Source organism: Saccopteryx leptura, chromosome 12 (genome assembly GCF_036850995.1).
Source record: "Saccopteryx leptura isolate mSacLep1 chromosome 12, mSacLep1_pri_phased_curated, whole genome shotgun sequence".
Taxonomy (NCBI): Eukaryota; Metazoa; Chordata; class Mammalia; order Chiroptera; family Emballonuridae; genus Saccopteryx; species Saccopteryx leptura.
Window position 1 is genome coordinate 384162 of NC_089514.1, and position 251477 is coordinate 635638.

At 54.4% G+C, this 251477-nt stretch overlaps 12 protein-coding genes, 2 long non-coding RNA genes and 4 other non-coding genes across 31 annotated transcripts; 6 read left to right on the plus strand and 12 right to left on the minus strand.

The window, feature by feature from the left end:
* Nucleotides 1-2851: 2851 nt before the first annotated feature.
* DDX56 (DEAD-box helicase 56) lies at nt 2852-11211 on the minus strand. Its single transcript, XM_066354125.1, has 14 exons — nt 11137-11211; nt 10872-11033; nt 10180-10340; nt 9865-10035; nt 9638-9728; nt 8830-9074; nt 8218-8337; nt 7582-7695; nt 7392-7486; nt 6266-6339; nt 6092-6181; nt 5536-5641; nt 4815-4885; nt 2852-3717 (listed from the first exon to the last, which is right to left on the minus strand). The coding sequence occupies exons 1-14, from the start codon at nt 11194-11196 to the stop codon at nt 3640-3642; spliced, it is 1638 nt and encodes a 545-aa protein (XP_066210222.1). The 5' UTR covers nt 11197-11211; the 3' UTR covers nt 2852-3639.
* A 2917-nt stretch (nt 11212-14128) lies between these two features.
* TMED4 (transmembrane p24 trafficking protein 4) lies at nt 14129-16885 on the minus strand. The gene is made up of 5 exons (XM_066354033.1): nt 16685-16885; nt 16467-16567; nt 16179-16304; nt 15775-15921; nt 14129-15146 (listed from the first exon to the last, which is right to left on the minus strand). Exons 1-5 carry the CDS (start codon nt 16842-16844, stop codon nt 14997-14999), a joined length of 684 nt encoding a protein of 227 aa, XP_066210130.1. The 5' UTR covers nt 16845-16885; the 3' UTR covers nt 14129-14996.
* A 6047-nt stretch (nt 16886-22932) lies between these two features.
* On the plus strand, nt 22933-67316 carry OGDH (oxoglutarate dehydrogenase). Of its 3 annotated transcripts, XM_066354030.1 has the most exons (24): nt 22933-23056; nt 34882-35130; nt 43745-43936; nt 45852-45942; nt 50700-50744; nt 55761-55876; nt 56288-56442; nt 56555-56701; nt 57024-57114; nt 57373-57552; nt 59174-59302; nt 59504-59683; nt 59982-60134; nt 60668-60770; nt 60871-60999; nt 61305-61455; nt 61671-61798; nt 61888-62066; nt 62171-62242; nt 62558-62686; nt 63053-63125; nt 65934-66097; nt 66179-66333; nt 66417-67316. In XM_066354030.1, the coding sequence occupies exons 2-24, from the start codon at nt 34909-34911 to the stop codon at nt 66535-66537; spliced, it is 3105 nt and encodes a 1034-aa protein (XP_066210127.1). In that variant the 5' UTR covers nt 22933-23056; nt 34882-34908; the 3' UTR covers nt 66538-67316. The 3 variants fall into 3 exon arrangements, with proteins under 3 accessions (XP_066210127.1, XP_066210129.1, XP_066210128.1); XM_066354032.1 differs by lacking the exon at nt 50700-50744; XM_066354031.1 differs by lacking the exons at nt 45852-45942; nt 50700-50744 and adding an exon at nt 46065-46167.
* Nucleotides 67317-72070: 4754 nt separating this feature from the next.
* ZMIZ2 (zinc finger MIZ-type containing 2) lies at nt 72071-90097 on the plus strand. Of its 3 annotated transcripts, none has more exons than XM_066353685.1 (18): nt 72071-72231; nt 78120-78303; nt 78460-78574; nt 82076-82278; nt 82504-82696; nt 82929-83177; nt 83313-83459; nt 84166-84334; nt 84800-84944; nt 85019-85229; nt 85926-86031; nt 86170-86327; nt 86898-86965; nt 87219-87287; nt 87533-87777; nt 88232-88401; nt 88486-88725; nt 89341-90097. In XM_066353685.1, exons 2-18 carry the CDS (start codon nt 78254-78256, stop codon nt 89446-89448), a joined length of 2646 nt encoding a protein of 881 aa, XP_066209782.1. In that variant the 5' UTR covers nt 72071-72231; nt 78120-78253; the 3' UTR covers nt 89449-90097. The 3 variants fall into 3 exon arrangements, with proteins under 3 accessions (XP_066209782.1, XP_066209783.1, XP_066209781.1); XM_066353686.1 differs by having other exon boundaries at nt 78166-78303; XM_066353684.1 differs by having other exon boundaries at nt 78169-78303.
* Nucleotides 90098-97006: 6909 nt separating this feature from the next.
* PPIA (peptidylprolyl isomerase A) lies at nt 97007-99813 on the plus strand. Of its 5 annotated transcripts, XM_066354043.1 has the most exons (6): nt 97033-97146; nt 98101-98168; nt 98580-98629; nt 98723-98811; nt 99031-99203; nt 99481-99813. In XM_066354043.1, exons 2-6 carry the CDS (start codon nt 98152-98154, stop codon nt 99611-99613), a joined length of 462 nt encoding a protein of 153 aa, XP_066210140.1. In that variant the 5' UTR covers nt 97033-97146; nt 98101-98151; the 3' UTR covers nt 99614-99813. The 5 variants fall into 5 exon arrangements, with proteins under 5 accessions (XP_066210139.1, XP_066210142.1, XP_066210140.1 ...); XM_066354042.1 differs by lacking the exon at nt 98101-98168 and having other exon boundaries at nt 97007-97146; nt 98599-98629; XM_066354041.1 differs by lacking the exons at nt 97033-97146; nt 98101-98168 and adding an exon at nt 97794-98100 and having other exon boundaries at nt 98599-98629.
* Nucleotides 99814-104765: 4952 nt separating this feature from the next.
* On the minus strand, nt 104766-218060 carry H2AZ2 (H2A.Z variant histone 2). 3 transcript variants are annotated; one of them, XM_066354432.1, is made up of 7 exons: nt 217942-218023; nt 216421-216476; nt 119015-119062; nt 112812-112889; nt 109438-109551; nt 106358-106487; nt 104766-105017 (listed from the first exon to the last, which is right to left on the minus strand). In XM_066354432.1, exons 1-7 carry the CDS (start codon nt 218006-218008, stop codon nt 104956-104958), a joined length of 555 nt encoding a protein of 184 aa, XP_066210529.1. In that variant the 5' UTR covers nt 218009-218023; the 3' UTR covers nt 104766-104955. The 3 variants fall into 3 exon arrangements, with proteins under 3 accessions (XP_066210529.1, XP_066210530.1, XP_066210531.1); XM_066354433.1 differs by lacking the exon at nt 109438-109551 and having other exon boundaries at nt 217942-218060; XM_066354434.1 differs by lacking the exons at nt 109438-109551; nt 216421-216476; nt 217942-218023 and having other exon boundaries at nt 119015-119133.
* Nucleotides 119331-121975, plus strand: LOC136383949 (uncharacterized). Its single transcript, XR_010747504.1, has 3 exons — nt 119331-119835; nt 120273-120405; nt 120521-121975. It is a non-coding gene; the product is annotated as an uncharacterized lncRNA (long non-coding RNA).
* Nucleotides 130256-139117, minus strand: PURB (purine rich element binding protein B). Its single transcript, XM_066354254.1, has one exon. The coding sequence runs from the start codon at nt 138976-138978 to the stop codon at nt 138055-138057; it is 924 nt and encodes a 307-aa protein (XP_066210351.1). The 5' UTR covers nt 138979-139117; the 3' UTR covers nt 130256-138054.
* MYO1G (myosin IG) lies at nt 154447-167801 on the minus strand. Its single transcript, XM_066354039.1, has 22 exons — nt 167607-167801; nt 166035-166243; nt 165838-165931; nt 165008-165173; nt 164776-164829; nt 164203-164298; nt 163913-164029; nt 163143-163352; nt 162901-163046; nt 162408-162522; nt 161590-161760; nt 161323-161393; nt 159413-159487; nt 159154-159286; nt 158692-158858; nt 158151-158358; nt 157467-157690; nt 156860-157004; nt 156125-156229; nt 155621-155734; nt 154874-155028; nt 154447-154753 (listed from the first exon to the last, which is right to left on the minus strand). Exons 1-22 carry the CDS (start codon nt 167699-167701, stop codon nt 154597-154599), a joined length of 3027 nt encoding a protein of 1008 aa, XP_066210136.1. The 5' UTR covers nt 167702-167801; the 3' UTR covers nt 154447-154596.
* LOC136384070 (uncharacterized) lies at nt 171030-177721 on the minus strand. Its single transcript, XR_010747519.1, has 4 exons — nt 177580-177721; nt 177172-177252; nt 173723-174102; nt 171030-171329 (listed from the first exon to the last, which is right to left on the minus strand). It is a non-coding gene; the product is annotated as an uncharacterized lncRNA (long non-coding RNA).
* On the plus strand, nt 174113-176152 carry LOC136384069 (testis-specific serine/threonine-protein kinase 1-like). The gene has a single exon (XM_066354122.1). The coding sequence runs from the start codon at nt 174839-174841 to the stop codon at nt 176006-176008; it is 1170 nt and encodes a 389-aa protein (XP_066210219.1). The 5' UTR covers nt 174113-174838; the 3' UTR covers nt 176009-176152.
* LOC136384279 (small nucleolar RNA SNORA9) lies at nt 176896-177027 on the minus strand. The gene has a single exon (XR_010747569.1). It is a non-coding gene; the product is annotated as a small nucleolar RNA SNORA9 (small nucleolar RNA).
* On the plus strand, nt 178955-210668 carry CCM2 (CCM2 scaffold protein). 2 transcript variants are annotated; one of them, XM_066354430.1, is made up of 10 exons: nt 178955-179130; nt 198657-198830; nt 203931-204014; nt 204488-204671; nt 206420-206556; nt 207224-207359; nt 209098-209155; nt 209441-209543; nt 209655-209793; nt 210151-210668. In XM_066354430.1, the coding sequence occupies exons 1-10, from the start codon at nt 179101-179103 to the stop codon at nt 210429-210431; spliced, it is 1326 nt and encodes a 441-aa protein (XP_066210527.1). In that variant the 5' UTR covers nt 178955-179100; the 3' UTR covers nt 210432-210668. The 2 variants fall into 2 exon arrangements, with proteins under 2 accessions (XP_066210527.1, XP_066210528.1); XM_066354431.1 differs by lacking the exon at nt 178955-179130 and adding an exon at nt 194799-195601.
* On the minus strand, nt 211869-216411 carry NACAD (NAC alpha domain containing). Its single transcript, XM_066354429.1, has 7 exons — nt 213192-216411; nt 212944-213056; nt 212788-212859; nt 212477-212623; nt 212263-212403; nt 212052-212174; nt 211869-211955 (listed from the first exon to the last, which is right to left on the minus strand). The coding sequence occupies exons 1-7, from the start codon at nt 216286-216288 to the stop codon at nt 211941-211943; spliced, it is 3708 nt and encodes a 1235-aa protein (XP_066210526.1). The 5' UTR covers nt 216289-216411; the 3' UTR covers nt 211869-211940.
* A 2421-nt stretch (nt 218061-220481) lies between the features above and the next one.
* On the minus strand, nt 220482-228519 carry TBRG4 (transforming growth factor beta regulator 4). Of its 3 annotated transcripts, XM_066353937.1 has the most exons (12): nt 228389-228467; nt 227842-227973; nt 226241-226703; nt 224550-224873; nt 223905-224076; nt 223491-223648; nt 222929-223039; nt 221921-222065; nt 221578-221823; nt 221317-221428; nt 221101-221215; nt 220482-220752 (listed from the first exon to the last, which is right to left on the minus strand). In XM_066353937.1, the coding sequence occupies exons 3-12, from the start codon at nt 226652-226654 to the stop codon at nt 220651-220653; spliced, it is 1899 nt and encodes a 632-aa protein (XP_066210034.1). In that variant the 5' UTR covers nt 226655-226703; nt 227842-227973; nt 228389-228467; the 3' UTR covers nt 220482-220650. The 3 variants fall into 3 exon arrangements, with proteins under 3 accessions (XP_066210034.1, XP_066210032.1, XP_066210033.1); XM_066353935.1 differs by lacking the exon at nt 227842-227973 and having other exon boundaries at nt 228389-228519; XM_066353936.1 differs by lacking the exon at nt 228389-228467 and having other exon boundaries at nt 227842-228373.
* On the minus strand, nt 223727-223860 carry LOC136384272 (small nucleolar RNA SNORA5). Its single transcript, XR_010747563.1, has one exon. It is a non-coding gene; the product is annotated as a small nucleolar RNA SNORA5 (small nucleolar RNA).
* Nucleotides 224210-224345, minus strand: LOC136384273 (small nucleolar RNA SNORA5). Its single transcript, XR_010747564.1, has one exon. It is a non-coding gene; the product is annotated as a small nucleolar RNA SNORA5 (small nucleolar RNA).
* An 11727-nt stretch (nt 228520-240246) lies between the features above and the next one.
* Nucleotides 240247-240322, minus strand: TRNAV-GAC (transfer RNA valine (anticodon GAC)). Its single transcript has one exon. It is a non-coding gene; the product is annotated as a tRNA-Val (tRNA).
* Between the last annotated feature and the right edge of the window lie 11155 nt (nt 240323-251477).

The following is a 251477-nucleotide window of genomic DNA, read 5'->3' on the forward strand; positions in this document are numbered from 1 at the left end:
TGGCCAGGTGCATGCGGGAGTCTGCCTGTCTGCCTTCTGAGCTGTTTGCCCTTTCCTCCTGGGAACAATCAATGCCCCTGGAGACCAAAGTCCGAAGACCAATCCCTAAAAGCTGAGTCACTGATCCACAGCAGATGGGGAATTAGCAAGAATAGGAAATGCACTTGAACCTGCTCCTGCTCTGGGTCCAGAGGTTTCTAAGGACACTCTATCCCACGTTATCACCACAGCTCTGAGGCCATCTGACCAGGACACTTCTCTGCTTAAAAACCACCTCAGCTATTTGTACTTTTGAATTTTTAACATGTCTTCTCAAAGGTAAATCAAGCCAGTTTTTCAGCCTTTGCCCATTTTTGTGAGCCTCTTTCATTTTTTTTCACCCTGTACTTGGCGCACCCTCCCACTCTAGGTATTTCCACATACTGTTCCTACCCACTCTCCAGGCCTGCTCGCTCAGGCAGCCAGCTCCCCTGACCCCCTCCAGCTGGGTGAGGCCCTGTGTAACCCTCTTTGCATTCTGGACATCCCAAAGTGTGGCTATCTAGCACTGCCCAAGCTCCCTCTGGCCCTCAGCCCAGTGCTTGCAACTGGCCAACCCTAACAGCTGGATGCTGGTCGTGGACTCTGGGAGGGGGGGTGGTGGTACATTAGAGGCCTGATTATTGCAAGGGCTGTGCCCACCCACCTTCCTTAGTCTCAGGTGTGTAGCACCTATTCAGGTGTGACTGTGCCAGCCAGGTGCAGAGAGATGCCCATGAACTCCCCTGACCTCCCGCCATCCATCCCGGTGTGTCCTGCAGAGCTAATCTGCTGCTCAGTCCAGTGACTTACAACAGGCTGGCCCTGCCTCTTGCCTTTCAGGCACAGGGACCCATTAAGGATGGGGGCTTCAGCATTAGATAGATGTGTCCAATCTCTAAAAGACCTGTTTCCCCACATGCAAGCAGGGCTGTGTGGGACTTGAATAAAATGCCTGGGTCCCTGGACACCTTCTCTCTATAAACTCAGGGTGCAGGGACACTCTCCACAGCCCTGGCCAATTCAGACCCCACCAAGTGCCAGGGCCCACTCCTAACTCAGAAAGGGTAACAAGGCACGGCCCAGCTCCCAAAGGCCTAAGGATGCCACCTGCCCATAGTGGGTGGACAGTGGGCCAGCCCTGGCACCAGAGCGAGCCTCTACTGATGTCCAGACCCTGCCCAGCCCTTCCCATGCTGTGACCTCAGGTGCCAGGGGTTCCTGAGCCTCAGCTCCACAGAAGGATGTGCACCCAAAGCTCAGCCCAGGTGTCGGCCCACAGTCCACGCAGCACATGGGCACCAGGCCTCCGCCCAGCCCCAGCTGCAATCCGTCAGGGAACCTAACTGCAGACACCCAGACTCCTGTGTGCACGCTGGCCCTGGGATGCAAGTTCACTGGCAAGGTCTGGTGGCGGCAGGGTCAGAGGAACAAGGAACAGTTGGGGTCCAGCTGGCACACCGTCTCACAGTAGACACCCCCCCAGGCCAGGCCTCAGCCCCTCCTCGCCTGCCTGCCAAGTAGAGGGGGAGGTCTAAGCCCACCTCCTCCCACACTGTGGGTGTCACCCTGAGACCTAGCAGATGCTGCAGAGCTGCTGTCCTTGTTCAGCTACATGAGCCATTCCTGAGCCACGGGGACACGGGAACTCTGGAGGCAGTGCATTGGCTACTGTCCCACAGGCAATGATGCCACCTGAGCAGACACCCCCGCACCTCACACACAGTCTAGAACTAGAAACCCTCCTACTTGAATAGGAGCAGGAAATGCTGAGGGAGTAAATGGGTCACCAGGCATCAATGCAAGAGCTGGTACTGAGGGGGCAGCTTTTCGCCAGATAGACCATCAGATACCTGGGGCACAGAGGCCCCAGGTTTGAAACCAAGGTCACCAGCTTCAGCATGGGCTCTTCTGGCTTGAGTGCAAGCTCATAAATATAATCCTATGGTCACTGGCTTGAACCCAAAGGTTGCTGGCTTGAGCCCCCGCCCCGCTGCCCATCACGGCACATATGAGAAGCAATCAATGAACAACTAAAGTGATATTAGTTCATGCTTCTCATCTCTCACCCCTTGCCCTCAAAAAGCTGGCAGAGCCCATTGGTCCTTTCCTGAGACCCTACCCCACCCCACAGAGCCAGCAGGTGTGCACCACAGCTGTTTCCATCGCCCTGGGGCCCCCCTGGGACCCAGCCTGACCCAACCTGAAGGTTCTCCCAAGCCACGGCTCTTCCACACTAACAGCCTCTCTCACGTCATGCTTGGGATTTTCCTAAAATCTCTCAAACAAGCAGCATCTGGCCTCTGCGTACCCGATACCTCTCACTCAGTGGTCCCAAGCCTGGCACCAGCAGCAGCTGGCCTCGGTTCACAGCTTGACCTCTCCTGGGCACCTCCAAGCCCAGCACAAGTAGCAGCAGTCTGCACACCACTCTGTAGCTCATGCTGGGTGGCCCCAGGCAGGGCACAATCAGTGACACAACCAAGATTACCCAGTAAAGCTGTCATTTAGAATCAAAGGACAGAGGGGAGCTTGCTACCACCAAACTAGTGTTACGTGAAATGTTAAAGGGTCTTTTTCTTTTTTCCTTTTTTTTATTTTTTTGAATTATTTTTATTTATTTATTCATTTTAGAGAAGAGAGACAGAGAGAGATAGACAGACACAGACAGACAGAGACAGAGAGAAAAGGGGGAAGAGCAGCAGGCATCAACTCCCATATGTGCCTTGACTGGGCAAGCCCAGGGTTTTGAACCAGTGACCTCAGTGTTCCAGGTCGACACTTTATCCACTGCGCCACCACAGGTCAGGCCTTTTTCTTTTTTTTTTTAAAAAAAGGATCTTCTTTAAGGAAAAAAAATGAGAAAAATATGAACAGTAAAACGGCAATAAATACGTATCTGCCAACAAATGAATCTAAGAAAAAATAAAGGAACAAGCAGAACAGAAACATACAGAGAACAGAGGGATGGCGCTGACGGCAGGGGTTTGGGGGGTGTGGAGTACAGCACAGGAACACAGCCAACAGAGCCAACAGTGCGTCTTCTAATTACTGCGTGTGGAGTCAGGTGGGCGCAAGACTTACCAGAACAATCACTTAGTAAGTTGTATAACGTCTAATCGCTGGGTTGTACACCGGAAACTAATACTGTATGTCAATTACGGTTGAGAAATAAATTATTTTTAAAATATTTTTTTTAAAAGAGAGAAAGGTCCATTTTCCCTGCAGGTGGAATGTCCCTTCCGAGCTTTAAGGAATGGGGGCTGGTCGGTGGGACCCCAAACAGGAAGGCCACAGGAGCAGGTGTCTCCCAGGGCCCCAGGCCGAAGTGCTACACGGCTGACCCCTGCTGGTCAAGGAGGCCCACAGGAAGAGAGCCAGGCCCTACCTTCGGGAGGCAGCTTCAGGGGCAGCCCTTCCCCCGCGGGCGGCCCCAACCAAGGCAGCCAGAATCTTTCTTCTGTCTTTAAGGCACAAAGCACCAGCCTGGCAGCACCCCAGATCTGGAGGCCAGTCTGCCTGCCCTGGAACCCAGTGCCTCTGTCCAGGATGGGAATCCAGTCTGTCCAGGGGGAGGCCTGCTTCTGCTGTGCTCAGCCCAGCACGCCGGGGAAGCCGGCCTCAGGATCGTGCCGACGTGGGTCTGCGCTTCTCTCCTCTGTGCTTGAAGGTGCGCAGTGGATTCTGGGCCTTCACCTTCTGTGGGGGCAAGATCTCAGGTCAGCTGGAGGAGCTGGATGTCTAATACCAACCGGAGACAGACTCTGAGAAGTGGGTGCCGCCACCACTGCAGAGCCCTGGACCCCAGGAGCCCAGGACAGGAGCTGCGGTGGTCACTGCGGACGGCACCCTCCCAGCCCTCCTTCCTCCTGCAGCCTGGAGCACAGCCTGCAGGACAGGAGCTGCGGTGGTCACTGCGGACGGCACCCTCCCAGCCCTCCTTCCTCCTGCAGCCTGGACCCCAGGAGCCCAGGACAGGAGCTGCGGTGGTCACTGCGGACGGCACCCTCCCAGCCCTCCTTCCTCCTGCAGCCTGGAGCACAGCCTGCAGGACAGGAGCTGCGGTGGTCACTGCGGACGGCACCTTCTCAGCCCTCCTTCCTCCTGCAGCCTGGACCCCAGGAGCCCAGGACAGGAGCTGCGGTGGTCACTGCGGACGGCACCTTCTCAGCCCTCCTTCCTCCTGCAGCCTGGAGCACAGCCTGCAGGACAGGAGCTGCGGTGGTCACTGCGGACGGCACCCTCCCAGCCCTCCTTCCTCCTGCAGCCTGGAGCAGAGCCCGCAGGACAGGAGCTGCGGTGGTCACTGCGGACGGCACCCTCCCAGCCCTCCTTCCTCCTGCAGCCTGGAGCACAGCCTGCAGGACAGGAGGGCGGTGGTCACTGCGGACGGCACCCTCCCAGCCCTCCTTCCTCCTGCAGCCTGGACCCCAGGAGCCCAGGACAGGAGCTGCGGTGGTCACTGCAGACGGCACCTTCTCAGCCCTCCTTCCTCCTGCAGCCTGGAGCACAGCCTGCAGGACAGGAGCTGCGGTGGTCACTGCGGACGGCACCCTCCCAGCCCTCCTTCCTCCTGCAGCCTGGAGCAGAGCCCGCAGGACAGGAGGGCGGTGGGGACAGAAAAGCTGGTCCTCCTTTGCTCTTGAAGGCACATATGGATGGCTGAGGGGGGCTCAGCCATTGACCTGGCAGCCAGGAGTTTGAGGCCACTCTCCTCCAAGGCATGTGCCAACCCTGGTGACAATGAATGAGGTGGGGGATGGGCCTGCAACTGTCCTCAAAGCTGAGGGACATACCTTGCCCTTCTTAGAGGAAAGCTTCTTCCGCTTCTTGTGAGGGCGAACCAGGCCACGAAGAGCTGGAGGAACTGCAGAGACACGAGGCCTCAGCAGCCCGGCCCCTGGCTGAGCCCCCATCACCCACACACCCCAGGCCCCCAGTGGGCTCTCCCGTTCTGACCCAGGACTGCACATCAGTCACACACACTCAAGTGCCCACAATCACACAGCTATTTATCAGCACAGTGTGTTGCAGTAACCGTGTAACAGAAAATATATTTTTTTTAAAAGAAAATGCTACTAAAATAGGAAAGAAAATCTACGTGTAGCCTCTCCCACGTGGCCCATCACTACAAAGTCGTTTCAAACTGGCAGCGTCTCTCCACACGGCCTTCCTTCTCCCATCAGACCCATCGCTTCCCTGGCCCGCTGCAGGGCGCTCGGCCTCCACCCTCCCCTTCATCTGCCCTTGGAGCAAGGCAGAGCCCCGTCCAGCCTGGCCACACGGTCCGAGGGCCTCTAAGCAGCACCCTGACACCCTAGCCAGTCGGCCCCATACTGTTGGCAATGACTGCTCCTACGGACAAAGATGGGGCTCCCTCCTTGCTCCTCTGAGCGCAACACGCACGGGGACTGTGCGGTGAGCACATTAGCTCGCGTCTGTGCACACGTTCCTGTCAGGCCAGCTGAGATGGACTGCGCCCCCCACACACTCGGGGTGCACCCAGGCCCGACTCACCCAGGTAGTCAGGGACGTGGCCCAGGTGAGGCTTCACCACCGCAGGGTGCAAGGGCAAGTCATGCCGCAGCAGCTGCAGGTCCCTGGGGTTGTCTTCAAAGTACGTCTGACAGGAGAAACAGAGCTGCAGAGCGTCTGTCCCGTGTGACTGCACAGGGCTCTGGGCAGGCAGCTGGTGTTTGCAACTGAAAAGGCCGAGGTTTCCCGCCCCCTCTCCTGGTCACAGTCCCCATCCCGGAGGCAGCAGGTGATGGAATCTCGCGTCTCCCGGGGCCCCTCGCTCCCTTTTCCGCGGAGCACTTAGCACACAGCAGTCACCCGGCGCCATCCTAGACTGCCCCGCACTGACACACAAACACACCTTGTCCCTCCGGCATTCCCGGCTCTGACCTGCGGCCCCTGCCAGGGGCACTCAGATGCTCCTACCTCTGGATTCACGTCTCTGACAAGCTTGGGCACAAGCATAACTGTGCAGTCACAGAAGTCACTGAGGCAGAACAGCTGGTTGCCCGTGTTGTCCCCACTGGCCAAGGCCTCCTGCCTGCCCCTCCCTCACCTTCAGCCTCTCCGAGTGCAGAAGCTCCTCTTTGATCTCCTTCAACCTCGCTTCTCGGATGGCTTGTTTAGTCACCGACCGCATGGCATCCTGGGCGGAAACTGAGGGTCAGGACACTGGGCTGCCAGGACAGCCTGTCCCACAGGAACCCCTGCTCCGCCCTGGCCGACTCACCCTGCAGCGGTAGCGGAAGCCCTCGATCTCCTCCATGTGGAACTGGTAGGGAAGCAGTACTGGGGTCCCGTTCTCTGTGGAGAAGCAGCAGTGAGCAGCCCCAGCTGCAGACCCAGGGCCTCCTGTACCCCCCGCCCAGGGTAAGGCGCCTGCCCGCCTATTCCCTGCAACACGATGTGCACACGCAGTAAGGAACCTGGGTGTCACCGACAGGCACAACACTTCTCCAGGATGCTCTGGCCGGGACAGCCCAACATCCCCATATCCTAGGTGCCTCTCACATCCATCATCCTCAGAACCTGCCCAGGTACCACTCTCCTTCCCCACGGCCACTCTAGACTCTGTGCCCTTAACGTCCTGGTGGTGGTGGGCCCACCAACCCACCCAGCCCTCCTCCACTGTCCTCTTCCCACAGCCCGAGACACGCCCAGCTGCCCCACAACAATGCCCTCACTAGGGCCGCCTCCTGAGACACCACCAGCCTCTTCTCATTCTTTTTTTTTGTGTGTGTTTTTCTGAAGTTGGAAACGGGGAGGCAGTCAGACAGACTCCCGCATGCGCCCGACCGGGATCCACCCGGCATGCCCACCAGGGGGCAATGCTTTGCCCATATGGGGCGTCGCTCTGTTACAACCAGAGCCATTCTAGCGCCTGAGGCAGAGGCCACAGAGCCATCCTCAGTGCCCGGGCCAACTTTGCTCCCATGGAGCCCTGACTGCAGGACAGGAAGAGAGAGACAGAGAGGAAGGAGAGGGGGAGGGGTGGAGAAGCAGATAGGCACTTCTCCTCTGTGCCCTGGCCGGAAATTGAACCCAGGACTTCCACACGCTGGGTCAACGCTCTACCACTGAGCCAACCGGCCAGGGCTCCTCTTCCCATTCTTAACCCCCCTTCCCCACCCTTGTCCCTTCTGCCCCTGGGGCAGAAAGTAAATGTGCTCTGGACCCGAGCCTGCTCATTCGTGAAGAGGGCAGTGCCTGATACCGAGGGCAGGATGAGGATGGAGCGAGGAATGTGGGACAAGAAGAGCCAAGCGATGGGCAGTGGCTGGTCACACTAGTGTGCCTGCTCCACCACCATCACTGGGTCCAAGGTGTCCTGGGCGAAACCTGGGCCTGGCTCTTACCTCCACCAAGAAGCTCCTCGATCTTGCCCAGGTGGGACTGCTCTGTGGGCAGCACGAAGGTCAAGACCACACCAGGGTTATTGGCACGTGCTGTCCTGCAAGGAGAGATGACATAGCGCAAGTCTCTCAGCCGAGTCTTGGGGGCTGCCCACAGTCCAGGTGCCGGGCCGACCACACCCAGCTCTCCTACCTGCCTGCTCGATGGATGTAGGCCTCAGGGTTGGGAGGGAGGTCAAAGTTGAGCACAGCACACACATGGTGGAAGTCAATGCCCCGGGCCACACCGGACTCTGGATCAGAGGCCCTGCAGGACACACACCACAGCAGACTCATCCCTGCTCTCCCAAGCTGGTGTTCTCAAGCTTATTGGAACAGCAGGGTCCCCAAGCAAAGCCTGTATGAAGGTCAAGGACCCTGAGAGAGTAAGAACCTTTAACTTCAGAACTGTTCCGGGGGTGGGGAGCAACTCTGCCCAACCTCAGCTCTGGAGCAACAGCAGAACTCACTGTCCCACAGAGTGATCTGAGAACCCCATGAGGCAGGCAGACGGTGGGCTCCCTTCCCCCCTCAGGCACATCCTCCCCACAAGTCACAGCTGTACCCAGTGCAAGCTGGGCCGTCTCCCCTGACCAGACAGTGCACCAACAACCCAGCCTGGCCTCTGTGATGCCAGGGACCATGGTGTGCCCTTCCCTGCCCTTCTCCAGGGCCAGCAGCTGAACACGGGCCCTGTGGGTGATGCCAGCAGCCAGGCCTGGCTCTCCACTCTGGCACTCTCAGATCAGCCTTCCAGGGGAGGGCTCGGAGGACAGACACGTGAACTCACCTGTCCCCCTTGGGTCCTTTGCCCCGACGCTTGCCTTTGACTGGGGCCCCGAGGACTTCGGAATCAGTTGCTATGACACAGTCGTAGAAGCCTTGGTTGAACTGTGAGATAATGTGGCACCTGTGGCCCAAGAGGGGAGAGTCAGCCCCAAAAGCTGGAGGCAGCTCACCATCCTAGCACTGCTCTGATCACCATCCTTTTGACTTTCCCTCTTCTTAAACTCTATCCCTACTGCATTTTTTTTTACTATTTGTATTTATTCATTTTAGAGGAGACAGAGAGAGAGAAAGAGAGAAAGAGAGAGAGAAGGGGGAGGAGCAGAAGGCATCAACTCCCATACGTGCCTTGACCAGTCAAGCCCAGGGTTTCAAACCGGCAACCTCAGCGTTCCAGGTTGACGCTTGATCCCCTGCACCACCACACATCAGGCTCCCTACTGTATCTTTGTGACTCAACCTCCTTGGTTGAAGATGTGAGTACCTCAGAATTGGTGACCATCACCAAATATCAAGTCAAGACCAGAACCTGGCCTCTAAACGCTTAAGGAACAAGAACATAAATTGCGTTTCCCCATCCTCAACTATTTCAGCCACAACATCAGCCGCAGCACACCTAGATCGCAGGGGGAGCTCCCCATTGAGCACGCAGGTAGGGATGCTGAATTGTTCCAGGAACAGGCGCAGCCGGTAGCTCCGCTCTAGAGTGTTGACGAAGAGCAGAGATTTCCCCCGAATCAACGACAGCTTGAGCAGGGCATACAGCAACAGGAACTTGTCTTCCTCAGTGTCACAGACCACCTGAAACTGCTGTAGCTGGTCTGGCCCTGGCAGTTGGGACTCTTGCAATTTGAGAGTAACCTGGGAAGGGGGCAGAGACAGGGGGGGAAAGACAGGTCTGTGGTCAGGAAAGAAGACAAGAACAGTACTGCAAGCCACAGTGCAAATGTGTTAGTACAGAGCACCACAGGTCCCCTCTGGCTGGTGTAAGTATTCAAAAGACCCTAGCTATTGTGGGGTACAAAGGCCATAAAACTACATGCAAAGTATTTGGGGAACAGAACAAACAGAAATGCAGGTAAATGACTGTAGTGAGGAGGAACACCCTACAGCAGCAACCTTTCTGAAGAGTAGCGGTCATTAAGTACAGCACTTTGGCCGTGCTGCTAAAGGCAAACTTTCTTCCACTGGGGCGGGGGGGTCCATACTCAGGCCTGTAGGTGACTTTAGGTTTAAACCCTTAGGGGACATCTGGAATTATACAGTGATTTCAGGCTTGGAAGAAGGAGTGTTGTTGATGACTACTGGCTTCTACTGCTTTAGAACCAAGAAGACTAAACCGGTAACAACTGTCCCCTCCAAAACATCAAAAGGCTCCTTAGAGTGTCACATGTCAACTGCCAATGCCTGTATGGGACACTTACCGGGTTATGCAATACCAGCTCCTTGAGTGTTTGTACATCCTCATTAAAAGTAGCTGACATCAGAAAAGCCTGATAAATCCGGGGCAAATGACTAAAACAAAACAAAGCCCCATCAGACTCCAGCTCCAGGGTCCTCTAATTGTGGCAGCTGGACTTCTGGCCACCTACCCCAGGCCCTGGTGTCAATTCACAGCTTCCCACCCCCCCCCCCCATGTCTCTCCCTTACCAGAGAAGACTCTTCAGCTCTTCCTCAAAGCCGAAAGAGAAGAGAAGATCGGCCTCATCCATCACCAGCAGTTCCATGGAGTCCCGCAGCTTCAAGCTGTCTTGCTGCAAGTGGTTTAATATGCGAGATGGGGTCCCTATGACGACGTCCGGTTTATCCATCAGTACAGCTCTGCAGGCAGGCAACACCTCAGTGTTGGGGAGAAGGTACAGCTGGGACCTCCCCCAGGACCAGCCTCCTCTCCTAGTGCACTCAAACCCAATCCCACATCTCCCTGCAGCTTTATTCCCCCACAGCCCTGGTGCCCTCACCCACCTCTGAGAGGCTGAGTCTTCAGCGGCTGAGACGTTGGCCACGCGGATGTCTCGGGCACAGTAGGCAGCGAGCTGCTGAATCATGGACTGGGCTTGCCGAGCCAGTTCCTTGGTGGGCACAAGAACAAGGCCACGCACAGCCTGCTCCACCGCAGGGCCGGTCTGCAAGAGCACGAATTAAGACTTCAGCCAGTTCATGCCGTTGTGGCTACCTGGTGCTTTCTCTAACTCTTCCAGGCAATGTGACCCAAGTGATGGGACTTCCGCGTAACTCAGTACTTACTTCTCCCCACCTCAGAATGTGGAACAGAAGGCTCTGTCCTAGGTGCTGGCCCTCACAAAGAGTAACTTACTTTATGGTTGTCAAATTACTTAAAATGGACTAATCAGGCAGCTGGAGTTTCACAATAAGGAAGAGAATGTGCCCAGTCTTTGTAGAAGAAAGGAAAACGATTTAATCAAGATTACAGAGTGACAGAGCAAGGCCTGGACCAGAACCCAGATAACCTGAATTCCAGGCCAGAACGTTTGCCACGACACCACTAGGCTTTCTAGGGCCTTCCTTCACAGGTGAGAGGCCAAAAGAGAGCCTGGTCCTTGGGAAAGACTGGTGACGACGACACGGCTTTCCAAGAAAGCACCAGGCGCACTCTTCATCTCCCTTCCCGCCTTAGAGCCCCTCCCGCGACCCACCGCCTTCCTGTGGAGCAGCAGCTGCAGCATCGGAATGGCATAGGCGGCTGTCTTCCCCGAGCCAGTGCGGGCCCGAGCCAGGAGGTCCTTCCCCTCCAGGGCCAGCGGAATGGCCTTTTCCTGGATCAGCGTGGGCCGCGACCAGCCCAGGTCGGTGACTGCCTAGGAAAAGATGAAGAACTGTGCTGCTGCTCCCGCCAGGCCGGCGCGTGCCCGCGCCCCTCCACTCCCGCCACACCTGCCCGGATCCTCAGCCCGCCGGTACCTGTAAGAGCCGAGAGTCAAGGCCCATGTGTTCGAATCCCAACACCTCGGCGTCCGCCATGTTGGAGCTCTGTAGTGACAACGCGCACGCGCGGCAGGAAAAGCGACGCGTGGGGTCAAGGCAACAACCAATCGACGTCAGAGACGCCATCACTCCCGGAAGTGTTGGAGCCTAGGCTTCCGGTGTTCCGGCGGATCTCTGCGGCTGCGGCAGCGCGCGGGGACCGGGGTTTCGGGCAGAGGTAGTGAGCGGTCGGGGGTCGCCTGGGAGCCCCACGGGTCTTCTCCGGCCCCCTGACGTTGTCTCCTAACGCTTGCTTGGGGTTACCTGCGGCGGAAGCGTGTGTGATCACTCCCGCTTCCGCCATCCCACCGGGGCTGACAGCTTCCAAGCACACAGTTGCTGGCTATGGCTTTACCTTCGTTAGAGCGTCTTGGACCGGCCTCGCCTTAGTCATTAGGCCCCACTGGCCGTGACTCCCGAAGAACAGGAGTGCCTTCCGTGGTAACTTGACGGGAGCGCCTTCGCCTGCCCTGCTGCCCCGGGGTTGCTGCCCGGGTCTGTGTAAACGTGGACGCTCCACCTGCTGCGCTCAGGAAGACTTTTGGGCAGAAGTGTTTCAGCGCCCGACTGCCCGTGGCCGTCTAGGAACATGAGCGGGGACGACACCTTTCTGAGGAGAACGCAAGCGACCGTGGGTGTAGTAGCATCAGGTGGTAGAGGCCACCGAAAGGGTGTCTGAAGTTCAGGGCCCCGAGCCGTCCGAGGCAGGTCGCAGGAATTGGACTGTGCCAGGACAAGGGTTGGAAGAATGAGACAAAGAAAAGTAGATCTGTCTGAGGTTCCCAAACCTGGCTGCACATCAGTTACCTGCAGAGCCTGGTCAAAAATAAGGCATCTTGGTTCTTGCCTGTATTAGTTTGGTATTGCTGTTGTAACAATTGCCATAAAGTTAGTGGCTAAAACAGCAGAAACTTATAGTGGTATAGGTGACAAGTATGACAAAGCCTCACATTAAGGAAATTAAGCTGTTGGCAGGGCTGCATTCCCTTCGAAGACTCTAGAGGGACAATTCCTGTCTTGCCTTTCCCAGCTTGGCTGGTGGTGCCCTTCATCCATCTTCAAAGCCAGCAGCAGTAGGAGTAGTCCTCATAAAGCATCACTATGACCTTCCTCTGCCTCCATCCTCTACTTTTAAGGAAACTTGTGATGTCGCTGGATACAGCCAGATACCAAGATAATCTCCATTTTAAAATCATCTGTTAGCACCCTTAATTCTCCTTTGCTATGTTAGGTGACATATTCACAGGTTCCAGGTGTTAAGACACGGACATCATTTGGAGGGCTATCATTCTGCCTACCACACAACCCAACACAAACTTGCTTAATCAGACTGTGCCGGGGTGTTGCTCAGGAATGTGATGAGTTTCCCAGATGGCCCCTTGCATCAGCTGACATAGGCCCAGCATGAGTGCCAGATGCGAGGGTGAGAACAGAGAGCAGTTCATGGACCACAGGTCAAATGAGGCTGGGACCAAAAGATGGACAGAGATGGGGCCTGCCAGTCCCAGTGAGAGCTAGGTCTAGGCCAGGATGATAGACTGGCATGAGTAGAATGGCTCCCCCAACCCTTTTATTTTTCCTTTGGTGGGGGAAGACAAGAGAAGAGTGATGAAAAGCATCAGCTCGTAATTGCTTCATGTTACTTGTTTATTCTCATATGTGCCTTGATCGGGGGTGGGGGGGGGCTCCAGCCAAGCCAGCAACTCTTTGGCTCAAGCTAGTGACCATGGAACCATGTCAATACCATGCTCAAGCTGGTGAGCCTGCACTCAAACCAGCGACCTAAGCATCCCAGGTCAACGCTATTGTCAGGCTTTTGTGTGTGTGGTAAGGAGGTAGCAGGCTGTTTGGTTAAGGTATTGTATGATCCAGGAAAGAATTTCAGAAAGGAAATCAGGGTAGTATGGAGTGGTGGGAGGATCACCACAATTTTGTGGACATAGCCCAACTGTTTAAAAAAAAAAAACATTTAGGTTGTAGTATATCTGTGAATACCACACAGAAGTTTGGAAACCTTCCACCGATCCCATCAGGGTACTGTAATGCACTCCCACACTTGTCCTCACTCCACTCCCCTTCCTACTAAAAACTGATAGGAGAAACCCAGGACACACTGACATAACATAATTAAGATAGTCTTGTCTACCACTGGCAGACTGTTGAAACCAGCCTCAGCTCTTAATTGTACTTTCCTGTCCTCCCACGGCTCAGACTCTAGTCTCTGCTTTACTGGATGGATTCCTAGTAACAGCCACAGAGCACACACAACATGTCTCATTCTCCTCCAAAGCCTCTGGCCACTGGCCCACACAACCAGCCAATTTTACTGTTTAATGTAACATGAAGAAAATGGAAAACTACTTTAAATATCCAAAGAATTCTGGATGTCAATTATGGCATTTCCCCTCACTCAGCTGTTAACACAGCCATTAAAAATTAGAAATATGAGCAATACATAGAATCTCAAAAATGTTACATAATACCTATAAAGGAAAACTACATATTTTCACAAGTTAAAATAGGTATATATATGGAGTAGTATTGTACATTTGAAGAAAAACATGAAAGGAAGAATTTAGTTTTATCAGATAAATAATCATGAAATAAAATGTCAAGAATGGGCAACAATGGCATTGTTTCCTAAAGCAGCCGGCATGAAGGAAGTATGGTGAGATCTGCTTAAACTTATGATCAGAGGACTTAACCCCCCTCACACCATCCCTTGCTGATGGGTCCACTTGGTTGAGCTCTGTGAATGGCTGAGCAACCCCTTGTCCACCCACATTGGAGACTGCAGTCAGACAAGCCTTAGCACCAGGACCCCACACGCTGCAGTACACTCCAGGTCAGCTGCAGAGTAGTCCAGGCCAGCAGCCTTGCTTCCATTCCCTGTGTGCCCCCCCTCCACCCAGAATTTCACTCAAACATAGCTAGTACAACACATTTTATTTCACTGGAAAAATCTGTATAAAGAACCAAACCTGGTTCCATGATAACATTTACCATTGTTTAAATAAAGGTCAAGAGAAGGAGGGTAAGAGTGCCCTGCCTTGTGTGAGCTGTCATGACCTCACTCTTACTGAGACCCTGTCTGATGGGACTCTCAGGAGTCCCAGAGGAGTCTCTGCTTGGCCCTCTGATAAGGCCTTGACAGCAGCTGGGGCATCTGCTTTCTGGCCCACAGGCAGCTGAAGTCAAAGAGTGTCATAGTAATTGTCAAAAATGCATGGATAAACAATGCAGACAGGGCTGCAATGGTATTTTCAGCATCACACACAGGCAGTAACATTTCAAGTAGGAAAGAAAATATATAATTTATCAAAAAATAGTTCTAATATATAGAAAAACATTTCAATCCTCTAGGGCCTCTGCCCCTTTACATTCACAAAGCCACTGAGTGAACCCAGGACTGATGGGAGCAGGGAGGTGGGGCCTCCAGGGTGGGGCATTTCCATTGCCTACTGCATGAGTGGATGAGGACGGGGCTACAGGAGAGACTTGTCATTTGCTCGTTTTGTGACAGGATGGAGGGGAATCACTGGAGGTGGAAGAAACAAGACTTAGTCCTGGGTAGTTCTGACTGTGCACAAACCCCAAGACACCTTTGAAAGCTTGGACCAGTGTCCTGTGTCCTTGAGAACCAGTGTTAACAAGTGGCTGATCGGGATGTTTTGTTGCCAGGGAACCAATGTGGTTTATATTCTTTTTCATTTTTTCCCCTCACAAGCCAGGTGGATAAGGTATGGGGAAAGTACCAAATAAGTGAGGTGAGAGGGAAGGGTCGTATGGCGAGGACACTACACCAGCTTCTTGGCCTCAAAGAAGCTCTTGAGGTGACGCATCTGCCAGATGCCAGTGAGGATAAGGATGACAGTCTGAGCGATGGACCACCACAGGACCCTCTGGTTGGTGCTCTCACTGGTCAGACGAAAGCGCTCTTCACGATACTATACAGGATAATAAACTCAAGGTTAAATGTGCAGGGAAAACCAGTCCTGGTTGCCGTGAGAGCCTCCCTCCCAGGGAACTTATCAACTGTGGGACCAAATGCCTACTCTACTTCCTGACTCCCACCAGCAGTGCCCGGGAAAATGGAAGTGTGGCCTCTCCACAAGCATCTCTGCTAGGACGGAAATCCCAAGGTGAACAGGCAATGCCTAGATTTTAAATTTAACGTAAGAGTTTTTTTAAAAGCGCACTAGAGTAGCGGTTTTCAACCAGTATACTACAAAAAAATTTTAAAACATGCAATCCCTATTTAGTGACACTGTCCTCATTTTCCTTAGATTGTCAAATAAAAAAAAAGACAATAGCCAATACAACAACAACCATCCAGTCTGAATGAATCCAAATTATACCTATTTTTTTTGTCAGATCAGCAAATAATATATTTTTGGCGTGCCACAGAACTTTAGTCATTAGTTTACAAGTGCCAAGAGATGAAAAAGGTCGTGAATCAGTGCTCTAGACTGATACCCTCCATCCTGCTCTCTAGAAAGCCCCAAGCAGGAACTCCAGGGGGTGTGGTGACACAAAGTTCAACGGCCAGGTCCCAGTACAGCAACCTGCCCTTACCCGCTGGTAGTCCTGCTCCTTCTGGATCTGCTCCACCTGATCGAGCAGCTGGCGGGCTCGCAGCTGCAGCTCTGTCAGCTTGTCCTTGGCCGCAATCTCAGGGTAGTTGTTGGCATGCTCCCCAACCTGGATGTCTAGGTGCACGCGCTACAAGGACACGAGGTGGGAGCCCCAAAGCCATAGGGTCAGAAACACTGAGGTTAACTGTCTGAGCGGGGGAGCCTCCGATGGCCTGTTCCAGACTACGGAACCCACTCTTGTCCCTGGCTGTGGGACAGAGGGACGACATGTGTTTCCCCAATTCTGACTATGCCAAGGAGTGTCACAAACGATGATGATGATAAATTGTAACTTTGGAACCAAGTGAGAGATTCCGAGCTGTAGCCAAAAGAACATTCTCTTACCAGTCTGCCACCGGCGAAGAGCACCATCTTGGTGGAGTTGGAGTGCAGGCAGATCTGATGGTCACCAGGGGTGTGGGAAGTGAAGGTGAAGCGTCCCTCCGAGCCGTACTGCCTGGACAGCACCACCTGCAACAGAGCAGTCGGTGAAAGCCCCACTGCACTGACCTCTCCAGGAGTAGTTGATGTTCTCCAAGCTCTATACAACCCAGAGTGCTCTGGAAAGGATGGCCTGACGCAGTCTGCAGGGACCCCGTGCCACAGCCTGCGGGCAGCCATCCATGGCCCTACCTTGCCTTCAGGGTCCTTCACCTCCACGTGCATGCCCAGGCCGGGGGTGGAGGGCAAGAAGACCTCCTTCTGCTTATCCCACATCTGGGTGCGGTAGTTCCCTGCGGAGAGACAGAGCCGTCAAAACGCGCCTCGTCCTCGGGGCTGCCACACTCCATGGGGCGTCGCAGCCACGTCTAGGGAATACAGGGGCCCTGTCCACCCCCACTCTGCCTGACCGATGACCATGGTCTCGTCGGGGATTTCCTCGATGAAGCAGCGTTTCTCAGTCTCGCCGATGTGGAAGTAGAGCCCTCGGACGCCCACCGCGCACAGCGCGAGCAACAGCAAAGTGGAGCACCCCATCCCGGGTCGCCGCGGGGACTCGCCACCTGCCATCGCGCACCCTCCGTCCAGCGCGCATGCGCATGTGCATGCCTGCGCCCCGCTCCCAGGCGACGCAGCTCAGCCAGGCAAGAGCGCGCGTGCGTGGAGACGCCCGCCCTGCGTCCGCCCCGCCCCGTTTCCCAGGTCCCGCAGCACGGGCAAATGGAGACTGCGCATGCTCTGGACACCCGTTGTTGGGGGAGCGACCTTACGGTAGCTTGGTGACGTCGCCTAGTACTGACACCTGCCGACGCGCGCCTGCTTCTGCTTCTCGGTAGACGCAACAGGACCGCGCGGGGAGTACGAAGGAGCTGAAACGCCTCTCTTCCACCCCACCCCGCCGCTTCGTCCGGTCTGCCCGCGCGGTGGGCGTGGGTCCGTTATCCCATGAGGGCTGGGATTGAACCTGGACAAGGGACTGGAAGCAGGAAATGCGGTCCTAGATGGGCGTGGGAGGGACAGGTAGGCCTTGTTAGACCTCTTTAAGGACTTTGGCAAATGACCGACCCCTTAAGGGATTTTAATTGAGGGATGACTTGCTCTGATTTCGAGTGTAAAATTAAAATCTTGCGTCGTTTTGGCAAAAGATGATCATTGTAAAACATTAAGGATCACCAATGTGTACAATATACGTTTGTAAGTAATGTTTACCCTGAATTAGGTCCTTTTGTCCTGCCTTGCAGTTTACAGAGAGTTAAGAAGTTAGAGGACATCATGAAAAAACAATAAGGCAAATCCAGAATATAGGACAACTGGGTTCAACCTTTCAAAAAGTAAAGTGAAGAAAAGCGGTGGGGGCGGGAGGAAATGTACTAATTTAAAGGAGACTGAAGATGCATAATCCCAGCCTGGCCTGTGGTTGGTGCAGTAGATAAAAGTGTCAGCCTGGAACACTGAGGTCACTGGTTCAAAACCCTAGGCTTCCCTGGTCAAGGCACAAATGGGAGTTGATGCTTTCTGCCCCTTCTCTCTTTCTCTCCTCTAAAATGAATAAATAAAAATTTTTAAATGCATAATCCCAAATAAGACGTGATCTTGACAGGACCTGTGGTAGGAAGTCTGCAGAGGCTGGTACCAACAATACCGCCTTCCCTGGATCCAAGTGATCTTCCCATTGAGGGGTGGAATCTTGTTTCCCTCCACCAGAATCTGGCCTGGCCCTGTATTGCTTAGGAGCCTGGGCCTTAAAACATTTCACTCTTGGAACCCAAGTGATTACCCACCCTAATAAGCTGCCAGTCATAGGACTGAAGCCCTTTGGGCCCTCCCATTAGAGAGCTGCCCCAGCCAATACCTGGCACAAGGACCCCCACCAGAACCATACTCTGCAACTATGCAAATGGAAAAAAATGATACTGCTAAGTGAAAAAAGCAAGAGCAGGGAGTACATGGAAAGGTATCTCTGGGCCCTGGGAGGTGGCTCAATGAGCATAATCCCAGCACACAGAGGTCACAGGTTCAGTCCCCAGTCAGGGCACACTACAAAAACTCAATGAGTACTTAACTAAATGGAACCAAGTGGAACGAGTCAATGCTTCTTTCTCTCCTTTCCCCTATTTCAAATCAATGGAACCCCCCCCCCCCCAAGCTATCTTTGGTGTTTTTATTTGATGGAAAACACTGGAAGACTAATACTATAAGAGGTTACTTACAGGTAACCTGAATATTCAATATATACCAGTATGATTGTACTCATTAAAATACATAGAAATGTATAGAAATACTTCTGTTTTATACTGCCCACAAAAATTAGGGGATAGTTCAAAATAAATATTAAGCTTTAAGAAAAAGAAGGAAGCATTTGATTTTTTTTTTTATTTAACAAGAACATTAGAAAAGCAAACAAGTCAAAGAAAGTTGTTCAATTAGGCAAATGAGATGCAAAACCAACTTTTATTTCATTGGTGAAAATGTACTATGCAAAAGGCTGAAAGTACTATCTGCACATTCCCTGATCTCCTATTTTTATGAGCAGTGTAGTTGGTAAATTGCCACTCTCCAAGTCCTGAATTCTCTTCACCTTTGCTCTCACTAATACCGGGTTGCTTCATGACCAACAAATAAACAGTTACTCCTGGCAGAAAAGGGGTCTGGCAGGCCAGCAGATAATAAGGTGAGAGGTAGCAGAAATACAAGGGAGACATTGCAAAACATAACCATGTGAATGTCACCTACTTAAAATAAAACAAAAATTAAAGCAGTGTTACTGCATTCTCTGTCACAGTACCGTTTTATGGATTTGAAACCGACTGCTGTCTTACTGGTTGACCCTAAATGCCTGCTCTATCACAACATAGATCCTGCCTGTCTATTGTATTCACCTCTGTATCCCCAGCATATAGAACCATGCTGCTTTAAACATTCGTTCAATGAACGAAGATTGTATACTTTGATGAAAAAGCATATACATCAGAACAAAAGCTATGAAATGCAGTGAAGGCAGTGCTCAGAGAATTTGTAGTCGTAAACGTCTACATTAAAAGATACGGGCCCTGGCCGGTTGGCTCAGCGGTAGAGCGTCGGCCTGGCATGCGGGGGACCCGGGTTCGATTCCCGGACAGGGCACATAGGAGAAGCGCCCATTTGCTTCTCCACCCCCACCCCCTCCTTCCTCTCTGTCTCTCTCTTCCCCTCCCGCAGCCGAGGCTCCACTGGAGCAAAGATGGCCCGGGCGCTGGGGATGGCTCCTTGGCCTCTGTCCTAGGCGCTAGAGTGGCTCTGGTCACGGCAGAGCGACACCCCGGAGGGGCAGAGCATCGCCCCCTGGTGGGCAGAGCGTCGCCCCTGGTGGGCGTGCCGGGTGGATCCCTGTCGGGCGCATGCGGGAGTCTGTCTGTCTCCCCGTTTCCAGCTTCAGGAAAAAAAAAAAAAAAAAAAGATACGGCGCAGTAGATAGAGCGTCGGACTGGGATGCAGAGGACTCAGGTTCAAGACCCCAAGGTTGCCAGCTTGAGTGTGGGCTCATCTGGCTTGAGAGAGGAAAAAAAAAAGCTCACCAGCTTGGACCCAAGGTCACTGGCTCGAGCAAGGGGTCACTCTGTCTGCTGAAGGCCCACGGTCAAGGCACATATGAGAAAGCAGTCAATGAACAACTAAGGTGGTGCAACAAAAAACTGATGATTGATGCTTCTCATCTCTCTTCGTTCCTGTCTGTCTGTCCCTATCTCTCTCTCTCTCTCTGACTCTCTCTGTGTCCCTGTTAAAAAAAAAAAAAGATATCAATCAGTACCTAATTTTACATTTTGAGGAACTAAAAAAATAAAGAATTTAAAAAGCAAACTAAACCCAAAACTAGAAAAAAACATGTAAAAATTAGTGATAAATAAAATTTTAAAAGCCAGTGAAAGTAAAAGTTGGCTCTCTGAAAAGATCAACAAAATCGACAAACCTTTAGCTAGACAAAGAAAAAAGGAAGAATTACTAAAATTAGAAATCAAAGTAGAGACATTACTAGTGATCTTACAAAAATAAAAGGATACTATGAACAACTGCATACCAACAAATAAGACAACTTAAATGAAAGGGACAAATTACTAGAAAAACATAAATTACCTAAACATAAGAACTAAAATTTGGTTCTGGCCTGTGGTGGCACAGTGATAGAGTGTCAACCTGGAATGCTGCGGTTCAAAACCCTGGGCTTGCTGGGTCAAGGCACATACAAGCATCGATGAACAACTAAAGTGAAGCAACCAAGAGATGATACTTCTTGTTCCCCCTCTATGTAAAATCAATAAAAATCTTTTTTAAAAATTAAAAAATTAAGACAAAACGGCAACAAAAAACAAAAGAACCAAAACCTGTATGGGACTGGATGGCTTCCCTGGTGAATCCTACCAAAGGAGATTTAACACCAATCCTACTTATACAGATGCAAAACTCAACAAACTACTAGTAAACCAAATCCAAAAGCATATTTAGACGTTCTGCATCATGACCAAGTGAGATTGTTTCTTTACAATTTTTATTGATTTTCGAAAAGAGAAAGAGAGACAGGTGGGGGTAAGGAGCAGGATGCATTAATTCATAGTAGTTGCTTCTGGTATGTGCCTTGAAGGGCAAGCCCAGGGCTTTGAACCAGCAGCCTCAGCATTCCTGGTCAACACTCTATCTACTGCGCCACTACAGGTCAGGCCGAAATGGGATCTGTCCCAGGAACGTAAGAATAGTTCAACATAAGAAAATCAGCCCTGGCCGAGTGGTTCAGTTAGATAGAGCATCATCCTGATACACCCAGGTTGTGGGTTCAATCCCTGGTCAGCGCACATACAAGAATTAACCAATGAATGCGTAAATAAATGGAACAACAAATCAATCCAACCGAGCTACTTGGTCGTGCATTGCTGGTGGAATGCAATATGGTGATTAGCACTTCCTCAAAAGGCTAGACATAGAATTACCACATGACCCACCAAGTATACTCAGGAATTACAAGTACTCAACAGATACTTGTAAGCCAATGGTCATTGTAGCATTATTTACAATAGCCAAAAGGTGGCAACAACCTAAATGTCCATCAACTGATGAATAGACAAGGTGCAGCATGTCCAAACAATGGAATGTATCCAGCCATTTCTGACACATTACAACATGGTTGGACATTAAACATGCAAGTAAAATAAGTGACATATAAAGGACAAATACTGTATTAATTCACTTATGTGAGGTGCCAGGAATTGTCCATTTATAGACAGAAAAAAGAGGGAGAAGGGAGAAAAGAGAGGAACAGGAAGTTATTGCTTAGTGGTTAGAGGTTCTATTTGGAGTTGTGAAAAACTTGGGAATAGTGGTAATGGTTGTACACTGTGGATGTCATTAATACTACTAAATTGTACACTTTTAATGACAAAAATTTTCATATATTTTACCACAAAAAAAGGAAGAAAAACAATATTCCTAAGTTGTTCCTTGGTTCCTTCACCTTCTCCCACACAGACATCAGCCCAACTTTGTTCTTACAAGCATTTATACAGTACTCCTCACTTAAAGAACAAAACAAAAACATCTCTAACTTTGCCTTTCCTTTTAGAAATTTAGAAACTGCGCTAAGTCTATGTCACAGCCACAAGTGGGTGGGTGACGTAGTCCCCAGGCTGAGTTCCCGCCCATATTGTTATTTGTGACCTCCATGCAACGAACACAGATTACTGCCCTTGTCACCCCAGTATCCTCTCTCTGCTAACCTACGGGGTACAATCCTTGTCTTGAAGTTATTGGGAAAATACACAGAACAGTTCAGGCCATTCTGGACTGGCGTTTCTCTAATGTCAGTCATTTGGATGCCACCTTCAGATACTAATTTCTAGTTAATATAATCTTCAAATGGAACAGTTTATTACAAAGAAAACAACCATTAGTGCAAAAAAGAAAAAGCAGTATCACCTGTCATAAATACCAAAAACTCACAAATGAGGAAGACAAAGTAGTGAAAGTTCTAGCTGCGTATTATGGCCACCGAAAGTCCCGAGCCTAAGGTCTGACGTCTCCTTGTCAAAAAGGGAAAGAACAAAAAGGGGGAGCTGCAAACACGTTAGCACGAAATGAGGCTTTCGCCTTCCTGCAAGGGACTAATCTCACCATGTGACTGACCACCTCCTCTGTATTTCAAAACTGATACAGTACTATTTCCCATTTCGAAACAGGGCTGCATTTTACAGTCAGAGAGTACAGTCTTAGTAACAGCGTTTTTTCTTTCTCAGCAGTAAGTAAAACGTCTTAAAGCCGATGCCCACTTGCATGGGGTGGGATGGCACGATGCACCGCCCGAAGGCCCCAGCGTCCCACAGCAACACGGATGTCCATTTCGGAAACCCTCGTGTCCACGACGGCTCCACGCACGCCGGGACGCGCCGGGGCCTGCTTCCCACTCCACCGCCGCTGACCAAGGTTCTTTCCCGTCCGATCTCCTCAGCTCTCACTCACAGGCCTCCGACCCCCAACTGCTGGTACCGCGCAGACACCTTTCCAGACCCAGCTCATAAGCCGGTGCCGCGAACCCAAGGTCACCCACCGCCGCAGACTCCTCACCGGCACGCTGCTCCAAGGACGTGCCGCGGACGACTGCGGCGCTGCTTTGTGACGTCATTGTCCCGCCCGCGGGCGGGGGGAACTTCTTCGGAGGGCGGGGCTACGTGCTGGCGTAACACGCCGGGGCGGGCCCCAGAGTTTGGTGCCCCGGAGTGGGGTGTCGGCGCCTCATTCGGGTGGAGCTGAGCTGGAGATAGGTAAGCGTACCCTGCCGCCTCATCTGACCCGATGTGGAGGCTCCATGCCCATCGGGCAGAGCACGGAAGTCGCGGTAGAGGGCGAGGCTGCCGCGCCCTTGTTGTCGCCGGCGCCGCGGTGACAGGGAGTGAAGCTGGACCAAGCGGGGCTGACGGGGGAGGGTGGGCGGGACGGGAGTCTGACGGACAGTTGTGGAAGCCAATGGCGCGGTGGGCGCCTCCTGGCGGGCGGAGATTGGCGGGTGCGGACGCGCGCAGAGGTCGCGCGGGGCGCGGAGCGGCATGCCATTGGCTGTGGCTGGCGCGGGGCGGGCCGAGCGGCGGATGTGAGGGTACGGGCACAGTATCCCGGGTGACCCCCAAGGTCGGGGAGGCGTCACGTGGGACCGCCCAGCCGCGTCCTCTGTGCGCCCGGAGGAACTGACGGACTGCGCGCCCTTGAAGCGGCTGTAGTCCGCTGGCTGCGGGTCCAGGGCTCCGCATCCCAGGGCACGGTTCGGGGGCGGCTCCTCTCCCGGTCGTCCCTGAGCTCCTGGGTGACGCCCTTGCGGAGCGGGTTATTTTGCAGCACCCCACTTGCTCGGTGCCCCGCCGCACTCAGTACTTACTGTAGTCAGTACCCCTCTGTGCCCGTCCTCCTTGGGTGACGCCCTCGGGGAGCAGATCCCATGCAGCAGCCCACGGTCTTAGCACTCCACGGTGTCCGTCCTTCTCCCCTCGAGCTGCTGGGGTGACGACCTTGAGCAGATCTGCCCCGCAGCGACCCCAGCCTTCTCCTTCAGGTTGGATAGCCCGTGCTGCGGAGAGAGAAAGACGCCACTCACGGACCGTTTTCCTTTCACAAGTCTACTTGACATAAGTGTCGGTTGTGTACCGACCCTTAGGACCTCCCGTCTGATCCTCGCCCAGAACTGGGCCGAGTTTGGTCCTGCACTCCAATGATGGGCGCTCATTCCAGGACACGGCTAGGCGCAGCTTTCGGATGAGTGCCCTGGGGTGAAGGAAGCGTTCACAGATTTTTGAGCAGACCTTCCCCAGGTGAAAATATGCAGTATTATTCTAGCTTTGCAGATTAGCCGAGTACTAACTTTTGGAAAGTTGGAGAAAGAGGAGAGTATCCTGATTAGCTTTTTGAAACCACTGTCCACATTTTACTTTTTTCCCCCTTAACAGCTTTGTTGAGATACAATTTACATAAGGTACAATTCACTTATTTAAAGTAAACAAATAGCCTGACCTGTGGTGGCGCAGTGGATAAAAGTGTCGACCTGGAAATGCTGAGGTCGCCGGTTCGGAACCCTGGGCTTGCCTGGTCAAGGCACATATGGGAGTTGATGCTTCCAGCTCCTCCCCCCTTCTCTCTCTCTGTCTCTCTCTCTCCCTCTCTAAAAATGAATAAATAAAATTTAAAAAAATAAAGTAAACAAATAGTTTGTAGTGTATTCACAGTTGCACAACTGTTACCACAATTCAGTTGTTTTCAAAGACTTGAATTTGAGGAGTATGAGTTTCCGTTGGTTTCATTGATATACAAATGCTCAGTTTATTATATGTATATATTACATATTATATGTATCACATATCAGAGTTGCTTTTAACCAGTTTCCTCACATATTCCATTTAAAAAAATACTTCATTATCTACCTTTTGAATTTTTAGATAGTTTTCTTAGGTAGTTTTTATTTTGGAGTAATTGTATAGTTATTGAGATATTTATTTTGGAAATTGCAGTTTTGAGAAATTGTGCATACAAATATATCATGCAGTTATAACTAATAGTACAGAAACGTCCCAGTATCCCTTTAGCCAAGTTTCCTCTAACAGTAACATTTTGCAAAAACTACAGTACAGTGTCACAACCAGATACTGACACTGATAACAAGATCAGGACAGGTCCATTCCCACAGGATCCCACCTGTTGCCTTTTTAATAGCCACCTCCTCTTATCTCCTGCCCCCAACTCCCCAGTTCCTGACAACCACTTAATCTGCCCTCTTGTTCTATAATTTTGGCATGTTAAGAATTGTGGCCCTGGCCAGATAGCTTGGTTGGTTAGCACATAGTCCTGCAGCACAGAGGTTGCTGGTTTGATGTTCTTCTCTCTCCTCCCCTTCTATCTCTCTTCTCTTCCTTTTTCTCGAAAATCAATTTTTAAAACGTATAAAGAGAATAATACAGTATGTAGCCTTTTTGGGATTGGCTTTTTCCGCGCAGTATAATACTCTTCAGGGTCATGTATCAGTGGTTTGTTCCTTTTGATACCCTGAGGCTATAAATATACTACAGTTGGTTTTACTGTTCACCCACCAAAAGACATCTGACATGTTTTCATTGTTTGGCTATTATGAGTAAGGCTGCTGCAAACATTCATCATACAGGTGTTTATGTGAACATCAGTTTTTATTCCCTAGGATAAATGTCCAGGAATGCAATTAATAGGTGGTATGGTAGTTGTATATTTATTTTTTAAAACAATAGCCAAAGTGTTTTCCAGAGTGGCTGTATCATTTTTACATTTCACTGACAGTATATTTGTGATCCAGTTTCTCTACGTCCTAGCCAGCATCTAGTAATGTTATTTTTTTATTTTAGCCATGCTTATAAATGTGTAGTGATGTCTCGTTCTGGTTTTAATTTTCATTTCCGTGATGGCTAGTGATGAGCATTTTTCATGCATTTATTTGCCATATATGTTCATATTTTTTGCCCGTTTTATAATTGAATTGTTTGCTTTTTATTTTTTTAATGTTGTGTTTTGAGAATTCTTTATACAGTCTTTTTTTTTTTAAACTGAAGCTTGAGTCTTTTTTTTTTTAATTTTTATTTATTTATTCATTTTAGAGGTGGGGAGAGAGAGAAAGAGAGAGAGAGAAGGGGGAGGAGCAGGAAGCATCAACTCCCATATGTGCCTTGACCAGGCAAGCCAGGGTTTTGAACCGGCAACCTCAGTGTTTCCCGGTTGACGCCTTATCCACTGCGCCACCACAGGTCTTTATACAGTCTTTAATGGTTTTCAACTGGTAGTCCACCAGAAATTTTGTGCCAGTCTGCAGAGTTAACCACCCTGATGCTGTGTGAAGATTATTTGCAGACCAATACTGGTCCACAGACCATCAGTTGAAAACCACTGATCTGGATACTAGCCCTTTCTTGGATATGTGATTTGCTGATATTTTCTCCTGGTCTGTAGCTAATCTCTTCATTTTCTTAATAAAATCTTTTGCAGAGCAAAAATTTTAATTTGCTGAAGTCAGTTTATCGATTTTGTCTACTGTGACTGTGCTTTTGATGTCAAATCTAAGAACTCTGCCTGACTCTAGTTACTGAAAATTTTCTTTTATACTTTTCTTTTTTTTTTTCTTTTATACTTTTCTAAGTTTCACAGCTTTTTATTTTTAACTTTCACAGCTCTGTGTTGTTCAGATTTATGATCCACTTTGAGTTAATTTCTGTGTAAGATGTAAAATCTAGATTGAGTGGTTTCTTTTATTTTCTTCTTGTGTGTGGATATCCAACCAACACCATTTATTAACAAGACTGTTCTTCCTCCATTGAATTGCTTTTGCACTTTTGTCAAAATTCAGTTGGTTGTGCTTGTGTGGGTCAGTTTTCTAGTTCTCTGTTCTGTACCATTGATCTTTTTGTCAATCTCATCAAGAGTACCACACTTGATTACTGCAGCTATATAATAAATCTCCAGATCAGGTATATTGATTTATCACACTTTATTCTTTTTTAAAATTATTTTAGCTAATCTCATTTCTTTGACTTCTCATATGAATTTTAGGGTAGTCTTACTTATGTGTACAAAGAACTCTTCCTGGGATTTTGATAGGAACTGTACTACGGTATACCTGTATGTCGGCTTGGAGATAATGGGCATCTCTCTTCAACCTTCCTCTCCATGAACACAGTGCGTCTCTCCATTTATTTAGGTTTTTTCTTTGATCAGTTTTTTGTAATTAGTGTACAAGTCTTGCACATGTTTTGTTAGACTTATACTAGGTATTTCCTTTTTTAAAATGTTGGATTTCATGTGTTCATTGATAGTATATGGAAAAACAATTGATTTCTGTGTGTTCATATTGTATCCTGTGATCTTGCTGAATTCACTTATTCTGTGAGTGTTTTTGTAGATTCTTTCTCTGTCGTTTAATTGGTATATTTAAATCATTTACATTTAATGTAGTTATTGATGTGTTAGGACTTGATGTATCTACCATTTTACTCTTTATTTTCTGTTTTGTTTTCTATTTCTCTGATTTCTTTTCCCTTGACTTCTTGTAGGTTACTTGAGTTTTGTTTTGAAATTCTATTATTGATACGTAGTGTTTTTGAATATATCTTTTTGTATAGCTCCTTAGTGGTTGTCTAGTCAGTGATTTTCAACCATTTTTGAGCCGCGGCACATTTTTTACATTTACAAAATCCTGGGGCACACCACCTACCAAAATGACACAAGATGACACTAACACAGTACATATTATACATATAGTTAATAATATAGTTTCTAAATGTATTTATACTCACACCTGACCATGTCTCACGGCACACTAGTGTGCCGCGGCACACTGGTTGAAAAACACTGGCTAGGTATTACATTACATATACAGAACTTATCATAGTCCACTGGAGTCATGATTTTATCAGTTTGGGTGAAATGTAGAAACTACTTCCTCCATTTACAGCCCTTTACCCTAGCCCTTTGAAAATTGTTTTAACTGTTTTTCTCTACATTTAAAACCATGTCAGACATATTGTAATTTTTGCTTCAACTATCACACATAATTTAAAAGACTCAAGAGGAGAAGGAAATTATATTTACTCAATATTTGTTCTTTCTTCCTTCATAGTATTGCAAAATTCCTTCTTTCATTTCCTTTCTGTTTAGAGAACTTTCTTTAGCCATTCATCAAAGCACTGCTAGCAACAGATCCTCTCAGTTTTCTTCACTTGAGAATGTTTTGTTTGATTCCTCCTTCATTTCTAAAGGATATTTGTGCTGGATGTAGGATTCTGGGTTGACAGTTACTGTCCTTAAGCACTGGAAGAATGTTGTGCCACTTTCTCTTGGCCTCCGTAGTTTCTGATAAATATGCTGTTCACGTTTGTCTGTAGTTTTTGTTTAGAAATTTTTTATTAATTTTAACTTATTGTGTTAACATGGATTCAAGTGTCCCACTCAATATAACTCCCTCACCCTCACCCCCTTTTTGTCTATAATTTTTAGGAGTTAGCTTATCTTGTGTCTTGGAGTGGATATCTTGGGGTTTATTCTGTTTGGGATTTACCTAGCTTCTTAGATCTGTAGTTTTATGCCTTTTGCCAAATTTAGAAAGTTTTCAGCCATTATTTCTTTAAATACTTCTACAGCACCTTCCTCTTCCTCTTCTCCTGGGATTCACGTCATCATTATGTATTTTGTTATAGTTCCACATGTCTTTGAGGCCCTGTTCATTTTTTTTTTCAGTCTATTTTTCTATTTTGTTCCTATTGGGTTATTTTATTCTAGCTCCATGATCACTGATTTTCTTCTGTCTCCATTCTGTAGTTTCACCTAACTGTCAAGTTTTTTATTTTGTTGTTTTTTAGTTCTGAAATTTCCGTGCAGTTCTTCTTTATATCTTCTATTTCTTTGCTGAGGCTTCTTATTTTTCATTTGTGTCAAGCTTGTTTATGATTGTTTATGAAAGCATTTTGATACTGACTCTTAACATCTGCCAGGTAATTCTGACATCTGTGTCATCTTGGTATTGGTGTCTATAGAGTCATCAGTGATAAAAGATGATCATCAAAGATGATCTCAGTTAAGAACATCTTTTTTTTTTGTATTTTTCTGAATTGGGGCGGGGGAGGCAGAAAGACAGACTCCCGCATTAGCCTGACCGGGATCCACCCGGCATGCCAACCAGGGGGCGATGCTCTGCCCATCTGGGGCGTCGCTCTGTTGCAACCTGAGCGATTCTAGCGCCTGAGGCGGAGGCCATGGAGCTGTCCTCAGCGCCTGGGCCAACTTTGCTCCAGTGGAGCCTCGGCTGCGGAAGGGGAAGAGAGAGACAGAGAGGAAAGAGAAGGGGAGGGGTGGAGAAGCAGATGGGCACTTCTCCTGTGTGCCCTGGCCGGGAATCGAACCTGGGCCTTCCACACACCAGGCCAATGCTCTACCACTGAGCCAACAGGCCAGGGCTTAAGAACATCTTTTTTAGTTTTTATTTTGATATGATGAGTGATCTTCACTTGCAGCCTGGATGTTTAGTGCTATGTTATAAGACTGGATCTTACCTAAATCTCTGAGTAGAGCAGCTTCCTCTGACACTGAGGGGGGGTAAGGGGTGCTACCTAGTTACTGCTGGGCAGAAATGCAATCCAGGCTCCCCACCCAGCCTCCTTAGAATCTTCCATGTGGGTGTAAGTTTCCTCTTAGGCCTTTGTGTTTTCGCCCTGCCTAGGAAGGGAGGGGTACTACCCAGTAGTGAGGGTAGAATCTAGGCTTCCCTCCTGGCCTTCACTGACATTTTTGAGGGGGCTCATTGTCACCTAACTGGGGTGGGGGGGAATGGAAGTCCCTGATCTCCTCTGACATTACCACATGGGCTAGGGTGGGATACAGTGTTTCCTGTGGGGTTGAGTTGAGTAGGGCAGTTATTGTCTAAAAATGTCCTGTTAGGCTGCCCCTTTTCTGGTCTTCTGGCCAGAGGAAGCTGGCTCTTATTGGGGGGGTGATCTACATTAGTTGGCATTTCTGGGTTGCCAGCTTCTCCAGCACCTAGTTTGGGATATCTGAAGCAAAAAAAAAAAGAAAGAAAGAAAGAAACACCAAGAGCTCAATGCTGTGTCTTTCTTTCGGCCTCAAAGTCTCTCTTCTCAGTCTGCCTCTTCTCCATCTTCCATTTTGGTTTTTTTGGTTTGGGTTGTTTTTTTTTTTTTTGTATTTTTCCGAAGCTGGAAACAGGGAGTCAGTGAGACTCTCACATGCGCCTGACCGGGATCCACCTGGCATGCCCACCAGGGGGCGATACTCTGTCCATCTTGGGGTATCGCTCTGCCGCAATCAGAGCCATTCTAGCACTTGAGGCAGAGGCCACAGAGCCATCCTCAGCACCCAGGCCAACTTTGTTCCAATGGAGCCTCGGCTGCGGGAAGGGAAGAGAGAGACAGAGAGGAAGGAGGGGGGAGGGGTGGAGAGCAGATGGGCGCTTCTCCTGTGTGCCCTGGCCGGGTATCGAACCCAGGACTCCTGCACGCCAGGCCGACACTCTACCACTGAGCCAACCGGCCAGGGCCCATTTTGTTTTGTTTTAAATGTAGCATTCCATATCTTTATCTGTATTAGTGGGGAACGGGGGTCCTATTTGTGCTTTTAAACATTTTAATAAATATTGACAAATGGCCTTGCTTTTCATAAAGATTTAATAATTTGTATTCTAATCAACACCTTTGAAAAGTGCCTGTGTACTGCACTCTGGAGCACTATGATCAGGACACCTCCCATGAAGGGTGCAGTCAGTGAGGGCAGATCAGCCTGCAGACCCTAAACCAGGGGTCCCCAAACTTTTTACACAGGGGACCAGTTCACTGTCCCTCAGACCATTGGAGGGCTCCTACATACAGTGCTCCTCTCACTGACCACCAGTGAGAGAGTTGCCCCTTCTGGAAGTGCGGCAGGAGCTGGATCTCAGATCTGGCCAGCTACCCATTCCAAATTAACTTGCATTTAGGGTTACCTTGGGAAATTCAACTTTTAAGAAATATCTTTGATTGGTCTTTTTGGTTTAATCACAGAAACACTTTCAGAGTGTGGAGAATGCTTGTATGTTTGCATCATAATTACAGAAAAACGTTGAGGTGGCGGGAATCTGAAGGAAACTGAACGCATATCAAGTGAGGCATTGTTTTAAGGTTCATACTTCAAGTTAGAATTACTCTGCCTATTTGCCCCCCCACCCCACCCCCAGTTGAATTGTCATTTCTCTCTAGTAATGGCAAAATGCCTCCATGTTTATTATTTATTTATCTCAGAGGCTGGTGAGAGCAGGAGAAAGGACGGGGTGAGCGGCAGGGAGAGCAGGAAACACCAACTCATAGTAGTTGCTTCTCTATGTACCGTGACTGGGCAAGCCCGAGGTTTTGAACGGGCAGCCTTGGCACTCCAGGTCGATGCTTTACCCTCTGTGCCACCACAGGTCAGGCCAGCCTCTGCAGCTCAAAAAAATGATCCTCAATACCTGTCTCTCATTTTCTGTTTGATGAAGCGTAGGAGGGAAAGGCATTGAATCCTTTGAGACTCTCAGTTCAGAAGGGAGAATTGATCCTGTGCTCTCTCTGGGCATGTGTTCTTTGTGTCCTTGCTAAAACTAAAACAGTTGCAGTTGATATGTAGCAAGCATTGTGTTCTCGATTGATCACAAGAACCCTAATGAGACTGAAACAAACAAACAAAACACAGAAAAGAAAGAAAGATTTTCAAGATGAGTTGTTCTTTCTAACATGGTTGTCAGGTAACACAGGGTAATGATGTGTGCTGTTTTCCCTCTAAGACTCATTTCCCGAGAGGCTGTGTACGGGCTGTTTTTGCTGACCTCGTCTCTTTAATTACCCCTCTGCCTAGCCAGCGTGATGCTGATAGGCATCAAGAGTCAATGTCCCCATTCTGTGTGTAGGGAGGTGACCTAGGGTGTGCCCTGCCTTATGGGAGAAGGTTCAGGCACAGATAAAGCTGTTTTATTTCAGCACGCAGTTTCCATAGGCAGGGCCCCCACCCCTTAAAAACAAGTTTTGCTTTGGCTTTCACTTTTTAAACCTTATTTTTGTCAAACATACAGGCTTATACTTGCATCTTGAAATTAATGGATTTTAAGTAGTGTCATTTTGTGTACTTTACTGGCATTGATAGCTTCACTTAACATTTTTTTCTGGACATACTAAAAAAACAACTTTATTGAGGCATAATTTACATGCCATACAATTCACCCATTTTCCAGTATATGAGAAGGTTGTGCAGCCATCACCATAATCTAGTTTTAGAGCGTTCTTGTGCCCCCTAAAGAAAAACCCATATCCGTTAGTAGTACATCTCATTCCTGCCCTCAGCCCCAGGCAGCCAACCACCAAGGGACTTTCTGAATAGATTTGCCTGTTCTGAACGTTTCATATAAGTAAAATCACACATGTTGTTTTTTGTGAATGACTTCTTTCACTTGGTGTTTTCAAGGTTCGATTGTGCATGTCTGCAACTGTTTCATTGTGTGGCTGGACCATATTCTATACACCCACTCATCAGTTGATGGACATTTGGGTTTTCCAGTTTTGGACTGGTATGAATCATGCTGCTGTGAAACTTCATATACAAGTTTTGTGGGGACATATATTTTTATTTCCCTTGGTCATCTCCCTAGTAGTGGAGTTGCCGAGTCCTATGGTAATTCTCTGTTCAGGGAAAACTACTGAAGTAACTCAAAACTTTTAAGGTGAAAAAACATAAGGGTTAAGATTGCCTTCTGGCTTGATCTGTGGTGGTGCAGTGGGTAAAGCGTCGACCTGGAACGCTGAGGTTGCCGGTTCAAAACCCTGGGCTTGCCTGGTCAGGGGGGATATAGAAACTGATGCTTCCTGCTCCTCCCCCCCTTTCTCTCTCTCTCCCCCCCCCCCCCTTCTAAGATGAATGAATAAAATCTTTTTAAAAATTACATTCTGGAGATATATTCAAAATACATTGTTTGCTCATCTTTAATTTTTAAGGACCAGATTTTTGTTGTTTGGTGTGTTTTTAGAGCCCCTACCCTGCTTTTCCCTCCTGCTGACTGTTCTGAGCAGCGGAGCACCTCGATGCTCTCTCCCTCCGTGTGCCTAAAGTGTGTTCTGGTCATGTTTGGGCTAAGGGGGAGGGTCCTTATAAATGATATAAAGAATAGTTCATGAACATTTGTTCCTGGGTAGTTCTCAGCATGTCTCAGAGCTTGGATTTCCTTCAGGTAGGTCTGAAGGTGGGATGTGATTCCAGCTTCACAGCCAGGTGCTTGCTTTGAGGCAAATACTGAGCACCTCACCCAAGCCATTTGCACCAGTTCACTCAGTCCCCAGAAAGAGGGCTGTGGTGAGCCCAGCTCCTGCCCCAGGTGGCCCTCCCCTCCCAAGACCAAGACCCCTTTTGCTGACCGGAAGTGGTCCAACAGGGTCCCCGCCTGGAGGCATGCTGAATTGTTGGAAGTGATTTGAAACCTGTGGGAACAGTCTAAACTCTCTCATGATCTGGTGGACAGTCAGCTTTTGTAAAGTGTTTTGATAGGGCTATACCACAGACTTAGTAGTATTATGACCATCAAGTCAAGGTCCTTTTGGATCAGAAGCTAATAAATTTATCCACCCCATCCCTTTCCCTCAAGTTCAGGTTTGTTTGTATGATCACTGAAGGGCTGGGCAGAACAGGAAGCCCACGCTTGGAGCCTGGTTCTGCTATTAATGGCCCTGTGACATCGGGGAAAACTTAAACTGAACCTCAGAGAGCTGGTCTGTAACATAGAAGGGAGGTTCATGAAGAGTCCTAACACATTAGGTTGCTGACCAGAGTTCACAGGTGGTGGACGTTTGTATAAAGTGCTTTTCTTCTGAATCCCTGCGACCCCCAGTTCCCCCACCAGAGGGTCCCGCTCATCCCTGTGTTCTTCAGGTTTTTCTCCTCTCTGCCTTCCCTCCTCCTGCCTCCTACACAGGGTGCCTGAAAACTGCAGCCTCCTGCTTGGGCAGAGTGAGTCTTCCATGGAGTTGGCGTTTTCTGTGCCTCTCCAGCACTCAGCGCTTTCTCTGTGATTTTTTTATTATTATTCATTTTTAGAGAGAGGGGAGAGAGAGAGAAGGGGGGAGGAGCAGGAAGCATCAACTCCCATATGTGCCTTGACTGGGCAAGCCCCCGGGTTCTGAACCTGCGACCTCAGCATTCCAGGTCGACACTTTATCCACTGCGCCACCACAGGTCAGGCTTTTATTTTTTAATTGAATTTATTGGAGTGACATTGGTTCACAAAATCTGTGATGTTTAGGGAATTTTCTTTTGCTCAAATATAAATTATTTGAGAAATGTTTTTCCCAGTTTCTCTATATTCTCCAGAATATCATGAGTCCAGCAGGTACTTTTTGGTTTCTGGGTAAAGGGGAAAATTTCTTTCTTGTTTGCAGTTAATCCAAATCCAACCCATGATCAACCAGTCCTTGTTGCTTTTTCTGGAATTGTCGTATACAATGTATACACTTAGGGATTTTGCATGTTTGCATTATGTAATAGTTTGTATCCCTAAAATTAGATTTAAACTTGTAAGTAAAGACCTGCCCCCCCTGACCAGGCGGTAGCGCAGTGGATAGAGCGTCAGACTGGGATGTGGAAGGACCCAGGTTCAAGACCCCAAGGTTGCCAGCTTGAGTGCGGGCTCATCTAGTTTGAGCAAAAAGCTCACCACCTTGGACCCAAGGTCACTGGCTCGAGCAAAGGGTTACTCAGTCTGCTGAACGCCCACCGTCAAGGCACATATGAGAGAGCAATCAATGAACAACTAAGATGTCGTAACGAAAAACTGATGATTGATGCTTCTCATCTCTCTTCGTTCTGTCTGTCTGTCCCTGTCTGTTCCTCTTTCTGACTCTCTCTCTGTCCCTGAAAAAAAAAAAAAAAAGACCTTCCCCCACAGCTGTGGAACTCAGGGCCCTGGGCATGAGGTTGGTGTGAGCTGTCACATCTGGACTCTTTCTCCTCCAGCCCGAGCCTGTGAGGTTTTCCTCCAGTAGCGTTATCTGCTGAAATGCTCTTTCTGACTTTTCTCTCCTTTTTTGTGCAGGCAGCTGTCAGAAACTGTGGGACAAGGATGTTTCATTTAAGGACTTGTGCTACTAAGTTGAGGCCGTTGACGGCCTCCCAGACTGTTAAGACATTTTCCCAAAACAGACCGGCAGCTGCTAGGACGTTTGGGCAGATCCGGAGCTACACTGCCCCTGTAGCTGCAGAGCCCTTCCTGAGTGGGACTAGTTCCAACTATGTGGAGGAGATGTACTATGCCTGGCTGGAGAACCCCAAGAGTGTTCACAAGGTAAGGCTCGCAGGAGCGGGTCCGTTGTGTTTGGAGTCATGGCTGATGTCGGCTGGCCATTCAGGTAAGTGTCCGAGGAGCCCTCAGGCAGGCAGGCCGGGGGCTGGGAGCCCCTGCGACCGAATCCTCTGCGGCCACCTGGGCCCAACAGGAACCACCTTCTCTGGAGGGGCACCCCACTTGCCCACTGTGCCTCGCTCTCTGGAACGGACAGCGGTCGACCCGTGAGGATCTGCAGACACACTTGCACCTCCCAGGATGTCAGCGAGGCTGCCCGCGGTGGAGACCCCGGCGAAGGGAAGTCGGCAGAAGGGCGGCCTGCAGGCACTCCTCGTCCCATGTCCTGAGAACACCTTGGAATCATCTCGTTTGTTTCTTTGTTTAATTGATTGATATTTAGAGAGAGAGGAAGAAAGAGAGAGAGAAACATCGATCTATTCCTGTATGTGCCCTGACCAGGATGGGACCCTCAAGCTCTGTGTCTCGGGACAGCACTCTCACCGCCTGAACCACCCCACCAGGGCTCGTCGTCTGATTTCTGTGCCGTCCACATGTTAGCTCGTGGTTTCCTCCTGCATCTGGAAGTGCATTCTGTGAAGGCTCCCCTCTGATTTCCCTGGGTTGCCCGTAAGGCTTGTCCCTCTGAGTGCCTCTCTCCTCACGGTTTGCTTGGTACAGGGAACAGCTAGTGGCAGGATTTCTTCACAGCAGTTGGCCAGTGGAAATATGTGGGTTTTAATGACCGGTTCTTGGTTTTCAGGTCAGGCAGTGGCCCAGCGCAGGAGCTGGAGGGTGGGGCCCGAGGGCCTGGTGGCAGGGATGCTGTGTGGAGGGCGCTCGGGGCTGCGGCCGTGTGTTCAGAGCAAGCTGATGTCATTCCTGGGGGTTTGGGCTTCTCCTTCCTTGTGAACGGGAGGGTCTCATCAAAAGGTAGCCTGCTTCGCTTGGGCCCCAAGAATAAACTCTACTAGTGACATTTAAGGTTGGCTACATTTGTGTGACTGCAGGAGCCACCAGCCCTGTCTCACCAGAAATGCCACCTCTATGTCTGAACCTCATGGCTCAGTGAAAGAGGGCATGTAGCTGGGTTTTTCCCATTTTCTTGGCCACCTGAGCCCACTGGGGCCTGGTTTCCCGTGCGGTAGTCTGGGGCCTTTCTCCGGGCTGTTGAGAGTGGGAGGAAGTGCTGTGAGGACAACCAGCCGGCGTGCTGTGTCTAGAGGTCCCTGAGGACAGTTGCTGCAAGCTTATCTCTGGAATAAACTTAGCCCAGAGGTTTCAGTACCGGACTCTTACCTCATGCTCAGGCCTGTCCCTTGCCTTCCCTTTCTCAAGTATGACCTCTTTGTGGAACCAACTAGGTCTTCTTAAATTATAGTTGGTTTTAGAGAGAGCAGCACCTGGGCGCACGTGAGGCTCACCTGTGACGCAGGGTTGTGGAGGGGCTTGGGGGTGTGTGGCCACTGGACAGCCCATCCTAGTCCTTTCTCTGATAGTCTGATGGGGCCACCACCTTTAGTCTTGGGCAGAGACCAGGGTGTGTCTTGCACTCTCAGCAGGTCCTATGGGACAGAGCTGAGGCAGCCTTTTTTTTTTTTTTTTTAATTGAGTTTAGCAAGAGAGGAAGAGAGAGAGACAGGAACATAGAGCTTACTAGGGATCAAACCAGCAACCTCTGCTCTTTGGGATGATACTCTAACCAACCGAGCTATCTGGCCAGGACTGAAGCAGCTTTTCTTTGCTGACCTTGAAGTTTGTAGACGTTTTGCTTGCACAGCAAGGAGTGAAGATAGTGAAGTTGTTTGGAGATGTTCTCTCCATGGGCTACTTGTGGTTTAGAAACAGCAGCATTGCTCTAATTGACCATAAACCCACTTGGTTTCCATAACTGAGAGGAATACCCAAGCATAACCCCTGAATTTAACTGCTTCCATGGAGACAGGTCAGGCATTTCCAGATCTCAGTGCCTCCTCGACGCAGAGGTGGGCAGAGCTCTGAGCTGGACCTGGGGGCTGCCTGTCCTCAGCACGTGGGGATGGTTTAAGCAAGGCCCTGTGTGGATAGGAGCTCTGGGGCTAGCTCTCTGCGTCTTGTGTGCTGTCCTTCAAGATGCTTAGCCCTAAAGCAGGAACCTTTTATTTTTATTTTTTGTATTTTTCTGAAGCTGGAAACGGGGAGGCAGACAGACTCCCGCATGCGCCTGATCGAGATCCACCTGGCATCCTCCAGGGGGCGATGCTCTGCCCATCTGGGCCATTGCTCTGTTGCAACCAGAGCCATTCTAGCACCTGAGGCAGAGGCCATAGAGCCATCCCCAGCGCCCAGGCCATCTTTGCTCCAATGGAGCCTCAGCTGCAGGAGGGGAAGAGAGAGACAGAGAGGAAGGAGAGGGGGAGGGGTGGAGAAGCAGATGGGCGCCTCTCCTGTGTGCCCTGGCCGGGAATCGAACCCGGGACTTCCGCACGCCAGGCCGACGCTCTACCACTGAGCCAACTGGCCAGGGCCAAGCAGGAACCTTTTATGCAGGTTCTGTGGGAGTGGGCAGTTGACCCTTGGCCTCCCACACCTGGTCGTCCTGTGTAGACATACAGGGCAATCACACCATGTTTCAGGAAGGGCGCAGGGCCCAGCAGTTGGCACAGAGAAGACATATCAGGAGGGTTTAGAAACCACTCTGTGCAGCCTTTTCCTGCACAGCAGTGATGTGAGCCAGGCCATGTGCACAGGAAGCTGGTGCTAGGACACCGTGCAGGATTTGCAACACTTCCTAACCCAGAAAAGTCCCTGTACAAGGTAGCTAGGAAAACACATCTGTTGGTTAACCGGTCACTGTGAATCCAGCTCATCAGGTGTTGAGTACCTGCTGTGCCCTGGAGGAATGGGGATGTTGGTAACTGCAGGGAGAGCCTGTGGTGGTCCTCTGTTTGACTGTTTTGGCTTGAGTCATTTGTTTACCTGAACTTGTTCCAAGATGGCCATACATCTGTCTTCCTTGGTGACTTGTTGCCCTGAATTTCATGTTTGTAGCAGTTGAAAAGCATTGTTAGTATCAGAACTTGAGATAGTTGTCTTTAATGGTGTTGGGGTTTGCAGTGGACTGGCAATCATTAGTTTATCAATGTGTGATGGCCTTTGAGCCTGGGGTTTGATCCCTTCCAGGGTGGCCATCAAGTTATCAAAGTGTTTGTGGGCAGATGGGGCGGGTACCTAGCCAAGGTGGAGACACTGAGGCAGCCGCAGAAGTGACATTGGACAAGAGAAAATGGCTTAGTCAGTTCAGAACCCAGAGTCCAAGAATTTGATAGCTGAAATAAGCATTACTAACCCAGGGTTAAGTTCTGGTCATCAACTTCATGTCCTTGCAGGTGCCTTTTTTTTTTGAGAAAGAGAGAGAGAGATGCCACCTTGTTCCACTTACCTGAGCATTCATTGATTGCTTCTCATAGGTGCTCTGACCGGGGACTGAACCTATGATCTTGACATACTGGTTCTGCTCTATCCTCTTAGCAACCCAGCCAGGCAGCTGCAGGTGCTTTTTAAAGTGTAAGGAGCTGTGCAATATGGGGTGTTCTTTCAAGTAGCTGTGCTCCTCCTTACCTGGCTTCACCCAGGCTGCAGGAAGAGAGCAGGGCCCCCAGACTCCAGAGCTGGTGCAGGGCGGCTCCCTGTGGTGGGCTCCATTGTGTGTGTGGCTGACATACTTAACACACAGTGGGGCCTTTGAGACAAGTGAGGGACACCAGGTGGAACATTTCTGTCCCTCCAAACCTGAAGCCTGGGGTGTGGACTCTGCTGTGAACTCTCAGCCGGGAACTTGGCACTGGGACGCCTGTGATCTGCTGACAGTCAACAGGCAAAGTCCATCCGCCTCGCTGCTTCGCTACAGCAGGCTCACAGCCACAACCCTGGGGAGCATCACCCACCTGTGAGGTCAGCACCTCTCTGCGGTGGGGTGGAGCCTCTGGACCCTGGACAGCCCCGCAACTAGCAGTGCACTCGTCACCGTGCGTGGCACCACCACACCTGACGCCACCTGTCAGTCTCGTTGCCTGTGAAGGAGTCTGAGCCTGTGAATCCAGCTCATCAGGTGTTGAGCACCTGCTGTGCCCTGGAGGAATGGGGATGTTGGTGACTGCAGGGAGAGCCTGTGGTGGTCCTCTGAGGTCTGGGGGTTTGTGAGGGAGCAAGGGGGAGAGCTTGCCTTTGAAAGCAGTTCACAAGCTGGCTACTTAAATGCTTTAGTTACATCGTTAAAGTAAGAATTCTGGTTTCATTTCAACCTTATTTGCACTTGAAATCTGTCATGTTTTGGTTTAAGGAATTTCGTCAACAGATTGATGGCCTTAAACCCACTCATGGGAGGTGGCTGCAGGCCATACCTCTGAGGACAGGCGGTCTCACTCCTGACCACGAGCCACCTCACCCTTCTCCCCCTCAGCCCCTAGCCATGCGCAAGTAAGGAGTACCGTGATATTTTTCACTGCCAGACTGCCCGAGACACGGTCCCAACCCACCTTCCCAGTCCTGTCTGCCAGCTCACCCGTGTTGTCATGTGACCATCTTTTCTCGGTCCCTTCACAGCCAGCTGTCTGTCTGAGCGCTGACCTCTGCCCTGGCACCTGCTCTGAAATAGCATTCTCTTATCTGTCCTCCTGCTCCCAAGAGGGAGAAGCTCATCATAGACCTTGTCTCCAAACCTCAGAGCATGCCACAGAGACCACCTGAGTGGCTGTTTGTGGAGTGGCACCTTTGAGTACCATGCTCACCTCTGCATGTGTCTGGGGAGATGGTCCTGTGCACTGAGACCACTGCAGGACCCTGTGGTCCTGCCTGGCGGAGGCGCTGGCCTTCAGGCAGGTGCCCTCTCTCACCTGGTGGGCAGAGGACTGAGTGTCTGCATCTGGCCATTGGTCTGTCCAAGGACAGTTTCCTTAGTTGTGGGCCAGGCAGATGCAGATGGCGGAGGCTCTGACCTTGATGACTGGATGTGCCTTGACTCTCAGTGTGGCAGATAAGCAGTTAAATCTGTCTGTGTCACAGCTGAAGATTAGCACCACCAGTCCAGCCCAGTGGGACACAGAAGCCCAGGTCTGGCCTTGATTTTACTTGTTTTATGTTGTAGTGCACAGGTTTTGCCAAGTGTATGCATCAAGAACTGTCCGTCACCCAGATGTAAAAATCTTTCAGGTAAAGGTGGGTGGAAGGTTCCTTTGTTGAGGTGGGTTCTTTGTCTGAGGGCCAGGTGGGCAGGGCACACCTGAGTGCAGGTGCCTGGGGCATGTGAGGGAGGGCCTGGTGCAGACAGGTGGTGTGTGAGCTACAGGAGAGGCGGGAGCACATTCCTGGTCTGCTCCCCTGTGGGCGGGTTCTCTGCAGGTCCCTCTGTGTCACTGTCCTCCGCCTGTTAGGAGGGCCAGAGGGGAGTCCTGACAATGGCAACTGCCCCTCCCAGGGCTAGGCTGGAGGGGCCCTGTGCTCTGGACACGTGCCCCTCCCAGGGCTAGGCTGGAGGGGCCCTGTGCTCTGGACACGTGCCCTAGGCTGGAGGGGCCCTGCGCTCTGGACACGTGCCCTTGAAATTCATTTCATGTCATCGTCAGAGGGCGAGGAACCCTGCCCGGGCCTCTCCAGGAGCAGGAGGTTGGCGCCCCACAGGCTCTGGGTGTCCCAGATAGCTGCTCCTGCCTCTGCTGCCGCCCCTGCTGTTCTGTACTCTACGCTGCTGTTTCTGAAGAGGGGACAGCTTGTGACTCCTGTGTTGCCTTTTGCCTCTGGATCCTTAAGCAGCTGGTGCCATCAGGATGACGGGCTGCTAGGCAGCTGGGCACCTTTGGTCCAAGGTCTTGCTGTTGGACGACGGCCACTGTGTCTCTGGACGCGTCTTCAGCATTCTGTGAGGCAGAAGACAAACTGTTCGCTATAAGGCTTGAAGAAAGTGTGGGTTGTGTGTGCTGCCTCCAGTGGCTATTTGGTTTTAGGGTCATGCCCAGCCCTCCAGCAGCTCCAGGGTATGTATCCAGAGAAGAAATGTTTGTGGACACAGGTGAGGATGGGGGTGCCATTGTGGGGTTAGGTTTGGGGTAAAAAAGAAAGTTGATTAGCTTTTCTGTGGCGGGAGCAGCTTGCTGTTTGTTCTTGCTGTGCAAGGCCATTAGCTGCCATGTCATAGGGGCTCCTTGCAGGCCAGACCCTCAGTTATCAGAGGCCTGGACAGAGACCAGGGAGAGCCCTGGGCCAGAGCTGCTCCCAGGATGCAGAGAGCTCACTTGGACCTGCTGTCAAAGCCCCAGGAAGTTGGAAATGTTTGGAGTGTCCAGTGTGTCAGCTTTGTATGTCCTTGTGATGAACCAGGTAGGGACCAAGCAGGGTCTGTACCTGGCTTGGGAAGTGGACACTGAGGCAGCCACTCCTTTCTCGTTCAGTAGAGCAGGTTCAGTGAGTGTGAGTGGGAACAGCTTGACAGGACAGTTGAGAGCGTGGTCTTGGGTTCTGCGTCGCACTGGGGGGCAGAGGACTCCCGATGTCAGGGTACCTGGGCAAGGTGCTGTGCGGTCCATGTGGCAGCCACTGTGGACAGCAGCCCCAGATCTCTTTACAGTCAGCTGGCACACTGACAAGCAGCCAGAATGATAAAAACAGGAGCGCCTTGAACAGTAAGGTTTGTTAAAACATTTTTAAATTACTATTAATATATAAATCAGTTTATTTTATTAAGAGATTCAGACAGACAGGATGGGAGAGATAAGAAGCATCAAATCTCTGTTGCTGCTCTTTAGTTGCTCATTGATTGCTTTCTCATATGTGCCTTGACTGGGGGGCTACAGCAGAGCGAGTGACCCTTGCTCAAGCCAGCGACCTTGGGCTCAAGCCAGCGACCTTTGGGCTCAAGCCAGCGACCTTGGGCTTAAGCTAGTGACCTTGAGCTTCAAGCCAGCGACCTTTGGGCTCAAGCCAGCGACCCCATGCTCAGTCAAGCTGGTGAGCCTGCACTCAAGCTGGCGATCTCAGGGTTTTGAACCTGGGTCCTCTGTCTCCCAGTCCAGTGCTCTACCCACTATGCCACCAGCTGGTCAGACTTGATTCAGTTTTTATTAAAATATAAACTCTGGCCCTGGCCAGCTGGCTCAGTGGTTGAGCATCGACCGGCATGTGGAAGTCCCAGGTTCCATTCCCGGCCATGGCACACAGGACAAGTGCCCATCTGCTTCTCCACCCCTCCCCCTCTCCTTCCTCTCTGTTTCTTCCCCTCCTGTAGCCAAGGCTCCATTGGAGCGAAGTTGGCCTGGGTGGGCAGAGCATCACTCCCCTGGTGCCGGGTGGATCCTGGTTAGGCGCATGCAGGAGTTTGTCTGCCTCCCCACTTCTCACTTCAAGAAAATAAAAAAATAAAATAAAATAAAAAAGGAAAAAAACCCAGCAAAACTCTGGTGTTTGATATATTCACTATGTTGTACAGTCATCACCTAGTAGTTTGATTTTTTTTAATTAAGTTTCTGAGTGCAAGAGGAATATGTTCTTACTGCAGAATGATTTGAACGTTCTCAAAGCTCCCCTGACACCACCTGTAGCAAGAGGCCAGAGTGCCCTGTGTGAGGCGGGCGACCTGGCCTCCACTCACCACAGCATCTTTCCTAGTTTGTGACTGGCGGCAGCAGGCAGTGGTCCCTTTGGGACTATGGAGCCAGGAGACCTATTCGACACCTGGACAGCTGTGGGTGGTGCTCACCAGGAAGGCAAATACAAATCTGGTGACGGTACTTCCCACGTTCTTCGAGCAGTCCGAACAGAGTTTACTGGCAGAGAACCATAGAAACTGGAAAATGCATGGTAGAAAAGAAAGCCAGTGTTTTCATTTTTCCAGCCTTTTTGGTTTTTAATAGTTTGGGCTTTTTAAATCTTAGTTTCTTTGACCTCTGAAACTTTTATTTTTTAACTCACATCTTTGAGATGAGCAAAATACCATAGTTCCCAGTATCTGTGCACATTATGAATTGAACCATTCAGACATGATGTAGCTGGCCTGCAGATTGTGTGCTGACTGCTGTCACCTACACGACTCAGTCTTGACAGAACTGAGCCCAGAGTGTTAGGTACCTCGCCGAGATCACAGGACTCAGAGAGATTGGAAGTCCTCCCTCTGACCGCACTCCCTGAGCCCTCCGCTCCTGAGTAGCCCTCCTGAAGTACGGACAGCATGGTTTCCCCAGGAGTTGGAGCCCTGGCTGCCTCTTACACAAGGGTCCGTTGTGTGTCAGAGGTGAGGGCACCAGCAAGGCCTGGGCCAAAGGAGCTGTGCCAAGGGACAGGAGGTCAGGACAGATAGGCAGGAAGGCCTCTGTCCTGCTCCTGGGCTGCCTCAGGCTTTGGGGTGATGACGGAAGGGCAGCCACAGGGCATCTGCATCCTTGGTGTGGGGCATCCTGAGTGGTGAGGGGGCAGGCCCAGCCTCCAAGAGACCTGTCCTTTGGAGATAGAAGCAGCTAACCAGACCACGAGGACGTTCCCCAACCAGGACGTGACCTGCCTGCAGAGAACAGTTCTTTTTTTTTGGCTGAAAATGAAGACAAGGCCCCAGTGAGCACTGGAGTGACACATGTGTTCCTTCTCTCTTCAGTCATGGGACATTTTTTTCCGAAACACCAATGCTGGGGCACCCCCAGGCACCGCCTACCAGAGTCCACTCCCCCTGAGCCCAGGAGCCCTGTCTGCCGTGGCCCGAGCGCAGCCCCTGGTAGCCGCCCAGCCCAACGTGGACAAGCTGGTGGAGGACCACCTGGCAGTGCAGTCTCTCATCAGGGCCTACCAGGTAAGGTGGCGCCGGTTGGCCTCCCGAGGATGGCGTTGCCCTCCAGGGCGCTGTCTCCCTGCCCTGGGATCTAGGGATGTAAAAATGAGAAAGACGAGAAAAGGAGCAGGACATTCTCAGCCTTTGTGCAAGTCCTCCGCCACCTTTAGCGCTTGCCCTGGAGGTCACTCCTGATCTGTCTCCATAGGTTGGCAGGAAAGATTTGTGAGCAGGGAGACAGTGCTAGCTGGCGGGAAGTGCCAGTGACCAGGAGGACTGTGCTGTCCCCGTGTCAGCTGCTCGTACCCAAATACAGTAGGAGGAGATGAACCTGTGAGAGTCTGGGGACAGACATGCCCTTGGAAGCAGGGAGAGGCAGGTGAGGTCATTGCAGTTCACAGTCCACCCCCTGGGGCAGAACTGGGCAGAGCCTTTCTCAGAGCCCAGCAGCCTGTCCCAGGTTAGCCACCTGGCATAGGGAAGAGTCCAAGTCCACGTGTGGGCACCTGGTCCCGGGGCAGCCCTGGGGAGCAAAATCTCAGGGGCCCCTGTGAGCCAGGCTCCCCTGCTGCCTCTCGCGTCCCACAGCGCAGCCCGTGGGTCGGGTGTTCTCTGCCCTCTGGACAGGTGCACAGGGGCGCAGCCAGCGGGTTCTCCCCAAGGAGCGAAGCTGTGCGGGGACCAGAGGGCAGCAGGCTGGGCCCACAGTGCCGCTCCCAGTGGGCGCTGCTGTGGACAGGTGCGTGCACTCAGCAGCTGCCGCCGTCGGGGTTGTCACTGCTCCTGTCAGTGCCACCAGAGCGCGTGGGTGACGTTCCCCGTGCTTCAGGAGGCAGACTTGGAGGGACTTTCTTTTTCCTCTTTCTAGGCAGTTCAGGTCAGATGTGGAAGTCCCTGACATAGCTGTCCTTTGTCTGACACTGCACCCTGACCCCCCAGCAGGGACGGACAGGACCCCACGGTCTACCTCAGACTGCCTCTGCCCAACAGTGGTGTCCCTTCCTCCTCAGGAACCTCTCCTGTTCTAAGCAGAGGTGGCATCACGCTGGGGTGACAGTCCCCAGCAGACCCGTTTCCATTTATCCAGTAGGTCCTTTTAGACTCCCAACTTTTTTTTTTTTTTGGTAATATTGAGAGGTTTTTTTGTTTTGTTTTTTGAGATTTTATTTATTGATTTTAGAATGGGAGGGCGGAGGAGCAGGAAGCATCAACCCATAATAGTTACTTCTCATACGTGCCTTGACCAGGCAAGCCCAGGGTTTCGAACCAGTGAGCTCAGCGTCCCAGGTTGATGCTCTGTCCAGTGTGCCACCGCAGGTCAGGCAGATTCCCAACTTTCTTGTAACCTGAGGCATTTTTCATAAAAGTGCCTTTGTGCACAATAGTGCCTAGAAAGTCAACTATTAGCCCTGGCCGGTTGGCTCAGTGGTAGAGCGTCGGCCTGGCGTGCAGAAGTCCCAGGTTCGATTCCCGGCCAGGGCACACAGGAGAGGCACCCATCTGCTTCTCCACCCCTCCCCCTCTCCTTCCTCTCTGTCTCTCTCTTCCCCTCCTGCAGCCAGCCGAGGCTCCATTGGAGCCTCCAAGGATGGCCCAGGCGCTGGGGATGGCTCCTTGGCCTCTGCCCCAGGCACTAGAGTGGCTCTGGTCGCAGCAGAGCGACCCCCTGGAGGGGCAGAGCATCGCCCCCTGGTGGGCGTGCCAGGTGGATCCCGGTCGGGCGCATGCGGGAGTCTGTCTGATTGTCTCTCCCCATTTCTAGCTTCAGAAAAATACAAAAAAAAAAAAAGAAAAGAAAAGAAAGTCAACTATTTTAAGGCTTTTAAAAGTTAATCTGTTACTTGGGTTCATTGCTCTCAAGGAAAGTTTGACCACATGTGACTTTTACCCCACAGCCCAGGACCTGCTTAACCACTGCTTGTGTTATTGCTTCTAGGTCAGGGGTCACCACATTGCAAAACTTGATCCTCTCGGAATTAGTTGTGTAAATTTTGATGATGCTCCAGTAACTGTTTCTTCAAACGTGGGTGAGGATTAATCTGTAAATGCTAATTTTAATGTACTTTTACTTTTTTTTACCCCTTCCCTCTTTTTTTTCTCCTGTCCTTTTGTGTGTGTCCCTCCCTCTCCATCGCTGGCCCTTCCGTAGATACGAGGGCACCATGTAGCTCAGCTGGACCCCCTGGGAATTTTGGATGCCGATCTGGACTCCTCCGTGCCCGCTGACATTATCTCATCCACAGACAAACTTGGTGAGGGCCTGAGAGCAGCCAGCGCTGCGCTGCTTAGCTCCCGTGTCCCAGCCGTGGCAGCCGGACGGGAGGGAAGGCTCTTAAGTTTCCTTTGTTCTGATCACTTGAAAGTTACCGGTCATGCGGCCGTAGTGTGTGGGGGCAAGTTATTTTTATTCCAGTTTTTCAGCCAGTTTGTGTGAGCTCAGTTGTCTGAGGCTCAAATTGGAAAGTAAAATTTGGGACAGAAAAGGTTTAGGACACAGGAAAAGGATGGCCCACCTGTGCAGTGGTCAGAAGATCATCGGAGACTCAGGCCTCCGGCTGCGGGCTCCAGACCTGGGTGCAGGGCCGCCTGCGCCAGGACCAGGCTGTGCTCAGCCCTGCGGTCACTGGCGGGACGAGCTCCAGAGAGGGTTGTGCAGCTGAGGTTGTGTGTCTCGATTCTTAACTGCCGGTGATCACACTGAGGAAACTTCGGGAGGCGCCCTGGTGCACAGAGAGGCGTGTGAGGCCTACAGGCCATCATCACACGCCCCTCGCTGCTGCCGCGCTGTGCAGGGCGTGGCTGGCTCACCCCACTCAGTCGCTTCCTCAAGTTAATCTGCTCTCAGTCACCGTCTTGCTAACTGTGCTAAAGAAATGATGATGTGACTAATTCTGAAGTGGGCGGGCTTCACAGAAACCGTGCATGCTAATGAGACTGACGATTACCCCCTGCCTAACACTGCTCTTGCCAGGGGACCTAACCCGCGGCCTCTGAGTGAGGCTGACCAGTGCTGACCAGTGCTGACCAGTGCTGACGTGGGAGGCGAGGCTAGCCTGCACTCAGCGTGGCTCTGGCATCGGTGTCAGTGGCTTGTCGCTGGTCTTTCTGCATTTCAGAAGCAGTCACAGGTGGCACAGGGTTTTCTCTGCGCTGGGCCTGCACTCGGGTGTGCGAGGGAGACCCTCCTGACTGTGACTGAGGAGGGCCAGTTCAGGTCATAGACAGTGTTGTGCTCCCAGAAGCGGGCTTTTCTGTGTGGTGTCCCCAGGACATGGAGCCTCTGTCCTCTTCCTCCTCCTCCCCATGGATCCTGCAGCACCCAGGCTGACACCCCCATCCTCACCTGTCCCGATGCCTCCTCAGCACGCGTGCCCTCCTGGGAGATGGCCCATGGGTCACATGGCAGACCCTCCAAACAGAACAGGAAGGGTGCGTGGGAGGTGAGGTCTCCTTTCCCACCCTCTCAGGGACGTGGGTGCCAGTTTCTTGGTATCAGAACAGACCTGTTCAGCTCTCATTAGAGCTGCTTAGGGAGTCTAGAGCTTTCCCGCCCCGCTTGGTCAGTTTGGTCAGAGCCACAGCCGACCCAGGTGATGAGTCTGGGAAGGGAGGGAAGTCAGCTGTGGACCCTGCCCAGCTCCACAGGTCACGGCTCACTGAGGGCACTGGCAGGGCCTCTGTTCGTTCTCGGCCACCGTGACCTTGCTGTACACCCCACTCTGGGGGGCGTCCCTGACAGCGCACCTCACAGTGGGGGTGGGTGTTACAGATCAGGGACACAAGCGGTGGCCCCACAGCACCCTGAGGTCGCTAGAGGAAGATGCTGCCTCCTCTGGCCAGGGGCCCGCAGAACCACTTGAGAAAGTCAGGGAGCCGCCACCCCCTTTGCAGAAGAAAAGTGTGTTTTCATCTTGAGAATTTGAAGTAATGTGACATAAAAGTCATGATAAGTCTTTAGCTACAAAAATGGGAAATAGTGTAAACCAGTATATGATTGCATCTGTAGGAAAATTAGTCTTAAGTTGTCTCACCCTTGATGTGCGTGGATCAAGAAAATAGTGGTCCAGCACAACCACTCCGTCCATGGGCCTTGGACCGCTTCTCGGGCGCTTTCGTGAGGTCACCTGAACCTTAGGCCTGGCTCTGCTGGGTCCCTGTTTCTTCTGTCAGATTGTTTCAGAATTAGCTAAGGTCCTCGGGACGGAGCTAGACCCTGAGGTCCACCCTGGGCCAGCGTGATCAGCACTGACTGGCCCCCTGGTGGAGCGCTGGAGCCCAGGTCACACAAGGCTGTGGGTGAGGCCCGGGCTCGCCTGAGTGATGGGGGCACGGTGCCACTGCGGGCGGGTTCGGGGTGAGCAAGGGTCCTGCTGTCCTCGGTTGCTGCCACGCCTCCTCGGGGCTTCTCATCTCTATAGGGAAACTGAGATTGGGGGACACATTGCAGAGCACGCTGCAGGCAGGGGCAGTGGGCAGTGGGAGCAGGACTGTTGTCCACTCGGAATCTCTTAATGTAGAGTGTGTGAATGCTTCCCACTGAGCTCTTGACCCTTATTGACCAGTTGTGAGAAGGCTGGGGAAGGCTGGCCTAGCACGTCTCCTGGCCCCTGAAGTAAGATGGAGAGATGGGGTGTTAACAGGCTGGGCGGCCATGGGGCTCCTGGGGGCTCCTGGGAGGGATGTCAGGACACTGCCCTTGCGGCATTACTGTGGAGGCAGCACAGTGTGGTGGAGATGGTGGGCTTGCTGGTACTTCTGATTGAAATTGAACTCGTGGTAGAACAGTTTTTTCATTAGGTGCGGGTAGTTGCTAGCAGCAGGTGCCTTTTCTCAAGGTGTGTTTGTTGGAGGCCAGTTCTAGGTGCCACACTGTCCCATCCACTCACCTCCCAGAGAAGGGCTGGGAACCCCACCCTGAGCCTGTCTATGTAGCCCCCAGTCTGGCCACACTGAACTGCCCTGGACTGGTCTGGGGACCTGAGAAAGTTCCCTTTAGCTGCCACCCACCTTCTCTTTCAAGTGCAACATTTGCATTAGATTGCAACTTCAGCCTGCCATCTTCAGCAGTTTCTGAGTAAACGCTACAGTCTACCTGCTCACAATCAGCTTCATAATTTTTGAGCAGTCCACCTAGCATTTCCTGGCTGCTGTGAGTGAGGAGCGGGGACCAGGCTCCCTAAGTCCTCACAAGCTGCTGGAGCTGGCAGACCAGTGGCGCCCAGGCCTGGCCTCAGCCCCTCCTGCCGTCCCTCAAGGTGCTCAGCTGGAAGCTTGGTGGCTCACCCTGAGCGCTCACCTCCAGCAGAGCCTCCTGTACTCAGCAGGCGATATTTTCTCCAGTGTGTTCAGGTGCTGGGGACCCTGTGTGCTCTTGTGAGTGACAAACAGACTTTCATCTCTTACTGTCCTTTGGTTCATGTCTTCTGTTTGCATTGTATTCTTAAGAGGCTAAAAAATACAGCAGTCCCCTCTTATCTGCGGGGAACATTCCAGAACCCCCAGTGGTAAACCCCTGTGTACTCTTCTCCTACGCACACACCTGTGACAAGTATAATTTATAAATAAGGCATAGTGAGAGAGTAACAACCAACCGTGAAGTAACTATAACAATACACTGAAGTAGAAGTTCCCTGAATGTGGTCTCTCTCTCAGAACTGAAATGACTAACGGGCATGAATTGGTGGACAGAGGGATGACTCACTTCCCAGGCAGGACGAGGTGGGCAGCTCCAGGCTCCATCATGCTGCTGAAAGCCGCGTGCAACTGGAGACTAACAAACTGCTTATTTCTGGAAGTTTCCATGTAATATTTTTGGAAACTTCACGATTGACTGGGGATAACTGAACCCACCAGTGAGGGGGTGCTGCTGTACAGGTGAAAGTAAAAGCACCCGCCCGCCCCATACCCAGAGTGAGCAAGTGTTGCCTCTAGCCTTTGTCACAGGTGGTGTGTTTGTAGGTTGCCCCTTGACATGGTCCTGTCTCTTGATTCTGAGGACTGAAGGAGAAAAACAGTCTTCGTTTCTCACTTAAGCAGAGCATCAGCCTTTGCAGAACCTGGTTGTTCAGGCTTAGAGCCGCTGGCTCCGAGGTCTTGATGGGAGCTGTTCCCACCTGAGTCCCTGCATCCTTTCTGAGTCAGAGTTCTTGCCGTCCACTTCGAAGGAAGTGTTGCTGGCCTTCCCGGGGCAGGAAGCAGCTGCAGGGACAGTGGCCATGCTCTGACCACTGAGCCCTCAGCCTTGTGAACCCTCTTACCAAGAGCCTCTCTGACCCATCCTGCTGGCCCTGGCCAGGAAGGCCACCAGTGCGGGAGACAGGCGCTCACTGGGCGTGCAGCTGACTTGTATTCTTGGGCTGACGTGGACCCGCCTCTCACTCTAGAATCTGCAAGAGTGAAAGAATCTGCACTCTAAAGTCTTGAGGGTTCAGATCTAGTCTGCTGAGGAATGAGAATCAATCTTTCATCTTTTCCCTTTTTTTCCCCCAACGTATCCAGATTTGACGGACTCCTTCCCAGGAGACATGTGTCAGCCACTTCTGTGGGAGGAGAAAGGGGGTCTCAGACACTGCCCCCAGTTGCCTTCCCCCCTCACCAGGCCAGCTGTTGACCATAGTAGCCCCACCTTGTCACCACCCTGTCCTCCTCCATTGTCTGTGACAGTGTCTGTCTGTGACAGTGTCTGTGCTTCCCTGACTGCTGTGGTGTGGGGGGGGTTGGGTCTCTGAACTAACTCTCACCTGTCTTTTTCCTCCTGCGCTTGCCCACGCTCCCCTGCTCTCAGACCTTGCCGTTTTCCAGGAACGACTTCGAGTGCTAACAGTGGGAGGTATGGAAACCGAGCCTTCTTCCTGGGAGCTGAGGACAGCCTTGGACAGAATGTGCAGCTTCTCCTAGCATGCCCTTGGGGGAAGTTGACACCTCTGTCAGGTGTTCTGAAGTTTGTTAATTGTTTGGAAATGTTTCCCCTTCACTCAGTTGTGACCTAGCAGGTAGAGCTGCTTCTCTGTCATTTCTGTCCTTCCATTCTGTGTCCTGGAGCACCTCCCCCTCACGTGTGCACCTCCCTTCGCTGCTCCCTCCTGTGCAGGCCTCAGGTGCCTCTGCTGTCACGTGCTGAGGCCACATTGCATTCTGCATGTGCACTCCCTCCTGCCCCTTGTGCTGGGCCCTCAGCTGGACTCTGCATTCTCTCAGATTCTGCCTCTTGGGCACTGGTGATAAGACTTCCCATTTGTCCCAGGTATTGATAAAAACTGCATGGAGTGAGGGCCCCTTAATGACCCTGGACTCTGGGCAGAGCACCTTCAGGGAATCCAGAATGGGGTGCTGGGGGTCCTTGCCTGTTGTTGCTCACCGTGGCCAGTCTCCCACACCCGGCCTCTCTCAATGTTCATTTTCCTCCATCTTGCTATTAATGGCTCTGAGGCTCTAGGTTTTCTTTTGTTTTTGAGAGGGAAGGAGGGAGAGGAAGACAGGGAGGGAGGAGAAAGGTGAGAGGCATCAATTTGTGGTTGCTTGTTCATTGATTACTTCTCACATGAGCCCTGAGGCGGGCAGGAGGGCTCCCACGGAGCCAGTGACCCCTTGCTCAAGCCAGTGACCTTGGGCTTCAAGCCAGCCACCTTGGGGTCATGTCGATGATCTCATGCTCAAGCCAGTGACCTTGGGGTTTCCAGCTGGGGACCTCAGTGTCTGGGGTTGATGCTCTATCCACTGCACCACCACGTCAGGTTGTGAGGCTCTAGTTTTGATTAAACTTATTATTTTGATGTAATTATAGATTCATAGTCAGTTGTTAGAAATAACAGAGCATGTGCCTCTCAGCCAGTTCCACAGTGGTCACACTTTGTCACCCAGCAGGGGCTTGCAGTGACATGTCTATCCCCACAGGGTCCATCCTGCTGTCCTCTGTAGACACCACTCCCCCTGCCCACCCCTGTGTGTGACCCCTGGCAGTCACTGTCCGTTTCTCTAACTGTCATTTCCAGAAGGTTATACTGATAAAATCACCCTATGTAATATTTGGAAATGGCACTTGCCAATCAGCCTGATTTTCTAGAGTTTCACTTGTGCTGTTTTCTAACGCTTTGTTCCTGACTCTGGCCACCGTGGTTTTAGCTGCTCAGTTGGTGAAGCTGACTAATGGGTGTTTTGCAGAGAAGTTAAGTTCTGATGAGTCCAGTTGGTCAGTTTTGTGGATCCTGCTTTTGGTGTCAAGTCTAAGCACGCTTTCCCTTGTGTTCGACCCGAAGATGTTCTGTGTATTTGTCTAAAGGTTTTCTAGCTTTGGATTTATATTTAGATCTATGATCCATTTTGAGTTAATTTCTAAAATGTGAAGGATTTTGTTTGGAGGGGCTACCTATGAATGTCTGATGGCTGTAGCACCGTAAACTGAAAACAGTCTTTCCTTCACTGACTTCTGGATTTCTGTGGAAAATCAGCTGGGCTCGTCTGGGGGGGGTCCCATCTGTGGGGGTCCCGTCTGCATGCATCTGTATCCCCACTGGCGCCACCTGGTGTTCACTGCTGTCACTGCTGTACTCTGTCTCAGATTTGCATTGCTTTCTCCGGCCTTTGTCTTCCCATATAAATTTCAGAACAAGTTTGTTTGTTTTCTTTAACTTTTTATTTATTGATTTGAGAGAGAAATAGAGCAACATGGATTTGTTGTTCCTCTTATTTATGCATTCATTGGTTGATTCCTGTGTGTGCCTGACCAGGAGTCAAACCGGAACTTGGGTGTATAGGACGCTCTGACCAGAGGAGCAACCGGCCAGGCAAGCTTGCTTCTGTTTACAGAAAGTCTTGCTGACGCTTCGGTAGAAATGTGTGGGGCTCTGGGGAGACGGTTCCTCTCTTTCAGCTCTGGAAAGTGGGCTGCCACTTCCTTCTGGCTTCGGGGCTGCCTTTTTTTTTTTTTTTTTTTTTTAAGATTTTATTTATTGATTTTACAGAGAGAAGGGAGAGGGGGACGAGAAGCATCAACTCATAGTCGTTTCACTTGAGCTGTTTGTTGATTGCTTGTCGTATGTGCTTTGACCAGACAAGTGCAGTTCTGAACTGGCGACCTCAGCATTCCAGGTCCCCACTCTACCCACTGCGCCCCCACAGGGTCCAGGGCTTCCGATTAGAAATCCTCCGTCACCTGAGCTGCTTTTCCCTCCAAGTGCCATTTTACTGTGTCTGCTTTCAAGACTTTTTATTTTATTTTCAGATGTTTAACTAGGGCGTTTTGGTGTGGGTTTATTTGAGTTTATCCCGTGAGTTCGCTCGGCTTCTTCAGACTCGTGGATTTAAGTCTTTCGCCACATTTGGGAAGTTTTATGCCATTTTTTCCCAAGCTGCCCTCTTTCTGTGCTCGCTCTTGTGAGGTCTGTGACAGTGTCACACATCTCCACAGCTTTCTTCCTTCTCTCCCCTCCGTGTGCTCTCTCCTTTCCAGATTGGTTCCTTTCTGTTGTTCATTTCTGAAACGAACCATCTCATTGGTTCATTTCTACCTTCGAGGTCACAACTGGTCCTCTGTTCCTGGTTCTGCCAGAGCCCACCCATTGAGTGGTGATCTGAGCCATGATATTTTGCAGTTTCTAAATTTCCCTTTAGGTTCTTCTTTGTGTCTTCAGTGTTTTGTTTTCTGCAGACTTTTTTTTTTTCCGAGTCTTATCTTTTTTCATTTGTCCCTGTCATGTTCCAGTTGCTGAAACTATGTGATACTAGCTCCTTAAGAATCTAATCAGATAATTCCGAGGTCTGTGTCCCTCTGGTGTCTGTTGATTATATTGTTCGATCTGAGATAGTCCTCATTCTTGTTTAAGTGATTGTTTTTGAAACCAGCACGCTTGGGGTTGGGAGACCTAGAATCTTATTGATGTCTGTTACAGCAGTCTTCTCTGAACACTGCTCTGGTGGGAGGCCCCTGAGTTCCTCCCAGGTGGGGATGAATATCCTGGATGGGGGAGTGGGCAGGCACATTACCTCCCAGAGCAGATGGAAATTTGGGCCTTTTATGAAACCTTGGAGGTCACAGGTCGGAGGACACTGCAGGATAGCCTGGGTGGGGGTGGGGCTGCAGTGTATGCTAGTGTTTAGTGGAACCAAACAGCTCTGTCTGTGCAGCCAGGCTGCCCTCTCCTGGTCCTTTAGCAAGAGCTGCTTTTGTTGGGGCTTGTCTGTATGCACCTGGAAGAGTTCCAGGATGCAGGGTCTTGGCTCCCAGTCGGGGATGTGGGAGCCCAGGAGTGAACCCAGTGCTGCCAGCTGGTCAGCTTCTTTTCACTTTCCAGAGTCGCCTGACTTGTGATGCTTGGGGTCTTAGTTGCACTTAGCGGGCAACAGGGAGGAGTCTTCTCCACCTTCCTGGAAGCTGACCCTGTAGATTGATTTCTCAAAGGACCCAAGAACTTGGGAATGGGACCAATAGTTACGAGGTTCAGAGACCGATCAGTTCAGGGGGTGGAAGTGAAGAGCCACCGACTCGAGGCCGCACGCTCCTCGTGCTGAAAGGTCGTGGCAGCCAGGTCCCCGCGGATCTCCCTGGTCAGCCCCACAATCCCGGGGTCCTCCCAGAGTGCACATAGGCACTCTGCTTCTCTGAGGCCCTGCGGGAGCGTTCTGTGAGAACACTCCGCTAGGAGAGATGCCCCCACATGATTGCGGTTTTACTCTGGAAACACCGTGAGCTGGGCTGATGGCCAGAGCCAGGCAGTTCACCAGACACATATGATGGGCAGCCCTCACTCTTGGTGGAGTGGCAGCTGGGAGCAGTGCGGAGCTTCACCAGCCCCTCCCACACCACTGCAGGGAAGCAGCCAGCAAAAGGGTTTGGGAAACGCAGGCTTTGCTCTGCAGCGCTAGACAAACAAGGCTGCAGTTCCTGAGCCAGCTGGAAGGGGAGCATCGGAGAGACCCCCAGCCACCGTGACCAGTGAGCTGGTTTTCAGGTTGGAGCCTGGAAATTGTACATTTTTACCAATCTCCTAGGGGTTCAGATACATGGTTTGTTTCCCAGGCGGGGAAACAGGCTTCTGTCCTTGTGGGTGGGAACCCGCCTGCCAGTATCCCTGGATAGTTCTCTGAGCCTGCCCTTGGAAGCCAGCACACTGTGCCCGAGAGAGCCTGTCCCTCACGTCCCATCAGCTTGAGGAGGTGCTGGTGCCCAGGAAGCAGCAGTGACCGGTCAGTTAGTGAGCACCTATCCTATCCAGCCAGTGGCTGTCAGCTAGTGAGCCATCAGTAGGCAGAGATGTCAGTATTGGACCAGGAGAGTGGGTCCCGAATGTGCAGACTGGGGACCCCCAGGAGAAGGGATGGCTGTGGGACCCTCGCTGTGCTACCCAGCTGCTTTCCCGCAGACCAATCGGCTTCTTGGTGACTGTCCCTCACTTCTCGGTCTCCTGGCTTCCTGTCAATCACCGCATACAGACGTTATCACCGTATAAGACACAGACCTGTTCTATACCAGTTCCTCATTTTCTACTTGAATTTCCTCTTTTACTATTTTTCACTTGATTTCTGATTGACTTACCCAGTGCCTTTAAAACCAAAATTGGTTGGTGTCTTTGGGACCTTGAAAAACGTTTTTCTCTAAATTATGAATAATTGGTGCACTGGACAAATATATGCTTATATCAATTTTACTCTCATTTACCTATGATACCCAGTAATATTCTCAGCTTCCATTTGTTGCTAAATCTGTGTTTCTAGCTGTAAAATGTTATTTTCATATATATCAGAGGTTTTTATGGTTTTCCTTTCTCTTTTCTCTCCCCTGGGGAGTCCCTTCCCCTCTCCGTAAACTGTGGTCCCCGTGTGCCTGTGCCCGTCTCTCCTCGCCCCGCAGGGTTCTATGGCCTGGATGAGTCTGACCTCGACAAGGTCTTCCACCTGCCGACCACCACCTTCATCGGGGGGCAGGAGTCAGCGCTTCCTCTGCGGGAGATCATCCGGCGGCTGGAGGTGAGCAATTGCATGCTCTCTGGAAAAGCCTGGGTTGGCCGGAGTCATCCCGGATAGGTAGAGTTTTTCTTATCCTATATATAGTTTAAATGTAAAGAAAAGGGAACTCTTCTATCTTACAGATAAAAATGTATGGTTTTCGTTTTTACAACCAACCACAGAAAGAAAACATTTCTGTGGGTTCTAATCCCAGCGGGTGTTCATTTCACATGTGAGAGGTCCCTGGTGCGTATGCATGAGCCCAGGGTGCCCGGCCATAACCAGCTTGCTCACCCTCCAGTGTCTGCCTTCCCTCTTCCTCTCGGGCCTTGGTGGGCACTGAGCACGGGGCTCCTGGTGCATCTGAAAGGGAAGCCTGGCCGTTCCTAGCCTGTACTGAGCGGGCGTTGATCTGTGCTGTGTGTGCAACAGATGGCCTACTGCCAGCACATCGGGGTGGAGTTCATGTTCATCAATGACCTGGAGCAGTGCCAGTGGATCCGGCAGAAGTTTGAGACACCCGGGGTCATGCAGTTCACCAGCGAGGAGAAGCGCACCCTCCTGGCCAGACTCGTGCGGTCCACCAGGTGGGGGCTGTGCTCAGGGTGTGTCCTTCACCCAGGGTGGGGCTCTGGCCCCTCGGGAGCGGGAGCGGGTCGGACCTGCGACTGCTCTTCAGGGCGGCTTGGTCCCCATCAGGTTTGAGGAGTTCCTGCAGCGGAAGTGGTCTTCCGAGAAGCGCTTTGGGCTGGAGGGCTGCGAGGTGCTGATCCCCGCCCTCAAGACCATCATCGATAAGTCGAGCGAGAACGGCGTGGACTACGTGATCATGGGGATGCCACACAGGTGCCTGCCCACCCCCCTGGTGCTCTCACCCCCTCAGCACCCCTGCCCAGGGTACCCGTCGTCCCAGCACCCCCTCGCCTTGCAGTCCCTGTCAGGCCAGGACCATGTGTGGTTCCACACGGACGTGGGGGCCTTGTGCCACACATCACTTAAGTGAAACCGAATGCCCCGTCAGGGTCACAGCAGAGGGAGACTGCGTGCCCCCCCAGCTGTGGTCTCAGCACCTCTCGGGCAGCAAACGAAGGTGCTGCCTGTCCCTCGGGGGGGGGGGGGTCGGGGCGCCTGGGGTGCTGCTCAGGCCCTGCTGACCCGTGTACTCCAGGGGGCGGCTGAACGTGCTGGCGAACGTCATCAGAAAGGAGCTGGAGCAGATCTTCTGCCAGTTCGACTCAAAGCTGGAGGCCGCCGATGAGGTGAGGCCCGGTGTCCTGTAGGAATGTCCAGTGCGGCTCAGCCCGCACGGCACCCTGGCTGTACCAGTTTCTCGGGGAAGACTTGCCAGGAGCTGGGACCTTCCACACCGTCCACAAAGCAGGCGGCCAAGGGCCAACCTCTGGGAGGATCAGAGGCCTGGCAGCCCCCACGTCTCCCCAACCCCTGGGTGGGAGCTTCCGGTGGGTTGTGGGAACGGAAGGGACGCGGCAGGGCTGTCACATGCTTCTTGTCCTCAGGGCTCTGGAGACGTGAAGTACCACCTGGGCATGTACCACCGGCGGATCAACCGTGTGACCGACAGGAACATCACCCTGTCGCTGGTGGCCAATCCTTCCCACCTGGAGGCTGCCGACCCTGTGGTGATGGGCAAGACCAAGGCTGAGCAGTTTTACTGCGGGGACACCGAGGGGAAGAAGGTACAGCACCAGGGCCGGGACGGAGCGTCGCCCTGGGCACGTTGAGGTCTGCCACAGGCCTGGGCAGGGCAGTGCTGGGACACCCACCCCGGGGCCACTCTCAGTGCCCCCGTGTCTGTGCCGTGCAGCTGTCGCGGTGGACAGAGCTGCTTTCACCGAGCGGGTGGGGAGAGTCTTTCCAGGCGAAGGGGGCACTGTGAATGGACAGGTGGGTGCCTGTGGAGCCACAGTTTCCAGGTGGGTGGTGTGACTACCCAGCGCCAGTGGTTGTATACAACCCCTCACGACTGACCACTGCCGTGTCTAACAGATCACGATCTCAAAGCCACACAGGCAGGAAAACCGTGTTTGCCAGCATGGGTGTGCGTTCTGGGGGTGCAAGGTTGGCAGCACGACCCTGCTTCTAGCTCCCACTCTCCCCAGAAAGGTCGTGCGGAAGCCAGGAACACGCAGTGGGGGGGCGAGCTGATACGGGGCTTCAGCAGGGGCCGTGGGGGAGCTGCGTGCAGCGTCCAGGGGAGTGAGAGGCAGTCACACCTCATCCACAGGGCAGGGAGTCGTGTCTGACTGGAGAACGCAGGAGCTGGGCAGGCAGGCAGGAAGTTCTCTGAGGTGCATAATGGGGTGAGGATCGAGGGTCAGACTAGGGGTGGAACCCAGGGTCAGCTGACAGGGCTGTAGCTGGAAACACCAGAGTCTGCTAGTCCTGTGCTCGGACCGTGACAAGAGGAGCTGGCGTCAGAGGTGATGGGCGCTGGGCTGTGCGGGCTTGAGCGCAGGCTGGGGTCTGTGCACTGATGGACACCCACCATAGAGCAGGTGTGGCCAGCAGGGAGGACGTCAGGCCTGGAGGCCTGGACGGTGTCACAGAAACTCAAATGGGCAGCTGACAAGGATGGCAGGGGCACTGGAGGTGTCGTGGGCAGGCCATCTGCACAGAGGTTGGAGATCCCGTGTGAACACGATCATAGACGTGTGTTTTCCAGCCTGCACTGTGGGGGCCTGGAGAGGCTCTCCAGGTGAGCAGGCAACACCCGGACTGGACTCAGGGTGCCGTCTGCAGGGACCAGGCTCCAGGACAGAGGTCCGATCGTGAGCTGGGGTCCTGGGGCAGGGTCTCACAGGACCCTGGAGACAATATGTATGGGGGGAAGGGGCACTGGGTTCCGCACATGGAGGTTCTCCAGGCACTGCCGCTGTCATCACCAAGGAGATAGGGTGAGTTTAAAGGGAGAGCAAAGCAGGCCTCCCTGGTGTGAGGCAGGCCACTGTTGAGTCTGGTCACGGGGGACCATCAGGACCCAAGACCCATCGGGGTGTGGAGCTGGGTGGGACTCAGCAGACGTGGGTGGTGCACGCACACCAGCACCCTCTGAGGTCTGGGCCTGCGTTGGCTTCCCGGGGGGGGGGGGGTCCTGTGTGTCATGTGCAGGGGTGGTGGCCATCAGCTGCTGGCTGGGAGGGGCTGGGGGTCTTTGTGCTCTTCTGCCACTTTCTTTCTAACTCTGAAATGATCTCAGAAAACGTTTTTGAAAAGTAAATTGTGACTTAATCTCCAGTGTGCCTATGGACATGGTGGTCAGGACCGTGCTGGATTTGCATCTTCCTTGCATATCTGCAGGTCATGTCCATCCTTCTGCACGGGGACGCTGCATTTGCCGGCCAGGGCATTGTGTACGAGACCTTCCACCTGAGTGACCTGCCGTCCTACACAACTCACGGCACTGTCCACGTGGTCGTCAACAACCAGGTAACCAAGTGGGGAAGGCCCCTGACCAGGCCATGGTGCTAGGTTTCTGATTCATTTAGCAATGCCCTTGCCCTTGGACCCACCCCCAGCCTGCCTGGCCATGCCTCTCATCTTCCCTGCCCCGCCCCCTGGACCCCTAGCTCCTGAGTCCCACGGAGTGGCTGGCCCTACCCACCCCTGGCCAGCCTGTGTCTCTTGCAGATCGGCTTCACCACAGACCCTCGCATGGCCCGCTCCTCACCCTACCCCACCGATGTGGCCCGCGTCGTGAACGCCCCCATTTTCCACGTGAACTCTGACGACCCAGAGGCTGTCATGTATGTGTGCAAGGTGGCTGCCGAGTGGAGGAGCACCTTCCACAAGGATGTGGTGGTGGACCTGGTGAGTGGCCGGGCCCTGAGCCCTGGTGTGTGGTCACATGCAGCCCCTCCTGAGGGCATCAAGAGTGTCGGGCCCGGATGAGTCAGCTGTGGAAGAGGGTAGTTGGGGTCCTGTCCCGGGACGTCCCCAGGTCCCTCTCGCTCTCTCTCACGTGACAGAGTAACTGTGGTGTGCAGGAGAGCGAGACGGGGCCTGATCCTGGAGGAGGTGGACCCAGGTGTCGCGTCGGGAGAGGCCGGTCTGCGCAGAACCCACGCCCTCCACGTGGTCCCTGACACTGGTGTCCCGCTGTCCTCAGGTGTGTTACCGGCGCAACGGCCACAACGAGATGGATGAGCCGATGTTCACGCAGCCACTCATGTACAAGCAGATCCGCAAGCAGAAGCCGGTGCTGCAGAAGTACGCAGAGCTGCTGGTGTCGCAGGGCGTGGTCAACCAGCCCGAGTACGAGGTGCGCAGCCCGGAAGCAGGCGCAGGGGCCAGCCGGGCAGAGCTCGCCGGCACAGTGGCTGGTCCACGTGAGGGCTCGCAAAAGACTTCCAGCTGCAGCGTTTCTCTGCAGAACATCTCGGGGTGGGGTGGGGTGGGGTGGGGTGGGGTGGGGTGCGGTGCGGCGTCTGAGGACCCACGGAGGAGCGGGGCCTGAGCACTGGGGCACAGGAGGGGGCTGCACATGCTGCTTTGCTGGTGGAGGCGAGTCCCGCGCAGGGGAGGGCCTGCGGGCCTGGTGGTTCTGCATGGCGCTGGTGGGAGGCCCGAGCAGGGGCTCAGAGGGAGAGCGAGGCAGCCGGCCCGGCAGCCTCCTCACAGGTGTGGGAAGGGCAGGTGCTGGCGAGGGCGCTGCTGGGCTCAGTTCTGCCACAGGACAGTGGGCGGGGCCGGGGCTCTCCTGAGCGGGGCAGGGAGTGTGGAGGGAAAGCCACAGGGCCACACTGCAGCCCGCGCCTGCTCGGAGCACCGCTGACACTGCACTGCGCCCTCCAGGAGGAGATCTCCAAGTACGACAAGATCTGTGAGGAGGCCTTTGCCCGGTCCAAGGACGAGAAGATCCTGCACATCAAGCACTGGCTGGACTCGCCCTGGCCTGGTGAGTGGGGGCACCGCCCACGGACCCTGCGGCCCAGGCCTCTCCACAGCCTCTCATGGGGCAGCTGTGGCCGGGCGTCAGTGTGTCCCTTCTGTCCTAGGCTTCTTCACCCTGGACGGGCAGCCCAGGAGCATGACCTGCCCCTCCACGGGCCTGGAAGAGGACATACTGACCCACATTGGGAACGTGGCCAGCTCCGTGCCCGTGGACAACTTCACCATTCACGGAGGTGAGGGCGCTGCACTGACCTTCAGAAGTGTTGGGCAGGTCCAGTGACGAGCGCTGACCAGCACGGGACCCAATCCCCATCCACCACGGTCCCTGCCTTGTCCAGGGCAGGAGCTGGTTGAATGCGGGAGCCCTCTCTCCCCCACCCCTGCCCAGCGTGTCCTTGCTGGCAGCGTGGAGGCAAGGATGGGCCGTCACAGCCTCTCCCTGACCCAGTGCCCACGCGTTCCCTTCCTCACACTCCTGGCGAGGCTGGCTGGTGACACGGGAGGCCAGGGCTGGCTGGTGAGCACCCCATGTCTGCAGGGCTGAGCCGGATCCTGAAAACCCGTGGTGAGATGGTGAAGAACCGGGTCGTGGACTGGGCCCTGGCGGAGTACATGGCCTTCGGCTCCCTGCTGAAGGAGGGCATCCACATCCGGCTGAGCGGCCAGGACGTGGAGCGGGGCACCTTCAGGTGAGGCTGCCGCCCTCGAGGTGGAAGAGGTGGGGGGGGAGTCAGGTGCTTCTCTTCCATAAGAACACTCCCCAGACACGGTCCTCAGGTCCACCTCGCAGGCCCAGAACACTCTCCTTGCTGGGATGTGGACACCCCTGTGAGGAACAGGGTGTGGGGTCTGCTTGCAGAGCAGAGGTATGGGGTCCTGCCTGCTCACCTGTCCTGTCCTGCAGCCACCGCCACCACGTGCTGCACGACCAGAACGTGGACAAGAAGACCTGCATCCCCATGAACCACTTGTGGCCCAACCAGGCCCCCTACACCGTGTGTAACAGCTCGTTGTCCGAATACGGGGTCCTGGGTGAGCGAGGCCCCCTCCCCACCCCCCCTCCTCTCCCCAGCCCATCCCACCCCCACCCCTTCCCTCCTGACACGCCTTTGGCCCCTCAGGCTTTGAGCTGGGCTTTGCCATGGCCAGCCCCAACGCTCTGGTGCTCTGGGAGGCTCAGTTTGGCGACTTCCACAACACGGCCCAGTGCATCATCGACCAGTTCATCTCCCCCGGGCAGGCCAAGTGGGTGCGGCAGAACGGCATCGTGCTGCTGCTGCCCCACGGCATGGAGGGCATGGTGAGCGGGCCGCCCCGCATGCATGGGGGGGGGGCACGTGCCAGCAGAGCAGCCACTCGGCGTCTTCAGACCACAGACGACAAGCCGTGACCCTTCGGTTGCAGGGCCCAGAGCACTCCTCGGCCAGGCCCGAGCGTTTCCTGCAGATGTGCAACGATGACCCGGATGTCCTGCCGGTGAGGGGGCACCTCCTAGGTGTCTGCTGTGTCCTGTGCAGTCTCTGGGGGGGGGGCACTGAGCTGGTGGCCCCAAGTGAGGCCTTCTGAAAGGCAGTGCGGCCGCCCTGACTGCCACCGCAGAAGCGTGTCTGGTGCAAACTCAGGCAATGGTAGTGACCCGAGTGACCAGGAGTCGGTCTGTCAGGACAGGGCTGGGCAGGGGTGGGACCTGCGTTAGCACAGGCCAGGCAGCTGTTGTCAGGAGGAGGACTGAGAACAGGAGGCAAGGCCGTAGTCCCCACGTGTCCCCTGAGCGTCCCTTCCTCACCGCAGAACCTCCAGGAGCCCAACTTCGACATCAGCCAGCTCTACGACTGCAACTGGGTGGTGGTCAACTGCTCCTCGCCCGGCAACTTCTTCCACGTGCTGCGCCGCCAGATCCTCCTGCCCTTCCGGAAGCCGGTCAGTGGGAGGGCGGACACGTGAGCGGGTGGCCGTAGGTGGCGTGCTGACCTTGGAAGACAGATGAAGCCAGCAGGGGCCCCTGAGGCAGGGTGTTGAATGATGACTGAGTGTGTGTGGGACACACCCCCCCTGCTGCTACGGGCTGAACAGGCTGAAGTACCAGGCCAGACTGGCTGCAGGCAGGAGCACCCTGGAAGGAAGGGGCTCTTTACTGGGCACAGGCAGGCTGGATGGGCTCTGGAGAAGTGGACACCAGCCAAGCAGGGCCCAGCCACTGAGGGCAGAGAGAGGTGGACGGGGAAGCTGCATCGTCCGTTTCCCTGAGGGCCTGCTCCATCATCAGCCTGTGGTTCTGTTTTTCAGTTAATCATCTTCACCCCCAAGTCCCTGCTGCGGCACCCTGAGGCCAGGACCAGCTTTGATGAGATGCTTCCAGGTGGGTGCGGGGATGGGCATTTCAGGGGTCTTGACTGCTGCTTTGTGGGGTTTTGGGGCTCATCCTGTGCCTCTCACTGTAGCCATTGCCACATTTCTGGTCATTGGGTGAACACCACCAAACACAGCACAGATGTCAGAGCTTGTGTGCAAGCTGGCCAAAAGGCGTGTCTCGCGTCTGCCCAGGTCTGAGGCCTTCGCCTGGAGCATCCCTAGGACCCCCTTAGAGGCAGTGAAATGAGTCTGAGCTTAGAGGTCACCCACCACCTGGGTTCTGCTTCTGGAGGCTGGCGCAGGTCACCTCCAGGGACAAAGAAAGGCACCAGGCGGGTAGGACATGCCAGCTAGTCCGCTCACTGGTACGAGGTGAGGCCCCTCACGTCCTCAGGCTCATGGGGCTAGGGGAGCCACCTCCTCCCAGCCATGGGGTCCCACTAACCATTGTTAAGTGGTGTTAGCACATTCACACTGTGCCGCCATCATCACCATCATCTCCAGAACTTCCGTCTTCCAAATTGAACCTCTGTCCCCTCCCCTCCCCCAGCCCCTGGTTATCACCATCCTCTCTGTCCCTGAATCTAAGCCCTCTAGGGACCTTCTATAAGAGGGATTGGGCAGTATTGGTCCTGTGTCTGGCTTATTTCATTAGCACGTGTCCTGAAGATTGAGCCACACTGGTGTCAGAATGTCTTTCCCTTTTCAGGCAGAAGGGTATTCCACTGTGTGTATCACGTTTGGTTTATACTTCATCTGTCAGTGAACACCTGGGTTGTTTTTACTTTTTTGGCTGTTGTGAATAATGCTATGAACATGGTGCATAAACATCTCCTTGAGTCCCTGCTTTTGATTTTTTTTGGATAAATACCCAAAGGTGGACTTGCTGGGTCATACAGAGTTTAATTTTAATTTTTCGAGGACTGCCTGCTGTTTTACGTAGTGGTTGCACCATTTTACATTCCTAACAGTGCACAAGGTGTCCACCTTTTCTGCATCCAGGCCCACACGTTCTTTTTGTTTGTTTGTTTCTTAAAATGGTCATCCTAATGGCCATAAATGGTATCTTTCTGGTTTTGATTTGCATTTCTTTCTTTTTTTTTTAATTTTTTATTTATTAATTTTAGAGAAGGGGGGGAGCAGGAAGCATCAACTCCCATATGTGCCTTGACTGGGCAGGCCCAGGGTTTCAAACTGGCAACCTCAGCATTCCAGGTAGACGCTTTATCCACTGCACCACCACAGGTCAGGCCTTGATTTGCATTTCCCTCGTGATTACTTATGTTGAGTATTTTTTCATCTGTTTGTTGGCTATTTGTATGTCTTTTTTGGAGAAATGTCTACTCAAGTCCTTTGTCCATATTTCAATCACTTTTTATTTTGTTGTTGAGTATGTTTGATATTAATACCTTGTTGGATATATGATGTGCAACTGTTTTCTCCTGTATTTGTCTTTGGATGCACAAGATGTTTAAATTTTCATGAAGTCAAGTGTGTCTATTTTTGTTGTTGTTACCTGTGCCTTTTATGTCATTTCTAAGAAATCATTGCCAAATCCACTGTTGTAAAGCTGTTGTCCTGTACTTTCTTCTAAGCATTATATGATTGTAGCTGTATTTTTAAGTCTTTGATCTGTTTTTGAGTTAATTTTGGCATATCTAGTAAGGGTCCAGCTCCGTTTGCACGTGTATATCAGTTTTCCCAGCACTATTGAAAAAACTGTCCTTTCCCCTTTGAATGGTCTTGATACTCTTGTCAAAAATCATTTGACCACAGTCTGGCCTGACATGTGGTGGCACAGTGGATAAAGCGCCGACCTGGGAACACTGAGGTCTCCAGTTCAAAACCCGGGGCTTACCTGGACAAGGCACATGTGGGAGTTGATGCTTCCTGCTCCTCCCCCCTTCTCTCTCTCTCTCTCTCTCTCTCTTATCTTTCTAAAAATGAATAAATTTTTTAAAAATCATTTGACCACAGTCTGGCCTGACTTGTGGTGGCGCAGTGGATAAAGCGTCGACCTGGAACACTGAGGTCACTGGTTGGAAACCCTGGGCTTGCCTGGTCAAGGCACATATGGGAGTTGATGCTTCCTGCTCCTCCCCTTTTTTCTCTCTTCTCTCTAAAATGAATAAATAAAAATCTAAAAAAAAATTTGACTACCTCTTTTCCCAGTTAGATGCCTTTTATTTCCTTTTTTGCCTGAGTGCTGGAGCTAGAACTCCCTCCCAGTGCTGTGCTGAGTGGAGGTGCTGGAGGGGCCCCAAGCTCTCAGTCTCTGTAACCACTGGCATCATGCTCGCTGTGGGTTTTCCCGTCTGGCCTTTACCATACAGAGGTCGTTTCCTTCTAATCCTAGCATGTTCCCTGTGTTTCACTAAGGGAGGCCTTCATTTTTGGATGTGGCTTCCCAAAGTCCACCTTTCCCCATGGTCACCATCCCATCCGTGAGCTTCTGACCATGTGCTGTGGTTGTGTAGGAAGTAGTATCAATGTCTGAGCTCCAGAGGGTGTGAGCAGAGTGGTCCTGGGATGTCTCCTAGCGCTGCTGCTGCCTGAAGTCTGAGAAGGGCTGTTCTGAAGGATGCGCTGGGCCACCTGCCTCCGAGGCTTGCCTCGCCCGCCAGCCGTTACCTCCCTGTGCTTCCCGAGTCTCTCGGTCTGGAGAACTCAAGGGCATCGGTGGGTGGCAGGAGGGGCCATCGCTGACTCTCAGAGCCACATGTTCTGGGTCAGCCCTGGCACCACCTGCTGTGTGGGCTCTCGCCATCCTGGGTGGGCCCAGCGTGCTCAGCCAAGTCTGGGGATTCTCTTGTAGGAACCCACTTCCAGCGGGTGATCCCAGAGGATGGCCCTGCAGGCCAGAACCCGGAAAACGTCAAGAGACTTCTGTTCTGTACTGGCAAGGTGTACTACGACCTCACCCGCGAGCGCAAAGCACGGAACATGGTGGACCAGGTGGCCATCACGAGGATCGAGCAGGTGCAGGCAGGCGGTGCCACAGCCGATGCATCCCTCCCCGGGTTTGGGCACCCTCACCTGACGGAGCCCCTCTCTCCCCAGCTGTCGCCGTTCCCCTTCGACCTGCTGCTGCAGGAGGTGCAGAAGTACCCCAACGCCGAGCTGGCCTGGTGCCAGGAGGAGCACAAGAACCAGGGCTACTACGACTACGTGAAGCCCCGGCTGCGGACCACGATCAGCCGTGCCAAGCCCGTGTGGTAGGCCGCAGCCCCCATGGGGACTGGAGGGGGGGAGGACACAGTCCCGGGGTGACCTTGCCATCGCCATCTGCCCCACCCAGGTATGCCGGCCGGGACCCAGCAGCCGCTCCTGCCACGGGGAACAAGAAGACCCACCTCACGGAGCTGCAGCGCCTGCTGGACACAGCCTTTGACCTGGACGCCTTCAAGAACTTCTCGTAGATGCTGCCTGGCCGCTGGTCTGCTGGCCTCCATGTCCACCACTGCCCTCGCTTCTCAAGAATACATAGTGCCTCAGTGCTGCCCACGCCTCTGCCCGTGCGCCACCTGCACACTCCCCGCGCTCAAGTAGGAACCAGGCCTCCGCCTCACAAGGCACCACTCCCCAGCTCCACGGCTTCCGTCCTCTGCGCAGCCTGTGCTGAGGCCATGGGTGGAGGGGAGAGAACCTGCAGGTGTCCTGGGAGGGGTGGCCAGCTCCATCCCCAGCTTCACCCTACCCAGCAAGGGGTCCTGCACCTGCAGGAGGTGGGGCCCCAGGCACCGTGCAGGAGCCATGGTCGTCAGAGCCCCTGCAGGGTGGGTGGGCGGCAGGGGGCGACCTAAGCCTGCCTGGCACAGAGAGGGCCGGTCTGCCCTCTGCAGCGTCCACTTCACCTCTCAGAGGGTCTAGGCCATGCGTGGGGCCCAAGGGTGGATGGTCAGGAGGTTCCACTTGGCCCCACAACCAGGGCACGGCTGCTGGTCTGAGTCCTCTCTGGTCACCCTCCACCTCGGTCCCCTGCACAGCCCAGACTTCTGTGTCCCTTTCATACAGTGGAGACCTGGAGCATTCTCTCTGCTGGCCAAAGCCGTTCAGGAGGGGAGGGGGCAGGAGGGGGCGGGGGCCTCCCAGCACCTGTCACAGGGACAGATCTGATTTATTTATTTTGGTTAAAAAAAAAAAAGCAAAACAACTTTGCTTTGCATTTGGCTTGACTCATAAACTAAGTTATCCATGGGCCTGTTTGCGAGTCATTCTTCACACCTGCCTTCTCCCCTGAAGCAGAGGCCTCTACCCTGCCTTCAGTGCATGCTGACCTCCTGTGCCGAGTGCCCACAGACCCGCCACCCTCTCCTTCCTGCCTCGTCTCCATGATCCACGCACGTCTTGCCAGGTGCCCTCCCACTCCATGTAAAAACGTGCTCTTGGGTCTGTACTTGACCAAGTGTGCCTCATGGGTCCCCCAGCACATCTGTTGTAGGTTAGCACCCCCGCCCAGAAGCCCAAGCAGCTCTGGAGGGGAGCTGGCCACACTAGCAGGGTCACCATCCTCCATGGGGTCCATTGTCTCTTCTTAAGAGTCCCAATCTGCCTGACCAGGAGGTGGTGCAGTGGATAGAGCATCGGTCTGGGATGCAGAAGACCCAGGTTCGAGACCCCAAGGTCACCAGCTTGAGCACAGGTTCATCTGGTTTGAGCAAAAGCTCACCAGCTTGGACCCAAGGTCGCTGGCTCGAGCAAGGGGTTACTCCGTCTGCTGAAGGCCTGTGGTCAAGGTACATATGAGAAAGCAATCAATGAACAACTAAGGCCTCACGATGAAAAACTGATGATTGATGCTTCTCATCTCTCTCTGTTCCTGTCTGTCCCTGTCTATCCCTCTCTCTGACTCTGTCTCTGTCCCTGTAAAAAAAAAAAAAAAGAGTCCCAATCTGCCTGACCAGGCAGTGGTGCAGTGGATAGTGTGTCAGACTGGGATGCGGAGGACCCAGGTTCAAGACCCAGAGGTCGCCAGCTTGAGTGCAGGCTCATCTGGTTTGAGCAAAGCTCACCAGCTTGTACCCAAGGTCACTGGCTTGAGCAAGGGGTTCTTCGGTCTGCTGAAGACCCACGGTCAAGACACATATGAGAAAGCAATCGATGAACAACTAAGGTGTCGCAACGAAAAACGGATGGTTGATGCTTCTCTCTCTGTTCCTGTCTGTCTGTCCCTGTCTATCCCTCTCTTTCTCTCTCTGTCTCTGTAAAAAAAAAAAAAAAAGTCCCAATCTTGGGCCTACAACAGGCCAGCTTAAAGCCTTGGGGGTGGGGGGCACAGGGAGCACGGAGGGAGTGCTCAGGGGAAATCCTGGGTATGGATGTGGGGCACCCTCCAGTATCACGGCCCCCTGGCAGTCATCCTGTCCTTTAGACCAGTGGTTTTCAACTGCCGATCCTCGAGAAATTTAGTGCCGGTCTGCAGATAAATTTTCTACATCTTTTGCAGACTGGCACTGGCCTACAGACTGGTTATTGGAAACAGCTGGCCTAGGCCACACCTGGGTCCCTTGTCCTTGAAGCCTCTTCAGAATCTTCAACTTGCCCAGTGTGCTCCCTGTGGCTTGCCCCTCAGACTTCCAGTCCTGGTGTGACGGGGGCCATGTGCAGGCAGGTCCTCCTGAGTGTGCCCAGGACCAGCACACTCCCTGAGTGTAACTGAGCAGCTGTCCGGGTCCTGCGCTCTGCCTGAGTTAGGGATAGGGGAAAGTACATTTAGCCTGACTGGTGGTGGCACAGTAGATAGGGCGTTGACTTGAGACACTGAGGACCCAGGTTCGGAACCCCAAGGTCACTGGCTTGAGTGTGGGCTCACCAGCTTGAGTGTGGGGTTGCCCACTTGAGTGGGATCATAGACATCACAGACGTGACCCCATGGTTGCTGGCTTGAGCTCAAAGGCCGCTGGCTTGAGCAAGGGGTCACTGGCTTGGCTGAAGACCCCCAGTCAAGGCACATATGAGAAGCAGTCAATGAACAACTGAAGTTCCACACCTATGAGTTGATGCTTCTCGTCTCTCTCCCTGTCTGGCTCTGGCTCTGTCTCTCTTGCTGGGGGGACAAAAAAGTTGCCTAGCGTGGTAACACTGGGTAGAGTGTCAACACCCTGGACTTGCCTGGTCAAGGCACAGACAACAAGCAATCAATCAATGAACAACTAAAGTGAAGCAACTAGGAGTTGATGCTTCTTGCTCCCCGTCCCTCTTGCTCCTTGGTAAAATCAATAAAAACTTTTTAAAAAGAAAAACAGTGAAAAGACAGCCTGCAGAAAATATTTACAAATCATATATCAGATCAGAAACCCGTATCTATAATATATAAAGAATTCCTACACCTTCATCATAAAAACACAACTCAGAAGTTACATATGGCTGAAGCCTATATCATTTTATTAGCTAATGTCACCACAATAAATTCAATTTTAAAAATATGTATGACTAACAAGCACATAAAAAGATGTTCAACATTATTATTAACATCAGGGAGGAAAATGCGAGTCGAAACCACCTCACATTCACTAACGACTAATAATGAAAAGGACACAGGATGCGGGGAAATCGGAACTCTTGGGCACTGTTGGTGGGGGTGTAAGATGGGGCAACTGCTGTGGAAATCAGGATCGAGGTTCCTCAATGGTTCAGCATAGAGTTAATGACCCAGCCATTCCACTTTTAGGTATTATACCCAGAGAAATGAAAATGTATGTTTGCACAGGAGTTTGTACATGAAGGTTCACAAAAGCATTCTTTTTTTTTTTTTTTTTAATTTTATTGAATTTAGAGAAAGAGGAGCGGAAGCATTAACTCATAGTTGTTGCTTCTCAGATGTACCTTGACTCAGCTTCGAACTGGCGACCTCAGCGTTCCAGGTCGACACTTGATTTTCTGTGCCACTGCAGGTCAGGCTCACAGAAACATTATTTGTAACAGCCAAAAAGTGGAAACAACCCCAATGTTCATCAAATGAATGGTTAAAAATATGTGTCCTGCCCATATAATGGAGTATTCTTCAGCCATAAAAAGAAATGTAGTATTTATTGATACATGCTACAACATGTTATATGATTTCATAGATATGAAATGTCCAAAATAGGCAAAATCATAGGGACAGAAAGTAGATTATTGGTTGCTAGGGACTGGGGGTGCAATTTCTCTTGGAAGTGATGAAATATTCTCAAATTTGACTGGTGGTAGTTACACGACTGCGTAAACGTTAACCCCATTGCATTGCACAGTGTATACAGGTGAATTGTGTGGAATGTGAGTTGTATCCCAATTAAGATTTATTAAGAGCAAACAGGAAGCGCAGCAGGGCCAAGTGTGAGAAGTTCGCAGGGGCTGCCGTTGCTGACGTTGATTGGTATTGGAAAGAGAAGTGGACCAGACACAGGAAGTGGGGCCCAGGCCTGGCAGCCTTAAAAATGAAGAAAGTGTGCCCTAGCCAGATAGCTCAGTTGGTTGGAATTATTCCAAAGTGCAGAGATTGTGGGTTCGATCCTCGATCAGGACCATTGCAGGAACAGAATGGTGTTCCTGTCTTTCTCTCTCCCCCATTCCTCTTTCTCTAAAATCAATAAAATAAGCCCTGGCTGGATAGCTTGGTTGGTTAGTACATTGTCAGGGCACATACAGGAACAGATCTACATTTCTCTCTCTTTCTCTCTCTCTCTCCCTCCCTCTCTTGCTAAAATCAATAAATAAAATTTTAAAAATATAAAATCAATAAACATTTTTTTAAAGGAAGGAAATCTAACACATGCTACAAGGATGAATTTTGAGGACATAAGCCAATCATAAAAGACAAATAAGGAATGGTTCTATTTAAATGAGGTTGTTGGGGTTGTCAGATTTCATAGAAAGTATCAATAGATGGTAGTGCCAGGGGCTGGGGTGGGAAGTGAGTGGGTGTGGGACAGAAGTTCAGTTTTGCAAGATGATGGGCTCTGAGGACGGATGTGATGATGGCTGCATGCGCTTAATGCCCCTAAACTGTGCACTTAATGAAGATGGTGAAGTTTATGTTATGTGTACTTTAAACACAATAAAGGAAGTTGTGGGTAATCACAACAATGTGGTCTTCCTAAATGAGAGTAGGAAAAGTGGATAATTTTTTTTCTTAGATTTTATTTATTCATTATTAGAATAGGGGAGGAGCAGGGAGCATCAACTCCCATATGTGCCTTGACCACACAGGTCCGGGGTTTCAACCCGGTGACCATAACGTTCCAGGTCGATGCTTTATCCACTGCGCCACCACAGGTAAGTGGACAAATTAAAGGGTGATAAAAGCATTTCAAAGGTGCAAACTGATCAAAAAGACTGCGCTATCGGTTAGAATTCAAAAATGTCCCAGCAGGGGCGGCTGTGGTTAGAGGAAACAGCCGCAAGCACAGAATCTTGTTTGGTAGCTTGGTTTTCCCTGCAAGACCCTCCCAAACCCAGTCGAGGCCTGCTGACCCGGTTGGTCTTCGCCAGCCCAGCCCACTGCCAGGGGCCCCGCCCCTCCCACGGCTCCCACCGCCTTAAGGGCCCGCCTCCTACACCTTGACCCCGTCCCCGCCCCTCCGTCGCGACTCAGCCTCGCCCCTCCCCTAACCCACCCCCTGACAGACTCCGCCGGCCCCGCCCCTCTTCTTGCCATCACCCCGACAGGCCCCGCCCCCTCCTGCTCCACCTCCGTCATGATCACGCCCCTCCTCTTGCCCCACCCCTGACAAGCCCCGCCTTCTCCGTCCCGGCCCCGCCCCGTCCGGCAGACAGCGAGCAGGAAGCGCGGTGGCTCCGCGGACGCTGCGTGTGGAAAGGTGAGGAGGGGGCGGGGTCGTAGGTCTCCCGCGGCCCACCCGCCTTCCCGACGCGGCCCGCCACCCTGACCCGCGGCCGCCCCGCCCGAGCGGCGGCTCGGGACTCCATTGCTCTGGCCTGGGGGCGGGGCTGCGAGACGTCATGCATATGCATGAGCGGCGCGGCGGCTCCATTGTGCCCTGGGAGCGGCGGCGGCGCGATGGCGCGGGCGGCGGCGGCTCCGGGGTGGCGGGCGGCGCGCAGAGCGGGTTGAGCGCATGGAGCGGCGCCAGCTGGGGCCGCGGCGGCAAGGGGCCGGGCCAGGCCGCGCGGAGGTGAGCGGTCAGCGGGCAGGTGCGGGTGGTGGGGCGGCAGGGGCGGCAGGTGCGGGGCGGCAGGTGCGGCGCCTCGGCGGAACCCCAGGGCCGGAGCCGGAGCCGGCCTGCCGCGCGTGCGTCGTGGTCCCGGGCGGCCGGCCGGTGCGCGCGGGCGACCTCACCTGAGCCTTTGTTGCGGCGGCCGGAAGCCGGTTCGGCGCCCGCGGGTGTGCGGGAGGCTGCCCGGGCTCCCTGACCTGGCCCCGCGGCCGCCGCTTCGCGCTGTGGCTGGCGGGTCCACCTCGGGCAGTGTTGACCTTTCAGCTCCAGCCGTGGATCGGTCCATCCCTTTCCAAACGGGACACCCGGAAGCTCAGGCGGGAGGGTGTCCTGCCCCGGGGGTGTCCTGTCCTAGGCCCCTGTGACCGGCCCCTCTCTGCCCTGCTTTCCCCACCCTGCTCCCCTTTCCACCCCGACCTCCTACCCCCTTCTGATCTGCATCCCCCCCCAGACCGGCTGCCCCCTACCTGCTCTTTTTCCATCCCTGACCTCCTCCCACCTGACCTGATTCCCTCTACCTGCTGCCCCATGCCTCATCCATGGTGATGTCTGTAAATCAATTGTTACCTCAGAAGATTTCACAGGGACACACACGTAACTGATACATAAGACAGGGTGGGTCAGAGAGGGTGACCCAAACTCAACACCAGATTCTGGTGTGCCAGAACCAGAGAGGGTCTTCCTGGAAGAAGCTTGAGAGAGGATCAGGGAGGAAATCTTAACCTCAGCCAGTGGGTCCTGGCCCTGGGGAATTGTCACACCCAGGGAAGGGTTACAGGCTGGAGTAGGAATTGAGGAAGATTCCTGGGGAGGAGGATCACAGAGCAGCCAGGTCTCACATGGAGTGACCACTAGCACCTGTGTCCAGGATGGAAGCCAGAGCTGATGACATCAAGGGGTTCAAGGGTCTATTCCCCTCCTCAGTTCTAGGTTGGCCACCACATACCCATTTTATATGTAAACTGAGGCTCAAGGTAGCAAAACCCTTCAGCCAGTCTGAAATGTCCCACACCCCTGTTCGTAAATCCTCGTTCCTGATGAACTCTAGTATATAGTTTTGTGGCCTGGCAGGTAGAGTGGGCAGGACTTCCAGGCACCTGAGCATGTGAACCCTTACCTTGGTATCCTTCTGCTCCCCGGGATCTCAGAACCTGTTTGACTTCAGTGTCCCTCTGGAGTAATCTGGAACCATAGCTCCCTGCCTGTGACTGAGGAAAGGGGCTGGCTTGCTGGGGCCAAGTCATTGCTGCTCCTGGGGGACCAGGCAGGGGAGATGGAGTAGGGAGGGTGATACAGGGCTGACCAACACGAACATTTGCCTTTGGTTGGCATACGGGACACTGGGGTGCAGCTGCTGTGAGGTTCCAGGGAAGAGGGGTCTGGGTAGTAAGTTGTCTGTAGCTTTTTTTCCAGAGGAAGATGTGATCTGATCCTCAGAAGGTCATGTGGCCTTGACTGACCTCATGCCAGGGCAATTCTGCCAAGGGGTCCTGGCTTCCAGCTGGAATTGGTATACAGACAGGCACAGGCCCTGCACACTCCCTGGCTCCTTCCCAGCTCTGCTACAGGCCAGGAGTGGGGAAGAGGGTCCGAGCTCACAATATGACTCTCCTTGTGAGGGCGAAGGGGCCAGAGTGCCTGCAGAGGCAACGGGAGCCTGGTCTTCTGGGGAGAACAGACTTGGTTCAGGAGCTGGCAGGCAGGAAGTCACCGCCCCCGCGAAGTAAGCTCTGGGGAACTGGAAATGTCTGTGGTCTGTCCACAGCAGAGAACCCTGGGGGGTGGAATTCCCCAGACCCACGTGGTGTGGGAGGCTGCCCTTGCACCTGCCTCATCCCCCTCCCCCAACCCTCCCAGTGACTCGGGCTTAGTTCTGAATGGAACACCTTGGACCATCCTGCCCTGGGACTCAGCCTCCTCCAGCCCTTCCCCACCTTTTGCTTCTGGGATATTAAAATATCCGACCTGGTTGGGCTGGGAAAGGCTTGCCGTGGGCCTGTCTAGAGAGAGATGGGCCTGTGTATCCTTTACCTGCTGCCGCCGTCCCCCCCCCCCCCCCCCAGCATCTTGCAAAACTATAGCACAACTTCACAGAATACTAGGATACTTTGTGGATACAGTCAAGATACAGATGTTTCCATCCATTACTTCCTGTGGCCCTCTTCCCCACGGTTAACCCCTGGCAACAAGCGTCTGTTCTCCATTTCTGTAATTTCATCATTTCAGGGAGGTTATATAAAAGAAATCGTTCAGTGTGTAACCTTTGGGGACTGGCTTTTTCCACGCAGCAGAATCTCCGAGATTTTGCCTCCAGCTGTGGATGTTTAGGCCTTGGTTAATCTTCCTTCACCCCTGGAGGACATCTGGGTTTCCATTCTGTAGTGATTAGGAGTAAAGCTGCTATAGACATTCATGTACAGTTTTTTTTGTTTGTTTTTTTAACTTACTCATTTTAGAGAGGCAGAGGACGGGAGAGAGAGTAAGAGAGAGAAAGAGAAGGGGGAGGAGCAGGAAGCATCAACTCCCATAGGTGCCTTGACCGGGCAAGCCCAGGGTTTCGAACCGGGGACCTCAGTTTTCCAGGCTGACGCTTTATTCACTGCACCACCAAAGGCAGGCTCATAATACAGTTTTTTATGTGGTCTTCTGTTTATGTTTCTCTGAGATAAACATTCAGGAGCGAGTTGCTGGGTCAGATGGTAGCTGCAGACTTAGTTTTATAAGAAACCGCCAGACTGTTTTCCAGAGGGGCTGTATGTCCCACACCCCCACCAGCAGCGTGGGAGAGACCGCGTGTCACTGTCTTTTACTCTGGTCATCTGGTAGGTATGCACCGACGTTGCGCCATGGTTTTAATTTGCATTTCCCAGTGGCCAGTGAAGCTGAGTGTCATCTCCTGTGCCATGTTTGCCATCTGCACGTCCTCTTTGGTGAAATGTCTCGTGTCTTTTGCCCTTTTTCTAACTGAACTTCCTTTTTTTAAAAAAAAAAAAAAATTATTTTTTTTATTTATTTATTTTTTTTTAGAGACAGAGAGTGAGTCAGAGAGAGAGATAGACAGGGACAGACAGACAGGAACGGAGAGAGATGAGAAGCATCAATCATTAGTTTTTCTTTTCTTTTCTTTTCTTTTTTTTAATCATTAGTTTTTCATTGATTGCTTTCTCATATATGCCTTGACTGTGGGCCTTCAGCAGACCGAGTAACCCCTTGCTGGAGCCAGTGACCTTGGGTTGAAGCTGGTGGGCTTTTGCTCAAACCAGATGAGCCTGTGCTCAAGCTGGCGACTTGAACCTGGGTCCTCTGCATCCCAGTCTGACGCTCTATCCACTGTGCCACCACCTGGTCTGCTGAACTTCCCTTTTAATGTATATTCCAGATACCAGTCTTGTTGGATATGTGGTTTGCAAATATGTCTCCCAGCCTGTTGCGTTTTCTTGCCCTCTAAGCAGCCTCTTGCACAGAGCAGAAGTTTTCAGTTTTTCCTTTTATGAATCATGCTGTTGGTGTCATAACTAAGAATACTTTCAGCCCTGGCTGGTTGGCTCAGTGGTAGAGCGTCGGCGTGGCGTGCAGGAGTCCCAGGTTCAATTCCCAGCCAGGGCACACAGGAGAAGCGCCCATCTGCTTCTCCACCCCTCCCCCTCTCCTTCCTCTCTGTCTCTCTCTTCCCCTCCCGCAGCCAAGGCTCCATTGGAGCAAAGTTGGCCCGGGTGCTGAGGATGGCTCCATGGCCTCTGCCTCAGGCACTGGAATGGCTCTGGTTACAACAGAGCGACGCCCCAGATGGGCAGAGCATCGCCCCCTGGTGGGCATGCCGGGTGGATCCCGGTCGGGCACAAGCAGGAGTCTGTCTGACTGCCTCCCCATTTCCAGCTTCAGAAAAAAGAAAAAGAAAAAAGAACACTTTCCTTAGCACTCAATCCCAAAGATTTTCTCCTGTTTACTTACGTAAAGGTTTTCTCATTTTTGTATTATGCACTTAAATCTATGACCTGTTTGAGTTGAGTTGTGTGAAGTTGGGGTTGAGGTCTTTTCCTTGCCTGTGGCTGGCTGGCCCTCTGGTCCCCCTTGTTGAAATGTCCTCCAAAGCAGTTTTCGCATTTTTGTCAGAAATCAGTTGGGCGCATTTGTGCGAGTCTGTTTCAAGTTCTCTGGTCTGTCCCATTGCCCTGGTGTCTGTCCTTCTGCCAACACCACAGTCTGAATTAGCTGCTGATATTTTAAGTCCTGGAAACCATGCATGTTGCTCCAGGCCCCACCCAGCAGGTCCGAGGAGAGTTTCTGGCTGTTGGCAGCGCCCCCCTCCCCACCCCAATGTCATCATCCAGAGTCAGGCAGTGGGGACTGAGTAATTAGATGCCAGTCTACTTCCTATCTGGCTGGGCGGCCCTGGCTTTCGGTCCTGCCTCTACCCAGAGTCCAGGTGCCCTGAGCTCTGTGGAGCCCTGTCCCTGTTCTTCTGACCTCTGCTTCCCAAGTGGACCCGGACTTGGGGAGGAAGGGGAGGAGCCTGGGGCTGCCTCCTGAGAGGGGGCAGGGCCGGTGTGACCACCTCCTTTCCCTCTTGCCTTGGCTCTGCTGTGACTCTGGGACCCGCATACCTGAGTGCTCTGTGGTGGGAGGGCCCGTGAAGGCCACTTGCTCCTCCAACGCAGAGCCACCCCACTCTGGCCCTGACCCGCTCTGGTGGCCCTCCTCAGGGACTCACCCCTGTGCACCTCCAGAGGTCTGTGTGCGGACAACGTGGTGGTAACCCTACCTCCTTCAGGCAGCCTGTGGGTCAGCACTCAGGAATGGGAGCCTTTGGGTTGGGTGGGTGCTGGGGCCACCCTCTTGCTGCTGGGCAAGAGAAAGGCATCCCGAGTGCTGGGGTGCGTCCCAGGTGGTTTGCCTGTGTATGGGGCCTGGCAGCCTCCAGAACACAGTGGGGCTCCCTGTCGGACCCATGACCCCAAGAGGGTGCCTCCCAGAAGACCCTCTGAGAACCACAGCCCCTATGCATCTGTGGTTAGGCCAGGCAGAGATAGGGTGGAAGGTGGCCCTGGGGAGCCAGCAGGGGCCCTAGGCCTGTCAGTGAAGGGCTGGCTTGTGGGGTGTCAGGGGATGCTGGCAGCCTGGGGTACCAGCCAGTTCTGAGGTACTGAATGGGAGAGAGTGAGCCCGTGCTGCAGGCGGGATCTCTGCGTTGGCCCATAGGACCCACCAGCATCTGCTGCCATGTCCGTGGTGGTCCCTTGCCATGTCTGTGAGCACCTGCCCACCTTCCACCCATAGTGCTATAAGTGTCCCTGTCCTGTTGGGAACTCTGGGGTTGGTTGTGCTTGCCTGGCCCTTGTACCCAAGTCAGTCCCAGGAAGCCCCCTTAGCCTCAGAGTACGGGAATGAGTTGCCTCCTGCTTCCCTGAGGAGAGGCCCTCTGGGGGGCTGCCAGCCCAGACAGGTAGATGGCTTAATACTGTGCTGGCCCCTGGCCTCTACCCCAGCCTTCTGGGGGGCTCTGGATATTCCCTGGAGTTTATGATTATCCAGGCCTTCCTGTGGGAAGGGGAGTGTGGGAAGTATTTGGGGTCAGAAAGTGTGCTTTCAGAGGTTTCTAGGGGTTCTGAATGGTAGGGCCTGGCCAGAAAGGGTTATGATGTCTCTAGGCTAGGTTTAGGGGGTTGGTAAAGTGGAGTGGGGCTGATGCCAGGCCCCTTTGACACCCCGGAGTGGCCCTGATATCCCAGTCTCACCTGCCCTGCCCTCCATCAGTGGGAGCAGAGGAGGGTGGGGCCAAGTGCTGGGGGAGCTGCCTATACGTTGAACTCTGACCCTTCCACCCTGACCCTGCTCCCTATTCCCAGGGTCTCCCAGTGGCATCTCCACTGTTGTCCTTTCCTCATGTCCCAGCAGCCAGAGCAGCTGAGTCTCACGTCAGCACCAGTGAGGGCTGCTTCCTGCCACCCACAGACCTGGCCTTTAGGCTGCTCCCAAGCCAATGAACCCCATGAACCCCATGAAACCTGCCCTGCCCGCGGCGCCACACGGGTGAGTGGGGCTCCTGCCGTCCTCCCCTCTCGGGCACCAGGGATGTGGGTGGGGGGCAAACTGACCCTCTGCTCCCAGCCTTCAGCTCTTCCCAGGTGGCATCGTGGCCCCTGTGGCCTCCAGACACAGGCCTCCCAGCCACCCCTGTCCTTGCAGTGATGGTCCCTTCGCTTATGAGGCGGTGCCTTGGCAGCAGAGTGCCACTCAGCCTGCAGGATCGCTGTCCGTGGTCACAACCGTGTGGGGAGTTGGCAACGCGGCACAGAGCCAGGTGAGCCCGCCCCAGACCTCAGACAGAGTGCAGCCAGGTGAGCCCCCTCAGACAGAGTGTAGCCAGGTGAGCCCCCTCAGACCTCAGACAGAGTGCAGCCAGGTGAGCCCCCTCAGACAGAGTGCAGCCAGGTGAGCCCCCTCAGACCTCAGACAGAGTGCAGCCAGGTGAGCCCCCTCAGACCTCAGACAGAGTGCAGCCAGGTGAGCCCCCTCAGACCATCAGACAGAGTGCAGCCAGGTTGAGCCCCTCAGACAAGACACAGTGCAGCCAGGTGAGCCCATCTCAGACCTCAGACACAGTGCAGCCAGGTGAGCCCGCCCCAGACCTCAGACACAGTGCAGCCAGGTGAGCCCATCTCAGACAGAGTGCAGCCAGGTGAGGTGAGCCCATCTCAGACCTCAGACACAGTGCAGCCAGGTGAGCCCGCCCCAGACCTCAGACAGAGTGCAGCCAGGTGAGCCCCCTCAGACCTCAGACAGAGTGCAGCCAGGTGAGCCCCCTCAGACCTCAGACAGAGTGCAGCCAGGTGAGCCCCCTCAGACCTCAGACAGAGTGCAGCCAGGTGAGCCCCCTCAGACCTCAGACAGAGTGCAGCCAGGTGAGCCCCCTCAGACCTCAGACAGAGTGCAGCCAGGTGAGCCCATCTCAGACAGAGTGCAGCCAGGTGAGCCCCCTCAGACCTCAGACAGTGCAGCCAGGTGAGCCCATCTCAGACCTCAGACAGAGTGCAGCCAGGTGAGCCCCCTCAGACCTCAGACAGAGTGCAGCCAGGTGAGCCCCCTCAGACCTCAGACACAGTGCAGCCAGGTGAGCCCATCTCAGACCTCAGACACAGTGCAGCCAGGTGAGCCCCCTCAGACCTCAGACAGTGCAGCCAGGTGAGCCCCCTCAGACCTCAGACAGTGTGCAGCCAGGTGAGCCCGCCCCAGACCTCAGACAGTGCAGCCAGGTGAGCCCCCTCAGACCTCAGACAGAGTGCAGCCAGGTGAGCCCCCTCAGACCTCAGACACAGTGCAGCCAGGTGAGCCCGCCCCAGACCTCAGACACAGTGCAGCCAGGTGAGCCCCCTCAGACCTCAGACACAGTGCAGCCAGGTGAGCCCGCCCCAGACCTCAGACACAGTGCAGCCAGGTGAGCCCCCTCAGACCTCAGACAGAGTGCAGCCAGGTGAGCCCCCTCAGACCTCAGACAGAGTGCAGCCAGGTGAGCCCGCCCCAGACCTCAGACACAGTGCAGCCAGGTGAGCCCGCCCCAGACCTCAGACAGAGTGCAGCCAGGTGAGCCCACAGACCTCAGACACAGTGCAGCCAGGTGAGCCCCCTCAGACCTCAGACAGAGTGCAGCCAGGTGAGCCCGCCAGACCTCAGACAGAGTGCAGCCAGGTGAGCCCCGCTCAGACCTCAGACAGAGTGCAGCCAGGTGAGCCCCCTCAGACCTCAGACAGAGTGCAGCCAGGTGAGCCCCCCCAGACCAGACAGAGTGCAGCCAGGTGAGCCCCCTCAGACCTCAGACAGAGTGCAGCCAGGTGAGCCCCCTCAGACCTCAGACAGTGCAGCCAGGTGAGCCCCCTCAGACCTCAGACACAGTGCAGCCAGGTGAGCCCCCTCAGACCTCAGACACAGTGCAGCCAGGTGAGCCCCCTCAGACCTCAGACACAGTGCAGCCAGGTGAGCCCGCCCCAGACCTCAGACAGAGTGCAGCCAGGTGAGCCCATCTCAGACAGAGTGCAGCCAGGTGAGCCCATCTCAGACCTCAGACACAGTGCAGCCAGGTGAGCCCCCTCAGACCTCAGACAGTGCAGCCAGGTGAGCCCCCTCAGACCTCAGACACAGTGCAGCCAGGTGAGCCCATCTCAGACCTCAGACACAGTGCAGCCAGGTGAGCCCGCCCCAGACCTCAGACAGAGTGCAGCCAGGTGAGCCCGCCCCAGACCTCAGACACAGTGCAGCCAGGTGAGCCCGCCCCAGACCTCAGACACAGTGCAGCCAGGTGAGCCCGCCCCAGACCTCAGACAGAGTGCAGCCAGGTGAGCCCGCCCCAGACCTCAGACAGAGTGCAGCCAGGTGAGCCCCCTCAGACCTCAGACAGAGTGCAGCCAGGTGAGCCCATCTCAGACAGAGTGCAGCCAGGTGAGCCCATCTCAGACCTCAGACAGAGTGCAGCCAGGTGAGCCCCCTCAGACCTCAGACAGAGTGCAGCCAGGTGAGCCCCCTCAGACAGAGTGCAGCCAGGTGAGCCCCCTCAGACCTCAGACAGAGTGCAGCCAGGTGAGCCCCCTCAGACCTCAGACAGAGTGCAGCCAGGTGAGCCCCCTCAGACCTCAGACAGAGTGCAGCCAGGTGAGCCCCCTCAGACAGAGTGTAGCCAGGTGAGCCCCCTCAGACCTCAGACAGAGTGCAGCCAGGTGAGCCCCCTCAGACCTCAGACAGAGTGCAGCCAGGTGAGCCCCCTCAGACAGAGTGCAGCCAGGTGAGCCCCCTCAGACCTCAGACACAGTGTAGCCAGGTGAGCCCCCTCAGACCTCAGACAGAGTGCAGCCAGGTGAGCCCCCTCAGACAGAGTGCAGCCAGGTGAGCCCCCTCAGACCTCAGACACAGTGTAGCCAGGTGAGCCCCCTCAGACCTCAGACAGAGTGCAGCCAGGTGAGCCCCCTCAGACCTCAGACACAGTGCAGCCAGGTGAGCCCCCTCAGACAGAGTGCAGCCAGGTGAGCCCCCTCAGACAGAGTGCAGCCAGGTGAGCCCCCTCAGACCTCAGACACAGTGCAGCCAGGTGAGCCCCCTCAGACAGAGTGCAGCCAGGTGAGCCCCCTCAGACCTCAGACAGAGTGCAGCCAGGTGAGCCCATCTCAGACCTCAGACAGAGTGCAGCCAGGTGAGCCCCCTCAGACACAGTGCAGCCAGGTGAGCCCCCTCAGACCTCAGACAGAGTGCAGCCAGGTGAGCCCCCTCAGACCTCAGACAGAGTGCAGCCAGGTGAGCCCATCTCAGACAGAGTGCAGCCAGGTGAGCCCATCTCAGACCTCAGACAGAGTGCAGCCAGGTGAGCCCCCTCAGACCTCAGACACAGTGCAGCCAGGTGAGCCCATCTCAGACCTCAGACAGAGTGCAGCCAGGTGAGCCCCCTCAGACCTCAGACAGAGTGCAGCCAGGTGAGCCCATCTCAGACAGAGTGCAGCCAGGTGAGCCCACCTCAGACCTCAGACACAGTGCAGCCAGGTGAGCCCCCTCAGACCTCAGACAGAGTGCAGCCAGGTGAGCCCCCTCAGACCTCAGACAGAGTGCAGCCAGGTCCTGGGGGACGAGTTTGTTCTCCCTGTCCTCACCTGGCCTCCACAGACCCAACTGTGAACTGCCCCTTCCTCCCCTCCCCTGCCACACCCTCCCCTCCCTCTTCTTCCCCTGCCCACGTGCCAGCCTCTTCTTTCCGCATTTTCCATCCACTGTGTGAAACAAGTGGTTTGGATGCTTCCCTCTGGTGACCCTGGCTTCCTTGCAGGTGTTGGGGAGCCCCATGGGCCCTGCAGGGAGCCCCCCAGGCAGCTCCATGATGCCTGGCATGGCAGGAGGCAGCTCAGCCCTGAGCTCCCCACAGTGCCTGGGACAGCAGGCGTTTGGTGAGGGCAGCGCCAGCAAGGGCTACTTGCAGCAGGGAATGTATGGCCGCGGGGGCTACCCTGGAGGACCCAGCTTCTCCACCGGGTAAGCGGGATCCTTCCCCTGGCAGGTGTGCTAGGAGCCCCATGGGGGTGGGCACCTAGGAAATGTGACAGTGATTTGGTGGATGTGGTATCTCTGCTTCTCCCACTGGCTCCCACAGCTTCTGAGGGAACATCTGGGGAAGAGCAGGCGTGGGAGCTGTGTGCACCCCTCCCCCTGAGCCACAGGTGGGGAGTGCTTCTGAGCTGAGCCCTCTGTCTCTTGCAGGTATGCAGGGGGCCCTGGGGGACCTGGGGGCCTGGGCCTCCCCTCCCATGCCTCACGACCCTCCACGGACTTCACTCAAGCGGCGGCGGCTGCTGCCGTGGCAGCTGCTGCCGCCACTGCCACCGCCACGGCCACGGCCACTGTGGCCGCCCTGCAGGAGAAGCAGAGCCAGGAGCTGAGCCAGTATGGAGCGGTGAGGCTGCAGCCCCTCCCTGGTGGGCCCGTGGCCGCTCTGGACGTCAGGGACAATAGGCAGCCAGGCTTGGGCTCTGGGGCTGCGGGGTGTGCTCGTCCACGCAGTGTGGGGGGCTGGTGAGGACGAGGCCCTGGGAGGGACGTGGCAGGTCGGAGCATGGTGTTGAGGGGAGAAGACTGGGGTGCCCGCAGTGGTGGCTGGGCCTGGACGGCTTCTCTTCTCTTCCCAGATGGGGGCTGGACAGTCTTTTAACAGCCAGTTCCTGCAGCACGGAGGTCCCCGGGGGCCCAGCGTCCCCAGCAGCATGAACCCTGCTGGCATGGGCGGGCTGATGGGCCCCTCTGGCATGAGCCCCACTCGGGCAGTTGGCATGGCACCCTTGTATGCAGGGCAGCGCCTGCCCCAGCATGGATACCCGGGGCCTGCCCAGGCCCAGCCACTGCCCCGACAGGGAGTCAAGAGAGCCTACTCCAGTGAGGTGAGTGCATCCAGAGGCATGGTGAGGTCAGATGTGTCTGTGAGAGAACTGGCCGTGGGCACAGCTTCCCTCCCTGGGAACTGGCCTCCCTGACACCTACCACTGGCCTGGGCATTTGCCTCTTTCCTCTTTCAGGTGTATCCAGGGCAGCAGTACCTGCTGGGAAGCCAGTATTCACCCAGCACCACCCAGTATGCACCCGGGCAGCCCCCTGCTCCCTCTTCTTACCCTGGTCACAGGCTGCCTCTGTCCACTTCCGGCCCCCCAGGCTTGCACTACAAGGTAGGGCCAGCTCTGCCTGGGCCTGTGGCAGCCCTAGCCCAGCTCTGTGGAATACCGATGGGTCTTGAGCAGTCTGGGCTGGCAGGGGAGGGGCCCGTGGGCACTCGGTGGCCGAGTAGCCAGGAGTTTTGCAAGGGTCCTGGGCAGTGCAGTGCAACTCTGAGAGGGGTCCTGCTCTGAAAGGACCCATGAGAGTGCAGCCTCTGTGACGTCCACATCAACCCCTCTGAGGTGGGGTCCTCTGTTTCTGTAGTGGCAGTTTTTAAAAGTATAAAATCAGTACATGCTCCCTGTAGATTATTTGGAGAAAATAAGAGCATGTGGAGAAGAAAATAAAGGCGGAAGCCCCACATACAAGGCCCTGGCCCAGACCGCTCCTGGGTCAAGTGTGGGGTCGGCTAAGGGCCAGCCAGAGCCCTGGGCGCACATGGTCTTCTCTCCTCAGCCCACGGAGTAGTTCAATGGACAGGGCACCGGCTTCAGCGGGGGGAGCATCAGCTACAGCCAGCCTGGGCTGAGTGGGGTACAGGAGGTCGGCAGACGTGCGGGAGGCTCCCAGGGGTGGGCGTGTGGAGAGAGGACGCCCAGGCGCGGGGAAGTGTGGGCTCCCAGCCAGGGACCTCTGGGCTGCCCGACCGTTCCCAGTGGGTGCAGAGAAACACTGCAGTCCCACCATACTGCCTTGACTGTCTGCTCAACCCCACAGCCCGCCCGTTCCGTCCCTGGCTACCCTAGCTCCCCACTGCCAGGGAGCCCCACACCACCCATGACTCCTGGCAGCAGCATCCCCTACATGTCCACCAGCCAGGACGTCAAGTCGCCCTTCCTGCCCGACCTCAAGCCCAGCATGAGCTCCTTGCACCCGTCACCCCCTGGTGAGTGCTGCTCGGTCCCGGGACGGATGGGTGGGTCTGTGGGGCCCAGGACTCGGTCCTGCAGGGAGCGTGGGGCAGGGGACGCTGCACATCTGTCGTGGGTGTGGGTCTTCTGTATAAAAGGGCCTGAGGCCCATTTCTCGTTCGGAACCCCTGTAACCGGCGTCCTGTACCCTAGTTGGAGCACTAGGGGGTCGCTGGCCGGGGGCCCATAGACACCTTCTCAGCCACCACCCTGCTGAAAGCGCCAGGAGCACCTTCCTTCTGGCTGGCACGTGGGCAGGTCATAATTTAGGAGATGCCGGCTAGGGTGACTGAGGTGATGGTGGAGCCCAGGGGTCCAGGAGAGATGCCACCCAGACCCCGGCCCCGTGGAAGGGGAGGAGGGCCGCAGTCCCCTCGCCACCATGCCTGCGGAGGGGTGGGATGGCTGCCGGCCTGCTGACACCAAGGTCCCGCTCCCAGGCAGCGGCCCCTGTGACGAGCTGCGGCTGACCTTCCCCGTGCGGGACGGGGTGGTCCTGGAGCCCTTCCGCCTGCAGCACAACCTGGCTGTGAGCAACCATGCGTTCCAGCTCCGCGACTCTGTCTACAAGACGCTCATGCTGAGGTGAGCGGTGCCCAGCCCCCCACACACCCTCTCCCATGCCCGCCTGGCTCTCAGCGTCCGTCCTCCCCCCACAGGCCTGACCTGGAACTGCAGTTCAAGTGCTACCACCACGAGGACCGGCAGATGAACACCAACTGGCCCGCCTCTGTGCAGGTCAGCGTCAACGCCACCCCGCTCAGCATCGAGCGCGGGGACAACAAGACCTCCCACAAGCCCCTGCACCTGAAGCAGGTGTGCCAGCCGGGCCGCAACACCATCCAGATCACCGTCACGGCCTGCTGCTGCGTGAGTGCCTGGGCCGGGGCTGACCCTGAGGACGGCCATTGTCCTGGTCCTGGCAGTGTCTTCCAGCTCCCCTCCGGCCCTTTTTATTTATTTTTATTTTTTTAAATTTATTTATTCATTTTTGAGAGGAGAGGGAGAGACAGAGAGAGAGAAGGTGGGGAGGAGCTGGAAGCATCAACTCCCATATGTGCCTTGACCAGGCAAGCCCAGGGTTTTGAACCGGCGACCTTAGCATCTCTAGGTCAATGCTTTATCCACTGCGCCACCACAGGTCAGGCTCCTCCGGCCCTTTAAGAAGAGGATCCAGTTAAACCCGCCCTCGTGGCTTCCAGTTAGGTCTCATCATGAGAAGGACACTCACATCACCATGTAGGAGAAACCAAGCTGAGCCTGTGTCTCTGGGAGGAGGCTCGCAGGACCAGGTCCTCATTAGGAGTCACTCAGTCCCAGCTGCACCAGGACCCAGGCCGGGCAGTCAGATGGGCAGCCTGAAGCAGGCTCCCAGGGCCCCTGAGTGATCGTGCTGGGGCCCCCGGGGCGGGGAAGGTGGAGTGTGGAGATGGGGCCTGGGTGGCCAGGGTGAGCCCGTATCCCCTGGGCACCAGGAGAGGCAGCGCAGACCTGTGCACCTCGCCGGGAGCACATGGGGCTCCGCCTGCCTGGCCTGCGCCCCTAACCCTAACCCCGGCCTTGCAGTCCCACCTGTTCGTGCTGCAGCTGGTGCACCGTCCGTCCGTCCGCTCGGTGCTGCAGGGCCTCCTCAAGAAGCGACTGCTGCCTGCTGAGCACTGCATCACCAAGAGTGAGTGCCCGCCAGCCTGCCCCGTGCCCCACCCTTTCCCATGAGGCTGTCTCCCTGGCAGGGGCGGCAGTCAGCTCCAAGGGGAGCTGTCATGTTCTGGTCGTGGCCCCTGTCTCAGTCCTTTCCCTGTTGCCACAGTAAAGCGGAACTTCAGCAGTGGCACCATCCCTGGCACCCCAGGACCCAACGGAGAGGATGGGGTGGAGCAGACGGCCATCAAAGTGTCCCTGAAGTGCCCCATCACCTTCCGCAGGATCCAGCTCCCTGCCCGCGGCCACGACTGCCGCCACATACAGGTGTGTGGTCACTGCAAGGTTTTCTGGCACATCTGCTGTCGTAACTCTCTTCAGCAGATGAGAGCACCTGGGCCGTAGGAGACAGGACTGGCCGGCGTGGGCAGGTGGCCTGACTCTCTCTGTCCCTTTCAGGGTGGGGTTCTGTATCCTTTAAGCATCATAACCTTACTGCATTCAGCAGTTCTTGTGCTGACAGTGTCGAAGATGTAGGATGCAGTCCCCTCCTGTGACCCCATGAGTGCCACGAAGGATCTGTGCCAGAACCCTGCAGACAAGTGCGCCCCCCGGAGGTCTTTGTGGCCACATCAGTGCACGCACAGCCCTGTGCCCTGTCTTGTCTGTAGCTACCACATCTGGAGCACATCTGGCCGACTCTGGCTTTGGCCCCGTGGCATTCTAGTCCCAGTGAGGGCCACGTGACTGTCCCCAGTCTTGATCCATTAGAACAGTGACGTCGCGAAACCTGGTGAATGTGGCCGCTCAGACACGCTAGGAAATAATAAGCCCTGCCTCCCTGGAAGTACATGGTGGGCACTGACCCCGGGTGAGATATGGTCTGCCTCTCCGTAGTGCTTCGATCTGGAGTCCTACTTGCAGCTCAACTGTGAGCGGGGGACCTGGAGGTGCCCCGTGTGCAAGTAAGTGTCCCAGAGGCAATCTTCACGCGGGTGCTTGGGGGCGGGGGCATGTTTTCAGAGTCTGTTAGGAAATACCCAGCCCGGGCGTGGGAGTTACAGCACAGACCTGCCAGCACAGCTCAGGGCTGAGACTTCACGCAGAGTCACCGCACACTGGGCGGCCCGGAGCAGAGGAGGGAACTGAGAATGACAGGCCTGTGCACGAGGAGAGGTTGGGCCAGCCCTCTGAGCTGCGTCCCCTTTGTTTCTACAGCAAGACGGCCCTGCTGGAGGGTCTGGAGGTGGACCAGTACATGCTGGGCATCCTCATCTACATTCAGAAGTGAGTCTTCCCTGCCAGCCTTCCGTGGTCAGCAGAGGGCAGCCCCAGAATGGGAGGGTGGTGCCCTTGTGGATCCACCACAGGACGCACTCAGTTCCAGCCACACAGAATCTGCCTCCACCCTGGCCGGCATCCCACAGGGCACATGGAATGTGCATTTGAGTGGAAGGTCTCCCTAGGAACCGCTCCAGGGCCAGGAGAGGCAGCAGGACAGGTGGTGACTAGCTCCTGTGTCCCCCACCCAGCTCTGACTACGAGGAGATCACCATTGACCCCACATGCAGCTGGAAACCGGTGCCTGTCAAGCCCGACATGCACATCAAAGAGGAGCCAGATGGGCCGGCGCCCAAGCGCTGCCGTACCGTGAGCCCTGCCCACGCGCTCCTGCCCAGCGTGATGGAGATGATCGCCGCCCTGGGCCCGGGAGCCACCCCCTTCACCCCCCTGCAGCCCCCCTCAGCCCCGGCCACTGCCGACTACCCCAGCCAGGGTGAGTACAGCACCCAGCCTGCAAACAGGCAGCCCTGGACAGATGACCGTCCACTCCAAACCAGCCAGCTACCTGGGGGTCTGTTGCCTCGTGGGCCAAGCCTCGGGGTGCTGGTTGCGGACCTGGCAGTGTAGATGTGGCCTCCGCTGAGCCAACAAGGATGGGCAGCAGGGCCTCCAGCTGAAGCTGCTCCCCAGCCCCCCAGCAGTTTCAAACAAGGGCTGTCTGCCGGCACATCCGTGCACTGGCCCTGTCCGACCCTGTGTGTTGTGGCTGGTCCCACTCCTGACGACTCCTGGCCTGTGAGCACTGTCATAAGGCCAGTTCCCCTGGCAGTGATGAGAAAGGCCTTTTCTAAGGAGCAACTTCTGTAAAGTCCGATATTACCTGTGAGTGAGCGTTGCAGGCCCCACCCTCCTGGGGCCGCACCCAGAACTTGGCTCTCCTTTCTCAGGTTCCAGCTTCCTGGGTCCCGGGACCTTCCCTGACTCCTTCCCGCCCACCACACCCAGCACCCCGACCCTTCCTGAATTTACCCGGGGCCTACCCCCCATCTCCTACCAGTCTGACATTCCCAGCAGCCTCCTGGTGCCAGAGAAGTCTGCACCCAGCCTTCCGGGCCAGGTCAGTGCCAGGCTGAGGGGCTGAGGGGCTCTCTCCTCTAGGGAGCTCTGGGCCGTCTGACCAGGTCCTTCTCTCCTTCCTCAGATGGCAGCCGCAGGTCACCTGGACCTGGGCCACAACCCTGGGCCACCGGGACTGCACACCCCCAGCCTAGGAGGCCCCCCAGCACCCCAGCTACACCACCCTAACCCTCCCCCAGCGCCCCGGCAGCCCCTGGGCCCAGTGAGTTCGGGCCCTGTCAGTGAGCTGGCCTTCCATGGTGCCACAGGCATGATGGGGCCTCCCATGTCTGGGGCAGGGGAGGCCCCAGAGCCGGCTCTAGACGTAAGTACCATGCCCGTTGCTGAAGAGCATGTGGGAGCCTGGCTGGGAGCTGGGTTCCTGTTCTTGGGTCCACACACTCACACCTCAGTGATTTCCAACCAAAGGCAGAACTCTGGGGACCTGGGCATCATGGTGGCATGTTCAGAATTTCCCAGAAGCCTGGACTCATAACTGATGACACCAGCCTTAGGATCTAATCTGAGCCGTCTAACTCACAGGTGTCGTGTGAGCCAGTGTGTAAGACTGTCCCTCAACTGTAATGAACTCATTCAAGTTCAACATGAAAACACTAAAGTCCAGGGGACTGAGGTCCCACTTCCTGCATTGCCCTGTTCACATTATGTCCCCTCCCAGTCCTGTGTGCTCCCCATGTGCCGGGAGCAGCTCAACCATCTGAGGTGGGCGCTGTGTGGTCACTGTTGGTCTTGGTCAACATGTCATAGTGGTTCCCTGGTCACAGAGCTGTCTTCTGCAGGGCCAGCTCCATACGGACAGGCTGGGGAGACTGTTGGGGAGTGGGCACTCCCATCTCTGCCCACCCAGACCTGGCTGGTGTGTGGGATAGGGCGGCCATGCAGGAGTGAAGGATCTGAGGCCAGTTTGCTTTGTCCTCAGCTGCTCCCAGAACTGACCAACCCCGATGAGCTGCTGTCCTACCTGGGACCTCCCGACCTCCCAGCGAACAGCAACGATGACCTGCTCTCTCTCTTCGAGAACAACTGAGCCTGTGGGCCCCGCCCACAGGCAGAGACTTGCCACAGATGTAACAGCACCCTCCGTCCAGCCCAGCCCCCCGACACCAGCCCTCCCTTTCTCCCCTCCTCAAGGCACACCTGGAGCCTCTTGCCCCCGAAGCTGTAAGCAGTCCTGCCCTTGCCCCTCTGGCTGCTGCTGGAGGTTTCAGCGGGCCGGCCCCACCCACCTGCCCGAGCCCCGCCCCGCCCCGCCCCCACCGAGGAAGGGGGCCATCTCCTTGCTCCGCCCTCCTGCCACTGCACACTTAGCACTGGCTCTGCCCACGGAGCTGACCCCTCGGCCTAGTCCCAGGGCCTGCAGGTATCCAGCTGTGACCGGAGCTCCTGTGGTTCCACAGGTTCCACAGCCCCGACCCCCAGCCCCCTCCCCCCAACTGCCCCTGCGGGGCCTGAAGCGAGTGGAGAGGTGCCTTGGGCCGTGGTCCCAGGACCCCCTTCCGGCCTGAGCGCAAGTGGGTGGGGCCGCGTGCACCTCCAGTGGGCGTCCTTGTCCTCACCGCCCCCCCTACAGTCAACATGTAGCCCCACCGCATTTTTAAAGCCACCTCCCATGTGCCCCAACCGACAGGTAGGGATGGCCCGCCTGCCCGTCTGTCTCCATTAAATGATTCCTATGATGGCCGCGTGCTCCTTGCCTGCTACCCCAGCCACCGGAGCCCCACCCGCCCCCCACGCGGTATATTTCCTACTCCCTGGAATTTTCCAACTTGGCTGTGGCCTGAGAGCTGTTCTCCTGCTTTGTGAAATGTCACTGGGCCAGGAGACACCTCTGCCACCTTGCCCCCCCTCACGTGGGCGTGCTGGGCTGGGAGCCCGGTTCTGGGGTGGGGCCCTCCGCCCGCGTGGTCCACCCAGTGCACTCCCCTCCCCCACAGCCCCAGACCTTCCTGTCCAGCAGGGGGCCAGCCTCACACGCTGGCAGGGGACAGTTGCCTATCCTTGCCTGTTGACGATTTAGGGCCCCACACGTGAACCAGCTTGTCCCATTGCAGCCTGTGTTTCCAGCTTGTCTGGTCGCGGGGGTGAGCACGCACCCCAGCGCCATAGGGAACACCTGAGGTCCAGGCCCGGGAACAGAAGCCCGGCCCAGGGACGAGCAAGGCGGTCAGGACCAGCACAAGGCTTTCTCATCAGCCGCCTCCGCCACCCCCACCCCCACGCCCCGCCCACACACACACACACACACACGCGCGCGCGCACGCGAAATAGGGCCCAGGTGTGTGTGTGTGTGTGTGTGAGAGAGAGAGACAGAGAGAGGGGCAGACAGGAAGGGAGAGAGATGAGAGGCATCAATTCTTCGTTACAGCACCTTAGTTTTTCATTGATTGTTTTCTCACATGTGCCTTGGGGGGGGGCTATAGCAGACTGAGTGACCCCTTGCTTGAGCCAGCGACAGCGACCTTGGGCTCAAGCTGGTGAGCCTTGCTCAAACCAGATGAGCCCGCGCTCAAGCTGGCGACCTTGGAGTCTCGAACCCTGGTCCTCCACGTCCCAGCCTGATGCGCCAGCCACTGTTCCACTGCCTGGTCAGGCACCTGGGCCCTTTTGAGTGGATTTAGTGGACAGAACAGATGACCTTTCATACATGATCCCCCAGTATCAGTGCATCCCCAGCCTACTGCATTGTGGGTGCTTCTTGAAGGGTAGGGAGAGATCAGGACATGAACACAAGGCTGCAAGCTGCTCAGTCCTCAGGACACAAAGGACTGGACAGTGACTGCCATGGCATCGGACAGGGGAACAGTGACCAAAGCCCTGACATCACCTGGACTCCTCAATGCAGGACAGAAGGGCAGGGTGTAGGGTTTTGCACTAGATGCCATCTCAAAGCATAACACCAGCTGGGCATTTTATGGGGTTCCTACATCTGCTTTCCCTGGGGAGGGGTGTCTGGGAAAGCAAAGGCGGTAGCGAGTCTGGTCCCTAGCAGAGCAATGGCTTCATGAGTTTTCACCTTAGTGTGCACTCGTGTCATAGAAGGGAAGAGAGAGAAACTGATTTGTTGTTCCACTTACTTACGTATTCATTGGTTGATTCTTGTATGTGCCCTGACTGAGGATCAAACCCACAACCTTGGTGTTTGGGGCTGACACTAACCAATGAGCTACCCGGTCAGAACTATGTCATATATTTTATGCTTGTACCAAATATGCAATTAAAAAACAAAAATCGCCTGACCTGTGGTGGCGCAATGGATAAAGCGTCGACCTGGAAATGCTGAGGTCGCCGGTTCGAAACCCTGGGCTTGCCTGGTCAAGGCACATATGGGAGTTGATGCTTCCAGCTCCTCCCCCCTTTCTCTCTCTCTGTCTCTCCCTCTCCTCTCTAAAATGAATAAAATAAAAAAAAGCCTGACCTGTGGTGGCGCAGTGGATAGGGTGTCAACCTGGATATGCAGAGGTCGCCGGTTCGAAACCCTGGGCTTGCCTGGTCAAGGCACATATGGGAGTTGATGCTTCCAGCTCCTCCCCCCCTTCTTTCTCTCTGTTTCTCCTTTGTCTCTCCCTCTCCTCTCTAAAATGAATAAATAAATAATTTTTAAAAAATTAAAAATCAGCTAAACTTAGAACACCTAGCAGCAGACAAGTCCCAATAAATTAGAAAGATTGATCCTACAAACTACTTTCTCTAACAAAAGTGGGATGAAGCTCAATATCAATGATGGAAGAGAAAGGTTCAGAAATATGTGGAAATGAACAGCCAAAAGGTCAAAGAAGTAATTACAGTGACAAGATACTTTGAAATGAGTGAGAACAGAACCCAACATATAAAACGTATGAGATGTGTAAGAGCAGTGCTAGAGGAAAATCCGTAGTTGTAGATGTCTACATTAAAAAGGTTTCAGTAATCTACTGAAAGAGCTAGAGGAAGAACACACTGTGCAGAGCTAGCAGGGGCCATAACTAGGATGTAGAGATGAACTAGAGACCCAAGAAGCAATAGTCAACATGAGCACAAGTGTTTCTCTGAGAAGCAACAGAATGAGCAAACCTTGAGTTAGAATGAGAAATCACAAATAATAAAAATCAGAAATGAAAGCGGGGGCGGGTATTAGTGCCGGCCTTACAGAAGTAAGGATGATGAAAACGTGAGGAATGATTGTGTGCCAATAAATCAGGTAACCTAGCTGAACAAATTCCTAAAAACACAAAATACCCAACTGACCCAAAAAGATAGCAACTGAACACTCCAGTGAGTGAGGAGATTGAGTCAGTGACCAACTTGCCCCCCCCCCCAAAAAAAAAAGACATACAGAAAAGCCCAGGACCAGACAGCTCAGGTGAATTCTACCAAACATTTTTTAAAAATGACAACTGCTTCTAGCAGTTCCAAACATGGGGATGGGTGCAGATAACATGTCCCGACTCTCAGGTCAGGCAGCCCCTGGTCCCACTCCAGGCCTCTGAGGAGGAGCTCCCATTCCCTTGGCTCTGCTCACTGCAGCCCTCTTGGGTGGACTTTGAAACAGTCCATCTTGCCTATCCTGGGGATGGATCAGGATGGGCCTGTGACCTAGGTGGGTTTATCTAGAGAAGTCTGACAAGACTATAAATCACAGGTCCCTGGGGGGGGGGGGGCTTTTGTGAGGGCAGAAGTCTGCACATGTGAAGGAGGGAATGAGCAGTGTAGACTGTTCTAAAAAGTGAGTCAAGAGTGGCATTGGGGCATGCTTCAGGGGCTGGGAATAGGGAGGATCTACAGGAAGGAGAGGCTGAGATGAGGGGAGGAAGAATAAAACTGGGGCCTGCCACCACCACCTGGGAGAGACTTGGTGAGATGGGGACAGGAGAGGATGATGAATCAGGGAAGGGAGCCAGCAAGTGGGCAGGTGTTAGTGGGTGCAGATGGTGGGGGAGGGAGCACTGGAAGAAAGCTGCTTCATCCCCTGGACATTCTTCTGGGCTGGCTGGCAGTCAAGAGGATGGGTGACGGCTGAGCTGGCCAGTCACAGGGTCGGGGCCATGTAAGAATGACAACAACCCTGGGGGACTGGCTCGCTCATCACCCAGTTAACAACTTGTGGGGTTGTTAACCACATTGGTGCATCCATTACTGAGTTTGGATGTTGCAGATGTTGTGAATCCGAAAGAGGTTAAGGCAACTTTCCATCCAGACAACAGAGGTGAGCTTTGCTGGTGGAAAAGTGTGTGTTTAGGGGTGTCCCTGCACAGGCATAGGGTGAGTCTGGGAAGCACAGGGTGGGGTGAGTGAGAGACTCAATGTGGCAGAAGAATTTTCCACCCAGAGACTAGAAAGCCAGCCAGTTGGGGTCAGACTGTGAAGGGGATGTGTATGTGCTATACTATGGGCCTACCCCCAGGAGGCTGTGGAGAGGGCTGTATAGCATGGGAGTTACGTAATCAGGTGGTTTTGAGAACGACCACTCAGGAAATGCCTGGAAAAACCAGGGGCCCCGGTAACCAGGTAGGAGACTGCTCCCTGTGAAAGCCCAAACATGGGCTGTAGCAGTAGGGACAGAGAGGAGGTGGGGGGGGGAAGGAGTCTGGGGAGGGAGGTTGGTTTAGAAGTCACCTGGGAATCTGAGCCATGGGAATGAATGAGGTTTACCATGGCAGGTGTGTAGGAAACAAAACAAGATCACTCTGACACAAGAGAAATCTGTGAGACAGTTCACGGGAAAAGGTCAGAGTTGGAGAAAGGGGAGAGAAAAGTCAAGGCCATCGAGGAAGCAGTGGAAGGAGGAGGTGGTGCACATGCCTGATGGAGGGAAAGACATGGCCTGCAAAAAACAGTGCACCTGTGGACTGTGATGTCACTGGTTGTCCCCCCAGGGGCAGCTTCACCCAGATGCGAGCAGAAGCGAGATGGCAGAGGTGCCACGTTAGGCCCTAATGACACAAGTTGCCCTCTCCCAAGGGGGTGTTTTTGTAGTTTTGAATAACCTATTTTCCTGTTACATCTTCTCTTGCTCAGAGATGTTTCTGAGATGAGCATTTGTGTATAATATGCCGCATGAACAGAGTTACGGAGCTCTGCCTGCTGGGGGTAGCACACCTCCTGTTAGCCAGGTCAGGGCACTATTGAATTCATTTGAGTTTGCTTTTGGTCTGAATCGTCCAAACAGCCCCACATTCTGGAGGTTCTGTTCCTGCTAATGTCTTACTCAGGAAGTCCAGATCAACAGATAATGCCAATAAAAGATCTGCCTATGTTTGCTCCCCCTTAACAAGGCACATGCATGTTTACTTTGAGTGTACATACTGTGTGCCTGTGTGAAGTGAGCAGCCCTAAGCCTGGCTGCAAGTGTTGGTGGTGAAGAAAAGGCAGGCCTTTCAATCTGTTCCTGTGTGTGCCCTGACCAGGGATCAAATTGGCAACCTTGGTGCTTCAGGACCAATGCTCCAATGCTCTAACCAACTGAGCTATCTGGCCGGTGCAATTTCAACATTAAAAAAAAAAGCCTGACCGAGCGGTGGCGCAGTGGATAGAGCATCGGACTGGGATGTGGAAGACCCAGGTTTGAGACCCCAAGGTCGCCAGCTTGAGCAAGGGCTCATCTGGTTTGAGCAAAAAGCTCACCAGCTTGGACCCAAGGTCACTGGCTGGAGCAAGGGGTTACTCGGTCTGCTGAAGGCCTGTGGTCAAGGCACATATGAGAAAGCAATCAATGAACAATTAAGGTGTTGCAATGCGCAAGGAAAACTAATGATTGATGCTTCTCATCTCCCAGTTCCTGTTTGTCTGTCCCTATCTATCTCTCTGTCTCTGTAAAAACTGTAACAACAACAACAAAAAGATTTGATAAAGAAAAAAAATTGCTGATGTGAAGAGAGAAGGGGAGAGGAAGAGTAAGTGGGAAGCATCAACTCGTAGTAGTTGCTTCTTGTATGTGCCTTTACGGGGCAATCCCGGGGTTTCAAACTGGCGACCTCAGCATTCCAGGTAAACGTTCTATCCACTGCGCCACCACAGGTCAGGCAACCAATAAATATATGTTTAAATTCTCTATTAGAATTAAAAGGATTAAAAGGCTACCCCGGCCTGGCCAGGTCCAGGGACATCTGAGAAGCAACTACTACAAGTTGATGCTTCTGCTCCCTCCCCTTTCTCTCTCTCTCTCTTCTCTAAAACCAGTCAATAAAGCCGTGAAAAATAAAGAATTTAGGGGGAAAAAAATACAATTACTGATTGAATTTTAGAGAGAGAATATTGATTTGTTGTTTCGACCCATTCCTGCCGTCCTGGGTGGATTCCTGTCTGTGCCCCGAGGGCGATCCGACCCGGCAGCCTCCGCAGGTCCAGGCGGAGCTCTCACTACCTCAGCTGCCCCGCCAGGGCCAAGGGTTTTTAAAATTGAATTGATTGGGGCCCTGGCAGGTTGGCTCAGCGGTGGAGTGTTGGCCTAGCGTGTGGGGACCTGGGTTCGATTCCCGGCCAGGGCACATAGGAGAAGCGCCCATCTGCTTCTCCACCACCCCACCCTCCTTCCTCTCTGTCTCTCTCTTCCTCTCCCGCAGCCAAGGCTCCATTGGAGCAAAGATGGCCCGGGCGCTGGGGATGGCTCCTTGGCCTCTGCCCCAGGCGCTAGAGTGGCTCTGGTCGCGGCAGAGCATCGCCCCCTGGTGGGCGTGTCGGGTGGATCCCGGTCGGGCGCATGCAGGAGTCTGTCTGACTGTCTCTCCCCGTTTCCAGCTTCAGAAAAATACAAAAAAAAAAAAAAAAAAATTGAATTGATTGGGGTGACCTAGTTAACAGAAGCGCGCAGGTTTCAAGGCGCACACAGTTCTACGACCCATCTTCTGTACCCCACATGGTGTTCACCTGCCCCCCAAGTCCAGTCTCTGGCCGTCACCCTTTTCTCCTCTTCCCCCCGGAATTCACTTGAAACTGTGGCTCTTTCCCCTGAGACCAGAGCACAGGTCTGCTGGGTTGGGGAGTGCGCAGAGAAATAACGGGGCGCAGAAGGTGCCATGTCTGCACAGGTCGGGCCGCCAAACGCCCCCGAAGCGTCCTCCTCCTGCAGGAGGCTCAGGCAGAACGCGCAAGATTATTTTCGGAAAGTAGGGCATTTTGGAAGCATGTCGTAACCGCTCAGTCGAGGGGCGGCTGCACCGCAGCAGCAGCAACTCGAGAGGACGGCGGGGCCCGAGGCCACCGGGGCCCCGCGCGACCTTGGCGCGCGACGCGACCTTGAGGCCTGCGTCCGCCTCAGTTGCCCCCTCTGAGCAGTGGGAAGACGTCCGGGCGGGGGGACGCCTCTCGTCACTCACGACCCCCAGCACGCTCCCGCCGGCCACACTAGCCGTCCCCGACCCTCACCCACAACTCTATCGCGAGGTCGCGCCCCGAGCCCCACATCCGACCCCACACCGCAGTGCCGCGACGGAGCCGGCGGGCGGGAACCGGCCGGAGGACGCCAGTACGCACGCGCGCCTGCCGTCCCGCGCCCCACTAGCGTCGCCTCTGCCCATAGGCCAGCCCCGCCGTCACTCTGAGCGGCGCGCGGTCTCGATTGGCTAGAGCGGCGGCGCGCGACCCGCTGTGGGTGGGGCCCGGTCCGACTATAAGAGGAGCGGGCGGCGCGGCTCGTGCCGCCTTGCAGACGCTACCGCCCCGGAGTTGCGCGCAATCAGCCATGGTGAACCCCACGGTGTTCTTCGACATCGCCGTCGACGGCGAGCCCTTGGGGCGCGTCTCGTTCGAGGTCAGGCGGGCGGCGGCGGCGTGCCGGGTGGGCCCGGGCGGAGGGTCGGGGGCAGCGGCCCAGGGGCCCGGGAGGGCGCCCGCCCGAGGAGCGCGGCGGCGCGGCGCCATTTCCTGACGAGGGGCCATTTTGGGAGGACGGGGGCGGCGGGCAGACAAAGGCGACGGGGGAGGGGCGGCCGCGCCCTTCCGGCCGCGCACGTGCTCGGACCGCGAGCCGTTGGCCGCGGTGGGGAGCGTGGGCCCTGCGGGTTGGCAGCGCCCCAAATGGACGGCGGGTGCCGCCCTGAGTGTCGGACGCATTGCCGGGCCGCCCCCGAGGGCGCCCTTTCCCGCGCCGGTCCGCGGGGCGAGCGCAGCTTCCCGGGTCCGGGCCGTGCGGTGCAGCCGACGCCCCGGGGAGGACCAGGCCGCGTCCCCGTCACCCGGCGCGGCCCGACTTCCGCCGCTTTTCTGAAGCCACGGACGCCCGGGGTACAGGCCTCGTGCCGGTCGAGGGCGGAGGCCTCTGGGCGCGTCCAGCCAGCGTGCCCGTCATTCCCGGAGCCGCCTGGTGACTGTCACAGGCCACGTGGAGACCTGGGCCGGGGCCTGGTGCTGCGTGACGCGTGAGGGTCGGGTTAGCGCGGCCCTAGGGGAAACGATCGCGCCTCCCGCGTGTCCCCGGGGCGAGGACGGCGGCGGAGCTCGGGGTACAGCCCGGGTCGCAGAGACCGTGTAGGGTGGGGACGAGTTCTCGGGAGCTGAGTGACAGCGTCTCCCTAAGGGCAAGGACCGGGACCGGCCGAGAGGACGGGCCGCAGGTCTCCGGGCAGTTAGTGAGATCCCTGTGAAAGGGCTTGTGAGTGTCTCCTCCGGGGCGTACACGTCTCCAGCCGAAATGTTTGATACGTGCAGGGAAGGTTCCGGCAGATTCGTCAGAAACCAATCTCTATATTTTTTACCCCACTACCAGGTAAGGGACCCGGAAACCAAGGAGTGACTGCTCATCTAATCCGTTAAAGCTATGTTAACAGATTGGAGGTAGTAGCATTTTCATTACCAGTGACTAAAACTAGAGCAATGTGCCCCGGATTGTGCAGCAGCAATAGTTAACAATTCCTGAAAAGCTTGTCCTTCGGTTCCGGCTGAGGTTGGGGGAGGTGATGGACATTCGAGAAGCGTGTATCGGTTTAGAAGTAGGTGTCATAGCACTTAAAATTCTAAGTCACTTTTTAGAAGCTTCACACTATTTAAGCCATTAAGGGTTTTGGATTTTTGGCATGTCTTTGGGTCTCATGTTGCCTAACTCCACCCCCACAGGACATTAAGGCTGTCTGGAGCACTTATTTGGGATTCAGAGTGATTACTGAAGCGTTCTTTTCTAGTGAGAAAATGAATTTGATTCAGAAGCCCCTAAAAACATGGTTGGTTAGCAATAAAATATGTAAGCAGGTGTTATTTTTCTTCACAGCTGTTTGCAGACAAAGTTCCAAAGACGGCAGGTTAGTTCCTTTTAAGTTTAATAAAGGCAGTCTGATTTTATTGTGTGTATTGTGTATATATGTATATTCTTTGTTTTGTTTTGTTTTAAATAGAAAATTTTCGTGTTCTGAGTACTGGGGAGAAAGGATTTGGTTATAAAGGTTCCTGCTTTCACAGAATTATTCCAGGATTTATGTGCCAGGTATGCAATTACTGGTTTTGATTTGGGTTGTTACCTTAATTTGAGATTGAGCCAGCACCATTCAGGATGTGTACACATGAGCTGTGACTCTGCCATTTTAGTTTCACTTAAACCTTCTGGTCAGTTTAAACTTGTTTCAAAGTTATAACCTTGCAGATTTGGCAAGTTTCCCAATTGTGTTGTAAAAATGACAGGTGATTTCTCTGTTAATGTTCATAGGGTGGTGACTTTACACGCCATAATGGCACAGGCGGCAAATCCATTTATGGGGAGAAATTTGATGATGAGAATTTCATCCTGAAGCACACGGGACCTGGCATCTTGTCCATGGCGAATGCTGGACCCAACACAAACGGTTCCCAGTTTTTCATCTGCACTGCCAAGACTGAGTGGTAAGGTGGCACCCAGCAGCGGCAGTCAGGGAACACCGCTTGTTCGCTTCAGCCTCTCCCCGCTGTTTTCCTTCTCTGGGGTAGTAGGACATGGGTGTGTACAACTTGAGGCAGTTTGTTATAGAAAGAAAAACCCTGTTGTAGAAGCTGGAGAGTTGGCTTAAAAATGTCTAGTACTTGGATCTCATTGGCATGTGAGTTAGGGACCCATCCTAATGCACATGGCAGGCTGCTTGTTACCTCTGGTCACTGATGGTAGTGATTGTTCCGGTTCCAGGTTGGATGGCAAGCATGTGGTCTTCGGCCAGGTGAAAGATGGCATGGATATTGTGACGGCCATGGAGCGCTTTGGGTCCAGGAATGGCAAGACCAGCAAGAAGATCACCATTGCCGACTGTGGACAACTCTAATAAATTCTCGTTTTATTTTAATCACCAGACCATTCCTTCTGTAGCTCAGGAGAACACCCCTTCACCCCCATCTGCTTGGAATGTTCTCTAATCTTCGTGCTATCACCACAGTCCATTGGGGTCCCTCCTTCCTTACCCCTTCAAGTCTAGCTGGAGTGCAGAGTTAAGTTTATGATAATGAAATAAAAACTAAACAACAATTGTCTGTCCTTGTTTGTGTTAGGGTTTCATTTTAAGCAGGGTTGATTCAACACCCTCCCTCCCCCAATTTGAGAGAAGCAGCCACTCATTTAGTGTACTTCTCATTTTTGCCCTGACCTGGTAGCATTGAACCAACAACCTTGGCATATCAGCATGTTGCTATAACTGAGCTGCCGGTCAGGCTAACAGGTTATCTCTTAAGTCAATCTTGCTGTTTGCTTAATTCCACAGAATACCTTTTTTGCTTCTCTAACCTATGGAATAAATGTTATTTGCTTACACCCCAGGTAAGCTGGGAGTGGAATTCTGGAGGTATCAGGAGGGGCAGGAAAAGACAAGTGGGAAGAGTTCCTTTTAAGAAAGTTCCCACTGCCTGACTTGTTGTGGCGCAGTGGATAAAGCATAGACCTGGAAAGCTGAGGTTGCCAGTTCAAAACCCTGGGCTTGCCTGGTCAAGGCACATATGGGAGTTGATGCTTCCTGCTCCTCCCCCCCCCTAAAAACGAATAAATAAAATTAAAAAGAACCCAACTGTTTAAAAAGAAAGTTCCCACTTGGCCTGACCAGCGGTTTTGTAGTGGATAGAGCACTGGACTGGGATGCAGAGGGCCCAGGTTCGAGACCCTGAGGTCATCAGTTTGGACCCAAGGTTGCTATCAAGCTGTGGGTCACTGCTGAAGGCCCACAATCAAAGCACATGAGAGCAATCAATGAACAACTAAGGTCACAACAAAAAACTGATGATTGATGCTTCCCATCTCTTCATTCCTGTTCCTGTCTATACCTCTCTCTGACTCAAAAGTTCCCACTTGGCACACGAACACATTGAAAGGGATGGCTTGTATTAAACATGGGCACCTTGCAGGAAATCTATTGGGCTTTACAGGCCCAAGGGAAAGGTCTTCTGGCTATGTTCATGGAAGGATTGGAACTGTGCTTTTGACAAAATTGTGAAAGATCAGATAGCTGGAGCTATGTAGTGCACAGAGGATGTTTCTGCTTCACTTTAAAATTTTAATGGGGTGACTGATGAATCAGGGTACATATATTCATAATAAACATCTCTAGGTTATTTTGACATTTGATTATGTCTGCCTCACTCTTGAAACCCCAAACCAACTGTAGTGCTGTAATGGGTTACTATCAGGACTTACCATGGTGGTTTTTCTTGTCGATAACAAAGCTAGCCAGCCTGAGCTGTAAGGTCTAGTTGCCTTCATGAACTTGGTTTCCTTTAAAATCAAGTAAAGAGTCAAGAATTGTCTGGGTAGGCAGAAGGAACAATCCAGTGGAAATCTAAGCCCAATCACTGCAGCACCCTTACCTGCCCAGCTGACTTCAGTTTGGGGGCTTGGTTGTCCCAACAATCATTTGTGTCCCAGTGGTGTGAGATGATGTACTTGACCTGTTGATGTGAACTGCTTGGCCGGTACCTTCCGCACTAAATGGAGTTGCCTCCCCTGTGTAGGCTTTTGTTCTCTACATTTTCTCATGTTCTCTGGGTGACTGCCAGGACTAAAAATGGTGGATGACAATGTGGCGTGGATGTACTTGAATCAGCTCAGTGTATGCCTGCTCCCCCCTTCTCTTTTCTCACTAAAAATACCAACTCGGTGCTCCTCTACTGGGCTAGTAGGTGTGACCATGCACACTAACAACTCAGATTGCTTTTATTTAGCTAACAAATGTCTCAGACTTGAATGCCAGTGTACATTGCTGGTATTGGAAACACTGCAAAGAAGGGAAGTCCTGCCTTACAGAACTTAAGGAGGTGGAAAGCAGACCAGATTCCTACAATTGGTAACTTTGATTTGGTGTCAATGTGCAGTATGATGACCCAGTCAGAAAGGTTCTAAATGGCTTAACTGAAGAGTTAACTAGGTGAAGAAAAGGTTCAAACAAGATTTGTGTGTATGAAGGCCTTATTTCCAGTTTCCTGTTCACCCTCCAATTCTGCTGGTTTGAGGCTGTCACTAGGCCCTCATGGATAATTCCCAAACTGAGTGGTTTGCCTATCCTGTTCTTGAGAGCTGAGTTTGTATTCTATACAATCACACAGGACACTGCTTCATGGGGTTGTGAGGATTATCACTCTCTTGTGAGTGCTTAGCACATAGGTGTATTGCCAGTGTTTCGAGTGTGCCTGGCCCAGAGGACGCTCACAAATACTGGAGTAAACTGAAACTTGAACATGGACCGTTTATTATTTTCTGGAATTAGGAACTTAATATTTTGTGAATCATGCATACAGAAGCAGATTGTATGGGTATCTACTGTTGTGTTTCAGATTATCCCAAAGATGACTAAGGAACTTTCAGTTTTTGTGGGTCAGGAATTTGAATATGGCTTGACTAGGTTCTCTGCAGTCAAGGAGTTGGCCAGGGCCAGTTCCCTTGGCTCCATAGGGAAGGATCTGCATTGTAGCAAACTCACGTGGGTGTTATGCAGCAGGATTGCTTCTTGCCACAAGGTCTTAACCTGGTAGCTTGCTTCATGAAAGTATACAATTCTCAAGGTAGTAGGTCCAGCAAGGTGATAGGTTTTAGGTCCAGTCAGTCCTAAAACCTGTCACAGAAATGATATCCCACCACTTTTGCTGTGTTGTGTTAGAAGCACGTACTAGGTTCAGCTCACACTCAAGGGCATGTACACCAGGAGGTAAGGATCATCAAGGGCCATCCTTAAAAACTGCCGACTACAAGTATGTAAGACAGTGTAAAAGAGCAGACCACCACCAGCATAGCTAATGTGTCCCGTCACCCAGAGGTCCCTGTGGGAGTCCTCCCACCCTTGTATGCTCTTCCCTCACCAGAGGCAAGCAAACATGATTCTAGTTTTTGTGTTCTTCAATCTCAAGCACTTGTGGGTCCCTGAAAATACTGTTTAGTTTTGAAAAAAATGAGGCAAACTCAAACCTAAACTGCAAAGAAAGGGTCAACTGTTACAACATGAAGGTCCCAGGAGAAGGCAAGACGAGCAGCACCTGGAGGACAGTGTTGCCTCAGACCCAGGAAGACAAGAGCCACCGCCAGGGAGGCTGGCTGGACTTCCTAGAAGGTTGAAGTCACCAGGTGCTTTTATCAAGCTTTAGGAAAGAAGCAAAATCCATAAAATTTAAAGAGTGGTCCATATTCAGAGTTCTCTTAGTGGTCCTATGTGTTTTTATTTTATACAATTTTCTTTAAATTGTGTTTTTGCGTGTTTGTGTATTTTTATGAAGTGAGAAGCAGGGAGGCAAAGAGACAGACTCCCGCATGCGCCCGACCGGGATCCACCCTGTATGCCCACCAGGGGCTGATGCTCTGCCCATCTGGGGCGTTGCTCCGTTGTAGCTGGAGCCATTCTAGCACCTGAGGCAGAGGCCATAGAGCCATCCTCAGCGCCCGGGCCAACTTTGCTCCAATGGAGCCTCAGCTGCAAGAGGGAAGAGAGAGACAGGGGAAGGAGAGGGGGAGGGGTGGAGAAGCAGATGGGCGCTCCTCCTGTGTGCCCTGGCCGGGAATCGAACCCAGGACTTCCACACACCAGGCCGATGCTCTACCACTGAGCCAACTGGCCAGGGCCTAACTTTTTTTTGAGAGAGAAGCATTCAGTTGTTCCACTTAGCTGTGCATTCATTGATCACTTCCCATATGTGCCCTGACTGGGGATCAAGCCCACATCTTGGTACTGGTGTTTTGGGGAGATTTTCTAACCAACTGAACTAACTGGCCAGGGTCCTAGGTATTTGTAAAATCAGCTTTATTAAGATATAATTTATATGCAATTAGGTCCTTTCTAACCCAGTCTACACACCCCCAGGATCCAACCTGGTTCACACATTGTTGTGTCCTTGGTCTCTCTTAACCTGGAACAGCCCTTGTACTTTGTTTTTATATACTATAGATTCTATGTATTAAAAACATGGGTAGCTCAGTTGGTTAGAGTGTGTCCCCCTACATCAAGGTTGCAGGTTTACCTGCGGAGGCGCAGTGGATAAAACACTGTCCCAGCACACTGAGGTTGTACATTTAACCCCAGTCAGGGCACATGTGAGAAACAATGAGTGCACAGCCAGAAATGGAACAACCAAGTGGAATAATGAGTTGATGCAGCTCTCCCCTCCCTCAAAAAAAGGAGACACAAATAAATGCTTTCCTCTCCGGCCTGACCTATGGTGGCGCAGTGGGATAAAGCGTCGACCTGGAACGCTGAGGTTGCCAGTTAGAAACCCTGGGCTTGCCCGGTCAAGGCACATATGGGAGTTGATGCTTCCTGCTCCTCCCCCCCTAAAAAAAAACCAATAAATGAAAAATTAAAAAAAAAAAAAGAAAAATACCCCCCCCCCAAAATAAATGCTTCCCTCTCCATCTCTACCTCCCTCTCTAAAATCAATCAATGAAAAAGAAGTACCAAGTATGTAATCCTCTCAAGATGTCATTCATGCTGTGCCCTACACTAAACTTTTCCAAATATACCTGACTCTTCCAGGCCTCCTTATTTCTTTAAGAATCTTCTCTGAGGTGGTCTCGATTACTTTAAAACAATTTTACATGTTAAAGTTGTTAGAGTAGGCCTTTGTAATATAGCAAGCCTTTATATATCTATATCTATATATCTATATATAAAGCCAATTTAAAATTTTAAAAGATTCAGCCTGACCTGTGGTGGCACAGTGGATAAAGCGTCGACCTGGAAATACTGAGGTCGCCGGTTTGAACCCCTGGGCTTGCCTGGTCAAGGCACATGTGGGAGTTGATGCTTCCAGCTCCTCCCCCCCTTCTCTCTCTCTGTCTCTCCTCTCTAAAATGAATAAATAAAATAGAATTAAAAAAAAAATTTTTAAAGGTTCAAATATTTCCAATATATCACAAACAGAACAGTTTTGAGCCAATATTTTTGTAAAAAATGGTTTATCAATGCCATTTTTGTATAAAACACATGGGAGAAATCCAGCCAATCAACACATAACTGTTGCCACGTGAAAAGGTAGTTTTATCAAACTTCGAGTCTAAGAACATACAAATGTTTCTTTTACCATGTCTACAGTAATTATGCTTTTCCATTTAACTGTTTTTAAAATTCCACATATCCCCATTATTTCTTCTGTCCTAGTTACAGTACAATGACGGGGAGGAAGAGGATTGGTTTAAAACAACTCTCTAAGCAGTTTTCTGCTGTCCCTTCTTTCCAATCAGAGACTTGTGGATGTGAGGGATCACACCTAGAATGAAATGAAAAGAAATGCATTATTAAAAAGAATGTTAATCTGGCCTGACCAGGCGGTGGCGCAGTGAATTAGAGCATCGGACTGGGATGTGGAAGACCCAGGTTCGAGACCCCGAGGTCGCCAGCTTGAGCGAGGGCTCATCTGGTTTGAGCAAAAGCTCACCAGCTTGAGCCCAAGGTCACTGGCTTGAGAAAGGGGTTACTCGGTCTGCTGAAGGCCCACGGTCAAGGCACATATGAGAAAGCAGCCAATGAACAATTAAGGTGTTGCAACGCACAACGAAAAAACTAATGATTGATGCTTCTCATCTCTCCATTCCTGTCTGTCTGTCCCTATCTATCCCCTCTCTGTCTCTGTAAAAAAAAAAAAAAAGAAAAGAATGTCAATCTGGCTACCTGACCACTTCAGTGCCTCAAGCCAAAAAGAACAATTATACAAAGAATAAATTTTTTTTTTTTTTACAGAGGCAGAGATAGACAGGGACAGACAGACAGGAACGGAGAGAGATGAGAAGCATCAATCATCAGTTTCTCGTTGCAACTTCTTAGTTGTTCATTGATTGCTTTCTCACATGTGCCTTGACCGTGGGCCTTCAGCAGACCGAGTAACCCCCTGCTGGAGCCAGCGACCTTGGGTCCAAGCTGGTGAGCTCTTTGCTCAAGCCAGATGAGCCCGCGCTCAAGCTGGTGAGCTTGGGGTCTCGAACCTGGGTCCTTCCGCATCCCAGTCCGACGCTCTATCCACTGCGCCACCACCTGGTCAGGCAAGAATGAAATTTACTTACGTGTCCTCTCATATCTGATCCTGTTTACACCAAGGCAAGCCCCACTTTAGGATCTGGGAACCCCTCTAAAACTGTATGTAAAATGATGTGATTTTATGTGCTTTTTGGGAGAAAAGCAACCACAGCTTTCAAGAGGTTCTTCTCCAAAGGTGACCCAAAAATGATTAAGCGACACCAATGTACATCTCACCTTCCCGGATCCCCATGCATCCAATATCTCAGCCCTGATTTTCAAGAGCATCACATTAAGCAACTTCTCAAAATCATTTTTCAAATATAATTTAACAAGCATGGGAAATATTTTAAACACCAGGTTTTAAATATCATATATGAAATTTAGATAAAGGACTTGCTCAAGTAAAAGTAGCCTTGTAGATGGGAAAGTATTCAGATATAATGAGAAGAAGCCTAAAATCTTAATAACTTAAATTACAGAATTTAAGTTTTAAGTTTTCTCATTGGCTGATGAAATGCACTGGATTGATGACCTGAATTATCTATTAGTTAGAAAGGCCAATAACAATCTAGCTGAAGAAGTCATAATACATACCACCCCCAGCTATGGTAGCCTTGATAAGAGAATCCAACTCTTCATCCCCACGGATCGCAAGCTGCAAGTGACGGGGAGTGATGCGCTTGACTTTGAGATCTTTGGAAGCATTACCTGCCAGCTCCAGCACCTACGAGGCACAGAGACAGCAAATCAAACGGGGGGGGGGGGGGGGGTGTTTAAGGAGTCAGTGTATAATTGCAGCCAATGCATCGGTACATAAAACACAAAAATACATAGAAACCAACAGTACATTTCTTTTTCATATTTCAATGAATTCTGAGATATTAACACTCCTCCAAAAATGGTCATGGCATTGAACAGGAATATAAATATATAAACAAGTTCCATCCAATATATTACAAAACAAACAGATTCCCGAGAACAGTTTCTTTTTAAGTACCCTTGCCATTCATGGAGAAGTCATAAGAATGTCCATAAATTCCAAAATTCATTCTTTCACTCCTATTTTTATAATGCTTTTATAAAGCTCTCATTACTTCATTTGGCCTTTTAATATTTTATGTGCTAGAAACTTGAGCAAAAGTTATTTCTATAGAAAGGCCAAGAGACAATTTAATTCCTTAACCAAGATTCTAAATGTGAACATCTAGAAAAAAAAATATTATATTTTAATTTTTTTGGTGAGAAGGAGGGAAAATAGGCAGAATCCCACATGTGCCCTGATAAGGATCCACCCGGCAACCCCCGTCTGGGGCAGATGATGTAGTACTGAGCCATCCTCAGCACCTGGGTCCATGCTCAAACCAATCGAGCTACTGGCAGTGGAAGGGGTAGGGGAAGAGGAAGAGGCGGGGAGAAGCAGATGGGCACTTCTGTGTGCCCTGACCAGGAATCAAACCTGGGACGTCCATATGCCAGACTGACACTCTATACCAGCCAAGGCCAAAAAAACCTTTTTAAAATTATTTTTATTCATTTTAGAGAAGAGAGACAGAGAGATAGATGGGGGGGGGGGGGGAGCAGGAAGCATCAACTCCCATATGTGCCTTGACTGGGCAAGCCCAAGATTTTGAACCAGCAACCTCAGCATTCCAGGTCGATGCTTGATCCACTGCACCACCACAGGTCAGGCCAAAAAAAATTTTTAATATATCCACGTACTCTATTTTTGTATAGCCCTTAATGGCTGGGATTTCTTAGCACTTGTAGGAAAGATAAAATATAAATATAATTTTTTTTTGATAAAATATAATTTAAAAATTTCTTGCCCTGGCCAGATAGTTAGAGCACTACCCTGATAGGTTGCTAGTCTGATCCCTGGTCAGGGCACATACAGGAACAGGTCTATGTTTCTGCCTCTCTGCCTTCCTATCTCACTAAAACCAATAAATAAGAATTAAAATAAAATTTCTTTTTTGGCCCTGGCCGGTTGGCTCAGTGGTAGAGCGTTGGCCTGGCGTGCAGAAGTCCCGGGTTCGATTCCCGGCCAGGGCACACAGGAGAAGCACCCATCTGCTTCTCCATCCCTCCCCCTCTCCTTCCTCTCTGTCTCTCTCTTCCCCTCCCGCAGGGGGGGGCTCCATTGGAGCAAAGATGGCCCCGGCGCTGGGGATGGCTCCTTGGCCTCTGCCCCAGGCGCTAGAGTGGCTCTGGTCGCAGCAGAGCGACGCCCGGGGGGGGGGGGGCATCTCCCCCTGGTGGGCAGAGCATTGCCCCCTGGTGGGCGTGCCGGGTGGATCCCGGTCGGGCGCATGCGGGAGTCTGTCTGTCTCTCCCCGTTTTCAGCTTCAGAAAAATACAAAAAAAAAAAAAAATCTTTTTTGGAGTTAACATCACTGGGTCCTATAATCTGTATGCAATAAACTAGAAGCCCTTTATTCTATAATGGAAATTTTCAACTAGAGGAATTTCAAAGTCCTAGCTGACCTTAAAAATGCTTAAAAAAACCCCACAAAACTATTTATTGATCTTACGTGCATGGGGGGGGGGGGGTTCAGTGAGAAGTCTCAGCTCATAGTTGCTTCACTTTAGTTTTTTAATTAAAAAAAAAATTTTATTTATTGATTTTAGCCAGAAAGAGGGGGGAGGGGGACATCTATCTTGTATGTGCCCTGACTGGGGATAAAACCAGCAACCTCTGTGCTTTGGGCCAATACTCCAAGCAATGGAGCCACCCAGCCAGGGCTACTTCCTAAAGCGGATAAAAGCAGCTGGTGAGCTCGACCTTCTAGGAAGTCCCACCAACTTCCCTGGAGGGAAAAAGAGGTTCTCAACTAGTACCAACCACACTGCCAATGAAACACCTAGTGCAGGACACAGCAAAGCTGAAACCACTGGTAATTCAACTTCAAATCTTCAGCGAGACACAATGACCTGTTCAGGTTAGTGAAATGACAGCAAAGATCATTTTAAGTAGGTGGAACCTAAATCCGTCTCAAGTAAAGACCTTCCTTCTGTTTGTACTAGGTGGGCTACCTGTACACGTGACTTGCTTGAAATACAACTCTCCGAGTTTCATGGCTACCCATGTTTCCCTTAGGAGGGGCCAGGATGGAGGAAGTGGTGGTCCAGTAATTAAGGACTCCCACCCAAGTAACCATTCAATTAGTAAAATCTTAAAAATAACCTGACCAGGCGGTGGCGCAGTGGATAGAGCGTCAGACTGGGATGTGGAGGACCCAGGTTCGAGACCCCGAGGTCACCAGCTTGAGCCCAAGGTCGCTGGCTCGAGCAGGGGATCACTCGGTCTGCTGTAGCCCCCTGGTCAAGGCACATATAAGAAACCAATCAATAACCAATAAACAACTAAGGAACCGCCATGAAGAATTGATGTTTCTCATCTCTCCATCTCTCTCCCTTCCTGTCTGTCTGTCCCTATCTGACACTCTCTCTCTGTAAAAAAAAAAAAAAGGGGGCCTGTCTGTCCCTATCTATCCCTCTCTCTGACTCTCTGTCTCTGTTAAAAACAATAAAAAAAATAAAAATAAAAAGACATCTAAAATTGCTATTAAAGAGACCAATGAGCAGACATATCTTATGTTTCAAACCCTTATTCCATAGTTCCAGCTGTTTCTAGTTTGGGACTTTTGGACTTCCATGTCTAACACACCACACACCTCAGCAGTGAGGTACTCCAGGATTGCAGCACTGTACACGGCTGCGGTGGCCCCGACCCTTCCGTGGCTGGTGGTGCGAGTCTTCAAATGTCTGTGGATGCGGCCCACGGGAAACTGAAAGAGACACCATCTGAATGGGAGGCACTGAAGAGTCTTAACATCGCACCACTGAGCGTCATCAAAGGCAAATAATGAGTAAAGCAAAGTTAAAAAATTTGGTCACCTATATCAGAAGCCAAACCTATTGGGCAATTAGCAGCTCCTAAGGCCTGTGTGTTGTGTCCTAGTAATCAGCCCCAAATCTCTCTGCCCGCTTTTACCCTTCTGAGGAGGGAATAAAAGTTTAAAGAACATGAACCAACACAGGTTTTTACAATTAGTTTCTGCATAATATGGAGTGTCCTCATGAAACGAAGAGAAACTCGGCTGTGCAGTCATCAAGTGCACATTCCATGTGGCCTCTGACTGTATACGTTATCTGGTGAAGTCCTTCATATAATAGCCTCGTGTGACTCTGAAACGCCATCACTTGCCTTCAGCCCCAATTCCATTTTCTCTTTCCTCAGTCAAAAGCTGCCTGAGAAAAAAACCCAACGCATTCTCTCATTGTGACTCTACTTTCTGAGAATGGGTCCTTTCTCATTTCCAAAATACCCTAATCCCTCTGATCTGTGCTATCCCCTACCGACTTCTTATGGACCCTCCTCACCCTGTTTCTGGCCCCACCACTCCAACAGCTCCAATTTCTTCCTCTCCACAGGGTCCTTTCCTTCCACACACTTCCTTCTCCATGTGTCTCTGGTGACTGTGTCCAGTTACGGCCGAGACCTCCTTTCCAAAGCAAAACGTAAAAGCAAATCCTGAAATCCTGCCCTTCTAGTCACCCATTTTCTCCCAAACGTGGCTTCTGGTTAGTGCTGCTCTTAAAGACCAGAAGTGACATTTTTTAAAGTTTTCTTTTAAATGTTTATTTTACTGATTTTAGGGAGGTGAAGGGAGAGAGTGGGAGAGTCCTGTATGTGCCCAGACAGGGGATCAAACTGGCAACCTCTGTGCTGTAGGACGATGCTCTAACCAACCAAGCTATCCAGCCAGGGCCAGAGGTGACAGTTTAATGACCAAATGTATTAGCAACCTCTAGATGGCATCCTTAAAGAGAAAAGGCATAATTTTGGGGGTGGGGAGTAGAGTAGGGAGGGGAGGGTTTACATTCCTTCCCTAAGTAATTCTGAGCTTGCTAAGAGCAGGATATATTTCTTACTCCCCAAAACACATAGTAGGACCTAAAAATCCATTTCTTCAGTTGCAGATTACAGAGAGTTCTAATATTTCCTCTGAACTATGACTACTCACTCCTCAGTTTTTTCTGTGTGTTTCTCGGGGGTCCACCAGTGTCCTTGTGTTCCTTTCTCATGTTCTATTTGGAAACTCATTCATAGCATGAACTATCAATTTTACAGAAATGATTATTTATTTATTATATTTTTCTAAAGTGAGAAGCGGGTGGGGGGGTGGGGGGAGGCAGTCAGATAGATTCCCGCATGCGCCCCACCGAGATCCACCCAGCATGCCCACCATGGAGCGATGCTCTGCCCCTCTGGGGCGTTGCTCTGTTGCAACCAGAGCCATTCTAGCGCCTGAGGCAGAGGCCACAGAGCCATCTTCAGCGCCCGGGCCAACTTTGCTCCAATGGAGCCTTGGCTGCGGGAGGGGAAGAGAGAGACAGAGAGGAAGGAGAGGGGGAGGGGTGGAGAAGCAGATGGGTGCTTCTCCTGTATGCCCTGGCTGGGAATCAAACCCAGGACTCCGGCCTGACCTGTGGTGGCGCAGTGGGATAAACTGTCGACCTGGAACACTGAGGTTGCCGGTTCGAAACCTTGGGCTTGCCTGGTCAAGGCACATATGGGAGTTGATGCTTCCTGCTCCTCCCCCTTCTCTCTCTCTCTTTCCCCTCTCTCTAAAAATCAATAAATAAAATAAATAAAAAAACATTTAAAAACAAACAAACAGCCTGACCTGTGGTGGCGCAGTGGATAAAATGTTGACCTGAAACTCTGAGGTTGCCGGTTCGAAGCCCTGCACTTGTGTGGTCAAGGCACATACTGGAGTTGATGCTTCCTGCTCCTCCCCCTTTCTCTCTCTCTCTCTCTCACACACACACTCTCCTCTCCTCTCTTAAATGAATAAATTTTAAAAAAAAATTTAAAAAACAAACAAACAAACAAACAAACCCGGAACTCCTGCACGCCAGGCCAACACTCTACCGCTGAGCCAACCAGCCAGGGCCAGAAATTTTAAATTGTAACACTTCTGATCACCTTTCTTGGAAAGCTGGACTCAAATCTACAACTCATGGACATTTTCACATGGTTGTTTTGATGGAACTTCAAAATGACTCCACTTAAATTCTTAAATCTCATAACCTGCTCCTACCACAAACTCCTGTGTCCCTTAGTTCTCAGACTTACGGAAACCTGTGACTTTCCTCTCACACTGTACCTGTCCTCTTACTTCCTGGGAGCACAGACACGACTCCTGCTACTATCTGTCCCCCTTGAATTCAAATATGTATTACCTTCCTCTTACAACTATTGCAATAGCCTCCATCTGTCTCCCATCTCCCACTTCAAATAAATTCTAAAAATACAGAATGTACCCATCAAGTGTAAGTTTCTGTCCCCCTTCCTTCAGGACCACTTAGCTCACGACAGCCTCTTGCTCAAAAACTGTCAGTGGCTCACCACTGCCAAGAGGATAAAATCCAAACCTTCGAGTCTGGCCTTCAAACTTTCCTGTTTATAAATGTCTCTTATATAGAAAGGACAATTCTTACTCATTCAGAAATATTTTAGTTTGTGGATTAAAGGTACAATTATTCAATCAGATGAAGTTTGAAAATATATAGTTTCAAGTGTATCAGTCTAAAACTAAGCTATTGGGGAAATAATCAGAGAACTAATGGATAATTAGTTATTCTACCAAAAATTCTGTCTCATCCTGAAAGTTAGTGCACCACTACAAATACCTTCCTCAGAAGAAAACCACAGCAGGCTCCTTTCCGTGATACAATTTATAAAAGAATCAAGAACATAATTATAATCTAGAAATAATAGATTTTAAGAGAACAAAATGACCCAATTCATTTAAAACTTTTTCATAACTTGTTCTCATTTGAAAGAAGACAATACAAATTAAAAGATAATTGCTTTATATATAAAAAAAAGATAATTGTTTTAGTATTTAAATTTTGACCAGTTAATCTCATTATTAAAGGTCAGTAGTACATTTTTGTAACTAATGAAACATCTATGGGTCATGAAATTACAACAGTGAAGGAAATAATTTAATAATGAACTACATCATGGATACATTACCTGTAGCCCAGCTCTCTGTGAGCGAGACACTGCTTTAGCCTTGGCCTTCCCACTGTCTTTGCCAGCTTTGCCTCCAGCCTACATGAAAAAGGCTTCAGATAAAGATGCTATTTGAAAAATATTCAGAAAATTTTTTTTTTCTAGTTTTACTTTAGTTAAAAAATCTAAAAAAAGAAAAAATCTAGGTGATTGACTCCCTCAATTTTATATAAATAATGTGAATATACACACAACATACATGTGTTATATTACCATTTATTAATTTATATAAAAAATGAAATCAAACCTTACTTATTTAAAATTAAATTGCTAAAAATTTGAACACAGTTTTCAAGTTTCAGGCTGAAGAATCTTCATGAAGTCAATGTAACTTTTTATTTTTTTTTAAGTTTTTTTTTTTTTTAACAGAGACAGAGTCAGAGAGAGGGACAGATAGGGACAGACAGACAGGAAGGGAGAGAGATGAGAAGAATCAATTCTCCACTGCAGGCCTGGCCAGGCGGTGGTGCAGTGGATAGAGTGTTGGACTGGGATGTGGAGGACCCAGGTTTGAGACCCCAAGGTTGCCAGCTTGAGCGTGGGCTCATCTGGTTTGAGCATAGCTCACCAGCTTGGACTCAAGGTCGCTGGCTCGAGCAAGGGGTTACTCAGTCTGCTGAAGCCTCACGGTCAAGGCACATATGAGAAAGCAATCAATGAACAACTTAGGTGTCGCAAAGAAAACTGATGATTGATGACTCTGTCTCCATAAAAAATAAATAAAATTCTTCGTTGCAGCACCTTAGTCGTTCATTGATTGCTTTCTCATGTGTGCCTTGACTGGGTGAGGGGGGGCTATCAAGCCAGAAACCTTGAGGTTTCCTACGTGGGTCCTCCGTGTACCAGTCCGATGCTCTATACACAGTGAACCTCCTGGTTGCATTTTATTTATTTATTTATTTATTTTTTTCCATTTTTCTGAAGCTGGAAACAGGGAGAGACAGTCAGACAGACTCCCGCATGCGCCCGACCAGGATCCACCCAGCACGCCCACCAGGGGCAACGCTCTGCCCACCAGGGGGCGATGCTCTGCCCATCCTGGGCGTCGCCATGTTGCGACCAGAGCCACTCTAGCGCCTGAGGCAGAGGCCACAGAGCCATCCCCAGCGCCCAGGCCATCTTTGCTCCAATGGAGCCTTGGCTGCGGGAGGGGAAGAGAGAGACAGAGAGGAAGGCGCGGCGGGGGGTGGAGAAGCAAATGGGCGCTTCTCCTGTGTGCCCTGGCCGGGAATCGAACCCGGGTCCTCCGCACGCTAGGCCCTCCTGGTTGCATTTTAAAAAATATTTTATTTATTGATTTTAAAGAAAGGAAAAAGAGCGAGAGAAAGGAGAGAAAGGAGAGAGAGAGAGAGAGAGAGAGAGAGAGAGAGAGAGAGATGGGGGCTGGGGTGGGAAGTATCAACTCAATAGCAGTTGCTTCTTGCACATGCTTTGACCCAGAAAGCCCAGAGTTTCTAAGTGCTCCACCATAGGTCAGGCAAATCCATGTAACTTTTATGCTAGAAATGTTGGAAATAATTTTTTTTAAATGTCAATATATAATTTACACAGAAATATTCAGAACTTAACTCTTCTACAAAGAAAAGAAGCATGTAAAAAAAAACTTAAAAAAATTAAACACAGAATTACCATATTATCTAGAAAATGCACTTCTCGGTATATATACCAAAAGAATTGAAGCAGGGACTGGAACCGGTATCAGTACAGCCCTGTTCATAGCAGCATTATTCTCAATAGCCAAAAGATGAAAACAGCTCAAGGTTCACCGATAGATAAATTAAAAAATAGTATTCAGCTGTAAAAAGGAAGGAAATTCTCACCTAGGCTACAATAGAAATGAACCTGAAAGACATTATGCTGAATGAAACAAGCCAGTCACAGGACAAATGTTGTATACTTCCACTTATATGAGGTCCCTAGTCAAAATCACAGGGACAGAAAGCAGATGGTGGTGGCAGAGACTTGGAGAGGGGCAGATGGAGAGACCCAGTTTGAGAAGATGAAAATGTTTTGGAGATGACTGGCAGTGATGGATGTACAAGGTTAATGTACTTAGTGCCACTACACTGAATACTTACAAATGTAAGTTTTATGTCATGTATATTTTACAATTAAAAAAAAAAAAAGACTTGCAGCTGTGGCCAGGTAGCTCAGTTGGTTAGAACATCATACCAACACTCCAAGATCTTTTTTTTTTTTTACAGGGACAGAGAGAGGGATAGACAGGGACAGACAGACAGGAACAGAGAGAGAGATGAGAAGCATCAATCATCATCTTTTTGCTGCGACACCTTAGTTGTTCATTGATTGCTTTCTCATATGTGCCTTGACCACAGGCCTTCAGCAGACCGAGGACCCCTCACTCGAGCCAGTAACCTTGGGTCCAAGCTGGTGAGCTATGCTCAAACCAGATGAGCCTGAGCTCAAGCTGGCGACCTCGGGGTCTCGAACCTGGGTCCTCTGCATCCCAGTCCGATGCTCGATCCACTGCGCCACCGCCTGGTCAGGGCCAACAATCCAAGATTTGGTCCTGGTCAAGGCACGTAAAAGAATCAACCAATAGCCTGACCTGGGGAGGTGCAGTGGATAAAGCATCTACCTGGAATGCTGAGGTCGCTGATTCTAAACCCTGGGCTTGCTGGCTCAAGGCGCATATATGTACAAGCAGCAACTACTATGAGTTGATACTTCTCTCCACCTCTCTCTCTAAAGTTAATAAATAAAATCTTTTTTAAAAAAAGAAAAAAACAAACAAAAAAAAGGATCAACCAATAGCCCTGGGTGGATAGCTTGGTTGGTTAGAGCATCATCTCAAAGCACAAAGGTTGCTGGTCCTATCCCGGTCAAGGCACATGCAGGAAATCAATTAAAAAGTGGAACACTAAATCGATGTTTCTTTTCTCTCTCTAAAATCAATGACTTAAAAACTTTCAAACATAAACAAATACTATTTTCCACTGATAGAAAAGAAATATTTCTGCAATACCTTAATGTTTATTATTAGGACATGGTACATAAACTCAATAAAACACTGCAAGTCTTTGAATACGCCTTTTTGTTCAACAGTTTTGTTTTGTTTTGTTTTTTTAATTTAGTGAGAGGAGGGGAGGCAGAGGTAGACTCCCACATGTGCTCCAACCCACCGAAATCCATCCGGCAAGCCCACTAGCGGGAATGCTCTGCACATCTAGGTCCTTGCTCCGTTGCAACTGGAGCCATTCTTTTAGCGCCTGAGGCAGAGGCCATGGAGCCATCCTCAGTGACCGGACCAACCTGGCTACAGGAGGGGAGGAGGGGAGAGAGAGGAAGGGAGGGAGGGAGGGAGGGGGAGAGAGAGAGAGAGAGAGAGAGAGAGAAGCAAAAGGGGGAGGGGTGGAGAAGCAGATGGGCGCTTCTCCTGTGTGCCCTAAGAATTGAACCTGGGACATCCACACGTCAGTCAGACACTTTACCACTGAGCCACCCAGCCAAGGCCTCAACATTTAACATCAGATAACTTTATAAAGTCGCAGAACCTACCCACAACCGTTGAGTGAGCACTTACTATATTACTCAGCCATTTCAACAAATGAGGTATAGATGTGTGCTGATAAAGAACAACCCACAAAAAAAAAACAGGAAAAAAAAAAAAAAACGACCCACAAAACATATTTCTTCATGGAAAAGACAAGAGATATACAAGTACAGGGAGCTAGCTCCTTTATGTAGAAATGGGGGATTACAGTGTGTGTGTACACTTACATTCTAGGTCACACAGTAAGTTAGAAAGTTACTGCCTCTGGAGAGGAAATACAGTATTAGGGGTCTGACTAGAGGGGAAACCAATGTTCTCTTTTGGACTGCCTGATTTTACCATTTAAATTTATTATTTCTTCACAGTAGAAAAAACTAGTTAAAAGAAGAAATGAGTTTACAAGATTGGCTAGCTGTTTAAGGGTCTCTATTTTGTGTGTATGTGTGTGCGTGTGTGTGTGTGTGTGTGTGTGTGACAAAGAGAGGGACAGACAGGAAACGAGAGGGATGAGAAGCATCAATTCTTCGTTGAGGCATCATAGTTGTTCATTGATTGCATTCTCATATATGCCTGGGGGGGGGGGACTACAGCAGACCCAGTGACCCCTTGCTCGAGCCAGGGACCTTGGGCTTAAGCTGATGAGCCCATGCTCAAGCCAGTGACCTCGGGGGTCTCGAACCTGGTTCCTCTGTGACCCAGTCTGATGCTCTCTATTTCTGAAGTAGGGGGTAAGCTCTGAATGGCATTTCCCCTCTTTAATGCTTTCCTTAAAATTTTTTTAAGTTAGAAATCAAACGAGTATATGTAAGGCCAGTATCCATGGCCAGGGCCACCATCAAAGCAGCCCGGCCCATGCAGGTTCGCATTGGATTCGGACAGTCGGTAAAGAAACAACGGAGCCACAAACTGGTGGGCCAGTCTTTAATTCTAGCTTGCACCCAGCGGGCAAGTAAAAATACACACTGGGCTCCAAAACCCACTCACATTCAGTGCTCACAAAGCCACTGACTTATCCGAGTTTCCTAGAATCAAAGGTTTCTAGCTCACCAGCCTTATTCTCCTCAGTTCCCCATCTCCTTCCTTATCCCAGATACAAACTCTACACAAACGGGCATCTCACTCAGCACTCCGGCTTCCTGGCTGCTTCTCCTGGCCACATGGCCTCTTTCTGCTCTCTGCTCTGCTCCCTCTGCTCTCTCATGCTAATCATCCCAGGAACCAAGAAGGCAAACTCTCGTTCTGCCCCCATTTTATATTGTAGCTTCACAATCTCTAATCCAATATACAAAATAGGGAAGTCTCTAATACAAAGTCACTTCTCTGAGGCATGATTGGATTGTACCACCCCACATCAAAAAGGGTGGGAAAGGCTTAATCCCAAAACCAAGCCCCAGGCTACAAGGATTCTCAACACACATTAATATCACCTGGGCAACGGCCTCACGTGGGCAGTACCATCTTTAACAAAGTGAGCATAATACATTTTATCTGCCAAACAGTATACCTGCTAAGTGCAGGTGTCAGTTAATTTACCTCTAAAAATTATACATTCAGAAAAAAGGCTACGGCAGGTACTAGAAGCAGAAGTCTAAGAACTAATTCATATAACAATCTACCCGTGGACTAGTCTAACAGTGAGAACAGAGGCTCTCTAGACTTCTTCCCTTCTTCCAGGATGCCTCATATAGTCGCATAATTTCTGGCCATAGCACATAGTATTTTGATCTCTGAGGTCAGGTCAAGGAACAACAACAAATCCTCACTCATTCCTTACAGGATTCTTTCAGCTGCCTGCCCTGGTTTAGAACATTCAACCACCTCTCAACTGGTGCCTGGTCTAAAAACTCGAATCAGTGTCTCTCTACAGCTGCATTATCAACTGAGAACTATTATCAATGACAAGCCACCCACTGCAAATCGCCGCAGGCGTCCCAGTCCACTCCTCTTAAGCCGTTTCGTCCATCATACATATTTGTTTTATCTACTCGCTTTGCCTTTTTAAGGAAGCAAGACACAAACTCAGCCTTTAGAATCCTGGGCTGCAGGGTCCGAATGCACTGCTGACACCGACACGATCCGGCTTCGGCGGCGCCACAAACTTCTGGGACTATGCACCTTGCACCGCAAAGGCCCCCTTTCCGCAGCCCCCCGGACTCGGCGTGTGCATTCGCTCGAATACACGTGTCACTCCCGGAACCGAGTCCGGACCGCCCCGGGCTCGGCGCTCGGTGGGCAGCATCCCCGTGCAGAGCCGGATTGCACTCCACTCGGGACCCTCGCACGTTCCGGTAGCGGACGAGGCTCAGTTCCGCTCGGGTTTAAGAATCGAAGGGATTGGATGGCAACTCAGCGGCTCCAGTATTTTTAGCTGCCGGGAAAGGGACACCGGGGGACAGCGCATCGCCAGGACGCGCGTGACCACGGACAGCACCCGCGGGGCCGGCCGGGCGGACCTGAGTCTCGCGCGCCCGCCGGAGGGCTGGGGCACCGGCGCTGCGCGGCCCCAGGACGCCTTCGGGACCCGCGCGTCCCCGCCGCACACGACTCGGCGCTCCAACTCGCTCGCCGGCGGCGGAGGTGCTGCCGCCCGCTCAGGCCCCCCAGCCTCGGCCCGCCAGCCGCCTCCTGCCCGCCCCGCTGCCGCCCTCACCATGGTCTCGGCCGCTCCGCTCTCACTCCTGCCGAGCCGCCGCCGCCGCCGCTGCTCCCGCAGCACCGACCGCCGCCGCCACTGCCGCAGACGCCGCCGAAGACCGGACAATAACCGGGGCCCGCCTCGCGTCACCTTGGCCAATGGCCGCTCGTCTTGCTAGTTTGAACCTAGGCGGCTGCCCAATCGCGCGTCTCCTTCTAGCTAGACCCCGCCCCCCGGCACCTCCTCCCTAACGGCTGTTTGTTTTTGCACACGGCACGTGGGGGCGGGGCCTCGAGCCTCAATTCGGATGCGCCTGTGTGCGAGCGGGGACCCGGCCAGGCGCAGCTCTTCACCTGTGTCCGCGGCCGAGCCTGACGAACGGAGGGACGGACCAATGATGGCGAAGAGCTGGCGGAAGCCAGCCAATAAGAACATCGCCCGCCAGCAGTGGGGGCGGGTCGTCTGGAACGACAGCGGGATTAGCGAATGGGAGGCGAGTGAAGGCGTTGAAGGTTTTTCCCGCGCGTTCGCGGCGTCGTCTCTCTCGCTTTTAAGAAGTGTCTGGAAGGAAGCGGTTGTGGGCATCGCTTCTCCCCGCCGGCTTTGGAACTGCCGGGGCTTGTCGGTGTTCGCGGGACTCGCGTCGTGGTGGGAGGGGACCCAGGGCCGGCGGCCTTTCTCCTGAGCACCTTCGGCCGCTGCGACGCCGAGGGACGAGCAGGCAGACCCGGCAGCCCTGCTTCTCGGGCCGTGTTTCACCCGCCGCAGCCTGGGACTGGCCCGTATATCCACGGTGCCTCTCGGTGGCCGCGCTGGCATTTCAGAAATGGCAGCAGGTGGGCGCTGCGGGGACAACCACGCACGGGCCCCGAGGGGAGAAGGACCTGACACCGCCACGGCCCGGGCCAGGCGGGGTGGCCGCTGTCGTTGGACCGGGCCCTCCCTCCGGCCACGTGCCCTGGCCCCCAGCTCCGCGCTCGGCCGGCCTTTGCCCTTTCCCTCCGGGATCAACAGCCCCTAAGCCAACGCCCTCCCCCCTTCCTCCTCCGCGCCCCCCACTCTTCTGAATACAAATCCACTACGTTTATTTCCCTTCGTCCCATCGACTTTGGGCAAAGCCCAAGGCCTCGCATCGTGTGTGTGTGTGTGTGTGTGTGTGTGTGTGTGTGTGTGTGTGTTGCTCTTGCTTTTGCCTGTGCTGGAAACAGCCCCCATCCCAGCTGCTTGTTGGCTAACTTTATTTTTTTAATTTCTTTTTATTCATTTTAGAGAGGAGAGAGAGAGAGAAAGGGGGGAGGAGCAGGAAGCATCAACTCCCATATGTGCCTTGACCAGGCAAGCCCAGGGTTTCGAACCGGCGACCTCAGCATTTCCAGGTCTACGCTTTCTCCCCTGCGCCACCACAGGTCAGGCTATTTTAAAAATTTTTTACTTATTTTAAAAGGACAGAAAAGAGAGGGCGGGGATGGTTGGTGGGGGAAGAGAAACGACTTGTTCCAGCTATTCGTGCACTCACGGTAGGTTCTTGTGTGCACCCTGACCCGGGATCGAACCCGCAAGCTTGGCGTGTGGGAGGACACTTCAAACAGCTGAGCTGCCCCGTCAGGGCTCGCTGGCTGGCTTTTCATCGTCCGTCAGGTGTCAGCAAAGACTTGGCCCTCTCCAGATGGTCTTCCGCTGACGTCCCACGCGTGGATGGCAGCCCCATGGCCCCAGTGCGCCCCGCGGCCGTGGGCCCTGACTGCGCTGAGTTACATCACTTCCTGAAGGCACCGACGGCTTTGCTTGGCGCAGCATCAAGTACCCCGAAAACGCCACACTTGTCTTTTTTTTAAGCCACTCGGTTGGTCTCCGGAAAGGCTGGACTTTGTATCCAGACTCCTTCACTTACTATGTAGTTGTTTGACCCGGGCGAGGTGCTTCCTATCGTGGAGCCTGTGTTGTCATCTGTAAAACTGAAGATAACGACCCCTATTGTACAGGTGCCAGTGAGCCGAATTCAGTAATGTATGAGGAAGTACTTAGCTCTGTACCAAGCACGTCCTAAACATCCCATAAGTGTCAGATTCTTTGCAGGACATTCATCTTGTCTTCACGGTCTGCCCCTCAGCTGTCCTGTCACTGATTGACATTTTGATGAAAATGGAGTTAGGATGAAATAAACTGGCTCTCATCATAGAACAGTCCCTTTAATGATTTGTTTATCCCGTTTAGAGATGGGAGAATTATTGAGGCTTACAGACTGAAGAAAAAGGGATGGAATTTTCCTGTCCTCTGTAAACAAACTGCCTGTTAACAAAGTGTGTTAGTAAGGAAAGTCTAGTTTGCAGTGAACTAGGCTTTCAAAGAAGGTAGTATGAGTTCATAAGGAGCACCCATTTAACTAGAGAATTTTAGGCTTTTAGCATTTATGATGATAAACTACCAAACATTAACAAATTATTCAACTTTGCTAACTTAACCCAGTAAGATATAATCTAATGGTTTTCAGTGTGTAATCCCTAGACCAGCACCATCAGTATCACTTAGAACTTGCTAGAAATGCAGATTCTGACTCCAGACCCACACCTACTGAATCAGAAACGAGGTGGGACCCTTGAGTAGATTTTGGTGTACACTAAAATCTGAGAACTGGTGTCGTGTAAGCCACGGTATACAGCTCCAGAGACCCAGGCATGTTCATTCCTCAGCTCCTGAGTTTTGACTGACCTCTGATCAGTAGTCTCTTCCCACAAATTATATTTGGCCGAAAGGAGCTGCATTGCCCACAGTTACACCCCTTCTCAGGGGACAGTGTACCTCCAATGACTGGTGGATCTTTTGCCTTAATTTGGGACAACTCTGAAGGGCCATTTCAGCTCTGCATTTCCCTGTGTGATTAATACTGCATCACAGTTCAACTTCCTCCACCTAGTCCTGCTTCCTTTATTTTCTGTGATGTTGCCAAGAGCACACCACAATAAACTTGAAGGCAAATTTCCATGTTCAAGTCTGTTTCCTGGGAAACCTGACCTATGACAATGGCTTTTCACTGCAATTAGTCAACTTTCGAGTGAGCAGTATATTCACATGTACGAAAATGTAAAAGTATAAAGCACTTCCAATTAAAGTAGCATCTGAAAGAATAAAATACTTGGGGATGAATTTCACAAAAGGTGCACAAGACTTACACTTTTAAAACTACCAAACGTTGAAAAAACTTAAGATCTAAGAGAATCCCAGCTTTCTTCTTTGTAGAAATGGATAATACTATCCTAAAATTCATACAGAAATGTTAGAGAACCAGAATAGCCAAAATTATCTTGAAAAATAATGAAGTTGGAGGATGCACACTTCTTGATTTCAAAACTAACTACAAAGTCGCAGTAATCAAGATGGTGTACTGGCAATAGTATAGCCGTAGAGTAGACCAATGGAATAAATATAGAGTCCTATGGTCATTTGGTATTTAACAAAGATGCCAAGAAAATTCAATGGAGGAAAGCACAGTCTTTTAGACAGATGGTGCTGGAATTTCTCTTTAAAGAGAATTTGCTTTCTTTTATTCATTTACATAGAAAATGGCTTGGCAGGAAATGAATCAACATGCTCAAGTGCTTCCTCAGAAGCCTTCAAAGACTAAGTGATAGTTACAGTGTAGAAACATTGCAACAAAAACTCCAAGAATCTCCTGCATACTTTCTGTCCTAAGTCAAAAGAGAAACCTTGAGCTGACAACGTTCTGGGAGAGTTCAGCAGTTGTTTCCAAAAGAGAGCTCAGTCCCCACCAGAAAAGGGGTGGGTCAGAGGTCCTCCTGGCCAGATGACTCACTTGCCTGAGTGATGTCGCCAGCTGGGCTTTCCCTGCTGGAAAATTGGCAGCTGCTAAGATGAGAACATTCCATGTTGCTGACACCAGCCCTCCTTCCCTCAGAAGACTGTTTTCAGCCATTCTTCCTGAGACCCTAGCATGCTTTTTCTTTTTGTTATTTATACTAAAAGTGGGTACCCTGCCTTTATGTCCTGAACTATGCATTACAGGGGGCACTATATATTCAGAAAGACTCTTTCTGAATTCTAAGCTAAAGCTCCAGGGACAGTAGCCAGATGAAGGTAGGGTCAGGGATTTTTTTTTTAAGACTTTATTCAATTTTCAGAGAGGAGAGAGAGGGAGAGAGAGAGAGAGAAAGAGGGAGGAGCAGCAAGCATCAACTCCCATATGTGCCTTGACCGGGCAAGCCCAGGGTTTTGAACCCGCAACCTCATCATTCCAGGTTGATGCTTTATCCCACTGCACCACCACAGGTCAAGCGGATTTTTTTTTTTTTTTCATTTTTCCAAAGCTGGAAATGGGGAGGCAGTCAGACAGACTCCCGCATGCGCCTGACCGGGATCCACCCGGCATGCCCACTAGGGGGCGATGTTCTGCCCCTCTGAGGCGTCGCTCTGTTGCATCTAGAGCCATTCTAGCACCTGAGGCAGAGGCCACAGAGCCATCCCCAGCGCCCGGGCCATCTTTGCTCCAATGGAGCCTTGGCTGCAAGAGGGGAAGAGAGAGAGAGGAAGGAGAGGGGGAAGGGTGGAGAAGCAGATGGGTGCTTCTCCTGTGTGCCCTCACCAGGAATCGAACCCGGGACTCCTGCACGCCAGGCCGATGCTCTACTGCTGAGCCAACCGGCCAGGGCCAGGATTTTTTTTTTTTAATACAAAGAGAACTCATTGTAGATCATATAGTGTATCACAAAAACCACTTCTTTTATTTTTAAACTGAACAATAGTTTCATAACACAAAAGTGAAGGGCACCTGGATCTCTGTACCTAGTTGAATGAATTCTAAGCAGAGAATTATTTCATTTAGTGACATTAATTTTAAATGCAAGTTGTTTACCTGAAAGGGAAATACAGACTAAAACAGATCTGTGGCCTGACCAGGTGGTGGCGCAGTGGATAGAGCATTGGACTGGGATGCGGAAGGACCCAGGTTCGAGACCCCGAGGTCGCCAGCTTGAGCGCGGGCTCATCTGGCTTGAGCAAAGAGCTCACCAGCTTGGACCCAAGGTCGATGGCTCCAGCAGGGGGTTACTTGGTCTGCTGAAAGCCCACGGTCAAGGCACGTGTGGGAAAGCCATCAATGAACAACTAAGAAGTCGCAACACGCAACGATTGTTGCTTCTCATCTCTCTCTGTTCCTGTCTGTCTGTCCCTATCTATCTCTGCCTCTGTAAAAAAAAAAAAAAAAGTCTGAAGGCCTTTCTGCAGAAACCATCAGAGTTCTGAAGAGTTCTGTGGATCCGTCATGTGTCATAATCAGGTTCTTAGCATGAGAGTGTTGTCTTTTCTGTGGTGGCATAATGTAGCAGATCAGGGAACTGGTTCAGATGTGTGTTTATGTTTGCCACTATTTTTGAGTCCTGAATTGGGCTCACTTAAAGGTCCACATAAAGCACCACAGAAGGAGAGAAGTTACGTCTTGCATGGGGGTGTAACTTTTACACTCTCAGTGGTGCTGTCTTGTAAGGAGTAAGATCTGGGTTAGGAATGAGGCTGCAAATAAGTTCTCTGTTGTGCCCTGGCCAGTTGGCTCAGTGGTAGAGCGTCGGCCTGGCGTGCAGAAGTCCCGGGTTTGATTCCCGGCCAGGGCACACAGAAGCACACAAGGGTGCTTCTCCACCCTTGCCCCTCTCCTTCCTCTCTGTCTCTCTCTTCCCCTCCCACAGCCAAGGCTCCAGTGGAGCAAAGTTGGCCCGGGCGCTGAGGATGGCTCCATGGCCTCTGCCTCAGGCGCTAGAATGGCTCTGGATGCAACAGAGCAACTCCCCAGATGGGCAGAGCATCGCCCCCTGGTGGGCATGCTGGGTGGATCCTGGTCGGGCTCATGAGGGAGTCTGTCTGACTGCCTCCCCGTTTCCAACTTCAGAAAAATACAAAAAAAAAAAAAGTTCTCTGTTGCTCGGACTGAGGTCTGTTTATTAACTTTGGAGACTAGTTTACTCAGGTTCCATTAAAAATCTGTTTGTCACCTCTTGAGGGAGACTTGGGCAAGGAGAAGGAACACCCACCAGACCTGGTCAGAGTCCAGCACTAGGGCTCACTAGCTGTGAGAGCCTGGGGCACACACCCAGCAATGGGGCCGCACCCCTCCCAGATCCTAACTGGAAAGTGAGTGATGCCAGAGGAAAAATGGAAAGAACAGAAACCAGGGCTCAGTGAATCCTCCTCCTTCCTCTGCCCACCTACGCTGGTTCACTTGCACCCTGGGGCTGAGGAAGTAGTTTCTTAGGGTTTGAGATTTATAGGTGTTTTACTGAAAAGGAAGATCTTTAGTAAATTTGAGCTGCACCCATTGTAGCCTCCTGGAGACTGAGGTCACATAAACCAGAACATGTGAACCGTAAGTGTACTTCAGTCTAATGTACCTTAGTTCCTCCTAGTCCTGAAAAACTCTACTATTTTCTCTCTCAACCCACTAACCGTCGGTTCCATTTGGACCGTATCTTCCCTACCTAGTACATACCTGGCACACAGCTACCCAATAAACGGAATGAATGAATTTCCAAATGATCTGACCTCACAAGGGTTGTTAAAGATTTCAGCCTGGTCTGTAGTGGCACAGTGGATACAGTGTTGACCAGAGACACTGAGGTCACCGGTTTGAAACTCTGGGCTTATCTGGTCTAGGCACATACTACAAGTTAGCAATGAATAACTAAAGTGAAGCAACTATGAGTCGATACTTCTCTCTCCCCCTACTCCTCTCTGTAAAATCAATAAAATCTTTAGGAAAAATAAATAAATAAATAAATAATTCCATCCTGGCCACCAGGTGGCTCTCGTCTCCCTAAATCCTAATGTCTTCTCCCGGAAACGAGACATGGTAGTAGGCTTAACGATTTTTGTGTGTTCGGGGTACTTGCTTGCCTGGAGTCACACTGTTAGTTTATGGCAGAGTCAGGGACAACCTAACACAAAATGCCAAAATTCTGAAGCTATACCCCTATTCTTTGAGGCCCTGGCTTTAGAAGAGCTCGTTAGGCTGCAGAGGGAACTGCAGTGACAGCTTCACGTCGAACTGAAACACTCAGCAGGACATGGCAGAACCAGGGCACGCCCCTTGAAGGGGCGCATGCTTCCTGAAGCTGGTCAGTTGGTGACCACTGAACTCATTTCCCCAGAACTTTTGTGATTTCTGCAGTTAGGGACCAAGTGGGGTTCTTGGGTCAGCAGCATCAGCACCACCTGGGAACTTGCTGGAAATGCAACTTCCCCAGTGTTCCGTGCAGCCACCCACGCTCCCCTTGCAGATCGCTGCAGATTTCACCCCACAGGTGCACAAAATCACCATGCTGTACACCGTACACCTGTACAGTGTAACACATCAATGCAGTATAAAAATATTTATTTTTAAAGATTTTACTTACTGATTTTCGAGAGGACAGAGAGAGAGAAGGGGAGCTGAAGGAGCAGGAAGCAACAACTCATAGTAGTTGCTTCTCGTATGTGCCATGACCGGGCAAGCCCGGGATTTCAAACTGTCAACCTCAGCATTCCAGGGTGACACTTTATGCACTGCATGGCACCACAGGTCAGGCCAGTACAAAAATATTTTAAAAATAAATTTGTATTATGAAATTTCAATCAATTTCAGTAGAATTTTCTCTGTTAAAGAGAGGTATATTTAAAACGTTCTGAACTATTTAAATAAAGGATATTTTAGGCCTGACCTGTGGTGGTGCAGTGGCTAACGTGTCGACCTGGAACGCTCAAGTCACTGGTTCGAAACCCTGGGCTTGCCTGGTCAAGGCACATATGGGAGTTGATGCTTCCTGCTTCTCTATTTCTCCTCTAAAACATGAATAAATAGAATCTTTAAAAAAAAAGGATATTTTAAAGTTAAAAAAAAGAAGAAATGCAGCTTCTCAGGCTCCACCCAGACCAGCTGAACCAGAAACTCAGGAACTGGTGTGTAAGAAGCCTTCCAAGTGACTGATGCACGCTGAACGGTTGGTTCTGTGTGTGAGTAAAGCCCCGGTTCCCCCAGTGAGGGCACTGCTGACCCAACACTTGATTCCATTTGCTAGCTTTTCTCATAATGAGTTACTTTGGGGTTTAAGTGATGGTGTAATCTCGGCATAGCAAGCGCAAGGTGAAGGTTGTGTGTTCGAGTCCTCTGTGACCCTGCATTTTTCTCCTGTAGCAGATTCCCAGCCCTTTTCTCTTCCTATAAGATCCCACAGACGCCTGACCTGTGGTGGCGCAGTGGATAAAACATTGACCTGGAAATGCTGAGGTCGCCGGTTTGAAACCCTGGGCTTGCCTGGTCAAGGCACATATGGGAGTTGATGCTTCCAGCTCCTCCCCCCTTCTCTCTCTCTGTCTCTCTCTATCCCTCTCTCTCTCCTTAAAAAAAAATAAATAAAATTAAAAAAAAAAAGATCCCACAGACTCTCTTCCTGACTCACACGGCAAAAGCAAAATACTCTGTGTCCCAAAGATGCAAGTCCAGTTGGTCAGAGTGGTGCCTGGGTGTCAGCATCCGAGGCTCCCCCGGTGTGTCTGCAGCCAGCACTGAGAAACACTACTAGATTGTAGGGGTGTGTGTGTGTGTGGGGGGGGTATACTGGAATTGTTTTATAATAAGACCCTCTAATAGCCTGACCAGGCAGTGGTGCAGTGGATGGAGTATCGGACTGGGATGTAGAGGACCCAGGTTTGAAACCCTGAGGTTGCCGGCTTGAGCGCAGGCTCACCAGCTTTGAGTGTGGGGTTGCTGGCTTGAGCCCAAGGTTGCTGGCTTGAGCAAGGGGTCACTCAGTCTGCTGTAGCCCCCTCCGTCAAGGCACACATGAGAAAGCAATCACTGAACAACTCAAGAGCTGCAACAAAGAATTGATGCTTCTCATCTCTCTCCCTTCCTGTTTGTCCCTGTCTCTCTGACTCTGACACACACACACACACACCCTCTAATATAAAGAAAACATGGGAAGGCCTTGGCCTGGTAGCTGTTGGTCAGAGCATTGTCCTGGTACGCCAAGGCTGCAGCTTTGATCCATGATCAGGGCACAGTGAAGAATCAACCAAGGCCTAACCAGGCAGTGGCGCAGTGGTAGACCATCAGATTGGGATGTGGAGGACCCAGGTTTGAGACCCCGAGGTCCCCAGCTTGAGCGCGGGCTCATCTGGTTTGAGCAAAGCTCACCAGCTTGAACCCAAGGTTGCTGGCTTGAGCAAGGGGTCACTTGGTCTGCTGAAGGCCCGTGGTCAAGGCACATATGAGAAAGCAGTCAATGAACAACTAAGGTGTTGCAACGAAAAACTGATGACTGATGTTTCTCATTTCTCTCTGTTCCTGTCTGTCCCTATCTATCCCTCTCTCTGTGAAAAAAAAAAAAAAATCAAGGAATGCATAAATAAGTAGAACAACAAATCGATGTTTCCTCCCTCCATCCTTCCGTCCCTTTTTTTTCTTTCTTCCCTTCCTCTCTAAAATCAATTTAAAAAAAACATGGAACTAAAAGATTAATAAGCTGTCTTCTCCAGTTCCATCCCTGATCTTCAGAAAGGCATGCTTCTTTTAAATTTATTTTTTTCTGTATTTTTCTGAAGCTGGAAACGGGGAGGCAGTCAGACAGACTCCTGCTGCATGCGCCCCACCGGGATCCACCCGGAATGTCCACCAGGGGGCGATGCTCTGCCCATCTGGGGTGTTGCTCTGTTGCAACCAGAGACATTCTAGTGCCTGAGGTGGAGGCCATGGAGCCATCCTCAGTGCCCAGGCCAACTTTGCTCCACTGGAGCCTTGACTGCGGGAGGGGAAGAGAGAGACAGAGAGGAAGGAGAGGGGGAGGAGTGGAGAAGGCGCTTCTCCTGTGTGCCCTGGCCGGGAATCGAACGCGGGACTCCTGCATGCCAGGCCGACGCACTACCACTGAGCCAACTGGCCAGGGCCAGAAAGGCATGCTTTTACATCCTAGTCTAGTTCAGTGGTTCTCGGAGGTGATCCAGAATACCCAAGGTCCCCAAGGCTCTCGGTGAGAAGTCAAAACTATTTTCCTAACATTGTTACTGGCCTTGCTCATTTTCATTCTCTTGCAAATTTAGTGTTGTCCAGAGGTTAAATTATGTGATATTGCTAATAGCAAATGGAACATATACTTATTTTTGTCTTAAAAATGGTCCAATTTCTGGCCCTACTTCTATGGCACACTGGGTCAAGGGTCGACCTGGAATGCTGAGGTCACTGGTTCAAAACGCCAGGCTTGTTCCATCAAGGCACATATGAGAAGCAACAGTTGATGCTTCCCACTCCTCCCCCGCTGCCTTTCTTTCTCTCTGTAAAATCAGTTAAAATCTTTAAAAAATTCTTAGGCCTTGGCCAGTTGGCTCAGTGGTAGAGCATTGGCCTAGCATGTGGATGTCTCAGGTTTGATTCCTGGTCAGGGCACACAGGAGATGCTAGCTCAGTTGCTGAGCAACAGCCTCAGATAGAGCATCCCTGGTAGAGCTTGCTAGGTGGATCCTGGTCAGGGCGCATGTGAGAATCTGTCTCCCTTCCCCTTACTTTAAAAAAAGTTTCAATTTCTAATATGATAGCTATCAATTATAGCTGTGAAAGATAAAAAGCCCCTTTAGAAAATTTTGAGTGTAAAGGGGCTTCTGAGATGAAAAACATTGGGAACCATGGCTGGGATCTATGGACATACAATTTTTATTTTTCCTTTAATATTGGCATGACACTGGCCTAATCTACTCCATAAGAAGTAGATGATACACAATGAGAGCAGAGTTTCTTTATATCCACTGGAAATGACAGGGCCCAAAGAGCCAGCAGAAATAGAAAAACATTACAGGAAGGGACAAGTAGCCTGCCTGGGAAAAGCAACAAAGTATGAAACTTGCAACTTAGACCTCAGAGATCTTACTATGAAGGGCTATGGCAGGAGTCCCCAAACTTTTTACACAGGGGGCCAGTTCACTGTCCCTCAGACCGTTGGAGGGCCGCCACATACAGTGCTCCTCACTGACCGCCAATGAAAGAGGTGCCCCTTCCAGAAGTGCGGCTGGCCGGATAAATGGCCTCAGGGGGCCGCATGCAGCCCGTGGGCTGTAGTTTGCAGACTCCTGGTGGGAACCCAGAGGCAGATGGAATGTGCAATGTCTTGTCTTTTCACTGGGAACTCACCCAATTCCATACCCATTTACGAGCCCCAGCAGATGGTGTGTGGCATAGCCCTCCCAGTCACCAGGTAATTCCTTAGAGACACCAGCACAAGACTGTCATTCACTTTTCCGCATACTTTATTTGTTACAAACATACAATTTTTTAAATATAGACTGTAAAACTCCATTTGCAAAACTCTGCTATTGTAAGGAGTACACACCAGCAGTAAGAATTCTTAAAACTTTTTTCCCTATGAGTTTTTCTGTCAGTTTTGCTAGTTAGTGGTAATTACGGAACCCACCATTTTAGAGACCTGTCTGAAGCTTCTGGCTGTATTCACATCACTTGTTTGAAGCAGCCCTGCTCATCTCGAAATTGACCACAATCTGAGCTTCAACCTCCAGGCAGTGAGATCAACAGCCCATCTAGATTCTGCTTTTGAACGGTTTCCAAGAAGTATGGTTTCTGAATGGGTACTGCACTTCACAGATTTGTTTGAATTGCCCATGCAGCTGTTTGTTAAAGTGCATTCTTCTTTTAAAAATAAGAGTAATAATCTTTATTCTTTAACCAAGGTACTTAAAAAAAATGAACTTTTTGGTCTCTCAGCAGATATTCCCAAATTGATCCTACCACTACAAATTTTAGTGTTCTATTTACAAATATTTATAGGATTACAGGTGTAGGGGACTTTATAAAATTAAAGGTGCGGCTTCTCTTGAAGCAGAAGTCAATCCTACAAAATCACACATAAGAACACACACTTGGTTTACAATGCACAGAATGTGGGTATTTACACAGACTGAAGATAACACCCCAAACCCCTTTTAAAGTAACTTCCAATCTAAACTCTAGTTGTACATCTATTTAGATCAGGAAGCTCTGTCTCCTGCTGTCAAGATTTGGTTTTATTTCATTAAATTGACGCCTGCAGATTCTATACCAAGAGGACATCAGCCTCACTTGGGAATGAAGAACCTACTTTAAGGAAGCCCTGGTAGATACAATTGGAAACATCTCAGAATGGACTTTTTAAAATAATCATGGAAAAATACCAGCATGAAGGTGCGAAAGGTAACATAAATCCCTAATTTCCCTAAAACTTTAGAAAAAGTCAAAATACAATGACAATCTTATTCAAATGATAATCATTGAAAAAACTCAAATATATTTGCCTACTATCATAACACGCAAAACTGCCTCCTCTTTATAAGTATGCCCTGCTCTGACTGAAAATGTTCCTGCACTTGCCCAATCTATTACCTCCTAGGGATCCAGAGAGCTTTTGTGCAGAGGGGACATACAGGCTGAGGGAAAAGGGTCCAAGTCTCATCTGAGATTGAAAACAAGACTCCCAAGTCCCTACACATGTGCTTAGTGATATAATCCTGTTTTTAAATTTTCTTAGGACTCTCCCTGCAGTTTATATGTCCCTGAATAAAGCAATTTTAAAAGGGGGAAAATAAAATAAAAAAATTAAAAAATTTAAAAAAAGGGGGGGAAAATATTACTTGCCCTGTTACTCCTAAATATAAAGATTTTTTAGAATCAGCCTGATCTTGTGACACAGGGTAAGGCTGAGGATGAACTTTTGCCTTTAAGGAATGAGGGGTGATCTAAATCAAGTTTCTTGAAAGGTTTCATTAAAATTATTGAAGGCAGGATAAAAAAAAACAACTGTCTTTTGCAATATGCTAGTGGACAGTGACCTTGGACAAGCCTATCACCGTTTCACCAATACTCTGAGCCCATGTCTCATCATACTAAAGATATAACCAGCTCTCTCTTATCTGCGTCAGTGGAATACTTACATATAAGATAGGATAAATGAAATTTGCTCCTAGACTCAAAATCTTACATTAATTACAAGTACAGTAAAAATCTCTTTTATTAAACCATTTGATAGAATCACATATGGGAAAAATGGTAACACTTGAGCTTCAAATAAAGCTGTGTCCTCCCTTTATTAGAAGTCCTATTGAACAGTGAAACTACCCAGATGGCATTTGCTGCTCCTCTAACATGGTTTTGCCTGTCCCAGCTGGAATGTCTAATTCAAGAGGCATGAGTTAGATTTTCAAATGAAAAGATTATGAAAAAGGTAATTACATTGATGACATATTCCCTATTTTATTAGGAAATATAAAATACATTCATAAAGGTTTTACTTGGATCAGAGGTACAGATGCCAATCAAAAATTACTAGAATGATAGGCTTTCACGATGCAATTTTATTATTTTTTTCACTTTCCAAATTTAACTTTTGTTACTGACAACCAGACCACATTTGTTCAAATAGGAATCTTATAAATTCATCAGTAATAAAACTGAGTTTTAGGACCGAGGACTAAGAACAGTGACTTTAACCAAATAGCAAAGTCAGCTGAAGCAAGAGAACTCACCATTCAAGAGCCTCTCTGGCTTGTTTGGTGTCTGTGAAGCTGGGAAGGGGGTCCCAACCAAGTTGAGGACCTGGGATCTCCTTGTCCTCCCAGCCCTTTGATCCTCCCCAAAGCCCCTCAATAAAATGGTTTCAACACCCCCTGCCCCGGCCCACCAAAAAAGTGTCTATCTGGGGTCTAACATTTGAAAAGTGATGACTGCTTTTCTAGATTAAAAATGGGAAACAAGCCCTGGCCAAGTAGCTCAGCTGGTTAAAACATCGTCTCCACAGGCCAAGTTCACAGGTTTGAGGTTCCATCCCTGGTCAGGGCACATACAAGAAATCAACCAATGAATACAGAAGTAAGTGGAACAACGAATCAATGTTTCTCTCTCTCCCTTTCTTCCCCTCTCTCTCAAATCAATAAAAAATTTTAAAAAAAAGGGAAACAAAGTTATAATTTGCCATATCTACCTTATATTTGGAATTTCAAACAGGGCATCAACACGTACTTTTTTCTTTTTTGTCTATACATTTCTTAAGGTAAATGTGGCTCTTTTTTTCCTTTTTTCTTTTCTACAAACTATCTCCCCCCTCCCCCAGCCCCACCCACAGTTCAGTTTATTCAATGGGAATAATAACTGTTTAGGAAGACATCTAATTGGTTTACAGTACTCTAAAACTAACCCTGAAAACTGAATCTCATTCATTTACTTCATTCAGTGCTGTTGTTGACAAAAAAAGTTACCTTAAGGCGCAAGGGAAAGTAACTTATAAACGGTGAATGCAGCATTGTTCACTGTCCCATCCATTGGAAGCTAGCAAAATTCTGGATCAATACAAACTTTCTAACATTAGCAAAGATTTCTAATCTTCATACACAGAGTTAGAGTAATATTCATGAGCAGATGATCTAGGGAGCCTGAGAAACCATGACCCACATCACAAAGACTCCATAATCAAAAAGTGCTTTATCTTAAGAAATATGTCAAGGTTAAAATGGCAACATACATTGTAAAAATCACTCCACTCTTTCTCAAGTGCAAAACGGAAAAGGACCAAAATGATGGGAGGCTCTGCTCTCTGAACAGGCCTTACACAGGTGACTTTTGGGTGTACTACATTGAAACTGTTTAAGAGTTAACTGGGATTTCACACCTGTTCGTGTATTCTAAAACCTGAGATTGGACATCAAAGCAGTCAACTTTGTACTTATCAGAGCAATTCTTATACTTCCTAAAAATAGAAGACAACTTAATAACTCCAGGGTCAAAACCATTAAATTTCCCCAATCAAAAAGGAGACTAATCACAAACACATTAGATACTAAGAGTGCTGCAGAATGACTCTAGACAAACGAGTCATTTTTACATAAGCAAAAAGTCACTTCTCTCCTTCCCCTTCTCACCGATCAAGGCCACACTATTTTCAAATGAATATCTACTGAGAGATCAGTTGTGCATTGGACAAAGTACCATAATTGAGTTAAAAATGAAAACAAAATTTACAGTGAAGAATACTTATGTGCATAGCATACACACTCAAGCTTCTCCTTAATTTCATCCACCTCAAGGTAAGGTAGATGCAAATGAATTGTCACCTTTTAATACCTTGTGTAGATCAATCTACCCCCCTGTAAAGCCAGTCAAGGTCACATTTAACAAAGCATCCTCAGCAACTACAGTGCCTGAAGTGTGCAGCCATTTACAGACCACTCAATATGAGGGCATTATTATAACCAGCCTCTTCTGCTCACAACCCTGCATTTTCAGGTAAGACAGGATAATTGTTTTGTTTTGAGAAAATGAAACTTGAATCTCGTAAAAGACCTGCAATTTATTGCAAAGTAATAGAGAGGTCACTAAGGAAGCAGGTTAACGGCTGCCTGCACCAAAGGCTTCTCAATCATTTTGCAGTAAATATTATGGAAAGTGACTTGACAAATAGCTGTGTCTGTATCACAGCTACAGTCATTTGTACCACCTACATGCCTCCCATAGTAACATAGGGTGTCTGGGTTTTGGTTTGGTTTTCGCTTTGATTTTTGGTGCCATCCAGATTTGCACTTTGTTCTGTGCAGCATATGCACTGACAACTTCCTCTGCTGACTAGAACTACGGTTCTACGTGAATGACAGGTAGGGACAATAGAAACCAGAAGGGAACTGTGAGAGCTTATTGCTCTTTCAATTCTGTTCCTAAAATTGTGTAATTCTCACTTTTGTAACTGCAATAGTTTGAGAAACAAATTTTCTACCAATTAACAGTAAAGAAATTTTACTTCCCTACTTCTCAGGAATATGATGGTTTTGAACATGTCATTAGCGGGGATGTTTGCCAAAGTCAAAAACAAGCCCTAAATCACTGTTCACTGCTGTGGTTGAAAACAAAACATTTTCTGCCTGGATTTAACAAAGATTATTTCCTTTAATAAGCACTATCTATGACTGAGTTCTAAAGGATAGCCCATTAGTAAACCACACATCAAAAGTATAGTCTCCGGGCTTTGCAGATTTCTATTGTCCCTAGTGACTGGAATGAGGATCAGTGAAATGCTACAATCAATCCACATCCTACAGTGGGAAGAGAGGCCAACAACCACCCCTGCAGGAGAAACAAACCTTTGAGATTGGTTAAGACTTAAAACCCACCACTATGACATTTACCACTTAATCTTACATAGGCAGGTCAAAATTTTAATATAAATTACTTTTCCAACACATAGCTTATGCATTCTTTACTCCTTTTTTTGGAGGATTCTCAAATTGATATCTAAAGATTTACATATGATATATTACTGTTATATGGTCTAATGACTAAGAAAATTTCTCTGGTAACCAAAGCTGATTCCATATATGGTAGTGTTCTTGGCATATACTCTATATGCCTCAGACCACTTCCACATTCTTTCTATTCAGCTAATTATAGCTTAGTAGCCACTGGTGAGGACTGTGAAGACCCTGTCATTTCTACAGAATAGAAAGGCAAGGCTAGGTACTGCAATTCAGCCAAATAAAAAGAACAGAAAAGAATAAACCAACCCCTTAAAAAGGAGAGGTACCGCACCTTTGCAAAACTGAACTGGCTCACTGCAGCTGAGCAACAGAACCACCACTGAAGCAAAAAACAAAACAAAAAAACAACAACAAAAAAACTTGGTCTATACAGGAATTGTACATTTAAAAATGAAAAAGTTACAGCAATCAACTAATAGCTGCAACCTTAATTTTCATTGCTGCCTCAGAGTTTGAAACTTAAACAGTTTCTACAAACCTAAAGCTAGTTTCTCAGCTCCTTTACTAAAACTATTTAGGGATTTGTTCTCCGCAGCAAAGAAATAAAACACTCAAAACACATAAGTAAATACAGCAGGACATCATTGAAAACAGCTGCCTTGTAGTACAAAATACAGTACAAGTATACAGATGTCATTAAAACATCGAAAATACTATTGCTCCCATACAATTTAGGAAACATTCTTTGCAACGGAGAAAAATTTTTAAAAAAGAAAAGCTTTAAAAAAAATCTGTTTAAAAAGTCTACTGTGGATGATGAGAGTAGAGAAATTGTCTGAAAAGGGCACCAATGTTTGTGGCTCTTCCACTTTTTTTTAAAATCTAAGATTAATATTATGAATCACAGTCTAATTTTTAAAAAAAGCCTAATTTTATATACATGATTATTTCCCTCCCTCTCAGCCACAATGCATGAAAATGACCTTTTTGTATATTACTTACTTCCCAATAAATACAAAAAGACTGTATATACTGAATACCAAAATAAGATAATAAAAAGGGTATGCAATAAATTAAAAGGCAGCTCAAATAAAGGGCAGTCATGCAGTTAAAAAAAACACTAAGATTGTGGAGGTGGGGTTACTCGCCTCCTGGTTAAGGTGTCGCACAGCATACCTGAAAAACTTTGGAAAGAACACAGCTCCCATTCAATCCTAGGTCTATGACATTTCTAGAAATACCTTTTGATGGGGTGAGATTAACTTGATTAGTAAAAACCATTTCTACTGAAAATCCATTTAAAATATATTAGAGGCGATCCTTGAAAACCCCAACTTTTATTCTTGAAAGACAGCTGGATAAACTGGCAAAAGCCAGTTTTGTTGAAATTTCAAGATGGTATAAAAATGCTTCCATGATATAGTGAGCATATTCACGTTCACTTCGGCTCCTTTCAGATGGATGTTTCCAAAGGGCACTCTGCTTGCTTGATTCGCACATCCATCATTTGCCAACTTTGATTGTGAGGTACTGATACAATGGATCAAGTTTTAAACATTTTTTAAAAAAAGAATAAATGATGCTGGAATTCTGGACCTGAGGATCTTTAGTATTTGAACAAATCCACAGATTAAACTGAAGGTAGAGGAAGACTTACTTCAGTTTTGGTTATTTCCAACTTTTCCGTGAGACATACATTCCATTAAAGCTCAGGCTTGTAGCCACACTGTTCCTTTTTCAAGTTTTATGGTTTAAAATCCAGCCAACCAGTGGCGGAAACAGCCGAATTAGCCATAATTCACTAGCTCACATGGTGGAGCCACAGGGATCTGGCTCTCGTTCATACCTAAGCCATTTCTTGGTAATGACCTCCAGGTTTAAGAGATCAGGGGAAGAACTTTAGAGAGCAGCAACCAATCCACTCAAAAGTTTTTTCCTTGTGCTTTATGCCAGATTTTTTCTTGTGCCTATCTCAGCAACCCCCAAGGTAAAACTGCTCTTTCATCCTCAAAAAAATTTGCCAACTTGTGTAATATTTTAGTAACCAATTCCAGTTCAAGGATTAACATCTGATCCATTTGCATCCCCCAAAACGATTCTACAAAGAAAAGACACAGGCCTTGGTCCAGCTGTCGTGCAAAACCATTTTCAACAAAATGGATCCAATTTGTTTCCATATTCCCCAGTGACTTCTTGAATTCCTATTTTTCCCTGTCCATGGGTATTTAACGTTGCATTCCTTTTCATGAAACCTGTACCCACAGAACTGGGTAACTGCAAAGGCCTCTCTCTCTTCTGAAGAATTCCACGAAGACCTAGATTCAAAATACTGATTTCAACGGAGGTGAAGAGATAGACACTGCAACAGTGAGGTCTGGAGATCTCTGGACCAGGTTCCCAAGTACAACACAAATTCAGCGGTTATCAAGGGGTCTGCTAACTCGGAAGTGTCCCTTGGTTGCAAGGACCTATTCCCACCAGGGCTGTCCTGATGGGCTTAGGAACCTCAGCTGGGAAACCACAGGCACTGGGATTCTTGCTCAGGTGAAGAGACGCTGTTGTCCTCTTTGCAGGTTGCTGTCAGCTCCTTGGAACTTGACTGCTTTTTTCTGATCGCCCGTCACTGTTCTCTTATGGTTATTTCTTGTCATTAACTACATTATTTTGAATTTTGTTTTCTCCCGTGGGTCTCCCTTGCTCCCCCCTCCACTAGCTCACTGAGGATGAGCAGGAAAGAGGGGGCTCTTGAGCCAAGGGGACGGAGGTGGGGTGGGAGGCCCGTCCGGGGGAAGCTGCGTGTTTCAATCCTCATCCACTTCCTCGCCCTCAGACTCGTCCCCGCCGCCGCGTCGCTCGTAAAGCTTATCCCTCTGCCGCTCCTGGATCTCCTTCATCTCATCCGCATACCGGCAAAAGGCGCCCCCGAACTTGCCCCAGGCCTTGAAGGGGACGGTGATGGCGTTGCGGTAGGACGGCTTCACTTCGCTCACGCGCAGGAACACCCCGTACTTGTTGCAGCCCACGTCGAAGAAGAAGCGCTTCGAGTCCACCGTGATGGAGGTGCCCTCCGGCAGCTCCCCGTACAGGCCGCCCCCGGGCCCCCCCGCGCCGCCGCCGCCCGGGCCGCCCGCCAACAGCTCGTCGTCGTCGCCGCCGTAGTCGTCGATGAGCTTGGCCAGCGCGTCGCGGAACTCGATGAGGCCCTGCGCGGGCAGCGCGATGGTCTGGCCGCTCTGCAGGCCGCCGGGCGCGGGGCCGCCGCCGCCGCGCGTGACCGTCTGGCGGATGCGCAGGAAGCGGCCGCGCTGGTTCTCCTTGAGGTCCAGGTAGTACTTGCGGTTCTCGCGCACCAGGAACTCGCTCTTGAGCGCGCGCCGCGGCCCGCCGCCCTCCTCGGCCGCCGCCGCCGCCGCCACCTGCTCGGGGCTGCTGGGGCCCAGCTGCGCGTAGTGCTCGATGAAGTCGCCCAGGTAGTCGCGGAACTCGGCCGCCACCGCCATGGACAGCGTCAGGCGGCTCTTGGAGCCGCCCGCGCCCACCTCGGCGATCTTCAGGAAGCGGCCCTTGGCGTTCTGCTTCACGTCCAGGTAGAAGCGCTTGTTCTGGATGTCCAGCCGCTTCGAGGCCAGCTCCTGCGTCTCCTGCTCGCCGCCGCCGCGGGACGCAGCCTGGAAGCCGCCGGGCCCGCCGCCGCCGCGCTCGCTGCCGCTGTCGCCGTCCGCCATCTTCTCGGCCGCCGCGCCCTGGCCGCTGCTGCCGCCGCGCCCTGGCCGCCGCCCGCCGCCTGCCGCGCTCGCGCCCCTGTCCTCCGCCCTGCGGCTCGCTCTCCGGGGCCCCCCAGCCTCGCCGCCGTCCCGCTCACTCACTCCGGCCGCTCATCGCCGGCCGCCGCCCCCCATCGCCCCCGCGCCCCGCCCCGCCACTTCCGTCCGGGGCGCACCTGCTTCCGGCGCGCGCCCGCGTGACAGCACCCACCACGCCCACCATGTCCTCGCGGCCTGCAGCGCCGCGCGCGGCGGCGGAGGGCGCAGAGAAGTGACGTCACGGAAAAGGGCCCCAGGTTGGGCTAGGAAGCTCTGCAGGGCGCAGCAGCACCGTCGGGGTGCAGAGGATGTTACGTCTTCGTAGATGTGCCAGAACTCATTGAAGCGTACGCTTTAAGTAAGTGCACTTATTGCACACAAGTTGTACCTGCACACCGTTGTTAATACTGGTACTTTTAAAGAGGCGTTCAAGGACGGACATGAGAATCATCTGCACGCAAACCAAAACAAAGCCGCCTTGATGGGACTGTCGGGTAATAATCTTTGGGAAATGGTTAGCATGGTCCCTAAGGTATGGTGAGTGCACAATAAAGGTGGATTCGGCTTTGGTTCGCAGGGAGACTTCGCGTAATGTGGAAACGTCATTGCCCTCGTCTTTATTACAACGCAGGGAAAGGGTGATGAAGGCCTGAACTAGGACGTTACGGGGACGCAGCGCGTAGGGAAGGGCTTCGCTTTCATCGACACTCAATGCACAGGCCCTGACAACCACTTTCCCTGTTAATTCAGAAGAATCCATGTTTCGTGTGACGTGCAGAAACAGGAATGGATTAAAAAGTAAAAAGCATGGCTTTCGCCTGACCAGGCGGTTGCGCAGTGGATAGAGCATGGGACTGGGATGCGGAAGACCCAGGTTCGAGACCCCAAGATTGCCAGCTTGAGCGCGGGCTCATCTGGTTTGAGCAAAACTCACCAGCTTGGACCCAAGGTCGCTGGCTCAAGCAAGGGGTTACTTGGTCTGCTGTAGCCCCACGGTCAAGGCACATATGAGAAGCAATCAATGAACAACTAAGGTGTTGCCACGAAAAACTGATGATTGATGCTTCTCATCTCTCTCCGTACCTGTCTGTCTGTCCCTATCTATCCCTCTCTCTGACTCTCTCTCTGTCTCTGTTAAAAAAAAAAAAAAAAAAAAAAAAGCAAGGCTTTCTATGGGATAACAGTCACATAACCTGGGTCTGAGTCCCGTACTAGTTCTGTGATCTCAGCCAGTTAAGTAAGTCTGTTTCAAAAGTACTTATCTCCCAGGCTTGTGGTAAGATTTCAATGTGATACAATTTATGGCAAAGACATTAACATACATGAATCAGAAAGGCCTTGGGAGGAGCTATCATGACCTAGTTATCCTTGGGCTTCAAGCCAGTGACCTTTGGGGTCAAGCCAGCGACCATGGGGTCATGTCTATGAATCCACGCTCAAGCCAGTGACCCCACATTCAAGCTGGTGAGCCCATGCTCAAGCCTGCGACCTTGGGGTTTTGAACCTGGGTCCTCTGCGTCCCACTCTGACACTCTATCCACTGAACCATCCCCTGGTCAGGAGGCCCTTTTCTTTTTAAAATACTCTATTTATTGATTTTACCTGGGGAGAAGGGTCACGAAAAATACCAGCTCATAGTTGCTTCACTTTAGTTGTTCATTGCTTGCTTGTCATATGTGCCTTGACCCGGCAAACCCAGAGTTTTGAACCAGTGACAGCGTTCCAGACACTCAGACTGGACTTTTTAGTCTTGATTTTTAAAATATATGTGATTATATCATTTATATTTTATATTTAACTCTAGTCTTTCTGGAAAATATTATGGTGTATGGTATGAAGTGGAGAATCCAAAATATTTCCTTCAAATGACCAATTGTCTCAGTACTATTTATTGAATAACCCTTCAAGGACACATTTCAACAGGTGGAGATGGATGTAGGTTATTTTGGGCAGAAGGAACATTTGTTCCCAGATGGCTAGTTTAGTTGGGCTGGAAACCAGGATCTCTGAGGGGGTGATGAACAACAGAGTGGAAGGCAGTTAGACTCATGGGGTAGGCCTTGACTTACAGGGAGGAGTTTGCACTTGAGTCAAGAGGGAATCTCTAGAGCTGTGAAAATAGGAGTGCGATGCCTCTACTCTGCTTTGGGGACACCTGGTACATGGGTGTAACCCACGGCTGAGTACAGGGTGTGTGGGCTTGGCTAGGAGGCAATGATGTGTTGCAGACCAAAGCCAGCAGGACTGGACATGGCTGGTGGAGAGAGAGGGAGAATGTGAGGATTTGGGGCAGGAAAAGGGTCAAGATTTAAAAACCCAATGTGGAGCCCTGGCCGGATAGCTTGGTGGGTGAGAGCATCGTCCTGCAGCACAGAGGTTGCCATTTGCATCCCTGGTCAGAGCACATACAGGAACAGATAAATGTTCCTGCCTGCCTGTCTGTCTGTCTGTCTCTCTCTCCATTTCTCTGTCTCTAAAATAAATAAAATAAACATTTGCCTGGCCTGACCTGTGGTGGCGCAGTGGGATAAAGCGTCGACCTAGAACACTGAGGTCGCCGGTTCGAAACCCTGCACTTGCCTGGTCAAGGCACATATGGGAGTTGATGCTTCCTGCTCCTCCCCCTTCTCTCTCTCTCTCTCTCTCTCTCTCTCTAAAAATCAATAAATAAAATATTTAAAAAAATAAATAAAAAAAATAAACATTTGCCTGACCAGGCAGTGGCGCAGTGGATAGAGCATTAGACTGGGATGCAGAGGACCCAAGTTCGAGGCCCCGAGGTCACCAGCTTGAGCACGGGCTCATCTGGTTTGAGCAAGAAGCCCACTAACTTGAGCCCAAGGTCGCTGGCTCCAGCAAGGGGTTACTCGGTCTGCTGAAGGCCCGCGGTCAAGGCACATATGAGGAAGCAATCAATGAACAACTAAGGTGTTGCAATGCACAATGAAAAACTAATGATTGATGCTTCTCATCTCTCTCCATTCCTGTCTGTCTGTCCCTGTCTATCCCTCTCTCTCTCTGAAAAAAAAAAATATATAAAATAAAATAAAATAAACATTTAAAAAACCCGATGTGGGGATGTGAGAGAAGACAAAAGGATTATTTTAGAGAGGATACTCTGAGTGACTCATTCTCAAGGCTGTTCAGGAGGGATGAGGGTTTTTGGGGGTGAAGAGAGAATGATGAATTTCTGTTGGAGATTATAGGGAACAGTGTTTTTCAACTGCTGTCCCCGGATGGGTGCTGGTCTGCCAGAAATTTTATGCCGGTCCATGAAAGAGTTAACTACCCTGATGTTTGGTGGTTAATTCTCCCTGACCAGCATGAAATTTCTGGCCTAATGGCAGTTGAAAAACACTGGTAGGGAGCACCAAATTGAGACCTCAGAGGGCCCAATGCTGCAAATATGAGGTGCTCCACCCCTTACGATTCACAATAAACTCTACACTACAGGATGAGCTGCTCTGATGCATTTTTGGAATATTAAAATTTTTCCCTGGAAGTTTATTATTTCTTGGTGGCTTTAAGCACCTGTTGTGACTGCCTTTTGGCAAACGCAGCATGAATGAGGGACTCTTAAGGGTTGGTATGTTAAATTTGAGGAGCTCTGGCTGGATGCCCAAGGGGAGATGTCCAAGCGGCTGTGGAACCCAGACAAGCGAAGTCAGAAACGAGCTGCAATGGCGTGCAGTTTGGGGAGCTGCTAGCAGGCAGTGTGGATTTCATGTCAGCTCCCAGGAGGCTGCACAGAGAACTCGGGGACAGGCAAACAAAGTGGGGAGAAAGACGGGTTCGATTCCCGGCCAGGGCACACAGGAGAAGCGCCCATCTGCCTCTCCACCCCTCCCCCTCTCCTTCCTCTCTGTCTCTCTTCCCCTCCCGCAGCCAGGGCTCCATTGGAGCAAAGATGGCCCGGGCGCTGGGGATGGCTCCTTGGCCTCTGCCCCAGGCGCTGGAGTGGCTCTGGTCGCAACAGAGCGACACCCCGGAGGGGCAGAGCATCGCCCCCTGATGGGCAGAGCGTCGCCCCCTGGTGGGCGTGCCGGGTGGATCCCGGTCGGGCGCATGCGGGAGTCTGTCTGACTGTCTATCCCCGTTTCCAGCTTCAGAAAAAAAAAAAAAAAAAAGTGGGGAGAAAGAAAGGTAGAGGGGTCATATGTTACAGTTCATGCCAAGCCAGCACGGACACTTCCCACACGTTCTGGAAATGTGCTGAGAATCCCCCAGGTCTTAAGGTGTGGAGTAGAAACTGCAACCCGTGTCTCCCATTCTAACTCCTGGCTTTGACACTGCGACCTCAGGCGGAGCAGGAAAGCCAGCTGTCACAGTGCGAAAGAGGGAATCCGTGGGCAGGACTGTGGGTCGGGGGCTGCCTGGTGACAGAGGTGGCGGAGGGGGAAGCAAGGCTGTTCGGAGAGCCCTGAGCCAGCTGAGGGGGTGGTGCTGGGGAAAATGATGGTTAAGTAGAGCCTGGAGTTGGTGCATAGGAAAGGGGCCGGATCCTGGGAAGCAAGAAAGTGTCCTTCTTCTTCTAGACTAGGGAGAGAGGAGAGACACAGGAGCCTCTGGTGAGGGGAGAGAAGCTGGGGCTGATTCTGCCTTGGCTGGTCTGTTCCAGGGCCCACGCGGGAGGTGTGTGCTGAGGATGGGCCCTGGAGACTGGGAGGCTCGGGCGGGCGAAGAGCCCCTGAGCTGCTGGTCTGGCCAAGGCTGGGGCAGGCAGAGCAGATGGGAGCGGCCTTGCCAGGCGGGGGGACATGCTGAGGGCGCGGGGGACTGAGGACAGTGTCCTCAGATGGCCAGCCCCTTTGCCTGGTTCTGGGCCAGGAGAAAGAGGACCGTTCAGACATTGCAGGGCCGGCTTTTTTTTTTTTCCTCTTACAGCTTAAAATTGACACACAACAGTTCAAGAATATTACCCTTTTTCCAGACCTGCAACTGTTACTATTTGCCCACCTTATAGCTTCCTTCTCTCTCTCTCATTTTACCATCCTCCTAAAAACAAGGTGCAGACAGGATGCCCCCTCAGTATCATTTTCCAGAAACAAGGGCACTCTTGCCAACCCAGAGCAGTGATTAAAATCAGGAAACCAGCAAGATCTGGTACTGTTATCTGATCAGTGAACTTGATTCATATTTTTCTAAGTGTCCCAGTGAAGTCCTTGGGAGCAAACGGTCCTTTTGTGTTTGGAGAGGCCTGCGTCCTTTCTATCTTGTGCTCTGGGATAGATCCTCAGTCTGTCTGTGTCTTTCCCTGTGCCGACAAACCTGAGGGAAAAAGGCTGGTTACTGCCCTGGCTGGATGGCTCAGTTGGTTAGAGCATCATCCTGATATGCAAAGGTTGCTGGTTTGATCCCTGGTCAGGGCACATACAGAAACAGATTAATGTTTCTGTCTCTCTCTCTCTCTCTCTCTCTCTCTCTCTCTCAAATTAATAAATAATTAAAATTAAAAAGGCCGGTTACTATGTGAACTGTTCCTCACTTTGGGCCTGGGGGGATGTTCCAGTACGTTTGGGACCAAATCAGTGGACACTGCTGAGAACTCCTTGTGCTGTGCAGAAGCTGCCTGACGTCGTGGCTGATCTGCCCCTTTCTACCCAGGAGGAAAGAGGACTGACAGGCATCAGGCCGATGGGGACCTTGGAGAAACTGGAGCTGAGGGTGCCCTCTCCATGGGCCAGACCCAGGGCCCAGCTGGTATGCGCTGAAGCCTCCAGTGACATTCTCTTGGATTTGTGTGGCTGGAAGCAAGTGTGTTCTTGCACAGTCTAAAGAGGTCCCCTCATCCAAGCTGCAGAGAAGCCTGCACCTGCTGTATATTCTGGACCTTTTGTCTCCTCGGGGGTAGAAAATTGTGTTGGTGTTGGGTTCCAAGGGCACAGTGTCCCAACCTCGGGGTTACCAGTCAGCTCAGTAGCCCTCCACAACTTGTTGCTGCTCTTGGCCTTAAAAATAATACTCTGGGGCCTTCCCAGCCCCTAGGAAGCTCTAACCTGCAGAACCAGCGCTCCCACATGGTCCCCAGAACCCCCAAAGTGTCTGTGTCCTCGGACCATCTAGGCATCGCTGCACCCTCTTCCTGGGTGTGACAGGCGCTGCCCTGGCATCATGGAGGTAGTTGTGCCCATCTCAGGGGTGTAGCCTTGCCCTGGATGGTGTTACTTGCTGGTCGCCCGTGCCTTCCACATCCCAGGGCTGAGTGATGACCAGGCACATAAACCCGGGGGGGGTGTTTGTCTTTCTTTGGAGGGGGGTGTTTGTTGGACATAAGAGTTGAAATCCCAGCCCAACAATATGAAAAGGAATAGGACCCCTAGAAATAGAACCGTTGGGAAGCAGATCAGCTGTGTGATAAAGAGGTCTGAGGAGGCCGTAGTTTGGCCACAGTGGGTGTGAAGGCCTCTTCCAGTTGCCCTCAGCTCGGCAGGGCCAGCTCTGCTCATAGACAGCAGGGGGGGTGGCCTGTCCTCAGCCACAGTGGGCGTGAGGGCCTCCCCCAGTTGCCCTCAGCTTGGCAGGGCCAGCTGTGCTCACAAGGCCTCCGATCAGGGCTCTCCTCCCAGCTGCTGTGGGGAACAGGTGTGCTCTTTCAAGCGCCCCTTAGGTCACTTGTGGTCTCTCCATGGAGCCGGACAATGGCCATCTGTTCTGGCTTCTTATTTCATCCAGAAAATCCCCGAGTTTCATCTTCCCCCACCCCCAGCACTTCCTGGGGACTCTGCGTCTGTGTCCCCCACACCTTCCCGAAGGCTGCGGGCTCAGAGCCAGCCCCCACCTGGTCACCGTGTCTGCCCTTCGTCCAGTGGGATGAGGTGCTCCTGCACCTGGAGATGCCCAAGTCCACCAAGCACATAGCAAGGCTGATTGAGTGAGGGTTGGGTTTCCAACCTGCAGTAAAGATGATGCAGGCTTTTTTTTTTTAATTGATTTTAGAGAGAGAGAGAGGAAGGAGGGGGAGAGAGAGAGAGAGAAACATTATCTGTTGTTCCACTTAGTTGTGCATTCGTTGGTTGCTTCCCATATGTGCTCTGACCGGGGATCAAACCCACAACCTTGGTGTTTTGGGACGCTGTTCTAACCGGCTGAGCTCCCAGCCAGCTCCTACAGCCATAGTCACAGCCAAGAAACCTTTATCTGAAGGAAGTTACGAACCCCAGCTGTTTCCTGAGCGGCCAGGCAGGTGAACGTCCAGGTTCCGTCCCCGTGGCTGTGTTTGAAACCTCGGGTCCCCAGCCTCGCCAGCCCTGCCTTGTCAGAGCCTTGGTCCTTCTGCCACAGGAGGCTGGGACACAGTTTTCTCTACCCGTGGTTTACGGTTCCCTGGTTGCCGAGGAGGTGAGCCTTCTCTGCCTGATGGTTAGTGCAGCTGTTTCTTTGTTGATGAAATGCCTATCCATGGCTTTTGTCCATGTTTTTGTTGGACAAGGAATTCTTTATTTATTTTTTAAGTTTTCCATTGATTTGAGAGAGAGAGAGAGAGAAGCATTAACTCGTTCCATTTAGTTGTTCCGTTTAGTTGTGCATTCACTGATTGCTTCTCGTGCATGCCTTGACCGGATATCAAACCCACAACCTTGATGTGCCAGGGAGACACTCGATCCACTGAGCAACCCAGTCAGGGCCAAATGAGAAATTCTTAATATAATCATTTGCTTGTCCTCCTGCGTCAGTCACTTCCCACTGCCACTCCTTGAGGTCCTGCCCCTCATGTCTTGCCCGTGAGCATTGATGGATCTCTGAGCTGTAACCACTTTGCAGTGGGCTGACACCTTACCACCACCCTGGTCTTCTGTCGCTCTATGGCCAAGTGGCTCTAGCTGGCCGTCCTGCCTCCATCTCAGACTCTGTGTGGTGAGACCAGCCCTGGCTCCCCTTAGTCCTGGACCAGCTGTCCTCACCGTGGGAGGCTCAGCCATGCCATCTGCGCCCAAGCCCACCAGCCATGCATAAATTTACCCACAAATGGAGCCTAACGCTGAGGATTGGCACCATGGACCAGAGCCTCAAGCATGCCTGCATGTCCAAGGCCTGGCTGCTCTCTGGGTTCAGCGCACAAACAGGACATGTGCTCCAGGTCCAGGGCGGGGTCACGCTCTCTCTCCCCCGTCGGTTCGTGTTGTCCAGTCTGGTCAGAGAAGCTGCCCGATGTCACCCTCTTCCTCCTCCTTCGGTTGAGTTGCTTCTTTGTTCAACATAAGCTTTAGTTCAGGAGATAGACATGTTTTTAAAGTATCGTCTGTCAAAACTTGGCTATGCTATGTGGGAATTGAAAATGAAAAAGATTCACATATAACGCTATGGCCTCCTTTTGTTTCTCTGGTTCCTATCAACAGACAACGGGGAGACCAATATGGAAACACTGGTGCCCCGTGCCTGTCTGTAAGCTGTGCTGACAGTGGGTTACACGCGTGCACGAGCATGTGGCCACCCCTTTATGTCATCTTAGTGATCACCAACTTGTTTATTTTTTTAAAAGTTTTAAACTGAGTTTAGAGAGAGTGGGAGGACAGAGAGAGAGAGAAACATCAATGTGTCGTTCCACTCAGGCGTGCATTCATTGGTTGTTGATTGCTGTCTGTGCCCTGACCGGGGGCAGACCCGCAGACGTGGCGCATGGGGGTGGTGCTCCGACTGAGCTCCCTGGCTGAAACGAGCTGATTTCATCTAGTCGAGTGTTCTGCGGTCGGAGAGCTGGCTTGTTTCCAGTTCTGTTTGTTACGAGCGATGCCCCCGTGAAGGTTGTTTTTACCCATCATCTGCAGGGCTGCTCGCAGGGTTGACAGCGGCACGGGGCACCAGTGTTTCCATATCGGTCTCCCCGTCGTCTGAGGTGGGTGACTCCGCCTCTCTGTGCGTGACTTGAGTGTTATCATATCTCTAAGTACAAATTTTCAGAGACCAGAAACTTAACTTTATCCAGGGGCATGTGATAAGGAGACTGAAACGCATGTGGGAGAGAGTGTGTGGCATGGCTAATCTCATGGGTGCCCCGTGTCCTACACGCTTGGTGTCACCAAGGACACCCTTCCCTCCCTGCCCCCACCTGCTCCTCTTATGCTCCCAGGCGGAGCTCAGAGCACATCCTTTCTCGTCTCAAGGGTCCACGTGCTGGGCTGGGTTTCCCATGTGTCATCGGTGGTTTAGGAGTGGCCAAGGCTCCCAGGAACACCTGGGGAAGTGCCAAGTGGCTCCGGGACATGGGGACAGTGGCTGGGGTGGGACAGGGTCAGAAGGAAGGAGCTGCCTCCAGTAGGGTGTCGGGCAGTTTGGATGGAAGGTGGGGGGTGCTGAAAGTGTGTCTGCAGAACCCTGACCCTGGTCCAGCTGGGCTGGGAAGAGGCAAAGAAAGAGCCTGTCCACCCTGGTCGGGTAGCTTGGTGGGTTAGAGTGTCATTCCAATAAGCCGAACTTGTGGGTTTGATGCTTGGTCAGGGCACATACAAGAATCAACCAGTGAATGCGTAAACAAGTGGAACAAATCCATGTTTCTCTTTCTCTCCCTCTCCCTTCCTCTCTGAAATCAATTAAAAAACAGTTTGTTCACAGGTGCATCCTGGGGAGGGGAGGCCGGGCACCCGTCAGCTCAGCTGTGACAACCCCACAGATGGCGGCTTAAGCTGCAGACTTTCATTCTCTCCCATTCCTGGAGGCTGGACGTCCCAGATCAGATGTCAGAGGGCCAGCTCTTCTGAGGCCCCTCTTCTGGGCGTGTAGACAGCTGTCTGCTCCATGTCCTCACCTGGTCGTCCCTCTGTGTCTGTCTGTGTCCTCGTCTCTTCTCATAAGGACACCAGTCAGGTTGGATCAGGGCCTCACCCCAGTGACCTCATTACACTTCCACCATCACCTCTTCTAATGCTCTGTCTCCAAATAGCATCACCTTCTTTCTGTTTACTTATTTACAGAGACAGAGAGAGAGTCAGAGAGAGGGACAGATAGGGACAGACAGGAACGGAGAGAGATGAGAAGCATCAATCATCAGTTTTTCGTTGCAACACCTTAGTTGTTCATTGATTGCTTTCTCATACGTGCCTTGACCGTGGGGTTGCAGCAGACCGAGTGACCTCTTGCTGAAGCCAGGGACCTTGGGTCCCAGCTGGTGAGCTTTTGCTCAAACCAGATGAGCCTGCGCTCAAGCTGGTGACCTCAGGGTCTCGAACCTGGGTCCTCCGCATCCCAGTCCGATGCTCTATCCACTGCACCACCGCCTGGTAAGGCCAAATAGCATCACCTTCTGAAGTCCTGGAGGTTAGAGCTTCAACATGTGAACTTGGGGGGCACAGTTCAGCCTATAACCGGCTCTAACTCGGGGTGCTTGGGCAGTCCTGAGCCTCCACCCCCTGGGGCAGGGCCTCCACCACCCGCAGGACCCACCCTGGTGCTTCTGCTGCTGGTTTTCACGGGTCGTGTTGGACAGTAGGGGACTCTCCTGCCTGTATCCCTTCCAACTCACCTCTGCTTCCGCCAAGCAGCTCCCCCTAAACTCCCAAGCCAGGTCACTCCCCTTCCCACACCTGAGAAGGCGCCTCACGGGTGAGACCCTCCCATGGGGCCACCTGCAGGCGGAGGACACGACCTTCACTGAAGAGACTTTCAACCAGATTCCTGTGAAAAGCCCGGGCTGCACCCCAGCATCCTGGAGCATGACTATGGTGGGACCTCCAGGACCCTTGGTGGAGGAGGGGTTGGCCTCCCCTCTGCACCCCCCTCTACCCCTGCACCGACTGGGGCCTTGGCCGGAGGGGGAGGGGTCATCCTGGACCAGAGATGCCCCAAGGAGAGCCCACCAGGACAGCCTCCACCGCTCCCACTCATGGGAGGCCCTTCCCTGTCTGGGCCCCACTCTGTCTCGGAGCCGCTGGAATTGGGTCGACACCCCACGCTGATGTCCTGCCGAGGGGTCTGCTGACGTTCCTGCCGCAAAGCCCGGTGTTGAGCGCAGCGCAGGCTCTCGCTAGGGGTTTGCTGAAGGAATGACACAGGGGAGTAACAGCCAGGAAGCTGTCAGGGTGCACAGCCACTCACAGAGCAGAGGGCTGCTGAGGGACAGAAGGACAGGTGGCCAGGGCCATCTCTTCGTGGTGGGGAGGCGACAGTCACTGGCCCAGAGCCTGTCTGAGCTGCGGGTGGCCGGCCTGTGCCGACCAGCCCCTGGCACCCTCCCCACCTGCTTACCCCACTCAGCTTCTCCAGCCAAGACGTGACTGAAACACTGTTACAAAGTGTGCAGGTGAGCTAAGACCAGTGGGGACAGCTGGTCAGAGAGGACATGACACGGAGATTTGAGAAGACCTCTGTGTGTGTGTCTGAGAGGAGAGCCCTCCCCGGCTCAGCTGCGCCCGCACCACGCTCGTCAGACTTTATCCCCCAGCACTGACAGGCTGCGGAGGCAGCTCAGAAAATGAACAACGGCACTTCACTCAATTCAGGCGTGATAGACTTGTGGGTGATTTTCCCTCTGATTTAAAATGTCCATAAATGTTTCTCAAGTAATGTACTCTGCAAATACCAATAATAAACCCTTTACGGAGGACAAGGCCACAGGCGGGGCTGCAGGTTGCCACACTTCTGCGCCAGCCCAGCCAGGCGCCAACCCCAGTCACCTCATGAGCATACGCACAAGGTGTGGTCGGAAGGGGTCTCCCTGAATAACTACAGACGCCCCCATCACTCAGGCCGTTCCGAGGGTTTTAGGAGCACCCTGCTTGCTGTACTGGGTGGTCTCAGGGGGCACTCGAGGGGCACTCGTCTCCCTCCCAGTCTCCCCACAGCGTCTCAGGGCAGAAAGAGCCCCAGCGTAGGTGCCCGAGCCCTGTTCCTTTCAGTTGAGACATGAGTGTAAACCTCAAGGGTGAGCTGTGAAGGTCAACAGTGGTGCGTGCGTGTCAAAGGGCTTCGAAGATGTTTGAAATCATGTCTAAGTCCCCTGTGGGACAAGTTCCACACTGAGGGTCAAAAGCTCACAGTGGGCCCCTGACCTGATCAGCTCAGTCGACGGGAGTGTCGTCCAAACATGCCAAGGTTGCGGGTTTGATCTGCAGTCAGGGCGCACACAAGGACAGCCGGTGGAAGAGCAAGGTGTTTCTCTCTCTCCCTCCTCTCTGTCTCTCTAAAACCAATGTTTAAAAATAAACCTGAACTTGCTGTGGTGGCACAGGAGATAAAGCATTGACCTAGAACGCTGAGGTTGCCGGGTCAAAACCCTGGGCTTGCCCGGTCAAGGCACAGACGAGAAGCAACTACTAGGAGTTGATGCTTCCGCTCCCCTCCCCTCCTTTCTCTACCTGCTTCCTCTAAAACAGCGGTTCTCAACCTGTGGGTTGCGACCCCCGCTGGGATCGCGACCCACAGGTTGAGAACCGCTGCCTAAAACCAATAAATAAAATCCTTAAACTTAAAAAACCTCAGCCTGGGCCCGGGGGGCAGGTGTAGGAGAAAGGGCAGCCACTCAAGTGACCCATCAGTCCCTTGGTTGGGAGCCATTCACCCTCTTCCAATGCCTTTGCTGTGGCCTTCTGGTAGGTTATGAATATTTACCAGGTATAGTGTCTGGAAAGGTCCATGACCTTCACTGGGGGAGTCAGCGGGGGCAGACCACCTCCAGCTGCCTGGGTTTTATCCGGGTGGAGATGCCACTGGAGGTGTTTGCGTTAAGACCACCCACCCTGGCGAGGGGGTCCAGCAGCTAGCGTTTGCAGGTTCAGGTTGAGAAACCAGAAACCCGGGGCTGTCAGCAGCGTCCTGCCTGCCCCCTGGTGGCCAGTCCCTACACCTCGCCTCATGTGGCACAGGAAACTCTGGGCCAGGCCAAAGTGATGTCAGGTGGGAAAAGATCAGATGAGTGGGTGCTGGGGGTGGGTGGCCGGTAGATACCCCAGATCAATGGTGGCACTCGGTACCTTCATGGGATCAGGAACATTTGTCAGGAGCCCCTGATGGTGCATTTAGGTTTTTCAAGATGTTACTGAATGTAAATTTCATGCCAAAATGGAAGTCTGCAAACAGGCAGCAAGCCTAGCTTATCATGTGAAGTGAAGGTTTCTGGGGGGTATTTGATAACAAAAGGGCTCTGGATGAAGAGAGCAATGGATACATAGTGTTGGTGGTGGGCTCTGGGCGGGAGGTTTAAGGGCATTCACTGTGAGATTCTGTCAGCTTTGCTGCTGGTTTGAACATTTTCCTGATAAAATGATGGGGAAAGTCTTCTTGGTGGTGATGCCCTCTGAGTTGGGCTTCCCTGGGGGTGCCTGCAAGGGAGGGTGACACATCTTTCCCTAGGATCAGGGAGAGAATTGCACCGAGAGGGCAGACCCCTGCATCTCTTATGGGCACAGAAGTGCCCTTTGCCTACGGCAGTGGAACTTGGATGTAGCAGACACAAGCTACACAGTGGCCTCAGCTTGGGGTTTTTTTTGTTTGTTTGTTTTGTTTTTGTATTTTTCTGAAGCTGGAAACGGGGAGAGACAGTCAGACAGACTCCCGCATGCGCCCGACCGGATCCACCCGGCACGCCCATCAGGGGGCGATGCTCTGCCCACCAGGGGGCGATGCTCTGCTCCTCTGGGGCGTCGATCTGTCGAGACCAGAGCCACTTAGTGCCTGGGGCAGAGGCCAAGGAGCCATTCCCAGCGCCCGGGCCATCTTTGCTCCAATGGAGCCTTGGCTGCGGGAGGGGAAGAGAGAGACAGAGAGGAAGGAGGGGGGGGGGTGGAGAAGCAGATGGGTGCTTCTCCTGTGTGCCCTGGCTGGGAATCGAACCTGGGACTTCTGCACGCCAGGTCGATGCTCTACCACTGAGCCAACCAGCCAGGGCCTCAGCTTGGGTTTTGTGATGACTTCGTAGATACAACACCAACATCAGGCCCTGTCTGTGAGTGCTCCTAGCTGGCTGACTGGTTTGACATAGGTGTGACACAGGACACCTGTGCCTGGATCTGCCCCACTCAGCACCCTGGGGGCTCTAGGCAAGTCACTGAACCTCCCATTTTCCCACCTGCCACAGCAGGAGGATAAAGGTAACACCAGCCTTGTGGGTATGGGGTGAGGTGGTATTTGCAAAGCACCTAGAACAGTGGCTCGTAGTCATAGATGACAAATATAAGGGTTTGTGACATATTCACATAACATATGGGAATTGCCTGGTACGAGGTTGGAGTCCAGTAATGGGATTCTGTCACTTTCTTCTCCCTAGCTTGTCACCCACCCCGGGGGCTGGATCTCATGACCCCCAAACCCCAGGAACCACCACCTGGATGCTGCAACCTTTCTCCTGGAGGCTGAACACACTGCACGTGGCTCTGGCCCTGGGCATGCGGCAGCCCTGGCCCACATGTGGCCAGGTGATGTGTGCAGTACCCCCTCCAGGTTCCGTGAAGTTCTTACTCTGTCACAAAGCCCTGTCTCCGCCAGGCAGCGGCTGGGCCTCCTAAAGAAGCAGGTGATGCTGATGGCTCTCTGACAAGCCCTGCTCACAGCAACCTGTGGGACCCACAAAAGGCCAGGACCACCTGTGTCTAGGGCATCTCAGGTCCACATTGGATTGCCCTGCGGGAGAGACAGAGAGAGAAGCTGCAGCCTCCCTGTCGGGACCTCCAGGCTGGCTCGGGGACAAGTAGCTCTCCCATGGCAGGAGTGGCTAGACATGGACCTGGGGCAGGAGACCAGCCTCATGCCCCTGGACAGTGATGAGGAAAAGCCTCCGTGAGGTCTGAGCCCTTCAGTGACACCACAAGGCCACAGAAGGGGAGGCAGATCTCTCCCACACCAACAGGGCATACCCCAGCAAGGATGCCTCTGAATTTAGGACACCCCAGCTGTGAGAGCAGAGGGGGCTGCCTGTGTGTGAAGGAGAGGATCAGGGGCCAGGAGGGGCTGTGGGCTGGGAAGGGGCTCTGCTGGCCAAGGGTGGTGCCTGTGTCCACTCTGGCCTGCCTTTGTTGGCTTCCCGAGAAGCCCCAGACATAGGCATGGCTCCCAGACTCAGGGAGGCCCTGGATGCTAAGCTACCCCCAGAAGTGGGGCTTGCAGGGCCTGGGACAGCATGCACTCCAGAAGGCTGGCGAGGATGGCGCTATGTCCCCAGTGTGTGCTGGGTGGGCCAGCTTCCCCAGGGCCCCCTAGGAACAAGACTAAGAGTCCTACAGGGGAGGGAGGGAAAGTATCCATGTGGTGGGAACAGTGTGAAGCCCATGGTGGGGGGCAGGTTGGGGAGGAAAGGACAAGGTTTCCCTGCAGACCACGGGCTCCACATCCAGCAGGTTCCCAGGCTGAGGCCAGCCCGATCGGGTCCCTAGGCGTCCTCCTCCATTTCAGATGACCTCGCAGGAGTCAGCAGAAGATGCTGGGGTGACATTTGCCAAGCAGGCCCAATCAAAACAGACACGCAGCCACAGACACGAACCGAGCCCACCCAGCAGGCACAGCGCCCTTTATTGCCCCGCTGGGGGTCATTCTCCGGGGGTGGGCGAGGGCGGAGGAGCCCTGCCTGTTGGTGAGGCCAGAGGTCCTGCTGCACCTGGACAGGCAGGACAGGTGGGCTCAGCTGCTCGGCCACAGGAGGGTGAAGGTGCCGCGGCTGCAGCGGAAGTCAGGCTCGGGCTGCTCCGGCCTGGGCTCCACGGACACGAGGCGCCGGGTACCGCGCTGGCTCAGGGGGATGCGGTCAGACACATGGACCTCCAGGGGGCAGCCTTCCCTAAAGCAGAGGAGAGAAGGGTCAGGTGCAGACAGGCAGGTGGGGAGAAAGGCAGGCAAACAGGTGGGCAGGGAGGCACAGGGGCGGGCCCCGTGGACCCCAGCTGCCCGCTGGGCTCACCCCTGGCAGTGCGCAGTCAGCACGCCCACGAGCTCTCCCACGCGGTTGTCCAGCGGTGGCCGCGACCGGTGCAGACACACCACCAGGTCATCCTGGCCCCGCATGTGCAGCACCACCAGCTGGTCCCGTCCGCTGGTCACGCTCAGCCCGGTCACCTGCGTGGGATCAGGGTCAGGGGGCAGCAGGCCCTCCTCCCAACCCTGCCCACCCCCAGAACCCAGCTTCTGGAGCCCCAACTCGCTGCTCCGCCGTCGGTCCCCCCCAGGTCCCCTTCCTCCCATGTGGCTCCAAGCACCAGGCAGTGCTGCTGGGACTGAGGAGCTGACCTGTCAGCTTTCTGACCTTTCCATTCCTTCTAAGTAGCCACGCTGGTCAGGGCTCCGGACCAGATGCCGCCCCCACCCCGGCCTCAGACAGTCATAGGCACCCTGGCCTGGACCGGCCTGGGGCCAGTCCTTGTGCTGTGGGAGCAGGAGCTGGGGGTCCAAGAGCCGCAGAACTGGGCGGCAAGCAGGGTCCACGAGGTTCTGGTGGGGGACCCCTTCAGCTGGGCACAAGTGTGGGGAAAAGGCCCATCTAGGGGGTGGGGAGCAGGGAGCAGGAGAGGGGCTGTCCATAGGAAGCCAGGCAGGCTGTTGGGCGGGGTGCAGCCAGCCTGAGCTGAGACTGTTCTAGGAAGTCCAGCCCTCCGGGACAGATGGGCGGGGAGGGGCCCAGAGACGCTGCTTCCCGTCTCCACAGGTTTACCGCGTCCAGGGGCACAGCCCGCATCACCCGGTACTGCCGGCCAGGATCCAGCTTGTACAGGTGCCGGTCAGTGAGCAGGAGCGCACGGTCCCGGCTCTTGTTGAAGCGGTTCACCTGTGGGACAGGCACTTCGGGTCCCTCGCCACCCGGGCGCCCCCCACCCAGTGTTCTCCTTGTCTGGGTTGGGCTGAGCATTTCCCAGGTGTCAGGAGCAGTTGCGAGACCTCTGGGGCGGGTCTGGGCCGGGCCCCACTTCACTCTTAGGGCCCCGCCCACACTGGGCCCCGCCCCACTCTCAGGGCCCCGCCCACACCGGGCTCCGCTTCACAGGGCCCCGCCCACACTGGGCCCCGCCCCTCTCATGGCCCCGCCCATACCGGGCCCCGCTTCACTCTCAGGGCCCCGCCCCTCTCAGGGCCCCGCCCACACCGGGCCCCGCTTCACTCTCAGGGCCCCGCCCCACTCTCAGGGCCCCGCCCACACCAGGGCCCGGTCCACACACACCTTCCGGACGTGGCTGGAGAAGAGCACCGCCCCAAAGGCGTCCTTGTCCCGGAGCGCCTTCAGGCGCTGATTAAACATGCTGGAGGCGGTGGGGTTGTCAGCGGCCTGCGCACAGAAGGGAGGCTGCTTGACATGGGGTCTTGGGACCATGCTCGACTGACTGAAACTCTGGGTGCATGGCACACCTACCCTACACCCTGGGAAACCGAGTCAGGCCGTGCATGCACCGCCTCCGCTGGGCCCACCCGCCACACTGGGTCCTGAGCGCCTAGCACAGACCCTACCGCCTGAGGTTCCGGGCATCGCCTCTCTGCCCTCGGCCCTGCCCCTTAGGCCAGGCCTGGACAATGCTGAGAAGGCAGCAGCTACTGAGCCTTCACCTCCCGTGGACCGGGCCAGGGGCATGCTGACAGCACCCGCCCACGTGAGGGCCCAGGGGAGCCATGGCTGGGGTGCCCACCACGGGTGGGAGGGGGCTGTGACTGAGAACATGTGGGCTTAGCTTGTGCTTGAGAATAGGGGGGGGGGCTGGCCTTGGACTGCGGTGGGGGCCGGAGGGGAGCAGGGTGGAGGAGGAGGTGCTCAGTAAAGCCCAGACCAGCTGGTTCTGGGTGAAAACCCTTCAACTTCAGAGGCAAGGGGCAGGGGCAGAGAACAGATGGACAGCCAGACCAGCAAGGACACGACAGGGTCTCAGCCTGGAGCCCTTCCTGGGTACACCGCCCAAACACTCACGGAGGACAAGTAGTCTCTCAGCCAGGCCCGCTGGCAGCCCCAGTCCTTCCGGAGCTCCCGCAGGGCCCCCATGGCGGCCACCTTGGCCTTGATCTGGCCCATGTCCGAAGGGGGGATGTTCTTCACCAGCTGCCGGGCCCGCCACCTGCAGAGGGGCAGGTGCTCAGATGGGCCCCTGTGCAGCCCTCCCCATCTCTGGTCCTGCCTCTCACACTCCTTCCTCCACAGGAGAAAACCCAGCCCCTCAGCGTGGTGCTGGCCACCCTGCGTGTCCCAGCTGCCCCTCCTGCTCTGAGTATGCTGGTCACTCTGTGGCCTGCTGCTGGAGAACTCTTACTCAGTCTTCAAAGCCCCATTCAAATAGTTTCCCCTCCATTCTGGCCTGGGTCCTCCACCCTCCCCTGCAGGCCTCTAGTGAGGAGCCTGAGGCCTGTGTCCCCTCCAAATGCCCAGCATGGTGTGGGATGGCTCTGCTACCAACTGCAGGATGGGGGCAGCCGGTCTTTCCCTGTCTCCGGCCAGCAGCGCAGGGTTCAGACGACCGAGTCCAGGTGTTCAGAGGGCAGAAGCTGCGCTGGAAAGAGTAAGGGGAAGCCGAGGGCGGTACCTGCAGAAGAGCGCATGGCAGCTGTCCTGGAACGGCTGCAGGACGGCAGGCGGCGGCGGCCAGACGATGTCGCGGCCATAGAGCGGTGGCTGCCGCGCAGCCTGGAACCGCCGATGCAGTTCTGCCAGGTGAGCGCGCACCTTGTGTCTCCGGAACCAGCGCATGATAGTGTAGATGGCTCTCAGCTTCCGGCAGTGCCACCGCGCCAATGTGCCCCGCCAGGCCTTGGGCGGGTCAGGGTGGACTGGGGTCAGGCCCAGCCAGACCCCCATCGTGCTCACCGCAACCCCCCCACCACCATGCAAGCTGCCTGCGCTCAGGTCTCTGGGAAAATACTTTGCTTGTCTCAGGCAAGTTCCTGGGCGCCACCGGCTGCCTGTGGGTGCCCAGCAGGCGTACCTGCCCCTCGCTTCCCAGAGCCACCTCCACCTGGCCCTGCCCCAGCGTCTGCCAGCTCTTGGGAAAGAGCTGCTCACCTGATCCAGGCCTTTTAAGCTGAGACCCAGGACAGCAGGGCACTCCCAGCTGCCCCCAGGGAGAAAGCAGACGCAGCCCATTCTCCACCTGTGCGGTGCCACTGCCAGCTGTCCTGCCACACTCGGAAGTGTGCCCGCCCCCCCACCCCCGCGCATGGCCGCGCCCCCCCACCCCCGCGCATGGCCGCGCCCCCCCCCCCCCCCACACCTTCTGCAGCAGCAGCACGATGATGGGGATTAGGCGCGCGCGGCTCTGCTCCAGCGTGACCAGAGTCTGGGGCGAGCGGATGAAGAGTTTGCTGTGGCCGAAGGCCACATCCCCCTGCAGTCCATGCTGCTCCAGGAGGGCGCTCACGGCCGCCTGGTCCGAGCCCAGCAGGTGGTTCGGCCACGTGTACTCACAGGTCATCTTGTACCTGTCACAGCCGGACAGGGCAGCGGGCACTAGTCTCTGCGGGGGGGCAGGGTGGTGGAGCGGGTCCCCAGCGCCCCTCTGCCACACACCCCTCCGCCACACGCTACTCACACCTATCCCCGCCCACAACCCCGGCCCACCTCCCCTCCAGCCAACGAATCACACCCTGGCCCTGGCCTGCCCCTTGTGACACCGGGGGGTCCTCGTGGACTTTCTCCCGAGGTCACAGCAAGTCAGCTCCCGCATGCGTCTGGTCTGAGAAGCCGCTTTTGGGATCCCCTGCCTGCCCCTCGCCCCTCGGACTCCATGGGAATGGGGCCGGGGTGGGCTGTACCTGAGCAGGAATCGAGAGTAGGGCTGGCGCGAGGCGAAGCCGGCCCTGCGGACCCTCACGTTCTCCAGCAGCCCCAGGTACGCGACCTGGTGGCGGCAGTGGCCCTCGTCCATCCTCGCAGCCACCTTGTCCTCGTTGGGCTTGATGCAGCGCACGTAGAAGGGCTCCTGGGGGGCAGAGGATGCTGGGGAGGCCCGGCGGGGGGGGGGCGGCTTTACCTGGAGTCCTGGTGGCCCCGCCTTCCCCTCCCCCCTCTCCCCGGCCGGGGGGGGGGGCGGCTTTACCTGGAGTCCTGGGGGACCCCCCTTCCCCTCCCCCCCTCCCCGGCGGGAGGGAGGCTCGCAGGAGACAGGGAGAAAACCGCCCTCCCACCATGCGCAGAGGCAGTTAGGGCCCCACTTGACCGCTAGGCACAGACACAGGCTCTGGAAGCATCTCGGGCGGGCAAGGCCTGGCAGGTACCTTCGAGGCCAGGTTTTCCACCAGGGCCACCATGGAGTTCTTGAAGAGTGTGCCTGCCGTCAGGGGGCGCTTGGTCACTTCCATGATGTCCTGCTGCCCGTCCGGCCACATGGCCCGCAGGGTGGGGTCTGAGCTGTGGACACAGACCGCATGCTCAGCCGCCCTCCGGCAGGCAGCCCCACCCAGCCCCGCCGGTTGTAAGCTTCCGCAGTCAGCTTTGTGTCTGGACGCCCTCCCGCCGGAGCCCAGGGCTGCTCACCTGTTGTACAGCAGCCGCTTGAAGTCCTGGAAGAGGGCGTCTCTGTTCTTGTCGATGAAGCCCTGCACCGAGTAGCTGTGGGCGGGCGGGGGTGAGGGGTGAGTGTGCCCTTGCCCGGTACCCCTGCCTCTGTCCTTACAGGCCAGCCGCTTTCCCTCCCCCCCCCCCCGAGGTTTCTCTCCTCAAGATGGGGCCGGCCCTGGCCAGAATGCTGCGTTTGTTAGAGTGTCATCCCAAAGCACAGAAGATCCTGGTTTGATCCCCTATCGGAACAGATCAATGTTTCTGTCTTTCTCTCCCTTGCTCTTCATCTAAAATCAATAAATAAATGTAGTGGGGGAGGTTGTGAGGGTGGTTCCAGTGGTTGTCCCAAATGTCACATCTCTGAATCTTGCTCTAGCGCAGGGGTCCCCAAACTTTTTTTTTTTTTTTTTTTTGCATTTTTCTGAAGCTGGAAACAGGGAGAGACAGTCAGACAGACTCCCACATGCGCCCGACCGGGATCCACCCGGCACGCCCACCAGGGGGCAACGCTCTGCCCATCCTGGGTGTCGCCATGTTGCAAACAGAGCCACTCTAGCGCCTGAGGCAGAGGCCACAGAGCCATCCCCAGCGCCCGGGGCCATCTTTGCTCCAATGGAGCCCTGGCTGCGGGAGGGGAAGAGAGAGACAGAGAGGAAGGCGCGGCGGAGGGGTGGAGAAGCAAATGGGCGCTTCTCCTGTGTGCCCTGGCCGGGAATCGAACCCGGGTCCTCCGCACGCTAGGCCGACACTCTACCGCTGAGCCATCCGGCCAGGGCGGGGTCCCCAAACTTTTTACAAGGGGGGCCAGTTCACTGTCCCTCAGACCATTGGAGGGTCGGACTGTAAAAATACTATGAACAAATCCCTATGCACACTGCACATATCTTATTTTAAAGTAAAAAAACAAAACGGGAACAAATACAATATTTAGAATAAAGAACAAGTAAATTTAAATCAACAAACTGACCAGTATTTCAATGGGAACTATGCTCCTCTCATTGACCACCAATGAAAGAGGTGCCCCTTCCGGAAGTGCGGCAGGGGCAGGATAAATGCCCTCAGGGGGCCACATGCAGCCCACGGGCCGTAGTTTGGGGACCCCTGCTCTAGTGCATATATGCTGTGTGACCTGGGCTGAGGTGAGCACAGGTTAATAATGATAATAAATATGGTGAATTCTGGAGGACACCCTGGGCCTTTGGTGCTCAGTGTGCTGTCTGAGGACCAGGTGCTTGTTAGAAATGCAGACTCCGGCCCCTCTGCCCCAGGCGCTGACCTGCACCTTGCTCAGTGTGTGACAGCAGTAACCCTGGGCTCTGAGCAAATGCCCCGCCTGGCTGCTCTGGGCTGGGGCTCAGACGTGGGCATTTCTGGAAGCTCTGAGAAGATTCTATGACGTAGCCAGGGCTGAGAATCACTATCTTAAAAGCCCCATGGTGAAAGGTACGTTTTCAGTGTCTTAAAAAGGGGCCTGACCAGGTGATGGCGCAGTGGATAGTGCGTCAGACTGGGATGCAGAGGACCCAGGTTCGAGACCCCGAAGTCGCCAGCTTGAGCGCGGGCTCATCTGGTTAGAGCAAAAAGCTCAGCAGCTTGGACCCAAGGTCGCTGGCTCCAGCAAGGGGTTACTTGGTCTGCTGAAGGCCCACGGTCAAGGCACATATGAGAAAGTAATCAATGAACAACTAAGGTGTCGCAATGTGCAACAAAAAACTAATGATTGATGCTTCTCATCTCTCTCCATTCCTGTCTGTCTGTCCCTGTCTGTCCCTCTCTCTGACTCACTCTCTGTCTCTGTAAAAAAAAATAAACAAATAAAAAAAATTAAAAAAAAAGAAAGGGAAGGGAAAGAAGGGAGGACAAAGGTGTGTGTGGGAGGGCCTTACGTGACATCCCCCGCATAGTGCTTGATCCGGAAGTCTCGGCCAAACTCCATGGTCTTGTCTGTGGGGCAGAGCTGGTGGAAGGGTGGAAGGGTGGAAGGGTGAGGGGGGACAGCCAGGGTCAAGGCACAGAAGGCGGTTCTGCAAAGGAGGCTGGGCCACCCCTGTGGCCCGCAGAGACAGGCAGTGTGGTGCCTGAGGGGTATATGCCAGCACTGGGACAAGTGGGGGTAGGAAGAAGGGGTGACCACAAGGGGCGGCGGGGGGCACCTGGCGGCTGGTGTAGTGTGGGTGGTGGCGGTGATGCGTGTCCAGGGTCTGCAGGAAGATCCGGTCTGTGATGGTGCCCGCAGTGCTACAGGCCTCGTCCAGCACGGCCAGGATGCCCCGGTGGGGCCGCTCCACCAGCTCCACGATGGTGGCGTTGTTGAAATACTCCACCTGCGGCAGAGCACACAGGGTAGCTCCCGAGCCCCGCCCGGCACCGCTCCACGCAGGGTAGCTCCCGAGCCCCGCCCGGCCTGCTCCACGCAGGGTAGCTCCCCAGCCCCGCCCGGCACCGCTCCACGCAGGGTAGCTCCCCAGCCCCGCCCGGCACCGCTCCACGCAGGGTAGCTCCCCAGCCCCGCCCGGCACCGCTCCACGCAGGGTAGCTCCCGAGCCCCGCCCGGCACCGCTCCACGCAGGGTAGCTCCCGAGCCCCGCCCGCACCGCTCCACGCAGGGTAGCTCCCGAGCCCCGCCCGGCACCGCTCCAGGCAGGGTAGCTCCCCAGCCCCGCCCGGCCTGCTCCACGCAGGGTAGCTCCCCAGCCCCGCCCGGCACCGCTCCACGCAGGGTAGCTCCCCAGCCCCGCCCGGCCTGCTCCACGCAGGGTAGCTCCCCAGCCCCGCCCGGCCTGCTCCACGCAGGGTAGCTCCCCAGCCCCGCCCGGCACTGCTCCACGCAGGGTAGCTCCCCAGCTCCACGCAGGGTAGCTCCCCAGCCCCGCCCGGCACCGCTCCACGCAGGGTAGCTCCCGAGCCCCGCCCGGCCCCGCCCCCTGCCGCCAGGGCCCGTGGGGCGCCGGGAGGGAGGCCGGGCACTCACGCTCTGCCAGGCGACGCCCTCCCGCTGGTACTCCTCCTGCTCCTGCTTCAGGATGAGCTGGGTGAACAGCTGCTGCAGCTTCTCGTTGCAGTAGTTGATGCAGAACTGCTCGAAGCTGGGCGAGGGCCCGCCAGCATCACGCCACTGCCCACGTGGGCTTTCGCTCCACACGGTGGCCTGGCCAGCAGCTCCCCTGAAGCTAGCCTGCGGGGTCTGGCTCCAGGCTCCACTGTGGGGTGCCCCCCTCCGAGCTGGGGCTCCCCTTTACCCCCAGCCCCCACCTCTGACACATGCGCTCACAGCAACGGGAAATGAGCTCAGAATTTTGTTTCCTTGGGCACCACTGGACAGGTGGCAGCACCGAGGAGTCAGGGACATGACCCTGGAGTGAGGGACCGGCCAGGACAGACACCAGACATCCTGCTCCCCAGCCAGCCGAGGTTCCCGGGACTGAGGGGCCCTAGAGGTTGGGGGTCAGAGCTGGGCGGCCCACCTGTTGACAGGAAACACTTCGAAGCCGTAGATGTCCAGCACACCGATGACCGTATCCTTGCCATCCCGCCGGGGGTCCCGGCCCCGGGCTTCCATGACACTGTTGATCCGGTTCACCACCCACTCAAACAGCCGCTGGTACACTGCCTGGGGAGAACCTGAGCTGCTTCTGGCTGCCTCTCGCCTTGCCTCCTCCAGAAAGGCCTCCTGGGTTCCTCCCCATACTGCCTGTCCCCAGAGTACCTTGGCACAGGCGTCCCGGGCATAGCTGGCCTCAGCTGTGGTGTGGCCCTTCTCAATGACTTCCCTGCCCCCCGAGGCCACAGTGCGGGCCAGCAGGCAGCGCAGCACCAGCTCCCGGGGCGTGGCCGTCAGCTCAGCCATGTGGTCCACCAGCACCTCTTCGGCCACAGCCAGCTGTCCCTCCTCCGTCTCCACAAACTCGATGTTTCCCTGGTGATGGGGGAGCCGGGAAGATTCAGGCTGCATGTCCCAGAAGAGCCTGCACACCTTGACCCTGGGAAGGATGACTGGATGGCAGGGACACAGCTAGCGATGCAGGAGGGACCCCCAGCAGCCAGAGGCTTCTAGCCAACCAAGCATGTTAGCTATACGCCACCTTACCCCCCCCCCCCCCCGCTACATCTCTATCTCAGAGAAAACGGGGACTCAGAGGCACAGAGCAACCTGACCAAAGCCACACAGCTCTTAAGTGACACAAGCAAGACGCAGGTCTGCACGATGCTCAGCTTACTGGCCAGCACTGCCCTTTCCTGCTAAGTGTGGGCTCACTGACCAGACATGTACCAGGCAGCGCGCAGGCCTGACTGGGGCAGTGAAGCCCATGACTCGGGGCCGGGTTTTGAGGGAGCCCACAGCCGAGGCAGATGGGCTCCAGCACGGGGAGGAGGGGGCAGCTACAGGGCTGGGTGGTCAGCGGCGAGCCCCCTCCCCCAGGGGCAGCCCGAGGTCAGTACGAGGGAGGGGGCCCCCGGCCCTGCAGCCAGGCTCACCAGGTGCAGTATGGCGGCCAGGATCCGGTGCACGGAGCCCACCTCCTGAGCACTGAAGCCAATCACCCGCATGGCCTCCATCACCGCCTGGTAGCTCCTCTCGTCGCTGTCCGAGACCTGGGGAGAAGGGCCTCAGCACCCCAGCCCACGCTCACACCCTGCCCCCTGCCCCCACGCTGAATGTCTGACGAGTCAGGGCCCCAGTAGTCCCCCCACCCAGGCCCTGCTGATGCCACTGATCGCCACCCCCAGGGTGCTGGGCTCCCCAGAGCATACGGGCCCCCACTCACACTGAGCCCTGCGCCCTGGCGAGTGAAGTTGTACAGGGCGGGGTTTCTCTGCAGGTGCAGTCCTCGCAGCTCCGCCTCCTCACAGCCCCGCAGCACCTGCAGGACAGGCGGTTGGTCAGGCCCCGGGCGCACGCAGGACGTCACAGACACGCCCTCCGGCCTGCATCGACCCAGCCAACCGTGGGAGCTCAGTGATGGTGCGGGCACTGCTCCAGGGCCGGGAGAACCCACTTCAGGGTCAGACATGCTTGTACACCTCATGTGCTCTGGAGGAAGCCACTTTGGTGGGTCAGAATGCTGTAGATACCACCCGTATCCAGAGTGAACTCATCTCAATAACATGGTGGACATACGCCTGTGTCTGGGGAGATCCCCACTTCAGTGGGTCTCACCCTGTGTAGACACCATCAGTGTGCAGGTAGAACTCACTTCCGGGTCAGACAGCGTGCAGCCAGGGCTGTGGCAAGGGAAAACCCACGCCAGTGAGGGCAGAGCAGGGGGGGGGGGCGGGAATGGACTGTGGGCGGGGTGTCGTGAGGACTGCCGTCTGCACCACCTGCCTGGTTGGCTTACCTGATAGAAGGCGTGGAAGTTCCTTTCACCCACATGCTGCTTGAGGACCCGAGACTGAGGAGAGAGGGGCAGCTGAACCCACACCTGGGTGGAGGAGGGCCCCCCAGGTGACAGGCCCCAGAGCCCCAGGGCAGTGCAGATAGTGGGTGGCTGGCCTGGCCACAGAGGGAGCCCCACCCTGGGAACCTGGGGCATCAGGAAAGGCCTGGGGGGGGAGGCCTGTGCGGCCCACCTTCTCCAGCAGGTAGCTGTGGATGTGCCCCCCCACGGGGTCTCCTTTGAAGTCGAAGTTGATGTCCATGTACTTGCCAAAGCGGCTGGAGTTGTGGTTGCGGTTGGTGCGGGCATTCCCAAAGGCCTCCAGCACGCAGGTGGACTTGAGCAACACGTCTTTGACCCTGCGTGGGGCACAGGGCGGGGCTGGAATGCAGAGACCTCGAGCAAGGCCTGCACCCCGCCCAGCATCCCCCGCCTGAGCCAGGCTCCGTGCTGACCACTGTGGGCTGTGGAATGGCCCTTTGTCCTGAGACAGGAGAGACTCCGCCAGGCCCCTGTGCCAGGTGAGGTCCCCTCCCGCCTTCCCCCACCAGCTGCGGCCTACAGTGAGGACGTGGGTCTGGACACTCCACCGCTGACCTCCAGCTGCAGGAGGAGCAGCTTCTGGCCATGTGTGCTCAGCAACGTCTGTCCCCACAGCCCCATGTCACCCCATGCCCACAGGAAGAGCAGGGTCCTCCACAGGAAGCCGCTTCCGCAAGGCCCCCCTGTGAGCAGCTGGTGAGCAGCCAGCCGGCCCTGATTTCCGCTTCCTGGCTCAAACCCCAACACCTGCCTGGCATCCTGGGGTTTCCCAACCGGCAGGCCGGAGGGCCAACCTCACTTCAGTCTGGCGCCCTGAGAGGGGCCCGGTGCTGTCTGTGCCCTCAGCTCCGCGCCTCCTCCCCTCCTGTGGCAGGGCGCCCCTGCCCTGGGCCTCCCCTCCCCTCGGTTCAGAGGACCCTGGAGCCTTCCTGACCCACAGCCCCCTGGGCTCGGTCCCCGCCCTGCCCGGCCTGCCTTCACCTCTCCACCTCGGCCCTCTGGCTGGGGTTGGTGACGGCTGCGATGTACTGCATGATGTGCTTGCTGGCCTCCGTCTTCCCTGCCCCGCTCTCGCCTGCCAGACAGACGGACAGCCGGACAGCCGAGTGAGCGGCTCCCCCCGGGTGCCCCGTTCACCTCCCGCCCCTCACAAGTGACAGCCCCGCACAGGCAGATACCTGAGATAACGATGCAGGTGTCCCTGGCCCTGCGTTTCATTGCTCTGTAGGCGGCATTGGCTACGGCGTACAGGTGGGGCGGCCGCTCGTACAGCTCCCGGCCCTGGTACCTGGCGATGGCCTCAGGCCCGTAGAGGGGCAGGTCCTGGTAGGGGTTCACGGACACCAGCACCTCGCCGATGTAGGTGTAGATACGCCCCCTCTCGAACCTGGGGCGAGCAGAGCCACGCTGAGCACTCGGGCCCGCGGGGACTCACACACAGGTCCTGGGTGGTGGGCCCATGCGGGGAGCCTGGGCTGTTGCCCACACTGGGGTGGGGGGAGCTGAGCTCAGAGAAGGGAGGGAGGGTGGCCCCGAGTGTTCCTGGAGCGCCCCCCCATTGCAATGTGGTGTTGGGTTCCACACTGCTTTCCACGGGGGTCCTGACAGCACAGGAATTGTGACCACCCATGTGTGAAGGGACTGACTTGCCCAAAGTCACACCGGGCAGAGCAGAACCAGCAGGTAGGGGGACCAGGTCTCAGCCAGGACGAGGACGGGGCTGGGAGGCAGAGGGAGGGGCTGCCACTGTTTCCGGCCTCAAGGCCTGGGCGGGGACCCAGTGGCAGAAGCCACCCTCCCAGCCCCACCCAGAGAGCAGGGCCTGGGAGGGGCGCAAAAAGGCAGCAAGGGGCCGCAGCGGCCACCCCCCTCCCTCAGCACATCCTGACTTCTCGACCCTTCCCTTCAGGGGCCCGGGCACCCTCGGTGGTGTCTGGTCGTGGGGCGCACGGCCGGCCCCCTCCGGGGTGTCTGGGACCTGCCCTTCCCCTGGTGCCCTTCGGGGTTCCTCTTCCTCAGTTACATCTGACGCGGGAGTCCCCTGGTTACACCCTCTCAACCGCCACCGGGGACCCACTGGGGAGCGCTTTCTCCTGTGCCAGTTGTGTGGCCCAGGGCCCAGTGTCCCGTGTCAGAGTGGAGGCCCTTGCCCCAGTGTCCCCTGTCAGAGTGGAGGCGCTTGGCACCGTCTCCACTTATGAATGGGGTGCAGCCACACTCAGCTCAGTGCCCCATACAACACAGCTCATTCTGTCCTCCGACTGTCTGTGCTCCGTGCTGCCGTCTTCTGCGACCGCGGGCTGCCCAGGGGTGAGACCAGCTCCTGGCAGCCATCCGTGTCACCACCTGACCCCCAGCTCCTCCCTGCCCTCTGCCCTCCTTCTTAAGAAATCGGGTCCCATGTCACATACCAGCTCTGCCCTGTGGCACTCCACGTGTCCCCCTGAGACTCAGCTTGCCCACTTCCCTTGAAACCCCCAGGGCTCAGCCAGGCCCCACGAGGGTGATGAGGCATCTACCCAGTGTGGGTGCTGGTCGGGGTGGCAGGCAGGAGTGGGCAGAAGGCACCAGTGTGTGAGAGCCAGGGTCTGGGGAGTCCTGTCTAGCACTGGCCGCCACCCTGGCCCTGAGGGGCTAGTGCTGCCCGCTGGCCACGTACCTCTGTGGTGACCCAGACAGTGGTCTGGGTGACTGTGTAGGCAGCTCCCCCTCCCCCACTGGGGACCAGGGAGAAGGGAGCCAGGGCCCACCTGAGCTTCAGATTCTCCATGAAGTCCTCCATGGTCACTTGGTCCAAAAGCACAAAGTCCGCTTTGCCACACTCGGAGCCCTCCTCGTCCTCCATCCTGACGGCGGGGAGCACCCAGGCCAGGTTGCCTGACCAACCTTCCTGTGCAGAGAGGGCGGAGGGAGGGGGCAGGCCGGGCCCTCAGCCCGCAGCCCTCCCTGCCGCCTCCCCAGAGTGGTGAAGTAGGAAGTGGGTTCTCGCCCCGGGGGCGGGGCTGCCCTCCCCACTTGCCCTCCTTCCCATGGGGCTCTGACCCCTGCTTCCTGGGCAGGCTGCTTAACCGGTGCTCTGGAGGGTTCCCTGGGGCCCCGCCTAGGAAGCTGGGCCCTCTGTTCTTAGTCCATCCCTCGCCCCCAGCAGCAGAGACAGTCTTGTGGTCATGCCACACGCGGTCAGCTGCTCCACCAGACGTGTCCGTCCACTCTCAGAACTCAGCACTGGAGGATCTTAGGCTGGGGACACCGCACATTGATGAAAGTGAGAACACACAGATGCCTTGACCACTGGGGAGGGGGACTAGGCAGTAACAGTCCTTAAAGCATGGCGACCCCGCCAGGATGTGAAGGACAAAACCAGCTTCACGGGGGACTCCCCACAGGCTGTCAGGGGCCCAGATTCATCAGCCTTTGGATGTTTGCCAGAGGTTCCTTCCTGTGCCCGGGGCCCACCTGCCGGTCCCAACAGCAGTGAGGACCAGGGACAGCACTGGGGCCCCTCCTGTCCCGCACTCTGTACACCGGGTAGCAGTTACAAGTGGCTGTTTTGTTCCCCAAACAGCACCCCTTAAACACAGGCGCCCCCCCAGCAGGGTAGTTCTCACCCATCCCTTCCCTCATGGGGCGGATGGAGTATTTCCGAATCACCTCTGTGACACCTTTGGGATTCTGCACTCTAAAAGCTAGTTTAACTATTGTTTCTTTTCCTTCTTCCCTCCCTCCCTTCTTCCCTCCCTTCTTCCCTCCCCTTCCTCCCTCCTTCCCTCCCTCCCTCCCTCCCTCCCTCCCTTCCTTCCTTCCTTCCTTCCTTTCATTCTTTCTTTTTTCTTTTTGAGAGAGGGAGAGAAAGATAGAAGGGGAGAGAGTGAGAAGCATCAACTTGTGCATTGATCGCTTTAGTTGTGCATTGATCACTTCTTCTAAGTTAGGCCTTGACCATGGATAGGACCTCAGGCTCAAGCCAAGCCAGTGACCCCTTGCTCAAGCCAGTGACCCTGTGCTCAAGTCAGCAACCTCTGGGTTTTGAACCGGTGACCTCAGCATTCCAGGTCAACACTTTATCCACTACGCCACCACCAGTAATGCTTAACCACTTTCAATCAACTCACTTTTTAAGTTCTGAAATCATCGTTTTATATGCAAGTTTCCTCCTCCTTACAAATGTTAAAACGAATACATATTTAATAAAATTGAAAAGTGCTTCCTCAAGTGCAGGATAAAACCAGGCCGTTCCCCTTGTGCGTGCGCCCTGAAAACCTCCCATAAGAACAAGGCTTTGGCTCCACCCTGGTGGGGGGGTCCTCTTGAGCAAACTGGGATCAAGTTTCACTCTCCCAGGCTCTGGACCTCTCTGCCCAGCTCTTGGGCTGTTTTCTTTTCTTTTTTCTTTTTTTAAGATTTAATTTATTGATTTTATAGGGGTGAGAGAAAGAGGGCAGAGAGGCGGGAAGCATCAACTCATAGTAGTTGCCTGGGCAAGCCCAGGGGCGGGTTTCAAACTGGGGACTTCAGTGTTCCAGGTTGGTGCTTTACCCACTGCACCACCACAGGTCAGGCCTGGCTGGTGTTTTTGAAGGGCTTTCCAAACCAAAGGTTGGGAGAATCTGGGGAGTTCTGTGCAAGCTGGTAGCAGGGTTTCACTTCCCAAAACTTCTGGGGTCAACATCTTGGTTTGCATTTTTTTTTTCATTAAGTGAGAGGCGGGGAGGCAGAGACAGACTCCCACACATGCTCTGACTGGGATCCACCCAGCAAGCCCTTACCAGAGGATGCTTTGCCTCACTGGGCTGCTGCTCGGTTGCTCGGCAACAAAGCTATTTTAGTGCCTGAGGCCAAGATCATGGAGCCATCCTCAGCACTCGGGCCAACTGGTCGAACCATTCTAGCCATGGCTGCAGGAGGGGGAGAGAGAGAGAGATAGGGGAGGGGTGAAGCAGATAGCCGCTTCTCCTGTGTGTCCTGACCAGGAATCAAACCCGGGGCTTCCACATGCCAGGCCGATGTTCTACTGCTGAGCCAACTGGCCAGGGCCTGTATTAGGTTTGTATTAACACTAAAAGGGACACAGCCATTCCAGTGAAACTTCAGGGACACTGCAACCCTGAGCTTGGCAAAATTTTCACGTGTCATAAAATAGTTTTCTTTGGGTTTTTCCACGTAGAAATGTCAAGACTTTTCTGAGGTCAGGGACTCAGCTCTCGGGTCCTGGGTCCTGGCTTTAGAGGCTGCTGCTGTGACCTTGAGCCTAACCACATTCTCCATCCTGACAGCTTGAGGACAGTCACCGCCCACCACTTACATTCTCTCCTGAGGCCACTGTGACATCATACCAAATGTCCTTTCCCTTCCTGGGCCTGGCTGGATGTGTGTGCAGGCCGGTCAGCTTCTGTCTTGTCCCAGGCAGGACAAGTAGTGCCCTGACCCGCAGCTTCCCCAGGGCACACACCTTGTAGGATCTGACAGCAGGGGCCGGTGTCGGTGGCTGTGGAACCGGAGTGCAAGGCAGCAGTGCCCCCCTCATCGTGCCTGGACCAGCGTCTAGACGCCGCCCCGTGCCAGCCCCTCGCCCCCTGGGCAGCACACCCCTGGCCCGTTGCCCTGGACACCTGCCCCCTGGGCAGCACACCCCTGGTCCGTTGCCCTGGACACCTGCACTCGCTCAGGCTGACGCCACCACCTGCTCTCAGTGTGCACACAGCAGGCCTGGCTCCAGCCTGTCCCGTGAAGGTGCAGTGTGGCCACTCTAAGAGTGCCACCCATGCTCCAGGTCTGCGTGGAGCAGTCAGCAGGGTCCCGGGGGAGGCTTTCTGCCTGGGCCTCAGGGTGTGGCCGCCGTGACTCACAGCCGAGTGCAGGTTCCTCCTGGTGGTTCACTCATCACTAAAACCGAATGTGAAAGGCGCTGTCAGCCAGGCCTGGCCTGTCACTCCCTGCACGTGGGGCGCAGGGGTAACCTGTGTGCACAAGTCAGCTGCACCCCTCTGCACAGGGCGTCAGTTCACACTTGGGTCCGGCACAGGTGCAGCGCCCACCCCAGGATCTCAGGGGAAACTCCCCGAGGGAGTGGAAGGAACTCATGCCTCCCTGAAACTTGGCTCCAGCACCTCCCACCAGGACAGGGCCTTTCTCTGTACTGAGCGGACTATGGAAAGGAGAGAAACAAGCTGGACTGAGTCACACGTTTAAAATCTGTTTATTAAGTGTCTCTTTCTTTCCATTCAGAAAATGTCAGAGGGGCCGGGTCCTTGTTCTGGAAGCAGACGCAGACACAGCGTCACACCCGGGGGTGAGAGGTCAGCCAGAATCAGTCAGGTCCTGAGCCAGTACCTCAGCCAAGCCCCAGGCACCCCGAGCAAGTGAGGACCGGAACCTGCTCCGAGAAGGAAGGAGCAAGGCCTGGGCTCTGTTTCTGTCGCCCTCTCCCTGGCGTGTTGGCATGGGTGGGCCTCCACCTCTCGCATCCACCTCACCTGTGGAAACAAGGAAACAGGGAAACCTTGAAGCTTGCGGTGAGAACTCAGCGATGTGAGCACATGGCCAGAGGCTGGTATCAATGCCAGCTGCTGGGGGGGCAGCAACAAACTGCACCTGGGTCCCCCCTCCTGCCGCCACTGGGAGGGCTTCGTGGCAGCACGCCCGCCGGACCCACACACCACTGACCTAGGGGATTCCCGGGGGAGAGGAAGTACCTCCAATCCAAAACCACAAAGGCCATCGACTGCCTGACAAGACTCAGCCCCGTGAGCCCTGACACTCCTGCGCCCAGTCAACTAGCCTTTCTGGAACTCAAATCCCTGACTTGCAACACGGAGTGTTCAGAACAAGTGGATGGTTTTGAACTTCTCGGCCAGGGACTCCTGGACTGCCTGCAGAGCCCTGGGCCAGCCCGACGAGCACTGAGTGGACACCTCTCAGGACTGAAACACTGGGGAGGATGGCAAGTGTCATGTGCTGGGGCAGGCGCCCCTCAGACACTGCCCCCGAGCCTACATTGGACAATGCAGCCCCACCAGGTTCGGACACCGAGGCCGCTCAGGAGCCCTCGATGACAGACAGAGGGCTCTTCACGTCAGCAGCAGTCAGAGCACCAGCCCAGCTCCTGCAGGGCCACACCGGGCGACCCAGATGGCACCCTGTGTGCAGGAAAGCCAGATTGTTTATGGCAGACAGGGGCACATCAGCTCTCTGCTCTGGAGGAAGGGGCTACCTTGTCCACCCAGACTGTCCTGAACAACCCTGAGAAGACAGTCTGGAGCAGCGGATAAGAGTGTCGGACTGGGATGCGGAGGACTCAGGTTCAAGACCCTGAGGTCGCCAGCTTGAGCACGTGTTCATCTGTCTTGAGAAAGAAAATAAAAAAGAAAAAAAGAAGCTCACCAGCTTGGACCCAAGGTCGCTGGCTCGAGCAAGGGGTCACTCTGTCTGCTGAAGGCCCACGGTCAAGGCACATATGAGAAAGTAATCAATGAACAACTAAGGTCTCCCAATGAAAAACTGATGATTGATGCTTCTGCATCTCTCTCCGTTCCTGTCTGTCTGTCCTTGTCTATCGATCTGTCCCTATAAAAAAGATAGTCTGGAGCGAAGGGCAGACAGGGCGTGGCTCTCAGAACTGCAGAAGCCAGAGACTCAGGGACAGATCAGTGTCTCCTGAGGGCCACTCTGCGGAGGCTGTGTGAGCACCAGCACTCGGACAGGAGAGAGATCGGAACCCACTGGAAGCCTCACTTCAAGGGAGGTGTGCTGTCTATACTTCCCATCCTGTCCCACTGACTGCACCGAGGCGAGGACACAGGGTGTCCCCTCTGGCTTCTGGAACCCTCTCCCAACCTGCCCATTTCCAGCTGGGTGCGCCTGTCACCTGTACTGAACTGACGACCACCCTATGGTGGTTCTGTTTCAAACTGGGTGAAGGGGCCGAGCCCTCCGCGCCATCAGGCTCGGTACAGGTGAGGACGAGCAGACAGGCGCTGCTGTCCTGGGCCGCAGCCTCGGTTCAGTCCACGGTTCAGTCCACGCAGTGCTCAAAAGGGGTGGGCCCAATGAGGGCGGGACTTAAGGAGTGAAGGGCAGAGATCAAGATGACAGACACTGAAAGGGGCGGAGCTTGGAAAAGGGGCCGAAGGGTTCCGAACTTAACCTTTATGCACACCTGCAGGTGGAGGTCCTGCCCATGGCCCAAGAGTGCGCCCTAAAGCGGTCTTCTGAAGGCTGAACTGCCGCAAAGGAAGGATGAGGAAAACTGGAACGGCCTGAACTCTGTGAGGAGGCTTCACTGGCCGCACAACTGACAATGTTCCAGAGACGGAAACAGCCAAGGAGCGCTCTCCAGGGAGAGCGGACAGGGAAGCCCAGCTCTGGAGAGAGCACACAAGCTGGCCTCCGCAGGAAGGACCCTGCCTGCACACCGGGGGAGGAGGGGAAGAACCCGGACACCGCTGCTGCCGGATCAGGCCACCGCAGCACAGAGAAAAGCCACTGGGGACAACCCCCAAAGCACTGACTTCGCCCCTGTTATCGGGAACAAGGTAAGCACGGGAAGGGACACACCGGACTGGGTGTTCTCAGCAGGAGGGAGGAGCAAGCTGCCCAAAGGAAGGACCACCAGCCATGCATACAAGGCCTTGCACAGCCGGGGCTGGAAAGGAGGGCGGAGAGGGGCTAGGGCTGGTGAGGACCCATCCCCACCCGGACCACCTCCGGCCTCACTGGCGCACTGCCCAGGAGCAGTTCTTCCAAACCCCTTCAAGTCGTGGTCCTACTGAGTGTCAGGTATGAGAGGGGACCCACTCCCTCTGGGTGGATACGGCCACAAGGCAAAGGTGCCACCGCTGGCAGAAACTGGTCCCTGTTCAATACTGACCTCCACTTGCACCATCCTCAGAGCATTCCAGGAGCAGCTGCTGGCTCAAAGCGGCATCCAGGCTCAGCTTCTGCCCCCCAGCTCCGGTCAAGGCTACAGCCCGGACAGGCCCCCGGAAGGGAGCACACAGGAGCAGAAATCCCTGCCAGCCACCTGCCACACAGCCAGTCAGAGCAGCAGGCCGGCAGAGGTCTGCATGATGGAGAGCAGTACAGGCAGTGAGGGTCCAGCCAGACCACAGGGAGAGGGCAGAGACGGCTTCACCATGCAGAGAACCTTCGGCCTGGAGTCTTTGCTCCTCCGGATCTACCTCCACCCTCTTCTGCCCTGCTGCATGGCCTGCAGGCCACCCGTGTGGACGCAGGCAAGGGCTTCCAGGACTAAAGGAAAGGAAAAGAAGAGGTCAGGGACATCTGTCCCCAGCTCCTTGACTGGGGAAGGGGGTGGGTCACTGTGGCCTCCTCCTGGGGTCACTGCCTCTCTCTAGGTCACCCTAGCTACACTACCTTTCTTCGTTCCAGTGACCATCCCTCCCTTCTTCCAAGAGTGTGTGGCTACCCGTGTGGTTTTCTATAGAGGTCTGCTCCTACCTCTGTAAATTGTGCCCTTATTAAAAACCCTCCGACTGCCCCAGCTGGACTCTGTCTTGTATCCTGCTGGGACTCAGACTAATACAACCTCCTGCCTGGCTTTTCAAGTAGCAGTGACCAGTGCCACCGCCCAACAAGCTGTCCTGGCCCGGGGTCTGGAGGCATGGGCAGCCCAAGGAGCCCCCACAGCCTCCTCCTACCTCAGATCCCAGCTACATGCAAGGCCACTCTCTGCAGGCCTTCAGTCTGCTCCAGCCCACTGACTAGCCTTCCGGGGTTCCGAGTCCAAGGGCTCAGGCCAGAGCCTCATTCCCTGGGGCACTCCTCCTCTGTGACTTCACCCACTGAGGTCACCTGGGAGACAATGCTGAACGTTCCACTCAAGCCTGGGCTTCTAGGAGGCAGGGTCAGCAGGCCCGGCCAGCCCAGAGGGCTCTCTGTCCATAGTGTAAATGAGGACACTGCTGGCCCATGTCTTCCAGAGATGTAGAAGGCGGCCTCTGAGGCACTGGGTGCTCCTGGCACCATGGATGATGCTGCCATCCTCAAGCGACGAGGCTACATCATAGGGATAAATCTGGGAGAGGGCTCATATGCTAAAGTCAAATCTGCTTACTCTGAACGCCTGAAGTTCAATGTGGCAGTCAAGATCATTGACCGCAAGAAAGCCCCCAAAGACTTCTTGGAGAAATTCCTTCCCCGGGAAATTGAGATTCTGATCATGCTAAACCACCGCTCCATCATCAAGACCTACGAGATCTTCGAGACATCGGAGGGCAAGGTCTATATAGTCATGGAGCTCGGAGTCCAGGGTGACCTCCTGGAGTTCATCAAAACCCGGGGGGCCCTGCATGAAGAGGACGCTCGCAAGAAGTTCCACCAGCTCTCCTCGGCCATCAAGTACTGTCACGACCTGGACATTGTCCACCGAGACCTCAAGTGTGAGAACCTTCTCCTCGACAAGGACTTCAACATCAAGCTGTCTGACTTCGGCTTCTCCAAGCACTGCTTGCGGGACGACGGCGGCCGACTGATCCTGAGCAAGACCTTCTGTGGGTCGGCAGCCTACGCGGCCCCCGAGGTCCTGCAGGGCATCCCCTACCAGCCCAAGGTCTACGACATCTGGAGCCTGGGCGTGATCCTCTACATCATGGTCTGCGGCTCCATGCCCTACGACGACTCCAACATCAAGAAGATGCTGCGTACCCAGAAGGAGCACCGCATCAGCTTCCCCCGCTCCAGGCACCTCACCGACGAGTGCAAGGACCTCATCTGCCGCATGCTGCAGCCGGACATCAACCGGCGGCTGCGCATCGATGAGATCCTCAGCCACTGCTGGGTGCAGCCCAAGGCTCCGACCCCGTCCTCTGCAGCCGCCAGCAAGGAGGAGGGGAGCTCGGGAACCCCTGAGCCCGGCTCTGACAAGAAATCTGCCACCAAGCTGGAGCCCCAGCCTGAGGTGAGGCCAGAGGAGACGTCGCAAGTGCAGTTACCAGCGCAGCTGGAGACCAGGAGCTCCACCCTCACAGGCGAGCAGCTGAACAGGGAGACAGTGGAAGGCCCTCCAATACACACACCTAGCGAGCCTCCTGCCCCGGCCAGGGGCTGGCAGGGAATGGGGCAGAGCTCACAGCTTCCAGCCCAAACTCCAAGAAAGCCGAGGGAGGAGCCAGTAGAGGAAGACAGTCCCGGCTGAGCCACTATTTTCATGTTTCCTTCCCCTCTCTTTGTACATGGCAAAAGAAGCAATAAATGACTATATCAGTACATAAACTGGGTGAGGAATTATTAAGTTTTGCACCAGAGTTCAGCTAACATCAGCGCCCCCTTCACCCACAGGCTCTGCATTTATATCTACACACACACACACACACACACACACACACACACACACACGAAGCTCACCTGCCATTTGCTCCGCGGCAGAATTCAGCCTGTGGTTCGGTTCTCCACGGCTTGTCTCCTGGACCCTCAGTCCCTTAGGGCCTGTCCGTCTTACTGCTCTCTACTCTTGATTCCCGTATAACTGACCAGCCTTGACCCCTCCCACTCCCCCTGAGCTTAATTTTCTTTCTTTCTTTTTTTTTAAATTTTAGAGAGGAGAGAGACAGAGAGGGAGAAAGAGAGGAGAGACAGAGAGAGAAGGTGGGGAGGAGCTGGAAGCATCAACTCCCATATGTGCCTTGACCAGGCAAGCCCAGGGTTTCGAACCGGCGACCTCAGCATTTCCAGGTTGACGCTTTATCCACTGCGCCACCACAGGTCAGGCTGAGCTTAATTTTCAAACTTTTGTAAGGCTGTTTTCAGGATATGATAAAATGAAACTTGCAACAAACCTGGAGCACAGCCAACAAACACCCAAAACAACTTCTGCAAAAACGTGACTGTTCTGTGATCTGGATCTGCATTCCACTCCAGTAGCCACTTGCCCCATGTCGCAATTAAGCACCTGAAATGTGGGTACTGTGAATAGAAAATCGAATTTAACAAATTTAAACTTTTAACCTCTACGGGGCAAGTGATTACTGCGGGACAGTGCAGATCCACACAATGCCTAACAGAGCGGATCCGAAGGCAGCAAGCGACTGTTTGAAATTTCTATAACCTTGTTCTGGATGCAGCAGGACAAGGCCTCAAACCGTTTCAAAATGCTCTTGCAAGCGCTGTAGGAATGCATAGGGTCACCCCAGACCCAAGCACGCTGGAGGCTTGCAGCCCACAGCCTCAGCCCCGCCTGGAGTTGAGTTAGCCCACGTGGGTTCCTCCCAGGAGCCTGGGGACTCACAGTCTCATCAAACACACATCACTCCCGGGGACCCTGCCATTCATTCCAGCAGAGCAGAGACTTCCTAAACTTACCAGACCCCTGAGTTATCCGTCTCATCACGTCATTGCACAAGGCAGCCTTTTCCTTCACATTCCTCTATAGGTCAGCACACACTGTGGGGCAGGACACAGAAATAGGTTCAGCGACGACTGTCCCGTGAATTGGCGGGCACTGCGGGCCCAGTGCCGGGAAGCGGCACTCACAGCGCACGTGGTCGCAGGACGGCCGCGGACGGGGCGCGCGCTCAGCGGCCGGCCCGCCTCGCAAGAGCCTGGTTCTCGGCCCTGGGGAAGCCGCTCTCGCGACCCCGTCCCCAGCGCGTCCTCCACCCTCCCAGGATGCACGTGTCTTCCGAACCGGATCCTCAGAGCCCGGCTGGAGGCCCCTCCCAGAGGCCAGCACCACTGCCGCGCGCCGCCGCACGGGCCCACGACCCTTACCCGGCTTCGGCAGACGGCGGGTCCCACCTGGGACGCTCGATGGCCTCAGATTAAGATGACACCCGGCAACATCCCGCTGACACACTGCCATACCACCACTGTCAGCCACGGCTGCCGCCAAGCACGCTGCGTGTTTGCGTCATCACGCAGCCCGCTCGAAGCCGCACGCAGCGTCCTGGGCGCACCGGGCGTGCCTTGCTCATTCCGTCGGGGACGGAACCCCAATCCAGTACTTGTGGACGGGCGCGTTGTGAGCTTGCCAACCTCGGCGGGGGCGGAGCCCCGGGACGGCAAGGAAACGGGCCTTGTAGGAACGGAGCCGGAAGCGGCCCGGCAAAGGAAAGGGGATGCTGGTCCGCTCTGTTCCATGTAGGACGGGGACTCCTTTGCTTTCGGAATTCAAGTTGCTGCCCTTTTCAAGTGAACGGAAGTCCCTCATGGCTAAATAAGCCCGCGGGGCCCGTCTCTCACCCCGGGAAGATTTCCCAAGGATCCGGGCGTCCTCACTCACTGTCTCCCGGAGTCCTGGGAAGGCAGGGGCTCCACTTGTCACCAGACTGCAAGTCGCAGGGCCTCCTAGCACCTTGTACAGGCAGAGCAGTGGTCAGGAGCTCAGCTCCACCCCACAGAGCGGGAGACGAGAGAGAATGCGGAGCTGACAGTACACTGGCACCTGGCATAGGATCCCTTAGGGAGGAAAGGAACAGTCGAGACAACATTGGTTTGTTAGGTCTCAGTTTACCTGTGCTGTAAGGTTCTTGCTGGTAACTTGGTTTAGTGGCAAGAGAGTGGGCCTGCTGCTGCTGCTGCTGCTGCTGCGGACTCCAATGGGCAGTGTGCTTTCGGGCAAATTCTAGCTGCCGGTTAAGCGTCTACGTTTTATTGTGATAGGGTCTGGGCGTGCGAGTTTGCAGCCTCGGGAGCTTTCTGGTTGTAACTTGAAACTAGCTTTCTACGGGGAAGAGGCAGACCACTCCGAGTTGGAAGGTGGCAGGTTTAACAAACAAGGGAACTAATAAAACAAGACTCTCACCTCCCTGTTAGCCCCGGCCCGGGCCGGCCCCGCCCATCGCCCTCTGGCCCCGCCCCATCCCACCCAGCAAGCCCCTCCCACGTACCAGCCCCTCCCGCGGCCCCGCTTTCCGTCTCCAATCGCCCGGAGCTCGGCCTCCCGGAATGCGAAGCGGGCGGAGAAGTGGGCGGCTGTCAAGATGGCGGCGGAATGGAAAAGCGGGATCCGCTCCCGCGGTCCCGGGGGTCCAAGGAGGGCTGGGGGCGGGTAGGGGCGTGGCGGGGCCGGGGGCGGGCTCTCGGGGTGCGGGGCCGGGCCTCGGCCCGGAAGTGCGGGGTGCGGGGTGCGGACGGCCCCTGGCGGCCGCGGGCGGAGACGGCGGCAGGGCGGCGGGCGGGCGGCGCAGGAACGCGGCTGCGGCGGCCGCGGGGCCGGGGCGAGCATGTAGCGGTCGCGGGGGGCGCGGGGCTCCCGGGGCGGGCCGGGCCGCGGGGACCGCTCGCGGCGACATGGAGGAGGAGGGCAAGAAGGGCAAGAAGGTGCGTTCTCCCGCGGTCCGGACGGGGGGCGGAGGGGCCGGGGATCGGGGGCGCAGGGAGGCTCCCGGCGCGGGCAGGCCCGGGGAAGGGAGGTCCGGGCCGGGAAGTCCGGCGTGGGGAGGTCCGGGAGCTCGCGCTGGGAGTGAGCGCGGCGGGCGGGCGGGCGGGCGCGCAGGCCGGGCAGGGCGGGCGGCCGAGCGGGTCCCCGCGGACGGCAGTAGGCGCGCCCCGGGACAATGCTGTTAGGGGGTCCTCTGCCGGCCGGCGCGGCCGGGGAGGAAGGAGCCACGCCTTTCCGCCCCTTCCGGCCAGTGACTCCCCCAAACCCCGGCTCTCCATCCACATGGCCTGTCCCAGCCAGTGACCGGGGCTGCAGAGGAGCTGGCCGCGCTTAGAGGCAGAAAAGTCTTCTAGGGTCGGAGTCTTAGAGACAGTGAGGGTGAGACTCAAGGGCGAACCTTTGCTGCTTAATGTCTTCAAGTTTTTGGTAGGGACTAAACCAGAAGCTGCGCCCCACGGTATACAGCTCGAGCACAGGCTTAGTTTTCTCTACCTAACACCATCCGAGGGATCACAGTTGGATTTCGGATATAGTTCAAGAGGCAACTTAGTGGATGTCGTTTTTAAGATGTGGCTCTATGGGGATAGAGAAGTTGATAAAAAGAAGCTCAACGGTTTTTGTTTTTTTGTTTTTTTTTGGTTTTTTACAGAGACAGAGTCAGAGACAGGAATAGACGGGGACAGACAGACAGGAACGGAGAGATGAGAAGCATCAATCATTAGTTTTTCGTTGCGCATTGCGACACCTTAGTTGTTCATTGATTGCTTTCTCATATGTGCCTTGACCACGGGCCTTCAGCAGACCGAGTAACCCCTTGCTGGAGCCAGCGACCTTGGGTCCATGCTGGTGAGCTTTTGCTCAAACCAGATGAGCCGCACTCAAGCTGGCGACCTCGGGGTCTTGAACCTGGATCCTCGGTATCCCAGTTCAATGCTCTATCCACTGCGCCACCGCCTGGTCAGGCAAAAAAAAGCTCAACATTTTAAGGAGACTGAAATAACCACGTGGGGATAAGTAAGCTACCATTAAAATGGAAAGGGGGTTTCAATGAAATGGATCTTTTTCAAATACAGGCTTTATAACCTGCTTTAGTGTCTTACCCGTCATTTTTGGTTTAGTAAGTTTGTGCGTGTGTGCACTTTCATGTGTAAGTTTAAAACAGACCTTGATTAGTCCTATGATCTTCTATCAGAGCCAGCTGTGTCCTTCAGTCGAGTTACTCATCACCTGTCTCACAAGGTGCCCCACTTCTAAGAGGTGCATTTGAAGTGGAGTATAGGCAGGTGGTATTCAGAGGCTTACGTGGTGCTGCCTCTGTCACCTTGTTTGCTTGTTTTATGTCATGAGCACACATCCAACTTCAAGTGCAGTAGCAGTTACCTACAAAGATGTGTAAATTTGGAAAGGGGCCCAAGAAAGTGATTCAGCCTGAAGCCTCCGTCTGCAGAGGAATGTGGCCCGCCACATAGAAGGGGAGAGCTGGGTGTAAGCTTTGTACTGAAGCTGGTGGGAGGCCCGAGGAGAAACTGAGTCAGTTACCTCCTTCCCTGTTGCAGAGAGCCAGGTGCACCAGAGCCTGCACAGGAGATAGCCTGTCCCCAGCGCTTCTGGCTGTCACCTCAGTCCCAGTAGAGCACCAGTCCTAGCTAGCCACAGTCTTCCACAATCAGGCCAAACTCTCTTCCTACCTGTAAAGGAGAGTCACTGAGTTAGCACCCTCCCAGGGAGGATGGGATTGACTTAAATTTCTTCTAGAACTTTCGACCAATTTTGACATAAACATGACATCGTTAGCAATATTGAGAGAGAGAAGCAGCCAGACATTCCTGAGCTTTTGGAATAGAAATGAAAAGCCAGCAAAACTCAAGGATTTCAGAGTCGAGGGCAGTGGAAAGATTTAGGCATAGAGAAGGTTACTGATGAATTTAATTGTCTTATCAGCAGAGATTCATTGTCTCTTTTAGAGGACACATAGTTACCTTAGCCTGGAGTGTGTGTTTTCTGTGTTCTGCTCCTGCCCCAGCTCCTTTTCCCACAGGCGGCCACCCAGGGCTCTGGGGCGGGGATTCCTATCCAGGCCACTACTTAGCACAGTTTGCCTATTGCTCTGTGCCCGTCACAAGCTGGCAGAACCTTCCTCCTCTGCCCCCCCCCCCACCACTCAGTGTGAGGTCACCTCCAACTCCTAAGTGTTGGTGTTGTCATTTTCATTGTGGTAAACTAATCAGAGACACTTATCCTAAAATGTACAGACAATTTCAAGCTGAAATAGCAGAAGTAATGACTTACTAGTCGGACATTTAAATTCTCTTCCCAACATAACTCCCTCAAAAAATGCAGATTTAACCCTTTTAAAATGTGGGTGGATGGTCTTTTTCAGTCATCAGGTATGGTACTTGTCTTGGAGCTTGTCAAGCAATTACTCAGGCTGTTTCAGTGTGGCCTAATTCCTCAGGACAGGAAGCGGCGAGCTGCCAGAGGACCAGGAGAACCAAGTGCATTTCAAATAAAGTGGCCCTGGGTATAGCTCTGCCCTTTCTCAGGCTACCCTGGCACATGGGACGAGGGTGACGAGCCCCTGCCATGCCCCGTGGAAGGCACTGGGTGGTAGGGGTGCAGGAGGAGCTGCTGGTAAGTCTGGGGTGAGCATGGGGACTGAAGTCTGGGTGCTAGAGGCCTGGGCCCACTGGTGCCACTTCTGCTTGGAGGGCTCCATAATATAATGACCAGCACCTTGCAGACCACAGGTCCTGATTTGATGTTTGGAGAATAAACTTGCCTCCTTACAAAACGGACCCAAGTTCTGTGTGTTTTGACGTTATTCTTTCAGGACGTAACTCCTTTTTGTAAGAAACATAGGTGTACACTTGAGTTGGATTGTGTGCATTTTTATAAAAACGTGACACGTAGTTGAGGATTGTAGTCTGTAGGAAGTCGCCACTGTGGGAAGTCACCACCGAGCCTCCACCCTGTTTGGGTCCTGTGTTCTGCTGCTTGTGCAGCTGCTGTTAGGTTGCAGGTTGCCCCACCAGTGGCCAGGATTTCAGCCTGAACAAAGTTAAATATTTCTGCATCAATCTAGTTTATTTGCATTTTTCAGATGAAAAAGGAAAAGTGATAGATAAGGTGCCCTAGAAGTGGAAGACTGGGTCTTAAGTGGTAATGAGGGATTGTTATTAATTTTGTCATGTTTACACATTTATTTATTCATTTACTTATATAGAGAGAGACGGAGAGAGAAAGACAGGAAGGGAGAGCGATGAGAAGCATAAGCTTGTAGTTGTGTCACTTGGGTTGTTCATTGGTTGCTTCTCATACATGCCCTGAGGGGGCTGGGCTCCAATCTATCCAGTGACCCCTTGCATAAGCCAGCAACCTTCGGCTTCAAGCCAGTGACCTTGGGCTTCAAGCTAGCGACCTTTGGGCTCAAACCAACCACTGGGATCATGTCGATGATCCCGTGTTCAAGCTGGCCACCTCCGGGTTTCACACCTGGGACCTCAGTATCTGAGGTCGACACTCGGTCCACTGTGCCACCACCAGTCAGGTAATTTTGTTGTTTTTAATATTTGTGTTTTGTCATGTTCTGATGTAATAAATGTATATGCTGAGATTTTATAGGTGAAATTACATGATTTGTGAGGTTACTGTTATTCAAACCAGAAAAAGCAGGGAGATAGCTGAATGTTTTGGCAATGGGTGTTCATTGCTCATTATTCTGTCAACTTTTGTGAATTCCTGAGAATTCCATACAGAAAGAGGGGAGGAAAAGATTCCCTAGATTACGGGCCCCAAGTTACCAGCTCGTAGACTTGCAGGCTCACTGGTCAGCCAGTGTCTGAGGAACTGGACTTAGACTAGACCAGGGCCTTTCGAACGCCTGTGACTCCGGCCGTCGGGCAGCCACGCCTCTCACCTCCACGACTGTGCGCGTGTGTAAATATTTGTGTAGCTGAAATGAAAGTTTAAAGAAGTGGTCCCTCCTATGAGCTATGCACTCTGTTTAAAATTCTGTTATGTTTTTTTCATTTTAAAGACCCATTGGCCATGACCTGCCAACTTGCTTTCATAGCTAAATTGATCCTGTGGCCCTCACTTCCGAAATGTGGGTTTGCAAGGTGAACCCGAGCCTCTATACTTTGTTTTATTTTTGCTGCTGCATAGCTGTCACAGTGATCCTTGGGTGGCAGTGTGGCACCCCAGGGTGAGGAGGCCAGAGGAGCAGGGCAGGAGTGCCTGCCAACGACTGGGTCAGGCGGCCTGTGGACAGGTCCAGAGACTCATCACCCTCTGGTTTGGGGAGTCACTATCAGACAATATCATGTGCTCACAAATTTTCCACACAGGGAACCGTCCATTGCCTGCTCCCCTCAGTCAGCTGCTGGGACCTCCTGGCCGTCACAGTGGAGGTCTGCAGAGCACATGGGGACTGTCCAGTGCTCTGTCACTGCTCGGAGCGTCCTTTGAGAGGAGGCTGGTGCCTGGACAGATGTTTCTCTTGGCACCAGCCCTGCAGGGAGGCCGATCTGAAGTGAGAGGCTGACAGCGTTTGGCGCCCTGGGGTGGGGACAAGTGCCTTCTGCACCCAGTAGTTTGGCCCTGTAGTTGCTGCTGGTGGCAGTGACCCTGACAGCCGGGCTCACTCCACTCTGCAGTGAAGTCTGGATGAGCTGGTGAGCCTGAACGCACCGGGTTCATTGACCTGAGTGCTGCTAACACACTTAGTGCCGCGAGAAGAGGGCTGAGGACAGTGCGTCTCGTTTGGAAGGTGAGCTGCTCTCGCAGAGTCAGAAAGAGGGGCAGTGCCTGTGCATCAGGAGGAACTGGAGACCCTGTCTTGACCTTTGTGGGGGAGGTCTGTGGGGGCATCTGGTCGGGGCCTGAGTGCAGCTGAAGTGATCAGAGCTTGTCTTCTGCTCCTCGAGGACTGTTCACTGGCCCTGACGGCATGTCCAGTGCATGTGCTGGGAGACAGTGCGTTCTGTGGCCGCGGAGCTCAGAGGACAAGCTGGGGGACTATTAGGAAGCGTGCTTTGATGAGAGCCAGTAAGGAACCTTTCTGTTACGAAGACACCAAGCCCAGGTGTGGAGGGAGCCTTGTGAGGTCGCACATCGTCAGGGCCTGACAGCTGGGTCCGGAGCACGTCTGCAGCCACTTCTGCTCCGGGGTGGGGGGTGGGGGGGGAGCTGGACTGTGTCCCCTCAGATTCCTGTGCTGAAGCCTAACACAGGCACCTCAGTGTGTGTCTGTTTGTGGAAATGGGGCCTTTAGCAAGGTGATTAAGATTAAATGAGGTCAATAGGGCGGCCCCCATTCCATATGACCTCTGTCCTTATCAGAAGAGGAAACTTGGATAGAGAGACCCCAAGGGTGTGCATGTGAGGGATGACCATGTGAGCACGGGAGAAGGCCCATCTCTACGCCCGGAAGAGAGACCCCAAGGGTCTGCACACGAGGGATGACCATGTGAGCACGGAAGAAGGCCCATCTCTACGCCCTGGAGAGAGACCCCAAGGGTGTGCATGTGAGGGATGACCATGTGAGCACGGGAGAAGGCTCGTCTCTACGCCCTGGAGAGAGACCCCCAGGGTGTGCACGTGAGGGATGACCATGTGAGCACGGGAGAAGGCCCGTCTCTACGCCCCGGAGAGAGACCCCAAGGGTCTGCACGCGAGGGATGACCATGTGAGCACGGGAGAAGGTCCATCTCTACGCCCTGGAGAGAGACCCCAAGGGTGTGCATGCGAGGGATGACCATGTGAGCACGGGAGAAGGCCCGTCTCCATGCCCTGGAGAGAGACCCCAAGGGTGTGCATGTGAGGGATGACCATGTGAGCACGGGAGAAGGCCCATCTCTACGCCCCGGAGAGAGACCCCAAGGGTCTGCACGCGAGGGATGACCATGTGAGCACGGGAGAAGGCCCGTCTCTACGCCCTGGAGAGAGACCCCAAGGGTGTGCACGCGAGGGATGACCATGTGAGCACGGGAGAAGGCCCGTCTCCATGCCCTGGAGAGAGACCCCCAGGGTGTGCACAAGAGGGATGACCATGTGAGCACGGGAGAAGGCCCGTCTCTACGCCCTGGAGAGAGACCCCCAGGGTGTGCACAAGAGGGATGACCATGTGAGCACGGGAGAAGGCCCGTCTCCATGCCCTGGAGAGAGACCCCAAGGGTGTGCACGTGAGGGATGACCATGTGAGCACGGGAGAAGGCCCATCTCCATGCCCTGGAGAGAGACCCCAAGGGTGTGCATGTGAGGGATGACCATGTGAGCACGGGAGAAGGCCCATCTCTACGCCCTGGAGAGAGACCCCAAGGGTCTGCACGCGAGGGATGACCATGTGAGCACGGGAGAAGGCCCGTCTCTACGCCCTGGAGAGAGACCCCCAGGGTGTGCATGTGAGGGATGACCATGTGAGCACGGGAGAAGGCCCGTCTCTACGCCCTGGAGAGAGACCCCCAGGGTGTGCACAAGAGGGATGACCATGTGAGCACGGGAGAAGGCCCGTCTCCATGCCCTGGAGAGAGACCCCAAGGGTGTGCACGTGAGGGATGACCATGTGAGCACGGGAGAAGGCCCGTCTCCATGCCCTGGAGAGAGACCCCAAGGGTGTGCACGTGAGGGATGACCATGTGAGCACGGGAGAAGGCCCATCTCTACGCCCTGGAGAGAGACCTTGGGAACCCTGCCCTGGAGGGAAGGGGTGTTGGCTGCATGAGCCGCAGTTTGGTCCTCTGCCCGGCAACTAGGGCAGTGGGTGTTTTGAAGTAAGCCGGGGATGCTTGGCTGATGTGATGGGCATCTGGTATGGTGGTGCCGGGCTGGGACCGTGTGCTTGGACATGGGCTCCCTGTAGCCCGGAGGTCTGAGGACCTGGTCTCCACCATCGTCCCAGACACAAACATCTGATTCAGAGTGGCAGGACCACCCACACGCACTCTTCTGTGGTCATGTGGCCCGGGACAGCCCTGTGCCCGTGTCACTGTCCTGAGCGCAGTCAGTGCTGGTCTGTCCCTCGGCCCCTGCTGGAGCAGCACTTTCCCTCGCTGCCTGCTCAGGTGTCCTGGGTGGCAGTGGGAGGGAGCTGAGACTGGATTTGTCAACCAAGTAGAAATACAATGTCACGTTTTCTTACCCTGAGCCGGTGCCCACACGCTACAGTTTCCCTAGGTGCCGGGGCAGTGCCGCCCATGGGGTTATCAGGATTAGCTATTTGATCGCAGGCATCAGATGTGTGCGGGAAAACAATCCTTAATAAGTCGGATTTTGGAATTTGGGCTTTTGTTTGAGGCTTAGGATGGTGAACTGCGGTTGTGCTTGTAGCTCAGGAGGAAGGAGGAGCAGTTCTGAAAGTGCAGTCTGATGAGGGTGTTCCTGTTGTCAGGTAAACCCCGTGAGGGTGTCCCTCCCTCGGTGTGGGAGCTGCAGGTTCACCTGTGTTGTTACTTGTGACAGAAAAGAAAGGAGGAACTTTTATTTATTTGATTCTTTATTATTCTACAGCCTTTTTTTTTTTTTTTTTTTTTTTAAATTTCCCGTTGATATGAGAGAGAGAGAGAAGCACCAGCTCATTGTTCCACTTAGTTGTTCCGTTTACTTGAGTGCTCACTGACTGGGGGGGTCTAACCCAGCATGCTGGGACGATGGTTATCCACAGATCCACTGGCCAGGTTAAAATTCCATACTAGTTTTTTCCCTTTTTTTTTATGACAGAGACAGAGGCAGAGAGAGAGGGACAGATAGGGACAGATAGACAGGAAGGGAGAGAAATGAGAAGCATCAATTCTTTGTTGCGGCTCCTTAGTTGTTCATTGATTGCTTTCTCATATGTGCCTTAACTGGGGGGCTACAGCAGACCAAGTGACCCATTGTTCAAGCCAGTGACCTTGGGCTCAAGCTGGTGAGCCTTGCTCAAACCACATGAGCCCATGCTCAAGCAGGTGGCCTCAGGGTTTCGAACCTGGGTCCTCTGCATCCCAGTCTGAGGCTCTATCCACTGCGCCACTGCCTGGTCAGGCTCCACACTAGTTTTTTCTAAATCTAATATGATTCATGTGTGTCGTGACCATTGATTCTGTAGTTGGGTATGGTTTAGAGTATTTTGATTACCTGGTGGGGACACACTGTATTATTAATTTCATGCCTTGCACAGACCTCTGTGTCAGGTGTGTTACCTTACATGTCACTATCAGGAAACATTCCAGGTCTGACTGTGTCTAACTGTCACTACTGCCAGCTGCTGTGTCACTAGAAAGAGCTTTGAGGTTTTGTGTTCTGAGATAGACCCAGCTGCCAGGGCCGACCTGCCCATTGCTCCCTCAATGTCAGACCCACTTCAGGCTCGGGTCACGATCTTTCCGCTGCTGTTGGTCTTCAGCCCCCTCCTTGGAAGAGGACTACACAGCTGCTGTTGCTTTTTCCAGTACCCCCCTCCCCAACGTTTTATTATGAAAAATTTAGAATACACCAGGTTGAAAGAGTTCTACAGCAAATACCTGTACATCCACCACCTAGATTTACCACTGATGTTGCTACGCTGTTCTATCCCATGTCTGCCCATCTCTTTATCCTTCTGCCCATCCATCAGCTCATCTTATTTTTCTGGTGCCTTTCAAAAAATTAGACATCAGTTCACTTTGATCTAACCTCTCAGCATGCATAGCATTAACTAGAGTTTAGTATTTCTTTAAAATTATCCACTGTAAATGTACATTAGCTAAATTTTGACAAATGCATACACCTGTGTATCCCTGACCCTGCCTTCACCCAAAGAGTCCCTGTGCCTCTTAGGGGGTCCCCTCCCAGACAACACTGTTCTAGTTGCTTCCACTAAAATCAGTCCTGTCTAGATTAGTGTGTTCTGTCCCAGGACTTCATACACATGATTCACATGGATATATTCTTTTGGACAAAGGCCCCTTGTCTCAGTCTCATGCTTTGAGGTCCCCTATAATGTGAGCATCATGGATTGCTGGGTGGTATTTTTTGTGTGTCTGCCACAGCTGGTCATCTATGCACCTATGTCAGACAGCTGGGCTCTTTTCAGTTTTGTGTTATTAGGAGAAGATGCATGAACATTTTTGAACAAGTCAGTGTGTGGACATACATTGTCACTTCTTTCATATATATATGTATATATATATTTATTTCATATATATATGTATTTATATATATAAAAAATATAAATATAAATATATATAAAATATTTATATATACATATATATGTATTTCATATATATATTCTTTTATATATATATAAATTAAAATTCTTTTCCCCATTGATAGGAAGGGAGAGAAAGAGGGGAGGGGAAAGGAGGGGGGGGAGAGAGGGAGAGAGGGAGAGAGGAAGAGAAACATCAACTGGTTCCACTTAGTTGTGTACTTATTGTTTCTCATCATCAATGGAGGGTCAAACCCGTGACCTTGGTGTGCTGAGCCACCCTGCCAGAGACATTGTCACTTCTTGGGTAAATACCAAAGAGTGGAATTGCTGAGTAATATGGTAACTGTGTATTTAACTCTGTAAGGGCCTGCCACACTGTTCCTGACTGTTTGTCTGCTGATTCTGTGAATTATTGGGGTGGGGGCGGTGTTAAAATCTTGTTATTTTTTTATTTGGTTTCCCCTACAGTTCTATAAGTTTTGGTTTCATGTGTTTGTGAGGCTCTGTTCTTAAGTACATATACATTTAGGATCATTATGTGTCATTGAAATGACTCTTTCGGTCATCTTTATTTCTGATGATATCCCTTGTTTTGGAATCGACTCTGATGTGAATGGAGGCACACCAGCCTTGTGCTGTGTATTTGCAGGGTGTGTCTTCAAAATGTCTATAGCTTTGTACTTAAACCACATCTTTTAACGTGCTGTCCCTCCCAGGAGCACGCCCACGCCTTTCCTTCTCCCCTTTCCTTCCCCCACGGTTGTGCATCCCCTCAACTCCAAAGGACCCTGTGAGACTTGCAGCCGGGGAAGCGGTGGGCACGGGCAGCTTGTCCCTGGCTGAGCCCCCGCCCAGGCAGGCCTGTGGCTTCTTCCATCCTAAGCCCGTCCTTGTTTCACTGTCCCCAGCTTTAATAACTGTGCTCTCAGAATCACCTGGGGAAAAAATAAACTGCATCTTTTATAACCAGAGTATTGTTTAGGTAACTTGTTATATCTTACTTTTTATTGTTCAGATAAAACTTCTGCCATTTACCTGAGTATGTTTGTCGATATGGTTGTGTCTACCGTCTTGCTGTTTGCGGGTGTGTGTGTGTGTTGTTCCTCGTCTGTCTTCTTTTGGTTTGAGTATTTTTAGTATTCCGTTCTTTTGCTAACTGCTCTTTAGCTGTGTCCCCTCTAGGGTGACACTGCGCATCCATAACTTGTCATAGGTTGTCATGAGTTACGCTGTGCCATTTCTAATCTAATGGAAGAACCTTACAGCCATACTTTCAGAAGACTTATATGTCTTCCTATCACATTGGCATATGTTTTATTTCAATAATTTATATATCAATACATGTTATAAACCCAACATTATTTTGCTTTAAATAATTGATTTTCATGCTTTTATATTGGAATAATTGTGTGTGTGTGTGTGTGTGTGTGTGTGAGTGATAGGGACAGAGAGAGGAACAGATAGGGATAGATAGGAAGGGAGAGAGATGAGAAGCATCAATTTTTTGTTGCAGCACCTTAGTTTTTTATTGATTGCTTTCTCATATGTGCCTTGACTGGGGGGCTACAGCAGAGTGAGTGACCCCTTGCTCAAGCCAGCGACCTTGGGCTTCAAGCAAGTGATCTTTGGGCTCAAGCAGCCCATGGGGTCATGTCTATGATCCCACGCTCAAGCCAGCAACCTTGAGCTTCAAGCCAGTGACCTTTGGGCGCAAGCCATCAACCATGAGGTTGTGTCCATGATTTCACGCTCAAGCCAGTGACCTTTAGCTCAAGCTAGTGACCTCAGGGTTTTAAACCTGGGTTCTCCACATCACAGTCCAATGCTCTATCCACTGTGCCACCACCTGGTCAGGCTGGAATATTTCATATTTATATAGAAGTTGCAGAAATGGTACACAAAGCACCTATATACTTCTACCCAGATTCCCCAATTGTTAACATTTCTGCATCATTTAAGGATAAATTGTGGCCCTAGCCAATATGCCAAGGTTGCAGGTGTGATCCCCAGACAGGGCACATACAAGAATCAACCAATGAATGCATAAATAAGTGAAACAACAAATTGATATTTCCTTCTAAAATCAATAATAATAATAATAATACAAAGAATACATTGCTGCCACAGTGCCCCAGGAACTTCTATTTTTAGTGTGTGTTCCCTGGATGCAAGGGCCCGCCAACCTCTCCTAATGAGACCGTCACAACATCAATCCAGCATTGCCATTGGGGTCACAGACCCTCCCAAACTTGCTGAGTGGTAATTAGCCTGTTTTTGGTGGTGTCCACGTGGTCATTTGTCAGGTTTCTCCATTTTGTTTGTTTTTAGTGAGAGAGACAGACGGGAAGGGAGAGATGAGAAGCATCAACTCATAGCCGCGTCACTTTAGTTCACTGATTGCTTCTCATACCTGTCTTGATGAGGGGCACGGGGGACTCAGGCTGAGCCAGTGACCCCTTGCTCAAGCCAGTGACCTTGGGATTATGTTAATGATCCCACACTCAAGCCAGCAACACTGTGCTCAAGCTGGCAAGTCTGTGCTCAAGCTGGTTATGAACCTGGGTCCCAGGTTGACGCCCTTTCTACCCACTGTGCCACCAGCCAGGCAGGTTTCTCCATTTTAAAGTTCTCCTTACTCTGATTTTACTCACAACTGTAATCCTTTACTCTCATTATTTATTTGAGGCTCAAACTGTCCCAAACTCAGCCAGCATGAGAACTTTAAGCTGCCTCTGGTATCTTTATTTTTAGTTGTGGTAAAAAATCCCATAACATACAATTTACATCTTAACCATTTCTAAGTACTGCTCAGTCACGTTGAGTCCCTTCATGTTGTCGTATGTCTGGGGCCTTCTGACAAGCCCCCACTATTCTTTGAGCTCTAGCTTACATTTGCTACAACGCAGTTTCAGGCTAATTGGCTCCTTTCCTGCCCCAGCCCTGACTTGGGCATTTGGCCGAGCAGCTCTGGCCGCTCTCCGTGGGAAAGGTATTTGGAAACTCAGGTCTGGTCAGCAGAGGTGCTTATTGCTGCTGGGGTGTGTTATTACTCTGAGGCCCTGGAGTTGATAACCTCGTCTGTGGGAGGGTTATTCTGGAACAATCTACTCGATTGTGGCCCTACAGACATTTTAGGAGCTATTTTTTCTTGACACTACTTTCTGGAGATCTTTCATTATGGTTGCATAGTTTCTTTATTCCTCTTCAGGGATGAATGATATTTCCTCCTGTGGCTTAGTAGAACTCATCTAAACAGCAGACTGTTTATCGACGGTTGTCATTTTGCTTTAACTAGAAATGTAGACATCAGCCCTCTACTAACATTTCTCAAGTGACAGTGTTTTTCAACTGCTGGTGCATGGACCAGAACTCAGCCACAAAGTTACTACCCTGATGTTGGAGAAGATTAGAGACCCAATGATCTTAGTTGAATTTGCTTATGCTCAGGGTATTTCTGCCTTCATAGTCCCTGAAATAATTTTTCTATTTTCACTGGTCCTGAAGCATAAAAAGGTTGAAAACCACTGATCTATGGGATTAATTCCCGAAAATGCAGTCAGTTTACGTACATTTGTCCTTTTAGTAGATGTTGACAAGGTGTTCCTCGTAGTACTTGTACCGATTTTTATTCTTAGCAGCAATTAATGATGAGAATGCTCGTTTTCCAATAACCTCGCCTGTATAGCACTTTCCTAAACTGTTGAATGTTTGCCCAGTTGATAGATGAAGACGGCATTTGCTAATAATTTTGGATTTTATTTTCCAAAATGAACTGAAACTTTCTTTTGTACTAAAAAATACATTTATACTTGACCAGTGGATAGAGTGTCAGACTGGGACATGGAGTACCCAGGTTTGAAACCCCGAGGTCGCTGGCTTGAGCGTGGGATCACAGACATGACCCCTGGTCTCTGGCTTGAGCCCAGAGGTCGCTGGCTCTGCTGTAGCCCCCAGGTCAAGACACATATGAAAAAGCAATCAATGAACAAGGAAGGTGCTGCAACAAAGAATTGATGCTTCTCATCTCCCTCCCTTCCTGTCTGTCCCTCTCTCTGTTTCTGTCTCTCTCTCTCTCTCTCTCTCACACGCACGCACGCACGCACGCACGCACGCACAATCAAAAGAAACCCAGGCCTGCCTGGTCAGGGCACATATGGGAAGCTGCTGCGAGCTGATGCTTCTCACTCCATCCCCACCCCTCTCCTCTCTCTCTAAAATCCATAAATCTTAAAAAATAATAATACATTTACAATTCAGAAAAAATAGGAAAGCATATTCAAGGAAAAATCATGAAAAAGTTCTTCCCACTAAAAGCTGCGATTATCAGAGCTTCTCAGCGGCTCTTCTGTGCGCGCTGCTCTGGTGGTGCCCTGTCTTACTTCCCCGGATGTTCATTTCAGACACTTCCCTAGTGCCGCTGTGTGCCGTGCTCCCTGGGGTGCTGCCCCCGCCTTGTGGGGTCTCTGCCGGGAGGTCGGGGGTCCTGAGTGCTGCTGGAAGGGCCCAGAGCAGCAGGCACTGGGAGCGGGTTCTGCAGCGGCCCCCCCCAAACCCGCTTCGTCCCGACTCCACGTCGCCGCCTGCCGGCCGGCCGGGCTGCTGCGCCCCAGCTGCACAGTCTGCAGCCGCATCTGGCAGGTGCGGAGCGCAGCAGCGGGGCCGGAGCTGCCTTCCGGGGAAGTCGGGAATTGTGAGTTAGCCCTGGAGGAGGCTGAGGACTCAGGTCACTGGTTCTCCTGGCTCTGGAGATCCTCCAGGAGGTTCCGTTGTGTTTTTTAAATTTATTATTATTTTTTTTAGAGAGAGTGGAAATTGCTGTTCCACTTATTTGTGAGTTCATTGGTTGATTCTTATCTGCGCCCCAACTGGGGATCCAACCGCAACCTTGGCGTGTCGGGACAACACTTTGCCCAATCAAGAGACCCGGCCGGGGCCTGTTGTGTTTTAATACACGTGATGAGGAGCCATCTGTGGGCCTCGTTTCCGGGGGGGGGGACCCCCTCTGTCTGTGTAGGGTGCCCCCCACCAGTTTGCTCTCTGCACTGCTATGTCGTCACAACCGACAGAGGCAGGAACGCCTGTGGAGCGCATCTTGCTAGCGGTGCTTTATCCCTGGTGTCCGCAGGGAGGCAGACACACGTCCAGGACTTTCCTGGGGACCACATCCCTCTGGCACCCTGCAGGTCGGGGTCCCACACATCCACGGAACTTGTCGTTGGCTCCCCAGCACCACATTCATTTTGGGGACAGGGCGTGGATGATGTGACCTTCTCAGAAGAGGCTCTGTGACCCTGGCTGCCTCGTTCAGCAGGGACGGGCGTCTGTCTCCCTGCCTCCTCCTCCTCCCGTGATTGGGCCTCAGACAGAGAGGGCTGAGCTGGAGGCGTGTCTGACGCCCCCCACCCCCCCCCCCCCCCAGGCCTCTCTGGGCTTCCTGTTTGTTTCACTTATTCCTTCACCTGCTCTTTCCTTTGTCCCCAACCCCACTCCTCCATCAGGGCCCCCTTTTGGCAACTGTCCTAAGCTACATAGTGGAGTTCCTTTTGTGTGTGTACTTGTAAAATGTGTGTTGTTTTGATGCATGTTTTAAAGACTTTTATTTTGAAATAATTCCAAATTTGAGAAAAAATTGCAAGAATAGCACAAGGCACTCCTGGGTCCCCTCTTCAGAATTAATGCTCAGGTGGTGTCACTAAGAAACAGTGTCACGTGTGTGCTGCCCACCCCCACATTCAGCGGCTCCTCGGTGTCTCTTTCCTGTATGGCTTCTGTCACACTCCCACCTACCTGCTCCCCAGGGTGGGACGGGACAGGTTGGCCACAGGGGCCTCTTCTGGTCTCCTGTCGCCATGGGTCAGGCTGCCATGGTGTTGTTCCCAGCAGTGTTTCCTGTGGGCGCTTGATGGGCTAATGAAGACTCAGTGCTCGGAGAGGGTGTCACATCTGTCCCACAGGGAGGAGCCCAGACAACGCCCCTCGGTCATGGTGTCCAGGGCACTGGGCTGTGGGCAGCTCACAAGCTCTGATGCAGACACCGGCAGCCTTCATGGTTGTGACCTTGGTGAGGCCCTGCCCAGCCAGCCGTGTGGGAGTGTAGTATCCTCGCTTTCTGGGGCCAGGTCATGCGTGGCCACCTGTCTGTGGAGGTGTCTGGGTTCTGTCTTAGAGAGGGACCTTTTTCTGAGAAGGACTCCTTCAAGGCCCCCCATGGGCTTGAAATGGAAAGGGGATGGTGGCATGTGACTGTCTGTCTTCCTGGGTTAATTTATAATGTGATCTCAATAAAAACACCATTGGCTTTTTTCTGGAACTAGCCCACTTAACACTCATCTATGTTACTAACAAGAAGAACAGCCTGAAAAATTCTGCAAAAGGAAGGACAGGAGGGAGGTCACAGCAGGTCGGGCTGTGCTGTGAGCCACCGCAGGAACAGGACTTGCAGAGACAGCTCTGCTCCCCAGGTGACCGCGGGTGTGGGGAGGTGGCCCTGCGGCTTTGAGGTCTGTGAGTAGTGGCAGTGAGATTGCGGGGTGAGCGAGTGGGAAGAAACAGATTAGACTCCTCCGGTCAGAGCTGTAAGTAGAAACAGATAATCCACAGGTGCACAAAACTATGGGCAGTTCTTCAGTGATTTGGGAGATGCCAAAGCTTCTTCCCTATTACTCAACATCCAGAGGCGAGAGCCACCAGCAAAGCCCTGAGGACATCACTGTGAGTGAGAGACAGCAAGTCAGGACAAAGACGAACAGCCCCTAGCTAAGGTTCTCCTAAAAATAGAACCAAGGCCTGTGACCTGAGAGAAGGAAACAGGCAGGGCCTGACCTGTGGTGGCGCAGTGGACAAAGCATCGACCTGGAATGCTGAGGTCCCGCTGGTTTGAAGCCCATGGCTTGCCCGGAAGGACACACAAATAAATAGATTTTCCGTGTGACAGGCAGTGCACACTCGTGCCCTTTTCCTGAGGGAGGCGCGCGGCTTACTTGGCGTCTTTTCGGATTTGCTGCCGATGTCAAGGTGCTGCCTCTTCGTCGTTATTTTAAGCTGGAGACAGACGGAAGCTGTGGTTCCTGTCCTTCCGGTCCCTTCACTGGTTTTCAGAGGGAGGGCCAACCTCTGACCATAGTTTTCAACAAGAGCAGAAGTGCACAGAGCAGAACGCACAGTAACTGTCAGCGTGGGGGGAGGAACCACGATTCCTCCGCCGGCAGACGGCCGGGCGGGAGGGCTGTGCCATGGAGAGCGAGGTGGGTGCTGGTCCTGCGTGGAGAGAGGCGGCAGGGTGGGCGTTAGGCACCCCACCCCGGGGCCCTGCTCGGGATGGGCGGAGGGCTCCCCCACCCCGGGGCCCTGCTCGGGACGGGCGTTAGGCACCCCCACCCCGGGGCCCTGCTCGGGATGGGCGCGTTAGGCACCCTCACCCCGGGGCCCTGCTCGGGACGGGCGTTAGGTACCCCACCCCGGGGGGGGCCCTGCTCAGGACGGGCGTTAGGCACCCCCACCCCGGGGCCCTGCTCGGGACGGGCGTTAGGTACCCCACCCCGGGGGGGGGCCCTGCTCAGTCACCCCGGGGCCCTGCTCGGGACGGGCGTTAGGCACCCCCACCCCGGGGGCCCTGCTCGGGATGGGCGTTAGGCACCCCACCCCGGGGGGGCCCTGCTCGGACGGGCGCGTTAGGCACCCTCACCCCGGGGCCCTGCTCGGGACGGGCGTTAGGCACCCCACCCCGGGGGGGGGGGCCCTGCTCGGGACGGGCGTTAGGCACCCTCACCCCGGGGGCCCTGCTCGGGATGGGCGTTAGGCACCCCACCCCGGGGCCCTGCTCGGGATGGGCGTTAGGCACCCCACCCCGGGGGCCCTGCTCGGGATGGGCGTTAGGCACCCCCACCCCGGGGTCCCTGTTCGGGACGGGCGTTAGGCCCCCCACCCCGGGGTCCCTGCTCTGGATGGCGGAGGGCTCCCGCTGGCTTCCGGGTCTCGGGCGGTGGGGGCGGGTGGGGAGCTACTGGTGCCTTGTTGGGTTCGTGCATCTGAATTCAGGGATGAGGGGCGGCCCGGGATAAACCTTCTCTGTGTGGACTGTGCTCAAGTAGGACCTGAGATCTAATTTGGGAGTTAACTTAGGGGAAAGATCAGGAAAAAAACGCCCGCACAGCCGCTGACCCAGGCCTGAAACTGTCCACACCGCCCGCGTGAGGAGCAGGCGCATCAGTGTAGTGGCTGCTGTGTGGACGCGCTTCAGGTCTGAGGGCCGGTGAGTCCTGCTCCTTGCTGCGTCCACAGCTCCTGACAGGCTACTCTGGGTCAGCGGGCTCCATCGCAGTATCCTGCGGCCACAGTTAAACCTGTTGCTCTGCAGACTCAGTGAATTAACCCATGGTCACTTCCTGGAACTCGGGGTGTCTGTTTACTGTTTCAACCAGAACTTCCCTTTACATTTTCATGTTCAAAACCAACCTCAGTTCTAAACCTTGGGGTGCCCTCTTGCTCATTCTTCCTGAAAAAGCTGAGTTCATGCTTGTCTGAGGGTCATGTCCGTGGACCTGGGTGCAGGAGTGGCTCCCTGTGCCTGCCAGTCTGCAGCTGCCAGAGGGCTGGCTCCGCAGTCCTCAGTCGACCTGGGCACCCAGGCAACATTCTTAAGAACAGGCTGGTTTAGCACAGCTCACCAGGAAGGCACCTGGCAGCCGTGGGAAAGATCAGGAAAAAGTCCACCTGCATCGGGCTCATGTCCCCTGTGTGACTGTGACCTCCATGAGGGTGGGAAAGATGTCTTATCCACCTGCAGGGCCTTCCTGATGCCTGGCCCTCTTGGGCCCCAAACAAATGTGCATTAACCAGCTCTTACTGCTGCCCCAATGGGGGTACCCTGGGGCTGGGAGGGGGTGCTATCTTCTGTGGCATTGGTACAGGACAGAATTTTCCCTCTAGAGGAGAAATAAGGGAAGATTTTAACAAATGTTGCCAAAGTGTAATTTTACTCTTTCTGTACATGCCGGGCAGAGCTAGACCTGCTGTGGGTCCGGCTGCCACTGTTTGCAGGGTCCTCCAGGGACGAAAGGCAACTCATGGTCCGGAGTGGGGCTCTGGTTCCGGTTTCACTGTGTTTGGGGGTGCTTCCTGCCCGTTGGTGGCGGTTTTCTCTGAGTGTACGCTCGTTTGGGATGACCGGAGACCGTGATGCTTGGCGTCTGTGTGGTGACCGCTGTGTGGCTGGACACCTGCCTGGCAGCACGCAGGGCTTCCTGCGGTTACAGGCAGACACGCTAGCCTCTGTCCTGCCCCATCCTAGCTGTGCACACTTACTGTGTCTGCAGGGTGAGCCTCCGACCCGTCCAGACTGACCAGCGTGTACGGTCACCCAGGGACTGGTCCCTGAGCCCAGAGCCCCCCGAGTCTGGCAGGAGGAAGGGCGAGCAGAGGGGGCATGTACTCTGTTCCTACAACGAGGGGAGGCAGGGAGACTTCCGCTGTCGACTGCCGACTCCATGGCCTTGGCCACACCCGCCCCCTCTCAGAGGTCCTGCAGTGAACCGACCTGCGGAGCCTGGAGGGTTGGAAGATGCTATGTTCTTGTTGTCTGGGAGGAGTCTACCTTTCTGCCCTCTTCCTGCCCACTGGGAACTTGACCTTCCAAGTGTCTGTGAGCTGTGAATGCCCCGCCCACGCTGTGGGTGTCTGGTGGTTCCCTGGCAGCCCAGCACAGCCGCCGTGTGCCTGGGGACGTGGTGGTGGCAGCCACTCTGCAGAGCGGCGGTCAGTGGCGGTGGCAGCCACTCTCTCTGCAGAGCGGTGGTCAGTGGTGGTGGCGGCCACTCTCTCTGCAGAGCGGCGGTCAGTGGCGGTGGCGGCCACTCTCTCTGCAGAGTGGGTGTCAGTGGTGGTGGCGGCCACTCTCTCTGCAGAGCGGGTGTCAGTGGTGGTGGCGGCCACTCTCTCTGCAGAGCGGCGGTCAGTGGTGGTGGCGGCCACTCTCTCTGCAGAGCGGGTGTCAGTGGTGGTGGCAGCCACTCTCTCTGCAGAGCGGGTGTCAGTGGTGGTGGCGGCCACTCTCTCTGCAGAGCGGGTGTCAGTGGTGGTGGCGGCCACTCTCTCTGCAGAGCGGCGGTCAGTGGTGGTGGCGGCCACTCTCTCTGCAGAGCGGGTGTCAGTGGTGGTGGCAGCCACTCTCTCTGCAGAGCGGCGGTCAGTGGTGGTGGCAGCCACTCTCTCTGCAGAGCGGCGGTCAGTGGCGGTGGCGGCCACTCTCTCTGCAGAGCGGCGGTCAGTGCCCACTCCCACTGGTGCTGTTTCCGCCCGCAGCCTGGAATCGTGTCGCCGTTCAAGCGCGTCTTCCTCAAAGGGGAGAAGAGCAGAGACAAGAAAGCCCACGAGAAGGTGACAGAGCGGCGGCCCCTGCACACGGTGGTGCTGTCCCTGCCGGAGCGCGTGGAGCCCGACAGGCTGCTGAGCGACTACATTGAGAAGGAGGTGAAGGTCAGTGCCCGCCAGCGCCGCCCGCTGGCCCCACCACCCACACCACCACCACAGCTGCAGTGTCCTGTCCGCCAGCATGGCGCCAGCCCCCGCCCCGGCTCTTGGTGGTGGTGGGGGCTGCCTTGCTCGCCGGCCGACCCTGTGTTTTGGTTCCTTGGTTGAGGGTTCGCTGCTCCGTGTATTGTGATCACCGCCCAGACGCAGTCTCGGGGGTTCTGTCAAAGCCTGAGCCCCGGACACTTTGCACAGTCACCCCCCCCCCAAACTCAGTGCAGTGAAAGTAGGTGAGTGACTAGGCACAGTGCCAGGGGGCCAGAGAGTACAGGAAGGAGACGGCCATGATCCATGAGGCCGGAAGCCTGGACAGGGGCCGGTGCAGCTGGCCCCCCGCAGGGAAGTGTGAGGCCACTCACGTTGCTCGTGGAGCTGGAGGTGCCCACCCCCAGGCACCGACATGTGTGGGCTTTGTGCGGACAGGTGCGCCGTGCTGCAGAAGCATCCACGGTCCGGACAGATGGATGCAGACCAGCTCAGGGCCTGGAAACGCAGCCTGGACCGCAGCCGCCCCACACTGGGACCAGGGCCACAGCAGCATTGTTTTGTAGATGTAGACAAGATTGTTAAGGCAACAGACAGAAGGGGGGAGCTGAAATGGTTTTGAGAAAGGGAAACAATGAGGGAAGCACAGGCTGATCTCGGAGCCACCGTGGTGAGGGCACAGGGTGTCAGCAGAGGGGCTGGCCCAGACCAGCGGCACTGACACAGACCCATGTGGCTGTGCCCAGGGTCCACAGAGGAGGTCAGGCTTCTCCACACACGGTGCTGGAGCCACCAGACCCCACAGAGAAATGAGCCCCGACCCTGAGTCGCCTCATAGGAAATCATCTCAAAGTGGGTCGCGGACATAAAGGTAAAATATGAAACTTAGAAAAAACTAACCCACGTGCAACTCCTCGTCTTCAGTCTGTTGCAGTGGTATCACCCCATTCACATCGTGAAGCGTCTCCACAGAACTCTCCATCCTGCAAACAACCTCCGTCCCCATCGAACACCGTCGCCTCCCCGCCCTCCCCCTGGCCCGACACCACCCTCTACTTTCTGTCTACGAGTCTGACTCTTCCAGGGGCCTTCTCAGAGTGGGGATCATGCAGACTTGGTCCTGTGTTTGGTTATTTCACTTGGCACCATGTCCTCAAGGTCCAGCCACGCAGCTGCAGGCTTCAGAATCCCTCCCGTAAAGTCTGCGTCACACCCCACATGAGAGTGGCCACACCTTATTTCCTTATCTGTGTTTTTTGTTTGTTTATGCCACTTTTTTTTTTTTTGGTATTTTTCTGAAGCTGGAAACGGGGAGAGACAGTCAGACAGACTCCCGCATGCGCCCGCCCGGGATCCATCCGGCACGCCCACCAGGGGCAACGCTCTGCCCCTCCGGGGCATGCTCTGCGGTGACCAGAGCCACTCTAGCGCCTGGGGCAGAGGCCAAGGAGCCATCCCCAGCGCCCGGGCCATCTTTGCTCCAATGGAGCCCTGGCTGCGGGAGGGGAAGAGAGAGACAGAGAGGAAGGAGGGGGGGTGGAGAAGCAAATGGGTGCTTCTCCTATGTGCCCTGGCTGGGAATCGAACCCGGGTCCCCCGCACGCCAGGCCAACGCTCTACCGCTGAGCCAACTGGCCAGGGCCTGTTTATGCCACTTTATTGAAGAAAAGTAAATCAATTAGTAGCAGAGCTATTAGTTGATCACTCATCCGTTGACAACTTCATTTATTCAGAGCTGCGTGTTAGACAGGGTATTTACAGCCTTCATCCTTGATGGACACTTGGGCTGTTGCCCTGTTTTGGCTGCTGTGAGCAGTGCTGCGAACACAGATGGGCACGTACCTCTTCGACTCCCTGCCTTCAGTTCTCGTGGATGAATCAGAAGTGGAGCTGCTGGGTTGTGTGGTGGTCCTGTTTGTAACTCTCTGAGGGTCGTCCATACCGTTTCCCACAGCAGGGACATCTTACCTTCCACCCCCAGTGCTGAGGACTCCAGTGCCGCCAAGCATCTCTGGGCCAAGCATCTTGTTTTTTAAATTTTTATTATTTTTTTTAAAGATTTTATTGAGAGAGAGAGAGAGAGAGAGAGAGAGAAATGGGGGAGGAACAGGAAGCATCAACTCCCATATGTGCCTTGACCAGGCAAGCCCAGGTGCCGGGGTCCAGCCCCGGGGGGGATCCAGGGGTCCCACAGGAGGAGACGGCGTTGGCAAAATCAAGTGAGAGAGCCGAATTCTTTTCTTTCTCTTTATTCTCTAGTTAGCATTTACTGCCAGGCATCTCTGCCAAATGCTTGTATAGCTCCTTTTTTATACACACACATCAAGTTACAATTACATGGTATTAATCATTGCTTCTGTTTCACTATGTTTACATGTTTCCAGATAACAGTTAATTTATATTTATAAACTACAAATCAGGTGGCAAATTATTCAAAGTATAACTACAAAATAATTTGAATAGCGATAACAACATTGGTAAAAGCTTTTAAAGGATTAGTACTAATTAATAACTCAACTTTACTGTTGTTGTGAGTCAAGGGGCAGAGAGAGATTAACAGACAAAATTATTAAGGATTAGCAAAGGACCACCACTTGCTCAGGCAAATGGCCTTGAGTTTATGCAGTGTCCTGACTTTTCTCACAAGATAACAAAAGGCTTGCCCATTAAGAAATTGATATAACATTAAGAGTAACTTTTACTTAAAGATATATAGAGTGCACTTGTAAGATAGCTTAGTAGCAACATAATTTTAGAAGACATTAATTGCTATTGCTTCTATTATGGATGCCCCTCCATACCTCTCATTATCTGAAGAAAGAATTTTGGGAAAGTATATAAATCTCATGAGAGTGTCTCACTGAGAAAGCCCAGCAACTGCCTTCAGTCATAAAACAATTCTCTTAGCAAAATATTCTTTTCTTGCTGACTGCGTTTCCATTCCAAGCCATGCAACGGGCCATTCCATAACACCTTACCTAAGATTCTATTGTCTAGTCAAATTTTATTTATTTACTATATTCGCACACTAGTAAATTCTAACTATATTCTTTTTAGAGTGTATTACTATTTGCAGATTAAATAAGCAAGAAGAAAGGAATGTTTCTCTACTCTATCACCTGAAAAGGCTAGGGAGAAAAAATGATGAATTAAGTGAAGGCCGAAAGGTGCTTTGCACAGCCACTGCCTCCTATTCATGCACAAGTCACAATCTATTCTTTCTAACATGATTAAGAAGAAATTCTCCTACAAACTTAACCCTTAACGAGGGATATCATGGCCAGCCTCTTATGTTTATGAGTCCAGTTCAAGGGGCTTACAGGCTTTTCTGTGGAACTCACACCCTCTGTCTCATTTTCAAAGAAATTACTACAAATCTACAGGGAAAGCACGGTACTATTATTCCTGTGTCACAAATAATAGCACACACCCAGAAAAAGGGGGGATATAAGGCCAGATTAATTCAAAAAGTCAAAGGGGGAAGTATCGTTGTGCCTTTCCTTTGCGGTGACTTTGTCAACCCGCAGCCATTGGTCTTCACTGCGGTGATTCTGTCAACCAGCAGCTGTTGGTTTTCTCTGCTGTGACTTTGTTAATTAGCAGTTTTTGATCTTTTTCTGCTGTGACCTTGTCAGCCAGCAGTTGTGGGTCTTCTCCTGCTGTGACCTTGTCAGCCAGCAGTCGTTGATTGGCTCCTGACACCCAGGGTTTTGAACCGGCGACCTCAGAGTTCCAGGTCGACGCTCTATCCACTGCGCCACCACAGCTCAGGTGCTCTCTTTTCTTGTTTATTTTTTTTGGGGGGGCTAGTAGCCATCCTGAGGGGTGTACAGAAGTGTCTCACTGTGGTGTGATGCTGAGTGTCTTCCTAGGGCTTGTTGGCCGGCTGTGTTATCTTTGGAGAAATGTCTATTCAAGTCTTTTGCCTGTTTTGGCATCAGGTGTTTTCATTGTTGAGTGTTAGGAGTTCTCTATATATTCTGGACATGAACCCCTTATCAGGTACCTGGTTTGCAAATATTTTCTCCAATTCTGCAGCCTGCTGGTTGCCTTGACTGCGTGGAGAATGTCTCTTGATAACAGCATTTAAAATTTTTCATGAAAGCCAGTTTGTCTGTTTTGTTGTTGCCATGCGCCTGGCCCGTGGCTTTTGTCTCAGACCCACTCCTGTGTTCAGTGCTCGGTCAGTTTCCTTCCCAGTGCCCCCGCCAGGGAGCTGTGGCCCCTGCGACCCCTGTGACCTTGCTGTCGGGTGGATCTGGGAAGAGTTTCTGGCTCTGAGTGTGTTGGGTGTTCTTGTGCGGATGGGCTGAGGACACCTGAGTGTCTTGTCTTATGTGTTGAACAGGGGACGGAAGTCCAGGTCACCCCCTTTTTTTTTAAAATTTTTTAAAAAATTTATTCATTTTAGAGAGGAGAGGGAGAGAGAGAAAGAGAGAGAGAGAGAGAGAGAGAAGGGGGGAGGAGCTGGAAGCATCAACTCCCATATGTGCCTTGACCAGGCAAGCCCAAGGTTTCGAACCGGCGACCTCAGCATTTCCAGGTCGATGCTTCATCCACTGCGCCACCACAGGTCAGGCCTAGGTCACCCCTTTGTAACAGTGAGTCTGAGAGGCTGAGAAGTCCTGAGGGCGGTCTGCTCTGGGAGGAAATTGTGAACATTAAAAACACGTGAAAAGCCGTGGCAGGGGTAGAAATGTGACAGGGACACCGGTGACCCATGTGTGGCACACTCAGACCTCCCCCGCATGGCAGGGGGTCCCTGGTGAGCTGTGCTGTGGGCACTTGTCACTTCACCTGTCCGCGCTCCTCCCCTGCCGCCCTCGATGACGGTGGCAGTGCTGTCGGGCTGCGGGCCTGGGGGCTTTGGTGACGGCACGAAGCAGTGCGGCGGGCGGTGTGGATGTGTTTGCGCAGAGGTGTCTCCGGAGCTCGAGGCGCTGGGCCGCGCTGCAGCCGCCTGAGACAGCGGACTGGTGGGGCCGTGAGGCTGGGTGTTCTGGCGGCCCAGCCGCTGCTGGTGGAGCCCCTTTCTCATATTTTCTCTCTGCTCTCTCTCAGTACTTAGGTCAGTTAACGTCCATTCCAGGGTACCTGAACCCGTCCAGTAGGACTGAGATCCTGCACTTCATAGACAATGCAAAGGTAACCCGCCTTCCGACCCTAGTCTCCAACCCTTGGCCTGTTCCACCTCCTAACCCTGACCTCTGACCCTTGACCTGCTTCCCCTCTAGTTCTGACCTCTAGTTCTTGGCCTGTTTCACCTCCTAACCCTGACCTCTGACCCTTGACCTGCTTCCCCTCTAGTTCTGACCTCTAGTTCTTGGCCTGTTTCACCTCCTAACCCTGACTTCCAACACTTACACTCTGACAGCAGCTCCTGGTCCTTTGACCTGGGCCTTCGTTGCCTTGAGAGGTGACCCAGCCCCATCATGCCTGGTCCCTCAGCCTGAACGTGACTATTCCCCAGACATGCCTGTGGTTCTGGGCCGATTCCCTAGTTCACACGCTCAGTGTCCAAACCACACCTGAATCTGACGGCATTTCCAGAGGACCCTTCTGGTGAGCATGAGGGGCCCTAGGGTCTTAGCACATCTGATGCCCCTCGTCCCTTCCAGAGAGCCCACCAACTCCCCGGACACCTGACCCAGGAGCACGACGCGGTCATCAGCCTGTCTGCCTACAACGTCAAGCTGGCCTGGAGGGACGGGGAGGACACCATCCTCAGGGTCCCGATCCACGACATCGCCGCTGTGTCCTATGTGCGGGATGACTCCTCGCACCTGGTGGTCCTGAAGACAGGTACGGGCTGGGGGGCGGGGCTGGGCGGGGCCCTGTCGGACGCAGCCTGCATCTCTGCTGAGGAGTGAGTTTGCATCGAACGGAGCGCTGGGGACAGATCCTGCAGCGTCGGGTCAGCCGCTGTGCCAAGATGAGCCTTGGCCAGAGGAGGGCAGCACCCAGGAGGTCCTGAGGGACAGGTGCTGGGTCTCGCCACTTGCTCAACCTTGCGCTCTGCCCAGGCTGCCCCCGTGGACAGTGGGCTGTGTCTGGCACCTAGGCTGATGTGAGCAGACAGGAGGCAGTGGTGGGGCCTTAGCTCCGTGCAGCCAGCCTTTGGGCCCTGCCGTGGCTACACAGTCTACCCCAAAGCTGGGGTGCAAGGAGGAGGCTCCTTTAGGGAGCTCTTGGGACGATCTGAGTGTGCCCTGAGTGTGCCTTTGAGGTCATCAGAGGACCTCTGCCATCTCCCCTCAGCAGAGGTGGGGCCACCTCACTGGGTCCTCCCGGGCAAGCTGCCCATCGGTCCACAGCTTCTGTCTTGAGAAATGGGTAATGGGCCCGCCTGATGGGGTTCTAAGGCTGGTACTGCAGCACGGATGTTGTCCTGGCTGTCGGGTACTGCCCCCAAAGCCATTCACTCCCAAGGGGCCCGGGTATGAGGGTGGCCAGGGGACCCACCCGGACCACATACTACTGCATGCAGCGCAGAGGGAAGGTCCTCTTTCTACCGGAGGTCGGTAGTCCTGGGGCGTTGAGGGCTGTTCTTTTATGCCGGGACCCTGAGGGGCATCCTCATCGCTGATCGCTGACTGGGTGGGGGCAGCTCTGGAGGGTGGAGGGTGGTCAGGGTGTTCCCACCTGTGCCCTGGCCACCTGCACTGTGGCTGCCCAAGCTGCAGCCTCTGGGCTTTGGCAGCTATGCTCAGGTATCGCCCCCTGCCCCACACAGATGTTCCCATACACTCAGGCACACACACATGTGCATGAGGCCACACTTACACCCTGCTCTGTCCCCGAGTCCGAGCGAGCTCCCCTCCACTCCCTGCCCCTCTGTTTCCCTTCTCGTGTCCAGTGAGCATCTATTTAATGATGACAGTACTTACAGTTGAACAACACAAAACTGCCAATGTTTAACTGTCTTAATCTACAAAAGTGTTCATTCATGGGGCTCAAACTAGTGTGCAGGCTATGATAGGGACCCTCGCAGTGTGATAGGGACCCTCGCAGTGAATCTCCACAGCAAACATGAAGGTGGCTTCTGCCCCTGCCTTGGCTCAGGGCGTGCAGGGACTCAGTGAGGGACCCAGTGGAGCTGGCAGGCTCAGGGCGTGCAGGGACTCAGTGAGGGACCCAGTGGAGCTGGCAGGCTCAGGGCGTGCAGGGACTCAGTGAGGGACCCAGTGGAGCTGGCCGCTTTAGGAACGGGGACTCTGACCCTCATGCCCTCAGCCCCACCCTGTGCCCCATGCCCCAGTGTCCCCATCTCCTGCCAGGACTCTGTTCACGGCCCCCTGCCCACTACCTGGAGCCCTGTCGATACATTCTGTGTGGAAGATCAAAGGAAGGTGAACACCAGCAATCTCACGCCTCAGCCAAGGCTGTTTGTGCCATCTTTGCAGGGGTGCTGGAAGGTCGCATAGGGGGATGGTGGCACCGGGCAGTGTGGAGATGGGGCTGCTCGCCTGTACCTGCCCTTGCTTAGAGAAGGCAGTGGAAGGCGCGTGGCCGCTCCCCTACCCTAACCTGCCACGGTGTTGACTTCTTAGCCCAGGACCCCGGCATCTCCCCCAGCCAGAGTCTGTGTGCAGAAAGTTCCAGAGGCCTCGCTACAGGCTCTCTGTCCGAGAGTGGAGTGGGACCAGTGGAGGCGTGCTGCCTGGTGATCCTGGCCACAGAGAGCAAGGTGAACGGGCTGGGAACTGGGGCAGGCCCCGCCCACTGCTGGCCCCGCCCACTACCGGCCCCACCCACCGCCGACCTGCCCTATGGCCGGTCCCTCCCACAGCCACCCCAGGCCCCGAGTCCCACTGTGGTGCTTACTGGGCTTTGCTGGGTGGTTCTTATCTCCCTGGCCTCAGCCCTCCCCTGTCTGATGAGGGTGGGGACCCCTGCCCCCCAAGCTGTGCACTGTGGGAGGATTCCTGGAAGTGGCGAGTTAGGATTTGGGGCCCTGTTAGCCACGCAAGGGCTGCCAGCCTCCGCGGCCCCCTGGACCCCCTTCTGTTTCATTTCCGCACCTGTGAGATGGCAGTGACGCAGCTGGGCACTTCCTCCTTGGGGGCCACCTTCCTGGCCTGTCTCCAATGGCCCCTATAGACCTGGCTGTGTGTCCTGGGGGCCCTGCTCCTACAGCAGGGGTGGGACACCTGTGGGGTTGTGGGGTTGTGAATGCTGGGACTGATGGTGAGGGTGGTGGCTGGCCGGGCAGTGGGAAGAGCTGCAGGGAGTGTCCTGGGGGCTGGTGACCTCGGCCTCAGACAGCACTTAGTCCAGGTGCCCGCGTGGCACCTGGGGGCTCGGGCATCTGGCAGTCACCCAGGGAGGTGCAGCTGCTCTGTTCCCCATGACAGGTGGCCGCGGAGGAGCTGTGCTCCCTGCTGGGGCAGGTCTTCCAGATCGTGTACACAGAGTCCACCATCGACTTTCTGGACAGAGCCATATTTGATGGGGCCTCGACACCCACCCACCACCTATCCCTCCACAGTGGTGAGTGAGGGCAGCAGGCAGCCGGGGGGACCCCGTCCTCTCCCCACGAGGGCTCCCCTGCCATGTGGACATGTGCTTGGGCAGTGTCCATGTGTAGGGACACTGTCATCACTGCCTCAGCCAGGCTCCTGTGGGTTTGGGCCAACCCCTTTGCTTCTAGATTTTACCGTTCGCGTTCACCTGAAGGTTTAGTGGAGACAGGCCCAGCTTAGGCCAGCCGAGTGGCTTCCTGCTTAACTTTGGGGGCTGGAAATACTTTTCAGGAACCTCATGTGGCTAAGGTCACTTCCCCTGACTTAGATCAGGTGCCAGGAGGGGCTCCCAGCACTGGGGCTACAAGTGGCTGTGGGCACCTCCCTTCCGGACCACCCAGGCTCACTTTGGTTGGAATGGGTCCGTCCTGGGACCAAGGCTTCTGGGATGGGGGGACGTGCAGGTGGAGCAAAGGAGCCCCGAAGGCTTCGACCTGACAGCACTGGGTACCCCCCAATGCTGGCACTTTCAGGGACCCACTCACCAGGCACACGAGCCTTCATGTGGACGCAGCCCCCTTTAGCCACACCCTTTGCTTTTGGAACCGGTCGTTTGTTGAGGGTTTGTGTCTTCTCTGAGCCGTGTGCACAGGAAGGAGGGTGGGGACCATGCAGCCCAGGTGGCCTTTCTGGGCAGGGGTGTCCGCCCTGCCCCTCGCCAGGGCTCATTCGTCAGCCAGGAGCATGAAGCCTGCAGAGACCCCTGAATGCTGGGGCTCTTGCAGTTGACAGGTCCTCTGAGCCCCACAGCTCAGACACGGGGCGGCCTCTCTGTCTGTGGGTGAGAGCCCAGCGGGTCTCACTTGCTCCCCCGCGTGCTGCTGGCTCGTCCCTCTGGGGCTCCAGGGACAGGCTGGTTCTGGGGCTTCCTGTCTTCGGGGCTCTGCCCTGGGGTCACTGCTCCGTGGCCCCTCTGCCCTCTACACATGCAAGGCCCACCTAGCAGCAGCCCAGGACAGGCTCCCTGCGTTGGGTCAGTGCTGAGCCGCCTCTTCTGCATCGCACATCACCTACCCTGTTCATAGGTCCTGGCTTTGAGTACGACCTTCTTGGTGGCCATTTCTCCGCCCATCACCCTTTCTTTGTTCCTGCTGCCAGCAGCGTTCCTCACTGTCCCGTACTGTCAACTGCCTCTCCCTCAGCTTTTAGTCGCTGCACATAACAGTGCTTCTGGGTCCCTCTTGGTCTGTCACAGGACCTTAGGTCACTGCCCAGTGTGTCCTGAGCAGTGGCTGAACTGGGTCCTTTGCTAGCCTCAGCATCACAGGGCCCATCTTTGTCCTTGGGGAGCTGCCGTCCACACGTGGAGCTCGGCTAGGTCCAGGCTGAGGGTCAGAGCTGATCGTAGCTTCCGCCCTTGCCAGCTGTGTGACACGGGCAGGCTGCACAACCTCTCTGATTCAGTTCCTCCTCCCAGCATGAGCATGGGTTGCCATGGCGATCCTGCCGGGCTCAGAAAGGACAGAGTCCAGGGACACCGCCGGTGGGAGCCACGCCCACACATGGGCCTCCTCTCCTCCCTGGCTCCCAGAGCCCTCTGCCAGGCGTGGCTCTCCTCACAAGGCCCCCAGGGGGAGTCCCCAGGCCCTCTCCATGCGCTGGAGGCCCCTGTGCCCAGCACCAGGCCCTGCGGCCCTGCTGAGAGCTGGCCCCTGCACTGCGGCTGCCTCCGGTGACCTGAGCCTCTGCTCTTCGTTCACATACAGACGACTCTTCCACCAAGGTGGACATGAAGGAGCCGTACGAGACGGACGCCAGCACCTTGTGAGCACCCACTCCTCGCGCCCTCCTCCCTGTTGGGACCCCAGCCCTCCAGTCCACCCGGTGGGCTCCCCAAGGTCACGCTGCTGATGTCACCCTTTTGCGAGACCCTGCTGGGCTGTCACCTTCCAGGTCCCTCTCTGCATCATGTCGTCCTCTGTCCCCCGCTGCACGCCTCCCCCCACGGCAGACCCCCTCCCTGTCACCCGCCATGACTCTGACTCCCAGCGCTACTTGGGCCCCGTGGGGTGTCAGGACGCAGGTACAGAGTGGGGTGTGTCCTTGCAGCCCCTTCCCCGAGTGTGTGCCCACGGTGCCCCATGCCAAGACGGTCAGCGAGAGCGAGCTGAGCGCCACGGCTGCGGAGCTGCTGCAGGACTACATGCTCACGGTAGGCGCCCCTGGGGCAGGAGCCGGGTCCCTGTGGCCGCTGGGCTGCACGTGGCCCCGAGGCGGGGATGGCCCCGCCCCCGCCCCGCCCCCATCTGCCCTGTTCCCGCAGCTGCGCACCAAGCTGTCCTCGCAGGAGATCCAGCAGTTTGCGGCGCTGCTGCACGAGTACCGTGACGGGGCCTTGGTGCACGAGTTCTGCATCAACCTGCGGCAGCTCTATGGGGACAGCCGCAAGTTTCTGCTGCTGGGTGAGCCGGCGTGGGGGTGCTGCAGCAGGTTTAGGGGGCGTAGGGTTTGCTGGGTGGAAAGTGACGCTTTGCAGCCCTTGCCCGGCATGCAGGCCCCGCCCACTGTGCCTGCCCTGCGCTCCCCTACAGAGCAGGCCGGTTGGGGGGGCTGCTGGTGGAGCCTCTTGTGTCCGCAGCCCGAGGCCCCTGAGCCCAGCTTAGGGAGGCTTCTCCATCTTGTCAGAAGTGGGTGGTCCCCCAGAAGTGGGAGCACAGCTGGGCATGTGGGTGCCTTGCTCGGCCCTCTCCTGGCCCCTCCATCTGGGGTGTCCCCAGATGTGCAGGCTGTGTGGGGTCAGGCATGCGGTGTGCCTACAGGTCTGCGGCCCTTCATCCCCGAGAAGGACAGCCAGCACTTTGAGAACTTCCTTGAGACCATCGGGGTGAAGGACGGCCGTGGCATCATCACGGACAGCTTTGGCCGGTACCGGCGGGCAATGAGCTCCACCTCCACCTCCACCTCCAACGGGAACAGGGCGGCGGGCAGCTCCGACGACCAGTCCGTGCCCTCCGAGGGGGACGAGTGGGACCGCATGATCTCAGACATCAGCAACGACATTGAGGCGCTGGGCTGCAGCATGGACCAGGACTCGGCCTGACAGCGCCGGTGCCGGAGCGCCCCGGGTCCGCCTCCCACGTGGGGCTGGGGTTGGGCCGGGCCCAATACTGTGAAGGAGAAGCTGTTGGGGGGACAGAAGCTGCCCAAGCTGCCTGCACACGGCTGTGCCGGGAAGGGTCCGGCCGCCAGACCCGGACAGCTGTCCGTTTTGCACATGACGTTTCTATCAAAACTCTCAGAGACCTTAAAAGAAATTTACTGCAATGTGAATAATTTATCTCTGGTTGCCAGCGTGTTTCTAACCCTGGTGGGAGCTGGGTGTCCACGCTGGCATCTGACATCCGCACACTCAGGACGAGGCACTGGTCTGGGCACTGAGCTGCCCCTTGGTGACAGTGCCTGTGTGGAGCTGGACAGCTCTCAAGCCAGCCAACGGGGAGGTCCTGCATAGGCCTTTACTTCCTGGATGTTGGGAGGGGAACACGTGTGCCAGGAGCCTGCAGGTGTGTGTCCAGGCCCTTGCGATGGCACCTGGGCACCAGGTTCTATGACGGGCACTGGCTGTCCTCCGGCCCCTTTCCCAAGGCCCTGAGTCTCAACTGTTGTGCTGGGTGGTTCTGCAGCAGACCCAGGGACCCCTCCCCCAGCAGCAGTGTCGACCCCACCATGAGCGCCTGTCACGGAGCCTGGGGTTGTAGTTTCAAGGAGACTGGTACTGTGTCCTCACTCCCCACTCAAGTCCTATCTCCCCTCCTGTGGCCTTTGAACATGGGGAGGCAGTGGGGGTGACCATGGGGTGGAGCCTGGGGACCGGGGACAGGCGCAGGGAGGCCCAGGACGCCCCCCTCACTCAGACGGTGCCTCTGCCCTGCAGACCCCCACGGGTGAGCGGGAAGCCCTGGGGGGGACAGGCTGTGCAGTGAGACGTGGTGTTCTGTGGACAGGAACAAGCTTCTCCTTCCTCTCCAGCCTCCTCCCCCCCCACGTGGCTCCCTACTCTGTGGGTTCCTCCGGCCTCCTATCCTGGGACATTGGAATCCATGCCCTGGGACGTGAACCCCACTCTATGAGTCCCTGTGTTCTGGAGAAGAGAGATGTGGAGAGGACAGTGGCTCCTAGAGCTGGGCCACAGTGAGAATCCAAGAACCTTGGGCTTGAACCGCCAACCCGCTGAGGACAGGCTGTGCCTGCAGCCTGTTCCGGAGCCCTGTGGGCACTCCTCAGTGCCCAGGGTCCGGGGAGTTCTATGCCACTCCAGTCCCCAGACCCCGGACCGGACTGCTTGCACTCTTTGGGCAAGCTGGGTGCCCCCGGGACACAGGGAGGGATTACCAGGGGCCTCTGCCCTCGGGGACTTGTGGGGAGGAGAGGACTACCATCCTGGGGTGTCATGTGGCTCCAGGAGCATCCATGTGGCTCCTCACACCCCACTGAGCTAGAGGCTATGTTTGGGGAGCAGCTGGCGCAGGAGCAGAGAGGCGATGGGGACACCCATTTATTGAACAGCAGAGCTGGGGTCAGGGATGGAGCCGGGGGTGCTGGCCAGTGTCTACATTGTCAGCTCCTGCAGGGAACGCAGAAAGACGATTAGGCTAGTGCCCCCCCCCCCCCCACACACACAGAACCAGCAGCAGGACGCCTGTGAAGAGCCAGCACTCACCATGATGGCGTTGACAATGTCGCTCTGGTTGTCCCTCAGGGCTCTCACGGCCTTGGCCCTGGACACATTGGCCTGCGCCATGACCAGCTCAATGTCCCGTAGCTCCAGGCCCGCCTCGTCCACCTGCAGGGACCAGCGGGAGGTGCCCGGCCGCCCTCCTCAGCCTGCGCCGCCCCCTCCCCACCCCCTCCCGCCATCCCCCGGGCCTCACCTCTTCCTCGCCCTCGTCCTCCTCGCACTCTGGTCTCACCCGTGGTCCCGGAGTGGACTCGGGGACCAGGGTGGAGGGCTCCGTGGGCACCTTGAACTTCTCAGCGGCAGCTCTGTGCACTTGCTGGGACAGGTCTTCGATCTGCAGCACAGGCGGCCCTCAGTGAGCCGCCCAGGAGCCCGCCCACGCCCACGCCCACGCCCACGCCACTGACCTTGGCCTCCCCAAAGACCACGTAGGTGTCTGAGGCCGGGCTCTTGAAGACGTCAGGCTTGGCGATGACAAAGAGGATGTTCTTGGACTTCTGGATGGTGATCCTGGTGACACCTTGGATCTGCCTCAAGCCCAGCTTGGACATGGCCTGAGGGCAGGGCAGGCTCAGGCCAGGGCACCACCCGAGGGAGGGAGGGCTGTCGGGCGGGGGCGGGCTGAGGGGGAGGCGGCACGCTATGGGAGGGACCCCAGTCCTGCACCCGTGGGTCCACTGGCTGGCCCACCCTCCCGAGGAAGCAGGGCCCAGCCCACCTTCCGGGCTTTCTTCTCACTGCGGCTCTGCTTGGCTTTGGCCACGGTCTCCTCCCCGCCGCTGGCCGGGGCCTGGGGGAAGGCAGGTGTGAACACTGAGGGAGAGAGGCGGAGCCTCCTCCTCTTGGGCACACTACCCCCCTCCTGAGCTGGCACCTGGGTCGGGCACTGCACGGCCTGGGGTCCTGAGAGGTCCGGCTCCCCCAGCTCTGCTGATGACTCCTCATGGCTGTCCGAGTGCTGGCTGGAGCCGGGAGCGCGGGACGACTCTGGGGGGAGGGGAGGCGTGAGGACGGCCCTGGCCTGGAGCTGCTCCATGGAGCTGTGGTCCGGCCAGCCTAGCCCCCGCCCCTCATCCCTGGTCCTCCCGCTGGACAGCTCTCCAGCTCAGCCCAGCCCCTCACCGTCCTCCAGACTGTCCGGGTCGTCCTGCTGCTCGGTAGCCAGGAGCCCGTGAGGGCGGGCAGGGCTCCGGGGCCCAGAGCCAGGAGGCACTTGGCAGGGGGGTGGGGTCCACAAGGCTGGGTCTTTGGCATGGGTGCCCCCAGTGGGGGCTGCCTTGGGGCTGAGGATGAGGGATGGGGGCTGGAGGTTGATGGGCTGCCTGGCCCTGGGGGGGTGCATGGTTCCTGAGAAGGCAGCCGCTGGCTGTGGGGCTCCTGCCTGGGGTGATGGGGGGTCCAGAGAGCCCCGGGGCTCCTTGCCTTCCACCCAGCCTTCCCAGGGACCTTGGCAAGGGCAGGGGACAAGGGGTGCTGTGGGAGGCGGGGCCGCCCCTGTGAGGGGACTGGGAGTGGGGGGCTCAGGGGTCGGGGGCTTGTCTTTGGGTGGCGGTGTGGGGGGGCTGAGGGTTTCGAGTGCCGCCTGGGCCTGCCCTTCACTGCCTGGGCCTCGTACGGGCTCTGGCCGAGGGGAGGGCAGTGGAGACATGGGGGCAGGCTCTTCAGGACAGTCCTTGCCCAACCTGGGCACAGGCCTCGATGGGGACTTTGAGGCCACAGCAGACTGAAGCCTGGGCCCCAGGGTGGCCCCTCCATCCTCTACTGGGCTCTGGGGCTGCGCCAGGTCATCCTTGGGACAGCTGCTCCCAGGAGCCTTCCCAGTGCCCTGGGGTGATGGCTCCAGGCCTCCACCCTCCTGGTTCTCTGCCCCGGGGGCCTCCTTTGGGGCTGAGTGAGGCTCGTCTCCTTCACCAGCAGGCAGGCGGGCATCGGGACAAGCTTCCTCGCTGGGTGCCAGCAGGCTTTCAGCTACTTCCTCCCCACCAGATGTAGGCTCAGGGGAGTTTGGGGCCTCTTTGGGGGAGTCCAGGGCCTCTGTGGGGGGATGCAGGGGTTCCAGGATCTCCAAAGCAATCTTGGGGCAACCCAGGGCCTCTTTGGGGAGGTCTGGGGGGCCCAGGGACTCCATGGGCTGCTGTAGGGGGTCTTGGATCTCTGCAGCAGGTTCAGGGGTATCTGGGAGCTCCAAGACAGCCTTGGAAGTACCCAGAAAGTCCAGGGGTTCTAGGGCCTCCGTGGGGAGGCACAGGGGGTTTTGGATCTCCATGGTAGGCTCAGGGGAGTCCAGGATCTCCGAGGGAGGCTCGAGTAGCTCCACAGCCTCCTTGGGGAGGTCTGGGGGGTCCAGCACCTCTGTGGGGGTGTGGGGGTGGTCTAGGATCTTTGCGGTGGGCTTGGGGCTGTCTGGAACCTCCATGGCAGGGTTTGGGGAGTCTGGTGGGTCCAGGGTCTCCGTGGGGGGATGTGAGTGGTCCTGGAAGTCCGCAGCCGGCTCAGGGGTATCCAGGGCCCCCGAGGCAAGTTTAGGTATATCCGGGCAATCTGTGGTGGGCTCAGGGGTGTCTGGGGTCTCTGAGGAGGGTTTGGAGGGGCCTGCGTCTGCATGGGAGGCCCAGGGTGTCCCGCCATCTGCAGCCTGCTCGGGGCCACCCTCTTGGGTCTGGTCCAAGGCCGGAGGCTCTGGGTCTCCAGTGTGGCCTGCATCCTCCTCAACCGCAGGCTTCAGTGCTGAGGCTCTGCCTCCGTCCTGCTTGGCCATGGTGGCCATGGGCTCGGTCCCTGCGGTACAGCCTGCATCTGTCTGCAGGGCATGAGGGCTGGCTGCATTGGCAGGCTCCTGGCTCGAGGGCACGCCTGCACCCCAAAGGGGCACAGGTGTGGCCGCAGGGACAGGGTCCTGGGGTGAGATGTGGTCCTCTTCTCTCAGCAGGGGCTCCAGGCCCGAGTCTTCCTTCAGGTCTTGCAGAGTGTCTGGGCTGGGTATGGGGCCTGCCTCCCCCTGCACGGTCCAGGGTTCTGCCCTGGGCTCATGGCCTAAGGTGGTGCCGGCCCCCTCCTGCCGGGGCTGAGGTGTGACCGTGGGGACGGGCGTTGCTCTAGCGGTGGAGCCTGCCTCTTGTTGCCGGGCCTGAGTGGTCACCCCTGTGAGGCCTGAGCCTTCCTCCGGAGCGTGCAGGGCCAGGGCCTCAGGGGACAGCTCCATGTCTGCCTCCTCCTTGGACACCCCAGGGCCGTCCTGCAGCAGGGCGGTGTGCTGTGCGTGGGGCTCCCCGCTGTATAGCCTCTCGTCTTCCGCCCCAGCGTAGGAGGCCGAGTCGGGGTCAGAGGAGGCGGCGGAGGTGTCATCCCGGAAGGCGAAGGCCTCATCCACGCCCTCCGTTATGGACAGGTCTGACAGCGACTGCAGGGAGGAGGCGAAGGTGCTGTCATCATCATCCTCGCCAGCCTGGTCCCTGCCTGGGGCTGGAGCCACCTGCTCCTCCTCCTCTTCCTCCTGCTCCTCCTCCTCCTCCTCCTCGGGGGGCAGCGGCGTCACCTCCACAGCCTCCACCTGGAAGATCAGGCTGCCCCGGAAAGGCAGAAGGGCGGCCGGGATCATGGGGTCATTGGCCAGGAAATTCAGCTCGAAGAAGTGACCCTCCTGGTCCCAGGAAGAGCTGCTGTCCGCAGAGAGGCTGGACTCGGGGGATGGGGGCCCTGGAGACCCTGGAGGGGGCAGCTCTTGCTCATGGGCCTCAGATCCTGGCGGGGAGAAGCCCCAGCTCGAGGGTGCATCCAGCCCCTCGGCCGAGGCCGGCATGCTCAGGGAGCAGGACGGGGACGAGGCCCAGCTGTCGCCGTCCGCAGTGATGTAGGAGCCCGATGGCGAAGTGGGCGGCGAGTCCCCTGCCTCCTCTGGCTCAGCCTGGGCCTCCCTGTGGGGTCCAGGGCCCAGCAGCAGCACAGGGGGCTCGCTGGGCGTTGAGGGAGGCGTGAAGTAGGAGTCGGTGCCCAGGGCAGGGAAAGGCACAGGAAGGTCACCCTGAGAACACAACGTGGAGGGTGGGCTCAGGCTGGCGGGCCCACCCTCCTGGTCCCTGAGCGCTGGCAGGGCTGCCTGGGGCAGTGAGTGTGCCTGGCACGTCTCCTCCCCCATCACAATCCGTGGCTCCAGGGTAGCTGGGACAGGCCCCTCGGTGGGCTGGACCTCAGGGGGCCCTGGACTGGGGCCACCCTCCATGGGGACCACCCAGGCCAAGGGTGTCCGGCCGGGCCCTGCATCCCAGCTGGCCCCCTCAGGCGGGGGCCGGGTGCCTGGCTTGCTGGGCAGAAATGTGAGGGCCAGGGCGCTGGGCCTGGGGGTCAGGGCACACTGCTCCCGCGGGTCGCCTCTTGGGGTGGTGGCCGCAGCTGCATCGCAGGACAGATCTGTGGAGAGAGCCGGGTGTGAGGGAGGCTGACAGCTGCCCTGAGAACTCCCAGGCCACTGCTGACCCCCGAGGCCTGGAGCTGAGCCCAGGTGGGGGCCCATGGGAGGGGCTGCTGTCTGCAGGGAGAGGTAAGCGCCATGTCTGGAGGAGTTTCCTAGTTCTGACCCAGCAAACACCTTGGAGTCAGGGAGTGTGGGGCACAAATGGCCGCCCTGGCTTTTCTGTGAGGTGCTCGAGGATGATGACGTTGTCCGTTTCCCAGGACACTGGCTTGCTGTCTCCTGCAGTAATGTGCTGCCTTGCTGGGCAAGGCAGGGAGGCCTTATGACCTCTGGGGTCAGAGGGTCCTGAAACCAGGGGCTTGCACTCAGCTCTGGAACATTCTACCTGGTACAGTGTGTCCTGTGCCTCAGTTTTCTATCTGCAAAGAGGGGTATCTGCCCAGACTTGAGGTAAAGCTTTCAATGGGGTGGCCCCTGCCCGGGGTGCCCATCCAGCAGAACCCTCTCTGGGGTGCATTGCTGAGGTGCTGGGTGGATAGGGGGTCCTGAGAAGGGGCTCCTTTGGGTCCATGGGAGTTTGATGGACACTCAGCACCTAAGGTGGGTGTGGTGGGTGGGGCTGGCTGCTCGAGACTGAGCTCTGGGCACTGAGCTTGGCCTGGTCCCCCTGCCCACCCAAAGTGGACCCCAGTGCCACGGGGCAGGGGGAGGGTGGGGCTGAGCCAGGGCTGGAGTGGAGGAGAAGCCTAAAAGGTCAAAAGTTTTAGTGCCTCATTCAAGGTCATCAAGCAGTCTGAGCAGGGCCAGCCCCAGACCCTGGGTCCGGGGACCCCACACCTGCCCCCTTTACTCGACTCTGGAGGGAGGCCAGGCCTCTGGACCCAGCACAGCTCCCCCCACCCCCCACGACTTCGCCCACAGCAAGGTGCCCTTGGCCCTCTTGGAGTCACACATGGCTGACCTCCTGCTTGGTCACTCTGGTCTTCCCAGGCCCGGGGAGACACCCTGAGTCTCCAGCATTGCCGGCCTAGTCCTCCAAGGAAGTGGGCCTGCTTACTGGCAAATGCTCCCAGGGCACGCTCCCTAGACCTCTGACCTCCCAGACCCACGGTGCCTTTCTGGCTTCTCAGATGACAGCTCCCTTCCTGCTCCTCCCTCTGGGACCAGAACCCCCTTGAGCAGCCTACAGGCAGCCAGGGGACAGGTGTCTCTAGGGCCCAGGGTGCAGCTAGGGATCTGCTGCCTCCCTTCCGGATCCCGACCTGCCCAGGCTCGCAGCTCCGCGCAGACAATAGGGCGCAGGGGGCCCGGATGGCTCAGTTCATCCCGCTCCACCCGCCTTTTCCCGCAGTTCCAAGGGCGGCTGGGCGGGAGTCAGCATTAGGGTGCTGGGAAGGGCAGGAGACAGGGACGGACAGAGGGGCGGGGGAGACGCACGCGGCGAAAAGCGCGCGGCCTCACCTGTGCGGTGCCTTGGGCCGCCCGCCTCCGGCAGCAGCAGCTCTGCACGGGCCGCCTCCCCGGGCATGGCCTGGCCGTGCGCCCGTCCCTCCGACCCGGTCTGTCCGTGCGTCCGTCCGGTGGAGCCTGTGCGGCCACCGCCCCTCGCCCGGGATGGAAGGGGGGGATCATTGGTGACGTCAGCGCTGCCCCGCCCGCCGTGCGTCTTGAGTGAGCGTGCGCGGCCGCCAGGCACTGCGGAGCGCAGTAGCCTCCCCGCCCCGCGCGCCCTCTTCTCGCGGAGCGGACCAGCCTTTTCGCAGAATTTCCTACTCTCTTAACGGGAAGGGGTTCGCTGCTGGCTGGAGGCTGAGCTGAGCTCAGGGTGGCATCACCCCGTAGCTGGGTCGGGAAAAGGCGGGGGTTGAAGTACAGGGCCTGGAGGTGGTCTGAGGTTCTGGGGGGGCGAAGCACTTTTGGGGAGGCGACGCAGCCTCTCTGCCTGGCTCTATGGCCCCCACCTTCACCGGTCAAGGTCCACACTCAGCCTGGTGCCTCCATCCAAGAGGTGAGCTGCACCCGCAGCTTTGCCCTGATTGGCTAGTCCCTGCAAGCCGGTCCCCATGGCAACTGCCTCCCGGCTCCGTGGCAACCAGAGCCAGGATGGGAGGGAAACGGGCCCGAGGCTCCTGCAGCCCCACCCTCCAGCTCCGGGAGATGGAACAGGGAACGACACGCCTACCTCACCCCACCCCTCCTTCCGGGCAGCGCCCCTCCCCCTCCCCCAGGACTCGAGTCCTCCACTCCAGATGCTCCCTGGAGCCCAGCCGTGCCAGGCTCTGGGAGACATTGTCACTACTCTGGCTGGGTACGGACGGGGCAGGGACTCAGAGCGCTGTTGTTGGCGAGTGGGGGGTGCCCTACATCCTGTCCTCTGCTGGCTCCTCAAAGCCCTCGGAGCCTGGGGCTGCCTGCTGGGCAGCTCTCCACTGCACCCAAACCACCTACCACGCCCTGCACCCCCCGGAAATCCGTCCATACATCCCCTAGCAGGGACTATTCCTTTTCCTTACTTTCCCCCACCTCCCTTCCCAGGGGGTGTGGCCCTTTTCATTTCGCCTCTGCTGGTCCCACCTAACTGCTCTGACAGCTGGCTTCCCCTGGCCACCACCAGAAACCAAAAGCCCTTCACTGGGCCTGAGGGGCTTCCAGTCCGGATGAGAGAGCACTGGCTGGTGTCTGCTGAGTTGGTGGTTAAGGATGAAGGGGAAGTGAGTCCAAAGGGCAAGACGAGGGTCCTTCCATCTGGGTCCTGGTGTGGCACGTGCCAGATCTACATGAGGTTATCGAGGACGCCTGCAGCAGGCACAAGGGCCACAACAGCTTCTTTTTAAAATTTTACTTATTCGTTTTAGAGAGGATGGGGGGAGATAGAAAGGGGAGGAGCAGGAAGCATCAACTCCCATATGTGCCTTGACCAGGCAAGCCAGGGTTTTGAACCGGCAACCTCAGTGTTTCCAGGTTTACGCTTTATCCACTGCGCCACCACAGGTCAGGCCCACAACAGCTTCTTACAAGCACATGAGCCCCAGTGTGTAAAGCAGACACTGGTGGTCCCAAGTGATGACAGGAGCTCACAGTCCTTACTAGGACCTCCTGAAGACCCCAAGGGACCCGAACCTGCTGCCCTTCCACTTTGGAATGCCCCCTCTGCTCCCTCACCTTGCCTGGGCTCGGTGTTGCCATCTTCAGAATGCCATCTATGGTGCTCCCCTGCCCCCAATCACTGGTCCTGCACTGGTGCCTCCCCTCTACCCCCCCCCCCGCCCCCCCCCGTGTGAGTGCTGAGGCTCTAACAGGGCGGGAACGGCTGGGCTGGGGCACTGACGTGGCCCTTGTCCTTGGCTCCACACTCACTGTCCTCCTGGCCTGTCCTGTTGGAGGCAAGTGACAACACCCAGCCTCCCCCTCCAGATGTGTCCTGCTGGCTCCAGATGTGTCCTGCCAGCAGGAGTCTCTGGGGAGGGAGGGAGGAAGCCGTTTCCTTCCAGCGCAAAGCAGCACAACACGCCACTCTGGTCCAGGTATGACGACAGTGAGGCCTCTCCCGTCTCCTGCTACAGAGCCAGTGCCCCCTGAGCACCCAGCTCGCATACCAGCTGTCAGCTCAGGCCGAGGGTTACCCCTCTCACCTCAGACCACGGGTGCAAGGCGGCCTCCCAGGATGACTAGAACCTCAAGCCAGGCAGTGAACACCAACTGGCCTGTTTTAGGACCAGTCTACCTGGCCGACTGCAGGCCGTGAGCCGCACGCGGCTGTGTACAGATGCACACAAGAGCTCTCCTGTGGGTGACAGAGAGCAGCTGGGATGATGGGTTAGCCCGGAAAGCCGTCCTCCTGTGCTGAGCTCCTGGCCTCTCAGACAAGCTGGCTCTGCGGCTGAGGTGTGGGAAAGCAGAGGGCAGAGGCCCTGGGTGCCCACCCCCTGCCCCCAGCAGACAGGTGCGTAAGAGCAGGGTGGGTGGCATGAAGTCACATCAGAGCCCAGCACGCCTCCTGGTGTTGAAAACCAAAGTTGAAGATTTATTATCCCCAAGAGGGCAACCTGCCACTCAGAGCTGCAGGCCAAGGTCCTGCACTAGGTCTGTCCTTGAGAGCCTGCCCAGGGGCCACGGCTAGGTCTCCAGGAGTCCAGCCCCTTGGGCACGCAGTCCATGCTGTGGTGCTGGTCACTTGGCCAGCTCCTCTGCCACCGCTTTCCGTATCTTGTCCTTGAGGTAGGCGCCTTTCTGCCACTCAGACTTGAGCTCCAGCCACTCGTAGTAGGGGACCTGGGGGTGGGCGGTGAATCTGAGTGGGAACCCGGCCTCCAATCCGAATGCAGGACTGGGGGTGGGGGCCAGTGCAGGCGTGGCGGGCCAGTTAACGTTTAAAGAAAACGACCGAAGCAGCCGCTCTGCGTGGCTCAGAGCCGTGTCCCCTGGCCCTGCCGCACCGTCACTCTGGAAGCAGTGACAGCTGGTAAAGCCGCCCCAGCTGAGGGGCAGATGGCCGTGCAGAGCTGTGTGGCACGCCTGGCGCGGACCTGGGCATGCCGCTGCCCGTCCTCTCGAGGCCCAGCTGGGCAGGCGAGAGCACTGAGGCCCCCATGCGCGCACCTCCCAGCCACAGGTACTCACGTCCGCCACCAGGAAGCCGGCGGCCCGCACGTGGCGCCGGGCCAGCACAAAGCGCCCAAGGAGGTCTTTGCTTCGGCTGTTGAAGTTGGGGAACTCCCAGCGCAGGAAAGCCAGCCTAGGGGACAGGGCACAGGGCACAGGCTGACTGCTGCCCCGGCCTCAGGGAAGGGCGATGCCAGGGAAAGGCCCAGGGTCAGCCCGCAATGCGCGTCCTACCTCTTGGCCCCAGGGGGCAGTGGCTGGCCCCCAGAGGGCGGGGCGAGATGAGGGGCCACGAAGTCCCTCAGGGGCAGGAACTGGCCATCAGGGTCCAGCAGCACCTCAGCATCTGGGGAGGGGCAAACAATGGGAATGCTGGGATGACCCTCAGTGTAGCCGCAGCCTGCGGGGTCCCCAGTCTGGCGAGCCCTGGGTGTGGGCAGGGCAGGGCAGGGCAGGGCAGGCCGCAGCCCAGGCGGGACTGAGTGGGGCCCTCACCTAGAACCCAGCCGTACTGGGTCGGCACCAGGAAGCAGCCCCGGTCGGCACCCCCCAGCAGTCCCTTCAGGGTCTCCTGAAGCTCCTTCTGCAGGGGTGTCACCTTCCTGTCAGGGGCCGAGGGCCTGGGGACCAAGGCTGCGGCTGGCAGCAGGGGGCCCGTGTACTCAGGGTGCTCCAGCTGGGCAGTGGCGTTGACGTGGACGAGCTTCTGGAAGGTACTCTGACCCTTCGGGGACCTGGCACCTGGGGGAAGAGGGGCAGTGAGGGGCGGCCAGGGGGGACCACTGCAGGGAGAGGAGGGACAGGCTCCCCTCTGCGGGGGGAGGCCCCAACCACTCACCGAGGAACTGGGTGTGAAAGGAGGGGTGCAGCACGGCCTGGAGCTGGGCCCCCCGGGCCTGCTGCAGCACACACAGGGCCCAGAGCACGTCCACCTGCAGGGACGGGTCCAGGCCCGCCAGCTGAGCCCCCAGCTTCTCGTGCACCTGGGGGACAGAGTGGGGTGCAGGGGAGGGCTCTGCTCAGTTAAGGGAGACATCTGGGTGGGCGGGCTGACACCGTGGCTGACTGTTGACCTGGGCGGGCAGAGGCCGAGGCCCTCTGGTCAGACTGGGCCCACTGGTGGAAGGCACAGGAAACTGTCCGTATCCTAGGACTATTGTGGACAGAAGGACAGCCAGCTAGGATCCTCTCCTCGCCCAGGGCACCAAACCTTGTCTCCAGTAACACCCCAAGTGGGCCCTAGGACAGGGGTGTCTTTGGCACTGAGAAGAATCAGAGGGCACAGGGGAAGCAGCTGGCTGGTGGGGATGGCAGCCCTGCCAGTGGGTGTCTGAGCCCCAGGGGGGCATTACGGAGGTGACAGAAGTGACCATGGCTGCTCTGAGCCACACAGCTGGTATGCTGGGCTTTCACGTTTTGCCCTGATGACCTCCAGGATGCCTGGCCTCCCTCCTGCCGGCCTCTGCACACGTCCCGCCCGCAGGGAGACAGCAGGGGTGGGATGCCTGGCCTCCCTCCTGCCGGCCTCTGCACACATCCTGCCCGCAGGGAGACAGCAGGGGTGGGATGCCTGGCCTCCCTCCTGCCGGCCTCTGCACACGTCCTGCCCGCAGGGAGACAGCAGGGGTGGGATGCCTGGCCTCCCTCCTGCCGGCCTCTGCACACGTCCCGCCCGCAGGGAGACAGCAGGGGTGGGATGCCTGGCCTCCCTCCTGCCGGCCTCTGCACACATCCCGCCCGCAGGGAGACAGCAGGGGTGGGATGCCTGGCCTCCCTCCTGCCGGCCTCTGCACACGTCCTGCCCGCAGGGAGACAGCAGGGGTGGGGACTGGGGTGAAGACTGTACCAGGCTGAAGAACTGGTCCTCTTGCTCTGGACGGAAGTTCAGCCGAGCGAAGGCCAGGAGCATGTTGCAGAGGTGCGGCACACTGATGCTCTGGGCTCTGCTCAGGGTGTGCTGGGCAACAGGAAGAGGAGCAGGATGAGGGTCTACGCACATATACCCCCGGCCGCAGGGCTGAGGACACAGGGCAGGGCAGACCCTATCCTCCCAGCTGCAACTACCCTTGAAGGCCTAGGACCCTCAGAAACCAACTGTCCCAACACTCCTAACCAGTCAAGGCTGTTCTGACCAGTTGCCCGTAAAGAGACACAAGTACGATCTTTCCCCCACTTCGTTCCGGGCAGCTGAGCGGGGTCTCGGCCTCGCTGTCTGCACGGCTCCCAGCACAGCCACCACAGACCAGGGGAACTGGGGGAAACCACTCAGCTCATGTCTCTTCTCTCCCGGGGACGTCCCTCCACAGACACCAGAGCAGGAACCTCCTGTTGGCACCAGCGGCGTTTCCAGCCCCTGGGTTTCCCCAGTGAACCCACTAGCCCAGGTCGCAGGTGGGCACCCTGCTCACCTGGGCAAAGGCCTCAAACAGGGGTAGGTTGAGCCACTTGAGGAAGGCGAAGGACTTGGTGCATCGGGCCACCTCGCCGGACGAGAGGCTGGGCGTGTGGGGCAGCAGGTCGGCGGCCAGGCGCTGGAACACCTGGGTCTGGTGGAAGCCAAGTCTGCCTTCGGGACAGAGCAGACCCTGGGGTTCACCTGGTGGCCCACCCCAGAACCCAACCCTGGCCTCCAGGTCTAGGAGCTTAGTGTCTGTAACCGAATTTATCCCTGAAACCCAGCAAAGAAGATCAGGGCCCATGAGCTACAGTGTTTCTGTGGCAGCCTTCCGGGCCGGTTCCTGCCAAGGGTGGGCAGGCACCGAATTTGACACGGCTGCGGCCGCTGCGAGCCCTCCCTCCCCTGCCCCGTGCGAGGGTCTCACCATAGGCGTAGGCCAGGTCCAGGAGGACGCCTTTGGTCAGGGGGAAGGGCTTCTGGACCAGGTGGTAAGAGATGGCCCGCAGCAAGGGCACCGACCGCCGGTTATGAGCTGCCAGTGCCACCAGCACCTTCCGCAGCTCTTCAGGGCCAAACTGCTCCACCAGCTCCAGGCACTGTCAACCATAGCCGGCAGGGATCAGCTCGGTGGCCCGTGGGCCAGGGGTCCCAAGCAATGCAGCCCCTGTGAGACAGCAACTGGGCCTGAGCTCACTAGACGCCAGCTCCCTCTGAGCAGGGCCTGGGGCTCCCTGTCCACAGCTAAACTTATCCCCAGGTCCCAGGGCAGGAACCCAGAGCCCATGAGCGGTGGAGCTTGCTGTAGCAGCCATCTGGGCCAGCCCCTGCTACGGGGGGAGCAGAGGCTGAATTTGACTTGGCTGCGGGCTGTGGCCGGGTGGCGGGCACCACAGCCCTAAGAAGCGCTGGCCAGAAGCTGGGCCTTGGGGCTGGCTTATGCCACACACAGGGAGGAAGACGAAGGAGCAGGGGCCAGGCTCTGCAATCCCCGGGTCCCTGGAGGAGCCAGAGGGAACACTGCACCCACCCATGACCACACGTGAGCAGGCCCCGCCCTCGGCCCCAGTACCTTGTCCTCCAGGCGGTTCATCAGTGACTCTGAGAGGTGCCCCGTCTTCGTCATGATGGCCACCAGCGTGCGGCCGTCCTCGATCTCCGCCCAGCGCCGCTCCAGGTGCACCAGCAGCTCGGCCAGCAGCTCCTGGGAGCCCCGCTCTTGCATGTAGGCCGTGCTGGACTCAGCCAGGAAGACCAGGTGCTTGTACCTGAGTCTGCGCAGCCGCCAGCGCACCTCCTGCTCCACTGACCGCAGCTCCTTGGAGGCCGCGGGGAGGGCCAGCACGTAGAGGCTCCGAAGCAGCTTCACGAGGGTCCCGTGCCAGACCGCGGTGATCTGGGTGGGGGACACAGGCAAAGTCACCCCTGGGACCCCAGGACGGGCACTGCTGTCGGCACTCTGCCTCGGCCGAGCCTGTGTGCTGAGCCGGCTGCCCCGCTCCTGTCACCTGCAGCAAGAGCCCCAAGAGGTGAGGTTCCGCTGGAGCTCCCCTAACACACACCCGACCGCTGCGCTCAGCTCTGCCTGCCGGGCCGGCCACCTCCTGCTGCATCCCCACAGGCCTGTCCAGCCCAGAGTGGAGTGAAGCCTGCAGTAGTGCCAGTGAGGGTCCAGAGGGGACCAGCCGGTTTCTAAAGGCCAGTTTTGTCAACAAACCCATTCCTTTACTGACAATGACAATTTTTATCTATTACAAATACAAACTTTCTTCAGAAAAACAACTAATGTTGAGTCCCAACCCCTGACTCAACCAGCAGCCCACTGGCCACCCTGCACCCGAAAGCTGCCCAGACATGTTGATACAGATGCCCCAGCACCACTGTGTCCTGCCACCCCCCACACCAGGATTCAGGGTGGCGAGCAGCTGCCACCCCCACCAGCGAAATACGCAGCAGCCTGGGGAGCCCAGTGGCCCAGACCCCCTCACAGGAGGTGAGTGTGGCTCTCAGCTGTCTCTGAACTCCTAGGGGCACAAGACTCCTGGCCCCTAGCTCTCCACAGACGTCTAGCACAGACGTCTCTTCATCTGTGAACAGCGCTGCTGGGAGGGGAACCAGAATCTCACATAAGAAGTGAGACGGAAAAGCTGCTGTGTGAAGGGTTGTGGGGAGGAGGAATGTACTGAATTTAATCTCAATACCACATGAGACCCAATGCCTACTCTTCCCACAGAAACTGGGCAGCAGGAAACCATTCTCAATCAGGTCATCCTTCTCATTGCATATTCTTTGTTCCCCGTTTGTTACTGGCTTAAATTTGTTATTACGTTTAGTCTCTCAAAATTTGCTTCAACTATGTCTACATTCAATAAATAACTAGAACTACAGCCTTAGAACAAGAAGATGCCTAATTAAGGTAATTTCTATGAGCTATGTTCTCCCTCATCTCCACCCTCATCCTTTGAAGACCTGGCTGTCTGGACAATGCCCACTCCCTTCTCAAGTTTCTGGCTCCCCCCTCAGTCACCCCACAGTCCCTCCAGCTTTGAGACTGTGCCGCTACCAGCCGGGTGGGGGGCACCGACCAGCAGAGAACGGGGCTGGCTTCCAGTCTGTATTCGTGAGGAAGGCAACATTCACCTCACAGGGCTGCTGTGAGGCCCAGCAGAGAGAACGCCCGTGAAAGCACGCGGAACCCTACAGACCGGCTGCCTGGGAGAGCAGTGCCCGCCCCTTCCACCTGCTGAAGAGCCCGGAACCCACCTGACTGTTGACGAGATGGAGAAGTTGCTGAAAGCGGGCATCCTGTATGAGCGAGGCTTTACCCTCTGGCTTCTCCGCCAGCAGGCGGGCGAGATGGATGAGCATGAGGGCGCCATGGTTCTGGTGCAGGCAGTGGCCACCACCGAGCAGCTCCAGGACCTCCTCTGGCTGAGTGGCCTTCTCGATGAGCTCGTCCACCTCCTGGCGCTCTGGGTAGTGGGTAAACGCCTGTTCCCTCTCCACATGCTGTGACAAGGAACCTGGGAAGCAGGAACTGGGTGAGGCAGCAGAGGAAGTCAGAGTCCTATGGGCTACCCTGGCCAGTCTCAGCTGGCCAACTGGAGACCCAGCAGAGGCGAGGCGAGTGGCCTCTCTCAGGAGGCACGTGCACCGTTTCACCAGGCAAGCTGCCATGATGGCGGGGGGCAGGGAGGTGACACTTCTAGCAAGTAATTCCAAGGCCCTGAAGAGAAAGAGAGAGAAGGGGATGGTGTAGGGGCCCTTCCTGCCTCACAAATACAAGAGAACGTGACAAATGAGACGGAGTCACAGCACACTCTCCATAAACCAGCCCAAACCTTTCTGTTTACAGGGCAGCATTTTCTGAAGCAAAGATCTCAGAGACCCCCCCCCCCCCCAGTATACAGTGCAAATAAACATCAAAAACTCAGGAGCACTGCAGGTGGGTTGGGGTGTCTTCAGTCCTGGTTGTGCTTTGAAATCACCCAGCAGCAGCTCAACAATTCAGATTCCCAGGCCCTGTCCACACCCTTTTGAATTAGAGTCTCTGCAAGTAGGGCTTGGGTAACTTCATTTTTAAATGTTATGAGTCCTCAGGATTAAAAATTAACTGAGGGACACAATGGGGCAGGATACGTTCAAATCCAACTGTTCCTCGAAGTCCCTGGGCATAGAATCTAGTATATCTCATCACTTTTGTGTGTGTATTTTTTTTTTTTTGTATTTTTCTGAAGTTGAAAACGAGGAGGCAGTCAGACAGACTCCTGCATGTGCCCGACCGGGATCCACCCAGCATGCCCACCAGGGGGCAATGCTCTGCCCATCTGGGGCCTCACTCTGTTGCAACCAGAGCCATTCTAGCGCCTGAGGCAGAGGCCACAGAGCCATCCTCAGTGCCTGGGCCAACTTTGCTCCAATGGAGCCTTGGCTGCGGGAGGGGAAGAGAGAGACAGAGAGGAAGGAGAGGGGGAGGGGTGGAGAAGCAGATGGGCGCTTCTCCTGTGTGCCCTGGCCAGGAATCGAACCCGGGACTCCTGCACGCCAGGCCGACGCTCCACCACTGAGCCAACCGGCCAGGGCTGTGGGTATATTTTAAAAATGTATAGATCCAGAGTGAACTTTCCCAAATCAGCACCAGCCTCCTTAAACTCCTTAAAACTTAAAAATTAATTACCTTCCCAGTTTTACCTCTTCCTTGTCCCTGCAGCACAGGCCTCCTGTCTGGTCTCCTTCCCCTCCCGCCACAGGGCCCTGGAAACGACCCTCCACCTCCCCCAAGCCCAGACCAAAGTGTCCTTTCCCAAGAAGTTGTTACATATCCCAACGGTGCTGCTTTGATCAGTTCTGTCCTTCCTGCTCACCCGAGTCATGAACTGACGTAGGGAAGACACGTGACCGAGGCCCGTCAAAATGTTAACCTGGGCCCGCTCCTGCGGGAGCCCAGAGCGTGTCTGATCTTTGATTTCCCGGAACTGGGACGTGGCCGGCGCGTTCTGTTTTCACAGGAGCGGGTTACAGCCGCGGAAAAAGCTCAGCCTCACTTTACGCAAAGCAAGAGGCCCAGAGCGACGGAATAACGGCCCCGGACCGACAGCCCCGTCCACGGAGCCGGCAGCGGGGACACGGTCCCGATTAAGACACCTCTACGAGCCGGGGGTTGGGGGCTGAGGTCTGGCAGCCCCCCCCCCCCCGGGTTTAAGCCATTGGCAGCCGGGAAGCCGGGCCTGCAGGCCGGCTCAGGCCGCCACGCGGGACCGCAGGAGGCGGCACGGGCGCACTGGCGGCCACGAACCGGGCCAGGCCTTGGATCCCGGCGCCCACCGGCCTCCTGCGCCCCGATCCCCGCGCGCGTCCCGTCCCCTCCGGCCCCGCGCTCGGCAGCCCACGCCCCTCCGCCTGGAGACTTACGCGGCGGTCACCGCGAGCACCGCCGCTGACCTCCATGCGTCCCACACCGCCCTCGGCGCACGCCGCGCGGCGCGCTTGATACGTCACTTGGAGCGCCGCCGGAAGCGAGGCTCGGTGCCGTCGCCCGGCCGGAAGTCTTCCGGCGGCCCCCTTCCGGCGGGCTGCCATCTTTGTTGGGGGCGCGGGCTCCGCGTTGGGAAGCGCGGCGGCAGCTGGGCGTGGCCGTGGAGGAGAGGGGGCGGTGGGGAGGTGAGTCAAGAGCCCGGAAAGGAGGGCAGGAAGCTCGGGCACCCAGCCTGCAGCCGGTCTGGGCCTCCTGCGGGGTGTGCAGCCGGCCTGCCCGGGCTGGGGGCCGCCCCCGCGGAAGGTCGTCCTGCGAGAATGGGCACAACCTGCCAACGAGGAAAGACTGACTCTGGGGTTCATGCGCTGCCTTCGACTTTTAAGGGCCGACGGGCAGCCTGACCGGGCGGTGGCGCCGTGGAAAGGGCCGACGGGCAGCCTGACCGGGCGGTGGCGCCGTGGATAGAGCCTCGGCCTGGCACGCAGAGGACCCCGGTTCGAAACCCCGAGGTCGCCGGCTGGAGGAAGCTCGAAGACCTTGCGGGTCTCAAACGTCTTTATTATGACCTCCCACTTGATCTTCGCTTGGCTGCCGTGTTTAGAAAGCACTTCCCGACGCGAAGGTTCGCTCCACAAAGCCCGAGCGTTCCAGCTCCGCGTGTGTGTGATGCGGAGTCCAGACACTGCGTGACACCTTCATGCCTGTGATGTCTGCGCTCTCTCCCGGCCTGTGTTAATTATAAATCATGCTCTAGAGGCGTTAATTAGAAATCATGCTCTAGAGGCGATGAAGCCGATAGCCGCCCCCGTTACACTTGCCTTCTCCCTCCTGATGCCCTTCCTTTTCCGGTGAATTTCTAGGAATTGTACAGCCTCCTTACTCCGGGTTCTGATATTTCACAGTTATATTCCTAGATCTGCAGCTTTTTTGTTTTTTATTCAGTGAGAGGAGGGGAGGCAGAGACAGACTCCCGCCTGCGCCCCCAACCCGGACCCACCCGGCACGCCCACCAGGGGGCAGATGCTCTGCCCACCTGGGGCGTTGCTCCGTTGCTCAGCAACCCAGGTCTCACACCTGAAGCAGAGGCCATAGAGCCATCCTCAGTGCCTGGGACCAACTTACGCCAACCCAGCGATGCGTGCGGGAGGAAAGAGATAGAGAAAAAGAGAGAAAGAGAGAAGTGAGAGGAGGAGGGGTGGAGGAGCAGATGGGCGCTTCTCCTGTGTGCCCTGATGGGGAATCGAACCCGAGACTTCCACATGCCCGTTGATGCTCTACCACCAAGCCAACCAGCCAGGGCCGGGTTTGAGTTTTTATTTAATTTTTTATTTTTATAAATAAATTTTTTATTTTAATGGGGTGACATAAATAAATCAGGGTACATATATTCAAAGAAAACATGTCCAGGTTATCTTGTCATTTAATTCTGTTGCATACATTTAATCCAAAGTCAGACCGTCCTCCGTCACCTTCTATCTAGTTTTCTTTGTGCCCCTCCCCCACCCCCTCTCCCTCCTTCCCTCCCCCCGCCCCCTGTAACCACCACACTTTTTTTTTAAAGTATTTTTTTGTCTTTATTTATTCATTTTAGAGAGGAGACAGAGAGGAGAGAGAGTGAAAGAGAGAGAGAGAAGGAGGGAGGAACAGGAAGCACCAACTCCCATATGTGCCTTGACTGGGCAAGCCCAAGGTTTTGAACCGGTGATCTCAGCACTCCAGGTCGACACTTTATCCACTGCGCCACCACAGGCCAGGCACCACCACACTCTTGTCCATGTCTCTTAGTCTCGTTTTTATGTCCCACCAATGTATGGAATCCTGCAGTTCTTGTTTTTTTCTGATTTACTTATTTCACTCCGTATAATGTTATCAAGATTCACCATTTTGTTGTAAGTGATCTGATGTCATCATTTCTTATGGCTAAATAGTATACCATGGTGTATATGTGCCACATCTTCTTTCTCCAGTCTTCTATTTTTTTTTTTTTTACAGTGATTAATGCCTTTAAGCAAACTCTTGGCCAATACAGCAAGAATCCATAAAAGAGAAGGGTTTGAGTTTTTATCTGTTATCTGAGCACATGACAGGTCCTCAATCTAAAAGTTCATGTCTTCCATCAGGGAATTTGTTGTTTATTTTATTGGGTCTTCCCATTCCTCTATGTTTTCTATTCTCTCTACAATTTTCACATTTGAATATTGGCTTTTCTGGGCTGATACCAGATTTTCTCTGATTTTCCCATCTTGTCTGTCCTATTCTTCATCTCTCTCTCTCTTTTTGGGTGTGTGTGTGTGTGTGCTCTACTCTTTGAGAGATTTCCTCAACTGTAGTTTCCACCATCTCCTGAAAATTCTACCAAGACCTCCTTTTGGCTTTTGGATGTTCCTTTTTTGTGGTATATGTATACTTATTTTGTGAAATAAGTAAATCAGAAAATTACTTACAAAAATTACGATTGCAGTAATTTTTGTTATCTCTGAGTATTTTTTTGTGTGTGTGACAGAGACAGAGAGAGACAGAGAGAGGGAAAGATAGGGACAGACAGACAGGAAGGGAGAGAGTTAAGAAGCATCAATTCTTCATTGCGGCGCCTTAGTTGTTCATTGATTGCTCTCTTATATGTGCCTTGACCAGGGGGGCTACAACAGAGTGAGTGACCCCTTGCTCAAGCCAGCGACCTTGGGCTCAAGCTGGTGAGCCTTGCTCAAACCATATGAGCCTGTGCTCAAGTTGGCAACCTCGGGTTTTCAAATCTGGGTCCTCCACTCCCAGTCCAATGCTCTATCCATTGCACCACCCCCTGGTCAGGCTCTGTGAAGATTTTTGACGATATGGACTTTTTTCTTTTTTCCATATGTGTCATTGCTATTATTTTTTTCTCTTGCTATTTTTATTGCTTTGGTTGCTATCTGCAGATATCTGTTCGTATTTAAGCAAGATGGGGAAGGAAGGAACGCTGGTGGGAATGCAAAATAGTACAGCCATCTTTGAAGACATTTTGGTGGCTTCTTATCATCTAAACATACTCTTATCCTATGTAATAGGATGAATGTTTATGTTCCCTCCCCAAATTACTATGTTGAAACCTAGTGCCCAAGGTGATGGTGTCAGGAGGTGGGGTCTTGGGAGGGGATTAGGTCAAGAGGCTAGAGCCCCATGATGGGATTAGTGCCCTTATGAAGAGATCTCAGAGGGCCCCTCGCCCCTTTTACCCTGTGAGGGCACAGTAAGAAGTTTGCAGCATAGAAGAGCCTCTCGCCCCACCCTGCTGGCTCTCTGATCTTGGACTTCCAGCCTCCAGAACTGTGAGAAATAAATTTCTGTTGTTTATAAGTCACTGAGTTGATGGTTTATTTTTTTGTCATGTTATAGCGGCCCGAATGGACTCAGATACCATGTGACCCAGCAGTCATGCTCCTTGTTATTCACCCAGAGAAGCTGGAAACTTTTTTTTTTTTTTTTTTTCATTTTTCTGAAGCTGGAAACAGGGAGAGACAGTCAGACAGACTCCCGCATGCGCCCGACCGGGTACCACCCGGCACGCCCACCAGGGGCGGTGCTCTGCCTCCCAGGGGGCGATGCTCTGCCCATCCTGGGCGTCGCCATACTGCGACCAGAGCCACTCTAGCGCCTGAGGCAGAGGCCACAGAGCCATGCCCAGCGCCCGGGCCATCTTTGCTCCAATGGAGCCTCGGCTGCGGGAGGGGAAGAGAGAGACAGAGAGGAAGGAGAGGGGGAGGGGTGGAGAAGCAAATGAGCGCTTCTCCTATGTGCCCTGGCCGGGAATCGAACCCGGGTCCTCCGCACGCTAGGCCGACGCTCTACCGCTGAGCCAACCGGCCAGGGCCCTTTTTTTTTTTACAGAGACAGAGAGAGAGTCAGAGAGAGGGATAGATAGGGACAGACAGGAATGGAAAGAGATGAGAAGCATCATCATTAGTTTTTCATTCCAACACCTTAGTTGTTCATTGATTGCTTTCTCACATGTGCCTTGACCACAGGCCCTCAGCAGACTGAGTAACCCCTTGCTCAAGCCAGCGACCTTGGGTCCAAGCTGGTGAGCTTTTTGCTCAAACCAGATGAGCCCGTGCTCAAGCTGGCGACCTCGGGGTCTCGAACCTGGGTCTTCCGCATCCCAGTCCGATGCTCTATCCACTGCACCACCGCCTGGTCAGGCGAGAAGCTGGAAACTTAATGTGCACACAGAAACCTGCACAGGGATGTTTATAGCAGCTTTATAATTGTCCGAGCTTGGAAGCAGCCAAAATGTCCTTCAGTAGGTGGTGGATAAATCAACTCCGTGTGGCTGGCTGTGTGTGGACCTGGAGCTCAGCACCTCTTGGGGAGTCATGACTGACTCCCTGGATGTTCTGCCAGCTCACGCAGAGCGGCTGAACCCGTCTGAGGCCAGGTCCCACAGACTGCTGGAGCTGGGACAGACTCACCCTGCACTGAGACCCCAACCCACGGAGTCCAGTCGCTGCCCTGGGTGAACTCACAGAACGTATGGAATCCACACTGCTTCTGATGCCCCAGGTACACCTTCCCTCTGTGACTGTGGGCACTCCAACAGGGCAAACCCGCCCACAGCCGCACTGCTCTTACTGGAGAGTGAGGCCCCAGAGGGGGTGCGACCCCTACCCTGGTGGGGAACCATGGTCACTGTCATTCCTCCAGGCTCTCCCTGGGTGGAGAAGGCACCCTCCCTCCTCAGAGCTTGTACCTTAGAAAGCATGCAGCTGCCTGTGTCCTCCTGTCTGAAATGAGTGTGTGGTCTTAGGAGACAGCACACACATCTTCTATCACCTGGACTGGAAATGCTACCAGGACGGGGCCATCGCTCTGAAGGGAGGTCACGCCCATCTTCCAGTTTTGTGGGAGGTGGGAGCCTAACTTAGAGCCCAAGTCTACCTCCAGTGGTAAAGGTGTGAGAGTTCGTTTTTCCTTCTGATAAAGGCGGTGAGCACACCCAGGTGGCCCCCCAGGGCCAGGGCAGGTGAGGGGGAGTGAGTGAGACGGGGTGTGAGGGACCTCGATCCTGAGCCCCTGCAGGCTCTTGATTTGCTCCTGTCCCATGTCCAACAATGTTCTGAAAGCTGCCAGACCCTGGGGCCTGTGGCCGGGTCCCTCCGACAGACAGACAGATGTGAAGTGAGTGGGTTCTTATTAGCAGCAGGTACCAGGCAGGCATCTTTTGGGTCCCGGAGAGGAGGCCGAGCAGCTTCGGTGGTCACTCCTGGCAATGGGTTCCCAGGGACCCCCTCGCTGAACCGAGTCCTCTGCAGAGGACACGCAGGTCTTGGAGACGGCATCACCACAGTGGGGCAGGGGAGCTGGGTGCTGAGGGCGGGGGCTTACGCTGGGAGCAGGGTCTGTGAGCCCTCTGCACCCGTGTTTTTGCTGCCCGCCCGCAAGTGGGCAGGTGCAGGCGTCAGCTGGGACCACACCTCCAGGCTCGTAACCCAGACCTCCTCCCATAGTCGGGGGCTCAGCTGACCCCCAAAGTTTAGGGACAAAGACTCGAGCCTTGTCAGACCAAGTCCTACCGGGCAAGTCTTGGGCTTCTCTGAACCCGCTTTGCTCCCCTGACGCCCACTCTCACCCCAGAGGTCACCGCAAGTACCCATGGAGGCCAGGAGCCCTGGTCATGCTGTGGGAGCCCCTCCCTGCACCTCCCTCAGGGCCCTGGGGAGTGGGACACAAGGAGAAGCCGGGTCCTCCTCCACAGGGCACCGTGGGCAGGTGTCCTGGGGGCTGGGTCTCGGATACTCACCTGCTGTGGGGTCCACACACCTCATGGCCCAGCAGTGAGGGGCTGTCAGGCACGTGGACCTGACTTCATCCTGAGGCCAGGAGTCTGTCCGGAAGGTGTGTGCCTGCGTGTGCTGGTGTGTGTGTGGGAACCTGTCCTGTGGCCGGGATGGTGGCTTTAATGGGACAGACTGGAGTTCTGGGGACGACGGTGGTGACGGTGGCACCAGTGTGGGTGTACACAAGACCAGGGAGCTGCACACTTAGTACAGGCTAAGCTGGTGAACCTTCAGGGTACTTTGTGGCAATTACAGCAACACTAACGGGACACTGATCGCTGAGAGTTCCGGGCCCCGGGCGGCTGGGGCACAGAGCAGGGCCAGAGCCCCTCCCCGCCTTCACTGCCGCCTTCGCTGAGGATGGAGAGGCCATGGTCTGCCGCCTGTCGGCAGGGGGAGCCACGGAGCCGCACGCCTGCCCGCGCTTGCCTTCCGACGGCTTTGTGGGGAACCTGCCAGAACCAGTGCCCTCAGCCTCAGCGCCTCCACGCAGAAGCTGAGCCTGGGGTCTCCTGGCCGCGCGCGCCCCCCGCTGGTGGACAAGTCCTGCGCTCACAAGCCCCCCCTTGGAGGAAGGTGACCTTAGTGTGAGGAAATGTTATTTTAAAACAATTGACAAGTAAGAAAATTTGCCAAACAAACGCCAAGCTAGGAGTGTGTGTCTATCGGGGCTGGATCAGGAGGGGAAGCCCCATGGCAACTGACACAGGGAATGTGACACAGATAGTGGGGAAGGGGGCTGCAAAGGAGCAAGGGCCACCACTGCGGGGCCCCAGGGGACTGCACTGCGGAGTGAGCAGGTGCCCGTGCTTCCCAAGCACACACTCGGGGGGGGGGAGTGGCTGTCCCGTCCCTAGTGAGGGGCACAGGCGCAGGGGAAGCTGCCTCCCTCTGGATCTCAGGCAACCCTGGTGGGATCCAGCAGTGGGGCCTCCCCCACCCCCTGTGACAGCCTTTGAGCTGGCCTCCCACAGCAGGCAGAGCTCTGGAGGGCGACCCCAGCACCTCAGAAGTTCCCGCAGGTCCTGGAGGGCGACCCCAGCACCTCAGAAGTTCCCGCAGGTCCTGGAGGGCGACCCCAGTACCCCAGAAGTTCCCGCAGGTCCTGGAGGGCGACCCCAACACCTCAGAAGTTCCCGCAGGTCCTGGAGGGCGACCCCAGCACCTCAGAAGTTCCCGCAGGTCCTGGAGGGCGACCCCAGCACCCCAGAAGTTCCCGCAGGTCCTGGAGGGCGACCCCAACACCTCAGAAGTTCCCGCAGGTCCTGGAGGGCGACCCCAGTACCCCAGAAGTTCCCGCAGGTCCTGGAGGGCGACCCCAGTACCCCAGAAGTTCCCGCAGGTCCTGGAGGGCGACCCCAGTACCCCAGAAGTTCCCGCAGGTCCTGGAGGGCGACCCCAGCACCTCAGAAGTTCCCGCAGGTCCTGGAGGGCAACCCCAGCACCTCAGAAGTTCCCGCAGGTCCTGGAGGGCGACCCCAACACCTCAGAAGTTCCCGCAGGTCCTGGAGGGCGACCCCAGTACCCCAGAAGTTCCCGCAGGTCCTGGAGGGCGACCCCAGTACCCCAGAAGTTCCCGCAGGTCCTGGAGGGCGACCCCAGCACCTCAGAAGTTCCCGCAGGTCCTGGAGGGCGACCCCAGCACCCCAGAGGTTCCCGCAGGTCCTGGAGGGCGACCCCAGCACCTCAGAGGTTCCCGCAGGTCCTGGAGGGCGACCCCAGCACCTCAGAGGTTCCCGCAGGTCCTGGGGGGCGACCCCAGTACCCCAGAAGTTCCCGCAGGTCCTGGGGGGCGACCCCAGCACCCCAGAAGTTCCCGCAGGTCCTGGAGGGCGACCCCAGCACCCCAGAGGTTCCCGCAGGTCCTGGAGGGCGACCCCAGCACCTCAGAGGTTCCCGCAGGTCCTGGAGGGCGACCCCAGCACCTCAGAGGTTCCCGCAGGTCCTGGAGGGCGACCCCAGCACCCCAGAAGTTCCCGCAGGTCCTGGAGGGCGACCCCAGCACCCCAGAAGTTCCCGCAGGTCCTGGAGGGTGACCCCAGCACCTCAGAAGTTCCCGCAGGTCCTGGAGGGCGACCCCAGCACCTCAGAAGTTCCCGCAGGTCCTGGGGGGCGACCCCAACACCTCAGAAGTTCCCGCAGGTCCTGGAGGGCGACCCCAGCACCTCAGAAGTTCCCGCAGGTCCTGGAGGGCGACCCCAGTACCCCAGAAGTTCCCGCAGGTCCTGGAGGGCGACCCCAGTACCCCAGAAGTTCCTGCAGGTCCTGGGGGGCGACCCCAGCACCTCAGAAGTTCCCGCAGGTCCTGGAGGGTGACCCCAGCACCTCAGAAGTTCCCGCAGGTCCTGGAGGGTGACCCCAGTACCCCAGAGGTTCCCGCAGGTCCTGGAGGGCGACCCCAGCACCCCAGAGGTTCCCGCAGGTCCTGGAGGGCGACCCCAGCACCCCAGAAGTTCCCGCAGGTCCTGGAGGGCGACCCCAGCACCTCAGAAGTTCCCGCAGGTCCTGGAGGGCGACCCCAGCACCCCAGAAGTTCCCGCAGGTCCTGGAGGGTGACCCCAGCACCCCAGAAGTTCCCGCAGGTCCTGGAGGGTGACCCCAGCACCCCAGAAGTTCCCGCAGGTCCTGGAGGGTGACCCCAGCACCTCAGAAGTTCCCGCAGGTCCTGGAGGGTGACCCCAGCACCTCAGAAGTTCCCGCAGGTCCTGGAGGGTGACCCCAGCACCCCAGAAGTTCCCGCAGGTCCTGGAGGGTGACCCCAGCACCTCAGAAGTTCCCGCAGGTCCTGGAGGGTGACCCCAGCACCTCAGAAGTTCCCGCAGGTCCTGGAGGGTGACCCCAGTACCCCAGAAGTTCCCGCAGGTCCTGGAGGGCGACCCCAGCACCCCAGAGGTTCCCGCAGGTCCTGGAGGGCGACCCCAGCACCCCAGAAGTTCCCGCAGGTCCTGGAGGGCGACCCCAGCACCTCAGAAGTTCCCGCAGGTCCTGGAGGGCGACCCCAGCACCCCAGAAGTTCCCGCAGGTCCTGGAGGGCGACCCCAGCACCTCAGAAGTTCCCGCAGGTCCTGGAGGGCGACCCCAGCACCCCAGAAGTTCCCGCAGGTCCTGGAGGGTGACCCCAGCACCTCCACTTGGTTGCTTTCTCTTGTGGGTTGTGCAGAGCATCGTCTCTCAGGAGGGTTGCTGTCGGTATAGATGTGTGTCCAGCGAGTCTTGTCCAGAGTGTCTTGTCCGGCATGTCTTGTCCAGCGAGTTGTCCAGCGAGTCTTGTCCAGAGCGTCTTGTCCAGCGAGTCTTGTCCAGCGTGTCTTGTCCAGCGTGTCTTGGAAGAGCTGCTTCCGCCCCCAGCGCCACCTGGGACCCCTCGGTCATCATTCACCGAGGCTTGGTGAACACCCACATGTCCTTGCCGTGTGCCCTGTCAACGGTGTCCGTTCCTCGCTGGGTCCAGCTCCCCCTGCTGGGACTTTCCTTGTCTGCATCTCCCACAGCGCAGACTGCTGCAGAGACCCTGCCTGGGAAAGTTTTCACTTCACCTCTAGTTTTGAAAGATACTCTCTTTGGGTAAAGAATTCTAGGTTGACGTGTTTTTCCTCAAATGTTTCTTCACTCTCTTCTGTCTGCTGGCACGAGCCTCGGCTCATCCTTACTTTCCTTCCTCTCTGTGTAAGCGTCTTATTTCTCCAGCGGCTTTGAAGGTGTTTTCTCCATCAGTGGCTTTGGGTGACACGATGTGACGTAGTGTTCATCCTGATTCTTGGGACTGGGGTTCACGGAGCCTCTTAACCTGGGGGTTTATACATCTGTCCTGATGGGTCTTGGGAAGATTGGTCTGGACAGTCATGGGAGGATACATTGTAGAAACTGTCTGCATGGTGATGAGGATTTTTTTTTTAAAGATTTTTTTTTTCATTTTATTTATTCATTTTTAGAGGGGGGAGAGAAAGGGAGAGAGAGAGAGAGAAGGGGGGAGGAGCTGGAAGCATCAACTCCCATATGTGCCTTGACCAGGCAAGCCTAGGGTTTCGAACCGGCGACCTCAGCATTTCCAGGTCGACGCTTTATCCATTGCGCTACCACAGGTCAGGCGGCGATGAGGATTTTGATGCTGTCTGAGATGGGCCGCAGACCGAGAGCAGAGACCGCTACCAACGTGGTGGGTGGGTGGGCCCATCTCTTTCAACGGCCTCCGCCTGTCCGGGGGGGGGGGGCTCCTACCTGCCCTGCTTTGCAGCCCTCAGGTCTTCAGGCCAGCAGCTCACCACGGCTTTCCGTCCCACTGAACCCAAGTTCCGGGTAAGAAGGGAGTCAGAGACTCACCAGAAGCTGTTCCAGGCGTGGGCTCCGTGAGGAGAGCGAGGAGCAGGTGCGCCACTAGGCTTTCCGGGGGTGTGTCTGGAGGAGGGATCCGTGGACCGAGAGTTTGCCGGTGGCCTCCACGCACCGTATTGTGGCTCCACGATGCACAGCGAGTCGGCTCTGTCAGCTTCGCGCCCACTCGTGAAGCTGCCCCCACTGATAGTACTGCAGACACGGACGTTTGGTTGTGGGGGTGCCCAGAGACGGGAGCTAACTATAGCCCTCTCTGGGGGGGCCCGCCACGTTGGAGGCATGGTCACAATTCCAGTGTGTGTGGGATTGATGCACTGGCGTTTTTAACTTCTACACTTGGCGCGACAATAGATTTACACAATGAACATTTGTCAAGGGTTTCAAGTCCTGGCTTTTATAGGTTTCCAGCTTTTCATGAGAGAAGACAGATTCTTGGAGTGTTTTGATCCACAACAATGTTGGCCGGTCCTCACGAACAATTGGGATGTTCTGGGGACGGGCCTCGTTCCGCCAGTCTCTGTGTGAGACCTCTGAAGTGGCCTTAGGACTCCTTAGGGGTCTGGGGCGTCATGCTGCTCACTTGCCTTACAATTCACGACAGTACAAAACATGCAGAGGGCAAGTAGGTGAAAAGACCTGAGTTTGAACCACAATTTTCTCACATAAAAGAAAATAAGAATGTTGAGGCCTCGGGCCTGGGCAAGAGGGCTTATACCTACCCTCCCTGCCCCCCCCCCCCCGAAAATAAAGCAAAAGGCAGCTGGGGGGAACTCTGAAAGCTGGGAGGAGGGAGGCAGACTGCTCTGGGGCCCAGGACCTGACGAATGATTTAGCAACAGGGGTCTTATACCCCTCCCTCCCAACAGAGAAAGGTGACCAGGCCTTCACCCCGCAGCGGAAGGCAGGCAGCGGATGGCACATACTTTCCCCAGATCCAGAGGGAGACTTTCCTGTGAGAGCAGGTGGGAGCGAACCTGCCAGAGCCCCACTCAGAGGTTAGTGGCCCGTGGAGACGTTTTCCCTTCCCTCAGACCAGACAGTTCCTCCCCGCTGAGAACTACTGCCCAGCTGGCTGGCACTGGCACTGGCCAGGGGTGCCCTCACCTGGCTGTGGACACCGGGCTGCGCAGTAAGCTTTAATGAGCTTCTGGGACACCTCCAGTGATCCAGACAGTGTGTCTCAGGGGTGATAGATGGACGATCGATGAACAAACAGAACCCAGGACTAGACCCTTGGAAGTGAGCCCAGCGGGTTTTTTAACAGAGATGCAAAAGTAGTTCAGTGGCTAGGAGAGCAGATCCTGCATATATTTTTATTTTTATTTTTATTTATTTTTTATTTTTTGTATTTTTCTGAAGCTGGAAATGGGGAGAGACAGTCAGACAGACTCCCGCATGCGCCTGACCGGGATCCACCCGGCACGCCCACCAGGGGCGACGCTCTGCCCACCAGGGGGCGATGCTCTGCCCCTCTGGGGCGTCGCTCTGCCGCGACCAGAGCCACTCCAGCGCCTGAGGCAGAGGCCAAGGAACCATCCCCAGCGCCTGGGCCATCTTTGCTCCAATGGAGCCTCGGCTGCGGGAGGGGAAGAGAGAGACAGAGAGGAAGGAGAGGGGGAGAGGTGGAGAAGCAGATGGATGCTTCTCCTGTGTGCCCTGGCCGGGAATCGAACCCGGGACTTCTGCACGTCAGGCCGACACTCTACCACTGAGCCAACCAGCCAGGGCCCCCACATATATTTTTAACTATATGGGGTTATGAGAGTGAGAACGAACCGTATCATGGACATTATTTTACATTGTGCATCAAGTCATCAGGTTGGAAACCTCAAGCAAACACCATGTTGTGTGTCAATTTCATTGAAATAAAGCTGGAAGAATGAATAAATGAATGGCCTGTGCTCCCTCTAGCCCTGAAGAAAGCCAAGTGTTTGTTACATAAAAAAATAAAGCATGGGCCCTGTCCGGTTGGCTCAGTGGAAGAGCGTCAGCCTGGCGTGCAGGAGTCCCGGGTTCGATTCCCGGCCAGGGCACACAGGAGAAGCGCCCATCTGCTTCTCCACCCCTCCCCCTCTCCTTCCTCTCTGTCTCTCTCTTCCCCTCCCACAGCCAAGGCTCCATTGGAGCAAAGTTGGTTGGGGCGCTGGGGATGGCTCCTTGGCCTCTGCCTCAGGCGCTAGAATGGCTCTGATTGCGGCAGAGCGACGCCCCAGATGGGCAGAGCATCACCCCCTGGTGGGCATGCCGGGTGGATCCCAGTCGGGTGCATGCAGGAGTCTGTCTGACTGCCTCCCCGTTTCCAGCTTTGGAAAAATATAAAAAAAAAAATAGAGCATGGCCCTGGCCAGTGGCTTGTGGATAGAGCGTCAGCCCAGTATATGGACATCCCAGATTTGATTCCTGGTCAGGGCACACAGGAGAAGTGACCATCTGCTTACCCCCCCTTCTTCTCTCTCTTTTCCCCTCCCACAGTCTGTGGCTTGCTTGGTTCAAGTGTGGCCCCAGGTGCTGACGATGGCTTTGTTGGAGCACAATAGTCTCAGGTGCTAAAAATAGCTAGGTACTCAAGCATCGTCCCCAGATGGCGTTGCCAGGTGAATCCTGGTCGGGATGCAAGCAGGAGACTGCCTCACTATCTCCCCTCCTCTAACCTAAAAAAATAAATAAAATTAGCCCCCCCAAAACAAACAAACAAACAAACAAACAAACAACAGAGCAGTGTGGCTTCACAGATGTCTCTGAAACGGAGTCAATATATCAAATGGATTTATCAACCATGACTTTCGGATTTGGGAGTGCCTAATCAAGCCCTTGCTGAGACATTGGGGGCTCAGCTTGCATTCTGGGGCCTCCCAGCATGGGGAAGGCAGGGGTGGGAAACACAGCGTCTCTCGTTTATCTGTGGGACCTGGGGGGACCTCACTGCCAGTGCATTTGATTGACCAGCCAAGCCCCAGGTCTCTGCGGATAGAGAAAAACCAGAACACGAGTGCCTGAAGGTGAGCTCCTCAGCCGCCATGCCGGCTCCTGGCCGCAGAGAGCAGGGGTCCTGCTTCAGGCTGGAGCCTTGCTCTCCGAGCAGCAGCGGCTGGGCTGGAGGCCACAGGGGAGCTTTCTGCACAGCGCTACATGGGAAAGAGATTCTATTTTCAAATGCTGGCACCAGCCTCTTCCTGCTGGCAGTGCCTCTAATTAGTCTGAGAAGAGGACCAGCTCTTCCATCAGGGAGAAGTTTTGAGCAGCAGCCAGTGATCACCCTGTGGTCTCAGCGGCCGAGCTGGCCTGGGGCGTGTGTGTCCTGCACTCCCCTGGCTGAGAGCCTTCAGACCTCGCGCTGTACCCATTGGCTCCAGCACCTGCTTCTGTTTGCAGGTACCCTTACCACCTCTGAATCAGCTCAGAACTGAGAGACGGTGTGATGAGTAGTTTCTGTGTCAGCCTGGTTAGGCCACGGCACTCAGATGTGTGTTCAAACACAGGAGTAGATGATGCTGTGAAGGTATTGTTTAGGTGAGATTCACATTTAAATCAGTAGTTTTGAGAAAAGCAGATTATCCTCCACAATCTGGTGGGCCTCACTAATCAGTTGAAGAACTTATAAGACTGGAGTCCCTCCCAGTTTTTTTTTTTTTTGTTTTGTTTTTTTTTACATAGGCAGAGATAGACAGGGACAGACAGACAGGAACGGAGAGAGATGAGAAGCATCAATCATCAGTTTTTTGTTGCACATTGCGACTTCTTAGTTGTTCATTGATTGCTTTCTCACATGTGTCTTGACCGCAGGCCTTCAGCAGACCGAGTAACTCCTTGCTGGAGCCGGCGACCTTGGGTCCAAGCTGGTGAGCTTTTTGCTCAAGCCAGATGAGCCCGAGCTCAAGCTGGCAACCTTGGGGTCTCGAACCTGGGTCCTTCCGCATCCCAGTCCGATGCTCTATCCACTTCGCCACCACCTGGTCAGGCGTCCCTCCCAGTTTTGAAACCCTGAAGTTGCCAGCTTGAGTGCAGGTTTATCAGTTTGAGCGTGGGATCACTGGCTTGAGCGTGGCATCATAGACATGGCCTCATGGTTGCTGGCTTGAGTCCAAGGTTGCCGGCTTGAGCAAGAGGTCACTTGCTCTGCTGTAGCCTCCCGTCAGGGCATATATGAGAAAACAATCAATGAACAACTAAGGTGCTGCAATGAAGAATTGATGCTTCTCATCTCTTTCCCTTCCTGTCTGTCTGCCCCTATCTGTCCCTCTCTCTGTCTATCTCTCTGTCTCTGTTGCAATAATAATAATAAAAAGACTTGGGTTCCTTGAGCAAAAGGGAATTCTGCCTCCAGGTGCCTGTGGACCTGAGATGCAGCACCAGCTCTGCCCTGGGCCTCCGGCCTGCCATCTGCCCCGCAGACTTCAGTGTGCAGTCTCCACAATGGCGTGAGCCAATTCCTTAAGATCTCTCTTTCTCATCCTCTCTGTATATGTGTGGTGTGTGTGTGTGTGTGTGTGTGTGTGTGTGTAGACCACACACCTCTGACCCATTTGTTCAGGAGTATCTTGTATTATTTACACATATTTGTGCATTTTCCAGTTTTCCTCCTTTTATCGGCTTCTGGTTTAAAACTATTGTGCTTGGGGAAAAGGCTTGGTAGGGTCTCAATCCTTTTAAGTGCTGTGGCCTCACACAGTCTGTATGAAACGTGTTCCAATTGCAGCTGAGAAGAGCGAGCGTTCTGCTGCTGTTGGCTGGGGTGCTCTGTAAATGTCTGTTAGGCCCATTGAATCTGAAGTGAGGTTCAAAGCCAATGTTTCTTATTGCTTTTCTACCTGGGTGGTCCCTTCCCTGTTGAAAGGAGGGATCAAAGTCCCCACTACTATTGTATTGTTGTCTGTTTCTCCCTTCAGAACTCTTAGTGCGTGTTTGTTTTTTGTTTGTTTATTTATTTATTTATTTATTTATTTATTGTTTTGGTATTTTTCTGAAGCTGGAAACGGGGAGGCAGTCAGACAGACTCCCGCATGCGCCCAACCGGGATCCACCCGGCACGCCCACCAGGGGGCGATGCTCTGTTGCAACCAGAGCCACTCTAGCACCTGGGGCAGAGGCCAAGGAGCCATCCCCAGCGCCTGGACCATCTTTTGCTCCAATGGAGCTTCGGCTGTGGGAGGGGAAGAGAGAGACAGAGAGGAAGGAGGGGGGGGGAGAAGCAGATGGGCGCCTCTCCTGTGTGCCCTGGCTGGGAATCGAACCTGGGACTTCTGCACGGCAGGCCGATGCTCTACCACTGAGCCAACCGGCCAGGGCCAGTGCATGTTTATTTAGGCGCTCTCACGTTGAGGGCCTATGTATTTACAATTATTTTATCCCTTGACAAGTTGACCCCTTCATCATTATTACATAATGACCTTCTTTGTTTCTTGCTACCATTTCTGGCTAGATATCTGTTTTGCTTGATACAAGCAGAGCTACCCCATGGGCTCCTCTGGTTTCTGTTGATGTGGAATAACTTTTCTCTCCCTTCACTGAGAGCCTGTGTGTGTCCTGCAGCTAAGGTGGGTCGTCCCGCCTGTGCCGGCCACGGGGTCCTTCCTGCCTCAGCCTCTGGTTTCCATGGCGCACCCCCGAGGTGCGTCTCTGTGGGGGTCCCAGCATCCCTGTGGGTGGCCCCGTGGGGGTGGGCTCTGCAGTGGCCCCACTCCCGTTTCTCTGGTTTGAGACCAGCTTCTGGCTCACGGGAACATTCCCATAGTCTTTATTCCTACAAAGTTGGGGTGTGCAGCAATGCTCCCCAGCTCGGCCACAGCGACACCTTTGCCAGCACCCCCAGAGCACGGCAGCCTTCCCGAAGCTTTTCTCTAGGGTTTCACCTGTTGAAAGGGTGTCATTTCATTTTGTTCCAACTGCCGGGATCAGAGGCGGCAGTGGTAACGTGATGTGTGGATTGTCCCGGGTCCCCCTGAGGTCCTGGGAGAGCACAGGGCTTCCCTGTTGAAAAGTGTGGGCCTTCTTGCACACGTTTGCAAAGCGTGACGTCTAGGAGCTCCTGTATTATCTGACACGTTTTTCTAGTGCTGTATTGTTCACATTAGACGTTTTTCTGGTGCATTGTGACGTTCTGGCCTCTTAAAAACCCTTTCTGGGCCCTGGCCGGTTGGCTCAGCGGTAGAGCGTCGGCCTAGCGTGCGGGAGTCCCGGGTTCGATTCCCGGCCAGGGCACACAGGAGAGGCGCCCATCTGCTTCTCCACCCCTCCCCCTCTCTGTCCTCTCTGTCTCTCTCTTCCCCTCCCGCAGCTGAGGCTCCATTGGAGCAAAGATGGCCCAGGCGCTGGGGATGGCTCTGTGGCCTCTGCCCCAGGCGCTGGAGTGGCTCTGGTCACAACAGAGCAACGCCCCGGAGGGGCAGAGCATCGCCCCTGGTGGGCGTGCTGGGTGGATCCCGGTCGGGCGCATGCGGGAGTCTGTCTGACTGTCTCTCCCCGTTTCCAGCTTCAGAAAAATACAAAAAAACAAAAACAAAAACAAACAAAAAAAACCCCCTTCCTGTTTGGGAGAAACTGCCTCTCCCCGGGGCGGTCAATTCTTAGAGGCAGTGAATGGTCTGCTGATTGGTACCCTAACCCACCCACCCACCCAGAGCCAGACCCCTCGCTGTTGTGCACCCAGCAGGAAGCATTCCTTTGCCCGAGTCATCAGGGCCAGGTGCCAGGCGTGGGGAACCAACCGACAGTCCAACAGCTTGCTGCTGAAAGCGTTCCAACTTGCCGATCGCAGACTGCGCCCCCGGCCCTGCCTCTGCCGTGGAAACCCTGGCAATGCCGTGCCTCTGCCCCTCACAGCCCCTCGTGCTGCCTCAGGAGCCCCCGGTGCTGCGTGCTGGGGTTTCTTGAGCCCCTCTGCCTCCTCTCCTGGCCGCCCCGACTGACCGTCATCTAATGGAACACAGAACACGTGACGAGACCAGAAGAGACAACTTCACCTGCTCCACGGGGGTCATTTCTAAGTGATGCTTCTCAAAAGTTTTGAGAGGATTTTGACAGACTGGGGCATTTCTCTCCACCCAGGGGCAGTAGCTGTCACTCACGGCAGTTGGGTTCCGTGCAAACAGACCGCACTCTCCTTGCAACTCAGCCTGATGTGTAATAAAGGACAATGAGACATTTAATAAAACTTGATTACAACCTTCTGGGAAGGGAGCCTGGCCTCTCTGCCTCCCTGACATCTCCTCTGTGTCTCCGGGTCTCCCCTGGGCCCCACCAGGCGAGGCGTGCTTGTGCCCACACAGAGCCATGTCCATGCCCTTTGGAGAATAGGTGATATTGTGTCATAAACAATTCTGTGGTCTTTTTTTCTAGTTGTAACACCAGTACATGCTCAATGAAGAAATATGGACACAAACCAGAAAGAAATGAAAGTCCCCTGTCGGCCCCTATCCTGCAGGAACCCTGCCGACCCTAAGTAATGGTCAATATCCACAGACCCGTGCAGCTGGCTCTCAGGACAGGGTTGCAGCGTGCACAGGAAGTCTCTGCAACTTGACCACATGTGGGAACTCGTTTCTGCTGCTACGACATGTCCAAGTTCTGCACAGTTATCCCAGGGAATGAGCACTGTGTCGTTTACTTAACCTATACCATATTTTTTGGACAATAAGTGAAAAATTCACCACGTGTAATGTTTATTTGTCATAAACAGACCTGTGATGAGAAGGTCTGTTTGAACACATCCACCATTGCATCTGAAAACTACCTGTCTGTCCAGAAGCTCTCTTAGGAGGTGCTGTTCAAAGGCTTTGATGCATCTCTGGTACCATTTGATACCATGTTGCTTTCATAAATATTGTATCAGTTTGTACTCCTCCAAGAATATGTCAGATGCTTTCTCACCTGCTGTGTTAACAGGGGATTAGCCACACTTTCAATCTGCCAATTCAATAGGTGGGCGGGAGTGGGGGGGGGATCATCTCATTATTAAATCGGTAATGTTTTGGGCGCTATGGAGGCCAAACATACAGTGGAGATTATCTTTTGAAGTCATCAACCATCTAAAATGTCCTTGTCCATAGTATTTCCTATTATAATTTGTAACTGGGAGGCTCATAATGAAGAACTAAAAAATACTGATGCAGGGCACCCAACTTCAGCCAGAAGACAGCTCTCTGAATAACACCTCCCCCCTCCCATCATTAGGGGTGAAGCCAAGGACTTAGTGTTTTGCAATAGAAAGATGAACGGTCCAGGCAGACGGTTGGGTGCTGCAGTGACCCCAAAGTAAAGGGTGAGTGATTCGTTATTAAAACAAGAACATACTCCAGTGAATAGGCAGTGTGCTAATTCTCTAATAACGTTGTAGCAAACAGCTCAAGCTTGCTGGTTGCTAAAAGTTGACACGTTTATGTTCCCTGTCGATTTGACTTTGCTATCCGGTGAGTGACTTTACAGATCACAAATTTCAATGCCACCATCTCTAGGCGGAATGGAGTTGCTACATTCTTCCAATTAATTAACCAACAAATTTAATTTCACACTACAGAGATTTGGAATAGCTACTGTTTACTAAAATTACTGTTGCAAATAATGAAATGGAATGTCTAAAGAACCAACATTTAGCATTGTCAATTAAGTGGGCTAAATGTTAATAAACATAATACAGTGTGGGAAGCCATCTGCCGGGGCCTGGAGCAGCCAGGCCCGGTGGCAGGGGACAGGGACGCGCCTGTCCTCCAGGAAGCAGTTGGCGATGGCAGCCACTTGTCTCAGAGAAATGTTTCCGCTTGAGCCTGTGTTTGAAGGGAGCGAGCACGCACCCTGGGACCGGACGATGACAAGAGAACCAGCTTTCCTTTTTGAATAGGCCGCACATCCGTTGGTGTGTAGACTTGTGATTCCAGAGGATGAATTTCTCTGTTGTTCAGCCTGTGGGCTCGGCTCTGCCCTTTAGCATCCAGACACAGGGTGGGTCTGTGCGGGGCGGGATGGTTCCCGCCCTCTGGCTGTTAGGACGGATGCTGGTACAATGCCCCTCTTGGGCCCGTGTGCCTCTCCTCTCCTCAGTCCACTCCTCCCCCACCCCCCCAGCAAGCCACCTACACGCCTCCCTGGACGCCAGGAACACGGGCTCGGCTGTGCCTGTGCCAGGACTCTCTTCTGTCCTGTGGTCTCTGCGGCTCTGACTGCACCTCAGGGCTCAACCTGAGACCCGCCTGCCCGATGGGAAGCTATAGGACCATGTCACCAAGGGACAGTCCCTGCTCTGCAGCATGCCGGTGCATGAGCCTGAGCTACAGCTCCACACGGCTATGGGCCGCAGGGTCCCTGACGGAAAAGGAGACAGCTCCCAGGACCAGCGCAGAGATCCTGTCTTGTGCTAAAATCAGTGCATTCTCTGTTGCAGGGCTGGGGGCCGGGGGTGTGGCCGGCTTCATCCCACGACCGGGGGACCAGCTCCCCCCCCCTCATGTGGGGACTGCTCCAAGCACAGACATCACCGGAATTCCCTATGTGGGTTCAACTGACCTTTTTTTTTTCCCTTTTCTTTCACTAAGAAAGACTGGAAAATGTAAACGAGGTCACCTGATTTTAAACGCAGGCGATGAGGTGTTTCAGGGCCTTCCACTCACACCCACCCACGTACCAGCGGCCCTCTCGACTCGCTGACTTGAGTAAAACGATGAATTACAATTGCTTTGTCCTGAAACACAGACCTCGTGGCACCTTTGCTCACGGCTTCATCAGGGAAAACAGGCAAGACACGTATTTTGTGAAGGGGCTGCGCGTCTGCTCAGCAAATGCTCCACCTCCCGTCTCACCATCACGGCGCTGGGGGGAGCTCCTCGAACCCGGAGCGGGAGCCTCACCTGGGTGACCGGGCCTGAGTGCTCACCTGTGGCAGCACAGAGAGGACAGGAACCTCGTGGACTTGTGCAGAGCTGGCCCGGAGCGGGAGCCTCACCTGGGTGACCGGGCCTGAGTGCTCACCTGTGGCAGCGCAGAGAGGACAGGAACCTCGTGGACTTGTGCAGAGCTGGCCCGTAGCGGGGGCCTCACCTGGGTGACCGGGCCTGAGTGCTCACCTGTGGCAGCACAGAGAGGACAGGAGCCTCACGGACTTGTGCAGAGCTGGCCCGGAGCGGGAGCCTCACCTGGGTGACCGGGCCTGAGTGCTCACCTGTGGCAGCACAGAGAGGACAGGAACCTCACGGACTTGTGCAGAGCTGGCCCGGAGCGGGAGCCTCACCTGGGTGACCGGGCCTGAGTGCTCACCTGTGGCAGCACAGAGAGGACAGGAACCTCACGGACTTGTGCAGAGCTGGCCCGGAGTGGGAGCCTCACCTGGGTGACCGGGCCTGAGTGCTCACCTGTGGCAGCACAGAGAGGACAGGAACCTCACGGACTTGTGCAGAGCTGGCCCGGAGCGCACGCCCTGCAGGTCGAGAGGCTCTGGGTGCCGCGGCCCCGCAGGGACATGGGACATCAGGCTCCCCTTGCTCTGCCCCTCACTGGTCATCGCGCAGCTGGGTGTGGCTGCTCAGTGCCAGGCAGGTGGACAGTGTGTGCAGCAGGAGCACCTGGGGGCCCAGGGCGCTTGGAGGAAACCCCGCCGGTCTGTAGGGGTGCACCCTGTGGGTCCCACAGATCACGACACCAGCAGCATGGCGGCTCACCTCTGAAGAGTAAGTGTCCACTGCAGGGGAAGGTGGGCGCTCCCCTCCCCAGGGACGTGCCGGGCCAGCCGCTCTGCTGGAGGATGCAGGACTCCGGGGTCAGGCTGCTCGGTGGCGGTGTTGCCAGGACACCATGTGGAGGCGAGCAATGTCGGTTACCTCCCGGCCACACCCATCAGCCCCTCCGGGGAGCCGTTGCCCACACCCACTCCGCATCTTCTTTCCCCGGCTCCTCTGGGGACGCCCTGCTCCTCCTCAGCCAGGGCCAAGAATAGTTGACACTCCAGATGGCTGCGTGCTTGGCTCAGGGTCCTTCCATGTTTCTCTTCCAGCCTCCCTCCCCCGGCTCACGGAGAAGCAGCCTCGTGCAAGTGCAACCCCCGGGCTGGGGCTGTGCCCCCAGCGCCTCCGCCCTCCCCTTTGCCCTCTCCTACATCTCGTCTTCCTCCTGCCCCCTCTGCAGCCAGGGGGCCCCTTGTCCTGGGCTGACCAGGTCCCTCCCAGCCTTCCTTGTGTCACGGACTCTGTGCCCCTACTTGGCCCGGTTGCTGTTCTTGTCCTGTGCAAGGTGAGAGGTGAGGAGCCATCTCCTGTTTAAGCGATGCCAGATAAGACAGACAGGGCGCGAGGTCCTCAGTCCAACACGCAGGGCACGCTGGTCACACGGGCTTTATCAAAGCAGGCTGGGCTTTCCCCGGGAAACAGCAGGAGCCTGGGGAACAGCCCTGGGTTCTCTGTGCTGTGTTCACACCTTCCCGCTCTGTACACGATCCTGTTTGTGGAACCGGGCAGCCACACTGGGGAGAAGCAGGAACACGCGGCGAGCCAGGGAAGACATTTCTCTCTCTGGGGAGACGACTAAAGCACCATCCACATGCGTTGCCCGACAAGCCGCGGGGACAGGGCAAGGCTCTTGCCGGCAGACACACCCACGGCTGCGCACAGGAAGACAGCGCATTTCTGCCACGTCCGCCCAGCACCAGGGACTTGCCCCCAAGTTGGCACACGAAGTGCAAAGACACTTCTCACTTGCTTTTCACTCCTGGGCCGCGGGTGAGCTGATACCCGGCCACCTGTCCTACTGTTTCTCGTCTCCTCTGCGTCATCGTCAACGGGTCAAAGCGTCAGGGGCACAGACCGCAGGAGCGCCAAGGAAGTTGCTGCACGAGCCCTGGGGGTGGGGTAGGGCACGTGGCCGGTGAGGGGCAGGCGGAGGACCAGGTGGGCTCCCTGCCCGATGATGCGGGCAGGTGAGGACCCCGCTGGGACCCCCCGGGTCTCAGTCCACACGCAGGGCCTCCTGCCCGTTCCTCATGGCGCTGCTCACACACACAAGGGCCCACAGTTTCGTCTGTGAAGACTCTTTTCTTCACCTCATCGTCACAAGGCCCCTGGGATGTGGGCAGGGCAGGGGGCACCACCTCTCTGCCCACAGCAGACGAGAGGCGCTGGAGCTCAGCGGTCACTGAGGACGGAGCCCGGGCACCCGTTCCTGCTCTCCGCCCAAACCGAGGTGTTTGCCTCGCGTCCCCAGGGGCTCTTCAGCCTCGTGGTGAGCACGTCACCACGTGGGGGTCCTGTCCGGCCCCCACCCTGCCGCTTCTGCTGGCCAAGAGCAGTGCCGCCCGCCACTCGTCACAGGGGTCAGACACAGCCCAGGGGTGACCCGCATGGACGCCCCCGCCCGGCCACAGCAGCACCGCGCGATGCACTTGCTGTCACTGCAGGGTCCTGCCAGCCGCCGCTGCTGGGTCGCGGGAAAGCAAACGGGACAGCGTGGGTGTCAGGTCCTCTTTCAGGCTCGGGGAGGGTCCGGGACCTGGAGAGTGTGTGTCACTGAGGTTGTTTGTCTGTGGGGTGGACGGGCTCCTGTCACGGCGTCCCTGGTGTCTCTGCAGCCATTCTAGGCGGGCGAGGAGCACGGGTGTCTCAGGACGTGCCTGCCGTTTGGAATGACTTCTGGCTCATCTGTCCTCTCCTCGAAGAGCTTCCCACGGAGAAGGCGGCATCCTTTCATTCCGGTCGTGGGAACCAGGAGGACGGCCCGACGTGCATCCCAGGCCGAGGCAGGTCCTGGGCGTGTGTTAGCCGTGCTCCTGTACCCGTGAACCGGAGCTGAGTACCTGTCCCCATGTGCACATGCCGTGCTCCTGTGCCCGTGAACCAGAGCTGGGTACCTGTCCCCATGTGCACATGCCGTGCCCCTGTGCCCGTGAACCGGAGCTGGGTACCTACCTGTC

Coding starts and splice junctions, on each gene's coding strand:
- LOC136384069 (XM_066354122.1), top strand. CDS start 174,839: ATGGATGATGCTGCCATCCTCAAGCGACGAGGCTACATCATAGGGATA.
- PURB (XM_066354254.1), bottom strand. CDS start 138,978: ATGGCGGACGGCGACAGCGGCAGCGAGCGCGGCGGCGGCGGGCCCGGC.
- DDX56 (XM_066354125.1), bottom strand. CDS start 11,196: ATGGCGGACGCCGAGGTGTTGGGATTCGAACACATGGGCCTTGACTCT. Junction 8,338..8,829: donor GAGCTCCCCCTGCGATCTAG/GTGTGCTGCGGC, acceptor CTTGGGCCACAG/GTGCCACATTATCTCACAGT. Junction 7,696..8,217: donor AAAGGACCCAAGGGGGACAG/GTGAGTTCACGT, acceptor TGTGTCCTGCAG/GGCCTCTGATCCAGAGTCCG.
- CCM2 (XM_066354430.1), top strand. CDS start 179,101: ATGGAGGAGGAGGGCAAGAAGGGCAAGAAG. Junction 207,360..209,097: donor CCACCTATCCCTCCACAGTG/GTGAGTGAGGGC, acceptor GTTCACATACAG/ACGACTCTTCCACCAAGGTG. Junction 209,794..210,150: donor CCGCAAGTTTCTGCTGCTGG/GTGAGCCGGCGT, acceptor GTGTGCCTACAG/GTCTGCGGCCCTTCATCCCC.
- MYO1G (XM_066354039.1), bottom strand. CDS start 167,701: ATGGAGGACGAGGAGGGCTCCGAGTGTGGCAAAGCGGACTTTGTGCTT. Junction 161,761..162,407: donor AGGGCGTCGCCTGGCAGAGC/GTGAGTGCCCGG, acceptor GCTCTGCCGCAG/GTGGAGTATTTCAACAACGC. Junction 158,859..159,153: donor TGGAAAACCTGGCCTCGAAG/GTACCTGCCAGG, acceptor TCTGCCCCCCAG/GAGCCCTTCTACGTGCGCTG.
- NACAD (XM_066354429.1), bottom strand. CDS start 216,288: ATGGAGGGTGGCCCCAGTCCAGGGCCCCCTGAGGTCCAGCCCACCGAG. Junction 213,057..213,191: donor CCCGGACAGTCTGGAGGACG/GTGAGGGGCTGG, acceptor CCCTCCCCCCAG/AGTCGTCCCGCGCTCCCGGC. Junction 212,404..212,476: donor TGGTCTTTGGGGAGGCCAAG/GTCAGTGGCGTG, acceptor CCTGTGCTGCAG/ATCGAAGACCTGTCCCAGCA.
- H2AZ2 (XM_066354432.1), bottom strand. CDS start 218,008: ATGCCCGGGGAGGCGGCCCGTGCAGAGCTGCTGCTGCCGGAGGCGGGC. Junction 112,890..119,014: donor GCGGAGCGGCCGAGACCATG/GTGAGGGCGGCA, acceptor TTTTTCATGTAG/GCTGGAGGCAAAGCTGGCAA. Junction 106,488..109,437: donor TGGAGTACCTCACTGCTGAG/GTGTGTGGTGTG, acceptor TGTGCCTCGTAG/GTGCTGGAGCTGGCAGGTAA.
- TMED4 (XM_066354033.1), bottom strand. CDS start 16,844: ATGGCAGGTGGCGAGTCCCCGCGGCGACCCGGGATGGGGTGCTCCACT. Junction 16,568..16,684: donor CGACGAGACCATGGTCATCG/GTCAGGCAGAGT, acceptor GTCTCTCCGCAG/GGAACTACCGCACCCAGATG. Junction 16,305..16,466: donor TGAAGGACCCTGAAGGCAAG/GTAGGGCCATGG, acceptor GCTCTGTTGCAG/GTGGTGCTGTCCAGGCAGTA.
- PPIA (XM_066354041.1), top strand. CDS start 98,026: ATGTTTGATACGTGCAGGGAAGGTTCCGGCAGATTCGTCAGAAACCAA. Junction 98,101..98,598: donor ATTTTTTACCCCACTACCAG/GTAAGGGACCCG, acceptor TTTTCTTCACAG/CTGTTTGCAGACAAAGTTCC. Junction 99,204..99,480: donor TGCACTGCCAAGACTGAGTG/GTAAGGTGGCAC, acceptor TTCCGGTTCCAG/GTTGGATGGCAAGCATGTGG.
- ZMIZ2 (XM_066353685.1), top strand. CDS start 78,254: ATGAACCCCATGAACCCCATGAAACCTGCCCTGCCCGCGGCGCCACAC. Junction 85,230..85,925: donor CCGTCACGGCCTGCTGCTGC/GTGAGTGCCTGG, acceptor CCGGCCTTGCAG/TCCCACCTGTTCGTGCTGCA. Junction 86,032..86,169: donor TGAGCACTGCATCACCAAGA/GTGAGTGCCCGC, acceptor CTGTTGCCACAG/TAAAGCGGAACTTCAGCAGT.
- TBRG4 (XM_066353935.1), bottom strand. CDS start 226,654: ATGGCAGCTTGCCTGGTGAAACGGTGCACGTGCCTCCTGAGAGAGGCC. Junction 223,649..223,904: donor GGACCTGGCCTACGCCTATG/GTGAGACCCTCG, acceptor TCTGTCCCGAAG/GCAGACTTGGCTTCCACCAG. Junction 222,066..222,928: donor AGGACCAGTTCTTCAGCCTG/GTACAGTCTTCA, acceptor TCTGTCCCCCAG/GTGCACGAGAAGCTGGGGGC.
- OGDH (XM_066354030.1), top strand. CDS start 34,909: ATGTTTCATTTAAGGACTTGTGCTACTAAGTTGAGGCCGTTGACGGCC. Junction 50,745..55,760: donor TCGAGTGCTAACAGTGGGAG/GTATGGAAACCG, acceptor CTCGCCCCGCAG/GGTTCTATGGCCTGGATGAG. Junction 61,799..61,887: donor GTCCGAATACGGGGTCCTGG/GTGAGCGAGGCC, acceptor TTGGCCCCTCAG/GCTTTGAGCTGGGCTTTGCC.